This window comes from Acomys russatus, chromosome 1 (genome assembly GCF_903995435.1).
Source record: "Acomys russatus chromosome 1, mAcoRus1.1, whole genome shotgun sequence".
In the NCBI taxonomy this organism is placed as follows: Eukaryota; Metazoa; Chordata; class Mammalia; order Rodentia; family Muridae; genus Acomys; species Acomys russatus.
Window position 1 is genome coordinate 83,632,095 of NC_067137.1, and position 252,109 is coordinate 83,884,203.

At 45.8% G+C, this 252,109-nt stretch overlaps 1 protein-coding gene across 1 annotated transcript; it reads left to right on the forward strand.

Moving 5' to 3' along the window:
* The first annotated feature begins 4,920 nt into the window (after positions 1–4,920).
* Prkch (protein kinase C eta) lies at positions 4,921–219,709 on the forward strand. The gene is made up of 14 exons (XM_051147557.1): positions 4,921–5,803; positions 71,283–71,346; positions 117,048–117,198; positions 118,640–118,674; positions 121,675–121,763; positions 123,428–123,557; positions 125,897–126,024; positions 128,573–128,716; positions 128,905–129,078; positions 148,239–148,393; positions 195,092–195,230; positions 195,837–196,025; positions 217,700–217,843; positions 219,207–219,709. The coding sequence occupies exons 1-14, from the start codon at positions 5,441–5,443 to the stop codon at positions 219,351–219,353; spliced, it is 2,052 nt and encodes a 683-aa protein (XP_051003514.1). The 5' UTR covers positions 4,921–5,440; the 3' UTR covers positions 219,354–219,709.
* Positions 219,710–252,109: the final 32,400 nt, after the last annotated feature.

Below are 252,109 nucleotides of genomic sequence, written 5' to 3' on the forward strand. Positions count from 1 at the left end.
TCTAATAAAACTTGTATTGATGTCATGAGGATCAAATAAATAAAGTTTGTCAAGTGTCTTGTTACAATGGTGGATGCTTAAAACATAATAATATGGCAGCCAGTATCATGGCCAAATGCCCCACTCATCCAGCAATGGGTCACATGCTCTTTGTGACTTGGTTATCCTAAGAACCTTTTGAGATAAGGATACTTATTATTACTTGTTCACAAGCACAGCAATCTAACACCTGTATTCATTTATTTTGCAATATAATATTTTATTATATGCATTTTGTGAACTTTATAACATATTTAAATGTCATGGCCTAGTTTTAAATGCTATTTACTGTTTTTCTGCTGTTAATTATATGTGCTTTAATAACTGCATAGTAGGCCATTGAGTTGTTACTCTAAGATTTACACATCCAAGTGTTACTAGATGTTTGCAGTGTAAGAACCAGCTCTGAGTCCTTTGATGTTCACTGTCATATTGCTCCCCGAAGGCTGTGACATCTTATAGGAACATAGAGTAAGTTTTGACCTGGCTGTGACATTTGCCTAGTCCTCTAATTCTATTTTAAAAGTGGGACAAGTGTTGAGTGAAACATTCCTTAAGAAGTCAGAAAACTGGCAGTGACTCAGTCAACCCAGGAGATGATGATGATGACGACGATGACGACGACAATGGTGACAATAATAATAATAATAATAATAATAATAATAATAATAATAATAATAAATCATCTAAAAAGTGTGCTAAGAACCACATACAGAGAAACCCAGTTACCGCATGGCTAAGAAGCACTAAGGAAAGATCTTTCTGCTTCCAAAGCATCAGTAGTAGCACAGATTTCAAAGCGGCCGCACGGCCTCTATTACATTGGTTGTTTTATTGCATCACGTATATGTAGTGTGCTGGGTAGGATGCACAGACATAAAGGACTTCTCGACTTATTCCAGATCTGCAATAAAAGCTGTTATACGGGTGAGGCTTGGGTACACAGACAGTCCCTGTCTAAATGTCTCCTGGAAGCCACATATCTTCCTGGAGATTGACTTGAAGATGCTGGTATGGAAAACCTGCTGTGCCAGGGCTGCTGAGCAGGTGGAGGGTGGGAATCCAGAGCTGGCAGCAGCTGTTGCCTCTGGCTGTCCAGAAGGAGCCAGCTACTGGAGGAGAAAATCAGGAAAGCAGTAAGAGAAGAAGAAAAAGCCTGTGACGGGGCTCATGCCTTTTTACCTCAGCACTCAGGAGGCAGAGGAGGGTGGATCTCTGTGAGTTCAAGGCCAGCCCAGTCTATGTAGAGAGTTCCAGGGCAGCCAGGGCTACATAGATCTACCAACCTTTGCCTCCCAAGTGCTGAAATTACAGGTGTGTACCTTCAGCCCCATCTTTTTCTTCTTTGTCACTGTTGTTTTGAGACAGCTCTGGCTAGCTGTGAGTTTGAGGCCAGCATAGCCAGCATCCTAGGCTACATAGAGAGACCCCATCTAAAAATGAGGGGGGGGAAGAGACAGAGGAACAGCAGGTAATGAAAGAGGGGAAGAAGGTGAGAAAGCGCATGAGCACTAAGAAATACCAGGGGTGACCTGCACTTAGCCTGTGGCATTTTTTTGGGGGGTATCTAACTATCTCACTCTAATGTGTGACTTTAATTAGACAGCTTTAGCCAGCAGACTAAAGCACAAACACAGATGTTTCTCTCCCTTTTGAGCTGATGCCTGGCTGTATTGCCTAGGCTGGACTTGAACTTGAGTTTAGGTCATCCTTCTACCTCAGACTTCCCAGCAGCTGTGTTAGAGGCACATGCAACCACGTGTGCTTAGCTAGATAACTTCTTTTAAACCAAGGTCCATGCCTTCAATCCTGCTGTGTTCTCAGGGCTGGGTGATCTCTCCCTTGCCTTCCCTTGCTACCCATTCTCCAAGAGTTCTCTCCTCTTCTTCGCTGCACTTTCTCCCCATGCTGACCAAACCTTGTGGTACTGTCTCACAGTCTTTACTTTTCAACCCACTCTGAATGGCCGTCTACCGCCTTCCCTCTACAGAAACAGCACAAAGATTCCCAAACCCTTGTGCATTGCCATAACCATAGGGCTCAGTGCTTATCATCTGATGTAAGTGAACACTCCTCTCTCTTTGAACCCATTTTCTTCTGCCTTCCACAGTACCTGCACACGACACCCTCTTGGCCTTCCCCCTCCTTTCCTGCATGCTGCCCAGCAACCCTGCCCTCATCTCCTCCACCAATAAATGTCAGGGTCTCCGAGTAGCCCTTTGTCCTCTTTACCTCCTGCTACACTCTGTCTTTTTTACCCCCATAGCATAGTCTCACCCACTATCCTAGCTTCTGTTACTATCTATATACCTTGGCTCCTAAATTTATGTCTTTAGCTCAGACTGTCCCTTGGACTGTCACAATCACCTAGCCAGCTGCCCAGTTTCAGATTTCCACTTAAATGTATCAAACATACATCAAACTCTGACAAGTTTCAAATTGAGCTCTTCATCTCCTCCCACAGATCTTTTCTCCAGCAACGTTTCTTAACTCCTTAATGGCTCCCCTATGGACGCAGTCGCTTAAGCGGCATTCTGCAAGTCATGCTAGAATCTTTTCTTTCCTCATGCCCTCCATTCAATCTAGCCTCCAAACCTGTCAATTCCACCTCAACCGTTCTCAAATTAATTTATTTTTCTTTGTCTCCATGGATAATCCCAGCCAACAATAAGCTCCTCACAGGATCCCTCTCCGCCCAGGCTTCTTCTTCCAATATATTGGCCACATGGCCCAAGAAATATTTAAAGAAACAGACATCTCACCCTGCTTTGGCTCTGCTTAGCAGCCTCCTGGGCTTCTGAGATTGCCCATAGGGAATGTCCATAGCCTCTCTCCTGATTGCCCTCCCATGCCCAGTCTGGCAGTGTGGCCATCTTCTCAGGGTACCTTTTCCCTACTTGGCTCTCACCTTTCCTGTCTCCAGCTACCCAGTCCTCTCTGTTCCTCAGACAGGACAAACCTGGCTGCTTCTCAGAGCATCTGACCCAAGCCTGCTGCTGCTTTCCTTCCTCAGAGGAGAAGTCTCCACCCATCCACAGGGACTGCAGGTGTCAGGGCCCCATGGCCCTTTCTTTTTCTACACTTGCCATGTGTGATATTTTCAATTGTTGTTTATAGGCCCTATAGGAGCATTGGGCACTTGGGCTGTCTTGCCACTGTCCACCGTGGTGCCTGATACAGTGAACATGGAATGCCTGGCATTCCTCCAACCCTAAGCCCAGGTCAGCTCTTCATTTGGGGACAGTCTTCTACTGCCAAAGCGGAATAGCTACCAGCCGAATCCCTCAGTGGTTCTTTTGTTAATTTTCTTAGTAGATTAGGTTGGCCTTGAACTCACAGAGATCTGCCTGCCTCTGCCTCCTGAGGGCTGGGATTAAAGGTGTGTGCCACCACAGTGGTTCTTGTTTTGTTTTAGTTTTTCCAGACAGGGTTTCTCTGTGTGTAGCCCTGGCTGTCCTGGAATCACTCTGTAGACCAGGCTAGCCTCGAACTCACAGAGATCTGCCCTAGTCTGCCTCACTAGTGCTGGGATTAATGGCCACTATTAATGGGATTGTGCCACTACTACCGCCGGGCACCTCATCGGTTAAGGCAAGCCACCTCTTTGGAGAAGCCAGACAGACCCAGTTCTTTAGAGAAGGTGATAAAGTTGAGTCACTCAGGGGGCTTGACCTCTTCCCTAGGAGTTCCTCCAACGTTTGCTAGCACATGTTGGAGAGCTCTGCCTAAACTGAAGTGACCTGCTAATCCTTGCTCTACTCTCTCAGGGAGCTTTGGAATTTCCAAGCGAGGCTCTCCCCACCATGGGCCATTTTCTAGCTTTCATCCTACATGTGGGGCTGTTACTGGAGAGGCCTCAATCCACTGACGTGAAATTAGGAGAACCTTCTCAGAGAGCCAACTCAGGTGACAGGAGGGGTGCTACAAAGACCAACCTGCTCCATCAGAACCAGTACGGGCCAGAGTGTCTTTAAGTATCCTAAGAATGGCCTAGACTTTATGGGAGACAAACTGGTTGTGGCTGGCCCTCAGGGAGCAAGCTTTGTGGTAGAGTGGATTAGGCCAAAAGGTATTTCGAGGGGACAAAATCCACAGAAGCCACAAGATAGGTGAATTCGGAGTCTGCCCACTTTAACAATAACAACCTAAAGTGTTCCTAGAGGAATCAGATCCGAAGGGTGGCTCACGTGAACACTTTCTACCCTTAACGATGCAGGACTAGGTGGACCAGTATCCACCTCTTGGCGGAGGAAGGGATTTATTACATCTTGGCCTTGTCAGTCTCCCGCAGAACCAATCTTTCCTGCTCTTTGTGCAGTGACACACCTCTCCAAGGAAGGTGGAGTACAGGATTTCCATCTTTACCATTGTCCTATTAAAAAAAATACACAAACAAAACAACTAATTACTCTCCGTAGGAAAGGCACATAAACAGGATATCTAAACTGAACCTGGGATTAGCCATCCCAGTAAAGACCAGGAAAAGGTACCTTCTCACGGTGTGAGCCCGCCTCTAGCTAGGGCTCTGCCACCCTAGGGCAGGCTGTCCAGGCTACCGCCTTGGGTGGGAGACTGTCTGCAGCTGATCTTTCACATCCTCCCGGCCTGTCTGCTACGCCTCAGGTGTTTGCTGGCAGTGGGCCTGGAATCCTTTCTTTTTGTCCAGCCCCTTAGCGCAGCCTTCCGCCCGCCCGAAAAGCGCCGCCAACCCGGCCACCAGAAGCTGGGATCCGGGAGCACTCAGCGCGGGATCCACTCGCCGGGGGTTGGTGGGGGGTTCAGACTTCCTCTACCGCGTGTGTCCGGGCACCCGTCCCTCAAGGCCGGGCTGCCGGGGTGGGGGCGGTGGGGGGTGCGCCACGCCTCCGGGGTCCGGAAGGCGCGGCAGCCCGCGCGGGCTTCTGAGAACTTGGAGCCTGGTGGCGCTCGGCTAGGAGATGCGGCGGCTGCTTCCTGGTTCGCAGCTCACCGAGTGGGGGAGAGCGTGAGCCCGCGGAGGCGGGGGCAGGAGAAGCGGGCGGAGGCGGGGGCAGAGACGCCAAGGCTGGAGCTAGCCGGACGGGTCGCTCCTGCTCTCCGGGGAGACAATCTGCCTGGCCCCGGTGAAGGGGCGAGCCCCGCGCGCTCCAGAGAGACCATCGGGAACCCATCAGCCCGCGGAGGGCTCGGAGCCCGGCTCCCCTCCTTTCCACCTCTGGAGAAAGGGCGGGAGGGAAGGAGGGGAGGGGAAGAAGGTACCTTGGAGGAGGCGGAATGGCCGGTCGCAGGGGTATCTGGCGCTGCTTCTCCCCGGAGCTGCCTCCACGCCTGTGGCTGCGGCGAGGGCTGCCCTGAGCCCGGGCTCCCCACTCTCGGGTGCCAGCCAGCGCGGCCCCCCCGGGGCCCCGGCAGCAGCGCCGGCATGTCGTCTGGCACAATGAAGTTCAATGGCTATCTGAGGGTCCGCATCGGAGAGGCTGTGGGTCTGCAGCCCACCCGCTGGTCCCTGCGGCATTCGCTCTTCAAAAAGGGCCACCAGCTGCTGGACCCCTACCTGACGGTGAGCGTGGACCAGGTACGCGTGGGCCAGACCAGCACAAAGCAGAAGACCAACAAACCCACCTACAATGAGGAATTCTGCGCCAATGTCACCGACGGCGGCCACCTGGAGCTAGCTGTCTTCCACGAGACTCCCCTAGGCTATGACCACTTTGTGGCCAACTGCACGCTGCAGTTCCAGGAGCTGTTGCGCACGGCGGGTACCTCGGACACCTTCGAAGGCTGGGTGAGTAGCAACTGCCTCGCCCCTTCATGTCTGCTGGACCCTTCCCTCTTTTATTTGTCAAAACTCTTGTCTGTGACCCGCTTATTCATCGCTCCGCAGCGGAGGGAATTCCCTCTAGACTTTGGTCCTTTCTCAGGTGGCCTGCACTGTTGACGCGACAGCCGTGGGTGTGTGCGGGCGCAGGTGTGACTCTGGGAAGCCGGCCTGGCTACCGTCCTCTTTGTGGACCTGGACTTTGCGCTTATGGGAAGCCCCACAGAGATAGAAAGCACCACCCACCTCCTCTCGGGATAGGGGTTTTAGGAATCTCAACTCGGTAGATATCTGCTAAGGAAAATTAGAGAAGAGGTGATATGAACGTGATATGATTTGAGTAAAGTGCTTAAGCACTTCTTAGGAGAAAGCCATACATTCTCGCGAGTATTATTCATAGTGTTTATGGATGCATGTTGGTTCAGCCACACGGCCCTGCACACGTGTTTCGGCATGCACATCCATTACATCCCTGAGATACAAAAGCTACACTGGCAGGATGAGAGCACGGCTTTGCACCCTGGCAGAGTTCTGTTTAGCTTTCCCCAGGGACTGGGGGCTGAAACTTCTCTTTGTTTGCTCTTAAGTTCAGTCAGCCTGGGTGTGTGTGAGGGAGGGCTGCAATAGTGTTTCCAAACAATTCCACTGGCAAGAAGAGGTGGCCAGAGCACCTTAGGTTTGGTTGCCCTCCCTCGGTTGACATGTAGCTGCGCGCAACTTCTTACATGCCGCTGCTGTTCCCATAGTTCCCCGGAGACAGAATTTCTCCTGTTAATTTCTAGAGTGCCTCACACACAGTGCCAAAAACGCCTTTATTTCTTAATCCCCACTCTGTCTTTGTGATGCTGGGGTTATTGTGCTCACACTGAGATGCTGAAATGATAATTCTAGTGAAGTGATCTGGCAAAGGCAGCATGCGGTGAATACTCGAGAGTTTAATAGTGGTCTCAGTTTCTGACAGCAGTGGGCTTGGAACCTGAGGTGAACCGGCATTCAGAATCTGTTTGAAAGTCACAAGTGATGGAACCAGGTGGATCGTGACAAAGATTCATTGAGATATATGCTTTATACTTTGGAGTGTTGTTAATTTTACCATATAGTCTGTATTAGCACAGAAGGTTTGTGTAAAAAGAAAGAAAAAGAAAATCACCTTTTGAATAGAAATTAAAAAAAAAAAAAAAAGATATCCATGACTGTTTAACTTTAGTTCTCAAATTACAGGGTTAATTTCACCTCGGCCTAGCTTTCTTTCTTTCTTTCTTTCTTTCTTTTTTTTTTTTTTTTTTTTTGGAATATAGTAGTGGGCTAGATGGAATCCGATAAAATACAGTTAAAAGTTAACTTTGTTGTTGGTTTGAGACAGGCTCTCACACAGTAGCCCACACTGGCTTGAACTCGGGACAATACTTTTGCCTCAGTTTCCAGAACACGCTTACAGGTTGTCTGTGGCATTGAAGTGAACATGAGACTCTTCAGTTGGTGTTTGGTTAGGAGGTAGGTTGGGTAAACCTCTAGAGGACTGAGGCGCTGGAGAATGGTGGGGCAGTCTGGCTGTCAGCCACGAGAAGCAGGGCTTACTGGAGACAGCCTTGACTAGCCTGAGGATTTGAATCCTGTGGGAGCTTTTAAACACCTCTACTTTAAAATATTCTAGATAGGAACCTCTGGGTGTGGGACTCCAGCATCAGTACTTACCGACTTCCTAGGTGATAGAAAAAGGAGTAAAGATGGAGACTATGGAGGATAAATGAAGACCTAGACTTGAGGCCATGATAAAAAAAAAAAAAAAAAAAAAAAAAAAAAAAAAAAGCTCAGTGCAGGGTTAACTAATTGGGGTTGGGGGGATGGAACATGGAGCTGATCTTTGGTGCAGGGGATGAGTGAAGATTTAAATGTGAACTAAAGTTCAAAATCTATATTTGCATAAAATTAAGCCTAGATGTTTAATAGGACCCACTGGTCGCATTTTGGAAAACTTTAATGGTAGGATAGGGCCAGCATTTAAATGATGTTGGAACTAGTGATTTGTCATATCTATGGCCTATGTGGTATCTATCTATGTAGTTCTAAGTGTTTTGAAACTGAGAATAGAATGACTAGAATGTTTTCTTGTTAAGAAATTAGATGAAACTGCATGGGACATATTCTTCAAAACTATCCTTTATGGACTATAGAAACACATTTGCCTATCAAGTTCAAGTATGTAATTTATTCACAGTTTAAGTGGAAAAATAAAAATTATTCTGGTTGCTAGTGGAACTACAAATTTCTGACCTAAAAAAAATATCTGGGAACTGCTGGACCATATGAAAGGGATGCAACTATGAGCTTTATAAAACAGCTTTTTTGTTTTGTTTTGTTAGAGTAAACCAGGAAATTCTATGCTTCACTGCCCAAGATACTTTCCAAGTATCAAGAAGATAACCAACAATTCTGGCTTTAACGCAAGTTTGTTGTTGTTCTGAAGGAGGAAAAGGGGTAAGATCTACTTAAGAAAATGTGTATCTGGTGCCAAGTCCAGTGTCTGACATGGAACAGGTTCTCACGCTTTTATTAATTGTACACTCATTTTATTCAGTCTATGTAAGATAAATGAAGGTAGTGACACACAGGTGAAGTTTCTTCTTAGATGGAAATTGATCACATCGGACACTGGAATTGGTACTACCTCAAATCAAAGAGCTGTGTTTTCACCTTGGCCCTGAAGAGCAAATTGAGCTAAGAATAAGGAAGTTTGTAAAGATAACAGGAATTGGCAAAGTAGAAAACAGGAACTCAAGGAAGAAAAAGCAGAGTCTTTCTGTTTTTTTGCAATTGATAAGCCTCTAGCCTGAATGATGAAGATGAGGAGATGTGAGGTCTCGGTGCTTGGAATAAGAAAGAGAATATCGGGGGCTGGAGAGATGGCTCAGTGGTTAAGAGCGCCATCTGTTCTTCCAGAGGTCCTGAGTTCAATTCCCAGCAATCACATGGTGGCTCACAACCATCTATACTGAGACCTGATGCCCTCTTCTGGCTTGCAAATGTTCATGCAGACAGAACACTATATACATAATAATAAATAAAATCTTTAAAAAAAAAAAGAAAGAGAATATCACACGGGCCCCCCATCGTTGTAAGGGAGGGCAGGGGTAGGTTCTAAACAGCTGGTACCAGGGAACTCTACAACTTGAATGAAATGCACAAACTGCTTCAACAGATCTAAACTGCCCAATTCCCTCAAATAACTTTAGCAATTTTAAAACCATTAAACTAATTGAATTTGTAGTTAGAAGTCTTCAACAACACAACTCGGTGTCCCAGATGGCTGTACTAATGACTTATACTATGTACTTAAGGGTGAATTATTACATACTTTGTATAGATTCTTTCTGAAAAATAGAATGGAGCGAAGCAGCTTACTTCATTATACCAGAATACAACCAAGGCATTACAAACCAAGACAGCTGCAGGCAGGTATCATCTTCGCTGCAGAAAAGCTTTAAATTTTAGTCAATTAAATTCAACACGATAGCAAGTAGATAGTACTTTTTAACCAAATGAGGGATATATTCAGGACTCTGAGGTAGGTTTAATGTTTGTGGAACTGCCACTGCACTCCTCATGTGGACAGGGTCCAAGTGAAGGCTGTGTGCTCACCTCCATAGGTACAGGAAAAGCACTGGGGACAATGAAAAACCCATTCACGTTAACGTTTCTAAGCAAGTTAGAAATAGACAGAAGCTTCTTCAGCCCAAGAGAAGCCATCTGTGCCAATGTGCAGGAACGTCTTAGTGATGATAGAGTGAATAATATTCCCCTGTGATCAGGAACAAGGCAAGTGTGCTGCTCATTCTACTTTTTCCACACCATCCAAGACTGCAATAAGGAAGTCTCAAGAAACAAAATGTACACAGATCACAGAGGAAGAAGTAAAACCATCTTTATTTGTAGACAAAAAAAAAAAAAAAAAAAAAAGTTGGAAGACCAACAATCAAGTTTAGCTGGTTTGCAGGATCCAAACTAGTGTACAAAAATTAACTGTATTTCTGTATTATTAGCAGTGAACTATTGAAATCTGAAATAAAAAAAAATCACTTTTAAGAAAATTTAAGATGAAATTGGATGAATTAGATAAAATAGATGAGAGATCCTTTTCAGTGGAAAGGATTAAACATTGTTGAAGTAAAGAGTGTGGTGTGTTCATGGCTGGAAGGATTCCGACTTATTAAGAACCCTGTTCCTCCACAATATTCATTAGATTTAAAGCAGTCTCCATCAGGATCTCAATAAGGCTTGTCACAGAAATGGACAGACTTTTTCTAATTTATATAGAGATAGAAAGGACCTACACTAGTCAAAGAATCTTTTTTTTTTTTTTTTAAAATAACACATTGAAGGATTTGTACTATCTGATTTTAGAGTTTATTCTAGTGTCACCATAGGCCAGGGGAACAGAAGAGTCCAGAAACAGACATACACACAAACCATAAGTTGGGTTTTGACAAAAATTCCAAGAAGATAGTTCAGTTGGAAATATGTCAATATTGTCGACAAGTGGCTGGGCTGTGTAGCCATGTGGGGAAGAAGAGGCTTTGACCTCTACCCCATACCATACACAACGTTAACTCACAATCGTATAGGCCTATAGTAAGAGCCTGTAAGGTTTCTGTAAAAAATTATAGCAGAAAATCTTAATAATCTCCAGTTTAAAAAAAAATAAAAAAGAGCAAATCCAAAACCTCAAAGATTGGGATTTGTCAAATTTAAAAATTGCTTCTTGAAAGATGTACAAGAAAACACAAGCCAATGTCCGGGAGCAAATAATTGCCTAGTGTAAGTTAGGCAAAATACTTAAAACACAAATATACAAAATAACTCCAAACATCTCAGCAATAGTGAGAAAATACCCAATTTGTGCAACTTAAAAGCAGGCCATAGTATTTGAATAAGAACCTCTGTAGGAAATAGCACATGGCAATACACTCCCATAATCCTAATCTCTAAGCTAAGGCAATGCAGATGAGAGCAAAACAACAAAATATCTGTATGTTCCCGCTGGAAAGGCCAAGGTCAGTCACCCCGGCCACCACAAGTGTAGGTTATGGAAGGTGCAGCTGGAGCTCTCCCATATAGATGCTAGGAAGCTCAAGTGCTGCAGCCCTGTTGGAAAACACTATGACAGTCTCTTAAAACAGTGAACATGTATGCACTCTATGATTATCTCCCGTAGTGTTTACCAAGAGACATCATCATTCATAATAAAGCTTGTGCGTGACCATTCACAGTAATTTCATCTGTGATGGCTCCCAAACTGGGAACTCATATGCAACAAACATGAATGCTTAACATTAGATTGTGATTCCGATCAAAACAGATGAAATTAGTGATATACACAGCAACATGTCTATTGTCACTCAGATTTTTTTTTTCCTGCTTCTTCTAGAACTTGTTTGTTTTGTATAATTTCTTGGGCTGCAGAATATCCAAAGTTCGCTTCAGGCTCTGTTTCCGGTTTCCTCCTGGTATTTGCTCTTGTTTTCTGACTTGTCAAACAGGGCCTGGTATCTAAAACTTGATGCTGGTGCAGAGGACATGAAGGAGGCAGGAGGAGCTGGAGGTTGCGTCATGGAAAGACCTTGGCGCCCCCTCAGGAAGGAAGGACCTGCTTGGCGGGATCCCAGGCTGTTTTCCTGTGCAACCTCCCGAGAAGACATTCTGTTCCGTGTGGCCATGGAGCATGGCTCTCTCAGCTTCTCTTTGAGATACCTGTGTGATAGTCCTCTGATGTGAAGTTGCCTGTTTACCTGTGGGCAGCCACTGATCACCTTTTCACTTGATCTCTGGACACAGGGACATGAGTTTTTTTTTTTTTTTTTTTTTTTTTTTTTACACTCAAATTCTTCTATATCTTCTACCAGTTGGTTTACTCTCATTTGTACTCTGTAGTGCAGTCATTAATTCTCATGATTGATTTTTGCCCCCTGAGCCAGCCATAAGGAGTGTCTAACACTGACTAGCTCGCAGTGTTTTGGCGGAATGTGTTTTAGAATCTCTAGGGAGGTATGTTTCGCTGTCTGAATTAGCTATCTGGTCCCTCCTTTTCATCGGAAGATGGATTTTGCTCTGGGAGGGCTGGTCGCTTTGTTATGCAGGTTAGGGTTCCGATAGATAGCCATATTCCTCAAAGCATTCTCCCTGCCATGCTGTTTCACCCTTAATTGCACTGTTCTTATTGCTCTCTGAGATCATTTTGTTAATCAATTTCTTTATTGTACCTCTGCCTTTTTCTCAGTATTGGGGATAGAAGTTTATCCATGCTAGCATGGGGCTTTATCCATGCTAGCTGGGCTAAGAGCCCTCATGTAAGCTCTTGGGAAGCAGGGTGCTATCCTAACCCCAGCACTGGGGTTTGTGGTGTGTGGCACTAGATATTTGTAATAACAAAACAAAAAAACAAAAACAAAAACAAATAGATATAAAACCTTTTAATGTGACTGGGCAAATAAACATTTCCCTCATCTTTGAAGCCAATCAGTGCTGTGCCTGTTTATCAGTGGCATTCCCACGTGAGCTTGAACAATCAGGTTGAATGTTTATGCCCACTGACTATGTTGGTAACCCGAAAATGCTCTGCATGGTGGGGCTGGCCGGTTTTCTGGTGTGGGAGGGCCCAGCCACCCCTGGGCAGGTGCTCCTGAGTCGTATAAGAAAACAGACCAGTAAACAGAGTTCCTCCATGGCCTCTGCATCATTTCCTGCCTCCAGATTCCTGCCCCGAGTTTCCTCAGTAAAGGACTGTGACCTGCCAAGACGGAATAAACCCTTTCTTCCCCAGGTCACTTTTAGTCATGGTCTTTATCACAGCAATAGCAAGCAACTAACACAGATGAAAAATTCCTGGTTTTATACATTTCTAGAAGTCTATAGAATGTTTGCGTTGGACAATACCTGGTTATTTATTTTGACTTTTTTTTTTTTTTTTTTCCAATTTGGGAGCCCAGTGTTAAAGCTGGAGGCCTATGCAAGAACTGCAAATCCTCAGCAGCCTTGAGCAGCTGCTGAGGTTGGTGGGTAGAGCCTGAGTCACCTCTCCTCATGCAGTGTGGTTATCTGGAGAGCATCTCAAAAGGTGACAGAGGTGGGTGCATTTTTATGAGGTGGGTGACAGAGTACGCGGGGGGGGGGGGTTCTCTAATTTTTTTCTATTATTCAACAGTTGACTATTACTTAATCCATTGTGCACCAATGGCTAAGTCCCCCTTTATTAGAATGTAGTAAAAAATGGAGCCTGAATTGTGACACTCTCTAACTGCTGCTTTCCGCACTTACTGTGATAATCCCCAGAGTGGCCTTTCTCAGTTGCCACCCAGAAACTTAAGACTCTTCTTCCTTGGTTTCTTAAGCCTGATCAGGGAAACCTGAGGTCTCTACTTTGTTTTGCCTCTGGTGTGCTCTGTAGACCCCACACTCTGCAGGGTGAGAACCTTCCAGCTCCTCACTGGCCACTCACTGTGCTAATTCCCACCCATGCTTCCCACCTCATTGCAGACAGTACCGTCCCAGAGAGCCTTCTCTGACCTTTCCAGTTCTGGTTTCGCTGCCCCATCTATTCCTCTTGGCTTCCGTGTCTCCAGCCTGAAGGAATGGGGCATGGGTGGGTTGCCTCTCACAGACAGTTGTGATACTGGTCTGCAGCAGCTCAGAGTATAACAGCGGGCAAGCAGCTAAGCGTCTTCTTCCATCTTGAGGTAGCTAGTGTGACAGTAGCTAGTGCAGCTGAAGGACCCAGCTAGGCATGCCCACCATGGAGGGTGAGCTGTGGGCCAGGCTTGATGTTGTGCCTCTGAGAGTCAGCGGGTGAAACAGACACAGTGCATTCCTCCATAGGTCTTCTAGTTCCAATGAGGAGATAAATTAAGGATGGAAAACCCACAAACAAAAACAGCCAGGAAATTACAGCACAGTGGCCATCAGCAGGTATTAGTTAGTAAGCAACTGGTTTGGGAGAAGTATGGACCGTTTTCCAGAAGGGGAGACAAGATCTGATTTATAATGCTTTTATATAGATAGCCATGGGTGGCCTGTTTTGCTTAAATGACAGAGAAATCCTTCCTCAGAAGGAACAGGAACTTCTGACTGACTGATGCTTTCCAGGCGACATCCCAGGTGAAAAGCCTTCCAGGGCTTCTCACTGTGCCCCCACCCCCAACCCCAGAGGTGTTTCCATTTTTGCAAACTATGGGAGAGAATTAAGTTGTTGTTGTTGTTGTTTTGAGACAGGATTTCTCTGTGTAGCTTTGGCTGTCCTGGGCTTGCTTTGTAGACCAGGCTGGCCTTGAACTCACAGTGGTCCACCTGCCTCTGCCTCCCAAGTGCTGGGATTAAAGGGGTGCACCACCTAGCCCAGCTAGGAATTAAGTTTTGACATCTGTAAATAACCTTCAAATACTTGCGACCCCACAGGCAGAGAGCAGTTAACACGGTATTTGGATCATAAAGCGTCTCATGTTCTGTATGCATCTTGAGAGTTAGAGAAGTTGAACTGCCAAGATTCCTGACGCAGATGGGCCTGCGGACAGCCTGCTGGTGTACTCACTTGGTACAGATTATTTTTACACAGAGACGGGGGCCATTTAGTGCTGTGACACTCCAGTTTGCCACAGACTCCACCACTCCCTGTTATGAAAGCAACCCTTTGACTCAGTGCCTTCTCAGGCCTGGGAGGGTTTGAGTTGGTGACACCATAGCCTATACCTTTATTTCTGGAATGTGGGAAGCAAAATTCCAGCCCAAGTATTGCTGTTGCTGTGGCTTACAGGAAGTGTGACACACAAATCTGAGCACATTTAATATCTGTATGCAATGTAGACATATAGACATTCTTACTAATGTAGACTTATATAGATATTCTTACTTATGTAGACATAAATATTCTTATGTATGTAGACATATAATATATTTAGATTTATTAAGATATTCATTAATTTATAAATATACTAATCTATAGTTATCTAGACTCCTATTAAGATCTGTAGAGTTGTGTCCTACTCAGACAAGCTGGCTTCCCAGCAATTACGTTGGGGAGTTAACTTTTACTGGAAATTAGTATAATATGAGCCATCTCATTAGAAGAAGACCCTTTGTATCTTATTTTATTATTTTACCGTGCTGAGGATTGAGCCTCGTGCTTACACATATCAGGCAAGCACAGCTTTGTGGTTTAAGCCCACAACTTACAGCTTGTATGAGGGCTGTGTTGTGTTGGGAGTCAGGAGAGGTGGGCTGAGAGTGTGACTTTGTCCCCTTTCTGCTTGGATCTCAGGCATACAGACACTTGTCATAGTCTCAGCTTTCTGGCTTCTGTCACCAGAGGATTGCACCCGGATGTCCCTAAGGACCCTTCGATCTGTACAGCCTCTGCCTCCATGCTTGAGGCCACTGTGCATGTCATTTCCTGTTTTAGGTGACTATGTCATTCCTTCCCTTTACGAGTAACTGGGTTGGTAAAGCAGTCGGTATGAATTATGTCCCATTAAAGTTAGTGACTCCTAAGAATTAAATTGGCCCCAAATCTAAATTGCTCAGGCTTGGAGAGGACTTAGCTTGTGTCTGACTGACTTGTTCAGCATCAACAGTGATGTTGGTGTTATTTCCTTGGCTTAAAACCAGACTGAGGTAATTATGGTAAGGCCTCATTTCAAGCCATGTGGTTGTATCTCTTAATTTACACTAATGCACTTCTTAGTCTATGGGGCAGTTGTAAGTTATGTCCCTGTTACCTCATGTCAGAGAGGAGAGAGAGAGAGAGAGAGAGAGAGAGAGAGAGAGAGAGAGAGAGAGAGAGAGAGAGAGAGAGAGGGGCTATCCCACTTTTTAAGTTTTGATAGTAGCCATTCTCATTAGCAGGGTAATTAAAGCTTTGTAGTCTCAAGATGTCTGTAGCCACCAGTCTATATATCCACTGTAGGTGATGACAATTCGATAAAGCACTTGCAGCATAGATGTTTTAATTAGATGGAGGAAGGAGTCCAAGGGTGTTGGCTATCACGGCACTGCAATGCCGGGCTGAAGAATTTTGTAAAGCAGGAAGTTTGGCTGAGTACCATCCAAAAGGTTCCAATCACAGTTTTGAAGCCAGTCAGCTTCCATAGGACCTGGTGGTGAATTGGAGCCATGCCCATCAAAGCACAGGGCACTTGTGTGGTAGAAAGACCTTTCAAAGGCTTCATCAGAAGTGTGTGTACTGTTTGCTGCCTTCTTGGAAAGTTCCTTTGGTTTTGTATTTTACCGTTGTACACATTCGACCTCACAGGCAGAGGAATGCTTAATGGGTTAGCAGCGGTGTTTGGTTTGTGCTTGAAGAAATTTGCCAGAGGCTAGAACCATGGTCAACAGGAGCCCCTCATAATTGTATTAATAAGCCAAGTCATTTAGGGCCAGTGTATGCATGTTCTGTATCCGGCCCTGGGAACCTAATTTCAGACCTAGGCTTCATTCTCTGCACAAACTAAAACCACAGGCTGCATTTTTTTCATTTTGAAGCCGTATTTATCCCGTATACAGGCACAGCAGTAGTCTTGCATGCTTGTGGCACTTACCTATGGTGTTGTGTGGCCTCTGACTCTACTCTGGGCTTTGGCTTTGCTGCCTGTGACGTCAGAGATGACGTGGATGAGTTGCCTGCTGAGTGCCTTCCAGCCCCTGACTTCTGTGCTTCCATCGGACAATGGACACCACGCTCCTTTGTGCCTTCCAGGCACCTGTCTACTGACTGGGAAGATTTGTTTCAGGCCGTAAAGTTCTTCTCAAAAGAGCGACTAAAAGTCATGCTTGTAGGAGCATGATTTATCTAAATGGGAACATGCTCACTTGTTCAGCAGCCACCAGTCTCTTGGACTTGTGAACATGTTTGTCTGTGGCTTGTGGTGGCTGAAAGAGTTAAGAGCAGGCTTCAGATTAGGCAGGTGGCTCAGAAACCATGTCAGCACCCTGCTTGGCAAGAGCTGTGGACCCTGTCTCGAGAAAAAACATGTGTGTGTGTGTGTGTGTGTGTGTGTGTGTGTTTGTTTTCCTGCCCGTATGTTGGGAATTAGTGTCACCTGATTAGTGGCCCCATGACTCCTTGCTTTGGATAATAGGGATTGTCAGGTAAATTGAAACTTAATGGAGCTCATGCTTTTATTAATCCTTGTTTTTATTGTGCCTTGTGTTGAAAGACACCTTCGCTCCTATTAATCTTAGCAGACAGTTGGCCAGTTAGAAGAAGAGAGAAGCTGTACATTAAGGCTGTGTTTTAAAAGCTCTGTTTTCCTTTAGTCCTTGCCCCTGGTGGACTAGCGTAGATAATGGCCTGCTTTGGGGCCTACCTGGCTGTGTTATTTAGGTATTTTCAAAAGCCTCTGTATTTGAACAGGAGCTTTGAGGTTTGCAACAGACAAAAAGTAAGGGAGGAAAAAAAAAAAAAAAAAAAAAAAAAAAAAAAAAAAAAAGAAAAGAAAGAAAAAAAAAAAAAAAAAAACTAGGGCATTTTGAGTGACCTTGGTTTGGTATCTTCTGAAAAATCTGAACTTTCCCCTGTGGGATGAAATGGAGTCTGTCTGTTCTATAACTTCCGCTTAAACCATTCGCCATCGTTGGGAGCTGTAACAGCGTTGTGTGTCTGGCTGTCAGTGACATGGGTGGCAATTCTGCAATTTCTGTTATCTTTGGAAGTGGGGTCTCCTAGAGCCTGGGTCCCTTCCACCTTAGCGCGATGATGTTGGAGATAGAGCCGAATGGAGATCATCCGGGGAACCCTCCCCTGCGTAGTGGGAGGTGGCATAAGAATCTGGCCCTCTGCGCTTTAGACCAGCATTCTTTCTTTGCTGCACCTTAATGTGAGGTAGTGGAAATGCCTAGCTGTTCCCAGGTGTTTGCCAGGAACCATTGTGTGTGTTCTGGGGTTGGGGGTGCGGTGGTCCATACAGCAGCGTATACACGACCCAGGACTGTGACCTCACAGAGTTGTGGCCTGTACAGAGGGGTCAATAATAGGAAAGGGTGGATAATGGGGCTCAGATGGCAGAAGCTTGCTTGGCACGCAGGCATCCTCAGATTGGATCCCATATACAGTCAAAAATGGCTATGGTGGTGCCTGCTGGTAATCCCAATCTTTGGGAGGTAGAGGCAACTAAAGTCATCTTTAGTTACGTAGTGAGTGCAAGGCCAGTCTGGGCTGCAAGATGGACCCCGGGTCAAAAAATAATAACTTAAAAGACAAGAAAGCAAACAATTGAGAGACTGTGACACTCTGTACAGAGAGGCTCTGAGTGGGGAGATTAAAACTGCTCTGCCCAGAATTGTCGAGAGAAGAATGCAGAGATGGTGACATCTCAGGCATGACCACTGACACGAGACACACAGCTGTGTGAAGGTTGGAGGAAGGTGCTCACACAGAGACGGAGCAGCTTGGCGTGTGACACCCAAGTCAGGATGGTGGAAAGAGGTGGAGCTAGCCAGCTCGCAGCCAGTGTCTCAGCACTGCCGCTTTAGAGGAGTCTGACAAGTGACAAATCCCTTCCATCTCTGGCTGCTAATGCCAGCAGCCTCTAGGTTTGGCATCAGGGTTAGATGTTGCCTCATACCTTAAACGTGCCCAGCACACAGTAGGCCTTCAAGAAACAATAACTGCGGTTTGCTTTTAATCTGCTGGTGGTGGGGACTATGTTGACAGCCGCATTTAGCAAAGAACCACACTGGCCAACCAAAGTCACTCAGAAGGTGGCTTTTAGGACATCAGCACTTCAAGGCGGCCATGGGAAAGTCTCTCCAGGTGGGGGAGGGGCAGTCCTGCGGCTGTTCCTCAAATGACATCAGAGGAACTTCTGCTTATCAAACCAGAGGATCTGCTTTTGTCTGTCTGCTTCAGGACTGTGGTTGCTGAAGGCCTAGAGACGTGGTGGAGAAAGAAACCAGAGTCTGAACTGTGTTCTAGATTTTAAATTTTCTCATTATTAATGGAAGGTTTTAATAATTGAAAGGGACAGGATACTTGAATTACAGTGGTACAGTTGATAGGGTCTTAAAATGGTTGTTTTTTAAAAATAAAATTATAAGCTTATAGATGGAAATCAATTAATTAACATAAATAAGATTCTTATTAAGCAAACTTCATATAGTTTCTTCTTGCTTAGTTTTGAAAAATCACTTGGTTGGTTATAATTTTATAAGTTTGCTCTTGATAATTTTAAATAGTTTTCAATAAGGTAAATTTTGAAATAATAGTTTTCTTAATATTTCTGACCTCGCCTGGAAACATTCATTTAGCCTGTGTTGAGTGTAAAGAGACACGTGAGCGTTTGCCTAGGCTGTATACATTGGGATGCAGTCTACAGTTGTGGACTGATAACACACAGATGCAGGCTCCAAGGACTCTCTACTGGTGCATCATGGGTGAAGCCTGGCTTTCAGCCAGATGCAGGTTCCACTGTTAGTTTTGCCTCCTGTTAGCAGAGCTATTTAACTCCTGCAAGTCAGTCTGCCTGTCTGTCCATTTGTCTGCTTGTCCATTTGTCTGTTGTCCTTCCTTACTTTTTCTTGGTGTGTTTTTGTGGGTCTCTGCAATGTGTATGTGGTGTATATGTGTGTATGTATGGCTTTTCTGTGTATATGTGTACATGTGATGTGTGTGTGTTTGCGTGTTTGCATGCTATGACAAGCACTTTAACCACTGAGCCATCTCCCCAGCCCGTATCCCTAGCCATGTCTACTGCACAGGATCATGTGAGAACTCAGGATGGGCTCATGTAAACCATTAGTGCAGTAGTACATAGCGACACAAAAAACAATGCTTATTGTTAAAGCCACTGTCACCCCCATCTACCCCCAGGCCCTTTTCTCTCTCTCTCTCTCTTTCTTTTTTTTTCTTTCTTTCTTTTTCTTTCTTGAGACAGGGTCTCTCTGTGTTAGCCTTGGCTGTCCTGGATTCACTTTGTAGACCAGGCTGGCCTCGAACTCACTGTGAACTGCCTGCCTCTGCCTCCCAAGTGCTGGCATTAAAGGTGTACGCCACCACGCCTGGCTACTCAGGCCACCTAGGCCCTTTTCTCAAGTTAATGTTGAAAACGGTAGGACATTTATTTATACACAATTCCAGAGTTTGAGTGCAACTTTCTTATTTTGCTTTATTTTTGAAATTGAGTGATGGAAATCAATAGGCTACTTCTAGTTACTTCTAGAAGGAGAGATGGAGTCTTAGGGATTTGGGGTAAATTCTGCACAAATGGCCACTTAGAGATCTTGCAAGGAATATGGGAAGACAAGGTTCCCACCGTACATAGCTACAAAGCTGGGCAAAATTAGGTGATGCAAGTTGTCAGTGGAACCGTTTGGTTTCGTCATTCGGTTTTGGACATATCGAAGGCTCAGAGTCAGTGCAAATCAGTGAGCCAGGAAGAAATACAGTCGCAATATTTGGTTGCAGAAGCCTGAAAGAGCCCTTTAAAAAGCTAACGTGAACATTTTTATTGTTGCAATTAAGGCGGGGGCGGGGATGATGGTAAACAGCTTCTTCCAATTGATAATAAAAGAGGTTTCTTTTGAGTCAAGTCTGAAGTTTAGTGTTCACCGGGCTGCATTGGTCAGCCGCGCTGCATTGGTCAGCCGCGCTGCATTGGTCAGCCGCGCTTTCCTGGAGGAAAGCTCCAGCTTACAAGGTGGACCATTTGAATGTGGAGTTATGGAGGAAATCAGGGCACCAGGAGTTCTAATTGGGTTTTCAGAAAAATTGAAAAGCTTTTAGCCCTCATTTTTAATATGACTATCTGTACTTTTGTCTGTTGTCCGGACTCTCGTTTTGGGTCTTCAGCATTTTCTGACCTGTCTTCATTTAAAACTCCAGAACAAAAGTTCATTTGCACCCCAGTATGGCACAGTAAGGTTTGTCCTAGGTTGAGGCCCTTCGGAAGGCTCTGTGGCGGAGCTTGTTTTGTTTGAGTCCGTGCCGGGCCTCTTTGCCTCCTTACCATGCACGGCCTGTACCTGGATCGTGGATGTATTGATTTGCTGTGGTGCTGCCGGGCCAGATGTCTGGGGTGAATGGCAGTGTGTTTGTGGTGCTTTGCCCTGGCTTCGGTCAATGACCCTGCTATTTTCAGCCCCAAGCAGTGCTGTCCGTGTGAACCCTGGGGACCCTCAGCCTCCTCTCAGCCTCTGCTAAAGTGCCCTTACATGACAAGGTTTTTAAAAAGACCTGAAGAAGGAAGAACTTCATCACCGCTCTCAACTCTTGACTGAATGGGGGTGAGCTGAAAGGTTTCCTTAGAAAGGCAGCTCTCAGATAGAGGTGTCAGGACATTTTGGGGTTGGGGCATGTATGGGGTGAGGCCCAAGGGTTAGTTCATAGTGAATGATTACAGAATGGATTTTATAAATAAGGAGAAACGGTGCAAGGAATGACTTGCCAAATCCCCGGTCCTCCAATGAAATGCTAAAGTGGTGTTAGTTTTGGTGATAGGATATAGATCTCAGAATAGGAAAAGCTGAAAGGTTAAACATTGCCCATTGCGTGGGGTGTCCAGACTATATTAACAAATCTCCTGAGGACAGGGCACCTGTGAGAGACTGTGAAGTGATGGCTGCCATTTAAGCTCATTTTCCCCTTTCCCCCGGATCTCCTGAAGTTGCTGCCTCAATACTCCAGTTGGCGTTTTCCTTCAGGACTAAATTTTCCATGGGCCATTTCGACTCTCTTAGTTATAATTTGGCTCTGTAGGACTTAATGCATATAAAATTCCGATTTATTATTTTTTCACAATATTACTGTATTCTTTTAGGCAGGATCCTGCTATTTTAGCACTGGCTGTCTAAATGCTGATTATGTGACTTCCAGACTGGCCTCACATTTGCAGTCACTCTCCCGCTTTAGCCTCCCAAGGGCTGGGATGACAGTTGTACGTCACTCACAGTGACTCACAATTTTGTTTTAAACTTAGAAAAACCTAATGACCCTGGGAAGTAATTCCTGTCAAGATAATCATGTGACTCTTTTCATTGGTATTCTTTTTATTATCACCGTTGAATTTTTTTTAAAAAAACTTACATTCATTTATTTATTTGTATGTGAGTGTACTGTGTTCATGTGTGGATACCTCTGGGTCATGGTACATGAGGAGGTCAGATGACAACCTGTGGGAATACATTCTCTCCTTCCATTATGTGGGTCTTGGGGAGTGAATCCAGGTGGGTAGGCCTGGTGGTGAGTGTCTTTATGCATGGAGTGATGTAAACAGTAGCCCTCCACCATAGTCACAGACAGACATGTGTCAGTGGAGGTCATGTCAAAAGGAAGAAGCCACCCTAGCGACCTGGAAGACATCGCAGTCTTCCCTAAGCCTAAACTCTCACCTACCAGTGAGATTTCCTCGGGCTTAGGCAGAACCCTTCACTTCCTGACCTTTCTTTTACCCAGGCCACTGTTCTGGAAGGTCCCAGACTAGAGCAGGAGTTAACACGGGGGGGGGGGGGGGGGTGGGGGTGGGGGTGGGGGACACACACACAGATTCCTTTCCCAGCACTCAGATTCTCTGTAGGGAAGTGTGCTCGGGCTCCGAGAAGGCTGGGGTCCACAGGGTGAACACCTTCGCTGACCTGCAGACTGTCCAGTAGCTGTGGCCCTGCTTGCAGTTGCAGGCAGCCTTGGGGTGGGCCACCTTCCTCTCCGCTGCTGCTCCATGGGAGCCCCTGTGTGCTCTGTATGGGCTGAGCCTTCCCGCCCTCTTTATTCTCCCAGGCTTTCCCTGGCTGTAGCTCACCGACTGACCCATTCCTGCCTAGAAGGCTCACTGGCCTTCTGAGCATCCCTGCATCCCTCAGCCTTCCCCTTAGGTGAGGTGTGAGGTCTCTGCCCCAGCAGAGCCCAGGCATGCCCGTGGTGTCCTGTTGGTTGCTCCTTGTTACATGTCTTGGTGGCTGCCTCTTTCTCTCTCTTGGGTTCTTTGTATTCTGGTTTCTGTGTTTCTCCACTGCTTCCTGATGGGATGTGTGTGTGTGTGTGTGTGTGTGTGTGTGTGTGTGTGTGTGTGTGTGTTTTTCTCTTTATTTTTCTCTTGTACCTGTTCCATCACCCATCAGACAGACACCATAAGCAGTGATGCTTTGTCTATTTCCTTCTCCCTGACTTCTTCCCTCAGTTCACTCTGTGGACAGATTCTGATAACTGGATTACAAATTATTTGCTGTGTGAATTTCCTTTCTCCACCAGCATCATGCTTTCTGGTATCCTTATCCTCAGAGTTTCACTACTTACTCCCTTAACAAAGTAATCTCCCTTACTTTGTTATCTTTCCCATTGACTCTGCTTCTTCTTCTAGCAACGGGCAGGTTCAGAGAGGGCAAAGGGCGTTCTGTTCTGTCTTCTTGGACATTGTCCATCCCCCCACCCTCAACAGGACTAGGAGAAGGGGAAAACCACAGAACACAGGTTTCCCACCTGAGGCAGGTGTGGGCGCAGACCACTTGGGGGCCTGATGTACATAGACCCCTCCTGGACATCCTTTGAACATCTCCAAGTCAACAAGTCCACACTTAAACAGCCATGTACACCTCAACCTGCTCCTCACCTATTTCCTATCAGAACTCACCATCAATCCAGTCACCTGGTGTCATGTGTCCGTCTCCTTCTCCCTGACTTCTTCCCCCGTTTCCTTCTATTGTCAGATACCGATGGACTAGATTGCAAACTATTTGCTGTGGGAGTTTCCTTTCTCCACCTTTTGGTGTCCTTGTTACCTATGTGGATTATTGGATGAACCAGGGCTGTCCTTCACAAAATAGCTTTGCTCTCTCAGATGAGTCCTCCCCAGTGGTGTCCCAAGGGCTTCCTGAGATGCAACAGTGGCCGCTTTCCCGTGGGAGATCTTCTCAGCACTTCCCTTCACCTGGGAAGGTCAGACTGCTTGGGGCAGATCCCAAGAGGCTGTCCGTTGCCACCTCTGCTCTTCCTCCCACTCGCCCGACTTCCTGGTTCATACGCAGATTAGCTTTTCTCGCCTCTGCGAGAAAAAAGGAGGGCAGAGAACCTGTGTAATGTTACTTGGGGAGGAGGAGGAGGTTGTGTCTATGTAGCACCCACAAACAAGCCTGACCACACAGATCTCAACATGTGCTTTCGTTCTTTCTGTGACCAGATACCTGCTCGGGTGCTCTTTGGGAGGAGCTTGAGGATGTTGTCCTATGGTTCGTGGGAGGTGGGTGGCGACGGCGGGGGGGAGGGGGAACACAGAACAAATCCATGACGTCATTATATGTGACTGAGTCCAGGATAGAAATGTCTATAGGGAGCTAGGGGATTGTGTCTCTGAGCATACAGGGTTAGGAGGGTGGGTGGCGGCGGGGGGGGGGGGGGGGGGACTTCTTCAAGGAAGTGAGTCCTGGAGTCAGTCTCCAGGGGCATGCCTTTCCTTCTCTTCATCTTGAGGACCTGAATTTGTCACCTGGAATTCTCCCTGTACCTGTGTTTTCACCAGACTGACACTAGCTGAGTGCTTTCAGAAAACAAATGTGCCCAGGTCATACTGTTGGTGGAAACTGGCTTCCTGACACGGAAGTTTGGCCCCTGACCCAGCTGCCCTACTGACTGTGTGTAGTAGATGTCGATTGGATTGGACATCTTGACGGGTGGCATGAGAAAGGGTCCTCTTCTTTCCCTGGAGTTGGTAAAAATCTGTAGGGGTAGTTGGGAGCTGTGTAGGTAGACTTGTGGGGCTGGAAGCCCCAAAACCTACCTCTGCAATACAGCTCTGATAGCTTATGGGAGTGGCAGGGAGAGTTGTACCTGTCCAGCTGTCCTGAACTGGACTGCCAAACTCATTTGCAAGTAAGCGGAAGGCTTGCTTACACCTAAGCTAGTAACAGAAAGCACATAAAAAGATAGCGATGGTGGATCGTATTTTTAAAGCGTATAATGGGACTCTCTTTACTCATGAATGGTGTTGGCTGTAGCTTGTTTTCTCTAGCATTAGATAAGGCTTGGAAAGGTACCCTTGATTATGAGTTAATCAGTAAGCACCTCTTCGAGGTCTGAAGATGCCAAGATGGGTCTTACCTATCTCCAGGCTTTGTCCTTCAGTTAATGACAGATTTTTTTTTAAATCCCTGCCTATGGACAGTCAATGCTTGACTTAGTTGCAATCTCAGTTACTGGCTTCAGACTTGCCTTTCCTCTGGGCTTCAATACTCCCTGCTGTCAGAGGCGAAGCCTTTATTTTTTTTTTCAAAAACCTGACTAGATCAGAAGTGTTGCACTGTAAGTGTTTCCACAGGAACTCTGCCCTTTGTCATTGTCAGTGTTGTGGCTGTGCACAGAACCCACAGGGCGGAGGTGTCACAGTCCCCATTCGAAAATACAACAGATCTTTCCATTCCTCAGTGTGAATTTTTCCAGTGGCCTCTGGGACCACTGTGGTACCTTTAACCCCAAGGTTTACTGACTGCCACATGAGAACCGGTAGTGAGAGGTCCTTAATGGTTCGTTGTAGACTGATGTCTAGGAAGATGGCTTCATGTTTCTCTTTCAGTGAATGTCAGTGCCACACAAGGCTCCAAAGCCTATGGACTGTGTGGTGTCATCCTCAACATAGCCAGGGGATGTCAGCCATGGAGTAGGTGACTTTGTTCCTGTTTCTTTGTGGATCAGACGCTGTTCTTGGTGAAGTTTTGTTCCTCAGGTCCTCTTTATATGCTCTTACTGTGTTGACTTTTCCCTACTGCTCACAAGGCGGCCTAGATTCTGGTCAACTCTTTATTGTTGTTGTTGTTCTGGTAGATTCTCCCATGTGCAGACTGTACAGCTTGTATTTCTCCTGCTTCAGCCCCCCAAATGCTGGGACTGCAGGTCTGAGGCCCCAGGCCTGGATCTCATGTTTACCAGTAAGTGCCGCAAAGCAGTTGCCAAAATGACCTGGTTTGGGGGTTGATTAATCAAAGCTCTGGCTCGGAGCCTAGAGTACTGCCAGGAGAGAGCGCTTAATGCAACTTCAATTAATAAATGAACAAGTCTCAAACAGTTTTTAACCCAAATGAGAGAGCAGATCTTACAAAGGTCAAGCCTTTGGAATAATGGGGACTATGTTGGTTTTGTAAACGTGACACAGCTGCATCTAGCAAGGAGCGAAGCTCAATTTAGAAAGTGCCTCGAGCAGACAGTCTATAGACAAGTCTGTGGGGGCATTTTCTTCATTAAGGATCGGTGTGGGAGGGCCCTGGCTATTGGAGAGTGTCACCTCTCTGGAGGTGGTCCTGGGTTGCATAAAAAATAAGCTGAACAAGCCAGTGAACAGCATTCCTCCATGGCTCCTGCCTCTAGGTTCCTGCCTTAGTTCCTGCGTCGACTTCCCTTTGTGATTGACTGACAGGGAAACATAAGCTGAAATAAACCGGCTCCTCCTTAAGTTGCTTTTGGTCACGGTGTTTATCACAGCAAGAAAAACAAAACTAGGTTAGTAACCAACAGATATGCCACTGGACTGGATCGAGAAGACTCACCAGTTGATTCTCTCATAAAACAATGAAAGAATTAGACTGTTAGAAGAAGAGTTTCATTTGTTCTGGAGCTAAGATAAAAGAAGGAGTAGAGAATTCATGGTGGATAAGACTTCTTGTTGTTGTTGTTGTTGTTGTTATTTTTTTGATTCAGGGTTTCTCTGTGTAGCCCTGGATGTCCTGGGCTTGCTTTGTAGACCAGGCTGGCCTTGAACTCACAGAGATTCACCTGCCTCTGCCTCCCAAGTGCTAGGATTAAAGGTGTGCACCACTACGTCCAGCTGGATAGCAGATTTTTCAAATAGCCCTTTCTTACATCAAATATAATGTGAGAAGTAAAATCTAGCTTTTGTCATTAAGTAATATTTTAAATAATGTCTTGTTATCTAACATCCTGTGACACACTGCAAAAATGTACAAATTTGCCTAAAAATATATGTGAATACAGAGAAGTCTTAAGAGTTTTGACTATAAACTGGGTGTAGTGTTGTACACCTTTAATCTCAGCACTCTGGGAGGCAGAGGCAGTTGGATCTCTGTGAGTTTAAGGCCAGCCTAGTCTACAAAGTGAGCCCAGGACAGCCAAGGCCACACAGAGAAACCCTGTCTCAAAAAAACGAGAGAGAGAGAGAGAGAGAGAGAGAGAGAGAGAGAGAGAGAGAGAGAGAGAGAGAGAGAGAGAGAGAGAGTTAAGCTGGAATGAGTAGAATTTGTTTTAACAGGAAAAAACACACCTGGGATATTCAGAACAAAAGTGTGTATCTTGTGTGGAAAAGTGTAGTCTGGGCGGTTGGCTTTTCTGAGGTCTAGGACCCTGACAGACAGTTCTCAAGTATGAGTCCTGTGCCCCCAGAACCTTGACATCAGACTACACAGGCTCTACATGCTGTTGTGCATGCTCTGTTTGATATTGACTTCCTGTGGTATTTTCCAACAAGCCCCCTTCCCCCTCCCCCCCCCCCAAATGGCAAGCATACCACCCCCATGCTGTGGAGCCTGTAATTGAAGATTGGTCACTTGGGTGCTCAAGACAGAGCAATAGGCTGATGTCACATGGGCAGTGAACTGGCTGATTATAAGTTCCCATGGTGCTAAGACTTCTAATGACCTCCACACTGCCACAGTTGCTGTCTATAACGCTGCATGTGTAGCAAGAGAAGGAAATAAATGTCACCTAGGGTGACCACGCCCATGGGAAGCAGGATTGAGGTTTAGCTAGATGGTACTTGGCATTTCTCAGGGACACTGGTACAGATGGGTCCTGAGAAGGAAGTAAGGGCAGGCTTGAGGTTCACTGTGCTTCAGGTGGTCCCGTGAAACCCAAGTGACTGATGTGATATAGTTAAAACAGATTTTTGTGACAAGTTTAATCTCCTCCCTCTTTCTTTCCTTCTTCCTTTCATCTGTTCATGTGCATAATGTTTATGAAAAACTTACTCAAGAGACATAAAGCAAGTAGGTCTCATGGAGTGAGTGCCGTGCAGATGCCCTGAGAACATACCTGTTCCTTTCGGGCCACGAGCCTTGCTGTGGCCATCTGACAGCTGTAGGTCCAGCTGGGGCAGCTGGCTGGCCTGCATAGTACAGGGATGCTCGTGAATGTGATGGGTAGGATGGCCGCTTACCCTTATGACCTCTGACCTCATTTGCTGGCCTTTGCAGGGGTGACTCTTCTTTCTCCCAAGGCCCGTCTATGTGGCTGTCTGCTTTTACTGGGTCCAGATTACTAGCTCTATGAGCTGGAGGAAACTTGGCAGTCATCCAGGACTCGGCTGTTGTGGTGGTTGTTGTTGTTTTAAATATAGTGATGGGTCTGAGCTCTTGGGTGTGTGGCTGAGGCTAGACTCCACTGTGCCCTGCCCTACATACTGGCTTCTCAGTTTCCCACTTAGGTGACCTTATGAAGCTTGTTAAGAGGGCTTCTTTCTATTTCTGTCACAGCAGTAGGCCCTGTGCTCATGTGCCCTCTGTTCCGTTTTCTATTCTATTTCCCAACTAATCATTTCCCTCTTTCCACGATTTCTAGGGTAGCATGTGCTGCATTCTTCACACAGAAATGGCCTCCCTCCAAATGCCCTTCCAGGAGGCATGTTTAGTGATAGTCCCCCAGGGGGGTCTCTGTGACTCCTCTCCCTTTGAAGCTGGAAGGAACTGGTGTTGTTCCCAAGTCACTTATAATCATGTCCACAGCCATTAGTGTGTGGGCTGGGTAGGTTTAGACTTCAATGAGAGAGAGAGAGAGAGAGAGAGAGAGAGAGAGAGAGAGAGAGAGAGAGAGAGAGAGAGGAAATCATTTGTAGCCCCTTTCCATGCAGCGAGACGTCTTTTGGTATTTGAGTAAGGACAAGCCACAGATTAATGGACCATGGCAGAGAAACCACTGCAAATTGCACGTATTGAAGAGCAGACGCATCCGGCAGTGTTGCCTCTGCTTGGAGCTCTGTAGCATCAGGAGGGAGGAGGGAAGAGATGAATGGAGGGGGCAGGGTGGGGTGCCTCGGTGGTAGCTTCTTGGGGAAGATTAATTGGGTATCAGGTTAAGTGCTGCACAAGCACTAACTCATCTAACCCTCATGATTCCTTGGAGACCCATAGATCATATGATAACCTGCCCCCCCTCCCCCAGCCTCATCTTCACAAGGCAGCTGAGGCCCCGGGAGGTTAAGATATTTGCCCCAAGCACTGGAGGCTGCAGGCATGAGGACTGCACTTTGGGTTCCGAGCACTCTCATAAAAACCAAGTGTGCTGGCGTATGTCTGTAATCCTGAGCTGGGGGACAGACAAGTAGATTTTGAAACCCCACCAGCTAACTAGTGAGCCCTGGGTTCAGTTAGTGATACTGCCTCACAAAATAAGATGCACATCCTTCAGGAAACCGTCTAGTATTGACCTCTATTTTCCATAGCATGTGTATGCATGCACGCATGCACACTCCCACTCCACAGATAAAGAAACAAATGAAAAGATTATCTTGCTCCAGGACGGTGCTGGCTTTAGAGCTGGGACATCTGAGGCGAACCACTAGGCTGCATTGTACCTGCCCTAGGTGTAGTTGTGGGGCAAAATGAATGACTTTGAGGCAGAACACCTGGATATTTGCCTTTAATGTGACACCCCAGGGTTAGTATGTAGCATGGACCCCTGGATAGGAAGGACACTGCACATGCTCTGTATATGCCTTGGCAATGGTGACAGGTGCTGGGATTGATGTACCTGCTCTGTTCAAGAAAGGCTTGGCACGATAGTCCTCGGGTTTTCTTAACAACTTAAGACAGTAAATGAGGATATAACATACATTAAATTAACTTGATGGAACCCTGTATCTACCTACCTACCCACTCCTCCTCCTCCTCCTCTTCTTCTTCTTCTCCTTCTCTCTCTCTCTCTCTCTCTGTCCTTTTTTTCCCCTTAGGGACAGGGGTCTCATAATACAGCCTTGCCTGACCTGTAATGAGATATAGAGATCAGTCTGGCCTTGAATTCATAGCATGTACCTGCTTCTGCCTCCTCAGTGCTGGGATTAAAGGTGTGCACAACCATCCTGAGCAATATTTCTATTTTTAATTTATGGTTTTTTTTTTTTTTGAGGCAGAGTATTGCCACGTAGCCTAGGCTGGTCTTGAGCTCACTGTGTTAGCCCAGCATAGCTTCGAACCCCTCATCCTCGTGTGTTCCTTCTCAAGTGTTGGGGTTACAGGCACATACCACCGCTTCTGGCTTGATTTCATTGTTTTCACTCTAAAAATGAAGTCGGCAAAGACATGATGGAGTGTATTAGCACAGGCAGTTGTGAGGATCGTGGAGTAAGCTGCACAAACAGTAACTTGATGTGGTGTGGAATTTCCCCACCTGCAGCACCGAGCTGTTTTAGTCTCTTTGGAAATATTTCAAAATTAGCTGTCACCTTGTCAAGAGACTCAGCACTTCTGTTGTTGTTTGGTGCTAGAGACCAACTAGTTGGCTTTGTACATGCTAAGCCCCACAGCCCAGCTCTGATCTGCAGCCCAGTCCCAGGTCTAGCACTTGGTTGGAGCAGGTGTCCATCCAGGGCTGGCCATAGACACGAAGAAGTGCAAAAGGAGCTTGCCTTACAGGGGAAGCCGATGCGCATCCGGGGCGGTGGCCGCAGCAGTGCAGGTGTGTTCCAGGGCTTCCCGCTGAGCCCAGTGAAGGAAAAGGGCTAACTCAACACCAGCGATTAGTAGCAGGCTCTCTACATCTGTCTGCCCACGGTGGCTCACGAACTGGTTCTGTCAATATGGGCTGGATTAAAAATCTTCTTGCAGCTCCAGACTTTGCCCAAACAGCTGCTGTGAAGGTGGATACTTAAGTGGATGCTTGCTCTCCGTCCCTCACCTTTCCTTCCGCACCTTAGCTGGATGGAGATGTGTCCTGTTCACAAGCCATTTCAGCGTTGTCTATGAATGGCTTGGGAATCTAGCTGCCTTTTTACTTCAATTGCTCCCTTCTTTGAAACTTGTCCACAGATGATTATTTGTGTCCTTTTGAGGTCGGACAGTGAGGACCTGACAACCAGGACCTGATAGGAAGAGAGACCTGAGAGTGGACATCCTGAAAACAGAGAAGGGATTTTGGTGTGGCAGTTTAGATGAAAATATCATCTTGTTGCCTTTGTGACAGACCAAAAGGAGGAAATAAATCGTAGTGTGATTACAAAATGCACTTTATTTTTGTTTCATTGTTTTCCTTGGGGTGATGGGGATGGGCTCTTGTGTGTGGTGATGTTTTCCTGGTTCCCTTCAAGGCTGTGTGGAGTGTGACCTGGCCGGTGGATGTTTCTGCACCTCCTTCGGTTGTCCTGGCATCCTTGGGTGGCTTGTGACAGTTCACGATGCTATTTCTGGGGCCGACGATGTAGTTGAAGCATCTGTATCCCCAGACTCCCATTTTTGTGGAGCCCTGTACTCTGGCTTAGTCTCAATGACCTGGGAGCAGTGGTTAGTGGCAAGCAAACGATGAGAGAGAAGACACCTGATGTGGGTCCTTCAGGTTCTGGGTCCCTGTCATTATATCCAGGCCTTCATACCAACCACTCTCTGATTTACATACCAGAAGCCTACCGCAGCCATTAATGACCTCCCTAGCACTGTAGACTGGCAGATCTGAGGTGTTGGACATTAAAACTACTTTATACCTCTGGTGTTGCCCATTCAGTCAGCGAGGGAGGAGGCAGAAAGGAAGAGAGGGCCCAGGTTTCCTGGGAACAGGTGAATGGGCTCCTTAATGAGCGTGGCTAAGGCAGTGGGGCAGGGGGAGGATGTTCATAGGCCCTTGGAGGAGGGTGTTTTGTTGGTTTCTCAAAGTTGATTCATCTAGGGCCAAGAGAGCCAAGGAGCCCGCAGGGGAATGCCCAGGTCCTTCCTGTTCCTCCCTCAGAGAAGATCCCACTGTAGTTCATTCGGTTGGCAGCCCTCTGGCTCTGTCGGCACCGTCCCTTCTTAGCGCTCTGGGGCATGTCACGGCCAGAGCAAGGCATCCCACTGCCTGCCCATATGGTCCATGTTTACAGAATTTTGGGGTCTGTTGATGGAAAGAATATTTTGAATGATCAGAAAGGGTTGGGTGGGTGAGAAACATGCCATTTCAACCACATGTGGTGTCCGGAGAGTGGCCTGACAGGGTCTGGTGACTGATGGAGAGGAACAGTGCCTCTACTTCTGGCACTGGGGCATGGATGCCGAACACCATGTTTTTTTCCTTTAGTTAGACTGGACTAAGACGGAGAGAAGCTTTTTTAGTTCTTTACGGGCCCCATAAAAAGGCATAGGCTTTATTGGCAGCTTTTTAATTGTAGTTGGCCATGAGGAGATGGGCGGGGCACCAGCTCTGGGAGGCGCCGTCTAGCCTTTTCTTTTTCAGGCTTACCTGTCCTCTGGGCTCAGTTAGGATCAGCCCTCGGCTTCCACTGTCTTTTGCGGTTCTGTAGCAAAGAGGTCTTCTGTTCTGCAGTGTTTGTGTGCCATTTCTTACAGCCGATCACTCATCCCTATGAGTGTCAGCTTTGTGAAGGCCAGCGCATGGCCCCTCAGCAGCCTCAGCACCCGTGTTTCCCAGCAGAGCTTGCCCCACCATCGATACCCGGTATTCCTTGTACCCGTTACAGTGTGTTGCTGATTGGCAGTGTTTCCTTCTAAAGCTGGGGCTCACTTTAAATGGACGGTTTGAGATCAGTCTGTGCCATTTAAAGTGTATCCTTGAGGTTCCTAAGAAACAGTTTGTTTGCTTGGCCCTTTATAGTTTGAATGTTTATTTCGTTTTGTGTGCATTTTGTGCTTTGAGCCCCATGATGCTTCTCTGAGTTCATCACTGACTGTGCTTGGAGAAACAGGATGTTGTGCAGATAACTGGTACTGTTAGAACACAGCTGGGTCCCGGCGAATGACCTCAGACCTCAGGTTCTGTCGGCCTTTCCACGTCTCATGCCACCTCCCACACTTGCCGAGCACTTCCTGTGTGCCCATCTTTATTATCTTTATCTCCCGCTAGGCATCTCCGTTCTACAAATGAGGATGTGCAGGCTCAGAGAGTAACTTTTTAGGAATGCTCAGTAGTGTGTTTGACATGTTCCCAACATGCTCATGTCAGGTGCTGCAGGGGCACAGGCTGAGCAGTAGCCAGCGTTTGTGTGTTTATGTGATGCTTCTGTGTGCTGGCTTGCTTACTCTCAGAGTCACTCCTATTTGTATTGTCCTTTTCCATTCTCTCACTCTCACTCTCCTTCTCCCTTCCCCCCTCTCCTACAGCCTTTCCAGGGCTCAGAGTGAGATGCTAACCTGTTCAAAAGCCACCACTGGTTGGCTGCTGTTTATCCGGAAGAGTACCAGTGTACGTGTCTGCCTTGCCTCCCCTTCTGTACACACACCACACAAAAATGCAGAGGCGGGAACTGACAGGTCCTTAGGTGTTCACTGGGATGAGCCCCACTTCCCTTGTAGAGGTCAGCTGGTGTGCCTCTTCCGTACTGCTTAGACACCCAGACATCTCATTACTTGGAACTGGATTCCACTCCCATCACTGGCTCGCCAGCACCTCACTAAACAAATGTCCCTTCTCCTTTTGTAGGTACAGATACAGTGGGTGATGCCACCCGGGAGCTCAGGGTGGTTGGCAATGCTGGAGTGAGCCTCAGAAAGGAAGACAAGAAGGAGGCTTGTCAGTTCTCTTTCAGGGGACAAGATAGGGGCATGGGGACATCAGAAGGGTTATATTAACCCTTTAAGATGCCTTCTCTTACATCAGCGCTCATTTATCCCAGACAGGTGCTGCACATCTCTAATAATGGTTCCAGAATCCAGCCTTTGGGATCTGAGGCTAGCAACGGTTTCTGTGAGGGCCATGGGTTATTTTTGGCCCTCCGAGGTCACCCAGCTCTCTCTCACATGGCCTGAGGCAAGGAAACGAGCCACTTCTTCCTCTTCCGCTGCTTGCTGGAGTACCACTTTATTTGGCATGGTAGGGTCCCAAAGTTTGGTTTTCACTCCTCGGCTAGTTTGCTCACATTATGTCATGCTTGTTTAGGAAGGGGCAGGGCTGGCAGGAAACGATTCTTGATGAAGAAATAAAGCATTGCGGCCATGATTGCCCCGTAATGGACTGATCTATATGGAGACAGAGGTGCATACTCTGATTTTATTTTCTCTTTCTTGGAAATGCTGGATTCTGGAGGACCATGTTTATAAGTCTTTCTTCTCCTGGGTTGCATTTTTGGCCAATGTCCTGTAGACTTGCCTTGCACGCCATTCCCACTCTGAGCAAGAAAGCCTTGGAGAGGAGAGCACACGCTCTGGGGAGGACAGGGTACAGTGTAGACACTTACACCACTGTTGTTGTTGGTCTTCTCTTTGATTTTCCATGCTCTGAATTTGGGGAGTTGGATGCACATGAGACTTACTATGCATGGATGAAAACACATCGGCTTGCTGGAGGGACATACTCAGGTGCACTCCCAGGCATGGAGGCAGTGAGGGCTAGGGAGATCCTGGGGGACACTGTTGGGCATTGGTTGTTTGTTGGCAGGTGGTGGAATAATGGCAGTGTTTGTTCATGTAAGCACTGCTCTTTGGTACTCCAACACACAAGTCAAGATAATTGGTGATGGCTTCTCCTCCTACTTTCAATTTATCCATGAAAGCAGAAAGGGCGATCTGGAAGTTTGGGAGACTGTTGCTCACCAGGCCAGTTGGACTGACTTTTCCATTAACCGCTTGGCAAATCACGGCTGCCTCGCAGAGAAGGATGCTGTTGGATTTTTCGCAGTTACCCTCAGTAGCCCTTGTTGTCAGACCACAGTATCTGAGAACAGCTGCAAAGTGATGTCAGGAGGAGTTGGGAAGTGGGTCTCCTCCTGTCTCAGGTCAGGTGCCACGAGGCTCTGGGGACTGTGGGAGTCGTTGCGTCTGTCCCCCACGAGATGAACCAGACCATTATCTAAGGTTCTCCTACCTCTGAGGTCTGTGGTATCTGCTCTTTCTTAATCATTTCTGGGTGTCCAATCTTTCAAATTATGTACCCCATTTAACCCCATCTTAAGATCAGGTTTCTTGTTCTTCTGGTTTTGTCGTTTAGTTTTGTTCTTTGCCCCCTTATTCATACCCATGTGACTATTAACATAGTGAATTGATGTGGGAAGATGCCCTTAATACATTTAAAAATAACCAAGGTACTGTGTTTTCTGACATATAAGATGACTTTTTAACCTCCTCCCCCCCCAAAACAATCCATGCTAAAGTCGGGGCGGGGTCGTCTTATACACCGGATACTTACCTGCAGCTTGCTTCCTCTTGCCTCATATGTCCAGTGCATATAGTGGGGTGTGCGGCTGATTCCTATCTCTATGTGGAGAGTATGAAGCAGAGAGGAGCACACATCTTCCTGTACCTCAAGGAGGAGAACATGAGTGTGGATTGGCTCTCCACCAGAACCTGCCCATTAGACTCAGAGGGTTGCACAGTCTTTGGGTTGAGTGTGGAGTGCGCCTTAAAGCGGCAGTGTAAGCTGGCACTGGCTGTTAGCCAGCATTTAGTAAAGCACCTGGCTGTCTGTGCCCTGCCTGCAAATAGACACATGCCTGAGTCGGCTGCACAGGGTGTGCATTAGAAGAGGGATAGTCTTATATACTATATTTTAACTGGAAAAGCTCGGGGGTCATCTTATATGCCAGAAAAATGCTTGTTAGCAAGCTTTGACCCAATTCTAAAATAAAAATGAAAATGAGAGAAATGCCAGTACAAATCCAAACTTTTATTTGTAACTGTTGGGGTAAGCCATGTGTCTGAGCACCAAAGCTGTTTTAGGCTCACATCTGGCCAGGTGTTAATTACCCTGACCTTTTTTTTTTTTTCTTTCTCTCTCTCTCTCTCTCTCTCTCTCTCTCTCTCTCTTTCTTTCTTTTGAGACAGGGTTTCTCTGTGTAGTCTTAGCTGTCCTAAACTCACTATGTAGATCAGGCTGGCCTCAAACTCACAGCGATCCACCTGCCTTTTAATAACAACCTCTAGTGGGGAGTGGGGTGGCACCTGTAATTGAAAGCATTAACATTTCTGCCGTGACGAATTAATGTCACTCCAAGTGGGATGAGCAAAGATTGAGTTGTCACTTTGGGGCACATTCTCATAAATGTTTTAAAATCAGGTTTGGTTTTAGAGCTGTTTGAACTTTACCACTGTGGGTAAGAGAGTGTGGCCATGTGTAGCTCTGGGAAGAGGTGAAGATGGAGACCTTTAACCACTGGGGACTAGTTGTAGAAGTAGAATGGTGTAATGAGGACTTTTCCAGGCTACATTTTCTTCCAATAAAAATCTGTAATGTCATAATAACAAAAATGGTTAAAATAGACATTAAAATATATTTGGAGGGGTGGAGACACAGCTCAGTTGGCCACTTACCTGGCATATGATAGGCATAAGTATTTCACTTTCCAGTATGACAAAAACAGACTAAATAAACAAAGACCTTTTAAAACAGGTAAAATGGCTCACTTTGTCATTCCAGCACCTAGCAAGCAGAAGCAGGAATATTGTTACAAATTTAAGGCCATCCTGGTCTACATAGGGATTAGAAAGAAAAAAGGACAAACAAAAAACATGCAGAATTATATTTAACAAATCTATAGCAGTGTTTGTTTTAGGATATCAAGATTTTTTTCTCAAAATTTTGGAATTTTGTAATAGAATTGTATTTTATTTTTCTTGATTGTGTTAGGCAAAAGGTCTAACAGTAAATTAAAATGTCAGTGACAGAAAACTGTGTCTCTTGGAATGCAGGAAACAAGATACTCTTCCCTTCTTGATGCTCTTTGTTTACTCTTAGCTCATTACATTCAGCTTCTCCTGCAAGAAGCCAGGGACAGTGGTAAAAACAAAACAAAACAAAACAAAAAACCCCACAAAAAACAAAAAACAAACAAATAAACAAAAAACCAACAACAACATAAAGATGAGCTGTGGAACTGAAAGATGTCAATGGAGTGATGTTGCACTTATTTAAAACATATTTTACAGATGTGTTCATTTATTTTATGTGTTTGTGTGTTTTACCTGCACGTATGTATGTATCTGTGTGTGTGCCTGGTGCCTGTGGGGGTGAGAAGAAGGCACCAGAGCCGCTGGGGCTAGAGCTGCAGATGACTGTAAGCTGGGAACCAGCCTCAGGGCTTCTGCGAGAGAAACAAGGGCTTTTAATTGTTGAACTGTCTCTTCAGCCTGAGTCTTGCACCTCTAAAGAGGCCTGAAATGAGTGAAGGTGGGATGCGTGGGCCTTTTTATGATGGATTAAACACTCAAAATGGAAGGGGATGGAAGTTTATGTGTGGAATATAAACCGGATGGTTAATTGTGTAATTTTATAAGTCAGTACTTAGGGGTATGGAGCGTTGTAGGTTTTACACTTTCCCATATTGCTCATCATAAGACACTTGTTTTCTTTATCCAAGAAATGTATAGTCACTGTTTTGCACGATAGCTGCATATATTTCACACAATGTGTTTCATAATTTGCTGTGTTTTTCTTGCTACTTTTACTTCTTTTCTCCATGTTACAAATAACACCTCCTTGAACCTCTAGTTCTCCTTTTTATGTTCTTTTTTAATTTCTGTAGTTGTTAGGGTGGTTTTGTTAAGAAAGATTCCCTCACTCCATTGAGAACTTTCATACGTCTTCCCATGAGAATTAGTAGAGCATCTGCCCTGGGCTGGGTTCTGGAGACACAGAGATGGATTTTAGGACCCAGATGCACCAGCTATGTGTGTCCTGGGATCTGCTCCTTTCTCCTCCCAGTCACCTGCCTGACTCTCCCTTCAACTTCTCCTTTCCCAGTGAAGCTCCCATGACCTTAAAAGCATGACAGTATTTGTTCACAGGACTCTGGGATCTCTTGCTCCAGCTCTGTCTTCTCCATTAGAGCCTGACTGCTGAGAGCAGACACGTGTCTGACTTGTTGCCTCTTCAACCCCTAGCAGGTCATACTTAGCATGTCATACTTAGCATGGAGCAGGCCATGAGTTAAATGACCAATTATTTGAATGTGATTCTTGCTTTGAGAACCTTAGAGGGCTAGAGGTGAGCAGTGGACTGGATCCATCACCTCAGTTTTGAATACACAACGTATAAGAAACAGAGAAACAAAAACCAAACCTAAACCTTTTTTCTAGCTATCCTGTTTCCTTCTTGACAGTGAGGTCCCTGGAAGGCTGCATTCCAACGTGTCATGTAACACCTTACGACTGTAAGGGAGGAACAGCTCACCAGAAGCTAATTCTTTTCGTGCCATAGATGTGGCTTTTCTACGTAAATCCACCCATGTGTCACTGAGAGTGACCAGTTCACACCGAATGCTTTGTTGCTGTTTTGACATCTAGAGTTTCTTGTTTTTTTTTTTTCTTTCACTAGACAAATCTATCTTTTCAACTCTTTTTTTTTTTTTTTTTTTTTTTTTTGCTAGACCTATTCTGGTCGTCATGACATTTAAAAAAATCTAAACTCTGAGGAAAAGATTGATATCCTTCCTGGTCATGTCCACCCCAGGCTACTGAGGAGGAGGGATGTTAAAACCTAGCTAGAGACTCTGAAGATCCATTTTCTTATAGAAGACGTTATGTGTCTCTTAGATCAAATGGAGAACTTTCCCTTTTAAAAGATGATCATAAATTAAATATTTAAATAATTTGACCCAAACTGGTCTTACTTTCTTTTACTAACATGTATGTATGTATACGTGTACATATGTATGTGTGTGTATGTATGTATGTATGTATGTATGTATGTATGTATGTATGTATTAGGGGAAGATTTTGTAGTCTTATAATTAAGACTGAAAACCTTTGACTGCTCTTGCTTTGGCTAATGGGCTGTTAACTGGGTGGCTTCAGCATACACTTCTTGTTGCCAGGGCCAACATTATTGTCAAGTATTGCTACATTATGATTTTAATTTTTGTTGCCTTTGTGTTTTTTCTTTTTCTTTCTTTCTTTCTTTCTTTCTTTCTTTCTTTCTTTCTTTCTTTCTTTCTTTTTTTCTTTTTGTCTAACTGGAAACCTAGGTGAATACCATCAAAACCCTTGCCCACCCAGTCTGAGTTTAGAAGGGCCATTTGTGAGAGAGGCTGTGTGCAGCCCATAATGCTCAGGTGAAGTCCCCTGTAATCATAGATCTTCTTCTATAAGATAGAAACTGGCAGGTGACTCACAAGGGGCGGACACCCAGAGCTCAGCCTGTGGGGAGGGCAGTCTTTCCGGTAGCACGTTGCTAGCCACCCTTTGGAAGCATGCAGAGAACCCGAAGAGCAGGAAGTGCCAGTCAGACTGCCTGAGCGCTTGGCATTCCTTCATGGAAAGATGACAGCTCACACAGGGTGAAAGAGGAAGTGGGAGGGCAGCTGAGGGGCACAGAACAGGGGGATGACCTGACATTTCCATTGTTCTGTGGCCTGCACAGTCTTGTGAGGTGGGTTGTTTAGGGGGTGGGTTGGGAGGAACTGGAGTCTGGAATCACGCATTTCCATTGTTGCTGGTCCCTGTGTGGATGACCGTCCTGTTGACCTTCTAAGGAGGAGGGACTGGTACCCGTTTTATCTTTGTGTCACTTTATTTTCCGGGTTGGTTGTGTTTACTGGCATTCCCCTCACACTTAGCCCTGGGCTCACTGTTAGGAACCAAGATTCTTCTATGTTAAATTTCGGTGCAGTCTGAAAACCAAGGGACAGAAGGCTTTCACAGGTCATTTCTAGCTTTGTTACTGACATACTTTATGCCCCCCCCCCCCCGACACACACATACACACACAGAGACAGACAGAGAGAGAGAGAGAAAGAGAGAGAGAGACAGACAGACAGATAGACAGACAGACAGAGACAGAGAGACAGACAGAGACACATTTATTTATTGTGTACATATGGAGATCAGAGGACAACTCTTGGAGCCTTCTTACCAGCCCACCCACCACTGACATGTTTTCAGGGTCAGTTGATATTTCTCTTAGAGGCTCACATAGCAAGCATTATAGTATTTAACTGACACAGCAGAACTACTTTGGTACTTTATTAGAGCTGTCTTGGGAGATCTCCAGGGGAAAAGAATGTTATCTTCCTTGGTTCTTTGTTTCAATGGCTGGAACCCTGTCTGAGTAGAGCAGAGGTGTCTATATCTGTGGGCAGCCAGTAAACTGAGCAGTCTGTAAAAGGGAGAGTCCTTGGAACCCAGTCAGTACTCCGATCCTGTGACATACCAGTGCACCTGCCATGGGTGGTAAGCTGCTGTTGGCACTGATTCCCACTGCAGGGAGCAGAAGGGTGTTGCTCTCTCCTCTTCGTTCCTCATGCGGACACTGTTCTCCTTCAGGTGTCTCCGACCCCTGACTCTTCACAGATGGCTTTGTTGGGTGGAGTGGCCACTGAGTTCCTGTTTGTTGCCTTGTGAACCTAAGTGTAACCCCGGCCACTGCCACTTGTCTCCTCCAGGGCTATCCCATGTCCTCGCCTTTCTCCTAACCCTTCTCTATTCGGCAGTGTCTCATCTTTGGCCATGAAATGGTCTGTGTTTCCCACATCTGCACTTCTCAGGCCCAGCGATGACTTTACTCACTTGTCTCGCCCAGTGGAGATGCTGCAGCCCTGTTGTAGCTAGCATTCAGCATGGCCTGCATTCTGTTGGCTCCTGCAGAGGCTCCAGCTCCTTCTGTGGGGCCCCCGCTCGCCGCAACCCCCCTCTCCACCATCTCTCTGCCTTAGTGGGCTCCTTGTTCTTTGCCCATGTATTAATTTTGGAGTTTAGTTCAAGGAGAGCTGCTTTTCTCATGCAGCCTAGGTTGGGAGCTCCCTCTGGTCCCTGGGTCTTCATTGCCCTGCATAGGCCGGTGGTCCTGGCTCTGCAGCCTGGAGTCCAGCCATCTGCTGGTACCATGTATGTATCTGAAACTCTGCAGGCCTGGGGTGCATCGCCATTCCTCCCGCCTTGTCTGCTGTGTTTAGACTGTGCTGCATAGTGCTTTTGAGTCAGAAATGGATCTGAACTGTGGATGTCACTCTTAGTGGATGTTTCATCTTGGGCAAGCCGTTTATTTTCCAAGGTTCAGTTTCTTGCATTAAAGCAATTAAATTTATTATTAGTGGCATATGTGTGATGTTTTTGTAGGAAGATGTGTGCGTGTGGGGGGTCTATGCACGCCATGGCATATGCGTGTAAGCCAGAGGACAACTCTGTGTCATTGAGTCTCCCCTTCCATTTATACGTGGGTTCTGGAATCAAGCCCTTAGGTCAGTGGGCAAGTGCTTTTTACCCATTGAGGCCTGCCCTCAGCTTCTTTTTGAAATAGAGATAACAGTGGCTACCTTGCAAGAGTCTGCTGAGGTAGCCATAGAGCGTTGTCCAATGCCTCGTGCAGGGTAAGAGGTAATTCACAGAGTCAGCAAAGGTAATCATCCAGGAGTCATCCCTAATACCTGTTTTCTTTAGCTCCCACATCCATCCGGTCACCTGGGGCAGTAGATCCTAATTACAGTTTATTCCATAGATCTGAACATGTCTGAGGTCTCCATTCCCTTGATTCCCACTGGAGCAGCCTGTGGGCACGTGCTCTGAGATGAGGCGGTTCTTCCGCTTCTCGTAGCTTCCACAGATCTCCCCTCCAGCGTGCTGCCAGGCAGCCACTCTCAACTGCCTGAGCACAGAAGGCCAAGTTCTTTGATCCGGTACCATTTTAGCCCCTCTTCTGCCCACTCCCTCACTCCCTGATTTGTACTTGAGCAATACTCCCTGCGTTTCCCATCAGGCTCTCCAGCCTGCTTCCCCCCTCTGTGAGCCACAGGGCTTGGAATGCCTGTTCCTGCGCTCACCATACCAATTCCCCATTCTGAGTACTCATCTCAGATGCTACCTCCTTCCTGTCTGATCCCTCGGGGAGATGTCAGATCACCTCCCACAGAGATCTGTCACTCTCCGCGCTCATCATGGGCTTTACCACGTTGTATTATATAGTGTGTTTGTGTCTTTCCTCCCAACATCCAAGGCCAAAAAGACGGAAGGTGAGTTCCTCAGCTTAGTATGTCCAGCTTCATGGTTGACGTGCAGTAGACACCAATGAAATGTCTGGCAAATGAATTACTGAATTCAAGAATGGATTTAAACCTTTGGGGGTGACATTGGTTTTTGAGGAAGGGCTGGGTCTTAGGAATTTCAAGCTGTGCCTGGGGCACCCAGAACTGAAGTTGACATTCCAGTATTTTTTTTATTGGCTCTCCAGTCCTACGGCCCAGTACCAAGATTGTCAATCCAGCAATGTCAGAGTGGTCCTGAGAATTACTAATAAGCAAAATAAAGTAATTTATGTTATAGGCTTACTCTTTAGTCCCCCCCACCCCCTCTTTGGGACACTATTTTAGAACTTCTGGCAGCGTTAAGATGTTCAATTTGGATGAGAACTTTATCCCACAGGTGAATGTTTTTTCTAACTAGTGTTAAACTGTGGTGGAAGTGCGCCCCAGAACTTACTTGATATGTGAACCTGACTGATTGCTGTGAGAGACTGGCTGAATCCTGATTTTCTATTTTTAAAAGGTGAAGAGTGAACCTCGGACTGCTGTGGGCATCTTAGAACTGTGCTACTCAGTATTGTGGCCATCTGTGGCCATCTCAGTTTGAGCTCAGTTAAAAGCGAAGTGACATGGAAACCTCAGTTCCTTACTTGTGTCAGCCCCGTTGCAAGTCCCCCTCAACGGCCACACGTGGGTAGTGGCAGCAGAATCGGACATCTCAGGTGCAGAGCGTCTGCATCAGTGCAGAGCGTTCAGTTAGCACCAGCTTAGGATGTGAGAATGGTGACAGATAACCCTGCAGCCACCTTAACGCAGGGAGGTTTTTTTTTTTTTTTTTCCCCCCAGAGCCATGGCATAAGAATTCTTCCCGGGAACACCATATAGTTACTAAATCATTTTGTGCAGTGTATGTAGCATTGAATCACTGTGTCTTGTGATCATCTTTGGGGGACCGGAGTGTTCAGAGTAATGAACACAGCATCCACCCTGTAGTATCGTCTGCCTGGAAAATGTTCCCTTATACAACTCAGAGGGGAAACAGAGCAACACAAGTCTAGCAAATGGGATTGCTTTTCTCTGTTTTACATTATCATAAAAACTTAGAGGCTAAAAAAGATACCTGGAGCTAAACATTTACATTCCTTTTTGAAAAATCCATGCATGCTTTCTTTGGGCAAAATGATTTGTATTGTTGTGTGCTACGGAAACACTTCCCTGCAAATTAACATCAAAGGAGAGGCAGCCGCTTCAGCTTTCCTTTCCTGCTCAGTTGCCTTGCCCAACATGGCTTCCCAGGCCTGGGAATCAACGAGCAAGCCAAGGTTCATTGCAACTGGAACTGTATCAGGAAGCCCTTGCCGGTGCAGTTGGACAGCATCATGGATGCACCAGAATCTTTCATTGGAGGGCAGCCATTTTTATCCACATCAAATATCTTGGGTACTAGTGCCTGAGAGGGACAGGAGGGAAGGACTACCTAGACACTCTTCGGAGGATTACTTGCAGACAACCCAACCTTTGATTATTTGAATATTTTTACTGTTTTGGGTAATGTTAGTTGCTGAATTCAACCATGCCTATGAGAAATAACAAATTTGTTTGCATCTGACTGCTTGAGTTTTGCTGCTTGTGTGTGTATATATCACTACAGATTTGTATAAATCATGTTTGCTCTGCCACAGAGGAGGTGGGATAGTCAAGTGTGTCCACACTTGGGCCAGTGTAGTGGAAGACACAAATTTTGTGAAACTGACCTAATCCATTGATAGCCCACTTTGACCTGACACTGGGTTAATCCCTGAGTGAGAGGCTGAGTAGGGAGTAGGACAGTCTCAGAGGAGCAGGTTGCTGAGAATGAGCAGACCTCCTTACAGGGGATGCCCGGATCCCCTCAGTGTAGTGAGTGTCAGTAAGATAAGCTCCCAAGACAGAGCCCCTGTCCCCTGTGAAGAGAAGGAGAGCCAGAACAAAGCTGTCTGCAGCAGTTAGCTGGCTGAAGTGTTCCATCGTGAGTAGGGCTGCTCCTCATGAGGAGTGGGCAAGAGAGGAGGAGACCCACGCGCACCCTGCAGCTTTCCTCTCTGTTTCTCATCCCCTTCCCCCACCAGCAACGGTCACATTTTACTTTCCTGATTTTCAGTAACTACTGCAGGATATGTTGTCACATCTGTAGGAGCCGCCAACAAGAGAGAACAGGAGACCCTTGCCTTTCTGAGTCTGGGTTACCTCATACCTGAACACCTGGCTTACCTTGATATGATCTTTTCTAGTTCCATCCATTTACCTACAAAGTTCATGATTTCATTTTGTTTTAACAACTGCGTAGTATCCATAGTGTGCATGTACCACATTTTCATTATCTAGTCATCAGCTGGAGGACATTTAATCAGTTTGTGCCCATTTTCTACCTATTATGAGGACAGCAATAATGACCATTGCTGAGCAAGTATCTGTGGAATAGGACGATAAATCCTTGGGGTGTATTCCAAGGATGGTATAGCTAGGCTATATCATGGGTTTATTTTGGCTTTTTGAGAGTTAGCCACACTGATTTCCATAGTGGCTGCACCAGTTTATAGATATCCACCAAGAGTAGATGAAGGGCTTCTCTCCACATCTTCCAGCATTTGATGTCAGTTGTTTCATTGATCTTGTCATTCTGACTGAGGTAAGATGAAATAGCAAAGTTGTTCTGATTTGCATTTCCCTAAATGCTAGGAATGATAATTATTTTTTTGTGATATTTTGTAGTCATTTTTATTTCTTCTGAGAGCTCTCTGTTCAGATCGCAGGCCCATTATGGGAAAATGGGGCAGGGGGTACTCTAATTGTGAGGGTAGAGGGGGATAAATACAGAATAAGGAGAATTGAGGGTAAAACAACAGTAAGAATGCCTTGAAAGTCATAAGGAATCATACTGTTAACTACCTAAAATATCTATTGTACATTTAAGTATACACACACACACACACACACACACACACACACACACACACACATGAAATTTTCTTGTCTGGGCTGACAATGCTACTCCAAGAGCCATAGACTATCTAACAAAAACTTTAACAGCATGAGGCATAGAAGCCTGTTTTCTTTTTTCTTTTTCTTTTCTTTTCTTTCTTTTTTTAGTCAGGGTCTCACTATGTAGCTTTGGCTTGCCTGGAGCTCACTCTATAAACAAGGCTGGCTTCAAACACACAGTGATCCATCTGCCTCTGCCTCCTGAGTACTAGGATTAAAGGCACACACCATCATGAGCCGTCCTCTTTTGAATTGTTGGTTAGGATTGTCCAAGAGACTCTCAAAACATTGGCTATTGCTATTGTCCTTGCTTTTCTCCATAGAGGTGGAAGGAAAGTCCCTGTTGCTGAAGACACCAAGCACTGCAGACAGAGGAGCCAGAGGACAGGAATAGGGTTTGACCTGAAAGCTTTAGTGGAACCAGAAGATGCTATGCAGGTTTCCAAAGGAGGGAAATAACCAAGACTCCTGATCAGCTACGATGCCACCACCACAATGACCAGCAAGGCGTGATCATCCTGAAAAAGGTTGCAGTAGGAAGCCAACAGTTCTCTAATTGAACTTGAGATGCACTCAACAAGAAGGAAATCAAGCCTGTTACTGATAACCCAGCCTACTCCTTGTATGCAGGGCTAGTGAAGTCTTGGATCTTGGAGAAAAACCTCCAACTGTCACTTTATTAGCCAGCACAGTTTCCCACTACATTCTAAATATTTATCCTTATGCCACAGATAAATAGAGTCCTCACCCTCATCAAGGAAACTTTCCTCTGCAACTGACAGAGACCATTACAGAAAACCACAGCCAATCAAAATGCAGAATTGTGGAGTCAAGTCTCACCCGATAACACAACTCTTGCAGCCCAGGCTCAGGGACCATCACAGATGAGGGGGCAGAAAGAGTGTACGAGATAGAGGAACAGGAAGTTCTCTGTGAGGTTGTCTCTCCTAGAAATGTCATAGGAGCTACACCTGTGATGTTTCACCAACATGGCTGCCTAAACATGACTTCAACAAGGATGAAGCCAATGGGAATGCTAACGTGGAAAGGGAAAGTTCACGAGGGAGGCCTCAGCCATAGGCAAGGAGCTATAGAAATGAAGGAATGCTGAGTGGGAGGAATAGTTTTCCTTGGGGAACAGCATGCCAATTAGTTACCTTGTACCAAGTGGTCAGCTGTGTGTGTGTGTATATATACACATATATATGTAATGTTACATGAACTGAGCAGGTTGTATTTATGTGTTTAGGAGTGGTGTGTGTGTGTGTGTGTGTGTGTGTGTGTTGTGAGTGAAACAACAATGAAAGAAAAAGAGGCCACAAATTTGAAAGAGAGCAAGGGTCAGTGAGCGTGGGATGGTTTGGATGAAGGAAAAGTGAGGGCAAAAATATAATCTCAAAATATTTTTTGAAAAGAGAAGCGGGAGCATTGTAGGCTAAGAGAGCAGGCCAAATGGTACTTGTCCACTGAGTGTGCTTTTCGGTGCAAGTTTCTTAGTTGTAATGGGGTGTAAAGCATGCGTGTGAGGGTGAGAACTGTGTAGGGGAGCACTATAGCTGGGGGCATGGTTGTGAAGACCAGGTGCGCGCTATGATGGCTCAGAGCATGCGCTGCAGGTATTAGGGAACCACTGAAGAATTTTAACCAGGGGTTTCCCTCTGGGATGGGTTGCCATGGCAGCTCAGTGGGTCATAGATCTGAGGCTCGATGGCAGGAAGCTATGGGTGTGAGAAGAGCATGCATGCAAGAAATCAGTGAAGGAGAGGGCTAGAGAGGAGACAGGCTTGAGAAATGCCAAAAATGTGCAGCTTTGATCAACTGGCTATGGGCATTGATGAGAGAGACACCAGAGTATGACTCCTGAAGCCCCACTGTGGATATAAACTTAGAGTCTATTGAGGAGGAGAGATGGGTGTGGAGACCAATGCAATGACTGATTCTTTTGAAGTGCTCACTGGACAGCTGAGTGAGTCCGTATCCCTGGGAGGATGCATGATGGACTCAGGAATTTGGGAGTTTTCTACATACAGAGATCACTAGATCCACATGTGTAGTTTAATGCTGAAAAAAAAACAATGAAGGGCTGGGCACACAATGGAATCACAGGGGATACGAGACAAGAGTAGAGGGATGGTTGGAGGAGACATTCCCAGAAAAGGCTCAGAAGGAGAGGTGCGAAGGCGGAGTGCCACATGCTGGGAAGAAGTAGTTTTCATGAGTCTGTAGTTGAGATAATGAGGTCCAAGTCAGCTTTTAGTGTTTCACAGTGAAGCATAGTGGGGCCGAGATCTTGAAGACAGTGTTTGGAGTAGTGTTGTCTTGGAAGGAAGAGGCAGATGAGCAATCTGAAGAGATGCTGAGACCAAGCAGAGAGTTGAGATTCTGAGTCTGGGGAGATGGCACAATCAGCAGAATTGGGGACATTGAGGACTTAGTTTGATCCCAGGAACCCCCATAAAATAGCCAGGTGTGGGGGTGCCTGCTTGCAATCCCAGTGCTGGTGAGGTAGACACGGCTGACACCTGGGGCACATTGGCTGAAGTCCGGCCAAATCAACAAGCTCCAGGTAAAAGTAAACACCCTGTCCTCCAAGCAAAGCACAAGGCAAAAGATTGACTAAGGAACTCCTTCGAGGTTGACCTCTGGTCTCCACAGGTACAAGCGCACATCTGTGTGTATATCTGTCCACATGAACATGTGCACACTCATGTATACATGTGTACACACAAACATGTGCACGGTTATACATATATACCTGTATACACTTATGTACATATATATATATATATATATATATATATATGAACATATGTGCATACACGTAAACACACACAGGGTGGTCCTGAGTATGTGACTGTAGCTTACATACGTGAATAGAGGCAACAGATGATAAATTGGCATAGGGTAGAATTTTACAAGCTAGATGTGGTTGAAAGTCAAGACAAGAGAGAGGAAGCAACAAGAAGTGAGTGTATGGAAGGGGTGTTACAAATAAGGAAGAAAGATGTCCAAAAGGGGCCTAAGGGGTAGTAGAACACTGTCCCTCAACTCAGACAAATCGGCTGTCATAGAAGAATGGCAGGAGGCTGTTAAGTGATGTAGAGTTCTGGATAGAGGCGTCCCAGGGTGTAGGTGGCAGAAGTGGCCTGGCAGTGAAAGTCTGTGGAACGGAGGACAACGCCAGGAAAGATGACAGAAACGGTTTCTCCTTACATTGACACTGAATTACAAAGCTGGTTATGTAGAATAAAACATTTTATTTTAATGGTGTAGGTTAGTGTGTTTCTGTAAGGTCTAAACGCTTTGAGCCGCCCTGTGGGATACAGAGGTAGGCAGAGGACAGCATCTTGGAAGGCTCCTGGCCATTTAAAAAATATATTTTATTAATTTATTCATATTACATTTAAATTGTTAGCCCATCCCTTGTATCCTCCCATTCCTCCTTCCCTCCCATTTCCCCCTTACCCTCCTCCCCTATGACTGTGGCTGAGGGGGACCTCCTCCCCCCGTGTATGCTCATAGGGTATCAAGTCTCTTCTTGGTAGCCTGCTATCCGTCCTCTGAGTGCCACCGCTCCTGGCCATTTGCTTAAGGTACAGAAAGGACTCGGAGTACCTGATCTTCTAGGAGGAAGTTTTGACAATGGGTATAATTTATGGCAATATTTCATTTCTTTACTTTTTTTCTTTTCAGTCATTCGATTCTGTTTGCAATTCAGTTTAGTATATTGGCCCTGGGAAATGTATTTATCATCATTATCATTATCATCATCATTATTTTGGTTTTTCAAGACAAGGTCTCTCTGAAAACCAGGCTGGCCTCAAACTCAGAGATTTGTCTGTCTCTGACTCCCCAGTGGGGGGAGTAAAGGCGTGCACTACCACAACTGGCTGGACAACGTAGTTAATTTTCTCTTTTAGTTTCTGTAAAAAGGATAGGAAGGAGTGTGCATTTCACAAATTTCCCTAGATAATGGATTAGTGACAAACATAACTGAGAATTATAAAGTACTTCAGCATTTTCCAGGCTAAGGTAAGCAGTGGAGATAAGCTGAATTATGAGTGTTTCTGTGTATTTTCCATTTAAGGTCTCATTTGCCACTTGATGTGTTTTTCTCTTTATTTTAAACTGAGGGCACCCGTGTCTTCTAAGATGAAAAACAAAAACAAATCATATAAGCTTGTATTTTGTGGTTTCCTCTGATGTATCAAGTAGTGAGAACACACGGGTGGATAATCCTGTTTCTTGCTCTTTGAAAACTTCAAGCTGAGTTGGAGAAGCAGCATACAAGGCCACGCAGGTGATCATCCAGGATTTAAGCAGGCAGGCATAACAGGACCAAAAGACACATGCTGACAAAGAGGCAGCGCACTGCGCTTCTTTACGGCAGCTGGCAGTACAGGTAGGTGAAAATGGCTTAAGGATAAAAACAGCAGAGAGAAAAATAATAGAAGCTAAAGCTTGGGCATTGCCACATCCTTGCTCTGCACCTCCCACCTTGCCTTTTTGCCTCAATTTCCCAACCTATAGGAGGCAGTCTGTGTTACCTCCTGTTCTGTAGGCTGATGAAACTGATTGCAAAGTTCTTTGCAAATGAGGTCTGGTCCTCCCTTAGTGTGTAGGAGTAACAGTCGCACACTTTGAAGGTGTGTGAAGTTTCAGGTCAAAAAGATTTTATTTCTGTTGTTCAGGTTTACTAAGGACGCCATCAAAACAACCATATGGCCATCTATTAGCGTTGCCCTTTCCTAATGAGAGGAGACTTGTAAAACTGAAGGAAGTTAAGGAAACTTTTAGATTAGGGGGATCATTTTCATGGCTTTGAATCCTTTTGTATTTCCTTATTTTGATGGGAAAAGGTCACAGCGAGTAAGGAACCAACGCAGAAAGAAAATCCAAACTTTGGAGGAAAGTATTCTGTGCCTTTGCCTGTTGACCTGGCCCTCCTTCAGGATAGCCAGTGGGACTAAATGGTAGGTTGACTGATGACCACTTTGGGGGAAGCCCAGCTTGGCATCAGGTAGTTTGGCAGCAATAGCTCAGAGTTCATGATTTCCTGGGCGTGAGGCCATAGGAGCCAGTCACTGTAGCCTTACAGTAATTGCTTTGAGAATGCGAATGGCATCCATTAGGCAAGGAAGCTTGTGTCCAGAGTTGGTAATTAGTACAAATCCTTATGTAAGCAAGCCCTTTCACCATCCCGTGTTTCATGTTGTTTGTGTGTGTGCATGTGTGTGTGTGTCTGTGTGTACTTGCCTCAGTCACCAAAGGTTCTGAGGCACTTGAGGCTCCTACAACTTTTCAATGCTCATGGAAATTGGACTAGAAGACCTTAGGCCTACCCAGCCTTTAACCCTCTGAGAACTCCTGTCAGGACTCTTGCTCCTGGCTTCTTTTCTGTTTTGAGATGGCAGTAGAGGGTACTAAACATGAGGTTTGGGAGACAATGCTTTTGACTGTAGAGAACTGTGTGTTCTTTAATATGTCCACTTTCCTATGTGTCCCATCCCTTCTGGAACAGTGAATGCTTTCCCCCCTATTTCAGCACTGTAATGATCTGGAGCTTAGGAGACACCAGAAGGCATGGCAAGAAGGAAAGAAGAGAGAGAAAGACAAAGGAGTGTGAATTTTATCTGCAGAGAAGAGTGGAGTCAAGCCAGTAGCTAATGCTCAAAAAGACATATGCCCACCTCTACCCAAGTCTAAACTATGTAGACACTGATGTCTTCAAGGAACATGGGGCCCAAGAAACCAATAAGAGATCCTGCTGTCCCAGGAGAGAGAGAGAGAGAGAGAGAGAGAGAGAGAGAGAGAGAGAGAGAGAGAGAGAGAGAGAGAGAGAGAGAGAGAGAGAGAGAGAGAGAGAGAGACCCCCATGCATCACTTGTTAGCTATGGTGTGACAACCAGAGAGGTTCACCATGGGTGAGGTCACATAGGAGGTCACAGTGCAAAGGGCACACCCCAGTTATGCTCCCACTTTGTTGTGCTCTCCTTCCCAGATTTCCCTCTTTACAGCACCCAGCATGGTACCTGGTGCATAGTAGTGTCTCATCAATATTTACTGGATGAATAGCTGGGTGAATGAGTGTTGATGCCAACTCTAGCCTAGTTGAAGGGCCTATGACCCGGAATCACTCTAGAAAGGAGGTGACTTCCCAGGGATGATTTATGCCCTGCTCGGACCTTTCTTATAATAACAACAAATATTGGGTTCCCAGGTAGACAACAGGCCCTTGACCTGGGATGCTTCCTTGTGTGTGAGCCTCATGAAACGGAATGTCGTCAGGATTTCCTAGGGAGAGAAGTATTATATTGGTTGGGACCAGTCCTCCTATGTTGCCTGGTGGGGCTACTGGGTATGACAGCATCTCTCAAGTTCTGCTAAAGATTCTGAACCCTGGCAGGCTACCCTTTGCCTCTTCTTACCCGTTACCAGCACCTCCTCTAGAAAGAGAGAAACAGGCTCCCAAGATTCTCAGCAAGCAGAGGCCTGCTCTCTGATGTCTGTGGGAACCTGTCGCGTGCCTGAGACCGGCACGCTTCTCCCGACTGAGTTGTAAGAAAAGTGACGGAAGGCAGAACTGCCCATGCTTTGGTGTGGTTCAGCAGATGCTGATGTTTATGAAAAATCAAAGAACAAGTAGGCCAGGGGCCAGAGGACTTGATGGTGATGAGTCCTCTGGCAGCTGCGCTCTCCTGTGGGAGCTTCTCATCTGTAAAACTGGGCTGGTACTGATTACTGGACTGTGTGTGGAGCTAAGGCTGCAGAGCTACTGCAGAAGGTTTTTGTGCAATTTTTGTTGTTTTTCAGAAGTTAAGACAGGAAGATGTTTGATTCTAACTGGTAATTTTCCTTCAACTAAAACAAATTTATGGCCACATTTTTATAGCCTTTGAAAACGGCATACTGTTTTTTGCTTATCCCCAAACATTGGACAATAACTGGTATTGTTGAATGGATGTCCATTCGTGCACGGATCTATCCATGCTCTAGAGAGTGTTTGGAAGCATGTCTGATATGCGCCAGACCTTTGGAGACATGGATGACACAGCTTGTATTTCCTTTACCCACCCCAGCTGTCTCCTAGGCGCCATGTTTGCAGTCTCTGTGGATCAGCTTTGCCCTCATTAATGCTGTGGGAAACCCCCTGGGTCAGAGTGTTGGGCTGTCTCTGAACAGGTGCGTAACCACTCTCACGGTAAGATGTGTGAAGACGCATCAAGGCAGGGGTCCTCAGCGTGCAGTCAGCGTGGCAACCGCCTGCAGGGTTTGTTACATAGGTGGCTGGGTCTCGCATTCAGCTCTGACTCTGTGTATTTGTAGCAGGTTGCAGGAGATGCCTGTGCTGCTGGCCTTGAGATCATACTTTGAGAACCACTAGACTAGAAACACCTCCTTTGACTGAAGGGCCTTGGAAATATTTCTTCTGGGACATGGGTGTGGCGTCAGCATGACTGACATGAATTCTGGTTCCCTTTTCCCTTTGCTTCAGAATTTGGAAATCACATCTGTGGCTCGACTTCAGTACAATTTACACTGTTTGTGTTTTAACTTGTTCTCCTTTTTCATTTTCCTCATTTTGAATTTCATGCATTTTATTACATATATTCCTATATGTTGAATCTGCTTTGTGGAATATAGTACATAATAATAAATATTACTTCAGTCAGTGTTGTTTTCCAGAGTACTTGGTTTTTCCATTAACACTAAACTCTTGAATGCTTTGAATTGTTGGATGCATTAACTATGGGCAACAGTTTCCTCAGACAAGTTGGATTATTGATAGCAATTAGTCAAAGACTGGAAAAGAAAAAAAAAAAAAACTGTGAAGATGAAAGATAAGTCTCTTAGAAGCATAGGACTTTTTGAAGAAAAAAAAAAGTCACATAGGTCATATGATCTACATGCAGAAAAATGCCTGTTTCTCCACTTACATGTCTCAGGAAGATTTGAAGTGTTTTGGATGCTAACATGATCCTATAAGTTGAAAATTCCCCACTTGATGGATTGTAGTCAAAATACAGGTGTGCCCAAGTTTTTGTACAAATCACTTGAGGCTGTATGTTTCAAGGGATGTCTGGAACATAAGTGAAGTTTATATTTAGAACTGGCTCCCAGTCCCAAGACAGCTCATTACGTATATGCAAATATTTCAATATCTGAAAAACTCTGATGCCTTTTAAAATACTTTTGGTCCCCAGCCTTTCTGATCAGAACTATTGGGCCTGCAGAGTTCCCTAAACGGACAGCCCTAGTAATCTAAGGAAACCACGCACCATCTCTGGCTGTTAGTGGCAAAGGAAGGGAGGGAGCAGAAGAAGACCCGAACCACAGTAGGTGCCAGCCGTAGGCAGGCAGCCATCACCTGAAGGATTTGTTAACTGGGGTGCTGGTTTCTGGGGCCTGGTGTAAGGGCCCTCATTATTAATCTCCTTAATCTCTCCGCTGGCAGATTCTGGCCCAGGGGAGCTGGGTGGGCAGTTTTGGCAGTCCTAACTCCCTAACTGTTGGGAAAAAGAGTAAAAGGCTGGCGCTGTGTTGGAAACCTTCCGCCTGTATCCACTTTCGGGTTTGTCATTCTTGTTCAGATTTTTCCACTGCTTCTGCAGAAATCAAATAGTGTAATGCGCATGGTGTCATCTGCATTACTCAGCCTTAGCTGCTAAAATTTACTCATGATGCTAGTTGGCAGCTTGAAGCTGTACTTCTGACTCTCTGTGTCCCTCAGCCCCACCCGACCCCCTTCCCTTCTTCCCTCCTTCCTCTGTGTGTCTTACCCTTTCTCCTGCTTTCAGCTTAGGCAGTGCATTTCACCAATCTTGTCTAAGAAGCTGCTTTGAAGAATGTGTTGAGCTCTCCCCAAGGCTGCCTCACCTCATGGGTGTGAAGTAGCTAGCAGGTCCCATGAACTTTGCTCAGCCTGGGATGCCAACCCCTGGCCAGCTGTGGGAAGCACTGACACGCGGCTGTGACATGCACAAGCTGGGAAGGTCCGGTTCTCTTTTGCATCGCTGCCGCTGGCTTTCTTTCCACCCATTCGGTGACGGAAAGCAGATTGCACATCTGTAGTAATTGATAACTAATCGAGAGTTAAGTTCCTCTGAGATTCATTTGAGTGTAGAACTTCTGGGGGGGGGGGGGCGTTTTTATTTAAAAGTCATACTTCTTAAATAAATGCATGTTTTAGAATAGATTTAGAATTACAGAACAGTTGGGAAAATGGCAGAATTCCATAGCCTCACGCCGTTTTCCTCCATGACTAGTGGCTTCTTGTGGTGTGCCTCACAGTTTATGAACCAACGTCATTTGCGCTAATTAAATTCTATAATTTCTCGGTTTTTCCTTACTTTGTACTCTAATGTACAAATGTACTCTTTGTGTGTCAGAATCCCCCAAGGATAGCATAGTTTCCCACTTTCCTTGGCGTGGGTATGCTTCCCTGCTTAGGCAACGCCAGTCGGACATTTTGTACGATGTCTTTATTTGGTATGTCTGGTGTTTCTTTTTGACCTAGGGTGTGGGGAGAAAGACTACAGAGCTCAGAGACAGATCTGGTGACATCACAGTAGACTGTACGCACACACACACACACACACACACACACACACACACACACACACACACACTGTGAACGTAAATACATACATTGGCTCTGTCTGTCACCACTGATGTGAACCTTCCTCCCCTGGCCGAGGTAATGCTTCTTGGGCGTTTCCTATAGTTATTTCCTCCATCTGTATTGTAGCCTTTGAAAGGAAGTGACTGTGCTCAGCCCACACTTCAGCTGTGGAAATTATGCTTCACTTCCTTGAAAGGATAATATGTTTATGAATAAATTGTTTAGAAGTCTAATCTTTTTTCCTTACTTATTTATTCATTCAGCACTTGTGTGTGTGTCTGTGCGTATGTATGTATATGTACATACATATATGTATATTTATACATGCTGCCATGTGTGATTGCATATACGCCATACACTCTTCGCCTTGTATACTGAGGCAGGCCTCTCAGTTAAATGCAGAGCTCATCAATTCATCTAGTCTACCTGGGCAGCTTTTCCCAGGGAGTGCTGGCATTGCAGGTGGGCTCCATGCCCACCTGGCATTTTTGTGGGTACTAGGGGTTTGAACTCCAGTCCTCACGCTTGTAAGACAAGTGTTTTACGCAGTGAGCCCTCTCACAAGCCCTTATTCAGTCATTTGTATATGTGTAGACTTTCAGCTTGACACTTGTGCAGTGTTGGCCTGGGGAGGTTTCCCAGCTGGCTTCCTAGTTCTAAGTGACATACCCTTTCATCACTGTGGGTTGTTATAGTTTGTTTTTTAAGCACTTGTTTATTTTTCTCTGGTTCCACTTTTATGTAGGTGCTGGTGATCAAAGCAGGCCGTCAAATGCTTCCAGTTGATTTATTTTTTGCCCCATCTTAGAAACATCCATTTCTTCAGGGAACTTTGGCTTCTTTTATTGGAGAGTGGTATTAGAAACCAAGTTCAGGCTGGGAGGTGGTGGTACACACCTTTAATCCCATCACTCAGGAGGTAGAGGCAAGCAGATCTATGTGAGTTCACGACCAGTCTGGCCTATAGTACAGAGTGAGTTCCAGGATAGCCAGGGCTATACAAAGAGAAACTCTGTCTTAAAACAAAAACAAAAACAAAAACATTTCAGGTTGCTGAGTGACCCAGTGTCACTGGAGATCATTCTCAGCTAACAGACTAAGAAATTCATGTCTCCTAACCCTTACATCTTGTTCATCTGTTAATTTTTGTGTGTGTCCATCCGCATGGTTCTGTGTTCAATGTGAGTGCATACTGATGCCTCTAACTCCAGTATGGTGCTACGTGGCTGATTCTAGCCTTTGCCCTTTGCCTGGCTGAAGGCGCTTCTTCATGGGTACTGAGAGCTACCAGGAAGCTCATCTGCTCACTTCTGGACTTGCTAGGCAGCATTTCCCAGGAAACAACTTACCCACTATTGTTCAGCACTTGTGTGAAGTTCCCCTTGCTTTTACGCTGAGTTTCTACATTGTCCTAAAGTTACATAGGCCAACCTGCCTCCCTCAATTGCTTCAGTGACACCATTTCATACATTTTAGTAATTTTTCATTTGGAATACACTTTCTGTATTCCACTCCAGGGCCTCTTGATGCCATGAATTTAGTTTTTTAAAGAAGTGTGTATGTGTGTGTGTGTGTGTGTGTGTGTGTGTATTTGTGTGGTGAGTATGTATGTGTGTTTGTGGGGGTGTGTGTATGTGTGATGTGTGTGTTTGTGTAGTGAGTGTGTATGCGTGTTTGTGGGATATGTGTGTGTGTTTGTGTGGTGTGTGCATATATTTATGTGTTTGTGTGATTTGTGTGGTGTGTGTGTTTGTTTATGTGTTTGTGTGATATGTGTGTTTGTGTATGCATGTGTGTGGGGTATGTATGTGTGTGTATGTGTGGTGTGTGTGTGTGTTTGAGATGTGAGTGTCTTCCATGTATACGCACAAAGAAAGGGAGAGAGAGAGAGAAAGAGAGAGAGAGAGAGAGAGACAGACAGACAGACAGACAGACAGACAGAGACAGAGAGAGTCTGCATCCTATTTCAGGTGCTATGAAGTGGTACAGATTTTGACAAATGTTCATTCAGCATAGCTTCCCTTCTCTAAAGAAACAAAATAAAACAGCACACAACCTCTGCACAGATGGTCTCAGCACATCATTTGATTTAACCGTTGTCCATTGGGTCTTACCAGACAATCGCATATGGAAGCAATTCTAGTTACAATCCCAACCAGTTTTCCGGAACTTCCCTGATGTCAGTCAGCTGGCTGAAAAAAGCTACTTGGGTTGAATTTGTGCTTTTGGAAATAGTTTCCCCCAAACAGGTGGCAGCTGACATAGCAAGAAGTAAGTAAATGAGACAGGTGGACTCGGTGAGACTTCCTGGGTGACAAACATTAAATGGCGAGATTTATTAAAAAGCCCTAAGTGCCTTTGGATTCCAGTCACAGGGTGGGAGGGACAGTAGTTCAACCTGCCACCAACCTAGAAGTCACTCACCTGCGCATGGCTGGGCCGTGTCTATGGATGGCTGTCTGTGTCATTCTGAAGGCAGCTGTGAAGACAGGTGGCAGGATGTGTGCGAGACCTCTTAGGGACCCACGGGAGACGCGGAGCTCTTCGGACACCATTCGTTCTCACTTGTGGGCCCTGCTCGCTCCCATTTTCTCACGGTCCCTGAGCCATTGTTCTTTAACTGTGTAACTGGTCCTTGGGGACAATGGTTTTGCAGTTTGGCTGTCTTATGGATGGCGTGACAATTCTGTCCCTTCGGGCTTAGTTCTAAGATTCAAGCCTCGTTTCTCTCTGTCAAGTGTTTCTGTGGCAATGGCCTCCTTATACGGCCAGTAATTTGAAAACCAGAGTTGCCCCAAATGAGCTGCCTTTCTAGAATCTTCCAGGATAAACCTTATAACCTTTCAGATACTGGGGCCCTTTTAAGGCTCCCGCCGTCTTCAAACCTTTACCATTGAGTTCTCTCGGTTTCCTCTTTAGCACTCACTCCGGTCTCTCCTACAGAGCAGTCTGTCCTGCCCTCAGCTCATCCTCTGGACTGTTGCTTAAGGATTCTTGCTAGACTAATTTTTTTTTCGAAATTGACTTTTCAACTCTTAACCTGATGTCAAAAACCTTTAGCCCAGCACTTCTAAATTTGTCTTCTGATGCCAGTAAATTGCACAGAGTTTATATTCCTCGCTGCACGAAGACACCTCTTCCCCAGGCCTGCTGGAGATGAAGTAGGGATTATGAAGGAAGTCTGCTTTTTGCCTCATTTCCCGTGCCTAACCTTTCATGTTGTCTTCATTCTTTTCTGCAGCATTCGGCGGCTCCCTTTCTCTAATTGAACTTTCTCTAAGGTTGCCCAGCACTAGACTTCCCATCTCTGGAGTGGTGTTGGCTCTGTTTCTTGCTTCTTCTTTTGTGGGTCTATTTTCCCTTCCTTTCCCATCATCCTTTCTGCAAAATTTTGGCATGTTAGGGATTACCTTTTGAGAAAGATTCCCAAGGAACCACCCAGCCTTATCTTCATGCCACATTTTTTTTTTTTTTTTTTTTTTTTTGGCCTTTATTTCTAACTTCTTACCAGTTGTTTCTATTTCAGGACTTTGGTGTCCAAACTTAGACTCATTTCCTTCCCTCTGAAGCATGCCCTTTCCCCCAGAGTTCCCTGGGTGATTAATAGAAACAGAGTTCGGCAAGGTGTTTTTTGTTTTTTTGTTTTGTTTCGTTTTTCCCTGTAAAAGGCAGAGCATAAATATTTTTGGCTTTGTGGGCCATACAACATTTGTCATAACTATAGTCATGTGTCACCTAATGATGGTATACATCCTGAGAAATACAGGACGTTATGCATTTTTGTCACAGAACGTCATAAAAAGGCAGTTACACAAACCTAGGTAGTGAGGTTTAGCCCTGAGCCTGCCCTCTGGGTACTATCAGGAGACCTGAGAAACAGATGAGCTGTGCAAGCAGCTGCGATGCAGCATGCTGTTTTCCAGTGAGCATGTTTTCCCTAAATAGGACTATACTTTGAAATAATGACAAGCATACCATGGAAATGCATGATCCAATAACCTCATTGTCTGTTATCAAGTGTTCCATGTAGGACATAATTGCACAGGCTGCACTCTTACCTCACTGACAGCACAGTGGGGTTGTTTATCCCAGCATCGCCACAGGCTCATAATGCTATGTGCCAAGACGTTACCATCCCTAATTCATCACTGAGTGATAGGAGCTCTTCAGCCTCATTATTGTCTGACAGGACCACTGTCAGATATTGGAGAACTGTTGTCATATGGTACGTGACTATAACGCTGGCTGCCGTTAGAGCAGAGTCACTCATAGCTAATCTGAGACTAAGAAAGGCATGACTGTATTTCAATAAAACTTAACTTACAAAACTTGGCAGCATGTTGAAATTGGCCCTAGGACACCATTTACTGACTTTTCTCCTGGGTCACTCAAGTTAAGGTGACATCCCTTTGGCCTTTTTCTTTGTTTGTTCTCTTCCGATCGTTTTCACTAATTGCTTTTTTCCAAAATCACCATATAACAACTTGTTAGTCACTAGTTTAGTAGATAACCCTGCCCCTCTGCCCATCAATCTTTATCATTTTACCTGATGCTAAATGCTTGGTTTCCCCTTGGCCGTCATCATTGGGTCAAAGTCTCCTGGGCGCAGCTATTGGTACACTTTCCTTTCCTTCTCTGCGAACACTCCTCCAGGCCTCTGCACTAGTGCTTGCTCTCGCGTTGGTTCTGTGTTTTCATCACAGGCCCCTGACTCAGAATGCTCTCACCTTCCACTCATAACTTGCCTTCAGGTCTCAGCGTAGGCGCCACTTCTCAGGAAGAGCATTCTGGTGGCCCAGCATTCTCTCTCGCTTCTCTTGGTCTGAGTAGCACTTGTCATGTAAAATGCCACCTGTTCAGTTGGGACTGGGCCAGGATGCGATTTGTCTCATGTCATCCCACCCCCACTTCACCTGAGCTTGCAAAGTGGTTAAGGACAGCCCGGTGAATCTTTAGTCAACAGAGGCAATTAAATTCTTCCAGCTCAGCTGGAGGCAGTGGTGCATGCCTATAGTCCCAGCACTAAGGGAGGCGGAGGCAAGTGGATCTCTGTGAGTTCAAGGCCAGCTTGGTTTACAAAGGGCGTCTAGGAGAGCCAAGGCTACACAGAGAAACCTTGTCTCACAAAAAAAAAAAAAAATTCTAGCTCTGTTCATTCTTACGGAGCCCCTGGCTTAGTCAGTGGTACTAAGAATTGGTCCTTGATCCTGGACGTACCATCACCCTTTATCTGGCACATCTGACTGCTTCTCCCTTCTGGGTCTTCTTTCTTCCCCAACTCTCATTCTGGTGCAGACTTAGCTCACATCAGCACTCTGGAAAATTTTTTAAAATATATATTCAGCACTACCATTTTCTCTTTGCTTTCAACACCTATTTCTGTGTGTAAGGGTCTGACACCTAAGGATGTAATTGCAACTTTATTGATTGAAGCCTTCCAGTAACTCCCTGTTGCCCCAGGCCCCAGGCCAGCCTTCTAGCATGTCACCAGGCCATAATGGTCCTCAGCCCTGTTTCTGACCTCACTTGAACAGCCTGCAGCTAGCTGTGAGTAACCCCTGACCAGTCCTCTGCACCTGTACCTGCCTGCCTTTCCTCCGACACCTTGAAAACAGCTTGCAGAATTTCTAGGCGTAGTCCTATCTCTTGTGGAGTTTTCCTCTCTCTCCCCCTAGAAGATCAAAGGGAGTAAAGATGTCATAAGATAGCTATTGAGGTAGATACTTGGGTGTGATGTACTTTCTAATGTGCCCTTAGATCAAGTCGTCCAAAGAGACCTAGTGAGTGGGTCTGGGCAGGTGAATAAAGCACCTTGAAATGCTTAGAACTCTCTCTATTTGGTTTGTACTTAGGACTTGCTTGGCTTTGCCAGAGCCTCCACCATTTTCCTCCATCACAAATGGGTAACAAGAATCATCAGTGAAGAATTCTGGGATCGTTTATAGCATTTAAAACTGCCCAATATCTTCAGATTAAACTGGGTGGGGGCGGGGCACAAAGGAATAATTATTTCTGTGACTAAGATGCCTGTTCTACAGATCCATCCGAACTAGAGTTTTCCTAGCCTAATAGTCCGTCTTTCATGTGACAAGTCAAAAAACAAAATAAAGAGGTCCAGTCCCGAACCCATAAAGGTGGTTAGTAAAAGAGGGCCAGACTATGAGGCCATGGAGTTGGAAGAGCACGCAAGGCTACATTCCTTCTCCCATCAAGGTCGCAGAGACACCCTTCCCCCTCCCCCCTTGCATCCCATTTGGGAAGGCCCTACTCAGCATGGGTAGGAGATCTGCAGTGTAGAGAATGATTAAAGCTAGTGGGGTGCCCCTTTCCCACTTTAGCACCTGCTCTAGCCTGAGTTCTTGGGGTGGCTAAGTGGAGCTGAACAGCAGCCTGACACGGTTTCTGGTTTCAAGAGTAGAAAGGGCATTTGACTCTTTTAGAACTTGGCCCCCTGTTTTAGGTCCTTCAGGGGTACCATAAGCAATGACTTCTCCGAGTGAAGCAAGCCCTTCCTCTCAGAGCCTCCCTCCTCATTTGCAAAAAAGTGCAGAAGTAAATACCCGTGGATTTAGGGGGAAGAATTGTAGAAGGGCTTTGAAAACTGCAATGTGTCTGTTTAATTTAAATTTTCAATCCCTCCAATGGGTAGAGTTGGAATTGAAATGTGTGCACACAGGTGCACACAGACATAGCACCATGACATCCAGTGGGTCATTTGTGCCTTTAGTCCTCTGTTTGGAAGAGAAAAAAAATTTCTTTTAACCCTCAAAGATATCCAGTATTGCATACTGATTGCTGATTTTTCTATTGTGTGAAAGAAACTTTGAAAAACTGAGTGTGTGTGTGTGTGTGTGTGTGTGTGTGTGTAAAAGGTTTTGGTTTTTTGTTTTGTTTTGTTTTGCGTTTTGTTCCAGAAGATACATTTTTCATGTGAGAGGTTGGGGAGAATGTGCCTGACCTGTGAGTTACCCCAAATTTAAAATTCTATTGACTTTATGTGTTTAGCTACCAGGAGTGGATGCATGTTTTTTTTTTTTTTTTTGTATTTTGTTTGTTCGTTTTTTTTCCTTCAAAACATTTGTGCTTTAGAAGCAGAAGTGTTACTAGTCTTCAAATGTCTTTACAAGTCTTAGACACAACAGGGTCTAGTTTTAGCAGGACAAGGAATGCCCAAAGATTTCATTACTAAGATAATCGTAGTATTTGCTTTAATTTAGACCAGTCAGGCTTCTTACATTTTTTTCTAGTAATTTTCCAGCAGTGATTCTTCTTAGTGTGGTGTCAGCACACAGACCTGAGTCTGAGAGCTAGAAAAACAACAGAAAAGGAACAGGCTCCGGATTTGCCTCCCTTCCCCTCTGAAACTGCCAGAGGGATGCGTCTAGTACCTGCTCCCCAGCCACTAAGTAACAGACTTGAAGTACCCATCACATCTCTGGGGTCCCAGCCTGGATCTGGTGATGTAGTGACCTCATATGCAGGCTGGCCTTGGGTTGAGCAGCAGGCAAACACACTGACCTATGGGCACTGTGCTATAGTAGCATGGAAGGAAGCTGGTAAGGCAAAAATGGGGCCTCTTTTCAGAACTTAAATCTTGATTTGGCCCTTCATACGTGTGTGACCTTGGTTCAGTCTGAGACACCATCGTGACTCCATCTTTTCATCCATTTAACAGGCATGGTGGTACTTAGCTTGCAGATAGTAAAGGTGAGAGATAATGATGGTTAGGGGTTAGTACAGGCTTAGCACATTGATGGAGTTCAAGAGGAAGCTGTCTCGTATTAGGAATGCATTTGCTCATCTCCTTCTGTGTCACTGGTAAGTCCTATAAGAATCTGCACTCATCGTGGGCTTGAGAGTTTGTCTTTAGGAGAATGATGAGATACTTCATCACATTCTCAGATTCCTTTGTCATCAGGAAAGCAATAGAAAAGGGCCACCTAGTCTGTAGTTTAAGGTAGTATGGACCTTTTCCCTCCTAGATATCTCCCATGCAGCCAACAGGCACCCTACACCTTCCTCCCCGCCCCCTTAATATGTCACATTCCTCTGCTTACTCTAGGCTGAGATGAATGTTGTGGAGATGAAGGTTTCCTGCCCGTGATCAATTCTAATGCCTTTTGGGAAAGGAAATGATTACAGGTTATTATCAGTTAATTAAATGATTGTTTCCCTTGAGTCGTGTGTGCGAGCTTTTATTCAAGCCTGTTTAGAATCATGGAACATTAGTGTTGGACAGGTTCTGAGAATACACCTCATGGAGGTTGAACCAGGGGTGAAAGTGACTCCGACAGCTTCTGCAAAGTGATGTCACTGTGACACAGACACTGGCCAAAGAGCATGGGCTGGAGTGGACCATATACCCCAATATGTCTCAAGGGCTGTTGTTGTTATTAGTTTTTAAGTGTGTGTGTGTGTGTGTGTGTGTGTTAGTGCACATGTAGAGAGGTAAGAAGAGAACATGGAGGAATTGGTGCTCTCCTTTCACCATGTGCATTCTAGGCATCGAATTCACATTGTTAGGCTTGGTCAAAGGCCTTTACCCTCTGAGCCATCTGGCTGGCCCTCTGGCTTGCTTCCTTCCTTTCTTCCTTCTTCCTTCCTTCCTAAACAAAGCTCTGTGTTTTATCTTGCAATAAATAATATCCTCCCTACTATAGGTGATGTCAAGGCCTTCCTTTTGAGCTCACTACACCAAATCAGTCAGCATTTGTTGAGCAGGTACTTGGTTCAAGACATTTTGCTGAGCTTCTGAAAGAGCAGAGTGTCAGTTGCTTCATGAATGGAACTTGTCCACTTACTGCACGTGCTGAGATACAGATTATCAAAGTTTAATAATTATTCAAGAATACGGATGGGTGTTGGGATAGCAGTTGAGGTTGGAGTCTAAGATTAGTGGGATTAGTGTGGATGTCAGGGTCTCTCTGGGAACCTGACAGCTATTCCTTCTCAGTGCCCCTGGACTGTTTCCTCCTCTTCAGCAGATGTGCCTTGGAGGGGGGGGGGGCAATCCCACTTACAACCTTAGTCTGGAAAATCTTGAGCAACTGGAAATGGCCCCATGCTGGGAGGCATCCTGCGAAGGTGTGAATGGATGGATGATTAGGTGATATGGAGAAACAGGCTTCCCAAGTCTCACACAGCAGGGGCAAAGGTGTGGCTGTGTAGTGGATGGAGGGGAGTTCATAGGATGGAATTTGCAAAGGTTTGGGAAGGTTAGTGAGAGGCAACCCAAGGAGAGCCCTCTAAGCCCATAGAGGACATTGCTTTATTCTGAAGGCCCCAGGGAGGTGAGGGATGAGAGTGCATGTTAGAAAGTGGCCTTGGATAGCCACATCCTCTGATTTGTATGTGTTTTGGAGAGGGTGCTCACATCTGGAAGACACATTTGGAAATATCCTATGGGAATGGGATGCTCTAGTGCTGCCGAGGCTTAAAAGACAAGTTGTCAGTGTGTGCTGAGCTATATAGATGTTTAGTCTGGGGAGTCACCTGAATGGCAGATTCAATGATTCTATGATAACTGGAAACTTAGGAGAGCATGGAAACAGATCTCTCAGTGGTCTGGGTGTGGTGATGCACACCTTTAATCCCAGCACTGGAGAGGCAGAGGCAGAGGCAGAGGCAGAGGCAGAGGCAGAGGCAGAGGCAGGAGGATCTCTGAGTTCAAGGCCAGCCTGGTTTAGAAAGTGAATCCCAGGACAGCCAGGGAGGGCTACACAGAAAAACCCTGTCTTGAAAAACCGGAAAAAAAAAAAGTCTCAGAGATCACCTAACTCATATTTATGGTTCAAGCTTTGAAAAGCAGCAGATCCCTCTCCACCCCGCCCCCCCATTTTTCCTAGATAGTTTAGTCTGTGGATTGTTGGTAGGGTCTTCATGTCTGTATCTCTGGTACAGATATGTTGAATGGTTTGCCTGGAGTCACAGATGTGAGAAGAGCCTAAGACTCTTCTGGCATCGCTGCAAGACAGATGCAGAGGATACATGTGGACAGGGAGGTGAGGCATTTGAGCATCGTGCATTCCCGAGGCTACAATCTCATGAACATTTCATTGTGATTCTTCAGATTACTATGAAGATGCATAGTGGGGCTCAGTCAGCTACATGGCATTCGACTCACGAGCTGTTACACACTAGGTACTGGGTTGACCTTCAGTGATTAAAAGTGCTAATATACGAGGTATAGAAAGAATATAAAAAACTCAGAGAGCAGAGAGCAGGAGCCACACAGACGGACACTTTGTGATAGGTAGAAGATAAAAGAAAGCACAGCGAAGACTCTGAGGGACATTTTGGTTTGGGGAAGGATGAAGACGTGTCACTTCTCTCCAGTAAGTGACTTTCTCAACTGAACTATACTGATGCTACTATTTCATTTAAAAGTAAAGACTCAAAATGGGTCAAAGACTTAAATCTCAAGACGACTAGAGGAATATGTAAGAGGAGATGCTTCAGGATGTTTGTCTGGGCAAAGACTTTGATGACTCAAAACACAGCCAACCAAGGTGGGAATTGACAAATGGGTTCACATCAAACTGAAAAGCCACCTAATTTCAAAGAAAACAATAGAAAGAAGAGGGTACGCAGAATAGGAGATGAGATTTATAAACTGTTCATTCAACAAGGGATTTGCTTCTAGACTTTATAAGAAAACCAAAGAATTGATCATCAAAAATCTAAACAATCTGATTTTAAAATGGTCACATGGCATACATGTCTTTTCCAAAGAGGCCATATGAAGAGCTAAATTGCAAAGTGCCACTGCTGAGGCTGTGCAAATCAAAGTCACAGTGACAGATCTGTCTACAGTCAAGATAGTTACTATAAAAAAAATTCTAGTGAGATTGTGGAGCCAAGGGAGCATTTTGTCATTACAGATCTGCCTAACCTGAATGTTCTGTGTGGAGTCATGGTGGGTGGGTAGTCTTTATAGTTAGTTTCTTTTTTTTTTTTTTTTTTTTAGTTTCTTTTACTTAACATAATGTTTTCAAGATCTCCTCTCCCACTGGCAGCTTATGTCTGGTCTCTATCAATGGACCTTTAGCCATCTTTATTGTTGTCTGAGGATGTCTTTAAAAAGTGAAAAGGACCACATGCTTTCTAAACTTATAACACTTTAGTGTTTACATACTCTTCCTTGATAATGGTCCAGATTCTTTGGTGTAGCACATAGCCATGGATACTACGTCGCTTCTCAGCTTTCAGTCTTTGCCAGCCCACTACACTAGTCACATATAATGTGCACCCATCCTTTAAAAATTCTTGTACATTCTTTTAAACAAATAGTACCAGGACACCCAAATATGTAAAATAAAGTTGGACTCCCTCATCAGAAGATGTGTCAATACTAATTCACAATGGACCAAGACCTAAATGTAAAAGCTAAAAGCATAAAGCTGTTAGATGAATTTCAATAATGATCTGCCCAACAAGTTACTACCATAGATGCAATAACAGCACAAATGTTACAGGAGCAACCAATCATTTTTAAAAATTGGATTCCAATAGATGGAACCCATATTTGACATTATCAATGAAGCCAATAATCCATAGCTAGATAGGTCATGGTCTCTAGGAGAAAACCTACCATTGTTACTCTGCTAAATGAACATAACAATAAAAATGACTCCCAATGACTCATTGCTATACCAATAGATCAGTGCATCAGTCAACCCTCAGCAGAGGAGTTTATTCCTGCAGTAAGTGGCCTTGTCATAAAATGTTATTCATCAGTCGATGAGAGATGGGACAGGGAGTGCTGGAAGGGGATACTCAGAAATCAGACTTCATGGTAAGGAGTGTTGGTTTTGGTGTGGGCTTCTGGATAAATAATGAGGTAAAGAATGGAAGAAGGTGGACACTGAAATGGAGATTTCAGAGAAAGGCATCTATATCTTTGGGGGAAAAGATCTATGTTGAAATGTAGGAATTAAATCTGGCACTGCCTCTCATCTTCAGCCAACCTCCTCTCTAAGGTGCCATTGTGTTCTCATTTTTTCTTCCATCCCAAGAGTTTAACATCTCAGGAAACCATGGGTCTTAATCTTCCAATGGAATGAAAAGAAGATTGAAGAATAGATAGATAGATAGATAGATAGATAGATAGATAGATAGATAGATGATAGAGAAAAAGACAGAGAGCATGAATGAGTGAATTATAGGAGCTTGAGAAAACTAGCGAAGGATGAGGAGGGCCATGAAAGAGTGATGTTCAGCAGCAGTGGTCCTGAGAGAGTCTCTAAGAGAGTCTGGAGGGAAACTGCCAATAAATTCAAATGCTAGAGAGAAATCAACTGTCATGAGCACACTTGTCTTTGGATAATAAAGATGGACCAGTCATTGGATTTGACAGGAGGAAGAGATGAGGCTATAAGAGCTATTTAAGTGATGGAAGGCTTCACTTAAATAGAGCATCAGATTATAGGAGATAGCATGCGGAAGGGATGTGTAAGTTAAAGTTCTGGTTTACTCACTTTTTCTTATTTTATGAGGAAGAGTGTTGTGTGTGAGTGATCACAACTCCTATTCAAAGGCTGAATAATGAAAGTTTATGAGCTTGAATAATTGAAAGCACAAGAAGACTAGAGCATTACAGGAGCTACAGGTTAAATGATGCCATAAGCTCTTGATCTCCTTCTGTCTCTCAACTTCCTCCCCTTTGCCTCACTCTCTAGCTTTGTGTGCCATCAGGCACTTCAAAGTTTGTGTTCTAGCATGAAGTAAAGCAGAAATGAGACCTTGTCTCTTTCTTGCAGATCTTGACTTCCTAGTTGGGATTTTGTGTCCAAACTTAAACTAGCATCAGCCACGAGGAGAGTTACATTGGGCTAATAGCCAGATACAGAGACAGTGTCAGTTCTAGGCTGGTGGGTTAGATATGTATTGCAGTGATAGGACACTTGACAGAAGCAACTTAAAGAGCGAAGGGGTTATGTTGGCTCACAGTTTGAGGGTGCAGTGCATTGTGGTGGGGAATTCTTGGCAGCAGGAACTTGAGGCAGCTCCCCACAGGTAACATTATATCTTCAGTCATGAGGCAAGAAGTGATGAACACTTGTGCTCAGCTTGCTTTCACCTCTTTTCTTTGGTCCAGAATATCAGTCAATTGAATGGTACTGCCCCTATTCATGGTGGGTTTTCCCACCTCAGTTAACCCAGTCTAAATATCATTCCTCACAGATGTGCCCCTAGGCTTGTTCTCTATAGAGCTTTTCTATCCTGCCAAGGTGACATTGCTAAATGTCACAGTCTGTCATTCTGGTTGTAGGGACTTGTGCTCTGATTAGCTAATCGTAGGTCACATGGGAACCCTGTAGTTTGGGTGGGGTCCCAGTTGAACCATGTGGACCAACGATCAAGAGCTGCTGTAGATGATGCTGTGTGTACCATGATGTAGAGAGACACTTTCCACTAAAACTGTGCCAGGCAGAACTAGAGTCAGTGAGTGGAAATTATTGATCTCATTGGATTTCTGCTCATAGAGAAAGAGCTTCCTGTGGAGCACAGGAATAAAACAGGCCTGTTGTTGATGTAGGCAGTCAGCTATCTATGGGGACACCAAAGCAAAGGCCAGAAATAAGTGACAATGGCCAGTCTGTCTTACCAGCTATATGACCTCAAATTTCTGTATAACACAGTAAAGAATGAATTTTTTACCCACTGAAGAGGGGGAGGAAGGATTGTAGGAGCCAAAGGGGTCAAGGATATCACAAGAAAACCCACCAAATCCACTACAGGCCCACAGAGACTGAACCTCCAACCAGGGAGCATGCATGGGACTGACCTAGAGCCTCTGCACATGTGTCACAGTTGTGCAACTTGGTCTTCAAGTGGGGCTCCTAACAGCAGAAGCAGGGGGGCTGTCTCTGACTCTGTTGCCTGCCTCTGGGACCCTTTCCCTCTATTGGGCTGCCTAGTCTAGCCTGAATATGAGATGTGCCTAGACCTCCTGCAGCTAGATGTGCCAAAGCTGTTGATATCCATGGGCGGCCTCCCCCTTTTCTGAAGAGACAGGGAGGAGGAGAGGATGGGGAGAGGGGAGGTGTGGGATTTGGGAGGAAGGACTGGGAGACTGGGAGGAGAGGAAGGGATGTAAAGTTAATGAATTAATTAGTTAAAAAAAAAAAAGAATGCATCTTTACATGAAAATCCAGTACATTCTTAGATGCACATCAAAATGCAAACAAAGTCTTCATGAACCTGGGGCTTGGGGAGATGGCTCAGCCAGCAAAGCACGTGGATCACAAGTAGAAGGACCTGAGTTTGGGTTCTCAGCACCACATAAAAGTTGGTGTGCATCGTCCCCTGGATGGGAAGGCCTGGCGGCACTCAGAGAAAGGATGGGGAGGCCTGGCAGCACTCAGAGAAAGGATAGCAAGTTACCAAGAAGAGACTCGATATTCTAAGAGCATATATAGGGGGAGGAGGTCTCTCTCAATCACAGACAAAGGGGAGGGGAGAAGGGGGGAAGTGGGAGGGAGGGAAGAATGGGAAGAAACAGGGGAAGGGCTAACAATCGAGATGTAATATGAATAAATTAATAAAATTTAAAAAAACAAGCAAAGCTAAAAAAACAAAAAACAAAAGTTGATGTGCATGTGTAGGGGCAGACAGGTGGGTTCTTAAATCACATTGGCCAGATACAAGCTTCATGTTTGGTAAGAGACCATGTCTCAAAAAATAAGGCAGAGAGCAGGAAGACCGGCCCCCTTCTGACCTCTATATGTGCATGTATCATGTGTACCCATATGCATATATGTACACTCAGAGGAACATGTTTATATAAAGTTTTTCAAAACAGTTCTTTAACACTTGTGTTCACATTTTCTGTCCTGTTTGAGTCTACATAAAGACCCCTGCGGTGTACAATCTACTAACTTGTTTTCCCATCACTCTAAGTCTTGACCTGCAGTTTGGAGCCCTGTACCTGGGTCCCCTCTCTTAGCACATCTGGTTCAGATGGACAAAGCTTGAAGATGGGGCTTGAATCTGGTCTCTCGTGCTGATGATAATGCTGGTGAGATATGAGGAGGCAAGCCTGTTCTGTGAGAGAGAGAGAGAGAGAGAGAGCATCTGATGTAGGCGGCCTGACATCTGTCAGAGAGCTCCTAGCCCACTGAAGTAAACTGGCCATCTTGTCAGGCCCTCTGGGCACTGTTGGTGAAGGTTCACTTGCTGGTTGTAGGTGTAGCATGGCAGAGGTGGCCTGGCAGTCTGTCTGTCTGCAGGCTATTAGTGATTGAAGCGGCACTCGCAAGCAGTTTGTGTAGTGAGGTTGAGTGTGCGCATGTGTTTTTTTTTGTCAGGCCTCTTTTTGCTGAAGGTGAGGGAGTGGCTTTTAAAAATAACATCTTTTTGACTTGAAACAAGTCAAGGCAGAGAGAGGAGACAATTAGACACTGACATGCTGTTTAGTCACCTCTCCAGAGATGGCTATATTCAGAAACACTCAATAGAGGTTCGTAAGTGGTGTCAAGGTAGTTAACATGACATTGTAAGTTAGTGTTCGTCATGATACGAGCAGGTTGAGTTGAGCGTGGAAGTGATTTACAGTGTGGGCACAGCTTCTGTGCAGAGAAAGGCAGAGTTTAAGAACTGGCTGCCATGGTACAGAGGTAAAGGCTCCAGAGAGTACAAAGCGGTCACATCGTACTGTGAAATGTATTCAGTTGGAGCCTGATGTAAGGATAAAATATACATGGTAGTGCCTTAGAGGAAGACCAGCCCACTTTTGTTTCCTTGTAGGTACAATTAAAGCAATGAGTAGCATAAGGGACGCTGGGCCAGAAATGCCTCATGCTGTTCCTCAAACTCTCAGAGAACAGGGAGGCTCCGGTGGTAGAGGACTGTGGCCACTCCAGTGCCACCTGCAAAAGAGTCAGACAGCTCCTCCAGCGCAGGGCGCCTCTGTTGTATCATTTGTAGCTTATTTAAAGTGCTATTCTGCCCCCAGAGGTCATCATGTCTATACTTAGCTGAACTTTCTTGTTGAAGGTCAAAGGTCAAAGGCTGGAGTGGAGAGTAGAGCTGTGAATCTGAAGGATTGATTTGAGGACATTTATAAATGCGCGCATTTCAACCCACAAGCATCTTGTGTCGCAGGATTTTGAAATGTGGGTGGACAGTGAGTTTAGCATCCTGTAGGAAGAGGCCAGAGGCAGATGGAGCTGAGGTGTATGGAGATACAGCAGTTCCGCAAGGCACAGTTCCATGCTGGGTACCCTGCTGTGTGAGGGTCGTTAGAGTACATGTCTTGATGTCTCAGCTGGTTGATAGTTTCAAGGGCTGTTGAGCAGTCAAGAGTAACTAATCCTTGTCACAGACTAGACCAGGTGAAACAGATGCTCTTCACACAGTACTGCATGAAGCTAGACCTTTGGAGTCGGATGAGCCACATTTGCTTTGTGTTTTTTGCCATTGTTCCTCCAGCCCACTTGCTTGCCATATGGTCTAACTGCACAAGATTCCTACTAGAGATGCTCAGATGCTATGGCTGCTCTTGGGCATCAAGTGAGGCAAGCGAGGGGGAGAAGGCAAGTCAAGAGGAGGGAAGCTCTGGGTAGATGGTCTCCAAGCGTCACTGCTTCCCCGAGATCACACCTATTTCTCTGTCACTCTGCTGTGCAATGGAAAGTTTAGATTCAGTTTGTGGCTGTGATTTACGCACTGAGTTTAATTCTCGGTAAAGAATTATTTAAGGTCCACAAAAAGTAACTCAATATTAAAACATAACACGCTGTTTGTTTTCTCTTTCTAGGTGGATCTGGAGCCCGAGGGGAAAGTGTTTGTGGTAATAACCCTAACAGGGAGTTTCACTGAAGGTAAGAATGGGTTTGGAGTGGTTTCTGCATGGAAGTCTGTCCATGGAGGTGGTAGCTGGAGCATTTCCCAAAAGATGCTCTAAAACCAGCCGTGTAGCTTGGGCTGGCCGAACCCTGTTGCCCAGCAGTTCTATGGGCTCAGATTGCCAAGTTAAATGCCCTTTGCAGATCTGTCAATCTTGGGTTTTGTTATCACAGTCACCAAGTTTTTGTTCTTACTCATCGTCATCCTAGCTGAACTGCTGGGCTGTTTTGTTTTGAGTCATGCCTATTAAATCCTACTTTAGAGTTTTGGTTTTATGCCAGGCTCTTAGTTTACCTCTGAGAGAAACTTGAGGATCACGTTCGCCTTTCCAGAATCTCCACTTTATTGTTATCCTTAAAGCAATTCCACGCTTTAGTTGACCGGACTGATCAAACTGTTCCCACAACCAAAAGCCATTTTTAAAAATCGAGGCAAAAATTTCATATGGTGAAGCGAAAGATCAAATTCAGAACCTTTCTGTCCTTCGGAAGGTTCCTGTGCTTTCCACTGCTCACTTCTGCCCAGAGCATGCATGTGATGCTTTCTCACTCCCAACAACTATCTCTCCCCACTCTACAAGTTAGCGTAAATGCAGTTGTATAGCATGTTCTTTTGGGGGGTCTTTTTCTTTTGCTCAGCATCATTTCTAAAGGGTTCCCTCATGCCACTTAGTTATCAATATTATTATCTTGTGAATGATATTCCATTTCCTGGGTCTAGCGCTCGCTTGTTTTAGACATTGGCCGTTTCCCTGTTGTTTTGTATTATGAGGAGTGCTTCTGTAAGCCTCCTTGTACATAAGCTCTGTGGCTGCACACTTCCATTGCTTTTAGGTACACAGGTGGGTGGGGGGGACTTGCTAGGTATCAGGCTGATCATGTGTCTAGTTGTATGAGCCTTCCAAATGTCTGTGTGGAGTGGTCCTACTTTATCAATCATGCTCCCACTAGCAATCTATGAGTGTTCTAGGCACTCCAAGCTCTTTCCAGCACTTGATGTAATCACTCGTTTTAACGGTAAATGTTCCAGTAGGCGGGAATGCTGTTTTGTGGTTGTAATACGCATTTACTGGTGTTGAGAACTTTCTCACATGCGTATTGGCCACTTTACAGAAGTGTTCCTTTAAACCTTTTGCCCTGTTTCTTAAAATTTGTGGCTTATTTTTGAGTTTTTTTTGATGCCGAGGATTAAACCCAGGGCCTGGTGCTTGCTAGCTAGAGCACTCCCCGATGGAGGCAACCCCCAACCCAAGTTAGATAGAAGTGCCTTCTTCCGGTTTCTGAATGTAAGGTCTCCTCTGTGCTCCTCTGTGCTGCCCCCTTCTCTCCCTCCTGGGAATCCACGATGCTGGGGTCTTGTGTGTGCTCTGCAGTAGTGGGCTGTCCTCAGCTCATGTTTACCCCTCAGGTAAACCTATAAAGTTGTCATCGTTCTGCCTCAGCCTGTCAAGCTTTCAATGTAGGGATTTTTGTTTTGTTTTGTTTTGTTTTAATTTAGAAGATTTTAGTTACGCTAAAGCCTAACATGGCAGCATCATTTTTCATAATTTATGCATTTTGTGTCTTCTTTATGAGATCTATTATGGGGGGGTGTGTGTCACAGAGGCGTTTAATGGAGATGTGCAGTTTTACTTTTACTTTGAAGTCAGTGTCTGTCTGTCTGTCTGTCTGTCTGTCTCTCTCTCTCTCTCTCTCTCTCTCTCTCTCTCTCTGTACACACATACAAAACAGGAGTGCAGTACACCAATTCTGTTATTGTAGGCTATTTGTCCTGAAATCTTCCCATTCCTAGTGCACTTCCGTTGAAAACTAACTGACCACATAGAGCACAGGCCTGCCCCTGTGTTATTTATCCTGTTGTCTTGATGTTTGCTCATCTTTGGCAAGCACCGCACTGCTCTGCTCACTGTCTGTAGTAAGATGGAAGTCCTGTGAGTGCCCTAACTTTGCTCTTGCTTGCTTTGCGCTGGAGCTTATGTTAGCTATTCTCACTACTTTGAATTTTGATGTTGGTTTTAGCGTTAGTTATCATTTATACACAAGAGCCTTCTGGATTCTGGAGTGAATTTGGATTGGCTCTCTAGATCAGTTTGAACAGAATTGGCAGCTTACTCATAATAAATGGCTTCACAATAAACACAGCACATCTCTCCACATAATGGCATTGTCTATTGCTCAGCAGTATAATTAGGTTATCTGTATTATACAATTTTCAATATAGAGCTTGCTCATGCTTGAAATTTTTTTATTGCTAAATACTTTAAGGTTTGTGATGTTGGAATGGAATTTAGAGAATTTCATTTTAAAATCAGTGTATAGAAATTGTTTTTTGTACATTAGCTTTATATACGGTGGCCTAATTATTAAATTCACTACTTCTAATAGATGTGTTTGTCTGTGCTTGTATAGTAACCATGTTGTCTGTGAATAAAGACAATTTCATCTGCTTATGCTCTTTTAAATGCCTTATTATATCCCTAGGCCACTGTGAGCTAATTTCTTGTCTCATACCTACCCTTTCTAAGGAGGAAGAACTTGCCATCCTCCTGCCTCCACCTGCTAAGTAGCAGGAGTTACAGGCATGGACCATCATAATTATATTTTCTGACTTTTTTAAAAAGAGGGCAAATCTTTAGGCACCGGGGTCTTTGGCAGTAGGTAGTTCAGGTTGACTTTATCAAACGAAACCTTTTCTAGCTCTGACTTACCTCTTAGATCTTTTGGTTTTTTTCCTGAGAGTACCCTATTCTGGTCTTCCTGAGGTCCTTTAATTTTTCCAGCAAGTAGTTGTGTCACTGGCTGATCACCTTAGAGCTGTGGCTGTGGAACCTCTAAAGAGTGGGTCTGTTTCATTTTTTTTCTCAGTCCAGGACAAAGTCCACAGTCCTAGGGCACAACACTATGCAGGCACAGATGATCCGGTAATTCACAGAAAATCCAGAGGATTGTGAGACCTTTTTAACATTTTAGTGTTTTAGCTCCTACATGCTCAGAGCATCTTTGGTCTTCCTTACGCAAGTACAGTTAAGGAAGGTGCATGGATTGAAGGGACGGGCAGACTCAAAGTTCTCTTTGTGGTCCTGTCCTTTCTCCAATTCCCTTGGTGTCTGGTCATCTGGTCGACCTGATTCTCACCATTCCATTCCTTAAGCTGCTCTAACTGTGGCTTCCTTTATAGCTTGGATGATTACGCTGAAGAAATGCTTACAAATATGGCTCTTGCTAACTGCAGTTCCCTTCTCTTGGGTGTCTGGTTCTCTCTAGTTTGTGCTTGGTCTGGATTGCTCTCTGGCTCTTCTGTTTTCAATTAGCTATTTAAAAAGTATTATCTAGATATTTTAATTATTCAGCATGAGGATTACATTCACTATAATCTTCTCTACCAGTGTTAAAATCCCAAAGAGATTTTTAAAGCATGTAGTCTGTTTGCATGTTTAGCATTGATTATCTTGCAAATCTGTTACACTTGCTTTGAGAAATAATGGTCTCTCTTCCTCTCCACCAACTAGCGTTACTTGTAAGGGGAAATGAATTTATAATTAAGGATTGCAGCATGTTGTCTCAGTCCATTAAATGGCGCCTTTTGTAAAGTACTGAATTTAGCAGAAAATCTGGTCTCCTCGGACATACAAGAATTGCCCAGATTACAGTTTGAAGGTTTTCTGTCTGCCCTCAGCAATTTTTCTTTTGCTTGATATCTTGGACATGGAGAATCTGGGGACAAGTGAATTTACTTTTAGTTCAGTGAAATAAAGTAAATGTAGTGTTACATGCACCAGCCGTGCCACAGGGAAACCCAGCAGCGAGAAGAGAGGCTGGAAGAGGAGTGAGTGAGATTCTGAAAGTGTGGTCTCACCTTCCTGCATTGCTGCCAAGACCAGTGACAGATGGTCACACATGCTATGGCAGGTCTGGCTGTGCTGCTGACATTATGGGATGTTGGTGTAGACACCGCTAAGATATATTTTCCTTGGTTGCGCTGACCTGGGGAAACACCTGGATCTTCTCCGTGTGTTTATTTCTGAGTTTTAGCGCTCAGAAGGAAGAAATGGCAGGTTATTTGGGGGTGAGCTCTGTCAGGTCATAACAACTGTAATCTGTTTTGGAGCTGACTCTGTGTGACAGGCCGACTTCCTCTTTGACAAGTGTATCTCCCTCTAAGCTTCCCGACTCCAGTGAGAACACAAGTAGCTGCAAAGGAGGAAGGCAGTGAGCCCATGGACTACTGACACTGTGACAACAGTCTTTGTGCTCTATCCTTAGGTGTGTTTGTGTATCTTAAAAGATGCTACATAGCCTATTTTACACATGAGAAAGAGACTTTCACGTTGAAACTTCGGAGAGCAGCAGCACCCATGTAGAATTTACTATAGGAACCTAATATCTGTTCTGTCTCTGTGGGAGCAGCACTGTCTTTTCATCTGGGAACCTAGACTGGGACTCACTTTGAGCTTCCATGTGGCTGTAGTCTCAGGATGCAGTTCTCTTCTGAAGCTGGAGATCGCTGACTCGGCTTGACTGGCTGGCCAGCAAGCCAGAGGATCCTTCTGTCTGCCTCTCAGGCGCTGGGGGTTCCAGGCATACACTACTTCGTCTGGCTTGTTTTTTGTTTTTTGTTTTTTGTTTTAAGCAATGGGCGATGGGCATGGAAAGCAACTCCTCGCGCTAGTGCACCAAGCACTACTTTACTGACAGAGCCACCTTCTCAGCCCCCTGGAGAAGAATTAAAGCAGAGAGAAGCACCATTTGATTTGCTGTCAGATGGTTTAAAGACTTGGGAGGAGGGCGCTCGATCATATGAGCACAGCACGTGGAGAGCCGTTAGGGAACTAGAAAGGCTTGAGCAAAGCTGGCTGATGAGAGGACAGAGAAGAAAGGGTGGCTTGAGAGAGGCATGGGAGTAAAGACAGGACTTGGCAGTCCACTCTGCACCAAGGATGGAGGAAGGGTCTCCAGAGTTGCTCAGGTGGTATTCTGGGGTCATTGACAGGGCCAAAACATTGGATGGAGGATAACGAGGTTAGGTGTGAGCGAGTGGAATTTGAGGGATTTGAGAGAAGTCCAGGAAGAGATGTCCAAGTTGAATCTGAAATGAAAGTCTGGCCTTTGTCCAAATGCTGCTCCTAGGACCGAGCTCTAAGTATCAAGTAGAACTCAGAAACATGGACGGAGGGACCAGTGAGAAGAGACGGAGAGCCAGGCCTGACCAGCACTCTAGCTCTGTGGAACACCAACATTTAAAGACTGGCTTATAGTGTGTCAAATCAACTCAAACTCTGTTGGGGATTTACCTAATGCGCACTCATCTTACTGACAATATTGTGATGCTGACTGTATGCTGGGGAGCTTCCCCGAGATCACCTAACATACCTGGAGGTGTGTTAGGTGCATGAGCGTGCTTGATAATGTAGACTGAACAAAGAACATAACATAAAGGACACTGTTAAGCAGTGTTTGCTTTGGGAGTGAAAGAAATTCCCCCATTAAAATATTCAGAAAATCTCTAGGAACCACTGCTTTGTGGAAGTCAGTAGCCAAGTCCTGGAGCAGAGACAGCTTACAATTGAGAAAGTTATTACCCCTTAGGTCAGGAGCAGACTCCTTTAGTGCTGAGGCAGGGGCATGGCTGGATGCATTGTTATTTTGAAAGGGCTATTTTATGTCAGAGTCTTCTCCTTTTTGGTCCAGTATTTGTGGAGCTCGTGGTTTAATCCAGCTGGGATTTATGGCAGCGGTGAAGCAGACCTGGATTTTAATAGACCTAGACACTGACCTTGTGGCTACCTCTGTGGTCATCATGGTGTAGGACTGGGTTTCTCTGAGACAAGCAGGAAAAAATACAAAGTTGAAGTAGAAGAAAGTGACAGAAATGTATCAAACTAAATACATAATTGCTTTATTTGGAAGGGAACCAATGGAAATAAAATATGATGACCCTTCACTCAAGAGCAGGTCAAGAAGATGTTGCTGTATTGTTATCTTATTGGAAAATACAGAACAGTGTTGTAAGATTTGGAGACAATGTGGGTTTGTCTGCACTCCTCAACCTTGGGTGTTTGGCCCATTGCATGAATCCTCACGTGACGTGCCACCCGATGGAAGCCTATGTCATCGGTGAGAAGGGAGGCTTGCCTTGAGTCTAGGCAGGCTTCGGGATCCAGCCATGGGTTCCAGAGGCAAGCAGACCATCTCAAATGCCACCAGGCAATGGAATCAGCACAATCTGTAGTGGGGCGCTTTACAGGAAGAGAGGTTTGCTTTCTTTGACCACAATTTGAAAGGAAAAATGAGCCAAGATAATAGAAAAGAGACATTTTAACCAGGTGTAATGTATGGCTCCTTCTTATAGGTGGTGACTATATAGAATTGTTAACATTATTTAGGTGTGATTGTGGCATTGTGGTGTTGGGGTTGTTTAAGATAAAATGAGCGTCTATTTACCAATGAAATGATGTAATATCTGCGGTCTGTAAATAGGGTTAACTGTGAATTGTTTGATTGTTCTCTCTCTCTCTCTGTGTATGTGTGTGTGTGTGTGTGTGTGTGTGTGTGTGTGTGTGTACACTCATGCTGGTAGAGTGTAGAGGTCAGTGTTGGGTGCTTTCCTCTGTTGCTTTCTTTTTTGAGTGAGAGCCTTAGCAAACCAGAGCTCACCAGTTCAGTCAGACTGCACCTACCTGCTGAACTCCAGTGCTCCGGTTGCTACCTTTCCAGGAAGACTGCGCATGTGCAGCCAGCACACCTGGCTTTTTAGGTTGGTGCTTGGGGTCTGAATTCAGCCTTCATCAATGAGCTATAAACACTTTATCAGCAGAGCCTACTCCCCAGTCCCCATGAACTGACTATTAAATCTACATGACAATTACATGTTGCACCTGGTTTCTTATGATGCCCAGTCTAAATTTGCATAATTTTAGAGTTGTCATTAATATAAAAGCAGAAAGTAAAATAAAATGAAAAAAGAAAATACTTACATTTTAAACAGCAACAACAACAACAACAACAAACCAGAATCTGGCGTACTTGAATGACATCAAAGCATGCAGTAACTGTGAATACATGTGCTGTTCTTGAAGCCGGGGAATGGTATTTTGAGGGAGGCTATTTTGTCCTTAATTCTCAATTTTTATCTATTATGAAAAGGTATGTTAAAAATTTAAATGATGTCTAAAGGACTTGACGAAGGTTTTTAATATGCCCCCGTACTAAGCTGTGAGTCAAGACTGCAGGTAGAAGGGGCCAGAAAGATGACTCCTTTCCATCTGTCATGAAGTTCTCACACGCCATGAGTGACAGGCGGGCCGGCTTCTGACAGTTACATTTTACAGTTGTGGAGCTCTATGTTAAGAGAACTTCCTGAGCTAATCAAGTTGATCGGGAGAATTAATAACAATGTAAGAATCTTTATAAAGGTAGAATGACAGAGGCCCCACAGGATTTCTTCCTTCCCCATGACAGTCTCTGGACAAAAACAAACTCACCAAACACTTGTGAGTTGTGGGTTTGAAGCTTGTTTAGGGAAAAGGAGGGTGGGTGGGTGGGTGTGGTATCTGCTTTTCCTAAAATCTTGTATCACTCGCCCCTTTGACTCTTCACTTAGAACTCACACGTTTCCAAGAGACAACGCAGAGTGGACCCTGGAGAGCAGTTACCTCCAGCAGGCAGTGCGCTAGTTAAAGTGCAGGGCAAGAGTCTCAGCTCTCGTTCTGTGCTCTTGCCTCTGGTTTTATAGCTCATGCTTCCTGTCTCAAACCACTGCTGTCCGATTGTGAGGCTCTCTGCTCACACGGTGCGGCCGCAAGGGCAGAGAAGGCAGGTGAAGCGGAGGCCGGTTCAAAGCTGCTGCCCACAGTTTCACACCCTCGCTAATACTTCTCACGCCTCTGCCTCTTGCCACCTTTAAAGGCCGAGTAGTGACCTGCCGCTGCCGTTGGTTTGCAGCATTTCTTTGTCATCTTTGAAGCCCCATGGCAGCTTCTTGGCTTGTTTTGTTTTTGAAATTGCCCTTAAGATTTATTCATCTTGTGCATTGTGTTAGATTGAGTGTTTAGCATTCTTGGCAGCCCGAGCAGTCCTTGTGAGAGCCATTGGAAATGGCTATCAAGTGAAGACCAAGTAGAGTAGCCATGGCAGAAGGAAGGGATGGTACCTGCCTCTCTTCTTCGTAGCAGGATGGCCTCTTACTTGAGTCACAGAATCCCTGCTGTCCTCTGCATGATCTCATTTGCTCCCATCAAACTTGCATGGCTGGTGTGATTCTCAGGGTGCAAGAGGTGAGCCAGTCAGAGATTTTTCTATGACCCATTGGAAAATGAATGTCAGAGTCAGACCCTGATCAGAGTGAGTCCAAGATCTTTTCAGGGTATCCATCTGTCTGGAGCAAGGAGGAAGCCTGAGGCTAAAGGGTTGCAACTAATAAGGGCCCTCCTGCTGCTTTGTAGTATGGTAGTGTTATCATACAGATATGGGGGGAAGGGGGTGAAGAGAGAGAGACTCACTTTGATAACAAGCCTGTGATAACGAGTTTCTTTAAAAAGAAAGAGCCCCTGTGAAACAACCATTGAGCTCCACCTACCAACGCCTGCATCCAGGGTTATGGTTCCCGCACATGAGTTTTGAGGAGCACATCAACACCCCAGCACAGCATTCTGCATTGTTCTTTCTTTACTCCCGCCCTGGAGGAAAACTGACTTTGGTGGTGGCATAGGGACACCTCCCCCCCCCTCCCCCCCCCCCGCAGCGGCTCATTTTTGTAGTGTTCTTTCTTTCTTTCTTTCTTTCTTTCTTTCTTTCTTTCTTTCTTTCTTTCTTTCTTGCAAGGTTTCCCGTGGGCTCCTCCTTTGACTTGAAGATCTGCATTCACCTGGGGAGGCCTGTGTCAGGAGCTTGGGCAGGTTGAATTTGAGATGTACCTAAGTTAGCTGGGCATGGTAGCATACACCTGTAATCCTAGCACTCAGGGAGTCAGAGGCAGGTGGGTCTGTGAGTTCAAGGCCAGTCTAGTCTACACAGTAAGTTTCATGAGAGCCAAGGCTACACAGAGAAGCCCTGTCTTGAACACCCCGTCCCCAAAAAAGATTTACCCAAGCTGACTGCCATCATGTGACCAGTAGGTTTACTTAATGGAGACCCAAACTTAGAACCAAGGGGAAAATGAAAATAAAATAAAGAAGTCCAGGTTAGGGTATGGTGGCTGTATCTGTCCATATATTCCCCCCATACGCCACCTACCATTCTACTGCTGTGTTGATTTTTATTATCAAATAAGTTATCAAAATGTGACACCATAGACTTAGGAGAGTTCTGAGGATGTTCTCAAATATCCTGAAGCTCCAGTCTGCTTTTCTTACAGTACTTAGATGGTATTGATACACAAGGCTAGTGGGTAAGCCCTCAGGCTCCTGAGTGCAAATCTTACTAGAGACTGGACAGTTGTCAGTGTGATCTTCCTTGTAAGGGGGCAGGCAGACAAAGATGCTGTTTGCAAAGTTACTCTGTGGCCGAATAGGAAGCATGTGTGAGGCCATTTGGCTGCACACACAGGGCCGCTGCAGCTCAGAGAAACCACTTGTGCAGGGAGGGTGTTTCCTGGCACGCCATTTTGTGCATGGCACAGCATGTCTACTGTAGAAGAGTGACAGGCAAACTGTAGTAATGGAACTTGGCAATTTGTGAAATATTTCCCTAAAAAAAGAAATGAGTGGATTGAGTCAATTATTTCTAAGAGGACAATTGCACATGTTTGGTGCCAGCTATGAAAACAAAACCTTTACACTATACTTAGGCTTTTGGAAAATTTATCTCTGCCATTGTGGATTTGGCAGCTTCTCAATATTTAAAGTCATTTTTTGTTCATGAGTGTGCTGTTTATATTCATTCAAAATTGTAGTTTTTGAAATTGTGTAATGAAATATATCAACTTTTGGAAGAGCTGAGTGATTCAGTAAACACAATTTTCAAAATGACCAATATAAGATGTCACGATACCATAATCACACTGAAATTGTTAGCCGACTCGTAGATTTCAGTGTGAAAATACCCAAAGCTTTACATCCTACAGTGGAGTTAACTTCCAAGGCACTACCTCTGTTGAGTTTTGATGGATCAAAGAGAAATTGTCTTAATCAGCTGAGAAGTCTATTAGAACACTTTCTCTTTAAGTTGCCCTGTATGTGCAGCTGGGCTTTATTTATTCTTCAACTAGAAAAGTGCTGTCTTGAATAAAGTACAGAGGCAGACGGGAGAATGAAGCTGCTGCTCTGAAGTCTGGCGCCTGTTGCGCTTTCAAATTATAAAACAGTGTGATTGATTAACTTCAGCTTCATTTTGCAATACATAGTCGCCCTTCGAAATGTTATTTTACTATAATAGCAGTAATGTCATTCCTGTTTTAAGTAAATGGAAAAAAATGTTTAAATTGTGTCATTCCAGTCTCTAATATGGCCACGTTAGTAAAACGTTTCCTACCTGATGCTCTTTCAACACTAAGGCGCTTTAAAGAGTATAAAGGAGTCCTCAAACCAAAAAAAAAAAAAAAAAAAAAACACCTTAGAATTTCTCAGTTAACTTTTCCGAAAGCTCATCATTTAGTGACAACTGAAAGAGCCACTGACAGGTGTTTATGTTCTACCGATGACTGAGGGCTGTTAGATGGTGTTAGCAGCAGGACTAATTCAGTCATGCTTGTTTGGTCTTTTGATTTTGTTTTGTTTTGTTTTTCATGTCGTTGAGTGGGCTCGTGTTTGCTTGTGTTTTTTAGACATTTTGTCATTGTCATTAGCACGCGAGTCTCGTCTTTGCAGCTAGCTGTTCTTACAAGCCTGCTCTCAGACAACTAAGGTCAGGAAGTGATCCTGAAACAACTTCAGACTCCAGGTGGTTACAAGTAGCGCAGTGGTGACGCCTTAGTTTGGGGCACACCAAGGCAGCCCTGGTACTTGTGAGCAGGTGCTCAGAGCTCTGAACGCTGAGAGCTGCCACCGTAGCACGGAGACCAAGAACCTCGGTCAGCTTGTGCGTGGGCCACCCACCTGTTGACTGAGCACTCCGTCCGGAATCAGAGCTCTTGCAAAAACAGTCTAGCTAGTTTCAGGTTGTTTTTCAGGCTAATCTTCTTATATTGAGACTACGCTGACGTCAGAGTCTCTCAGTGGAAAAAGAGCTGAGAAGAACAGAAATTATTTAATTTTTTTGATAGAAAAGGGTATATCTTCAGCATTTTTCCTAATTATATTTCTTAAATACTTATTTATTGATTATGTATACAGTATTCTGCCTGCATGTTCTGCATGCCAGAAGAGGGCACCAGATCACACTATAGATGGCTGTGAGCCACCACGTGGTTGCTGGGAATTGAACTCATGACCTCTGGAAGAGCAGTCAGTGCTCTTAACCGCTGAGCCATCTCTCCAGCCCCCCTAACTATATTTCAAAGTTACTTCCAGCCGCTCCTTTTCCTTGTGCCCGTTTTGTTCAAATGAACGAGACAGCGGGTTCCCCATTTTCTTGGTCAGTTATGTGGATGTGGGGGTTCTCTTTCTGAGGTTTCCCCAGCAACACCTTGTGCCAAGTGGCAGGCAGAAGGCAGAAAGACACATTTCTCGTCCCATTCCCCTTTCCTCCTCTAAGCCTTATCTTCAGCGTCACTGCTTCATCCTGGGTTCTGAGATTTGTGTGCTGCCTGTCATGTAAGTGTTGGATGACACTAGATCGGCCTTGGCGCAGTGGCCTAGGATTGTAAACACCCTTAGTGTGTGTGTGCCATAGGTTGCTTTAGATAGTAAATGTGACACCTCAGTATTCATTCTACTTAGGAAAAAACAGTCGCTGCCTCTATGAATTTGTGTTTGGCTGGCTATACAGTCTGTGGAGCTGAGAAACACTTCCAAGTGACGCCCGCCTCAGTCCTGTTCATCTACCCATCTACCCATCCACCCACCTATCTGTCCATCCACGCAGCACTTATATATAAGATTATGTAATGGATGTGCGTGTTTACACATACATGTGTAGTATACTTTATGATGACGCTGTTCTGCTCTCATAGAACTCAAACTTTGGTGTGTAAGTGTAGAATCAAACAATTAGACATTTTAAGATAATGCCATGTCCTTGCTCTGTAGAAAAGCAGGGTGAGGAAACAGCGATGGGGGAACTGTGTGATGCTGCTCTGTTCAGGTGGTTCGGGAGGGCCCGGTGTGTCAGTTGAGGCATTCCAGGAAGGGAGTAGTCTGTGAATGGGAGACAGAGAACAAGAAGAATGTTAACCCTTCGAAGGGACACGGCGAGCGAGTGAGAATTGCAGGAGGGAGAGGAATGTGGTGAAGTCCTGAGGCCTGAGTCGTTTTGTGTGTCATGGTGGGTTTTTTTGGCACAAGGTCAACACTCTGTTAATTCTACTTTCACCTTCAAGAAAATTCCCATGTCACTTAAATGTAGCTCATTGCAGCATGGTGCAGCTTTTCATTGGGCCAGTTGAACATCCTCCTGTAACTCTGGGTAGAGGCGCGGAGAGCAGAATGTGTCCCCACTTACAATGATTTCATGTACGCAGCTAATGCAAGATGGATTCTAAGGTCACCGTGAGAACTTTCTCAAGTTCCGAAAATTCTGTACTGGATTTTCATTGTTCCAAGCCACACTGGAAGCCATCTCACCATTCAAAGTTGCTAACTTTATTACAGCTTACTAACCATTCAAAGTTCAATTTGCGATGAACTTGACTCTGGAGATATGTAACAAGTCTGTGCACTGCTCAGTGTAATTAGCTGCAATTTAGTTTGAGTTATGGCTCATTAAAAAAAACCTACTTATTTATGCCCTTCACCTTTCAAAAACACAGGTCATAAAATTTGGGCCGGAGCCTCTATTCTTAACTCCAAGCGAGCCATCATTTGTTGTGCAGTGTGATTAGACATTGGTGACACATCTTTCCCGTGAAGGTCTGCAGCTGTAAACAGGCTGAATCCTGGTGTGGGGGAGACACAGTCTGTACCTTTTGGGAGCTTAATTCTTCCTTATGTTGATGAAGCTTTCTGTTTATGTATGTTTAGGTCATCATCTCTTGAGTCCTTAGGATTTACCAAGTACTGAAAACAAGGATGGTAAAGGTTATTTTTTATAGAACTGTTTGTCTCTCTGTTTCTCTCTTAACCCTGCTATCACACAAATAATTGAAACTCGTTTATATTTGTTTAATAATAAGCTTCACAGCACAAGAACTGAGCAGTTATTACTCTAATCTTAACCCTCTAAGCTGATTTGGTTTCCTCCCCATGTGTATCCCAGGGACACTTGCAGTTTGCAGCTTTCCTGCTCCAGCTCCTCTCTCCTGATGTTTCTTGCCCATGGCTGAGTCCCCTATTTCTTTCTCTAATTCTTCCCCCACTGGCTGGCAGGAAGTCCAGCCCCATTCTCTCCCCTGCTCAGTGATTGGCTGTAAGCTGCTTTATTGGCATATCAGGGGACAATTAGGGAGTAGTGTTTACACAACATTGAGACAGTAGAGTCTCAGAACAAGGATTGCAACCAGATACGGGGAGAGGTACAGAAATCAGCATTTGAATTATACGATAACCTTATGCCAACACAAGAACTTCCAAAGTATGGAATTACAAGAAGAAAATTTGTTAGAAAGTAATGAGTTACTTTAAATTTGGAGAAAAATAAGTTCTTAGGCCTCAGACGGAATCCAAATCTTTGAATAAGAGACCGAAGCAACCAGTTTAAACAAGGTGTCTGCTTGGCTGATTCTTGACCTTTTGGGGATACTTCCATTGTGAGCTAAGTCATCTAATTTGATCAAGGGAAGATGTCTGGGGAGCGGGGGAGTACACAGAAGAGTGGGTTGCTTTGGTGTAGTCCTTTAAGAGTTGACAAATGGACCAGCCAGAAGGTTCAGTGGATAAAGGTGTCTGATGCCAGGCCTAAAGATTGGAGTTCAATCCCCAAGACCCACCTGGTAGAAGGAAAGAACTGACTTCTGCCGCCTAACAGCCTTGGTAATGCCTACAAACTCTCAATGCTGATATGGAGACTCAGTCCAGCCTTGAAGGTGCTAGAACTCCATGTGTGTCTGATTTCTGGCTCTGCTTTCTGTCCACTGTTAGACCAGGGTCAAGCTATAGGCTCATCCCTCTCTTAAAGGAACAGATACAGGCAAAGGCAACATTAGGTGATTCCAGTTTAAAAAGCCCCCACAATTTTATAGTACATATCCTAAAAACAGGTTTGATTGCTACTCTGTATGGAAAACAACAACAAAAACAGTGAAAGTCTGTTTTTTCCAATCCCGTGTTTGTCAGTGCTCTGATCACAATGGTACCTGTGTGCTAATTCTTAGGAGCAAGAATGGATCAAATAACTCACTGTGCGCCTCTCTGTCTGCTTTAAAAGGATGATAACTCCGTGCTGACTTTCTCAGCACTGTCCCAAGGAAGGTTATGTTTGTAAGCTTGTCTCAGAAGGTCAGTGTTGCTCTGTTCCTCCTTGTTGATGGGCCCAGGGCCCCACATTTGCTTTGTCTATGCTTTGCTGTGATTACAGTGCTTTCTGGTCAGGCTTCTGATCTCCTGCTCTGGCTATGAGATCTCCCCTATTGATCTCCCCTATTGATCTTTACTGTGTAGAGACTATGATGGGATACGTCTCATATTGGGAAATGGGGAAAAGTGGTATTTACATGGTGGGCCAGGATGAGGAGGCCTTCAGCATGATGGATGTTGGAGAGAAGATTGGTTTGGATGTGGTCAGCGTGTTCATCAGTCACCCTTTTTAATACTCTGATCATGTAATGTGCCTATTTAAATCTCCCAGTTGAAGACATTTTGGTAATGAATACTTTGATCATGTGTCTCTAAAAGGGATAATTTGTTTCCTATGATAACATACTAACTCTAAGTAAGTCATAAGTCTGTAGCGTCTAATCTCTGGGAGGAAGTCTATGACTGGGCACCCTCATCTCAGCAGCTGGTACTAAGGATCTCTTGATCCAAAAGAACATACAGCAGTCCCCAAGTGTTTTGTAAGGGACAATGCACTAGGAGTGATATCTTCCCCTCCTCAGGGAGAGCTGAGGAGACACTCAGCCTGTGCTGTAGAAGGCTCCCACTCAAGAGTGTCTGGCTTGTCGGTATTTTCTCCACCTCTTCCCCTAGTGTTCTTTGAAACCTTGGACTTCTACGTTCTTGGTCTTTACGCCTTGAGTGCTTGACTGTGCCCCGAGCTCAGTCTGTATGAGGCCTTCGACCTAACATGTAGAACACTGACTGTCGTGGTTTAGGTTTCTATTGCTGTGATAGAAACACACACCATGACCAAAAGCAAGCTGGGAAGGGGAGGATTTGTTTCTTTTTCTGCTTTCACATCACAGGCCATCGTCAATGGAAGTCAGGGTAGGGACTCTAGACAAGGATTGAGGCAGAGGCCATGGAGGAATGCTGCCTACTTACTTGCTTCTCATGGCCTCCCCAGCCTGCTTCCTTATATACAGTTCAGAACCATCCGTCCTCGGTTGCCGTCCTCCATCAGTCTTTAATCAACACACTATATCACAGACTTGCCGACAGGCCAGTGCTATGCAGGCATTTTCTCGGTTGTGGTTCCCTCTCCTCAGATAACTCCAGCTTGTATCAAGGGGACCTAAGAACAGCTCTGTCTTTTTTGACTGTAGTCCCTAATCAGGGATGGTCAAGCACCCATGTGCTAAGTCAGCTGCAGGTCTGCCTTGCTTTGTATTGAGTGACAGTGTTTTTTGAAGTTTTCCCACTCGAACTTTTCAGAGAGGGCCAGGTTTTCCAGTGCGTCACATCCCCAGCAGTCTGTGATCTCTGAATTTCCTTCACACACCTGTGCTTCCAACCTTGGCCTCAACATGTAGTCACTGGGCAGTACATTGTGGCCACAGCGGGGGGTGGGGTCCGGGAGTGGGGAGAGGTGGTGGGGGGGTGAGAGGGTGGGTTTAGTGGGAAGGGCCTCACCTTTGCTAGAGTCAAATTGGCAAGCACTTCCCTTAGCTTACAGAAGCATTTTTCTTACAACACTCAGCAACCTATCCTGCTGAGAGGTGCCTTGATTTCCAGTTTGGGATAGCGTAGTTTTGTTATCCTGAGGGGCTTTTGGCAGGGAGAATGGAAAAGGAAATCTCAGTTTTTTGTTAGTTAGTTTGATTGATTCCAGAAAGTCAATCCTGCTTTCAGGTGGATCTTTTAAAATGCGTTTGCTTTTAGACACATTAACGACGCTCATAGTATAACAGGCCAAAAGAGCTAATTGCTAACCTTTCACTTAATAACGACAATCCTTACCCATGGATTGCTGTGTGTGTGGGGGCTCTGCTGAGCTAGAGATGCAGGGTGGGCGGTTAGCAGCCCTTAGCTGTAGATCAGCTAAACCAGTTGTGCCACATGCAACTAGCTGAGTGACTTTGAGCAGTGGTTACCTTGTGTATAGACCATCAGCCCAATGATATCTACCCTTAGGATTGCTGTAAGGGTTTCGGGAGATTATGCACACAAGCACACACCCACAGTGTTACATTAGGGTCTGATGCGACTTATGGACCCACCCACTTTCAAGGAAATCCGTAACTCATTTACTTCTAGGTTCTTGGTGGTGAATCATGTAAAAGGCACTGGAAAATAATACGATTACATAAGTCTTGCTTCTCAGCTATTGTTTCAAGTTCTAGGCAGCAACTGAATGTCACAGGATGCCTGTCATAGCGGGGTGGGGAAGGTGCAGGAAGGATTCATTCTCCGCCTGCCTTGCCAGTTTTCAGCTCTTCAGCTGGAACTTATATTGTCCCTATATCCACCCATCAGATCTAGTGTCTCCCCCTTTCCAGAAGCACTGGCTGAGGGTTCAGCTAATAATGCCTGGGCTGCTGACCTCTTCTGGGGACCAGCTCTACTATGAGTGGTGGTGGAGATATGTAGACTCACCCTAGCTGCAGGGACCACCAGTGCTGTCCTGCAGGAGTATTCCGACTTCGGCTTTGTGGCGATCGGAGAGTTGTCTGGGTCTCTTTGCAAAGCAGCCCCACCAAGCTGCTTCCTTCAGTATAAAGGAACACAATATGTATGAACTTTTCTTCCTGGGGGGGGCTCTGTTAAGATGAACACATACATCACTATTTACAGGGCATCCTTAAGTCCCAGAAATATGATTTGCCTTAAGAGATTGGATGTCACCTGACCAAGGGAGCAGCCATTTACTTGGTTATTGGTTCACAAATAAATGGAATTGGTTCATTCTTTGTAGATTTTTTTTTATGGCCTTTGGTCTTCCCCCAAATATTTGCCTTCATTTATTACATTAGTTCTCATTTTTTTTTTAAACGTAAGATATGCCGTGAGTCTGTGGCTTTTACCTGACAGGCTTGGTTGTCTTTTGAGTTACCAGATAGCATCTTCTGCTTGACTCTGCAAGCTGGTTTTGTTTGCTTGCTGGCTTGTTTTGTTTAAGGCTTAACCACCACCCAGGTCCTTTGTAAATTAAAGGCGGTAATGTGTTCAAGTGAAAACACATTGAAGAATCCAGTGCTTGCATAATTAATTACTGCACACCACACATATTTTGCAGACAAAATTATAGTTTTATTACATGCAAAAGGAGAAACACGCCTGACAAGTGTGCTTCTTTCTAATCTGTTCTGTGCTTAGTGGGTGTGTGGGTGTGGGTAGTACGCTGTGGGAGGATGGAGGCTCGTTTGCTGCAGCATACATGTTTCACCAAAGTGTGTTCAAAGCTCTTTCCACTGAGGGCTGCTGGGAAGTCCTGCTGCCAGGAGAGAGTGGAGTCTAGACTAGGTATTGGCTTCTTGTTTACAGCACTATTTCCAGTCTGTGGAGTATGATGGAGGAGACTCTTGAGATTGACTTTACCCTGCCTACTGGATTCTTGGAAGCCATGTTTCCTTTATCTAAGAACTTCCCTTTGCTAGTTCAAAGAAAAGAGTCATTTGTGGTCAGCGCACCTGACTTTTTCTTCTGGCTGTGGAAGACACAGATGAGTACAGCCATCAGGGTCAGCTCAATTGGGTGACTACCCTCCTCCTCAACTTACGTTTGTGACATTGGCTGATGTCCCTGACTAATTCTAACCCATGTAGCATCCTGAAGCTGGAAGACTGTGGCTGGATACATTTTGGAAGTGGAGAGTGATAGCAGACATACAGAGAAGAGAACAGGATGTGATGGGCACCATCTTCCAGCTCTTCTGTCCATTGGGTGTCAGGATCTCTAAGTCTCCTGGAGAAAAGAGCAGTGGAGCCCAGCAGGGCCAGCATCCTAGTGACCTCTCAGACATGGGCATGATGTGACAGGGGGTACCTCTGCCTTGCATGGTGCTGAGCCACCTGGAGGCTGCCATCTTTATGCCTATGCTTTATGCATTGCTCTTGGCTGGTGTCCTGGGCCATCTTAAGTGGTGTCAATGGTTGTATAGTAGGAAATAGAGTAGCTCCTTTCTTATTCTTCCTCATCTCTCTCTTACACACACACACACACACACACACACACACACACACACACACACTGGAACCTCTTTCCTTGGAAGGATCAGTAGAGAGTAGTAAAGAGTTAACAATTCGGGATGCATCTTTCAACCAATAGGACATATGGCTTTATCAGACCTTTAAAGTTGGTGGGATAGATAGCTCTCAGGACACCTATGGGGGCTTTTCCTGTTACTTGAGATGCTGTAGCAAGGATGGAATTTACTCAGCTCTAACATACAAACAAAATATGAATGAAACAAATGAAAGAAGGATTTTCAATACGCTAGATACCAGATAAGAGAAACAGGAAACAAGTCACATGAAATTTATCTATTAAAAATGCCTTGAGAAAGCCGGGCATGGTGGTGCATGCCTTTAATCTTAGCACTTGGGGAGGCAGAAGCAGGCAGATCACCCTGAGTTCGAGGCCAGCCTGGTCTACAAAGCAAGCCCAGGACTGTCAAAGCTACACAGAGGAACCCTGTCTCAGAAAACCAAAAGCCTAGAGCTAGGTGTGTAGTATATTGACACATTGCTTGCCTAGGATGTGTTAGGCTGTGGGTGTGATCCTCAGAAGCACAAACAGAACAAAATAAAATAAATCTAGATGCAGGGTAACCCAGCAGTGTCATGAAATTGTACTGAGAGAGCTTTTAGGTTGTAGAAGAAGAAAGATGAGGTACTTGGATAGTTCTAACAAGAAAACACAAGGATAAGCGTGTCAGAGAGAGACAACTGTAGAGAGAGAATGCAGAGAACCCCCCCTCCTCTCCCCTCCCTTCCCCTCCCCTCCCTTCCCCTCCCTCCTTCCCCCTCTCCTTTCCTCCCCTGCTTCCCTCTTTTCCCTGTCCTCCTATTCTTCTCCCCACCCCCCCTCTCTTCTGAAAGGTTCTCACAGTAGCCTGGCTGACCTCTAATTCAGTATGTAGTTTACCTTCCTAGTGCTGGAACTCCCAGAGAGAGCCACCATCACACCTGGATTTATGCAATGCTAGGGATTGGAACATTGTCCATGCTACATGGCACTCTCTGGGATGAGCCACATTTCTACTCAGATGCTGGAGATGTACAAAACATGAAGTACTGACCAGGGCAAAGAAACTGCCAGAGACTAGGGGAGAAGTCATCCAAAAGCATCAGAAGTGATTTTTGTCTGGTGCCCAGCCAGAACCAGAACTAATACGTATGCCCACCAACAAGGCTGGAAACCTTCAGAAAGAGGCTTGGAGCACTGGGCAGGGCACTAAGAATATAGGCAGGTCTTGCCTTCCCTGTGGAGGGTAACTAGCCCCCGAGTGACTTCTTCTGTGGCCCACATAGCACATCTTAAAAGCAAGATCTGATAGTATCAGGCTATTTTCAAGTACCTTAACTGGGTCACAGATGAAACTGAAAAACGTGCAGTGAAACTATCTACCACTCAGTGGGCAAGATTCACAATCTCTGGCATCCAATCAAAAATTACCAGGCAAATAAGTGAGAAAATATTACCCATAATGATAGCATTAGAAACTGACCCAGTGTGCAGGTGTTAGAATCGGCAGACAAGACAGTTAATACAAGTATATCTGAGTTCCTTATGTTTAAAATGTTAGTTACAAATGTGAAGGATTTTTATTAAAGTCTCCAATTGTATCTCAAACCATCCCTAAGGGAGCTCTGATGGAGTTACTGAGAACAGTGCTACTGCCTGATCTAGTGAGCAGTTGTCACCCACCATCTCACCGCATTTGATGCTCATCACTCGCATTCTTGGGGCCCTGCCCGCTGACGTCTACACTGTGAAATCTGCTGGCCCTCCTAGTACCTCCATGGCTCTTCCTTGCTTATATCTTTGGGTGTCTCTTGCCTTCAGTCAGTGTTCTTCCGGAGTCTGATCTCAGCACCGCCTCCTCCCGCCTGTCACTCAGAGTCCACAGGATCTGTTTTGATCTTGGGTCTCTGCTAAACACTCCTTCATCTGTATCTGTGGCCCTGGTCTCCTGAGTCCTAGCCTTAGTCATGTGTCTGGTCATACACTGTGCGGCCCTAGCTGGTCCTCATTCTCTCATTTAGTGAGCATACATCTCCTGTCTCTGTTCATCTGAGTATAAAATGCAGCATATGGTGAAAGAAGGTACCCGCTCCACCCCTGCTATTCAGACACTGCTTTGTCTCCTTGACTAGCTTTCCTGTTTCCTTCCTGAGTTCCTGCCCATCTTTCTGTGCTTTATGACTGGACATCCTCATTCTCAGGGAACCTCTGAGGGGCCACATTCCACTTCAGTTCTCCCTGTGAACCTTAGTTTCATCACCCCAGGCTCTACCTAGTCACCCTATTTCTGGTCACTGCTTCCTTCTGGAATGCCAAAGCTTGAGCGCAAGCATTTCCCCACCCATATGTTTGGTTTTTTTTTTTTTTTTTTTTTTTTGTCCAGCTAAATTAATAGCAACCGGGGGTTAGTGTTGCTTGAGTACCCTGTTACCCTTCCCCTCCCTGACACGGTGATATGTGTCTAAACAAGGCAAATAGAAGGGGAAGGAAAAGTGGCTCCTGTCATTTCCCCTTTTAAGACGCTGCCCAGCTACCCCCACCCCCATTCGTGCTATAGCATCTGTTCAGAGCTTGTATATTTTAGAGATTTTTCTAGTTTTGAGGAAGAGGATTGGTCATCAATAAGAATGTGTAATCAGTCGGTAAAGATGTGCGCTGGGGTGTTTATAGGAATTTTTGACAGCACTCTCTTTAAGACCATGTTGTGTGGAATCCTCTTCCTTTTCGGGTAACGAATCCCTTACCACCACACTGGGTCAGCTCTTTTAACTTTTCTATCACGTTCATTTAAAATAAAAACTATTTGATTGTGGTGGAATGCGCATAACATAAAAAGCTGCCCCTCTTATAAATGTATAAGTGGAATTAAGTACATTCACACACTAGGCGCAACCACCACCACTCTGTGCTTCCCCTGAACTCTTTTCCTCTGGCAAAACTGAATCTGAGTGTCCGTTCAACGCCAGTTCCTCTGTCCCCTCACAGCCACCACGTTGCTTTTCGTCTCTTGGCGCCTCACTATTCTAAGTTCCTCACGTAAGCGCCATCTTATACGTGTCTGTTCATTTTCTCCAGTCTCCTTTTCTTCTCACACAGTCTACACAGAGGTGAGCCACATTGTAATATGTGCCAGAATTCTGCTCTTTGTTTTTTTAAGCCGAAAGACACTCATTATCTCTATACAATTTTGCTCACCTATTCTTCTGCCAATGGGCACTTGAGTCACTTGCCTTTAGTTTTAAAATATTTTTTTTTTTATATTATTAAGATTGAACCTGGTGCATTTTTGAAAACTGGCCTCAAACCAAGTGGATACTTACTTAGCTCGCCCCCTCTAACTTAGCTCAGCTGATGGGAGTGGAGAAGACGATGAGGCCTTGCCCTAAGATACGGTTTCCTCTCCTCATCTCTCCATGTTCTCCAGCTTCCAGCCCTGCTCTGCTTTCCTCAGAAGGATTCTCTTAGAATTTCCTTAGGCCTCAGGCTGGGGAGAGAGTAATTTCTCACCTAAAGCACTGCATGCCTCCAAAACCGATACCCCTTCCCTCCTTTGGCACATTCCCACTGTGAAGGTGTGGAGCAGAGATGGTGGTGTGGGCTGTGCTCTTATCTCCAAGAAGGCCCCGTTTGAGACGGCTCTGGGAGCTTGTATCATGGGGTACTGGGTACTAAAATTCTGGGACAACAAGGAAAAGTCCACCCAGTATCCTGCTTCATTTAAATTAAAAAGCACCTAGTAGCTCCCTATGCCCTGCATATGGTCTACACAGAAATTCTGTCTTCTTCCATCTTCCCTGCGTCCGTGTCCTTCATACTTGAAAATGAAATGTTGGGATTTTAAATTGTTTATTAATCTCTGCAGGTGACTTTGCTCTCTGCAGAGGCCAGCCTCCTTATACACAGCCTTCTTTGAAAGGGTTTGCTTCAGGCTAGCTGAACTGAGCGTTGCTTTACCACATAGAATCTCTATTACTCTCATTTTTGGCAGTCTTCCCTGATTTCTCATTCTAGGAGAATGGAAAGTGCCTCATTTTTTTTTTCAGGCTGTTGGCACCGCAGGGCAGAGGAAATGATCCCCATGAACCGGCTTTGTGCTTTTGAACCCTTTGATTAGGAGGACCACCACTAAATTTCCCAGACCCTCTCACAAGTATTGTACTTTGCAGCATTCTATTTTCTTTTTAACCAATAATATACTTAACCTAGTAACAGAATTCAGAGAATTGAGGAAGGAAATTAATGAGGCTTTTTAAAAAAGTATCAAAGTGGGGCTGGAAAGATGACTCAGTGAGTGAGAGCACTGGCTGCTCTTTGGTTTGATTCGCAGCACTCACGTGGTAGCTTAAAACCATCTCTAACTTTATTTATTGGGGGTCTGGCCCCTCTTTTGGCCTCTGGGGTTGTCAGGCACGCACATGGGACACAGACATATATGCAAGCAAAGCACCCATACATACAACTTTTAAAAAATTATGTAAGTGCGTAAGCAGTAAGTAGATGTGTTGATGGTTCATTGGAGGGGCAGAGGAGGGGAGGACAGAAGGAAAAGAGGGTGACAGTGGGGAAGAAGGAGACAAAGGAAGAGGAGGAAGGGGATATTTACCTTGTGTCTGATAGGCCAAGATCAATCATTCACTTACTAGTGTGTCCCCCACCCCCACATGACAATATCATGGCACCCGCTTGTGTCCTGGTAGTGAAACGATGAACGGGACAGTATTTGTATTTTCAGATCATTCATGGACTCAAGAAGAAAGTCATCTAAATGTTTTTGTGCGTGCTGTGCAATGGCTGCTACGCCTGTAGAGCAACCACAGCCTCCGCAGGCTTGACAGGCACAGTGATGGCGGCACCTAGTTGGAAGGGCTTTGTAACTGTAGTTTGTGGGTTTCCTGTCCATGCTTTTAAGGCCTGATGTGAAAGCCACACCAGCCTTGCTTCTCTGCCGAACGTATGAAGTCAAGGCCATTTGACCCGCTGATTAAACTTGAAAAGGGAGAGTGTGTCTTCTGCCGCCTCAAAGGCAGCTGTTTATTGAATTTCTCTACCCTGATTGTTTTGCACAGGGAATGGCTTCCTGGAGAAATATCTAACATCTGCACAGGTCCATCCTGTTCTTTGACTTGTGTTTACTGAAGTGACTTCGGGGCTTGTGTTCGTACAATGCAGACTTCACGCACAGTGTGAGTGTGGCCTGGGCCCGCCCTAGAGACTTAGTAGATCATACTGTGTAGCATAGTAGCACTTGTGTCTGGCAGATCAGCCTTTATTCTGCATGATCTAGGCTTTAGCATATATCCTCATGACAAGAAGGCAAATGTCTCAGCACTTCTATTTCAAAACGCTCACAGTCGGTTTCAAAACGCTCACAGTCGGGAGAGGAAGTTCATTAAATACACTTCAGCCTGATGGATAATGATTAACGCGTGTGGATCTTGGAGGTCCCTGAAAGAATCCAGGTATGGAAGATAAGGCAATGCTTCTAGGACCGTGCTTTGGAACCATGCATACTGTCCAGGACCGGACTAACCATACCAAGAGCTATGACAGAGAAGCTCAAGGTAGCAGGAAGCCTCTATGAATGAGAGGGCAAGCTGTATTCCTCCCCTCGACCCCAGAATTGAAATTCCTCTTGTATGTTTATTTTTGGTAGCAAAAGGTGCCAGTTAACCCCTGGGATTCACAAGAATTAGTAAACTGTAAATAGCAATGACTGGAAAAGTCTCCTGGAGACCAGCGAGCAAGGACGTTAACAGTGGAGCCCAGGAGGTGTTCCATCTTGAGAGTTAGGCCCCGCCCCTTCCTAAGTCCCTATTGTGGTTTCAAATGAAGAGGCCATTGTTCACCTTCCTTCCTAAAAGAAGCAATATATATAACTTCTGGCTCTCTGCCAGACTGATGGTGCACTGAGCTCTGTGAAGGCAACACCCATGGCTTCCCATCCTCGCAGACAGGCCACCCTGCCTCCTTTCCCTGCACTGGTTGATTTTTAAGGGCCTCAGCAGGAAGTTTGCTGCTGTCTGCTCCACAGTGGCTACCGGGCCCTTGGTTCCCAACCAGTGGTGAATATGGGGGAAAAAAAGACAGACTCTTTGCTCTTTATAACAGCCTTTGAGTCACATTTAGAAGCAAATGTCTGGTGTGAAACCCTGTGCTATTTCAGGACTTTGAAGCACACCACAAAGGGCTGACACTTTGTTGAATAGTTTGAGTCCAGGCAGGTGTCCTAGAGCTGAAGTTTTCCCTTTATTTTTTAAGCCACAAATACTTTTTCCCCCAAAATGAGACCCACAGAATACAAGTGCTGCAGGGTTTCTCACCTTCACCGTGCTGGGTGTCAGGCGCTTGATACCTGATTGCTGGGGACACTGTGCTCTACACAGTAGGATGCCTCCCAGCCTGGCTGGCCTCTGCCCACTCGGCGCCAGTGGCATGCTCTGCTACTTTTGTGATGATCAGAAAATGCCTCTAAATAGGATAAAAATTCCCTGGAGGGATCACAAAGTCATTTTTGCTCGAGACCCAATACAATATGGTTCATGAACCTGATTTTCAAAAAGAAGGAAGCCGTATGTTAATGACGGGATTAGGCCCCACCAGAGAGCTCTGCCCAGGGTTCCCTGATGGTGATACAGAGAGCCATGGATGTCCTTGAGCGCGGCAATTTACAACTCTCTTTTTTTTTTTTTTTAAGATTTATTTATTTATTTATTTATTTATTTGTTTATTTATTTATTATGTCTATAGTGCTCTGCCTGCATGTAAACCTGCAGGCCAGAAGAGGGCTTCAGATCACATTATAGATGGTTTGTGAGCCACCGTGTGGTTGCTGGGAATTGAACTCAGGACCTCTGGAAGAGCAGTCAGTGCTCTTGACCTCTGAGCCATCTCTCCAGCGCCCCCAGGTTACAACTCTTAAAACCTGGAGCCATAGAGAGCCTATTACAAGCAAAGCAGAAGAGCTGAATTAGGCATATGCACAGGTAGCTTGAAGACCTGTACACTAAACATTTGTGTGTCCTTTCCACTTGTACCTGGGTAGACTTAACAAAGGAAAAAGGACGTGGCTGGGTGATGTCTGCCAGGCTCCACAGGCATTGTGGTTTAGTTGCCACAGTTTGCCTTGCCTCCTCCCCCAGTGTGTGTGTGTGTGTGTGTGTGTGTGTGTGTGTGTGTGTGTGTTCACGTGCTTGCTTGCTTGAGTATGTGTATATGTGGGGTGGTATTTGCGTGAGCTCATGTGCACCTGCAGAGGCCGGAGGAAGATTCTGGATGTCTTCCTCTATCATGTTCCACCTTCTTCTCTTGAGACAGTGTCTTTTGCTGAACTTGGAGCTTATTGCTTTCCCTTCATGCAGCCAGCCAGCTCCAGAGAGCCTCACCGTCTTCCCCACCTCACCAGCACTGGCGTCCCAAGTGTGCATGGCCACATCCCACTTTTTGTCCTTAAATAGGTGTCAGGCATCCGAATTCAAGTCCTCGAGCTTGTGCAGCAAGTGCTGTTTCCCACTGAGCCCCCTCCCCAGGCTTTGCCAGGTATGCCAGTCTCAGATGCATGGCTCTCAGCTCAGGAATACAGTTGGCCTATCATGGCATAAAACTCAGGTTCCCATGAGGCTTAGCAGAGGGCCCTCTCTCTCCTCATGGAGGCCCCGTGGGTAGTCTGTCTTCTGTGGCCTCTTTTAGTTAGTTTCACTAGATTTCATATGGGGACCAGAGTTGTTTCAAGGTAGTGATGGGATTTGTGTACCAGGCAACGTGTGTGTGTGTGTGTGTGTGTGTGTGTGTGTGTGTGTGTGTGTGTTAGTTCCAGAGCTGTGGTGGTTCTCAATCTTCCCAACGGTGCCACCCTTTAATACAGTTCCTCATGCTGTAGTGATGTCCAACCATATAATTATTTTGTTGTTACTTTATAGCTGTAATTTTGCTACTGTTGTGAATAAAAATGTAAAAATCTGCTATACAGGATATCTGACATGGGTTCCCTGTGGGTGTCAGGACCCACGGGTTGAGAAGTGCTGCTCTGGAAGGTTGATGTTGGTTTCTTCCTGCCACTCTGAATGTGGGTCTCAGGGACTTTGGCACACACAACCCCACCGCACCCCACCTCCGAAAAGAAAGAGGATTAGAAAACATTGTCAGGGTCTATTCTCTAGGCAAAAGCTGGACCTTGCAAAAATCCAAAACCAATTCCACTAAGTGAGCCACTTGTCACTGTGAAGAGACAGGTTGGGAAAAGAAGGAAGGGAGAGAGAAAACGGGCAGCTTAGAGGATCTCTGTCCATCTGTCTCCCTAGCAGACTCAGTCTAACCCTACTTGGCAGCGTAAATGCGACATTAAATCAGTGGCTAGTTGCTTCATAGCTTAAGGATGTGGCCCTCATTCTAATGATTTGTTTGGCTGCAGGTGAAGGTTTCTTGCTCTGGATAGCACTGTCCTGTTTTTCTGAAAGGTCACGTGACTACTGCAGTTAGCCTGGAGATGGAGAACAAAGGGGTGAGCAATGCTCATTGACTCAGTATGGCCATCTGTGGCTCTACTGAGAAACCCACTCCCAGGGGTCCCTGCAGAGGTGCACTGTCTATGGCTGGAATAGCCAGTGGTAGCATGCCTCCACTGTTGGCAGTCCCTTCCCGGGGCGGGGGGGGGGGGGGGGGGGGGGGCTGCTGGAAAGGAGCTCACATGGGTGGTTTGCATTGGAACACAGGAGAAAGATCCGCCTCCCGTCAGTCAGTCGCCCCAACCACAGCTCCCTCTGGCCCTTGGTGGAGGGAGAATGCTGCAGGCATAAAACTAAACTATGTCTGAGATTTGAAGGCATTTGATTGGCTTAAATCTGTGGTGTGGATTGTTGCCATGAGAGAAGTTACACAACCAGCTGAACTGAAATGAGAGTGAGGAAAAAGTTACCATGGCTGGTGCTGGTTTTCGGTAGACGTGATCCAGGTTTGCGAATGACCAAGTATATAGCCGGTTTGTTTTGAAAGAGGAGTGGAGTTTCCAGGGTGCTTCTCTCTTCCATGGTTCCCTGGTGAGTAATGACATTTCCTGAGCTTTACATATTGACCACCATATGCAGCTTGTTTTAGGTAATATTGGTGATAGCAAGTAGGAGAGGTGAGGGCGGCAGTGATCAGAGCTGATGTGGACTCCAGGCCTGGCCAGGATGGGTGAGTGGTAAGGTTTGATTGGACCGCAGCCCGCTGCAGACAAGCAGCTTTGAAGATTTTGCCCAGGGCATGAATGGCAGCCGATTGGTGTAGGAGCTTGGCAGGGTGCAGATGGCTGAAAAGCCCTTTTTCCCCGCTCCTACTGACACTGCCCAGCCTTAGATTCTGTTCAGGCGTCACCAGCTGCACAAGTGTTGAAGGTTCGTGGGCACCACTCAGACGTCTTCTCATGTCCCCTCTCACCCTGGTCATGTAGACTGCAGATAAGGCAACAATTGCTTTTGTCCTTTATCTGTTTACTGACTTGTGTGTCCTTCCTCCTGGAGCACTGGTTCTCAGGCCTTGGGATGCAAATTCTTGGTTCACATCCCAACTGTTACCGCTCAGTGAGAGGTGGGGTCTGGGAATCTTTGGTAACACGCAGATACATTACAGTAAACTGGTAGCTTATTGAAAGTCCTGTTTTTTTTTACATGTGTTTGCACACCTAAGCATGTGCACACACTCACACTCATATGCATGCACTCGTGCAACTTTCACACATATTTCTGATGTACAAGGTATGAATGTGCCTGGTGTGTGTTCACCAGGCTACAAAGAACACTGGTATGAAGTTGCCTGCATCTGTGTGTCAGAGCCTAAAAACTAAAGCTCATAGACAGTGCCACGCCAGGCTCCTTCCCAGCGTCACTGTCATTTTTGCCTGTCAAGATGGCCCTTGAGAAACAAGCAGTCCCTTTGAAGCATGGGAACAGAGAAATGAGATAAGAGTTCTTGAAAGTGCATTTTATAGTTTTTAATAACACTTAAATATATAATCTACAAAGACACTACCAGTGGTAGTCAGACAGTCACTGTTACAGATGCTCGGAAGATACAAAACCATAGCGTTTAGGTCTTGCCTGCAAGAGTATTGTCATCCTGGAGGGCCAACAGCAAAAATACTCAGGCAACTGGACGCATGCGCAGAGTGTGAAGGGCGCGTGGAACAATGGGCCCAGGAAAGCATTAGAACTGAGGAGAGACATAGGAAGAGAGGGGGAAGTGCTGATGGTTGCGAAGCTCTGCAGAAGGTGATGATGTGCTTTTGGGAGGTGAGAAACCACGGCAGGTGAGCGTGGCATGAGCAGAGGCTCAGCAGGAGGTGGGCAGTAAGCCATGAGCGCACCACAGTTTGAGGCTGTCCTTTAGAAGGGGATGCTGGCTAGTTTGGAAGGGCCTTCCCTGTCCCAGGTAATTTTCTGTTGTAGTAAGACGTTGTGACTGAAGCAGCTTATAGAAGGGCTAGTTTATTTGGGGCTTACAGTTTCAGAGGGTTAGAGTCCATGACCATCCTGACGGGGAGCATGGCAGCAGATATAACCATGAGGCAGAGAGAGAGAGAGAGAGAGAGAGAGAGAGAGAGAGAGAGAGAGAGAGAGAGAGAGAGAGGAAGAGAGGGAGGGAGGGAGGGAGGGACAGAGACAGACAGACAGACAGACACACACACACAGAGAGAGAGAGAGAGAGAGAGAGAGAGAGAGAGAGAGAGAGAGAGAGAGAAGGGTAGGGAAGGAGGGAGGGAGGGAGGGAGGACAGAGAAAGACAGACAGACAGACAGACCGACAGACAACACAACACACACACACAGAGAGAGAGAGAGAGAGAGAGAGAGAGAGAGAGAGAGAGAGAGAGAGAGAGAGAGAGAGAGGATCAAAGCTCACCTCCAGAGACACACCTCTTCCAACATGGCCACACCTACTAATCCTTCCCAGACAGGTCTACCAGCCAGGGACCAACTAACCAAACATACGAGCCTATGAGCCTTTGGGGTCCATTCTTATTCGAACCATCACAGGCCTTAGGTGAGAGGTCACATGTACCACATTCAAGAATTTAAGCATATCCTAGATTCTAGATCCAGGCACTTAACAAAAGTCAGGGATTTTTCATCTAAGGCAGTCACCATGTGCACCTCTTCCTGGAAAGACTACCATTGACTCTCAGACCAATGGAAAGCAGCCCATGGTGCAACCTGGGGTTCTTTCATTTGTCTTCTGTTTTTTTGTTTTTGTGTTGTGGTGATGTTGTTGTTCAGGGGAATGTTTATATGTCCCTGCCTCTGCGCAGCACACACACTGACACACTGACACTCTGTTGGTCAGTGTGTTTGCTAGCACCTTTCATGAAACCATTCAAACAGACAAAACTGCGATCTCCTAAGTTACTGATTTTTACGACAAGTCTCAAGCTGCCAGGCACACGGCTGAGATCCAGCTCCTAGATCTCACCCAAAGCTGTGGAAGCAAGACAGGGCTCCACCAGATGCTTTGCATAAGGGGTCTCCTGACTAGCACTTCAACGGGGGAAGGGAGATGTCTTTGTTGTTTCACATGGTACTTTTGTCTCAAGGAAGTCCTAAAGGTCTCCTGTTGTGTTTTGTGTTTGCCACAGCCAGGGCAGGATGACAGTCCCCTGTCACCCTATTTTAGGTGGAAAGGCTGGAAGTTGTTTTAAAGTAGTTCCTGTCCAGAATGTCTTGTCTCAGTGGCTGTGGGAAGCCAAGCACCCCATATCTCTGTTCACAGAGGAATTTTATCAGGAGAAAACATGGAAAGTATTGTGTGGTGGTATTGGTCCCTTTCACCTCTCCTGAGTTAGGGCAGGCTGCTGATGGAAGGGGATGAGCAAGTGGGGACTGCAGGCCCCTGTTGAGGACATGGGGGCCTTTGTCACGCCATGTGTCAGCTACCGTCGGGACTGCAGCATAGGCAGACTCACCTTTGCTCTGATTTGAACAGACAAGAGCTTTTTATGGCTGACTCTTCAAAAAGGTCACTCAGGACACAATCAGCTTAATCCTGACATCTGTGCTACCTCTGACTTCACCCTGAAACACTAAGTGTCTCAGTGGCAAGTCTTAGTGTGGACAAGCGATGCATTTTGGTGTCTGTTGTCTGTGAGTCACAGAAGATAGTCCCTGCTGGTGTGATTCTGAGAGTCAATGGTTGCCTACATGACTTGGTTAAAATGTCTGTTTGTTTGTTTCTACCTTGCTTTTTTTCTACTGTCTTTAAAAACTGCTTTTTGGAGAAGGAGGGAGACAAGTTTTCAGAGCCATGATGTCATCTTTTTTTTTTTTTTTTTTTTTTTAAATATAGCTATTTTAAGGGACACTGAATGCCATGGTGATGTCCCATTATGTCATAACCAAGGGCAAAGGTTAAAACTATCTTCTTTTTACTTTTAAACACAGAGCCTCATACACACTAAGCAAGCACTCTCTCACCGAGCTATATCCCCAGCTCTCTCTTTTTACCTTTTATTTTGACACAAGTTCTGGCTAAGTCGCCTCTGCTAGCCTTGAACTCCAGCTATTGCTCAAGTGGGCCTTGAACTTGGCCTGTTATACTAGATTGAAAATATACAAAACTGTTAAATTTAGTTCTGACCTGAAAGACCTTTTTAAAAAAATCTTTAAGGACAAAAGGCGGACAAAATACATAGGCACCCGAATATGTGTGCAAGAGTTTGGGGGTGCATGGAAGCCTGCCTCAGCAGCCCAAGGAACTGGGATTCAGGGAAGCCTGTGCCATCAAGCTTGGCTAAAACAAGGTTCTTAAAGGAAGCAGAGCTAGATGCAATTATCTCTTAATTATTTTAGACACCCCCCCCTCCTCCAGTTTTGCAGGAGTTTCCAGTTGGTCTGGGAGTAGGAAGAGACACAGACAGCCCCATTCCTTAAGTGTCACGTGTAGCCGCTCCCACTTTCTTATTCAGTACAAATACGAAACTAAAGGTAAGCTTGAGGGCCAGCAAGAGAGCAGTCCCTTCTATGTCCTTTCCATCTGATGACTGTGTTTACATTACGTCTGTAAGCTTTGAGTGACAGGACGGAAGCTTGTAGAGCCAGGTCCACTCTGTTTCTCACTGCAAATGGTGAATGTTTGTAAATGCTTGACATTTAGTGGGCCCACATTCCTCCCCTGTTTTTGATCTTTGTCATCATCAAAGATGAAGTTGGATATTTTTTTAAGGCAGTCTGTACAATGGCTTAGTGCCTCTTTCCAAAACAAAGGCAAGTAAGTGGTCACACCCAGTGAGCCTCAGGGAGTCCTGGAATGTGTGTGTCCCCTGGACTCTGCCACAGTTGACTAGCTACAGCGACAGTTGCTACGGTCAGGTCTGTTCCGGTTAATTAGGAACTTGACAGTGAAGCTAACAAGACTCATCCTAAAGAGGCCAGGAAAGTAAATCAGCTGTTCTCATGTGGTGGAATGAGAGAGAAGAGAGAGAGAGAGAGAGAGAGAGAGAGAGAGAGAGAGAGAGAGAGAGAGAGAGAGAGAACAATTGGCATCATTTGGATAAAAAAAAGACATTGAGATTTTACATGTAAGTTGTGTTATCTTATTTAATGAGAATATATATATATATATATATATATATATATATATATATCTTTTTCTATATGCTTTGGCCCAAATAATCTTGTATTAGTAAGATTTTAAAACTCAATATAGGTTTTTATTGCTTCCTCTCTGTGCATCAATGAAAAGTAGACGTGCTCTCTTAAGTTTTCTGTCAATCTGTGTGTCTTCACTAGGGAGTACTCAGTTGAATTCCATGGAACCAATGTAAAGACATGTTTCGTCTCTCAATAGCAAAAAAAAAAAAAAAAAAAAACCAAACAAACAAACAAACAACAACAAAAAAAAAAACCACACACACACACTAGATTCTTTAAAAGAAAAGAAAAGTACACAAGAAAAGCATGGTTCAAATGAAAAAGAACTATTTCTTTGGATTTGAATAGACGTTTTTCTCTCATAAAGGACTAATCACTAAACACCTCAGTTGCGCTCAGTGTGCTTAGGACTTGGGGACGTCCCAGTTAAGAGCACAGTGGGTACTGCTGTAACACAGGCGGTGAGAGGAGGGCTCACAACACTGAGTCTCGGTGGGACTGAGACGTGCTGATTTTCACATTATCAGCGAGGCTGCAAAATGGTGCAGCCGCTGTGAAAACCAGTGCAGTGGTTTCTCCCAGAAGCAAGCACAGATCTACCCTGCGTAGTGGCGGTTCTTTCCTTGGGTGCTCACCTCCATGAGGGATGAAAACAAATCTCCTTGAATTGGAAAATGGCAAGCCGTGGTGTGCTTTGGGACAACTGACAGGGCATAGGAAATAGAGAGTGCATTTGAACTTGGCATCTGGAGTATTTTCCTCAGAGTGGCGCAGAGTGGAGGAATGTGAGACACAGTGTGGCCCTCCTCAGCTCTGCACGAAAGAAACACTTCAGAAGAAGCAAATGTTGTTTAACAGTTTATTTAAAAACCTGGCTGTGTGATCTGGGCCTAGGCGGGGAGTGGGTTTGGGGGTGGGGTTGGGGGTCCTGCAGAGACTGATGCACCAAACAAAGACCATGCATAGAGAGGACCCAAGCGCCCTACTCAGATGTAGCCAAAAGGCAGCTCTGTCTCCATTAAAGGGAGCAGGGGCTGTCTCTGCCATGGACCCTGTTGCTTGCACTTTGATCACTTCCCCCTGGCAGGGTGGCCTTATCTGGCCACAGAGGAAGAGGATGGTGGCAGTTCTGATGAGACTTGATAGTCTGGGGTCAGTTGGTAGGGGAGAAGGGCTCCCCTTCTCTGAGGGGAAGAGGGGGGGGGAGAGTGAGGGAAAGTGGGACTGGGAGGAGATGAGGAAGGGAGGGGATGTAGAGTGAATAAAATTTTAAACATAAACTTAAATGATTTTTAAAAAATAACCCTGCTGTGCAATAAACACAAATATGCTGTATTCCTCTGGTGAAACAGACCCTTCTCTATCATGTGGTCACATCGGGTCCTTCCTAGGAGTATTTCCTGCTGTGGAGGAGCCTCTGCATTCCTTTTGCTTAGTGGTTTGCTTACATACTCCTTCATCCTTTGCTTTCTCCTTTCTTTTGCCTGTATTTTAGGCATGTGTCTTATTTTTTAATATATTTTATTAATTTATTCATATTACATCTCAGTTGTTAGCCCATCCCTTGTATCCTCCCATTCCTCCCTACCTCCATTTTCCCCCTATCCTCCTCCCCTATGACTGTGACTGAGGGGGATTACCTCCCCCTGTATATGCTCATAGGATATCGAGTCTCTTCTTGGCAGGCTGCTATCCTTCCTCTGAGTGCCACCAGGCCTCCCCATCCAGGGGACGTGGTCAAATATGGGGCACCAGAGTACGTGTGAAAGTCAGACCCCACTCTCCACTCACTGTGGGCAATGTCCTGTCTATTGGCTAGATCTGGGTAGGGGTTCGAAGTTTACTGCACATATTGTCCTTGGCTGGTGCCATAGTTTGCGCAGGACCCCTGGGCCCAGATCTGCCCATCATAATGTTCTTCTTGTAGGTTTCTAGGACCCTCTGGATCCTTCTATTTCTCCATTCTCCCATGCTTCTCTCACCTAGAATCCTAATAGGATGTCCTCCCCTCTGAGGCCTGTGTCTTATAAATAGGAAGAAATTAGACCACCCCCACCTTTGAGTTAGACTGAGGCTCTTCCCAGCAGTATACTTTACCAGTTCACTTCCTGTATCTCTACTGGTTTCTAAGTGGAACCACTGTAAGTGGTTATGCCTGGAATGCTTGCATGTGTGTAGGGAGTTCTGAAGTTCAATGCTACTTGCCCTGCTTAGAGCCATCTAGTGAGCTTAGCGTGCCTCTTTCTCCTGGCTTGTAGGCAATCGTTTGATAGTTTGGCTTTTGCCTTTTGTCTTCGGAAATCTCATGAGATATCATTGCTAGCTTTTTCTATCTTTGTTTATGTCTGCCCACATATTTATAATTATTAGATCAACATTATTTTAAGGAGCATAGACCTTTGAGGAGCATCCCATCAGTTCAAAGTGCCCTCTTTTGTGTTTACATAGTGAAGGTATTTGGTCATGAGCCATCTCTATCTTGTCTTCATTCCTAGAAGCTAGTTATGCTAGTTACACAGACTCTTAAGAATGAGAGAGAGGGGGGAAAACCCTCACTGACCACTTAGCTCAGCCTCTTCTGAGCTTCTAGGGAACCTTGCCACTCAGCTCAGAGGTGATGCTTGACTTGTGTAGGGTCCCTTCTGCCCATAGGATAAAGGTCCATTTCTCAGCTTTGTCCTGAATCTCCCCTCTGTCCGCTTTGTAGCTTCATACCAGGACTCTTGGCGTTTGTACAGTGGGGTTGCGTCTTAGGTTTTCTAGTGCTGCGATAGAACACCCTGACCAATAGCAGCTTGGGGAGAAAAGGGTTTATTTCATCCAGGGATGTCAGGGCAGGGACTCAATGCCCGTAACCTGGGGTCAGAAACTAATGCGGAGGCCGTGGAGAGGTGCTGCTGCCTGCTTGCTCCTCATGGCTTGCTCAGCCTGCTTTCTAGTTCTCGCCAGTACCACCTACTCAAGCGTGGCGCCACCCCCAGTGAGCTGGGCCCGCCCACAGCCATTATTCACTAAGAAAATCCACTACAGACTTGCTACAGACAGATCTTTTGAGCACATTTTCTCAATTGAGAGTCTCTTTTCCCAGATAACAGTAGCTTCTGTCAAGCTGACACAAAACTAACCAGGACAGATCACTTGTATTAGCAGTTGGTTTTCTAGGTACTTTTCAGGGTCAGTGTCCCTTGGTGTTGGTCCTCCTTTCTACCATATCTGTCTATACCTTGACCTAAGCCCTCTCTTGGGTCATGCTGGCCACCCCAGGCCTCCTTCCTCTCATCTTACACGTGTAAGTGGCGCTGAGCTTTGAGTATACGAGGTACTTCCTGTCTCTTGTATAGTTTGTTTCTCCACATAGGATGTAGTGTATCCAGGTTCTCCTCTGGGATCAGTGACCTCTCCAGCCTTGCGCAGTTGGCTAGATTTAGGGAACTAGACACGACTTCCCTCTTACTGATGGACCTTAAGTCCAGTTTAGACAGCTGTTGGTTACCTCCACGATGCTAGTGCCACTATTGCACTTCTGGGGACCTCTTGTTGAGTCACTTGCTCCGGTCATAGGCTTTACAGAGGAGTAGGAATACTGACTGCTTTTCGCTCTTGGCAGCTTGAGTAGCTCCTCAGACACTATGAGGGTTCTCAAAACTCTTACTCAATGCCACAGATTGAGTTGAGAAAGGCCTTTTTCAGTGCTCTTTAGTAGGATCCATTTCTGGGAGCAGCAGGTAAACAGCAGTGGGTCATGGAGAAGGGAATTTCTTCCGAACACGCACTTTCATTAGAAGTTAAATGTCTCTGTCAAACCTTTGTTTATGCCACAAACGCAAAATACAAGCATGCTCAATGTTTAAAATCTTTTAAGTTTTATTTTGTTCTTGTTTAGGTCAAGGAATAATATAATTGTTAAACAAAAACAAAAGCCCCAACTTGGCAGCCAAGATGTATACTTTTTTTAACTTGCTAGCTTCTGAGAGAGACTGACCAAATAATATAAACGGCATTTGATGAAAGGAAGTGTCTCTTTGCCTTTTTTTTAAATCCTGGAGGCAGAGTTGCTGTCACTCCAGCAGTGGACTTGGAGAAGGAAGTGACTAGGCTGCTGTCTCCATGGCTAATACCCAGTCGGGTTTTCTAAATCATCTACCCAGACCTTGGGAGCTTTGAATGGATCGTAGGAAGCTACAAGTGGAAAAGTAGGGGGGTGGGAGGATTGAAAGGGAAATGAAATATGCCAAACAAGAGGTCAGGAAACACATGTTTATCTGGAAGAGATTCTGGTTGGACACTTTGTTTGTGTAAGAATCTTTTCTGTGTGTGAGGAAGGAAGACCAACCTGGCCTTAGAGGCTGAGGTGGGGGTGGAGGGAGCAGTCCCTAAGCCTCGAGTGAAAGAGAAAAACAGGTTTCCAGGGAGAAGCCCGGCTTTCATGCTATTGGATCACTTCAAAGCTGTGATGTGTGTTCTGTGAGAGACACTGGTTACATGGTATTAGAATCAGCCATTTAAAAAAAGAAAAAGATGTGGAGACATTTAGGGGGTTAAAAAGTAGTTGGCAAAGCACCTCAGGGAGTGTGTGACACCATTAATTTAAGACTGTGGCTGTGTCATGTATGTATTTGGCATGTTTGCCAAGGAAGGTATTTGCTGGCTTCGTGTATATTAAGAATTGGGATAACTTTATTTTTTTTTTAATTGTATATCTTTATTTGTTCTGATTGTATGTTTTGTCTGCACATGCGTCTATTTGTCTAGTGTGTGCCTGGTCCCTGTATAGGGCAGAAGAGGGCATCAGATCCCTCATAACAGGACTTACAGGAGGCTATGAGCCATTGTGTCGGTGCTGGGAAGGGAGCCCAGTTCCTTTGCCAGAGTAGCCAATGCTCTTAATGGTTAAGCCATCTCTCCAGCACCAAATTGCTTAGGCAATTTTTGTTTTTTTGTTTTGGAGATAGAGTCTTCCTGTATAGCCCCTGGCTGTCTTGGAACTCACTATGTAGACCAAGCTGCCTTTGAACTCACAGGGATCCACCTGCCTCTCCCTCCCTAGTGCTGGGATTAAAGGCGTGCACCACCAACCCTGGCATTAGGATGACTTTTCAATGGTTTCCAAACCATGTGCATCTCCCATAGGGATCATATATTCTCTTTCTAAACAAGAGCAGCAACAGTGAGCCAAGAGTGATTTGCTCCCTGTAACACTTGCAGCCATGTTCTGGTGCATTGACCTTTCACATGATGTTTAAAAGGTTGGCAGGACAGGAATTTGCGAAGGGTCATTTTCTCTCAGTGAAGTTTTATAATGAAAGGCAAGAAAAAATATCCAGATAATTGGAAAATGCTTACATATTGAGTAAATAAAACTAACATACATAGTTTAACATGAGCCAGAGATGACAGTGCTTATAATATTTTGAGACATGTTTTAGATAAAACACCGCAGAATAATGGTGAGTTGTGATAATTCTAGTCTTGATGGGAGAGAAACATTCCCCCGTCACCCTGAAGCCTGGGGGCAATCCAGCGAAGAATTTTCTCTTTAAAATAAGAATGCTGGGGAAGAGGAAGGTGCAGACTTATGGGTGAAATCAATGCAGGGAAAATGAAATACTTGTAGAATCACCGCAAGACGGTAAGAATTTTCAACATTTTCTTTCAGGAGAGAACTGTAGGATTCTTACAACTGATAATAAAAGACAGAAGGGAATGTATGTAGTTAAGTTATTTTTGCAGAAAGCAATAGGCATCATGATAATGGAAAGTTGGAGCATATAGGAAATGCACATAAATTATATATATATACATACTGTAAATGTATATCTATGTGTGAATGCATATGTATATGTATCATATACATATGCCATATGAATATATGTATATCTGAGTATATACAAGCACATATATATGAATATATAATAGAAAAATATAAAGAAATCAGGACTAGGCTAGCAATCTGTTCCTGGATTTTCCAGCCGCCTGCCCTCTTACTGGGAAGAAACTGGAAATACTGGTAAGTTAATGGGCTTCCAATGGCAGGTGGCAGCTGGAGGGCAGAGGCCTGGCTTCTTTGTGCCTTACTCATGCTCTGCTTGGCCCTTGGGATTCCCCACAAAGCACTGAGCCTGAGTTGCCCCAGACGAAAGGAAGCCTGTCAGTAGTCTACACTTTGTGGGATCCATCTTTTTCCTTATCTGGCTCCTGCAATCTGTCGTTTCTGGGAATTATTTCCCAAGTGACCTCCAGCTGACTCTTGATACTTGCAGGAGATTATTGGTTTCGCTCCCAATACGAAATGCAATGCGGTTATAGTGGGCTTGTTGCAGTATTGACAGAAGAGTGTGCACTTGCTCAGTAGAGGTGCGTTTTAAAGAGTATTCTTGGTCTGAGGTTGTTTGAATTCGTGGATGTGGAAAGCACAGGTGTGCAGGGCTGATGACACATGCCATTGAAGTCCCTGTCTCGAGCTCTGTGCCTAGAAGAATCCATATGATGGTGGATCCTGACAGAACAGAGCAAGGACGAGCAAACCATAAGTGAAGCTCTGGAGACATGGCTCGCATCTTTGGGTGACTCCAAGGATAAGGGAACTGTTACTACTGAGGGCCATGACAGTGCTGAGGGGAGTTCAGCCCGAGAATGTCAAGCTTTAGGCAATGAAATGCTAAGAAGCCACAGAGAAGGCAGAGCTAGTGCTGTACACTTGGAACTCGTCAGTATATAGGCAAATGTGAGGAGTCAGGGGAATGGAGATGATATACACTGCTACAGAGATGAGTGGACATCCAGAAAGTCCAGAAGGATGGTGTTCAGAGAGTCTCGGAACAAACACACCTCAGAAGATTGGGTAGGAGATAAGAACCGTTGAAGGAAGGTAATACTTGTGGAAGAAGCAGAACCCGGGGCTGTGGATGGAGCAGAGTTCCATCTAGAAGTCCTGAGACTCAGAGGGCTTGTCTTTGGAGTTCTAGTAGATGCCTGAGGTGAGGAAGAAAGGGAGTTGATGAGGAGGAAGTGCGAGGCCAGGGTGTCTTTTCAACACTGGTGAGAGGTTTTCCCTGTGGCTTTTAATGGAACTTTGGGGCCATTTCAGAGGGTCACAGTTCAGTTCTGACCTACTTCCTGCTAGCGAGAGGTGCTGGAGTGACAGCCAGTCCACTCCACCTTCATGGTTTGTGGGTATGTGAACCTGTCCGACTCAGGAAAGACGGTTTAGTAACAGGCTACTTCCCAGTTCTACTTTTGTATGGGTAGCTGGCCTGTCCAGCTCTCAGAATGCTGGGTCTTCGTATGGTCCAGTCTTCCTCAGAGGGAGCCAGATCCTCCGGAAGCCTGGGTGCAGCTCGCATAGAGCCAGCGCTCCGGATATAGTGAGTCTAATAATCTGAATTTGGACACTGCTGTCAGTCACACAGTTAGACTCTTAAAGAAAACCCCAGAAGACTCTGTGCTTTTCGACACCTCTTTTGGGGCTTTGCTGCCATTTTAAAAGGTACAAACCTTCGTGCTGTCTTCGTCAGGCAGTAACAGAAGTTCCCAGAACCTGGGCACTACTATCTTAATTCAGCAAATTCTCATTCCTCTCCTCCAAGCAACTGCTATTCTCAGCACCTTCATGTAGCATACCAGAGGACCAGATATGTGTCTCCCAGGATTTATTCTTCACCACCTGCCAAAGACCCCCACCCATGATGGCGTGCACTTGTAAAGACTCAAAAGTGTGTTTCATGCACATCTACTGCACATTTCACTGCTGTCTCAAACAGGGATCACCCATTTTCACACACATCATTTTTTCCCTAAACAGCTCTGTGGTCAGACAGTGGTTTATTCTGTGCGGTCGATAACATGACGGAAAATTCTTCCGCTGTGCTATCCTCCTTCCCTTCCAGGGATATATCTTGGGAGCACATGATGCATTTCAGGTTTCCGTGGTTAGGAACTCGGTTAACTGGTCGACCCTAAGGTTTTCTGGTTTGTTTTGCTCATGATTGTTTTCTCCCATATACGACAAATGATAGCTCTCTCTATAGGAAGGAGAATAAGGCCTGAGTTAGTGTTACCCAGTAGTTCGTCTGCAGCAAACCGAATCTGGCCTCTTCACTGATGTCGTTGGCTGCTTGACCCCACTTAACCTTCCTGTTAGTGTCTGAGTTTCCAGAAAATGTATTCCTTCCTAGGGATACCAAGAGACTGTGTGAATGAAGAGCCATGCAGAGAGAAAGGGAGTCAGGAGCTGTGGGTGTCGCTCTTGTCTCCCTTCCAGAATGTTCCAAAGTGTTTTCAACAAACCCTCAAATCAGGTTGGTGAGACAAAGGACTTATGAGGGTGCAGAAGTTACCTTTTTTTTTTTTTTTTTTTTGAGGTGAATTTAAAACCAATTTAAAGAGCCATCAGAGCCCTGTGCTGCCTCTACGAGGCCTACATAAGCTTTAGTGCAGAGCAACTTTTTGCAAATGAACCCTTACTGTGGGATTGCACTGTGGCTTCTAGTCCTGTGTGCTTTTTGCAGTTCTCAAAACTAGCATGCAGGTTAACAATCAGGTTTGTTACACTGAGATTCTGTCAAGAAAGATTCCTTTTCATTAGCTGAACCCAACCTGTGGGATGGCTGGTCACAATCATCTCCTGGAGGCACATATCAGAGCCACGAGGCTGCTGGCCTCTGGAGTTCAGAGTGCGCATTTCCTTGCTGGGGCTCAGAGCCAGCTTCCTATTTATTTAAGAGGCCCTGGGCACCTTGGGAGCCAAGCACAAGTTGTGATGCAAGTTTTAGTTGCAAAACATGTCAGGGTTGCCCAGCGTGTCTGACTGACTAAAATACGATTTGAAGGATTTCTCAAAGCCCAGGTGGCATGAGCCATGACAGGATTAGGTAGGTCTTTCTTAGTCCTTTAAATTCCAACCTAAGTAAATAGCAAGCAGTACAAGCAATGAGGAAGCTTCCCTCTGTCCTGTTGTGAAGTGGGGCGCACGCATGTCTGCAGTGGGGTACACAGAATGCAGGGATGAGTTCCCGCTCCCCTTTCTCTTCATAGAATCAGTCAAGAGAATGGTGACCGTGAATGCCTTGGGGGTGATGCGGACCCCAGGGTTTTTATGTAGCTAAATGTCTTGCAGATTCCCAGGTGGTGGTGTGTGTGTGTGTGTGTGTGCACGCGCGTGCTCACACACGTATGAATGAGTGTACATGTATACCATTTTGTGTTTGAAACACAAAGACTGCAGGGAAGAGTGAGTGCCAAGCCTAGCTCACAGGGTCCGGCCCTAGAAGAGGCTGGGATGCAATCTCAGGCTGCTGCATTACAGGTGGGGAGCAGTTTGCCTGCCTGAGGGTCTGATGGGGGCTGCTGAATTCTGAAACAGTCAGGATAAAGATACATCTAGTTGGAAAACAAAAAGGTACCCTGGAGAGGGTGGAAGACCGGAGCGGAGCAGCATAGAGGGCAGCTGCGAGCCGACCCTTCCTAGATTTCTTGGTTAGGAAGGAATCTGGAAAGTTCATAGTTCATGCTGCTGCTCTGCAGACAGCCGCCGGGTAAACAAAAAGGATTTAATTCATGAAATATTAAAGGAGCAAGTGAGCTGACCTTTTAGCCAATCTTTGTAGTATGAAAGGAGTAAGTGAGTAGGTTCTTGGTAATTAGACTCCTGCAGAGAACTTAATTTGTGTGCAGGTACGGTAAGTGCTTTATAGTTGAGGACACATCCTGCTTTGGCCATGCTGAACTGCATCTCAGGCTCCGCATTCTATCACCGGCCACCCAGGGACCCTTCGAACTTGTCCGCTTAGAGATTACTAAGGGGTTACTAAGTGACTTCTGGTTGTGTAGTGAGAAAGGGCAGGGCAGTAGGGTGACTTCTGTCCTTATGTAGCCATTGTCCAACATTGCAGGAACCTGGCAGAAATATTGATTGTGGCATTATTCTCATAGGGTGCAGGACTGTGGTGTTTTATCTTCTTGAGACAGAAAGCATGAGAAAGAAAGAAATTCGGTGGTATGACAGAGATTGCAAATTCCTCACCCACAGGGTAAAGCAGCTATAATTTTCAGTATTTCAGAGCCTCTGAATTCACTGGCCTTTCACCCAATTCATTTAGACTCTTCTTGCATTTTCTTCCTTGGGCTTTCTAATGTGGACTCTGCTTCCCTCTTTTATTCGTGTACATTAGCTGTACAGAATAGGGGGATTTTTATGCCATTTCCATACATGAATATAAGAGATGGGATGGAATTGATTCCTTCTGCTACCCACTCATCTCTAGTACTGTCCATTTTGCTTCCATGTATTTTTATTATTTTAGAACTTTTTGAATTTAGGGTCTTGCTTTGTTGCCCAGATGATCCTCAGTGCTCTGGGCTCAAGCAGTCCTCTTGCCTCAGCCTCCTGGGTACCTGGAAACATAGGTGCACCATTGCACCTAGCTGACCCAGATGCAAAAGAATGCAGCATTTGATTCCTAGATAGACGATGTGTTCTTGCTTACTGATATATATATATATATATCACCCGCAAGCAGCTATAGCCCATGGCTGGATCTGAAGTACCAGGCATATATGGGGACTAGGAGACCATGCATAAGATACCTGGGAAAGCCCTGTCTGTGCTGGGGGGTTAGCCTAAGATAGCCTCTGTTAAACAGGCAGTGGTATCCCAGGGGGGTCACATATGTCTAACCTTAAAAAGTAATACTGATATATATATATGCAAAAATCCTTCAAGTTGATTGCTGAATGTACATGTAAACTTTGAAAGATATCTGATATCTGCCCCTCTTCCCAAATATTCCTAAGATAACTTCAGTTTTTTTAATACTGTGTTGCTTTGTGCAGAGTGTCTTGAATGTATTCTTCCTCATCAACCCTCCCTGGGCAGAGCTAGGAAGACAGTGTTTCCTGGTTGGTACATAGGAGTCCCAAGGCTTAGCACCAAGAACATACCACACATCCAGGCCAGGGCAAGATCCCAGTCTATCCTCCTACCAACCACTGTCAACACAGGCACAACTCTCTTCATATTTATGAATTTAAAAGGTAGAACATGATAGTTTTGTTCTTAAGCGCCTATCTCACATAGGAGTCTATGTCTTGACATGTTTATTGGCTATCAGCATAGTTTTAACTTTTTTTTTATAGTCTCTGCTTCATTTTTACTGAACTGTATGCTTATTTTCCTTACTGGTTTATTTTACTCCCTCCCTCCTTCCTTCTCTCCCTCCCTTCCCTACAGTCTAGGGTATTCTAACCAAGTGCTGTATCTCTAGTCCTCTTTTTCACTTTTTATTTTGAGACAGGATCTCACTAAATAGCCCGAATTAGGATTGAACTTAGCCTGTACCTTAGGCTGGTCTTGAACTTATGATCCTCCTGGCTCAGGCTTCCAACTAGCTAGATTCGGGCCTGTGCCACGATGACAGGCTGATTTCTACATGCCTTACGTAGCAAACCTCTGCCCTGTATTGCAAATCCCCTTTCTCTCTGATTGGTTTCTGTTTTACTTTGAGTGTTTTGCCAAGCAAAATTTCCTATTTTTAACTGTGGATCTGTTCATCTTTTAAGGCATTAAGGTTTGGCTGCTCTTCTTCCATCCTAGAACTTTCCATGTTTTCTACAATTCCTCAATAAGATACATTTTGAGATTGACCCGATTGGTTGTTGTCAACCTGACACAAACCTATATATAGTGAGGAAGATGGAATCTTAATTGAAAAAAAAAAATGCCTCCCTTGCCCCAATTTATGGAGCATTTTCTTGATTAATGATTGATGTGCAAGTGCTCAGCCTGGTGTAGGTGGGGCCATCCCTGGACAGATGGTCCTAGATAGTATAAGAAAGCAGGCTGAGCAAGCCAGGAGGAGCAAGCCAGTAAGTAGCATCCCTCCACGGCCTCTGCATCAGCTCCTGCCTCCAGGTTCCTGCCCTGTTTGAGTGCCTGTCCCCATCTCCCCTCAGTGATGGAGTGTGCCCTGAGAGTTATTAGCTGAAGTAAACTATTTTCTCCCCAAATTGCTTTTGGTCATGATGTTTTATCACAATAAATAGCCTAACTAAGACAGGTTTTCTTACACGCTGAGAGCAAAAAGTCACAGCCAGATAACAATTTCCAGTGTTTTGCTGCACAGAGGGTGATTGTAGTTAATGCTATTGTATCATATTAATCGAGTGACCGTAGGAAAGGAAGGAATGACAGCTGTCTGAAATGAGGGGTAATCTAGTCCTACAATGTCAAGCAATTCACAATGAATAAACAAATACACTGAGGCACAGTCTGTACTCCATAAAGTTGCTCACAGTCATTATCTGTCAATTTTCTATGTCTTCCAGATTTAAAAATAGTTATTCATTTATTCTCACATAGTTCCTTAAATTTTCTTGATACTGGTGACTTATTTTAGAAGCATCCTGAGGAAGTACACTTTGCTTGACTCACCACAAGTCCCTGCACATGTGGGAGCGAGTCTAGTATCGTGGTATGGAAAACAATTCCCCATCTTCAGATGCTGCCTGATTTTTTAAGGGCTTCTGACCAGGAGCCACTATTTTTATACATCAGATTAGAAAATTCTGAACCCACCCCGGGTTACTTTTGTCTAATCAAGATTAACAACGAAGGGTCTGTGCCCCCTCATCCAGTGTGTGAGGGAGAAGCTGTCTCACCAGCAAGCACCTATAGCCCATGGCTGGATCTGAAGTACCAGACATATCTGGGGACTATGAGACCATGCATAAGATACCTGGGAAAGCCCTGTCTGTGCTAGGGGGTTAGCCTAAGATACCCTCTGTTAAACAGGCAGTGGTATCCCAGGGGGGTCACATATGTCTAATCTTAAAAAGTAAGAGCTGTGACAAGCCTGTTAGCGCACCCTGTAATCCCAGCTACGTGGGAAGCTGAGGCAGGATGTGATCCTGGCTCTAAGAAGCACCCAGAAGGAGGACTGATTCGGTCACTTAGTGGCAGAGTGCTTACCAAGCGCCCATGCGGTCCTGGACTCAACCCCTAGTGTCAACAAAATAGACCAATGAGCACATAGCCTCAGGTCATGAGGAAAGCATGTTTTCTAAGACATTTTCAATTCTCAAGAAAGGAGAAGTAATTTAGAGGGCACTTAAGCCCTCCAACTCGCTCATATATTTAGTACAATTTACTACAGTGTCCTTTTTTTTTATGTATGGTATTGCCTGCATGTGTGTGTGCGCACCTGTGTACATAGGTACCACACATGCATGTGTGTGCATGTGGAGGCTGGAGGTCCACACTGAGTGTCTTCCTCTATCATTCATCACTTTATTTTTTGAGACAGTGTCTCTCACTGAATGTGGAGCTCACAGGTTGGCTAAACTGGTTAGCCAAGGAACCCCCAGAGTCTCCTGTCTCTGTTCCTGTTCCCCCCGGATCTGAGATTACAGACCTGTGTCACTATGCCAAGCTTTTTAAATGAGTGTGGGGGATTTGAACTCAGGTCCCGGTGCTTGTGTGGCAAGTACTTCACAAGTCATATCCTCAGTCAATGTTTTCCTTTCTTTTTAACACACAGCCACTCTCCAGAGAGACCGCATCTTCAAGCATTTTACCAGGAAGCGCCAAAGGGCTATGCGAAGGCGAGTCCATCAGGTCAACGGACATAAGTTTATGGCCACGTACCTGAGGCAGCCCACCTATTGCTCTCACTGCCGGGAGTTCATCTGGTGAGACACCCCACTTACCCCCTCCCCTCCCCACCCTCTGTCTCTTGCTGTTAGAGGCTTCTTTGGCGTATGTGTGGTTTCAGTAGAAAATGTGGCTATGAAGGAATATTCTTCAGATCTGATTTTTGCCTCCTCTGTCAATATGTTGACCCTTGTTTGGCATGTTCAATCCCACTGCTAAGACAATAACAACAAAACTAAATAATGTACAGATCCAGATGTCAGATATTATTTCTTATACTGCTAACTTCACTGAAGGTGCTAATGAATCCAAAAGCATGGCTCAGAGAGAGAAGCCAGTTAACTGATAATTAGAAAACCTGGGGAAAGGAAAATTAACAGCATTGCTTTGAAGAAGGAGTGCATCGTGTGGTGACTTAGGGGAAATAGCTGTGGCGAGAAAACCTGCTTCTCAGTAGTGTCCAGACACATGGCACATAGTGTAAGCAGCTGTGTGTGTGTGTGTGTGTGTGTGTGTGTGTGTGTGTGTGTGTGTGTGTGTCTACATGTGTTCAGTGTACCTAAACCACACTCTAACATCCAGTAATTAAGAACTAATGTAATTAAAGGCTGAGAAATTCTAAAGACTTGGGGCAGTGCCTTACAAGGTGTAAAAGTGGACAAGCCGTGGCAAGTCTGTAGCCGAATGTAAGCAACAGTTACCTTCAGTGAGAGTCAAAATTAAGCATACTTATGGAATTTGTAAGCAGAATCACTTCCCTCCCCAACACGAATATGCTCCCATTGAACACATCAGAGAAAGGCATAAATCAGGATGTGGCCGGAAAGGAGATGGTGGGGACGTCTGCCCCCCTGTGGACTCCAGAGGGAGATGGAGAGTGCTGGGGCCTGGTAGCTTCAGTGTGTGTGTGTGTGTGTGTGTGTGTGTGTGTGTGTGTGTGTGTGCCTGTGTCTGTCTGTCTGTCTACATGTGTTTACTGCTACAGTGTGTGTCTGTCTGTCTACATGTATTTACTGCTGCAGTTTGTGTGTGTGTGTCTTTCTACATATGTTTACTGTTGCAGTGTGTGTGTGTGTGTGTGTGTGTGTCTGTCTGTCTGTCTACATGTGTTTACTGCTGCATTGTGTGTATGTGTGAGAAGCAGTGAGGTAATGGGGGAGCGCCAGGCTGATCTTAGCCTCCTACACATGGGATTGGCTTTCACTAAAGATTTAGGAGACAGCTGATGGTAGGTGGATCGGGAACCTCCATCACCTAGTTTATATCAATGGGAGGGTTCTAATCCATCAGCCGATGATGCTCTTTGTGCCTACTGGTCATAAACAAGGGCTCAGAGCAGCACATTGTCCATGCCTCGTCCCTGCAGAGATGCTTCTCATAAGGGACCAGAGAACACCATTCGTCTGGAGAACTGTAACTGTAGGTGTTATTACTGATCTGTTTGACCAACAGTAATTCTTTCCCTTTTGTCTTGAACAGGGGAGTATTTGGGAAACAGGGTTATCAATGCCAAGGTAAGAAAACATGTTTACATCCATCTTTAATTGTGTTTCTTTGTGAGAATATGATAATAACAAGAAAAAGCAGGGCAGACTGCAAGCCCATGAGTCCTGTGGCAACTCTCCACAAGTCATGTGGCAATCTAGTTCTTACCAGACCCTGGATGTTTTTAACATTTTAAAGGGAATATGTTCATTTGTAAAGCCAAGACAGCCAGAAGAGTGCTGCTGCTTAAAGTCGGCCTCTTCAGTCCCGTGAGATGACTTAGAAGCAGTACCAGTCTGTGAGCATTCCTTCACATTGCACTGTTGGTGGGGTGAGAAGTTACATGTTGATGTGTTAATGTCATCTGCAGAAGGAATGGATGCTTTTTATCTGAGTTAGCTTTATTATTTAGCTTTCTGGTTTTGGGGTTGGGGGAATGAGGGACTGGAGAGGTGGCTCAGTGGTTAAGAGCACCTGTTGATCTTTCAGGGGACCCGGGGTTCAGTTTCCAGCACCCCCATGGCTGCTCACGCTGTACACAACTCCAGTTTAGAGGATCTGATGCCCTCTTCTGGCCCCCATGGGAACTGCATACTTGTGGCACACAGATGTACACACAGAGGCCACTCTTAAAACTAAAACATAAATTGAATACCAGGCCATGGTCTTGATCCCTAGCCCAATTAACGAACAACCAATGAATGAATGAATGTGAGATTTAAAAAACCCACAATTAAATGCAGTTTATTTTTCACAATTCTAAGGTAATATCAACGTACTAGCACTCATGCAGACTTAGAAAAAAATAAAATAGAAGCATGAAAGAAGCCTCCTCCTAGGTGGGTTTGTGGGGTCTGAGTCCATTTGGCCTTTCATGAACTCCCCTTATTGCTGGCCCGAGTGTCATTGGTCGGTGCATGTAGTGCTGGGCATTTTGACTTTCACTCTACAGGTGACGGTGACAGCACTACATGGTCTACAGGGCTAGTCCACGTGTGGATGAGAGCATCCTCCTTCTGTTTTGGAGGAAGCAGTGTAATGTGTTTCTTTACTTAGGAGAACTGATTGGGACATACCCTGGAATCTAATTTTTACTTGTATGTATGAAAAATCGCACTGGATTCTCCAAGTTAGGAAAGGTGAGCGTGTAAGTCAGTATAGCACTTGTAACTGACCTACACACTGCAAATTCAGTCCCAACTGAGAAGACAGTTCTCAAGTCAGCTTGACATCACCTTTTAACTGGGACCTGCCCAACGTAAGGGCATGCCCTCTAGGGATAGATCTGTCTTATACATTCTTACATAGAGGGGGATGGTTTACAGATTAAAATACCTGACCTAAAGGTATGTCCCTTATTTCTTTTTCTTTCACACAGTCCTAGGGTATATAATGGCTGACTTCCAGCAGGTTGCCTGCTTGTTACAACAAATAAAAATGTTATTAAGAGGCATGAGAAGTTTTTGTTTCCATCTTACTGATAGATATAAAACCAAATGCCTGGTAGGAGAGAAGGATGCTGGGCCAACCCTCATCAGAAACACAGGTCAGGTGTCTCAGACAGAGCAGGTGTGAGGGCAAGGAAACCATCAGGCCCAGAAAGGCCACTGTGGAGTGATAAGAGGGCCAGTTCTTGTACATACCTGGCAATGGGCAGCAAAGCACGTGAGACAAAGGCCCCTAGGACCACGGGAGAAACAGGCAGGCCTGTTGGTGCAGCTGCTCTGCCAGTCATTGCTAGCCTCAGCAGGCAGAAAAGCAGCAAGACTTAGACTGACCTAAACAGCAGTGTCACAATGTGATTAAACTGTCACTCATGGAGTTACACCAGCACCAGCCAGCAGTAGCTCTTGTGGAACATTTACCAACAGAAATTACCTTCTGGACCTTAAACTAGTTTAACAAACATTGGTGGGGGGGAATAGAAAGCACATGAGTCATGTTGCCTGGCCAGCCAATGGCTCAGCTAGTAGAGGCTGTTTCTGGGCAGCCTGAGAACCTAAGGTTGATCCCAGGATTCCACAAGGTGGCAGGGGAGATCCAGAACTGTCCTCTGGTGCACGCGCGCATGCGCACACACACACACACACACACACCGCACACCGCACATGCACACACGCACACACGCACACTCACTCACTCACTCAGATGTTTCACTCACAGATCTCCACCTGCCTTTGCCTCCCAAGTACTGGGATTAAATTCATGTCCGCCATGCCCAGCTATGTGTTCATTCTGCATGAGTTATGTCCTTATATGGCTGAAAATGGGAAAACATACTACCCAGAGCTCTAACTGCTCAGGCAGCTGGTTGAGCCATTCTGCTAATGTTTATTGAGTTGCTTACTCAGCACTCAGCGCCACGCTGAGAATTCTGGGTAGGCCTCAGCCACATGTGGAAGATTTGAAGTAGGAGGCAGTCTAAGGGCTTATGGGAAATCAGAGGAGGAGGAGGAGTTTGGGTCTAGAAAGGGGCAGATAGAGGATATTTTCTTGGGTGAGATATTCCTTGAGTTTTACATTGCCATAAATGTTAGGTATACTCGCCAGGCAAGTAGGCTGTCTTCAAGACAGGGAGGCAGAGAAAGAGCACATGGTTTAGAGTCTGTTGAATCAAATAGGTCTCATAGGAAAATAATGTCAGACAGCATGGGTGGCCTCTGAGGGGTCTGGAACCTGGCTGGGTTTGAACACCGTCGATGACAGTGAGATGCTGCTGGAAGCGTTCAGGCATGGGACAGATACGACCAGGGCCATACTGTGAAAGGATTCCTCTGAGGGTGGGTGCAGGGTGAAATGCAGTCAGGAAGCAGGGGACAGCTCAGGACAGGATGGCAGACCATTTGGACATAAACAAAGGTCTTGCTGGGGCGGTGTCGGCCGATGCAGGAAGGAAGAGAGTGCTGGCTGCCAGTGTGTGGCCAGACATCCGAGTCAAGCCGCGGGCATGGGCAGCGTTTGTTGACTGCTGCAATTGGCTGTCCTGGGAGCTTCTGACAAACGTGTAATTGCCGGATTTAATCTCCTAGTGTGCACCTGCGTCGTCCATAAACGCTGCCATCATCTCATTGTTACTGCCTGCACTTGCCAAAACAATATGAACAAAGTGGATGCCAAGGTAAGAGAATACTAGCTTGCTGATTAAGCACCCATTCTCTCTGTGTGGGCTCTCGCTCTCTCCTGACTCCTCCTGCTTCACTCTCCCCGCTCCCCACAGCCCTCCCACATGATCCTTAGAACCCACAACAGTGCTGCTGGGATTTGTACCTCTGCCCTTGTGTACTATGACCTCACTTTGCAGAGCGACGACTTTGCCTCCTGTGACAAAGTGCCTACCCGCAACTAACTACCCATAGTAAACCAGATGTTTCAGGCTGTCAGACCTGGGAGGGCCCTACAGAGCAGAGCAGTTCCCAGGAGGGTGCAAAGGAAGATGAGCCTGGAAGTCAGGCTGGGGTTTTATCTGCAAAGTTCTGCACTAAGAATGGACTCTCCCCAGCCCACCTCCTGCCCCCCCCCCCCCGTCCCGTAAAGCTATGCTCCACTTCTTAGTGATTCTATAGCCATGCCATATAGCACAGCTTGTGAGACATAGCATTCAGAGCATCACACCTTGCGAGGACCCGATCAGTGGTCAGCTGAGCAAAGCACTTGTACCATTCTAAAGAGAGCCGTGTTGGAGCGAAGGAAGCCTGAGCTTACGTACCAGCACCTGGATTGGAGTGCTGGGTCCTGGCACCATTAGAGATCCTGTGAACCCAGGCCCGAGCCACAGACTCTCTGTGTATCAGTCAGAAGCATCTGCACCTCACTTGTGCATATTTGCAGCAGTTAAATAGAACTGACAAGTATGTTAACTGTAAATAACGCTTGCTAAGCAAAGAGACTCTGGACCTCCTCCAGCTTTGCAGGGACTCCAGGGAAACGTCTGTGTGTGTAAGAGCTCCCATTGCATTTGCTTGGGACGAGCACATGCTCTAAATTTGGGACAGAGAAAACAGGAGGAGGAGGGTGTTGACACTTGATGGCCTTGCAGATGCTTGGCAAAGTCCAACTTGGGGACTCATGACAGTGCACATGCGTGATAGAGAGCACACAGTGCACATGCGTGATAGGGAGCACACAGTGCACATGCGTGATAGGGAGCACACAGTGCACATGTGTGATAGGGAGCACACAGTGCACATGAGTGATAGGGAGCACACAGTGCACATGCGTGATAGGGAACACACAGTGCACATGTGTGATAAGGAGCACACAGAGAGATAAGAGCTGCAGTTTAGAAAGGAAAGAGGCCAGGAAAGCCCAGAGACATCATCTTACCCTTTCCCATGATGCCCCTGTAGTTTTTGCTTCACACTGTGAGGCTGGCCATAGAGCACATGGCGAGGAGGTACGTGAGGATTGGCACATGAGAAGAAACCATTACGTGTGCATTCACCTTGTCTGAATGCAAATGTCAGAAAAAGGCTGGGAGGGCTACACGAGGTGGCCACAGCAGGGTCACGTTGGGATGGCTTCATTCTGTGATCCCAGGACTTCTGAGCGACACAGAGAACTGGGATTTGAATAGAAAAGATGAAAGGAAATTTTAACTTCTCTTTCTTTCTCCAAAATGGCGAGTGGTCTAACCCGTACCTGTATCTTAGTCTTGTTCATTAAAAAATGTGCTAAGGTCTGAGTAGCTGGAGCTGAGCACAGTAAAACAATACACCCTGCTCGCATGCCACCGTAATGTTTGGCGTTCGCTGCACGAGCTGAGCTGTTCTCCTCTTCTTCCAGATTGCGGAGCAGCGGTTCGGAATCAACATCCCACACAAGTTCAGCGTTCACAACTACAAGGTGCCCACGTTCTGTGATCACTGTGGCTCCCTGCTCTGGGGGATCATGCGACAAGGACTTCAGTGTAAAAGTAAGACGCCGAGGCTCCGGCTTCCTACTTCTCGACAGCTTCAGACTATAAGCCTTTGAAGCTCTGTAGACACAGGATCTGACCCTGGGCTGTTCCTTTACTCAGCAGCACCCGAGTTGTGTTACTTATGCATCGTTTGTTGGGCTATAGTACATGTAAAGAGAATAGCATCTGATCCCTAAGATAATATTAGAAGGTTAAATTAGATGTTAAGTCTAGAGACCTAATGTGCTAGTCGTTAGCTACTCATTGCTGAGTGTGGATTGGGCATTATGGGTTTTTGGTTTTATTTATTTGTATGTGTGTGTGTGTGTGTGTGTGTGTGTGTGTGTGTGTGTGTGTGTGTGTTTCGAGATGGGTTTTCTCTGTGTAACTCTGGCTGTCCTGGACTTCTTTTGTAGACCAGGCTGGCCTCGAACCCACAAAGATCCTACTGCTTCTGCCTCCCTGAGTGCCGGGCACTATGTTTTTAAGAGGCATTTGGCAGAGGGCTTTTGAAAAAGGGCTCTCGGGCAGATAGGAGGTGAGCTGAGGCGTGGGGAAGGAGAATGGCCAGAAGAAAAAGGTCAGGTTATAAGTAAGAACTGGCTCTCATCAGAAGTAGGCAGCAGTTGAATTGTCACTAGTGGGAGCTGCGTGGGTGGTCTGCAAGAGTCCTGTGATGTGGCTGAAGAACTGGGTAGGGCCAAGAGCAAGCACGGAAGCTTTGATGGTGGCTGGCACCTCACCAACTGTACCCGGTGCTGCTCAGAGCTTCTGCCTTTTCAAAGGCTCTGAGTGGGGGGTGAAAGCCAAGCCCTGGTTAGGGGTTGTGGAGCTATCAGCCTGCGGTCATTTCCCATAATGTCTTGGGGTGCACCAGAAGCCTTATCAGACACACATCAGGATGACGACTCCCGTCGGCTGTGTGGAACAGCAAACTGAGCCTGTCAACAAAGGGCACCATATTCTAGGGAGTATTCTACTCAGGCGTTTAATCCGAACACCCAGGGGACTGATGCAAGAGGAGCTGCAAGGGTTGGCCTACATAGTGAGGTCCAGAGAAGCCTGGGCTACAGGGTAGGAAGAAAACACACACAGTCAAACCCAGCCAATCCCAGGGCCCCTTTAGCATCATTTGCATTCTCCTGAAGCAGCAGGCAGCTCGAGGTGAATCACAGTCTTTGGCTGAGCTGTTGCCTCATTAGCATTCACCTCTGTTTTCTTGGATTCCCAGATAAATGTACAAATCCACACAGGAAGCTCATCAGCATCCCCCTGTCCACAGTTGCCCAAGAACAGCATACCTGCAGTGACTTGGCTCCTAGAACTTCTGTTTTTATTGTCACAGGGTCTTTCTACAAAGGCCACTGTAGTTTGTATCTCTCTGTACCAGTCAATTTCCCATGAAGCCAATGAAGCTGAAGCTTCAGGGCCTTTCTCTGCTTGATGTGGTATTCTTTTTCATAAAGAAAGCTTCCCAAATGACCAACTCAGTCCCCATAAAGTCTAGATTGTTCTGTGCTTCCAAAGACAGACTGACTCCATCAAAGAGCCATTTGTCGCACATAGCTTTGGCCGAGCCTTGCATCAGCGGGACCCACTTTAAGAAACCAGATCAGAATTTTATTTCTGCCGATGAAAGATTAGAGCCTTCATTGTCACGGGCAGCCTTCACAAGTGCGAGAAACATAGCTCGCTTTGCTCACTTCTCCAAATGCCATTTACCCTGGCCTTCAAAGGTTGCTTCCCGCCCCCATGAAACAGTTAGAACCACAGCCCCACCGGATATACTCTGTGGGCTAAAAGTGCCACCCAACCACAACAGTACCCAGAAAGGATCTACACAAACTCGTCTCCTCTCAGAAACCCATTTCTACCTTGGCTGAGCAGCGCCCTAGCCGCGGCATGCAGGCTGCTGCTTTATATGTCACTGTTGATAGGAAAGTGGGGGTGAAGTCAGTTGGCTTGATCCGTTGTCATCTCATCGCCTGCAATTGTCACTGTGACGAACATTTTAATCTTTATATCGAATCTCACTGCCAAAAAAAAAAAAAAAAAATCACTGTTACACGTGATTTAGATTTAGATGAGTCTATCCCATCAAGTCATGGTGAAGAGAAAGAATGGAAATCTATTATTTGAAGCCTTTTGTTCTTTAATATGCTAGGGTTCCTGCCTCTGCACAAATCAGAAGTAGATAAAATGCCAGGACTTGCTCTGAATATGAGCTTAAGCTTGTGAGATCACACTGTGAGTCCGTTGCATGCCTCTGTCACAACCCTTAGGCTGCTAATGGTCCCTGAGCACACACTGACTTGCATCTTTTGTGAATCTCGATTCTGTTTTCTTCTCTCCAGTATGTAAAATGAATGTACATATTCGATGCCAGGCGAACGTGGCCCCAAACTGCGGGGTGAATGCGGTGGAGCTTGCCAAGACCCTAGCAGGGATGGGTCTCCAACCCGGAAATATCTCTCCAACCTCGGTGAGCCCTTTGCCTTTGGTTGTGTTCCGTAGGTTGAAAGTTATTTGGGTGTGGTGAGCTCAAATAGGAGCACAGAAGAACGTAATATCAGCAAATACACCAAACAGGCCGGCTGCACTTAAAAAAAAAAAAGCATATTGTCTTCCAAATAAGAAGTAGTGAGTATGCGTGTATATCAGGGAGCAAGAAAGGAATTTTCTCCCCAGCCCTCTTATAAAATCAGCTTCCCATCTTTGGTCTAGTAAGAAACTCAGAATGCAGATGCCTAGGGTAGGGCCCTGGCTTGTGACTAATCTGGACAGCTGTCCAGTAGCCACAGGCCTCAGCTAGAGGTTGAAGGTGACGATGCCCAAGGACTGCAGCGTGTGTCTGGGGTTGTGAATTCACCTCTCGCAGTCTGCAGTGCACAGCCCCTTCCTCTGGATAGCTGGGAATGGGTGGAGTGTTTTGGTTGTCCTGGCCGTTTTTTGTCCTGCGACTTCCCTAAGGGACGTCCAGCTGGCGCTGTCCATCAGAGCTGTGGCTGCTTCCCACTTCTTACTTCTGCCTTTCTGGCCCATGTCTGTGGAACACTGGGAAATAGCCATGGCTGGATGGCTGTGAGATCTGGAAGGGGTAGTTTGAGGGTGAGTTCAGAAAAATCCTAGACCCACTGTGAAGTCATCTCTGAGCACAGTCACTCTGAGGTTCCTAGTAACTTAGAAAGTGGCAGCACTGGAGGGAGGTGGTGGCACACGCCTTTAACTCCATCACTCAGGAGGCAGAGGTAGGTGGATCTCTGTGAGTTCAAGGCCAGCCTGGTCTACAGAGTGAGTTCCAGGACAGTCAAGGCTACACCGAGAGACCCTGTATTGAAAAACAGAGCAGGGGGGAGGGGGTGCTGAGACTAGCTACTTCACCCCCTTTTACAGAAAGGCTCCTGCCTAGCACAGGGGCTTGCACTAGCAGTGTGCTTCATGACTACAGGAAGGCACTGGAAAAGTCGATCTGCCTGCCTGCTTGTAGGTAGGCAAGAGGCTGCTAAAATGGCAAGGCTGGGGTCCTGATGCCTAGGATTGTTGGTCCTGAAATGGGGACCTTAGGAACTTCAGACTGCAATGTGGCAGGCTATATGGCAGTCCCAGAATGGGCAGTGCCTCTGTGTCTCTCCAACCAAGTACCTTTAATGCTCTGATGTTTAATACTGGGGAAACCAGATTTACTTGTCATCAGCGCATCGTTAAAAAGAGAGAGAGAGAGCTCTAAGTAACCAAAGAGAAAAATAGGTTTTAAAGAGGGATTAAGGGGCATTGGTTTGGGGTTTTTAGTGCCAACCAAAAATGCAGGTTGGAGTAAAATTTGACCTGGGACCACTTTTCTATCTTTGAAAAGTTTGCAAGCAATTTGGCGGGAAATCTATTAAAACCACTGTATCCTAAATATAATCTATTTTGTTATACTGTTGTGCCTATTTTGTGGTGTTAAATATATAAGATCCTTGAAGGTTCAGGCTCTGGCATAGTTGGTTTATTTCCAGCATTGCTTACAATTCCCTCCAGGACGCAAAGTCTAGCCACATCCCTTTTAATTAGATACGTCAAGAACTTAAGAATTCATATTCTCTGAGTTGGGGGTCGCTCGGTGGAAGAGTGCCTGTCTAGCATGCATGGAGCCTGAGGGTTCATTCACAGCACCTCAAAGGACAAACGCGACTAGGCAAAAACAGCCTCCTGGAGCCTGGAGAGACGGCTCAGCAGTTAAGAGCGAGTTCTGCTCTTGAGAATCAGTCCAGTTCTCAACACCCATGTCGGGTGGTTCACAACCACCTACCTACAACTCCAATGTATCCAAAACCCTCTGCTAGCCTCCATGACACCCGCACACATGCGCGCATGCCCATACAAAGACACTCATACATAATTAAAAATAATCAAAACAAATATTTTTTAGAAGCAGCCTTGTGTTCTCAAAAAAAAAACATTTAAAGGGGTAAAAACTCTGTGTGACCACTTTAAAACAATACTCTGTACAATAAGACAATGATTTAGTCGTATTTTAAAAAATGAGGATGAAAATGTGTGTCTCTGTATACTGTAATGAAAACGTATACTGGGAGAAAGCTGGTGGGATTCTAGGTATTTAACATTTACCCATCATATTGCTTGTCGCTCCCTTTTTGCATTGAACTTTATTTATATAACTCAAGTTTTGTATTAGAAAACACATTGTTGTCCTACTGCTGAGACCTGAACCGTGAAAACCACCCTTTGCATGAAGCGATCACTAGGTGGCTCTCCTAGGACTGACTGCTCTGTGGTGAAGCCAGTGCAGCAGAAACCAGAGTGACCAGCCTAAGGCCCTGGCATCCTGCGCACAGAATTGAGCGTATTCTCCACACAGCAGTGCATACCAGCGGTGGATGGTGAGGTGGTCTTCAGTTGAAGACGCTGAGCATCTGCCGGAGACTGGTTTTCCACATGCTGGGTGGAGTCTGAGCCCTGCTCACAACTAGGACGCTCCCTCCCCATTCATCCCCACCTTGTGTTCACTGTATTCCTTCTCCTTGCAGAAACTCATTTCCAGATCGACGCTAAGACGTCAGGGAAAGGAGGGCTCCAAAGAAGGAAACGGGGTCGGGGTTAGTTCCTCCAGCAGATTCGGCATCGACAACTTTGAGTTCATCCGGGTGTTGGGGAAGGGGAGCTTCGGGAAGGTGAGTCTGGGCTTTGGGCGGCTGGATTGAGTTAACAGCCATGCCGTGTGTGTGTGTGTGTGTGTGTGTGTGTGTGTGTGTGTGTGTGTGTGTGCGCGCGCGCGCGCGAGCACTGCACTCCTTCTCACGGTGTACCCACACCTCCACCCTCCAGAGTCTCGCTCATGCTCCCTCCTGCTTTGCTCTAGGTGATGCTTGCCAGGATAAAGGAGACAGGAGACCTGTATGCTGTGAAGGTGCTGAAGAAGGACGTGATCCTGCAGGATGACGATGTGGAGTGCACCATGACTGAGAAGAGGATCCTGTCCTTGGCCCGCAATCACCCCTTCCTCACCCAGCTGTTCTGCTGCTTTCAGACTCCTGTGAGTATGACTGGTGCTCCCCCCACACCATGAATATGACTGGTGCTCCTCCTGTGAATATGACTGGTGCTCCTCCTGTGATTATGACTGGTGCTCCTCCTGTGATTATGACTGGTGCTCCTATGATGTGCTCCTCCTGTGATTATGACTGGTGCCCCCTTCCACGCCGTGACTATGACTGGTAGTCCCTGCGAGTATGACTGGTGCTCCCTGCCTCACAGCCTCCTATCCTAAAGAGCTGAGATAATAGATATTGAAGATGTCATGGAGCTGTTTGAAAGGGGCCTTCAACGTATTGGCCTATTTTGATGACCTGAGTGGGAGTGGTAGAAACTACTACATTAACTCTTCCTTCATGCTGTCCTATGGGAGAATCACCTGAAGGGTTACAGGCCTTGATATCAAAAAGGTCTTCACGTATATGTTTCCTAACAGCAGAGAGAAGTTTATAGAAGTCTAAGGGCAGATAAAATGCTATGGGTTAGCTTGGTGCATAAAACTATTATATGCACATCACCCTTTAAAAAACACACACACACAAATTCTAGAAAATTTAACATCACTGGTTGCTCTCTTAGAGGACCCAAGTTCAATTCCCAGCACCCACATGGTGCCTAACATCATCTGTAACTCCAGTTCCAGAGATACTGATGCTCTTTCCTGGCCTTTGCAGGCACCCAGGCATGCATGTAGTGCACAGACGTGCAGACGTGCAAGCAAAAGACTCATACACATAAAATAATTAGAAAAATAAAAACAAAACAGTACTATAATTTGACTATGGTTGCACTCACTTCTAAGCATAGTAACAATAAATCTTGGAGATTGTTTCATATTTATGTACATCTAGCTGCTTTATGTTTAGTAGCTGCATGGTGGAGTATACCACCCATTAATGCCACTAAATGGGTTGCAGCGGCAGCACATCTTCGTGGTTTCAAGGCCAACCAGGCTACCCAACACAATAGAGGTCTCTCTCTAGATATATCTCTAATATCAATACATAGCTATCTATCTCGCTAGTCTACTATCTCTCTCCTCTCTCTCTTGTGTGGTGTTTGGTGTTAATTGCTGTGTGGTGTGTCTAACTTATTTATATATATAATTTATGTTTAATTACCTTCCCGGTCTTTTACTTCAACCCATCTTGCCACAAGTCCCCCTTGCACTTCTATCTTATCATGTTTGTAGAGCATTCCTACATGGCATATTATTGGAGGTAGCATTGCCCAGGAGACATGTGCCTTTAAAACTTGGATGGAGTCCAACTGTGCCTTCCTCCATCATAGCTAAAGTTGGCTAACATTTTATGGTCTATCTACCTAGGGCGTTGTTCTGAGAGCTTTGTGTCTGCTGTCTTATTTAATATGTGCAGTGACCCTATGCAGTAATAAAGTTTTAACGGGCACAGGGATTCCTAGTACTTAGCAGCTGAAGTCTTCATTGGCATCCATGGTTCTTTTATTTTTCCACTCGCCTATTGAAGAACTGACGTTTGGCCACAGGGTGGCAGTCGTGACTGCACAGTGCTCTTAATTTCTCTGCACCGGAGCAGTAGTGCCAGAGCATTTTTTAAAAAAAGGGTGTGGATTACAGCGCTGTCTCCAAAACAAAGACCAATGGGACCAATGTTCTCGACCTCCAGGTTGAAGGATGAAAGAGTTGATGGGGACCAGTAACCTGATGAGCTCTTCATATGGTCATGTGGAGACATGGTTTCCATTTCATCCTGGGGAATGTGAGGATGCCCTCAGCATCTACCCCAACCCACTGTAAAGCCAACTATAAAGGATTGGAGATGCTAGCCATGACAAGGAATGGCAAAGTTAGGTGGCTCTAACTACTTGACTCTGCAAGCCATGGCCTCTCACATGAGACACTGGGTGCTGACTATGTCTTCCTCTCCTCTGAGTGACTCATCAATGAGTCCAGACAGGGCACGGGAGTTTTCCCTCAAAGCCTGTCCACCAAATGCCATTTCATTGGGAGGGCCCTCGTTCAATAATATGACGTCCCTCATATCTGGCCCTATGGAATCCAGATTGCTGAAGTCCAGAGAAGGGAAGAGCTCACTAGCTCACTAAGAGCCTCTTGAGCTGGTAGTGGTGGAGACATGACAGAGTCTGGCCCATGGGTCACGTGCAGTCTCACACCATGCACGAGCGGTGCCCACCAGCAGCTGAAGCATTTGCCTGTCCTTGGGCCTGGTTCTCTCAGCTTCCCTGTGTCTAAACGACCCAAGTCTGTTGTAAGAGCCCCTCTGCCTCCAAGTCCTGGTCACAAGAGGAAAGTGAGGCCCCTGTGAAGAGCCAATGAGATGATAGAGACTTTTCACAGTTCGAAAGCGAGGCTGACTGGCTGGTTGCCCATGCGCCAGTGGATGGTGCCACAGCCATGTGCATATGAGCAGCACTGACTGACCTAATGGGTTATGTGAAAAGGGGGGAAGGAAGGTGGAAAGAAGAGATACTGAGGGGGTTAAAGGGAATGAGAAACATATGATTAAAATGCATTACATGCATCTGTGGAGTTTTCAATGAGTAAAAAAATTCTTCTTAGAAACTAAGGCCACTCTGCAATGAATACCCACTTCCCGCACCAAAGGCAATCATCCTGGAGGTCCCCACACAGATACCATAACGCAGGAATTCAGAAGCTCCCTCTGTTCCTGCCGAAAGGAAAACAGTGAGCAAATTATAAACACTAGATACTGGTTTTCTGTACAGGCTTAGGAACTCATAAACTTTTCTGCCCAAATCTCTCCATAAATGTTACTGTTTATAAGGGGTAGAAGTAAGTGAGCACTCTCAACCTTCTGACAGCATCATAAATTGCAACATTTAGTGAATAACAATCTTCACTGAGACTTGTAAAAGCTGTTGGGTCTGCCGATTTTATTTTTCATTGTGCAGCCAACAGAAACAATGTAAGAATAAGACAGATGTTGTACTTAATTATGCTGGATCTGGGCTAGGGAGATATGGTGGATAAAAGCACTTGCCTCAGGGCCTCTGACTGCCATGCACCTGCTGTGGCATACATGCACCACCAACACGCACACACACACGCACATGCACACACACACACACACACTAAATGTCTTTAAAAGATGCTTAAAACTTAAATAAGGTTAATATATATTATTAGCCCGTAGCTAGTAGTTTTTGATTGACAGCTCCTTAGTCATCCCACTCTCAGCCCTGGTACCCACTGCCATTCTCTCTGCTCATGTGAGTTTTTCTATTTGATTTTCTGTGCCTGGTTTATTTCATTTCGGCTTCTCCAGATCCATCTGAGTTGCCACAAATGACAGGGATTCCTCCTGTTTTAAAGTTGAATGATATTTCATGGCATATCTACCCCACATTTTCTGTGCCCGGTCGTCCGTATCTTTGTCCGTTCATCCATACCACGAATAATGATGCAGTGAACAGGGCATGCAATCCTCTTGTCAATATGTTGACTTCATTTTCCTTGGACATGCACTGAGTTAATGGAATTGTTGGATCACATGCATATTCCATTTCAAATAACGAGGCATCTTCATAAAGTTTGGGCAGTGGTTGACTGACTCGTAGTCCCACCAGCGGTGCGCAAGTGCCTTCTTTCCTCCTCACTGCTGCCAGCACTCGGTTCCTTTCTTTCTTTTAATAACAGTTTCAGCAGGGAAGAGGTGACAGCTCAGAGCAGCTTCAGTCTCCGTTTCTCTGATGGTTGGTGGTGGCGCGGCGACGATCGTTCTTGTTAAATGTATCTATTGACCACTTATGCTTCTTCTTTTGAGAAGTATCTATTTAGATCCTTTTCTTTGTTTTAGATTTTCGAGTTATTTATTTTCTTTTCATTTGAGTTAAGTTGAAGCAACCTGACCTTTCAGCAAAGAGAGTGTACTAACTGAAGAGGATTTTCTTCCAGATATGATGGCACATACCTATAGTCCCAGACAGGCCAGAAGAGGTAGGGCTCTTTGAGTCCATGAGTGCCAGACCCACTGGGTCAGTTATAAAAAGGCCAAAAGTGCTGTGTCCCAGGCTTTGTCATGAGCATCTGGCATATGTGATTAATGACATGTTGTTGTCATCACATAAGATAGATTCAGTTATTATGTTTGCTTTCTTAGCAGCTCAGAGAAACATGGGAATATTAAAACATTTCCACAAAACCCAACACTTTTATGAAACTATAAAATTATAGAAGGTTCCAGGAAATAACTCCAGAAACTATGGCCTCTAGAAGGTTCCAGGGAAGAACTGTAGAAACTATGGCCTATAGAAGGTTCCAGGAAAGAATACAAAATTTGCAAAGAAAAATGCTTTGCCTCCATTTCAAGTTCTGACCAAGACAGCCAACCAGTTCTCCACTCCCCACAAATGCACCTGCAGGAAACGATAGCCAAAATGTCTCCAGGACAGTGGATGGGTGATGGAATTGCTGGAGAGGTGCATAGTTTTCAAATGTGTGGTTTGTTTTGTTTTAAACAACACAGGCAGCGAGAATAAGGCATTATTTGGCTAAAGCGAGCACAAGGTTGCTAGGGACCTATGTCTCAAATCCAGTACACACTGCACTCCTCGGTCCTTTGAAGCTAAATTCACTTCAGGTCCTTTGCTTTATCGGGGACTGTCAGCCTTTTGGTCTGGAATGGAGCCCTGGCTGCCTTCCTTCTACAGGCCTGCCTGCTTGAGTAGAAGGAGCTCAGTTGAGGCCAGAGAGAGAGAACTGAGCTTGTGAGAGACCTGTAGGTGGGAGTAAGAGGCCAGCCAGCGGGAGAGGCTGGGGGAGGGAGAGAGACCCAAGGCAGAGGAAGCGGGAGTGGCAGAGTCAGAGCTGGTTAGATGCTTCAGTCTTTGTTCAGAGACCCAGTTTTTCAGTGCAGGGATTCTGCTTGGAAAACACAAGACAGTCCTGTGCTAGAACCTGGGAGAGGGCTTCACAGAGGTTCCCCCAACCCCCATTTCTTAGGGATTTAGCTCTGTTTACATCTGCTTCTCTGGTGGCTGTAGACCACAGAGGCTCCCAGGGACAGGAGGGACAGGACTGGCCCCTAGCTGTAGGTTTCCTCTGGGCTATTGGACTTCCTGGTCAGTCCTGCAGATGGAGCTCGCTGCAGGCCGGAGGGATCCAGTACTCCTCACCTGTGGCTCAGCACAGCCAAGGCCCTGTGAGATTGTTCAGAGTCTGTGCTCATAGACTGATGATCTCAGCCGATTCCTAGTACGTTAGGAAACTCACTTGGTAGCACGAGGGCAGGGGAGCATTGCTTCTTCTGTCCTTTTCTCTCCACTGTTGCCATACTAGTTATTAGTAAAGCAGTGTGTAAATGTGAGAAAGGAGTTAGTCTTCCACCCCCTTTTCAGGCAGGTGATAGCATCAGCATCTTGAGTTAAAGTTCAGGCTCTCGCTTTTCGCACATGCAGCATCTTCAAGGAATTCCTTGTTTGCTATTTTGTCCAATTGGGCATATCCAGCCAAAAGTAGGCCCTTCCTCCCTAGTGGGCAGGGAGCCTCTGGAAGGGGTCTCTAGTCAGGAAGGAGCTGCATACACAGCAGAGACAGATTAGCCACAGGCTGCACTCCTCTGAACACTGAGCTTCAGGTGGCATGGCCAGTCCCGAGTGCATACTGAGCTGCTGCCAACAGCTGGATTGGGATAGAGAAGGGGGCACACTCAGTTCCCATCACAGCATCTGCTTCCCATGCTCTGATACTGTGCCATCCTGGTCAAAGAGAAGAGACCTCCCACCCCACCCCCACACCCCCTAGGGTGCAGAGAAGAGGAGAAGACAAAGATGACAATCCGAAGAGGTCCGTGCTAGCATCAACAAGGCTGGTTGATTCTTGGAGTCTAAATGTGCTGGTGGTACAGGATGGGCCAAGTGCAGAAGCTGGACGTCCCCTGAGACTCAGCATCCATTCTGGATGCTTCTACTCATTACCACTGCCTTGGAGCTGCCTTGGAAAGTGAAATCTGCTATTCAATAAATACCCATTGAGCAAAATGTCTTGCAATACTCCAAACAATCCTAGAATGTGAAGATGTTTCCTCATTCGTAACAGTGTGGGCAGCTGAGGTCCAGAGAGGTTAAACAGTCTGTCCCGGTTCACACTGCAAGAGCCAACATGCGGGTCGCTGACCTGGTTATGTGGCTCTGTGGCGTGTACCTCTGAGAAGGAAAGGGTTGTTGGAAGAACTGTGCCTTCCCACTTTATGTGTTTTCTGGACTTTTCTGAAACACCTATGGATGTTTCCTCTGGTCCCTCTGGAACTAGGTTCCTTCTTTCCCTGAGCAATCACCGCTTCACATGCCATTTGGTCTGCTTACGGGTCATTTGTCGTAGCTTGCCTTTGGCTCAGATGAAAATAGAAAGTGAACTAGAGCACAGTATTGGTGTTTCCCATCTCCGCTTGCCCCCAGCCTATCAGCGTGTTCCGTCTTTCTTTCAGGTTGGTAGCTATGGAGATAGGTCCACAGATGAAATTAGGGTGTCTGGGCCATGCTGTGTGTTGGACTCACCTCCTCAGCTGATAACCCCTGGGGATGATGTACAGAGGACCACCTCTAGGCACAGGATTTGGGCTTCTATCCCCTCGGACTACCAGGCCTCAGACTTCCTGTTGGTAAACTGAGTCTTTAACATAAATATGAGGGAGAGTCAGAAGGTCAAGCTGTTCCTCTGCCCTTGTCTCTGGTTAGGTCTGCAGGATCCTTGGTGTTACTGGGGTTTAAAACCATTGCTCTTAAGGTTGTTTAAAAACAACTGACTTCTCGCCATCAATAACAACCTAGAGGCTGAGCAGCCCCCCCACTTTCAATCTGGGAAGATGTTGTCTGGCACTGTGTGTCATCTCCTTTGATGTTCCCAGTCTTCATCAGGGTTAGCCTCAGCCACGTGTGCTCATTGTGACTGGAAGCATTGGAGCCGGCGATTGCATAGTCAGGATTTTTGCTTGCCACAGTGAGTCAAGTTGCCAGTCTTCACTGGTGCCCCGGGAAGTTCAAGTGCCAAGACTGTCTTTGGAGCTGAAAAGGAGGTAGTCTGGAGAAAAGTCAGTCCTTCCTCTTGGTCTAGAGGAAGAGTGCCACACGTGAGGTGACGGTGAGAGGTTGAGTTCATGTAGTAACTGTAGTTCTTTTTTTTTTTTTTTGAGACAGGGTTTCTCTGTGTAGCCTTGCTTGTCCTGGACTCACTTTGTAAACCAGGCTGGCCTTGAACTCACAGTGATCCACCAGCCTCTGCCTCCTGAGTGCTGGGATTATAGGCATGTGCCCCCACACCTGGTGTAACTGTGGTTCTTAAATCCACAGGAGCAACAATGGTTGACCCTGAACTCTGGGTCCCAGGGAAGCTCTGGCCCATGTGCAAGAATTTCTGAAAAACTTCAACCAGGGTAGCTGTCAGACCCTAACTAAGTAGCGCTGGAGCTTTCTGTGGTGCCTGCAGGTAGCCCCTGGGAGGCTGGGTAGGCTCCCACCTTGACTGGCATGGTTGTCCAGGCAAAGTCTGAAGCTACATCTATAACTGGAATTAGTCCTACCTTGTAGACAGTTTTGCAGTTGTAAAGACCCAATCTTCCTGGGCAGAAACCATAGGCTTTATCTAATGTGTTCTAGTTTGGAAAATACTTGATTTTCTTGTAAATACGTCATCACTGGTTGGAACCAGGCTATGTCTGTTTCTCCTGGGCCCAGAAATAGCCAATGGCCCCCATGAGTAGAAACAGCCTTTTTGCAAGGCCTAGCTTACAACAGAAGGCAGGAAAGCATTTATTCATTGTGCACATGAATATGGAATGCCTGTGACGTGCAGTTTGGCTTTCAGCCCCAAGAACACAGCCGGAGACAAAGAAGGGTAGGCCCCGCCTTCATGTAACTCACCTAGGAAGCTCTAGACCAGAAGCTGTCCTGTGTGGGTAGACTCAGCAGGTGACCAGCCATCCATGGCAGGCTATTCTTGGATTTCCACTTTGGTCAGACCCAGTACAGCCACCTGCTTGGAAGGGAGTCTAGGGGGCTGGTATTAAAGCTCTCTTTGTATGTCCATCACACCCTAATTTCTGTGTGGAGCGGAGTAAATTTGGGATCCGCTCAAGATTGTTTGGAAGGGTCAATTCAAGTCTCACACAGCCTTGGGCTAGTGATTGATTCTCTATTGATCGACAGGCCCATGCCGGGAGGCAGCCCGGGAAGAGTGACAGCCCTCACGTGCTACCTGGCTCGCCTGGATGTCTGTTAGTCTTATGCTGACATCTCCTGCCTCAGGCCACAGAAACATCTGTCCACCTCCCTGCCCGCTCCCAAATAACTTCAGGAGCCACCAAGATCCATTGTATTGCTCCTTTCTAAGACTCCCTTTCCTGTGTTCTGCTGTCAGGCAGCACTGCCCTGGCCCTGTTCTAGAGTGCTTGGTGTGCCAGCGGGCTTTTCCTGCTTCTGTTCTGGGGGAGACTTCCAGCTTGCAGGAGCCCACTACAGTGGGAGTTCATTCCTACCCAATGCCCAGATATCTTCCAGGAGCTGTGAAGGGAGTGGTGGAAGTCTTCCCAGAGTCTTTTCATTTCCTCCTCAAGGGTTGTGACATTTTAAGCTTGAAAATGATGTACAGCACAATTTCCCTCTGAAACAGGAGTCGCACTCGTCCGCCTTCCCGACCATCCGTACATATTTTCCCATTTCTTTGCACTGCTCCTCGGGAAGCCACCCTGGCATTTTGCTGCTCTGTTAACTCCCTTCCTCCCTCCCTGGGGAGCACAGAACCGAGGTCTCTTTGGTACCCTCTGAGGAAACATGAAGTAGGGATGCACCACGGCCCACACATCCATCTACTGATGGCAAAGGCTGCTTAGCGCGAGTTAAACACCATCAGCAAACACAGGCAGCCGATAAGGCGGACTTGGCTTACAGCCTGGTTAAATTTCTCTCCTTGAAAGCCTGTGGAACACGGGCCTGACATTCACTTGATTAGCTCCTCTTTATTTGGGCTTTGGGACAGACCTGCCGAGAAAGCTCAAAACATCACCCCTATCACATGATTCATCTTAGGGCTGGTGAACTGTTCACCATTTTCAGTGAGCCATCAATGAAAATCCAGATCTTCATACAGTGTTATGTCATGGGCCCTCTTTTAACACGTAGTGGGCTAAGTCACTCTCAGAGGGCTGCCCTTCTGCATTGTAAACCAGCAGCATCCTTCCTATCCACTCACTCCGTGCCCGTTGTGCCCATCTTGAGGGATCTGCCTTGGCTGAAAACTGTGGCCTTGCATGACTTCCAGTGACCTGTCTTCGGTTTCTACCCACACGAGCTAGAGGACTGTTTCTTATGGAGAAAGCAAAATGTGTCAGGTTGTCCTCGTAGGAGTGTACGTGGGCCAGCAAGATGGTCCAGTGTGTAAAGGTGCTGACCGCCACGCCAAGCTACCCGAGACCTGGAACCCACATGGTGGGAGGAGAGAACTAACTCCTACATGTTGTTCTCTGACCTCCACATGGGAGCCATGGCATGCACCTGCCCACACCCATGTGGACACAGGCAAATGAATATGATTCTTAAAATATATATTATCATATTCTTCTGGGCTCATGGAAAGGCTGAGTTAGTGTTGTCAGTGTCTGCACTGTGGCCCTTACTGGGACAGGGCTCCTGAACTGGGGGACAGCAAAAGTGTGCAGCGTTTGTTCAGTGGGAGCGAGGACCTGACTAAGTATCCTGCTGACTCTTGTTAGCTTAGAAGTCTGCTGCACAACAAAGCAGAGATGTGGGGTGCCTAGAGCACCACGGAGCCAAATATGAGCTCACTAGGTGTGTTTGAAGGGGACTGTGTCAAACACAGAGTGGGAGAAACGCACACCTTCACCCGTTTCGATATTTAATCGCCATGTTTTCACTTTATCAACAAGACATCAGAACCAGCGCTTTTGATGAAAGCCGCTGTCTCCATGGGGAGGTCTGTCTGTGAGTCAGACCCTGTCCTGTACAGGGTACATACGGCTTCAGTTTACAAACAGATAATCAAACCTTTAGAAACATTTCCCAACTGGTATGGAAATATCTGCTAATGATAATATGAGTGTGCTTTGAGGGGAGAGCAAAATTGTAGTTTTCTTATTATTTTCCATCTATGGAAACATTATTTTAAACCCTAACACAGCCATACCTGGAGGCTGGGCATACAGGCTTTAGGCAAAGGCAGATGGATGTGTGTGCAGTGAGTTCAAGGCCAGCCAGGTCTATATACTAAAACTCCCGTCTTTAAAAACAATATATGGTACGTGATATCTTCAAAACTATGCAGTCACTGAATGTGAGAATAGACCTCATTAGCACAGACACAGACGTGTTGCTTCGAAACAGTGATATTGTTGAGCCCGCCCTGTTTTCAATTTAGTGTGTGTGTGTGTGGAGGGGGGACAAGTTAGTGGCTAGGAACTAAAAATCTATGCAAAGAGAAAATAATGGAGCCGAGTCTTAATTACCTGTAGTTGGAGGTAATCGTATCCCCGTGTGACAGAAGGTGGCAGGACATTATTTTAAAGGGGCTTGGGCAGTCTTCTCAGAGGAGGCGCTGTCTGCACCCTGACTCGAGGGGCTAAAAGGAGGCTTTTGGTTATGAGGGAGGCCATGGTCTAAGACACAGGAGGGCAGTGCAGGACCACAAAGGCACCCCACTGGGGCACTGGGAGCCTAGAAAGGCCACATGCAGTAGGAGATAGGAAAGGGGATGGCAGAGGTTGCAGTTGGGATAAGTCTCACACCTTTGCTAAGGAATTTAGCCATGATTTTAGACATTCAAGGAGTTAGTAAGAGCTGTCTAGCTGGGGAGTAGCCTAAGATCTGCACTCTAGAAGGCCTTTCTGGGTGCTATCTGGAAAGAAAGGGGGTGAACGAGTAGGTGTCGAGGCAACTTAAGAAAGAGTTCGTTTTGGCTCACAGTTTGAAGGTACAGTGTCCATCATAGCAGGGAAGTCATGACAGCAGGGCCCGGAAGTAGCTGGTCACGTTACATCCACAGTAAGGAGACAGAGATGAACACTAGTACTCAGCTTGCTTTCTCCTTTTTTTTTTTTTTTAATACAGTTGGGAACCCCAACCTGTGGGATGGCAGCACCCATATTTAGGTGTTTCCATGACAGTTAACCTAATCTAGAAAGCTCCCCCACAAGTTTGTCTTCTAGGTGGTTCTAGAGACTGTCAAGTTGTTTCCCTCATCTGGTACAGAGGCAAGTCAGGTGTCATTATGAGACGAGGCTGTAAGAAGTCCCAGCCACCAGGAACACACTTGTCTGCGGGGTTGTGAATCCCTCCAGGTTAAAAGCCCAAGTCCCTAAAGCTTTCTTTGCCACAGTGGAGGCATAAGAACCTTAACCAAAGATGAGCCTCTGCCCAGACAAGCTGTGCCTTGGCCCAGGGCCTGCCACGAGGCTTGCTGGGTAATTGAATTAACTCCTGGCATCTTACAGGATGTGCAGGATGGTGAAAAGCAAAATAAAGCCATTGGACTCCATCTCACTGTTGCCTCTGTGAAGCCCTTGCAATCATTCTTAATGTGGTTAAATTCAAGTGGTTTCCAGTTCGGGCATGGTGTAATCAGATTTCCTCACAAGGGTGCTTTCCACCATGACCTCTTTGACGTCAATGACTGCTTCCTGTTGATGTGACCTCTCTCTCCTTTCACCCAGCGGATGACTTGGTCAGCGAAAAATAATGAAACAGTGCAACTTAGGAGACGATCAGCGTGGTGCTGTGTGTTTCCAGAGACTCCTTTCTTGCCCCCAGCTCTTAGCAGCGCTCTGCAGCCTTCAGTATGGTGTTCGTTAGTCATACAGAAATACTCCCCAGCAGCTCTTAGGCTCTGACGAGTGTAGATAGGACTTCCAGCTCAACAGTGCCTTGAATCACTATCTAAATTATTCATAACCACAAATGTAATTGCTATTCTATGAATTTTCCCCCTCCATCTTCACTGTGGCCAATGTGCCGTGACTGCTTCTTACTCAAAACATTTCATTCCCAAAACAACATATCTGCAAAGGGAACATATTTGTAAATCAAAAGGATTACGTAGTCTAGTTTTAAACAGAGAAAAATCGTTCTTAATGTGCTTATAAGAATGAGTAAATGCTACTGAAGGAGAGAAAGACAAACCATTATGCAGTCTTTAATAGCATATTGCAGTCTACAGGGCAGTGCATTTGTTTTTGCAATAATAATGTTTTAAAATCCATAAAGCTGAGAATCAGAGTCTTTATTTAGGGTTAGAAAATTAAGCAACTGAATGGAACTGTGTGCTTGGTTGGTATCTTTTTGCTCATAAACTCGGCTTTGTGACTCCTTAAAAATACTTCCTAGAATGCAGAATCATTACTTGGTCAAGGTCATTGCCATGTAACATCAGGAAATGCTTTCTACCTCAACAGCTGGGCTGTGGGGATGAGGGGGAATGGGGCAGGGCTATGACTTTTATCTCCTTGGACCTGCTAGGCTTTGGGTTAGCCTTAAACTGGCTATGTAGCCACCAGTGCTGACCTTGCACTCATGACTCTCTTGCCTCCCGAAAGCTGAGACTATAGGCATGAGCTACTGTACCAGGCTAAGTTACTCTGTATCCTTGTCCTACATTGGGGGCTAGGGAGCCATTGCAGCTTTTATTAGTTTGCACATGCCTCTGTGTGTGTATTTGTGTGTGTGTGTGTGTGTGTGTGTGTGTGTGTGTGTGTGTGTTTGTATGTGTATGTATCTGTGTATATCTGTGTGTCTGCTTGGTTGTGTATGTATGTATCTATGTGTCGGTCTCTGTCTATGTGTACGTATGTATCTGTGTGTCTGTCTCTGTCTGTGTGTATGTATGTGTCTATGTGTGTGTGTGTGTGTGCAGTGTGTGTGTGTGTGCATGTGTGTGTGTGTGTGTGCATGTGTGTGTGTGTTGCTTATAAAGCATAGCTGTCAGATGGGCTGCAGTTCTAGCCATGGGGCCATGGTGGACAAAGCTGTAGTGATGATAGTTATGAAAACGGGATGATAATGATGACAGTTGCCATCATGTTTTGAGCACTTCCTGCAGATCAAATGCTAGTCAAAACTCTTGGCTTAACACAGTTAATCCTTGTAAACCTTGACTTTAGTCATCTTGCCATCCCCATTTTGATGGAGTGGCATCACCTCATTTTTAGTTGAGAAGGTTGGGGAGAAGGAGAGGGAGAATGTGAGAATAAAGCACACCTGAAGCTGCCCATGCCTACTGAGAACTCTGGGTCTACAGGTCAGGTGTTGTCACTGGGCAGGGTTCCTATTAGTGACATCAAGACTTGGCACTGGGCTTAGAGTCTCCTGGATCTAGAGCTATCATCTACAAGGAAGTGCTATTTGTTAGGATTCCTTTTGAAAGGACCTGGCACCATGAGGCTCTTGGCTTCTGTTTATCCCTCGCATGGTCATGTTGCTATAGCCATTTTGTCCTAGATTTTAAACCAGGTTCTTGCTTCTTAAAAAATTGTATGTATTTTATTTAAATCGTTCATGGAAGCAACAGAAAACTTGCCTGAGGCTAAACAAGAAAAGAGCTGAAGAGAAAGATTCACAAATACAAGAGGCATTGTGGTTCCCCAGGCTAGGAGTTGACCCGACTTCCCAGGGGGATCTAAAATTGGAAATGAGGGACCCCAGCGATGGGCTTCTAATTTCACTCTCCCCATTCTCATAGTTCTACTTCACTCTTTGTAGACCAGGCTGGCCTTGAACTCACAGAGATACACCTGCCTCTGCCTCCCAAGTGCTGGGATTAGAGGCGTGAGTCACCACCTCCCAGGTTCAGCTCCACTCTATATTTCCTGCTTCATTCTTTACGTGCTGTGACCCATCTGTCTCTCCATCCTTACATCCATCCATCCACCATCCATCCATCCATCTACCTACTCACCCATCCATCTATCCATCCATCCATCTATTCAGGTTTGCACCACCCTGTTATACTGAAGAATTTCATATGTTCACACCACAGAGGCAGCCTCAGCTCCCCAGACACATTCCCTCGGTTCTTTCTCACAGCTCAGATTGAATTAAACCTCTTTATATCAGTTTAAATATTCTGGGAAAGAGACTGGAAACGTAGGCTTGTTCCAATTGATCCTGTGCTGGAGGTGCGGCAGTTGTCTGCATGGCCCTAGGCAGCAGTCTTTGAGATGAGACTTAGCACATGAACAGATAACTCCAAAGGTATCTAAGATCATGGAATCATGTTGTCACTTGTCCCATCTCAGCGGAGCTCTACCATGTGGCCAGGCTTTGCCTCATCCAGCTGTGTCTCAGTTTAAACTCCCAGGACCAACCTCTAATGAGAACTGATTGAGGTATCTCCCGCTCAGGGGATGTGTTTATCTCCTGTTGTCAGAGAACCAGGGCAGAGAACTGGCCCAGGCTTCCATGGGTTAATGGAACCAGGGCAGGTGACACAGAAATTTCATCATTGCCCTGCACCAGCTCCTTGAACTCTGTGCCTGTAACTAATATACAGGGCGTGGGGACAAAGGGGTTTATGAGTGGCTCTTATTCTCCCCAGTGTTCATCCTTCCATGCTGATGGCTTGTGTTTGTGGTCCGTTGAATCAGAGACCAGAGCGAGGCGTGCTGGACAAAGGGCTTGGCTTTGGAACCGAAGCCCAACCAGTCTTCCTGGACCTGGGGTTTTCCATCATGCAGGTCAGGGCAAATCTGCCTTACAGGAACCAGAGCCTCAGGTGATGCTTCACTGATGCTCAGGCTCAGCTTCTGGGGAAACTGGACGTCGGGAAGCCTGGGTATACAGATTTTAAGTACAGAAAAGAATCCTCTGGCTGTCTCTGCTGGGGTGGGATTAACAGAGGCCTTCCTGCCCTAGAAGTGATTCATGGCCCACCTTAATCCATCCTATAGTCCCTCCCTAATAATGCAGGATCTCACACACACACACACACACACACAAGAAAAGATTCTTCTTGTTTCATGGTACAGTGCGTTGGGCAAGTAACCATAGGGACTAGTTCTTAAACCACATAGACAAGAGCTGTAGGCAAGAGGTTATTGTTTGCCTCCTGTCAGAACCTCACATGCGGATCTCTTCTGTGGTGAGGTTTTGTTTTTTTGTTTTTTGTTTTTTTTTTTTTTTGGTTTTGTTATTGTTGTTGTTGTTGTTTTGTTTTTTCTACATGTAAGGCTTCTTGGAGATTTCGGCAGTTCATTCCGATGGAGTAAGATTTCTCTGGGGTGGTTTGGTTTGCTACTGATGTTTTATTATACACGACATGTCCCAGCTCTTACCGGCGTCTTTTCAAGTCACATCCCACAGCTGCCACCTGTTTCATCTCAGGCACTGAGCTTAAAATCCTAATTCGGTAGGTGAGTTTTATTGATAGAAACTGAGGACCCTGCAGTTCTCAGTTGTTGGCGACCCAGGACGGAGTCGGACGCCTCCCAGAACTTGCCTCTAGCTTCTTCTACCAAGGCTTGATTATAAGCCTAGCAGCCTGAGTTCAGAGGGCTCTGTGCTCAGCATCTTCAACACTTAGCAGCCTGTGTTCTGTCTGGCACCAGTCCTGGCTTCTGTGCATTACATTTGGCCATCTTCCACCCTGACCTTGTGTTTATTTTTACTTTCTAAACTGTGAGGGTGGGGGGGGGGGCTCAGTCAGCTCTTCTCAAGAACTTTTCCTAAATCCCACCCTAGCCTCCTAGCCTCTCTCTTTCCCCAGCACCCCACTGGACCATTCTGCCATCCCTGCCACCCTGGTTTGTGTGCTCTGTCTACATGTCTGCAAACAGGTGTAGGCGCACATCTGATTCAGGATGCGTGGTCCCTGTCCAGGGCCTGAAGTTCTGTGTGCGCCCAGTGAATGGTCATTCTTGCTCACCTCCTTAAAGAAAGCAAGGTGGTGTTAGAGCTTCAGGAGGTGCCATGCACTCAGACCCTTGCAGCTCCAGAGACACAGCCCATAGTCAGTTGCCTCTGGTTTGGGATGCCATTCTTATAAATGTGATGCAGAGGTGATGCCTTGAGAGAAAGGGTGGTTCTCGATGAACCTCAATAATAGAAAGCAGGGTGTCGGGGTTCTGCAGCCACCTTCTGATTCTTGCCACCTAGATGATGCTTCTGTGAGGCAGTTTTAAAATGACACGTTTTCCATGCCAGGCATGGTGGTGCACGCCTTTAATCCCAGCACTCGGGAGGCAGAGGCAGGTGGATCGCTGTGAGTTCGAGTCCAGCCAGGTCTACAAAGTGAGTCCAGGACAGCCAACGATACACAGAGCAACCCTATCTCAAAAAAAAAAAAAAAAAAAAAAAAAAAAGACATGTTTTCCAATGCCTTCTCTTCCTTCTTTCAAATCACACTAAGAATGACGAGGGAGACCATGAGACCTTAGTAACATTTAAGAGCTCCTGAGAAGTAGAAAGGGTTGCCATCCCAGACCCCACAACTGAAAGCTGTCACTGCATGGGGCTTACCTGTCTTTTCTCTGCCTATAGCTGAAGGCATTCTACACTTCCCCATTCTTTTCTGAGCTGAAAGTACGTCTTCATTAGAGCTACTAGCAGCATCCTATTCTGTGTCTTGAGCCCCTTGCCATGGGGTGGAACGCTCAATAAAGTTTTATTTCTGATGAGATCCCGTCTCTCATCTTACTACCTCTCTATACACTATACCAATGATAATCAAGCCTCTCTGTAAACACTGGAGGGTTTGTCATTGGTTTCCTCCGCAATGACAGTCTTGGAGCTACTGCAGTAGAGCCTTCTTCCTCTCTTTAGCAGACATTTTAGATCAGGGTCAGTAAAAGTTCCGGTCTCTCGAGGTTCCTTTGCAGGAAATAAAACATGTTGCTGGTTGATAAACACAATTTTAGTGTTGTGCCTCGTCACATGACTTGAGGTCTTTCATGGGATAGGGCTTGACTTCATTTCGTCCTGGTTGCCTCTTCTCAACCTTGCTCTTCCTTTCTCTCTGCTTTGAGAGCTGGGAGCATTCCTGGGGATGTGAATTGGTACCCTGCGTTCTAGGTTCCTGCTAGGTCCATAGTAGGAGTGAGCCTCTGGAAGGAAAGAAGCAAGAATGTGGAACAAAGCATCCTGTCTCTCCAGATAACAGCAAAGGAGAAAGTGCCAGATTCTATAGGTTGAGGCCTGCCTCCTACACTGGGCCTATAGATGGAGCAAAGATGGAGGAGAAAGACCCAAAGGCAGCCTGCCTTGTGCTCATGCCTACAGTTTAGCCCACGGTCCAGCTTTTGTGTGTGGAAGAGAGTTCCTTTCTTTTGATGGCCTTTATCTTTTGATGGCCACTGCTGCCTTGGCAACCCTAGCCATGAGAAGCATGAGTCTGTGCCACTTAGGCAGAGTGGTTTTTCCAACGTAGTCTTCCTCATAGTCCTGGGCCTGTCCCTCCAGATGAGTCCCGTGTTAGCATAACAACTTCTTGTGTCTGTATCACTTTGGTAGTTGTCCCTAGAGTGCTACCTCTCCACCTAACCCATTTGCTAATACACCCCACCCACCAGACTCCTGCCCATAGAATATAGGACAGCTATTATTCATGTGAACCCATCCACCCAAATCGGCCTCTCCCTTTGCAACTTGAACAAGGGCCCTTAGCTTAGTCATAGGGCTTGCTATATTTGTATAGTCTTCCCTTGGGCTATGGGGCAACCTGGAGACTTGAGTTAGTGGTAAGTTGTTTTGTTTTCATGAACTTTGCCATTCTGTTTTTGCTCTTAAAATAAATCCATGCTTCTAGCTGATGTGTGTGTGTGTGTGTGTGTGTGTGTGTGTGTGTGTGTGTGCGTGTAGCATTTCAAACTCCAAGTGAAGGTGGGTTTTTGCTTGCACACACCTTTGATAAAACACCAGTTTGCCCACACAATGACAAATATATATTTGATTCCTTCCCTTCTGATTGAGGTTTTACTTCTATAGGAAGTTGGAGGTCGTGGGTTGCACTGCCCTGATAGCGATCAGTTTGCTATGCAGTAGCGATTCACTGGAAAGTGAGCCAAAGTCAGACTCCCTGCCATTGTTCAGCCCAGCCCCTGACCCTAGGAAAACTGGTAGCATTTCAAACACTAAGGCTGGTTCTTGCTTGCATACATTCTTTCATAAAACACCAGTTTGCCCACACAGTGACTGCCCACATTCTCACCCCAAAAGGGCAGCACTGCCTGAAGGATGACACTCACAGGCAGGCCTTGACTCACAGGGCTTTTGCTCAGGCAACTCCCTCACCGTCAAGCAGGCATCAAATGTCCTGCTTCCTCTAGCACTTCCATCACAGTTCTACCACAATGTTCAGATCTGCTGTTTATGTTTTGAGAACCCATGTTTCTTGCACTAGCCTTTGTTAGGTGGAACCATATCTGCTTTGTGTCTGTGAGCCTCTTGGTTGGGGTCCCCAGCACTCTATTCAGTGCTCAGGGAAGGAAGCAAGGAAATCCACTGATGCTGGAGGCCTGGACACAAGCCTTTTATCCTGTGTCTCAGAGCAGCTGCTTGCTAGATGGACCTTTCTGTCATTAAGCAGTCTTACCACCCCAGTCCTTGGTGCACCACATGCAGTGCACAGCCCCTGGGTTGCTGCAGAGGGAGCTTAGCTGGGATGCATACCCCCCACCCCCAGGCATGGTGAGAGTCACTGCAGGAAGCCTCTGGTATGATTTAAGTCCACTTCTAATTCGTGATCTTTTGTTGGATCGGAGGGTTTCTATCAGAGATTGTCCACTGGGCTTCCACTGGGCTGAGTTCTCTAAGTTTTCTGCTCTTCTGTGAGGAAAGGAGCACCCTCCCCAGTGCCCTTTCCTCTGGGATTAACCCTGTCTACTCCACTGAAGACATTTGCCAGAGGACTTAACATTTGCGCTCTCTTGCCTTATGCAATGTCTCATGTGTCGGGCTGAACTGAGAACCCAGGTCTCTTGATGCTTTCCATGTGGTTAGTGAAAGATAAGTCAAGGTTGAGTGGAACTCTCTCTAAAGGAGATTTCCATGCCACTCTTCCCTAAGGGATCACAGACCTGACCCCACACAAGGCCAACCTCTGCTCCCAGGCAGCAGTCTGAGTACCTCCTGGAAGACCTCGCTCTTCAAGGGAGCGTAATGCTAGCGGACAAGCAATAGGCTAATCGGTCCCCCACGTGTTTCACTCAGGACCGTCTGTTCTTCGTCATGGAGTTTGTGAACGGAGGTGACCTGATGTTCCACATCCAAAAGTCCCGGCGGTTTGATGAAGCCCGAGCTCGTTTCTACGCCGCAGAGATCATTTCTGCACTCATGTTCCTGCATGAGAAAGGCATCATTTACAGGTGAGTCTGTGTACCGGGCGCCTTTTCTGATTCACCCCCTGCCTGGATCCTCACTGCGTCCAGCCTTCGATTTCTTATTGTCATCAACTCAGGTCTTTAGCAATGAGATCCACAGAAGGTGCAAGGGTTCATTAGAGTTAGCACAGAGATGAACTCTGTCTCCAAACTAAAATGTTCAGTCCATTTGCATTCTAGAGAGATTGATTAATATTCATGGATTGGCTCAGCTAGCATTTGCTGTGGTAGCCAAGTCCTGGAAAGTGCTGGATTCATTGCTGTTCTCCTCTTTCCATTCTACAACTTGAAGTGAGTTGCTTACCATGCACCCATTCTGTTTTAAGAATGTGCAGCTGAGCCAAGCAGTGTGTCTTGGCTGTTGCTGGAAGACGCTGTAAGAGCCTTGAGGTCAGATGAGGTGGGTTTGCCAGTCCACACCTAAGGCTATGCAATGGGGTTGATGGTTTCTGTCCTGTGTAGCCTCCCAACTGTACTTGATCACGTTGTGTGACCCAATCTTTTGATCTTAATAGGCTGTAATTCGAATAGACTCCGAGTCTGACTGGTGTTCTCAGTGGATATCCAGTGCAGCATTCATCAGGGAGACGGTGGATAGTGTGAGAAGTGGAGTAGCTAGGGAGTGTCTGGGTGTGTTCGTGTTGACGGTTTCCTTGCACCTGTGGTCAGAATCCTCCCACTCTTTAATCATGGTATACCTTGGTTGCCACACATGACGGCTGGTCTTAGTGATCAGCTTGACACAATCTGAAACCACTTACGAGAGCCACCTAAAAGGGAGTCTGGTGAAGTGTTGTCTAGATTGGATTAGCCTCGGGCATGCCTGTGGAGAGTTGTCTTAGTTACGTTAACTGGTATGGGAACCCCTGGGCTGGAGGCATACAGCACTAGTCTCTGAATTTGGATCCTAGATTGTGTAAAAGAAGAGAAAATGATCTGACAACAGTGGGTGAACACAGATGAATTCATTTCTCCTGCTCTTGACTGAGTGAGGATGGGATGGGATTAGATATTATGAGTTCCCGCTATGTCAGCTTCCCTGCTCTGGTGAGCCGTACATAATTGGTGGTTTGAATGAGAATGTCCCCCATAGGCTCTTAGAATCGAATGCTCAGTTCCCAGTTGGTTTATGGAACTGCTTAGGAAAGGCTGGGAGGTGTGGTCTTGCTGGGGCATGTGTGCCAATGGGGATGGGCATTTCAAAAAACGCACACAAGGTCCAGCCTCTTCCTCTCCCTCTCCCCTCTCCTCCCTTCCCCTCCCTCTCCCTCACCCTCTCCCTCTCCCCATCTCCCTCTGTCCCTCTCTATCTCTCTTTCTCTGCCTCCTGCCTTTGGGTCTGGATGTAAGCTCTCAGCTACTGCTCTAGCACCATGCCTGCCAGGCTCCCTGCCAATGCCTCACCTCAAAACTGTAATTAAGCCCCCAATTAAATACTTTCTTCTGTGTCTCTTCACAATGACAGAACAGTAAGAGATGAACCACAACCTAGACTTGTATGCTAAAATAACCTTTTCTCCCCTAAGTTGCTGTCTGTTCGTTTTATCACAGTAACAGAAATAAACATAGCAAATACACTTGTTTTTCTCTAGTGACAAAGTTACTACTTTTGTGTGTAGGGGGAAAACGTGTGTTTTTTGGTACAACCTTGAATACTAAAGCAAAGAATTTTCTGGCTGAAATATACTGTTTATGAGTTGCCTGTCTCTACCTTGCTTACCTCAAAGAGAGACTTTCCCACATTTGCTTATTAAGAATAATGACCTCTCTGCTTGGAATGACTTCTGTTGTAAACCAAGTTAATTATTATCAGCCCCACAGCAATAAATTGCATACTTGTTCCAGGATCAACAATTTACCTATACTTGTCACTTATTTCTTTTTAACACTAACAGTGGTCATCACCATTGATTAGATGAACAATTCTTAGAAAGACGTACTTACTAACCAGGGTACTAACAGCTAGTGAACGGAGAATTCCAACCCTAACTGTTCTGCTACCTTCTTTGTTCAGGAGATTCTTGAAGACTGGAGACATGACTAGAGGGCTGGTGTCTTATTGTCCTTATAGTGTTGGGAAAACTTTTAATCATGAAATTAAGGCAGAAATAGAAGGAATGAGGCTTGAAGCCAGGTGGCCTGACTGCATGGGCCTTCCCTTACACAGCACCGGCAGTAATGCGAGGGCACACTTGCTCTTCTGGGTTGGATGTCCTACTTAACTTTCATTTGCTCTGTGAATCTTGTTCCATAGAACATAGGCATCGTGGTTGCTGGTGCTTCTGGTGATGCAGGATCGATCCACACACTGAAGTTTCCCTTCAGTTTCTTTTATCTGTGGCTCAGTTCTAATGTTCAACTCTGACTTTTCATTTATTTCATTTATTCTTGAACTCAGGTCTTCATGTTCATACCTAGAGTCTTAAGTGACTTTGAAGGGAGGGCGTTTAATCAGGATAGATTAAAGTGCTATTCTTGTCCTGTGGATTTGTTTCACGGGATACGTTTAATTCCATCAGGCTCCTGGCTGGGACTAGAGTCTTAAAGGGGAGGCTCTGAAAGCCAAGCCCTTGGACTTCACACAGTCAAGGGCATGTCTGGGCCACAGAGGGTGTGAGTTGGAAGCATTTGGGAATCTAGTAAGAAACTTAGAAACTTGAGGCAGCCTCATTTATCATGTGTGTCCTGAGGTGGCCTTTATAAAAGTTGACATGCCCTCTCTAGAGGATTCCTCTGAGCTGTCTAAATAAAGTTATTGGTTGGTTGGTTGGTTGGTTGGTTGGTTTTGGAGGCTTTTTTTCCTCGGCCTGTGTGGCTTATTTTCCAGCAAATTATAAAGTCAATACTGTTAGCAAGTCCTCACCAAGTAGAATCTCAGAAAGAAGAACTCTATCAGCCATGAATTTCTCTCTTTTCAGGGACTATACCCATGAGCGAGACCAGAAGGCAGGCTGGTCATACTTCTGTGTTTCTGTGAGCTTGTGTGTGCACCATGAGCAGTCATCAGAGGAAACAAAGCCTATGTCCTGGGAGGAGCAGCTGCAGAAGGCTCTGTCCTGGTGCTGTTGGTTCCAGAGTCTGCAGCTGCTCAGAGCCCCGCCCCCAAATCCAAGTGATCTGGAGAGCAGGGAGTCTTGGGATCAGCTTTGAGAAAGGAGAAAAAGGACTGCTCATCCCTGTGTCCTGGGCTACCAGGAACCCAGATGGTGCATGAGTAACGTCTGCGTAGCTTGGATGTTTCTCCAGAGTCAAACTCCACAGAAAAACTTTGGAAATAAAAAGGCATGCAGATTACTTATAGCAGAACAGGAACCTTTTTCTGTCATGCTCCATAAACTGTATTAAAGGGGAATTCAGCCGTCCCTAACATTTCAACCCCAAACCACTAAGCCCTCCATCCCACATTTGTTTTGCTGTCTCTAACCAGGTGGAATGTATATGCGATCTATTGGGTGAAGAAGAGTTTATAGAGTTTTAGGGTCTGGTGCCTGGTTACCAGGTTCCACTGAAGCACTGAGTGTGCTTCTCAACACTCATCCTGCCCTGTGTGAGCCTGGCTGTATCAGGCCTTCTGCAGCCCTTGGCAGGCTGCATGCTCGGCCATCAGTGTCCACTCCTAGAGCGCCTGTGTGATGTTTCACTGTCCCATCTTCCAGATGGGAGCCAGACCACACGTGTTAACAGCCAGACCTGGCATACTGTCTGCTCTTACATCCACAGAATACAGTATTAACCTTTTTGACCTTTCCTGAAAAATCACCTTTGATTTTTCTTCAGATTGAGAGAAAAAAATCTGCCTTTGGAAAGAATTTAAAATTTTTTTGGTTTTGTTTTTATTTTTAGCTCTTATAGTGCTGGATATCAGTCCCAGGACAAGCACTCTAACACAGAGCTATATTCCCAATGCTTTCCTAAGTTTAAAAAATTTAGTAAGGTCAACCCTATCCCCACAGGGAAAGTTCTGTTGAACTAGGCCCGTGGTTTACTCTCTCTGACATAACCTTTTCACACATTGCCTATCTCTTTTCCCAAGGGCAGAATCACGGGTATTGGGAGCCTGGTTGGTTCAGATGCTTGTGCAATCTGAACTTTGCTGGGTGTGGCTTTGCTCGATGAACCCACGGTGAAATCACTCCTAGGAGCATTGCTTCTTTGGCTAAAGACTTACAAAGAATGTTCTTGCAAATCAGTTCTGTGTTGGGTTCATGGCAGATGTTTCATGCCTGAGTCATTGTTCTCTTCAGTCCTTCTCTTCCAGAAAACTGAATCCATTTTTCTGATTCCTGTCTTTTGGGGCCTCCCTTACTCCTCAGCATTTCTTTCTTTCTTTTTTTTTTTTTTTAATTGTTGTTGTTGTTGTTTCCAAGACAGGGTTTCTCTGTGTAGCCTTGGCTGTCCTGGATTTGCTTTGTAGACCAGGTTGGCCTAAAACTCACAGAAATCCACCTGCCTCTGCTTCCTGAGTGCTGGGATGAAAGGCGTGCGTCACCATGCCAGGTTCCTCAACATTTCTTATTAGCAGACTTGCAAACTCCCCAAATATCTTTCATTTGAGCCTAGTGTTTTGTAATCTTACCTATATTAAGATGTATTTCCATACGTGTGTTTTCCCTCTGCATATAATAAGAAGTATTGTTTTAGGATGTTTGATCATACTCTGAACCCTGAGATTGTATTATTTACTGGAGAAACTTGTTTCTTGTTGTCGTGTGGCTCACCCCTAGCACACACCTTTAATCCCAGAGCTTTCTGCTTGAATATTATAAACAGAATTAAATAAAGTCAACCATAGGTCAAGAGGCAGAGCAAGCAACCAGTTGGCAGGAAGTAAACATAGGAAACTGTTTCTGAATTATTTCTTATGATAGTTGTACAAAATATTGACACAAGATGGGACAGTTTGATGTTCTTTGTGGAAGAATTTTTCACTGGTGGCTTTTTAACAGGTTGAGCATTTTTATAAGTAGGCACTGTAAAGGCATTAAAAAATCCTGTTCTTGTACATTAAAAAAGCAGTATTTTAAATCAATCATCATAATAAACCATCACTTAGGTAATAAAGAAGGCAAGGGAATTCCAGGCTGTAGAGAGCCTATTGGCTGAATCACCTTATTTATGACTCTTAAATCTGGTAACATTCTCCATTTTCCAGGTTTCTTTTTAATGACAACAAATATTAGATAATTCCAAAGACTGGTTGATTCTTCAATACGTCGAGCATTTAGCTGCTCCTGTACCAGCTGACCTAATCAGAGACCATTGTTCTGCCCACACACAGGTTTGTCAGTCAACCATTTCAAAAGTCAGCAGTTGGTACCTTTGAAAGACCAACAACTGTTATATCCTGCTTATGTACAACCTGAATGGTCTGTGACTGTTCTTCATAATACCTTTTAATATTTTTCTCAAAAATATTCTTTATTTTATGGTTTCTGAGATTAGAGGAATGTTAATCTGTATTTTCCATTGCTGCAACAAATCACATCCTCATAAATTCATGGCTATGTTAGCCGCATATGGCTTTAATTTTCCTATATGTCCTTCTGGCTCTATACACTCAACCCATCTTACACTTTCTTTTATCTGAGATAAAGTTCCAGTCTCTAGAAACCAAATATTTACCCCCTGAAGAGGCCAATCTGGTGAAATTATTGTTACATCTTCTTCTATGTCTATTAAACCTTCAATTTCAATGCTATTTATTTGTATTTTTATGTTTGGTCTCAGATCCTTTAGAGCAGTTTGCCAAAAATACTTGTTTTCTGGTCTCTCTTGGATTTTTTCTGTTATCTACTGAAGCTGTTCTGTCCTTGATTACATCCAGAGCAGTGCTGTTTTTAAACAACAGGCATTAAATCTTTTAATTTCTCTGTAGATGAGTTTCTCCAACACTAACAAGTAATGACTGAATCAAATTTGATGCGAGAGCCTGAGGGAGGTCCCCTTTGGGCATTTCCCAAGGGCAAAGGGTTATCTTGCTTGTCCCTTCTTGATCTGCACTCATTAGTTCAGTGATGACCTTTGCCACACCTCTGAATACTGTAGATCCTTCTTTTTGTATTATCTCTAGAAAACAGACTGTTTCTAGGAATGTCTTGCCAACAAACCTTTTTCACACGACCTTGCTTACCACAATTGAGGTGCACGCCTTTAATCCCAGCACTCAGAAAGACAGAAGCAGGCGGATCGGTCTGAGTTCAAGGTCGGCCTTCTCTAAACAAAGGGAGTCCAGGACAGCCAAGGCTACACAGAGAAACCCTCTCTCTAAAAAACAAAACCAACCAACAAGAACAAAAATCTGACATTTTGATTTTTCTTAAAACTTTTAGAAATTACCTCTATCAGAGTAGCATCATAAATGTGAGATCTAATATCAGCCATATTTCTAATCCACTCATTTATTGGTGGTGATCTTGCCATTAAAGGCCTAATCACCCCTGTGCATTCTGCATTAGCATTTTCAAAAGCCAAAGATTAATATTTGTCTGAATTCTGAATCTGATACTATTCTGTTTACAGCTGAAGTCAGTCTTTGCAAAAAATTAGTAAAGTTTTCTTTTGGGCCTTATATAATTTTAGTAAATAACTCAGACCTCTTTCCTGATTCTTGAACCGTATCCCAAGCATTTAAAGCTACTAAATGACATGGCACCAAGGTGTGATCATCAAATTCAAGATGCCTTTGTAACTCAGCATATTAGCCTTCACCTAGCAACTGATCCTGATAAATATTAATACCTCTAACCCTATTCGTTGTTCTATTGCCATAGTTTTCTCTTTCCACTTTGTTCACCATTGTAACTGAGGATCAGCTCCAATATTGTTGTTGCCAAATCTTTCCAGTGTTCGAGGATAATTCTGTTCTGAGTTGCTCATAAATTTAATGTCTGCTTCACATAGGGTGAATGCATACCTTATGAAACGATCACTTCCTTAAATAGCCTCAAATTGAATATGTCTGTAGGATTCCATAGCTTAAAATCTAATACGTCTATAGGATTCCATAACCTTGGGGGGGGGGGTACTTATTGTCTGCTTGTATTGTAATCGTAACTGGATAAACTAAGGTTGGTTTTCTAACAATCTGGGGCCTCCCCCTTCAGTTTTATCATGTGGTGGCATGGTAGATTCTTGTTTAAATTCTTCTGTCTGAGACTGAATAGTTTTCTTATTTTCATTTATAAATATTTCAAGCCTTGTATCTTTTTAAAAAATTGTATTTATTTATTATGCATAGAGCATTCTGCCTGCATGTATGCCTGTAGGCCAGAAGAGGGCATTAAACCTCATGACAGATGGCTGTGAGCCACCATATGGTTGCTGGGAATTGAACTCAGGACCTCTGGAAGAGCAGTCAGTTCTCTTAACCGCTGAGCCATCTCTCCAGCCCTTCAAGCCCTGTATCTTATCAATCCACTTTTCATACTTGGCACAAAAAGACCTACTGTGGCTATTAAGCTTAAAATATTAATTACCAGACTAATAGTAATTATAATCAGAATTATATCAATATCAGTTAAGTCATTTATCTTTTTATTTTCTGCTTCTATTTTCAAGCCATCTAAAATAGCATTATGCAGGGTCCTAACACCCTGTATTATGATATTTCTCATTCTTAACACGGGAAAGATTACTCTCTCCTTGGGGACTTCCCAGGTATCTTACCAAATCTGATAGATTCTCAGTTTTTCCACTGCTGACATGATTGATCTGTCTGCATGGTTGTGCCATGCATTGGCATGGCAAATGTTTTAAACAAAATATCAATTGTTTTATTTTTCACCAATAAAGACTCAGGAACCAGGTGCTGTGGTGAAAGTCTACTAGCTCAGAGAGGCAGAGAAGCACCCAGGTGGCTTTCTTCCTCTGCTGACATCACAAAAGGACTCCCCTTTCCCCACACTGTCTCAAAAATCTCTTTCAAACTGAATGTCCCTCCTTCTACTTCCTGTGAGTCTCTCTGTGTATGAGTCTCCATCATCATGACTTCCTTTCTATATTTTTTCATAATAATCCTATGTTTACTCCCTGTCAATTGGTTGCTTGTTCTGCCTCTAGACCTATGGTTGACTTTATTTAGTTCTGTTTATAATACTGAAGCAGAAAGCTCTTGGATTAAAGGTGTGTGCTAGGGGTGAGCCATGCCACACCTAGACACAGGTTTTTTTTTTCTTTTTCTTTTTTTTTTTAACATAGCAATGTTCCCTTTATTACATATCTTTTTTTAAATTTTTTATTAATTTATTCTTGTTACATCTCAATGTTTATCCCATCCCTTGTATCCTCCCATTCCCCCCCCCCATTTTCCCATTATTCCCCTCCCCTATGACTGTTTCTGAGGGGGATTACCTCCCCCTATATATTCTCATAGGGTATCAAGTCTCTTCTTGGCTACCTGCTGTCCTTCCTCTGAGTGCCACCAGGTCTCCCCCTCCAGGGGACATGGTCAAATGGGAGGCACCAGAGTACGTGAGAAAGTCATATCACACTCTCCACTCAACTGTGGAGAATATTCTGACCATTGGCTAGATCTGGGAAGGGGTTTAAAGTTTACCTCCTGTATTGTCTTTGGCTGGTGCCTTACTTTGAGCGGGACCCCTGGGCCCAAATCTGCCTATCATATTGTTCTACTTGTAGATTTCTAGGACCCTCTGTATCCTTTTATTTTGCTATTCTCCCATGCGTCTCTCATTTAGAGTCCCAATAGGATGCCTTCCCCTCTGTCCTAGTTTCCTGGTAAGTGAAGGCTTTTGTGGGACATGCCCCTTGGGCTAGTATGCAGATATAAGTGAGTATATACCATTTGATTCTTTCTGCTTCTGGGTTAACTCACTCATTATGATCATTTCTAGCTCAATCCATTTATCCACAAATTTCGGGAATTCCTTGTTTTTAATAGCTGAGTAGTATTCCATAGTGTATATGTACCACAGTTTCTTTATCCACTCTTCTGAGGGACACTTAGGCTGTTTCCATGTTCTGGCTATTATGAATAAGGCTGCTATGAACATGGTTGAGCAAATTTTCTTGTTGTGTGCTGGAGCATCTTCTGGGTATATTCCAAGGAGTGGAATAGCTGGGTCTTGAGGAAGCCTTATTCCCATTTTTCTGAGATAGCACCAGATAGATTTCCAAAGTGGCTGTATTAGTTTGCATTCCCACCAGCAATGAAAGAGTGTTCCTCTCTCCCCACATCCTCGCCAGCATGTGTTGTCACTTGAGTGTTTGATCTTAGCCATTCTGATGGGTGTAAGATGGATTCTCAGAGTTGTTTTGATTTGCATTTCCCTGATGACTAAGGAGGTTGAGCATTTCTTTAAGTGTTTCTCAGCCATTTGATACTCCTCTGTTGAGAATTCTCTGTTTAGTTCCAAGCCCCATTTCTCAATTGGGTTATTCGGTTTGGTGCTGTTTAATTTCTTGAGTTCTTTATATATTTTGGATATTAGACCTTTGTCAGATGTAGGGTTGGTGAAGATTTTTTTCCCAGTCTGTAGGCTGTCGCTTTGTTCTCTTGACAGTGTCTCCTGCCAAACAGGTTTTTTTCACTAAATAACATAATCTTTGGGTTCACAATGCAATCAAATATCCAACAACAACAAAAAATATATCTTTGGATAAAAGTGAGGGTCAAATTCAGTAGCTTTGTTTTCACTTGTCATCTAATAGTGTCATTCTTTCTACTGAGACCAGATTCATTCCTTTGCTTGCTTTACTGCAGGGATGACCACATGCTACATTTCCATTATTATTGTAGCCCTTGTTATACTCAGAAAGGGCCACAGAAGGGCTCAGGATGTGGGTAACTTTCACGCAAAGTTTTGGCTCTGAGACCTCCCCAGAACCTTCTAGTTATATTCCTGTTTCCTTCTTATCATACGTGCTCATCCAGAAACTACTTCTCCATTGTCACCACATAGTGACGATTGTCTCTTATTCTGTCCCTTATTCTTTTTCCAAAGATGCATGGAGAGATCGGGGTTTCCAGCCGATTGGACACTCTGCTTATGTGCACCCTCCACTTTCCCACAGGAAACACTTGGCCTTTTTGCTTCCCCTCCGCAGCCCTTGGAGACCACTTAGTGCTCATTGGCCATCAACTCATTGCCAAGGACATGAACATAATGTTGAACAAAACCAAAACTGTTTCCTGATGGAGAACATGGTACAGTGGTGGAGAAAGTTGTTAGTGAAATGATCACACAAAGAGATATGGCAAGTATGGCCAAGGCCATGAAGCAGCAAAGTGTGGTGCCATGGTTGAGAATTTCCCTAGAGTGGAAGGTCTGGCCAGGGAGAGATGGAAGATCTTCTTGAGGAAGTAACTTCTAGGATCATGTCACTATTGAGGAGAGAAGAAAAGAATATTCAAGACAGAAAGAACAGCAAGTGCAGGTGCCCAGTAGCAGGAAGAACGGCAAGTTTTAGGGCTTTTAAGGGATGTGTAGCTGAAATAACAAGGCATATTTTCTCACAGTTAGCACTCCATTATCCCAGAGTATGCACAGTCATCTGATGACTTTAAATTTTTATTATACATACCTCATAAATAATTTATCGAGAGTTAGGTAAGCTGGTCATGTTGCCAATCCCCGGAGGAGTCATCCAGTCACCATGGGTTTCTTGCCTTTGTGCCTCAGTATTTATACCCAACAATAGGATTATTACATTTTAGAAACAGTAGAGCCCTCAAAGACTGCCTACGGCCAACTTCTTTTTTAACAGATGAGGAAGTTTAGGTCTCAATTAATTCAACCAGCAAATTGTGTCTCACAGCAGAGGCTGTAAGGATGGTTCATCTGCAATTTGTAGTCCATCTCAGAAAACCGAAAATATGATTAACCTTCAACTTCCTGCTGATTAAAGGGTTAATCAGGCATTTTGACACATTCATCATGGTTTCCTCCATTTCATTGAGGAAAATCCAATCAAGACAAGAGCACGTCGGTTGACAGTATGCCAAGCCCTGTGTGAAGATCTGCAATGGATGTAGTAGGGTTCTGCCCTATGAGGCTTTTTTTTTTTTTTTTTTTTTTTTTGGTAGAGTGAGATAGTCAATCCACAGACCACTAACGGCCAATGGATTGCAAAACTGGAGCATGCCCAGTGTGTTTGTTACTTTTCTTATTGCATTGATGAAATACCTAACAAAAACAGTGCAAAGGATGAAGGACTTGTTTGAGTTCATATTTAGTTTTAGACCATGACGGTGGGCAGGGCATGGTGGTATTCATGGCAGCTTAGTCTGGGTGGTGGCAGCTTGCCAAGTGGCTTGTTCATATTGTGACAGAGCAGGACACAGAGAGCTCTAGCCATCAACACCCACCTCGAGTGAGCCACTTTTGTTAGCTAGGCCGCATTCCCAAAGGTCCCGCAGCCTCTCAAGATAATGCTACCAGCTAGAGGGTAAGTTGTCCGTCCACCCACCCGCCTGCCCCCACCCCCAATATGTGAGCCTGCTGGGGGCAGTTGTATTTGCTTCCGCATAGTACCCAAGGTATTTTGAGAATTCAGAGAATGGGCACTCAGTGTGAGACAGTCAGGCAAACGCCGTGCAGGAAGTGACATCAGAGTTGAGTGTAGAAAGTTACAGCTGAACAAAGATAAGGATGCCTTTGTGGTTGTGGAAAGGGGCCACAGTTGAGCAAAGCAGAGAAGCACAAAGTAGATGGTGAGCAGATAGGGAGAATTGAAAACTACACGAAGGGGTGGCAGGAATGAGACTGTGAAGGGCTTGAAACATTTGACTTCTGTACTATTCAGGATCTGGCACCATCACCAGTCACGGGAAGCCCACAAATGCCAGTTACCAGATAGAAATGTTGTTGTCTTGTAAAAACTCACAGCCATGTGTCCTGCTCTGCCACGGAAGCTCCAGAGAGTCCCGTGGGACCTGGAGGTCTGTGTTTCTTCTTCTGACACCTTCATGGCATTCTCTTAGTCTAAGATAATGGCTATTGGTGCAGGGATTACCCCTGATTTGAGTTCCAGGTAGTCAAAAGGGCTGAAGGGCGCTCTTCCCTAAGGGTGAGCTCCTTCCTTGAAGGTGTACATAATGTGTATCATGGATTTTGGATGCCCCAAGCTGCAATGAAGACTGAGAAATACAGTGTCACAATGTTCCAAGCTATCATTCCCTTGATAAGAAGGGAGTCAGTAGGTGCCTAGTGAGAAACAGTGTAAGACACATTATTTTCCCCAGGGAGTTTAGGTTAAGCACTGTGTATGATATGAGTAAATTTTGCTTTTATGTGTGTCAAGGGAGAGTGGCCTCTGTGGACATGTGCGTGGTGAGTGCCAACCCAGAGAGATTCCATCTGTGGTACTCACAGTGTTCCTGGTGAGGAGATAAGGATGATGTAATCTAAAGTAGTTTTTATTGTAAAGTTAGGTTGAGACTGTACATGTATTCTTTCTGCTAATAATTTGGGTGATTTTCCGTGGACCTGGCAGTGAACCCAACCGTGGTTCTGGAGACATGGGCAAGTTGCTGAAGGCTCTGAGTCTTTTTAGCTACTCTGCATAAACACAGAGCCAGTGTACCTGGAGGATGGACATGGAAACCTGCAGTCTTGCTGTCCGCGAGGCCTGCCATGTCACAAAAGAGCATTACGGCTTTGCTTGCGGGTCATCAGGTGACCTCATTTCCCTCCGCTTAGGTTGAAATTATGCTCGAGATGCTGCTGTTAAGACGAGGATGAGGGGTGAGATGGGAGGTGTCTTCAGACAGATGAGATCTGCCTTACTAAATTCTGTCCTTTGAAGAGCACCCCCATACACACACAGCCCAGAATGCTTTTCCTATGGAATGGTGATTATTTATCTCGCTGCTGTGTATTTGCCTCAACCCTTTGAGGTGGTAATCTGGGAGGTTGTTGGGCCTGTGAAGCAGGTTACAGGTCTCCAATTTTGCCTTAAAAAGAAAGTTGGATTTTTTTTTTTTTTTTTAACGCTTACCGCTTCTAGAATAGTAGTGAAAGAAAATTTGAGGTGTTCATTTTGAGGGGAGATTCAAGGGCCTGTCTAGACCATCAGGAGACTGAATACCCTGAAGACTTAATCCCAGGAGTGCCTTTTCTCAAAGAACCCAGCCTAGTGTCAGAACAAAACGTTAAGTCCTGGGGACACTTAATTGTTCGTGTACTTCATCCATTAAGTTGGAGTGGTGGTCCTGGCATGCTGAGTCTGCGCCTGGCTTTCATGTCAACGAAAGCTGTGGTTGTTTGTAGCCGATTGATAAATGTGCTAATCGGTTTCCCTGGCTAATGAAATCAGGCCACCAGTTTTGCTCTTTCTCCTACCAAATTGACCACAAAAGCTGTTTTTCATTGTAGTCAGTGACAACTTGGATTTATCTGCTAAGCAATAAAAATGCATCAGGTTGACCTTTCTGTACTGGCTGGATGCCACCATTTGTCAAAAGCCATTGAACCGGACAGTTCAACAAATGTCTGCACGGCTCCCCCTACTTAGCTTTGTGTCTGTGTCCTGGGGATCAAAGGAGGATAAAGATGGGCCCTGCCCTCAGGCTGGGAGCTTGTTCATACCACAGCCAACAGTTGATAAGTCTCTACTGCATTCTACACAAGGCCCTAAGGTCTGGGGAAATACAGGAAATAAAGTGGACACACCCTCTTACCCTCAGGGAGCTTAAATTCTAGCACAAGTAAACAAGTAAACAAACTAGAAGCATGTCGTATGTTGAACTGATGAACTCTATGTAAAGAAAAGACTTCACACCAGAAGATAAAACCAACCACATTGATTTTACGGGGAGGGATGTTTGAGCAAAGGGAAGAACGGGCCTGGTGAGAGTCTATGTGGGTATCTCTTGGAAGCACATTCATGGTGAAGTGGGGTGATGAGGGAGCTGGGTGTGGTCGCGGTGCTGCCGAAGCAGGGCTGCAGCAGTGTGGCAATCTCCCACGAGGAGAAACTTCCTGTAGGACATTTTTAACCTATTTTGTTCTAATTTCGTGTAACTACTGTCCAAGGTACACAATGCTGTCCTTTCCACCAGATAAGGGCATTCCGGGCTGTGGGAAGTACATAGGTGGTGGATCAATGTCAAAAACTCGGCAAGCTCCCATAGTGACACCTTTTGAATCCTTTCCCTGTGAGTTTCTGGACTTATAGACCCTGTGTATGGATTTGCTTTCTCCTCTGTCTTTGCCTTGACCCTCTCTTTGCCAGCCTCAGCCCTACTAATCATTTCTATCTCAACGTAGCAGACATCACTAATCGTTTCTGTCTCAACCAAGTTTCCCGACTCCATGTACCCTCTGGGTTGTGTATTCTTCCTCTGCTACTGGCAATCCACCCTGCTCTCCCTTGGCATGGTGCCTCTCATCACAGAAGACACGACTTTTACAAGATTTATTTTTTTTTAATTTTTAACTTTATATGTATGGGTATTTTGTCTCTGTGTAGACTGTGCAACATATGCATGCCTGGTGCCCAAGGAGGCCGGAGGAAGGCATTGGGTTCCATGCAACTGGAGGCTCACAGAGTTGTGAGCCATCATGTGGGTGCTGGGAATTGACTCCCGGGCTTTTAGAAGATCAGCCGGTGCTTTTAACCTCAGAGCCATCTTTCTACCAGTCCCAACTGGGCCACTTCTTGAGGACAGAAACTGTGGGTCTTTAACCGCAGTATCTAGGACAGGGACAGGAAACTGAGATGTCTATAAGTGCTCATAGTCCTGATCAAGATGGCTAAGCTAACCACATGTCTTCCTACGTGAAGGCGGCCGTTGGGATGACAGCATATTGTGATCACCACCATTTACTGATCACCTACCACAAGCCAGACTCCATTCTAAGCTCTGTATAAATTTACTTCATTCTTTTCCCCTATACCATCATGTAATGGCACTTACTGGTTTATGTTGGGTCCAAATCCATGTTCTTCTCAGGATTCAAAGTATGTGTTTTTTTGTTTTGTTTTGTTAATAAATAAAAGCCTTATGGGAATCTTCTTTAATCTACTGAAAGGAATGTTTTGCATATCTTAATTGTGGTTTTTTTTGTTTTGTTTTAAGGTTTACTTTTAAAATTTTATATATGTGTACATTTACCTGCATGTATGTATGTGCACTGCGTGCATTCCCAGAAAGGCTAGATTAAGGCACTAGATCCCCTGGAACTGGGTTTATAGATGGCTGTGCACTGTCATGCGGCTGCTGGGAACTGGACGCTGAACAGGGCTCTGCAAGTACAGCACGCTTATGATGACCACCAAGCCTTTCTCCAGCCCTAAAAGTATACCACTCATTTTCCAACACTTTAAAACTTCGGGCTGGTAGTTTTGATGAGAACGTAAATAATTCTTTCACTCATTTATAAAAGGCATTTCCCCGTCTTGACACCAGCAGTCACTGCCCCGACTCTTCTCTCACCTTTCTCCCATTGATGACTTTGGTCCTTAGCATTTCTGATAGACCCAGAACTTATTTGCATGAGACAGCTGATTTCTCAGGGTTGCATTCCCTCGGCGTATTATGTTCAGAGGGCTTCTTCAGTAATCTACTTCAGCTTCCTTTTTCCTGCGAAATGTGAAGGGGAAATATCAAGATGCTTTGTAAGCTGGACACTCCCTGTATGTTCCTCTAGCCTGTCCTCGTCTTTCACCTGCAGCTGACGGGAAGCTCGGCGGGATCCTTTTTCTTGGTTATGTGGGAGTTGTGGGTTAACTGTAACTCCTAAAAGTTATCAGCGGGTAGAGAGACCCTGTCTCAGAAATCAAAAACAAAACTCTGCCCATGAATACATCTCTTCATTTAGGTCGATATGCACTAGTGAGAGCAGTGGGTTTTCCACTGAGATTTTGTTGTTGATGTTGTTTAGCTTTGTGAGATAGGGTCTGGCTTCATAGCTTAGCCCAGCCTGGAACCCACTGTGTAGCCCAGGCTGCCTGCGAACTCATGATCTTTCCACATCAGCCTCCTGAGTTTTTGGAATACAGGCATGCGCCCCCATTCACAGCTTTGTGTTTTATTTATTACGTGATCTTGGGCTGGAAAGATGGCTTAGTGGGTGGAAATCACAATGAAAAAGCATAACCAAGTCCCCAAAGTTGTCCCCCACACACCTGCACACACATAACACTGATCAGCAGATTAAATGCAAATTTTACAATGTGGTGGTTTTATTTGTGCATTCATTACCATAATGATTTTAAAAATAAATAAGGAACTACTTCTAAAGCAAAGATTTAAAAATGTGAAATGAACTTACTCTTGCTTTTCTGATTATAAGAGAAGCATAATAGTCATTGTTGAGATTTAGCAGGAGGGCCCCTCGGACGGGGAACACACTGTGCGTGTATGGAGAGAGCAGGACACCCACTCTCCGCTGAGGGGCCTTTGCTCCCTTTGGAAACATCATTGACCTCTCATGGACCCACCCAGAAACTGTGCATTTGTCACCTTCAAAAAGATGGAGTCTTCAGATCAGGCTGTCACTGAGCTCAACATAGCCCGAAAACAGCCCGTGCTGGACATTGCTACAAGCAGGTCTGTCTAGGGCTCCCTCACTGTGCAGAACAGCCCTAAGGGTTGCCACCAGGACAAGAGGACCCAGACTGTATACAGTGACGATCTGTAGGAAACCTCTGAGTGCCTTGTAAGACACGGAGCTGGATTCCTTGTGCCTCACATGCTTATAACTATTTCCTCAGAGTTGGACACGGTGGTGCACGCCTGTAATCCCAGCACTCGGGGAGGCAGAGGCAGGCAGAGCTCTGTGAGTCAAGTCCAGTTTGGCCTACAAATAAAGTCCAGGACAACCAAGGCTACACAGAGAAACCCTGTCTCAAAAAATCCAAAAAAGAAAAAAGAAAGAATGAAAAGAAAAGAAGTATATCCTCAGAGTGTTTTAGTGGGCTTACCTTTTTGAATGGGACATACATATTTTTTAATATGGGCTTACACTGCATGACACTGTTCTGCTTAGCAGTAAACTGAACATAAAGTTATTCCACAACACAGAATACTACACAGCTATCTTACTTTGTGTGAGGACAGTGGTGTCCATGCAGTGATGACATCGCTGGATGATGCACCTCCCCACCTGTGTCCTTTTCCTGAAGCAATATAGGTCAAGAAACTTTTTAACCATTTTCTTCTCTCTCTCTCTCTCTCTCTCTCTCTCTCTCTCTCTCTCTCTCTCTCTCTCTCTCTCTCTCTTTTGTAACATAGCCATTTTGTTTTATCATGGAAGTTTTAAACCAGCGTTGTGCAATGTGGAGTAGTTTCCCACATGAACCCACTTAAGCTATATATAGTGTATTCAAAGAGACTGCTAGCATACTAAGGCATTTATATCTTTGAGCACATGGATTTTGGTCTGTAAGTGATTTCTTCTGTATAACAGACCCCTCAGAGAGATCACCACAAGGTCAAAGGCACACACAGTCACAGGAGATCTAAGGCTGGCAGGAGTGGGTAGGTAGAACCTGGCACTTTTACTTCCCAGTGGTGGGACCTTGAAGAAGTTGCGTATTTCTGCTAAGCCTTGGTCTTTTTTGTCCTTTGTGGTGTGAGACTAGAGACCTAGAAGTGCACTCCTGAGGGGTAATTGCGAGAATGAAATGGCTGCTGCACACACAGAAAGCCATAGACAGTGCCTTGGTGTGCAGTGCAAGCTCCGTGAATGCTTTGGAACTCAGCTACCATGATTAGCACACAGGAGCATGCGTTCTACCCAGGGACTGGCCCTGGCCTTTCCAGCATAGTTCCTCCTGATATAGACCCAAATGAATATAGACCCAAATGAAGACATTTCTCAGGGCAGAGTCTGATAAATCTTGACACATGAACACGTTGCATAATCGGTGTTCCAAATAATGCTTCCAGAATGGTCCCCAGTGACCTTGCTTATTCCCTATCCATCCCATTAGCAGCAAGGGACTCTATACATGTGTAATATGATGTGGACATCTACTACTTCAAAACTGTCTTCTCAGTGGTGTTCTTATGAGCAAAATAGGATGGGTTTTTGCTACTGCTGTTTTTTTTTACATATTTTAAATTGTTATTTATTATGATTATGTGTGGCATTGTGAGAGAGGATATGTATGTGCCAAGGCACACATGTGGCGATCAAAGAAGAACCTCGGAAAGTCTGTTCTCTTCTGCTACCACGGGTCCTAGGGATCTAAACGAGGCCTTGGGGCCTATAAAGCAAGAGCTTTTATCCTCAGAGCTGTCTTGCTGGCCCAAGGGTGTGTTTGGTTGGTTGGTTGGTTGGTTGGTTGGTTGGTTGGTTTGAGTTTTGGTTTGGTTTGGCTTTTGAGACCGTGTCTCACTATATAGGCCCAGCTGGCCTGGAACTTGATATGTAGACCAGGCTGTACCTGAAATCACAGACATCTGACTGCCTCTGCCTCTCCAGTGCTAGGAATAAAGGCATGCACACTTCACCAGACTCCCAAGAATGGGTTTCTGAAGGGCCTTTGCAAAAACGATTGTAAACAAAGGAAACCAGACAAATCAAAAGCCTCAGGTGTGCTCTCTACAGTGGAGCTGTCCCGAGAGGATTGTCCCTAGCACATCGGCTGTGGGAGTCTGAGTATGTGAGACAACATAGGTGGAGTTTTTTTTTTTTTTTTTAATTTTCCTTTTTTGTGCTTTTTCAGCTGTCCAATAGTGAACAACACCGTACAGAGGCAGTATCGACACTAGAATAAAGCTTTCAGAACCAAACTTGAATTTGAAGCCCCTACAATATGCTAGTTTTATGATAGCACATAAAACTTTAGTTTATGACTTCATAATCTGCAATGTGGCTCTAAGAGTGCATGCCGCGCTGTGGGCTAGTATGAAAACTGAAGGTCTAAGAGTGCATGTGACCCTGGGGGCTAGTGTGAAAATCTGCTGTTTGTTCCAGTATCAGCCAGTGTCCATGATGATGGTACACCACATGAAATATCATCTAACTACTGAGAGGATGAGCACTGGACATTAGAGAAAGAGTAAATCTACAGTTGTTATTCTAAGTGACTTGTCCTGACAATTAAGAGGCAGGAAAGAAAGATAAAAAGCACTCTGTGTGTTCGTTTAAAATCCAAAACAACAATAGCAACAAAAACAAACAGCAGAAGCTATTTATTTATTTATTTATTTATTTATTTATTTATTATGTGTACAGTGTTCTGTTTGCATGTATGCCTGCATACCAGAAGAGGGCACCAGACCTCACTATAGATGGTTGTGAGCCACCCTGTGGTTGCTGGGAATTGAACTCAGGACCTTGGGAAGAGCAGATAATGCTCTTAACCCCTGAGCCATCTCTCCAGCCCCCAGAAGCCATTTATATGAGTGTGTTCATGGGGAAACATGTGGAGAAGCAGAAGGAAAGAACCCCACACTCTGAGAGGCCGTGAGTAGTCATTAACTGTGCATTTTATATTATTATATTTTCTCACTGATTGTGACCGAAATATGGTAGCTATTTTTTTTTTTAAAGCCAGGAGTGGGAGATTGACAGAACAGTAAGATGCTTTTAGGGCTGGGCAGAGAATGGGTGTGTCCAGGGGAGGCAGACAGAAAGCCCTTGTCATTCTGACATAAGGCTGCATCCTAGGCTGCTTCTTTCTGGCTCATCCTCACTCGGTATGGTTTAGTTGGCGGCATGGGGCACAGCAATATTTCTTCACTTCTGTTTTGCCTCTGGCCAAATTTGTCTAGCAGAATTTGTTGGGAGAGAGGAGTGACAGGAAAATTGGTGGAGCCATGGTGCCTCTGTTGATTGGAGAGTAACATCAGCCAGGCCTGGCGGTGTTGCCCAGGAGGCTGAAACAGGAAGGATGCAAATGTAAAGTTAGGGCTGGCTACAGGGACAGTTTCAAGGCTAGCCTGGATAATGGAGGGAAACCATGTCTCTACATTTTTTTTTAAAATAATTTTTTAAATTTGATTTTTTTTTTTAAATTGTAATTTAAAATTGTAATTCTTTAAAGGATTAGGACTCTGTCTCAGAGGTTGAGCCCTTGCCTAGCATGTGTGGAAGCCTTCAGTTCAGTTCCCAGTTTATCCCCACCCTTAAAAAAATAACCATCCTGATATAAGGTCAAAGCATCATTATGCATAGACATGACCAAAAAGGGAAGCAATTGTTGGCTGCTATAAATGGAATGCAGTGAGAGCTAAGCCTTCCTGGTACCATAGCTCCCCAATTCCTTTTCCTTAAGGCATGTGCTTGTATGTGCTTCCAGAAATGGTCTGTGCATGTATAAGCTGTGTGTCTGAATGTGTTTCCTGTTGAAAAGCTAATGGTAGCCTATCCTACAGTACAGAAACTGTTCCTCAGTCTCTAAAGAGATGCACCCTAAACCTTTACAAAAAGGTGAGACGAGCCGCCGCTACTCCCTGAAGAGTCTCACAGCATCTGAGCACTGGAAGAATTTTGCTGTTTGTGTTGGAGAAACTGCAGGGGTTCTCTCAGATTCTGCAGAGGGCTTATAAAATCTTATTCTAGCCGCCTAGCAACAAAGCTGCCTTCTGCATGGGGAGGCATTGCATCCATCGCTGTTTCAAACGGGCCTTCAGAATGGTGTGTAGTTCCTCGTGGTGGGCAGTGTCATGCAGTGGCAGGACACCATTGTTGGTAAGACCCCAAAACCAAGTCCTGACAAGGGAAGAAGATCCAGAGCTGGTTCCTGTTCTTGGAGAAGAGGTGGGAGCAAGTCCAGAGCCCCAGCGTCAGTCGCAGACTTGGCAGTGAAGCAAGAAAGGGTATTAAAAACCCCAGATGATTCCAGAAGTGGGAGATCTGCCCCTCCCACGCTCACCCAGTGAGGATTTTAGCACTACTCTGATTAAGAATGAGGGTGGGGAGCAGAGGGGCCAGTGACACTTGAGTCACAAAATTCTTTCTTTAGAGAGCCAGGTCCTGCAACAGAGTCCTTCCTGAGGCACCCATAGCTCTTATGTTGGTTAAAAGGAGGTGGCGGAGGAGACAGAGAAAGACACAGACAGACAGACAGACAGACAGACAGAGATCAGAAAGGAGACAGCATGCAAGGCAGAGAGAAACAGGCCATTATTTAAAGAAAAAGTTCTACACAGATGGAGTTGAGACAGACGCGGGCATGAAATTCGCTTGCAAAGCTCGGGAAATGTTGACAAGCATGAAGTGTGACTGAGAATGCTGTGGGCCTCCTCGCTTCCCCAAGACCCTGAAAATGGTGACACAAGGTTGGCCTAAGGAACACAGGTTTTACTGTCTTTTCTGTGAACAGGTTCAAACCTGCTGGAGGCTGTCAGAGTTTCCTTCTGACTGGCTGATGTGTGTGTGTGTTCTTGGTTGTTGGTTTTTGTTTTTGTTTTTGTTTTTGTTTTTTTTTCCTCTCCTGCAAGAATCTGGTTGAGTAATGCAGAAGATTAACAAATAACACAGCAGAAATAAGTGAGAGAAGCTAGCTGAGGTCCTCCAGCTCTGCCAGGAAGGTGCCCAGAGGCCGGAGACATCTGTGAGGTCCTTGTTTCTCCCTCTGCTGATCCTCAGCCCCTCCAAGAAGCCAGCGTGTGGTGTCGTGTTCCACTGCCATTTAAGAAGGAAAACCCTGTTCTCCACAGCTTATTCCTGTAAACTAGGAAGTTTATCCTCACAGGCCAGTTTCCCAGCATTTCCTGGCAACTCCACATTGGCAGCAGGCTTGGGAAAAACTGAAATGTTTTATGGCCGGGGAGACTGAAACGCGACGACGGCAAGTGTACTTTGCCGCCCAGTGCGTCTGAGGGCTGCTGAGATTCTTTCAGTCTGCTGCAGCCACTGGCTGTGTGGATAGTCTGGTTTTATGAGATGAAAGAGGCGTTAGGGCGCATGGTCCAGGATATTTTCATAGCTGTCCTGCACCGTACCCTGTGGCTTTATTTCTGTAGCTTGGGTGCAGGGATTCAAACCTGGGACCTGACGCACGCTCAGCCTGTGCTCTGCCACTGAGCTATACTTCATTTTTTTTTAACTTAAACAGAAAATTTATTGTTAGAAGCTCAAAACACTACATTTTGTAAGAGTTAATCCTCAGAATAAAAATGCATCAGAGTTCAAGATGAGACATAAATAACCTACTGACATTGAAGAATCACGCAGTGCCTCTAGTATTGAACATTGGCTTTGATTAGCTCACCAAGTGAAGAGGCAGGCCAGCCCCTGTGTTGTCATTTATCCCAGGCGGTCCCCAGTTCACTCTCAGAGCCCCATTTTGGATAGGACATTTGCCACCACCTATAAAGAGGTTCTGTCTCCTACTTGCTTCCCAAAGGGAAAAGGATTCTTCTTCTAGACGAGAGGGGTCCTCTGAGTGAGGGGAATTCCCTCAGCATCTCTCTTAGGCTGTTCTTCCCTACTCCATGAGAGATAGATTCAATCCTTTGTCAGTGGATATCAGTATAAAATCCCATGCATAAAGTATCTGCGTTTATCCTATACACATCCTCCCACATACTTTTAAACCACCTCTCTATGGTATTTCTGAGGGATAGTATTCAGGAATAAAATCTATCCATGTTCATTACAGAGCCAATCCTTTTTCTTGATTTTTGTTTTTTTTTTTTTTAATCCATGTCTACAAGTCCAGAGGTGCAGAGGCTCGACTATATTTGCATGAGGTATACATTGACCTGTGCCCCTAACTTTGAATTCATTTATTCATCTGCTAATTCGCCCATTCACTCAATAGTATTCATTGAAACCTGCTGTGTACTTGGGAATATAGGGACGATAATAGTGATCAAGATAAGCCACCTCCCCACTTATAGGAAGTGTAAATCCTTGTAGAAAACTGTAAGGGAATAAAAGTAATGACTGGTGTAGATAGAAATGTTTCTCACTTGTAATTTTACTTCCTAGAGCTGAATGAAAAGGGGGAAGAGACTGACAGAAAACACTCCATGCTTTTCATTATTGAATATGTAAAGTATTTCTTAGTCCATTCAGACTGCTATGATAAAATACCACAGGCTGATGTGTACACAACAGAAACTTCCTCTCATGAGTGTAAAGAGTGGGATGCTTAAGATCAGGATGCCAGTATATTGGTGTCGGTGGGAGCTTTATGTTCCTGGTGTGCAGGAATGAAGTAGCCAGTGAGCTCTCTTCTGTGCTGTTCCCCTTGATCAGGGCACTATTTTTTGAGGATGTGGGCACAGTGCACGTGCGCATGTGCATACACACACAATAAATAAATGTAATAATATGTCTGAATTTCAGTAAAACTCCTGGGGGTTTCTCAGAAACTAGGGCAGTGCTAAAAATTTCCAGCCAGAGTGAGTTTTTCCACCTGATTGGAAGTGTTGAACTCTCCTTCTATGTCTGTGCAGAAAGACTGAGCTCAAGGAGACGCAGTGGGCAATCTGCACAGTTGGGGAAATGACAGGCTCTTGTCTTTCCTCATGGAATCCTGACATGTAGAGTGGCTTCATATACTACAGCCTAGGCCAGGGGTAGTGGTGTCACCACTCACACCATCCAGGGTCTTGGATTCCTGACCTGAAGTACCAGCCCTGGGTGAGCCCTCTCCAGAAAAGTTCTTCTTCCATCTTTCCTTGGCCAATCTGTGTGTGACCTGCCACCTGCCAGGAAGGTTCTTTTCACCATCAACAAACTCACAACAATGAGGGTTCCTTCCCCTTGGTGGCCTCTGTGAAGAAAAGAGAAGGCTTTGTTAACTGGGTGATATCCCTTCCTTACAGACCGACAGGGGGAAAAGGAAGATCTCAGGAAGGGCAGCCTTCCCTTGGTCACCCAGCAGATCATGCTGAATAGGCATTTGATGTAATAGTTGAGTAGCAGCACAGTTCCCACAGGTAGTGGCCTTGCGAGGGGCCTCTTACAAAGCACTATGTTCAAATACCACCTCTGTTGTCTTTGAAGGTTACACACACACACACACACACACACACACACACACACACACACACACACACACGTGCACTGCCTACATTTCCCTGCTAAGGTCTTCCTTCCTTTCCTGTTACACCAGAAACACAGGCATTAAAAGAAGACAAACAACTACAGCCAGGCTAAAGGGCTTCTGCACAGCATGAGAAACAGTCACCCTCCTGCTATGTGGATGTGGTTTGTCCCCTCGAAACTTGTCTTGGAACTTGATCTCTGATGCAACAACGTTGAAAGACTCTAAAAAGTAATTAGGCTAGGTGTGGCGCACACACCTTGAGTCCTGGCACACAGGAGCCAGAGGTAAATGGCTTCTAGGATAGCTGATCTGCATAGTGAGCTCCAGTCTATCCAGGGTTACACAGTAAGACCTTGTCTCATAGAGTCAGCGAGGGCGTCAGGACAGAAAGAGAGGCATACGGAGTTCTTATTGGACTGAATTCGTTATTGCCAGAACACAAAGTGGCTCCTTGTGCTCCGAGTCTTCTGCACCTGGCGTCTGCCTTCCGCCTTTCTGCTGTGTCATGGTAGCACAAAGGCCTTGCCACATGTGACTGTTTTCAGTCTTTGAATTTCAGCTTCATAACCACAACCGGAATCAATGCCTTTCTTTTATACAGTGTCCAGCATAGGTATTCTGTTATAGGAACAAAGGAAGCACTAAAACATCTGTGCCCTCCTGTTCACTATAGCAATATTCATGACAACTGAAATACAGGAATAACCTAAATGCCCATCAGCAAATGGATGGAGAAAATTTGCCATGGAACGTGACTTAGCTTTTTAAGAAGAAGGAAGCTCTGTCATTCATAGCAGTAAAGATGGTCCTGGGGCATAGGGCTCTAAATGAAACAAGACAGACAAAGGAGGGGGAATAGCATGGTTCCCGTTTAAGTGTGTAACCCACAAGAGTCAGACTCACAGAAGCAGAGTGGAGTGGTGATTGCCAGTGTGTATGGGGAGGTGCTGGGCAAAGTGGTCCAAGTTTCAATACAAGGAGATGAATAAGGTCCAGAGGTCTATTCTGACACGGGGATTATAACGAACAAATGTGTGCTATATATTTCTCAGTTTGCTTAAGAGGGTGCATCTTACATTGAGTACGCTAAGCACAAAAGGAGGGAGAAGACAGGAAACTTTGGAGATAATGGATATTTAACATGTCAGTTATAGCAGTGATTACATGGATGGGTACTTAGGCAAACAGACCAAATCGTATGTGCTAAGTATTTGCATCTTTTTGTGTCAATCATACCTCAACAACTTTTAAAAAAAAAAAAAAAAAAAAAAAAAAAAACCTCTTTGGTCCCCCATCTTTTAACAGTCATTGAAAAGAGGAATGCATTGTAAAAACCACTGAGTCTCTTTGATTTCAAGAAACCATATCACAAATGCTGATGGTTTTTTAACTTTCTCTGAATAATAATACTGGCAGCTGACAAACAAACCCTTTTGAACTTCCTGATTTCAGAGGCACTAAAGGAAACGGGAGATGGCAGCCGTTTTAGGATTGTAGCAGCATAGATTGGAGTCTTATTCCCTCCCTGGTAGTGATACAAGAAGTGTCTCCTCTCAGTGCACAGTGATGGCAGGTAGCCTGGTCACCGACATTGTCAAGACCCTCAAACAACAGTGGGAGACAAAGAGAAGGTGGAGCCTAGGCAGTAAAGTGTTGGTCAAGTGGGTTGGGTGGGATGAGCTGACTTCCCTTCTCAATGAGAAGGTCAGTCTGTCTCCTGCAGCTGAGAGCTGCTGCTGTCTAACCCCCTTTATTGCTGCCTCAAGGAAGCCAAGCTGGCCCTGGCCGAGCCCCTCCCAGCTTCTGTCTTGGCAAGCTTGTGTTCAGAGTCATTTACTTCCCAGGAACTGAGGAATTTGATCCGAGATAAAAGTGGGCTTGGTTTTCCCCCATGTTGCAGAGGTAAAGATGAAGACTCGGATAACGGTTAGCTTGTCTTGCTTAAGGGTTACCATATGGCCTTATTATTATAAACAAGACCTTCTTAGCACGGGAGGTGGAGTGGACAAATGCAAGTCTGCAGAGCTGTGCGGAGACAGCTGGAGAGATGTCTCTCTATAGAGACTTTGTGGAAGATGCTTCTTGATGGATCCTCTTCTAAGGTCCCGGAATGCAGTTTCCAGGAAGTGTACTGAGGTGGACTGTGAGTTATGGAGTAAATGCCTGTTTGTGGTTTAACTGTGCTCTTGGTTTGGACCTGTCACCTCGGGCTTTGCACACCACAGTGCACTCATTTGCCCTTGCTTGGCTGATGTGTCACACAAATGCAGGCTAGACCATGGTTTAGTTACCCAAGGTCCTTCCTTGTTAACCATGAGGGAAGTTTCCCCACCCTGCCATTGAAGATGAATAAGTCCTGAGCACCTGCTGTATACTGTGTTTGCTTTTGAAACTCAAAAGTCAAATACAATAGGACACTTTCACAAGAACTGCGTCTGTTGGGGCTTCCAAGCACATGTGTGTGCACATGTGCGTACATTGATGATGTAAGACATAGTACACTAAAGGCTCTAAGTAAAACGCAAGCACTGCCATAAGCACAGAAAAGGCAATTGTTTTGATGGGGAGGCCTTGAAGAAGGAATGCCCCGTGAACCTTGCTTCAAAGTAGGCAACACCTGCCAGGGAGGTCAAACAGGAGGGACAGAGGCACAGAAAGTGAGAAAGCTTGAAGATTCCATGTGACTCCCTGTGATCAGGATTGGAGCCTAGGAAAGGGCCAATAAGAAGTGATGGTGGCAGAGGAGATGGAGGTGAGAGCGTGGGCAATTTTGAAATGAGGCTACAAAGTTTCAGTTTCCGGGGCCTGTCAGTGGAAGCCGTCAGAGGTCTGTGGAAAAGCCTAACAGGAGGCATCCCGGAAAGCCAAGAATGCCAAATTCTGGTTGTAGGGCTGGCAGGAAACAATCCCAGCTTGAAGCAAGCCAGTGAGAAGAGAAGGGGACCAGGAGTGGTGGTACAGTAAAGTGAAAGAGGGCCCAGGACGTGGATGGGAGGCCCAGTAGACATGAAAGATGGCCCAAAATATCCAGGGAAGAACTTTAACTTTTGCCTCCAAGTAACCACAGCAGTGGGATGACTTGTACTTTTAGTCTTGTATGTTTGGGACACCAAGGCATCCCAGAAAGCATTTAGAAACACAGACATGCATCTCCCAAGAGAGGTGCCAGGGTAGAGGTTTACATCCAAGAGCCATCTGCCCAAGTGATGTTTAAACTCATGGGATTCGAATACACAGGTAGAGAGCCAAGGGTGAGTGTGCATGGGAAAATGCATCCTGGACAGAACAGCCTGGGGAGCGACGCCCTAATGTGCTCAGCATATATGCACATAAGGACTTCGAGGCTTCTAGCAGATGCTAGTTGCAAGTCTTGAGGACGAGGTGCCTTTTTCAAATTTGCGCAAAGGCGCCATATGGTCTAGCAGGGATAATGGAAGTAGTGTAAGCAAGGACCAGGAACAGAGCCTCCTAGGGAACCACCCACCCTTCCAGGGAGGGCAGGGAGGAGCAGCCGCAAAGGAGACACTTAAGAAGTGGTTAGAGACTTAAGTAGGACTAACGTGTTGGGTTGCATCCAGCTTGTCACCACCGGGATCTCTCATCTGCCTCTGGCTTAGTGACTCGGGTGGACCTATACCCACAGTACCGCCAGCTCATAGTGTCACTCTCCTTTCCAGACCAGCTGTGTTCGTCTTGATACCGGCAGATGGGCTGGTGACCTATCTCTGCTTGCTTAAGACTTAGAATTGCCACACTTGTGCTTATATGTGCTCCTGAAAGTCTATGCTAGGCAGGTGACCACCCACCCCCACCCCCATGAATAGCTGGCCCAGTTCAGTGACCGTGGTGGTGCCTGTGGGCAGAACAGGGAAAGCGGAGCTCCGTGGCCTTGTGGCTCATCCTGTCATAGCCAGGCTGCAGACAGCCAAGATTCAAGCAGGGACAAGTCCCAACCCAGAGCGGGAGGAACCTTTTGGGTACTCTCAAGTCCTTCCTTTTGGGAGCCAGATAGGGTTGGGGAAGCTTCTTGCCCTGGTGGCTGCATAAGGAAGAACAGAGCTCCCCAGAACAAAGGCTTAGGAGGCCTGGCTCCCTCAGGGCTTAACTACAAAGGCTCAGTAGAGCCTCCCCTCTGTGTGCTGGTTAAGACACTAGAAATGTTTCCTGCAGAAGAGAAAGCATGTTCCTGCCCTGGCACGTGATTATCTGCCCACACAGACCTGTCTGTCACAGCTGCCTCTGGCAGTTCTGACCTCGTCTGCATGGGTGGAAAGTTACAGGAGTGACAGCACTACCTTCCTGGCCAGGATGTACCACCTGGCCCAGATTGCCGCTGTGTGTCAGCAGGACCCAGGCCAGTCCCCGGGGGACATCAGAGTGACCACACAACTCAGTAAAACATGTCAAACTGGTTGGGTGGGGCTCTGCCATGTTGGCTTCTTAAGTCAGGCAGCCAAGGTTTTGCCTGTGACATATTTCAAAAACGTGAATTCAAGAGTTGGCTCTATGCTTCTAAATCTGAGTAAGAAACAGAGTCCCTTCCTGGCTGGCTGGGCAGGAAGCCCTGCAGGAGCTTGATGAGGGGATCTGATAGAATTTTTCCTGTGAGTGGCCTGGCGATCTTGTGGCACCCACACACACGTGTGTGCGTGTGTGTGTGTGTGTGTGTGTGTGTGTGTGTGTAGGCCAGAAGTTGATGGAGGTGGTGTATAGCTTTGTAGATCACTATCTACCTTATCATTTTAATTAAAACTATCATTATTTGTGAACACGATGCACGCATACGTAGGCATGCCTGCCATGGGGTATGTGTGGAGGTCAGAGGACACATTTGTGGAGCTGGCTCTCTCCTTCCTCCCTTATGTGGGCCCCCGGGATTGAACTCCTATCATTAGGCTTGAGCGCTTTTATCCACTGAACAACCCTGCCAGCTCTTTGCCTTATTTCATATCTTTGAATGAGCTCGCAGATTTTGCACGGCTGCATAGCCAGTGAGCACCAGGGAGCCATGTATCTCTGCCCCTGCCCGCCAGCACTGGGGTTACAGACATCTGCCTGGCTTTTTAAGACTGGGTGCTAAGGATCCAGGCTCAGGTCCTCATGCTTATGGATGGGGCCCTTGGTAACTAAGCCATCTCCCCAGACCCTTGTGGCCTCTTTTTAGAGAAAGGACTCTAAAGCACAAATAAGGAGAGGAGGCCAAGGCCAAAGTCCTGGAGCTCTCTTTCCAAAGGGTCCTTTCTGGAAAACTCAGGAAACTAGCCGATTTCCAGGGGAATTAGTTTATTACCTTGGAACAAGAAATTAATTCCGTATGGTGGGAGTCATGTACTTTGGTTTGGGCTTAAAGGATTTTCTGCACTTCAAAAACGGGTTTCAATGTTCTATTCCATCTCTTTGGAGTTTTCCATGAAATGCCTTAGCAAATCTCATCAAATGAGCCTTTCAACTTGATGAAGGACCCCAGAACTCTCATTATTCCTTTTCTTCCTGAACTGACCTTTTAATTTTATGCAAGATCCACAGGGGCCGTTTGTCTTGTCTGGCTCTAATAGCACATTGCTGTAAGGATGGGTAATCGTCGGGCACACACATTACTCACTGCTGGTTGTATGTACAAGCTCGATGTTTCTTCCATTAGCTGGATGGAGAGCCAGACTTAGAGCCAGAGAGAGAAGAATGAGGCTGGAACGGTCCAGAAAGGATTCACCAGCAGATGCAGGGAACGCTCTGACCATTTCTTCCTTCAGCACCCACTGTGCACAGAACACTAATGAGGTATTACAGGAAGTTACACAGGCCGTATGGACTTCACATGTAAGGAGCATGGAAAGGGAACTCAACCAATTCTGGAGCAAGGAAATTAACACCTGTTCAGTTTACTCAGACCAGCACCCTATTTGGGGAGAAGAGAGGTAAAGAGTAAGCTTGAGAAGGGTACAAGAAATGCAGCAAAAACATTAGTGCTCGAAAGCTTGTATGACAAACGGGTGCAAGAGACTTCAGACACAAATTCACACGTGTGAGACAGAAGTTGTCATCCCAGGAGAGAAACAGGAAGGAAGCTAAGCCGGAACCCTTCCACCTACCTCTAGTAGAAGCTGTGGGTTTTGCTTTTTTCTGCAATCCATTTAGCATTAGTACTCTTTTATAATATATAATAAAAATACATTGTTAGGAAAATGAAACCTCAAAAGAATGCATAAGACAGGAGCTAAGGGTTGGAGAGATGGCTTGGCAGTTAAGAGTACACACTGCTCTGCCAGAGGACCTTTGTTTGTTTCCCAGCGCCCGTGTCAGGAGGCTCACAATTGCCTGTAACTCTAGGCTCCAGGAGGAGCTGACTCATCCGGTTTCTGTGGGCACCTGCCCTCATGTGCACATAACTACACACACACACACACACACACACACACACACACACACACACACACACAATTTTAAAATAATGACATATCTTAAAATAGAAGCCCAAATCTTATTAGATTAAATAGCTAAGCAATCACTGACAAAAGTCCCCACATGCTCTCTCTCCCCACTCCCCCCTTCTCACTGCCTGGCCAGAAGCAGTTTGCAGACAATCCCTGGGCCATGCTTTGAGTAGCATTGTTCTTCAGCAAGGACAACACGTGATAGGACAAAGGGCACATGGGAGGCTGTGTGTGGTGTGCTTCAAGGTCACTGAGAGGAGACCAAAGAGCCTTGGGGATAAAGACAAGGCCAAAGGGACAGCCATGGCTGGTAATAAGGGACTGTGAACTCCAAAGCCTTCCGAGCTGTTTATAGTCAAAAGGTCACAAGTGTATCCAGAAAAACAGCTGGCAGAGCATAGAGAAGGGGTGAGGCAGATGAGACGTGGTGAGGCTAAACAGAGGCATGGCAGTTCAGTGGAGAGAGGGTATCTGTTTCCATGTGTAACTGAGGATAACTCAGTTCTCAATGATTGGCTGCATGTGAGAGTGGGAAGAGGAGACCTTCTCTCACTTTATAGGTGAGGAAATAGGCCCATAGCTGTGGCCAGGTACTCTGATTTCTGGCTCAGGACATGTGTTCTGTCCCTTGGCTATTGAGAGACATTACACTACACTTAACGCACGCCCTCCAGCTTGCCTACTGGTGCCACCCACTACAGCCTAGCTGGCTTCTCTCTGCCCTCTGCTCATGGTCAGTGTCTCAGTGATAGAAGCCACTTCAGGAGTTCACTGCACCCAGCAAGAACCAGTTACATGCAGTCCTGTTTAGACAGTCTGACAGAATGTTAATACCCTTCTTTTAAAAAGAACAAAGGTTATTCTCATCTCTAAGCCAAACTTAAATGGACAGTCACCAAATAGTGCGAATAATATTTTCTGGTCTCTCTTGATACTGAGATGCTCTGTCGACACTGGTCATCAAGTATTGATGTCTGGAGTGGAGCAGGCTTGAGTGTGTGTGTGTTCAAAGCCCTAAGAGATTCCTGGGGTGCTGTCCCAGTCTTAGGCCACCATCAAAGGAGGGGACCCCAGAAAGCCACAGCAGCTCGCCAATGGGTACAGGGCCCGAACAGAACTGGAGTCCACCCACACCCTCCCTAATCCAGCCTCACCTGGGGTCTTAGCTTAAACTGTTCGAGGTGGCTAGAGAGACGAGTTGCTGTTCAGATGACCAGCTATCAATTGGTGCCCACACAGGTAAAATGTTGTTAGGCCCCAGAGGGAGCCCCTAATGAAAAAGACAGAAATAAGGAGAGAGAGGCAGTCTCATCGGGGAGGTCAAACCATCTCATAAGAACAGCCTGAGATGGAATTTTGGAGTTGCTGCCCTCTGCCTGCCCCTTCCTCAGACCCCATGCCCTTGTTGGCTTTCCCTAGTAAAGAAACAAAAATTTCCTGTGATGTGAAAACACACAGATAGAAATATTAACAAGTTTGGATGCACCTGAGTATCTGCACAGCAAAGACTGGGTAGCATATGACAGAGGAGGTAGCCCATCCAGCTGGTATCTGCTGCTGGGTTTATGTCCTAAAGCATCAGGCACAGAGGACAGATGATGAGGGGTGGGTGTTAGGCACAATCTTGATGAGATTATATTGTGGTGTACAAACACAGCAAGGGTCCTGAGATACACTCCCTGGAAAGTATACGCTTGAATTTTGGAGACTATTATTTCTACAGAGCAGAAATAAAGTTCTCCAGTCCCAGTGGTGTTGGCATAGCAACAGAAGTCAGTGGTACCCCCTCCTTGTCCTCAGCAGCTTATTCTCCCTAAAGAACAGGTCCCTTGGTGGTAACTAGCTGACGTGCAGCAGTTCAGGATGAGCGAAGTGCAGTCTGGGCACCACACCAGGCAGAATGGAGACTTTAATTCCTTTCTTAATGCTTCACAATTCTGTCTCAGTGCTCATGTGGACAAAGGTATTGCGGCTGGCTGATGGAGTTTAACCATTTCTGAAATACGCTGTCACTGGGACTTTGTCTCCTTAATGCACTGGAAACAAAAACAAAACAAAAATTTTTCAGAGCCAAGAATGTCCTGAGTCAACAGTCCTGAGCCTTCCTCACTCAGCTGAAGAGGTCCTCGGTCTCAGATGGATGAGGCAGGGATCTGCTACTTAGAGATCCCCGCTCAGGGCAAGCCAGCTGGCCTTGGCCAAGCACCTACTGAGTGTGGCAGGAACATGGGAGACGCCTGCAGATGCAGAGCCTAGAGTGGCGCTGGCTGTCTGTGCAGACAGACAAGGTGAGCACTTAGTGAGCAGTTCCAGGCTGCACAAAGAGAGGAGTGGGATGGTGGGCGGGCAGTTCCCGAGCACCAGTTTTCTCTGCATTAAGAACGATGCCTTTGAGCAGAGTTCATTCAGAAGTCTTCCTAAGGGAGATAGGTTTGAGTTTATAAAAAAAACAAAAACTTGGATCTGTAGGAGGAACTAAGCTGAGCAGCTGGGGCTACAGTGAGCTAAAGATGGGAATTCTGAGGTGCCGTGGAGGAACTGTGACTTGGGATGTACACATTCACTGTGTGAAGAGTACACGAATCCCCTTATAGCACCTCTGTATAAAATGAACAACCCATGTCTGGATGGTGGGGCAGGGCTCTGTTCCTCAGACTGTAGAGTCAGCACCTCTTTGATACTCCTACTGACAACACAGGGTTTTTCCACAGAATCTCTGCTCACTTCCCCCCAAACCTCACAACTTGCAGCCGTGAAGGCTGGCCCCTGTCCTGTCTGTGTGGTACAGGATTTGATCCTTATCCAAATATAGCATCATCACCTTGGCCCCTGCTCCCCAGGGAATGCCAAATGTATCCCCGCTCTACGAGCTTGAGAGATAATTGCAAGAGTTGACAAATGAGATTCTGTGAAGCTAAAAACCATTGTACAGAACGGAACTTTGTCAGCAGAGTAAGGAAACATCTTACAGCATGGAAGATTATCCTTGCCTGTAACCCCACAAAAGATTAATGTCTAGAGTTTACAAGGAACTAAGAGATGAAGCACCCCAGACCTTCAGATCATTCAGTCCATCAAAGGGCTCATGAGTTGAGCGAGATGGAGTGCAGTTGATGGAGTGCTTACCTAGTATGCAAGGAGCCTTGGGCTCAGTCCCTGCACTCCATAAAACTAGATGCTTCAGTGCCATTCTCAGCTACATATCATGGGTCTGAGGCTAGACTGGGTCACATCAGACCCCGAGGAAGGGAGTGGGGGTGGGGGGAGGAAGGGAAAGAGGAGAGAAGAGGGGACGAGAATGGGAGAATATTACTTGAAAAAAAATCTTTAACATTCTGGTCGTCAGAGAAATACATTGAGCTGATTTCATCATACCACAGTCAGAACAGCCATCATTAAGAAGATAAATGACAACAGATGCTGGTGAGAATGTGGGGAAAGATGAACGAACCACTCCTGGCCTGAAAATAAACTGGTATAGCTACTACGGAAATCAATGGGGAGAGGTTTCACTAAACCAAAAATAGAACCACCACGTGATCCAGCTGTACCTGTCCTGGTAAACATCTGGAGGAAGCTATGTCAGTATGAGATTCACACAGCCTGGGTAGTCATGGCTAGAGGAACAGTTAAAGAAAATATGGTACATCCATACACTAGAACTCTATCCCACTGTGATGGAGAATATAACGGTCTCATTTACAGGAAAACAGGTGAAACTGATAATGAATATGTTAAGCTAAATAAGCCTGATTCAGAAAAATATATATCATGGCTCCCCTCATAAATATTACTATATGAAAGTGGAAGAGGGATTATTGGTGAGCGAGAGAAACATCTGGAGGCAAGTAGGGACCAAAAGAAGGTAATGGGTAGAAGAAAGACAAAATGTCACATTTCTCTCTCACATGTGGAATCTAGACTTGACCATATGTATGACATAAGTATGTATGATATAAAAGCAGAAGGAGGGACTGTTTCAGTTGGGGAGGAAGGGGGGACGTGGGGAGGGAGAAGACAACGGAAGCAATATGAGCAAGAGCCAGGCCAAAGATTTAAGTACGAAAACATAGTGAAGCCCATTGTGTCAGGCACTAAAATCAGTAATTGGGTGAAAACACCTAAAATTCATTACATATGTGCATAAAACTGTCCGAGAATAACAATCCCTCTGTTGATGTCCTTTTGAGCCTTACATTGTGAGAAGATGTCACCTTCCTAAGTAGTGTGTGTGTGGACCAGTAGAGTCTCAGTGTAGGTGACTTGATGGCATCCTGGGTTGGTGACTATTTTGATTACAGCCTTGCAACCTTGGTATTTTAATAAAGAAACTGAAGTGCTGAGGAGACTCATACAACTGTTGTTACTATGTAAAGATTATTTCAGTGAGCAGGCAAGAGGGACGGTAGCCCTTTCTCCAAAGGTCCCTTTGCCCACATAGAGGCAGGCTATGAGCTCGGAACTAAAACTAAGATGTCAGCTGAAAAGTAAAACGACCCCTCGTCCCTGATCTCTCTGTGCTTGTAAGGTTTGGGAGATCATAACAACACAAACATAGGCAATTACTGCATTGATTTTTATAAGAATGCATTGACAGAACTGGAAACATTCGTTGGGTAGTATTCCCACATATAAAAACTCAGACATTTAAAGGAAAAACAGCTAACTTGGCTCTTTTGGGAAAACAGGGCTCTTTGCAAAACCAAGTGCTGGGAACAGAGTGACTCAGAGATGTTAATAAACTTTCCCAGAGGGAAGTTCTTGAGGGGGGCATTTAGGAGACCACCATTAAGCAGTGTCTTAAATGGGCCTGTGTGCGTGTGTGTGCGCATGTGCGTGCATGTGTGTGTGTGTGTATGTGATGGGGGGGGGGGGGGTGCAGGAAGGCAGAGAAAGTCCGTCCTTACTCTGCAGATGACCTGAGAAAAATAGACACTCCAAGGTGACCTTGGAGTCTCTAATCCACTTAGAGTAAGCAAGACTTTTTATTTTTAGGCAAAACACAGAGGACAAAGGAATACTGACTATAATCCCTAACTAAACTGTGAGGTGTTTAATTCCCAGGGCCTGGGAATGGTCCTGAGCTACAGATTTCCTCTTGGATGTTTAGACTTCTGTTGAGATGGCGCAGGCTTAATACTTGCTAACTAGAAGAGACCTGTTGAAGCAGCCTAAGTGCGATCCAGGGTGGAAGGAAGCCTCCCGTCCTTTCCTGTGTTACGTAAGCTCATGTTAATGCTGCCAAGGGGTTATGTCTAGCCAGTGTATCCCCTCCGGAAGCTTGGCTCTCCTCTCCTCCTGTAGGACGTACATCCCTTTTCACACCATATAAGGCCACATGACTAGGCAGCAAATGACTGTACTTTCTCTACTTGCTTTCTCTAAGCCAAAGAGAGGTTCTTACACTGTCTAGAAAGTACAAGGCTATCTCCCATCAACTGAACTTCTTCAGAGGACCAGCACCGGTGCCGACAGTGTCTTCACTCTCTTATAAGACAAGCCCGTGTGTCTGTCAGAAAGAATGAGCCATGAGGAGACAGACCAAGATAACATCCTTCACTTAGTTATTTTTAAATACGTTTAATTGTGTGTATTGGATACTTAACAATAGGATGTTCTAAGTTGCTTATAGACCATGAAATACTTGCAATCAAGCACATTAACACACAGTAACAGGAAGCTTAGCTTTTTTTTTTTTTTTTTTAACTAGAGCAGTTACAACCTCCCACCCAGGCCACTACATTTTCATTAGCTGTAGATCTCACGCTGTACACCCTATGTATCTATTCACATTCTTTTATCAGCAGCCCAATTATGTGGCTCGTTCCGATCCTCAGGAAAGCCACAGTGTCTGCCCACTTGATTACAACAGTAATAATGCTGATAACGCTAGCATTTACCTACAGAGCTGCTATGCTCTCCAACATTTGTAGTGTTTGTTAGACCTGAGAAAGTTCAGTTGATAAAGGATTTGCCGTGCAAGCATGTGAGCCTGAGTTCTTCAATTCCTCCAACCCCGACAGAAATAGCCAGATGTGTTGTTGGCATGTGCTTGTAATATAGTTCTGGGGGAGGTGGAGTCAGGAGGTGCCAGTGAGAGCTATATTTGCTAGGTAAGTCCTCTGCCACTGAGATGCACCCTCTGGCCCACCTCCTACTTTTTGCTTAGAGACAGGGTCTCACCAAGTTGCCTAGGCTGGCCTTGAACTCATTCTGTAGTCCCGACAAGCCTTGAATTTATGATCCTCCTGTGTCAGCCTCCCAAGTAGCTGCACCTCCAATGCCCAGCCATGGAGTTCACTCTATGGATCCTTTTCTCGGCATGGATACCATGTTTCCAGTGTGAACCTGGATATGCCCTGTATGATCATCCCCTGATCCCCATTCTAATGGCTCTGATTGCAATTAGGAGATTTTTTTTTTTTTATCTGCTAGGGGAACCTGGTTCTGATTCTACCTCAGTAGAAATAATTATTTCTGCTGTCTTCATGCACTTACCCTGCAAGCAGCCAGACAGGTGGATGGCTGTTCACACTGCCCTCTCCTTAGACTTTCAGAATCCCTCCAGCCCCATCTTTTATTGTCTGTGCCACTGTCTTTTGGGAAATTCACTGTAAGAATTTTTGTTGTTGTTGTTGAATTTCTGTGGCCAGGAAGTAGTGCCACACAATCGTGGTTTTCTGTGAATCCACTGCACTTGGCTTTCCATACTAGGAGAACCCGAGGAAGTGGAGTTTGTGGGTCCCTTGATCCCTGGGCTAGCAATCCCAAGTGCCACATTAGTCCTACCCATCTGTGTTGTTAGAGGCCCAGCAGCCAGGGGGCCCCTTGCCACCCATGGTCAGTCACCTTGCAGTCTGCTGGAGCCCCCTGACCTGCCAGTCTGCTTCTCACCAAGCGTGTCTGCAAACTAAACACTGCCAGGTGTCATGTAAGAGGCATCTTGGCAAGGAGAGTCAAGAAGGAGGTTTTCCTGGCAAAGACAGAATATAAGTACTGTAAAGAGCTGCTAAATAAATTTGTGTTGCTTCAGCCAGGGAATTTCAGCCCTGGGGACCTGGGGGTGGAGGGTTTGGAATGCTAAAAGCATTTTATAAGTCTCAACTCTCGGTCTGATGGCTCATTTATTGTCTACCCTAAGAAAATCTGTGGAAGTAGATGTTCTTAAAGCTCACACGCTCTTGTATTTGTTTTTTATGATTGCTTTTTTTTTTCCTACTGTGAGACAAGGTTCGGGAAATGGCTCCATCCTTCGATGAAGTTTAAGCTGGCTCCCTGTGTACACAGCGGTAAAGGTGGCGACACACTGCCTGCCTATCAGCCATGTCAGACTCTCAGGCCTGGCTGGAGACCAGCACTCGGTCTGTAGGAATTAGTTTCTGAGTGCCTAGCCCTGTTTAAAGGAGGGTTGTCGTGATGCAACTCACACAGAAGTTGCTTTCATAATTTCCCATTCCATGTAGCTGTTAGAAGGAGGTTGGAAGAGGCAAGAGAAGAGAACCCGGGGGTGGGTGTCATTGTCTGACGTCATTCGTTGAAGAAAGAGCTTTGTTTTCGTAGTGGTGCATGGTCTCTCCTCTCAGGTTCTCACTCTCAAGGGGGTGTTCCCATAGTGGAGCCTAAAACCACCGGCGCGAGCATGGGCCGTCATGGACAGGACTGTTGATCCTGAGGGACCCCAATCCTTACACTTTATTGTGTTCAGGCTGCAGGAACACGTTGTGGGGTTATTGAAAATATAACCGGTACCCATGACGACCATGTATACTGTGGGCACCAGGCAACGCCAGTGGTGAGAGAATGCATCTATGGCAAGAGGTTCTGAGTTCCAAGAACCGTAAAGCTGCAAGTCCTCTAAGGAAGTAACAATTTTCTTAAACATTCCTTCGCAGTCTTTTCCCAAAGAGACCTTGGCATCCCTGCCAGTGGTCTTAGAAATTGTGGTCCTAAGTAGGGCAGAAGAGAGAGAAGAAGATAAAGGCCTGGATGTGCTGCAGCTGTAAGAGTCCATAAGAAACGTAGAATAAGGGAGAACAGCCATCCTTGAGCGTGTAGGAAGCAGGTCTTTCACCTTTCTCTCTCACTGCCCCTTTCCTGCCACATCCTTTCTTCCTTCCTTTCACGCCTACAACCACAACGTAATTAAGAGATTGTTGAAAGTGTTAATTTTATATCCTGTTCTTACACTTGCATCAGGCTGTAAATATTTTTTTACACAACCCAAAAGCTATGAATGAGGTGCTCATAGATCGGCATAGAAATATGAAAGTTATCATACACAAGACTTAAAGACAATGAGACAGCAGTATTTAACTCTGATATAGCCAGAGTATTGCTATCCATAATATGTAAAGAACGTCCTAAAATAATCCGAAAGATAAATAACTCAAGTTTTAAAATGAGTAACATGTGGATTAGCAAGAAAGATTACAAACAGCCGTTAAATAATACATTTATACTTTTGTACTTTGGCATATCATTTCTATCTGAGAATATTGTCTTGAATACCCTGCAAGTGTGTAAGTAATGTCCTTAGCACCACAATTTCAAGGAGCAAAAATAAAACAAAATAAAATTTGAACAGTAGACATGTATGCAGAGAAGAGATGAGCTCCACTCTGGTTTCTCTGTAGAACAAATTATGTGAAGCCGTCTTAGAGAAAGAGGTAACCCAAGGCTTGTGTAAATCCCTCTCAGACAGGAGGTGACAAGAGAAACAGGTCACTTCATGGCACCACATTAATGAAGCCTGGGATGGAAAATACCTCAGGAATATGAAGCCATCATCTTTCCCCCATGATTTTTTTTCAGGAATAGAAATATTCTATAGTCATAAAAAAAATTCTTCAGAAGGCATAGAAATTCTGCTACAAGTATTTCTCTATATTTTTAGTCTTGTAAAAGAAACTTTGGTAATTTTCACAAATTTATGTAATAAAAATATTATTATTTAGCCATTCCACTAATAATACACAATGAGCTGTCATATTTCTAGGTATAGTTATTATACACGATGAAGTAACAAACATCTTTGTAAAATAAAATATGATGCCGGAGCATGATCTCTGTGAGCAGCAAAACCACTCAGGGAGGTGGAAAGCCTAGCTGGAGACCTACTAGGTGGTTGTGAAAAGATTTGTAAGTCTTTTTGTTATTTGGCTTTCTTCTTCTTCTTCTTCTTCTTCTTCTTCTTCTTCTTCTTCTTCTTCTTCTTCTTCTTCTTCTTCTCTTCTTCTTCTTCTTCTCCTCTTCCTCTTCCTCCTCCTCCTTCTCCTCATCTTCCTCCTCCTCTTCCTCCTCAACATCATCATCATCATCATTATCCTCATCCTCATCCTCCTGCTCCTCCTCCTCCTCCTCCTTTTCTTCTTCTTCATTTTGGTTTTGGTTTTAGTTTTACTTTTTGCTATTGTTTTTTGAGGCTGGCCTCAAATCCTAGGCATTCTTCATGCCGCAGTGTCCCCAATGAGGATAATGGACGTGGGCCACCATGTCTGGTGGCATCTTAACAGGACTGCAAATGGCCCACATAGAGGCAGAGCATTGGACCCCACACCCTCCTGAATCCGCAGTGATCCTCCTCGTGCCAGCCATAATCTCTCACTAGCATTAGTGATCTCAGTGTAAACAGTGGACATCTCCACTCAGGATGCTTTCCTTAGCACTCCAGATCCTCTTACTTGATTTCTCTCTTGGTGAATTCATCCACTTGGAGATCGTGGCAAATGCTTCCCTCCAGCTACTAGCCATGTATACTAGGATGCCATTAAACATTCTGCTTTGGGATATTTAAAAAAAAATTGTTTTTTCCAAATTCTGTAAGTCAGAACCTACTGCCATCTCTCTGCATTCAACTCTTGTTTCTCCAGTGCAAAAACTCATTTCCCTTCTATGTACACAAATGTTTGAAGTTTACTCAGCTCTCCGTACCTCCTACCCCAACCCCAATGCACACCATCATTACTTTTCTTTCCTTCTGACACCCCAGCCCCTTTCTTACTGTGGTCGCTTTAGGTTTACTCTCATCCCCTCTAAACCACGTTTGAGACTGTAATCCAAACTTGAGATTTTAAAATCACCAATCCCATTCCACCTGTCCCGTGCCAGACTTTGTGTAGTTTCTCTTCTCTCTTGGATAAAAATTGACATCCTCTCTGGACTCTAGCTCATCTGGCTCCTGGGATCTCTTGGCTTCCTTCATGCCCAGTCCCATTCCAGGACTCCAGCAACACTGGTCTTTATTGTTTGATTGTAGGAAGCCATCCACCGCATCCTGGAGTTCTGTTCTTCCTCCATGCCTTTCTCTCCTCACTTGGTTAATAGCCTTCACAGCTCAGCTCATGCCCCCCTCTGCCTCCTTCACACTCCTGTGTTTTCTCTTCGGCTCACTCATCACGATTCATATTTAGGATCTTAACTGTTGGCTCTCTGGTTGTCTGCCTCTCTCACCGGATGTAAGGCCGATAGAACTCTTTGCTCGTTCTTGTATTCAGCAGTCCTTGCACATTACTTGGCTACTGGGCAATGCTCAGAGATTTGCTGAGTGGGTGAAGAGGTGAACACCCAATATTGGATGACACATTATAGGCACTCCTGTCTAATGCAAGATGAAACTGGGTTTTGCTCCTTTGCTATTTCAGAGACACTTAAAAATGTGCTCGCCAAGTTACCACGATAATTTTCCTTTAAGTTTTTTTCAAATATGAAGCCAGATGCTCAAAACTCAGCCAACCCTAACTAGATTTGTTTTTAAATTAAGATAATAGTCCAAATTCATGCTCTTGGCAAATGCCAGCTGTTAACATCTGCATGCCAGCCTTTCCTCCTGACAAGAGGGCACCAGACTGTCCTCTGAATGTTGAACAGTAAGGAAGTATTGCCATGTACCCTCCAGCTTGGATTGAGCTCTTTCCCAGTGCACAAGCCAAAGGCAGAAGAAGTGTGTCTGAAGAATGTTAACGGCACATTTTACGCTGGTGTGGACAAAGCAGCCCTTTTATTATCTCAGGGCTGCCGTCGGTTCTCTCAGACGGTCCTTAATTTCAAAAAGTAAAAGCTTCAGCCCCACTACATAGAAGGGAGTGGTCTTGAGTTCCAATCCTATGCTTGCCCCTGGCTAGCTAGAGGATGGTGGCATAAAAGCTTCCTTCAAAGTTTTCGTTGTTGTTCTTGTATAAAATGATTTAGCATGTGGAAAACACATAGCATTTGATGAACATTTAATTTTTGTTGTTACTGCAAACACTATTATTCTGATTGTCCACAAAAACATTTTTTCAGGCCCAAGATATCTCCCCCCCCACTCCACCCTCTCTCTCCCTCCCCCATCTCTCTCTCTCTCTCTCTCTCTCTCTCTCTCTCTCTCTCTCTCTCTCTCTCTCTCTCTCTCACACACACACACACACACACACACACACACACACATCAAATGAGCAACAACAACAACAAAAAAACAGAACACTGATGGAAATTCCACCATTAACTATTTTAAGATAACTGGCCTCAGTGTTTTATTTCATTAAAGAATCGTCTTTTGAATTCAAGTAATAGAGTACAGATGATTTCAGTCATGTATTGGATGTGCTTCAAAATACTATGAGAAGAGATGGGTCAGCAAGGGGGGTGAGGAGATATACAGATGGGACAAGATAGGGCTTGTCACCAAGGGCTGCTGTTGGCAAATGACAAGGCTACAGCTGTATACTTCTGTCTCTATTTGACAATTTCATCAATAAATAGAAGAAACACATTGCAAATAGTGAGTCCACGGTGAATGTGAATAGCCTCCTAGATTCATTCTTATTCAGGAGCCTGTTCCCAGCTCACTTCCTTTGTTTCCTTTGGAGGGGTAACTGAGTCTATTGAAGTAAGCAGGACTCACCACCATTCTGTTTTATTTCTCTGAGGATAGCTAGGGGTGGAAACAAAATAAGTCCAAATTCTGAATCTTCTTTGTCCCCAACCACTTGGGAATTCTCTCTGAAACTACTGTGGGCATTTTAAGTAACCCTGCTTACCCAGAAAGAACAATGCACCTCTCAGGCAAGCTGAGGGGATAAAATAACTCTGCCTCCCTGCCTTTGCATGCCAGACAAAGGCCTTAGCTATTAAATACCAGTGTTCAGTGAGCTAATGACTGGTGAGCTGGCATTGTGCTTGGCATCTTAGGATCTCAGCCTCTCTGCCCTGTATGAACTTGTGATCTTCATCATGTATTAAGTTTGGCTCTTGTGTTATATGTTGGCATAGGAAGCTGAGGAAGCTCCAAAGCCAAAAACTGACCTCTGCATTCTGCAAGTTCAAGTCAGAAACTATACAGTAGTTTTGTCTGTTTTTTTTTTTTTTTTTTTTTTCTTTCCCATTTGGTTCACTCGCTCCAGTAAAAGTATGGTTGACCCCATTGTGGAAGCTGGCCATGGCTGGCTATGGCTCAATGGCCCTGGATTTGTTTGACCACCTTCTTAATGCTGACGTCTTCCTTCTGGCTGCAAGCCAGCCGAGGCACAAAGGTTCTGCTCAGCCCTCCTGGCCCCAAGGTTCTCCTACCAGATCAATTGCCTTTCTCCAGTTTCACTCAGAAAAGGAATTTGAAGTTCCATCTCAGGTTTCTTATTTTCTCTCTGGACTTTGTCTCAAGGTGTGTGACACACGGCCATGCGGCTCACTCACTTCAGAATAAGGGTCACAGGGAGTTTTGTGGAACGCCTTTCCTTCCCCTACAAATAAGTTTAGGCTCTGAATTGTTCAGGGCAGCTGGAACCAGGCACCTGAAATTTATCTTTTGCTCTCTTGGGCACCAGCTGCCAAGGCTGAAGTCAACCTGGGGAAGGAGTAAGGCTCGGGTCTTGCTAAGAAATAGGAGGGTGCACAACAGAACCTTCTAGAAGCCAGTGCAGGGGTGCTACCATGCAAGTCTGAACTAACTATTCTAAAGGCAGAGCTGACATTAGTATGTCTGTCTTGGGGTAACAAGACAGACTTCGTAGTGGAGATGTGAGGTATTTGAGCTCAGGGCAGAGCTGATAACCTGACTTTATATTATGCTATTCATTAAATCGTCTTGGAATCCCTCTATGGGATTTTTGCATTGTTAGATAGCACCTAATACAGAAACCAGCCACAGCATTTTCCTTAGGACTCACAGAGTTCTGAGGATGCCTAAAATTAGACTGAAAAGTCTACACATACAAGCTGTGTAATCTGCCTTTGTGGCCTCAGGTATCTCATGACCAGAATGAGTCACATCCCCTGTGCTGCTCAGGTGTGTCACCCAAGAGCTGTCCCAAGAGTTTGCTATGCAGGGGAGATTGCCATAGAGGGCTGGCAAACTGATGACAGAGCACTTTTCTCTCCTTGAACAATCCTGCTACCCATGGCAGCTGCTGAGTCATGAGCAGCAAAGCCTCCCACCTGGGCTGTTAGTCATGAGCCCTCTTGAGCAATCAGCACCGCTGTGAAGGCCGCTGTGGGTCTCTGTCGGCACTTGCCGCTCTTGCCCAAGAACCTTTCTGCGGCTTCAGCAGGCATAACGGCTTCAGGAAAGTTCAGAAACCCAGTAACCTTGTTTGGAAATGTGAGTGAGAGTGTTCTGAGTTCAGGCCCACACAGGCCTGCACTGCTGGGCTGGGGAATTATATGGATAAGGCCAACCTTGCAGGTCCAGTCCCTGCAGTCTTGCCTACTCCTGTGCCCTACATCCTCTCAGATCTCTGTCAGCCAGCAGATGCCTCTCCAGAATTTCCATCACTGATTCCACAGAAGCCAGGTGACAGGTATTAAAGGGATCTCCTGTGTCAGAAGGTGCTATGGCCAGCTGGGAGAGGCTATGGCCTCCTCGTGTGACAAAATTACATCATCCTCACTCCCCGTACCCCATAGTGTTCCTGTTATGTCTCAGGGATTGTGGGAAGAGAGGATATGGCATTCATAATCACAGCCTACTGAATGCAGTGGCTTCTGTGGAGGGAGATTTCTGTGTGGAAGCAGGGTAGGTGATGGCTTACAGGTGGAGGAAGCTTGCCTGGCTAAGGTGGGCACAAGGAACTCAGCTCACCTAGGTTTTATGTCCCTGCCCCTGGAGATAGCTGTCAAGAGCCCAGGAGCAGACGGAAGGCCTGCGCCAAGAAAGTTCCACTGTGTTCCCCACAAAGCATTCTTGGGAAATGAGGCTTTATTTTCATTCCTGGGCATTTTCTAGTCACTATGGTCATAAGACCTACCAGCTAGGTTGTGCCAATTCACAGGGTACCACAGCTGGCCGTGCTAATTCTGTCTCCTCCCCTCCCCTCAGCCGTAATATGATCTGAGCTGGACAAAACCCAGCCGTTTTCCTTGGTCTTCACAGCCCAGTGGCCTTTTATTCTCAGACCAAGGGTAGGGAAACAGACCCATGAGTACCCTGACCAGCCTCCTATGACCGTGAGTCTCTAGAGAATTGTTGGTTCCATATACTGAAGACACTAAAGTGGCGGGAGGGGAGGAAATGGGACAGGACACCTTGGCTCCCAGCCAAGTGTCCCAGAACTGTAGAAGTTGCACTAGTTGGCAGCTAGCTGCCTCTCTCTAGCTGTGGGGACTCCCCGGGTCACCCAGCATTCCTACTTAATATGCTGCCTTCTTCCCGCTGATAGGCCCGTGGTTTGCCTCTAAGCACATCATTCCTTTAAAACTCGAAGCATAGACATCTCCCACATGCTCCCTGCTATGCCTGGATGGAGCCTGCACTAGTTGCCGCCTTTGTAGGTGACAGTGCCCAGGCCGTGGCTAGTGATTGGCAGCTGGATACTAGAGTCTCTACCAGGAGAAGTTGTGTTAGGACACTATTGTCTTCGGCCAGCTGATAATCGTTGTCAAGCTGTAGATGAGACGCATGTGCCTGCCTATACTCAAGCTTTCTCTAAGAGGTTCGGAGAGGGGTAGAAAGAGCCTTTGTCTGAGATCTCCAATATCTAGGCCTTCTGTGGCCCGCAGTGTATTCTCACAGGCTCTGTTCTCACTCCTGTCTCCTTCTCCTGGACCCTCTGGCTCTAAGACGGAACCTGCAAGGTGTCTTCCTGTTGTTTCCCCAGGTCACCTCATCTGCAGCAGCTACTGGCTGCACTTCCCAAAGCCTCTGCTTCCTCCACCCTTCCTCCACACACTCCTGCCCGACTGACTGCTCCATCACCACCACCAGGTCACAGTGTCAGCCTCTCCGAGACATTGCAACTGGCCCTGGCTGATTCCTTTCCTTGTGTGGCTGGCACCGGGCTGGCTGTCATAGCTTCAGAGACCTGGCTTTTCTCTCCAGCCCTGTGGTGTCTTTCTTCATGGCTCTGTGCTCCCGTGCTGGCTCCACTCCAGCGTATAGCCTTCTGAGTCCACTTGCACCTCCTCACCTGCCTCGGGGCACCTGTTAATTCCCCTCCACCACAGCCTTCTCCCAAACTCCTCTTAGGCAGCTGGACTCTGGCTCAGTTATGAAGCGTTCCCTCTCTCCTCCTGTTGTGAGGAATTCATTTTCTGCCTTGTTTTTCTCACTCTACTACTGCTGTGTCCCTGATATTATAGAGCAGTTGAGTGTGTGTGTGTGTGTGTGTGTGTGTGTGTCCCTCCTCTTCCTCTCTCCCTCTTCTTCCTCTTCTTTCCCCTCTCTCCTTTCCTTCTCCCCTCCTCCCCCCTCTGGTATGTTTAACAGATATTTACTAAGGACCCAGCGCTAGGCATACTGGTGAGCCAAGCTAACCGGATTTCTGTCTGCACGGAGCTGAAGGTCTGTCACGTATCTGTGCTCCTGTTACATTGTGAGCTCGTTGTGAACTTTTTTTTTTTTTTTTTTTTTTTTTTGAGACGTATATTCTCTCACTCTGTCGCCCAGGCTGGCAGTGAATTCACCATATTGTCTAATCTGGCTGCAAACTCTGAGCCTTTCTGTCTTTCCCTCCAGAGTATGGGAATTACAGGTGCACATCACACCTGGCTGTGATTGTCCAGACTCTGAGTGCCTGGCACAGTCCCTGGCACACAGCTGCCGCTTGTTCTGTGAATGCTCACTGAGGGGACTTTGACGGGCAGAAATGGATACTAATGTTGCAAAGGGGGTGTTGGCAGGTGAATTTTTTTATGGGTACAAAGTACCTGTAAAGTCTAGAAAAACATCTAGAAAGGTGATCTTCTTTCTTCTACATGGTTAACCCATTCGTTTGGACTCGTCTTCTAGAGTCCCTGAGGTGAGTTCTGAGAGGTGGTGTACACTTGAAGAAGTTTGTTCAGAAGAATCTGAGTATGTTCTGGAAGCCCGTGTGGCCAACTGCAGCCTGGCTCCCTGTCACATGCTGCGTTTTGTTTCTTTCAGAGACTTGAAACTGGACAACGTGCTACTGGACCACGAAGGCCACTGTAAACTGGCCGACTTTGGAATGTGCAAGGAAGGGATCTGTAATGGGGTCACCACAGCCACCTTCTGTGGCACGCCCGATTATATTGCCCCAGAGGTGAGTACACCTGCTTGCCATGGCTTTTGAAACCTGAGCTCTGCTTCGTCCTGGATGGAAATACGGCCAGCTGGTCTATGTGCTGTAGCTTCGTGGGCAGCACCGACACTAAGACTTCCGGGCTCACATACAGCTCACTGAATGAATGGTAACAGAAAACGTCCAACATCCGAATCAGAGCGAAAAAATATTACAAATTTTGCAATTGATTCACTCATGCCTGGTTATTCCCCTCTTTATTTAGTCTCTCCGTGGTGACTGAACTGTAGCCCTTGTAGCAGAGCTAAAGAAAAGTAGCTGTATCTCTCCCCTACGGATGAATGAACCTAGTGTCCGTTTCTCTCCACGTTAGATGTTTCCAAGCCATTCCTGTTTTGAATACGTATCTGTCATTGTCTGGTCCCAAGCAAGTCATAAATGCTGGACCACTTAGAAGAGATGGCACCTAGTCACATGCCCTGTGGAGGTGAATAAGACACATGCCAGCACAAGGGACTTTATCTTTTCTGTTTTGCTACCTCCTAACTTCTTGTCATGAGGATCCCCCTTTGCTTAAGCACGTGCGCTGGCCCATCTCACGCCCCCCCTCCCCCGCCCTTTGTCCAGATCCTTCAGGAGATGCTGTACGGGCCTGCAGTGGACTGGTGGGCCATGGGCGTGCTGCTCTATGAGATGCTGTGCGGACATGCGCCCTTTGAGGCTGAGAACGAAGACGACCTTTTTGAGGCCATACTGAATGATGAAGTTGTCTACCCGACCTGGCTCCATGAAGATGCCACAGGGATCCTCAAGTCTGTAAGTCTCACTTACTCAGCCAGCTTCCAGCCTGTTCCCAATGAGCTTGCCTCACAGGCCTCCTGTGTCTTGTCTACGTATCTTCTGTTAGTACCATTGCCGCCACCAGCTAAAGTTTGTGCACCGATCTGAAGAATCAAGAATTCCTCTCAGGCTGTTTTTCTCTTACACCATTGTTAATTCTGGGACAACTTCGATATCAGCTGGCAGTAGGAGAGTCGGTGCCAAAAGTCAAGTATTTCTAGCACCTATAGATTGACTCTTAAGTGAAATGAGACACCTCCTTCGTGTAGTCAGGCCACATCAGGGTCAAGTGAGAGTCAGTCCCAGTTGGTGCTATCAGTTTTGTGTCTGTTGGCACTGTCCAAGGAGCAGAGTGGAGAAGGCTTCCTCTCAGTGCTGAAAGAGGAGGAGGAAGGGGCTCTTAAAAATCTCCCTAGATCTCTGGGCCACCATTGTCAGCTTTTATGCAGGACCAGATGCCAATCTCAGGCTTCTGGAATAACACAATAAGGTGTCATTGTGAGAAAGTCTTCTTTTGTTGTTAATGCATTCAGGGTACCATATTCCATGCCGTACTTTGAAATAAGAAACAACAAAAGTTTGATGCCCTCAGATTGAAAATAAAACAGTGTATATGGTTCTGTAATCATGTTAGTGGAGTTCAAAACCTGTATTGTTACTACTTACTATATGTAGAGGAGGTATAAAAATTAATTTAAAATATATGCTTTAGTGAAAGTCAGAGCAAGCCATTCTATGTTGACTAATGTCTATGGGATATCTATGGACTTATATTTCTTTCATTTACTTTTGTGATGTTAGATGCCCTTTATATGGGTTTGAAACAAAAAAAAAAAAAAAAAAAGTAAGCTTGGAGACTATCAGCTGCTGTACCAAAGTCTTGTCCCCGCCAAGCCCCTGCACACTTATAGCCACTGCCCTTTTGAAAATATCTATCAGTTCTGTGCACACTGGGACTGACTGAACATCTGATTGTCCCTTTTGTGTGTCACCCAAAGTGGAAGGCTCACAGGAACCCTTCTCGGGGTGATATTGTCAGCATGCACCACTGCTCCTACCATGATTCTAGGAGCTCAGGAGCCAACACTCACCCAAACTGAGAAAACGCTAATGTCATATAGAAGTAAAAGCAAACCACTTTGGGTTTCTCCCAGATGCCTCCAGTCTAGCTTGGCTTTCATAACATCAATTTATTTAAACAGTTGGGAACTTGAGAGTGAGGAAAGGAAGAATGTGGCTTTTATAATTTTATGAGGTAAATATCAGATAGAAGGGCCTATCTCTGCTGACTCATGCCGTGAAGTTTCTTAACTTCCTGGGAGGAAGCGGACCTGCCTGGCTAGGCCGCAGCTAACCTTGATAACAGGCCGTGATGAAACAGCCCTGACATGCTTCTCAGGGAAGCCTGCTTTGCCTGGTTACTTGCCGTGCCCCAGAATCCAGTTCCTTGTGATTTCCCAAGGCATTCTGGGGCCCCATGACCTACAGCAGCCATCATCGCACACTAATGGCTTTTCACGGAACATGTGTCATGTCCGATGGCTGCAGCTGCTTTGACATTTTTATTATTTAATAAAAGACAGAGCCCAGCATTTGTAATGCAAAAACAAACAAACAAAAAAACCCAAACAACCCAAATGCTAGTTCAAGCTATAAAAACTACTGTGCTCCCACTGAGGGCAGGAGACAAAAGTCACAGCAAGCATCTGGAGACCCTCACCCTCACGTCCCACCCTCACCTTCACGTCCCACCCTTACCCTCACATCCCAGCCTCACCCTCACCCTCATTCCCACCCTCACCCTCACCCTCACCCTCACGTCCCACTCAGATGGCTCTTGCATCTCATCTGCTTCTCTGAATTGTCTTCCTCGCTCTTTTAGAAGTTCCCAATCTTATGCTGGTACCTGGGATCCTCTTGAAACTGTTTCTTCAGACAAATCAGAGACTGCATATCACCTTCTTAACCAGGCTTTCTGGAACCTAGAGTGACACTGAATGAAGCCAAGAGTCCCGCGGAATTGCTAAGACTGTTTCTCCTTAAAAGAAAAACTCAGTATAAGCACACAGTACCTATTTTCAGCACCTCGCTTTTGTCATACATCTCCACAGACTCATTGTTCTGACAGGAAACAGCCCCCAGTGCCACACTAGGTCCAGTGAGGACTGGGTTGTCACCTCGCCATGCAGATCCACTTCCTGCAGAAAGAATGGATGTGAATCCCATCACTACCTCTCTTTGGCTTCTCTCTAGCACAAGCTACTCCTGCCGTAGACAGTACCTTAGATCACATCTATTCCCCTGTTGGGGTGTCATCTCTGTAGGAAGGAGCAGGGTTCCAGGCTGAGGCCTTAGTGAGTCTTTTTCCCTCTGTGAATCCCTTGAGTGTAAAACAGAGCTGATGAAATGGAACCCATATGGTTCCTGCTAGGGTTGTATTTGGTACATATGGAAGCCTTCTAGGTACACAGCAAGCATATTACTAGCACGCCGTCAAAGAGTCTGACCTCGAACACTTGAAAGTTGTCAGACAAAAATTACTACAGAAAAATTCACTGGGAGACTTTCTGGGACAATTTTGTATATTTTGGTCTCCCCACCTGAAACTAAGAAACATAAATGCTACAGTTGAGAGCACTGGGTTGGATTTTACAGAGGGCTGATATGCTTAGAAGGAATAATAACTGGGCTGGAGAGATAGCTTAGCAGTTAAGAGCACTGGTTGCTCTTCCAGAGGTCCTGAGTTCAGTTCCTGGCACCCACATGGCAGCTCACAACTGTCTTTAACTCCAGATCCAGGGGGCCCAACATCCTCACACAGACAAACATGTAGGCAAAACACCAATGCAAATAAAATAAATAAATTATTAAAAAAAAAAAAAAAGAATAATCCCAGCACTTGGGAGGCAGAGGCAGGCGGATCGTTGTGAGTTCGAGGCCAGCCTGGTCTACAAAGTGAGTCTAGGACAGCCAAGGCTACACAGAGAAACCCTGTCTTGAAAAACCAAAAAAAAAAAAAAAAAGAATTTTAAAAAGGCATAGTAACCAAGAAACTCCCTTAAGAAATGCTCATCGGAAAAGCTCAGCTTGGTGACCCACACCTGGAATCCCAAGCCTCCTGGAGGCAAAGGCAGGAGGATTGCTGTAAATTCAAGGCCAGTCTGATTTATATAAGTTCTAAGTTAGCAAGGGCTTCATAGAGAGATACCATTGAAAAATAAGAGGGGGAGGAGGAAGAAAAAGAGAGGGAGGGAGAAAGAAAGAGAAGAGGTCTGTCTGAGCTCAGCTCTGGTCTCTTCCCATGGCTGCCAGGTAACCTTGAGTGAGGGGTAGAATTCTGCAGGACCTTAGTTTCCTCACCTGTGACCTCTAGGTGTTTGACCTCTAAGACCATGTGACCTTAGGGTAGTCACCCTCTAAGATCATGTGACCTGGGGTGTTTGCCCTCAAAGATCATGTGACCTCAAGATATTTGTTGTCTAAGATCCTGTGGGGGTGCTTGGAGGGTAGGTTGCTCAGGCGAATGTGCCCAGGAAGGGATCTCCACCCTTCTGACTACTAAGCCCACAAAATGACTTTAGACTCTGGGAAGCTATGACTTTGCTGCAATAGGAAGACGCAACTCAAACGCCGTCAAGCATCCCAATGGCTTTCTCTCTCTCATCAATATTGCCACTTAATTAAGCCAAGATTTACTGCTGGACAATGCTTTAGAGATTGCCACATTCTGGTCCCTTACTTTGTTGGTGAGAGGAAGAAGCCCAGGGACATATGTCCCACTAGAGGCCACGTAGCACATTACTCAGATAAAGTGACACCTCCCTGGATTGCTGATGAGGGTGTGAAAAGATACAGCCGCTGTAAAAAAAATAATGGTAGGCAGTTCCTCAAAAGATTACAGATAGAATTACCAGTTGATTCAGAGACTGGACTTCCGAGCACAAACCCAAAAGAACTGGAGGCAAGGACTGATTCTTAGTAGCAATGTCATAATATCAAAAAGCCAAACCAACCCAAGTGTGCTATATCCGTGCAGTGGAATATTACTCAGACTTAAAAGGAGATTTTTTTTTTGATACATGCTACAACCTTGGAAAATCTTGAATACATTATGCTCAGTGATACAAAGCAAAAAGAAAAGGACAAGTGTTATGTGATTTCATTTCCATAAGACACTGATTGTAGTACAGGTCACAGAAACAGCCAAGAGGGTGATGGTTGCAGGGCCTTGGAGAAAGGAGGAGTGGGCACCTCGTGGGAGAAATGTGGAGTTACAGTTTTAGAGACTGAGCCTTGCGGGAGAACGCTGTAACATGACGCGAGTGTAAACACGCTTAACAGCACTGACGCTTTACTAAAAATAACTAAAATGCTAGACTGTGGGTTAGACCTATTTTTCTTGCAATTCACTAAGTATGCAGGGAAACCCAGACACATCTAGATTCAGAGACCAGGTTTTTCTGATTCCTGTCATCCCAAGACGTCAACCCAGGGTACGTCTGTCCATGCCCATTTTCTTTTATTTCCAATTAGTAACTATCTTCTACCCTTGGAGCACCCCCATTTCTAACACCAGACTACTCCCTGATGCTGTGCCAGGAACTTAAGCCACTGGGAGAAATACCTGGGTGCTGTGTACTTAGTACTCACATGAGCACTAACGTTGCACCTACTCAGCTTTCTGTAACGTGAGATGTAGCATGGACGGAGGCACTTCGTTGTAGCGCTGCTTAGAGGCTGTGTGTCTGAGCGACGCCATGATGTCAGAAATGGAACTCAGTGTACAGAGGAGAGTATTTGGCACCCTGAAAGGAGAAGCCACTCTATTGGGCAATCAAAGTCCGTGTTCAGTTTCAAGTAAGCAAATTCTTGTCAGGTAAGCCCTTGGCATGCCTTGTACGAAGTGCTGGGAATGCGAAGGTGGCGAGACCTGGCCCTCCTTCTGTTGCCCACAGTTAAGGAGGGTCTGGGAACTGGTCAGTGAACACTTCACACATTACCAAAGAGAGAATTGTCCTTTCAGAACATTCCCTCTCTGGAGGCAAGACGGGGGAGGTGACAATAAGACAGAAGAAATTACATTCAATCTGGGAGGGGCAGATGTGGTTCACTTGAGTGGACAGGGCGAGAGAAATGTGTAGGTAGAGAAAACAGTGTACGTAAAGCCTCAGGCAGGAAGCAGTGAGACGTCCCAAGAGCTCTGGTCACTAGGTCTACGCCGCTGGAGCAGTAGGTGCAGTGTGGAGAGCAAGAGAGCACTGGGGTCAGGGGATGGATGCAGACTTCGATGGGTCCAGGAGACGTTTGGAAAGTACAGTGTATGTGTCCGTCCATCTCATGGCTCTGGACCTCAGTAGAGTTGGTTAGAGATGATGAGTAGGACCTGTGTGAGTAGCTGTTGAGCAGGAGAGAAGTAAAGACCTAAAGCGATATGGGGGATAGGATGGTATGGGACCCGAGACACCCAAGATACAGTGAGGGTGCTGGGAAAGGTTGACTTCCGAGTTCATAAGCATGAGAGGCTGCAACATGTCTACTGAAACAACCGGCTGTACCATGTGATCCACTAAAAGCCGATGCCTTCTGGGAGGTATTGGCAAGGTGGGGGGAATATGTGGTCCTCACCCAGTAACCTGATGTGTAGGAATGAGTCTATGTTAGCAGTTAGCTAAGACCGAAGAGGTTTAAGACAGAACAAGTTTGTATTTGCCTGTGCAATGCCAGATGGAGTTCTGTTTTCCTGACTGATGGGCCCGTGAGACCCATAAGCATCCCGGGAGTGTGGTGACTTCAGGAGTCCCTAATCTCACTAATCTGTGATTATTAGAGACATAAGCATGGAAGTTCAGGGATAGAAATCCTTAGGAGCAAGTTTCCCTAAATTCCCAGTTTGTCAACAAGCAGTGAGGCTGGCCAAGACTGAAGGGCATCACGTGTTAGAATGATGCAAGTGAACACACTCGAGCCATAGGGTCCTGTTTGATTTTTTTCTTTTTCTTTTTCTTTTTAAGGTTGTATTTATTTGTATGAGTGTTCTATCTGCAATGTACACCTGCACACCACAGGAGGACATTAGAGGGTAGAGGTGGTTGTAAGCTATCATTTGGATGCTGGGAATTGAACTCAGGACCTCTGGAAGACCAGACAGTGCTCTTAACCACTGAGCCATCTCTCCAGCCCCTTGTTCAATCGATCTCTATAACTGTTTCTGCATCATGTCCATAAAGCACTGGTGATGGCCCAGTACAGTGTTCACTTCAAGAAGGATTTTCCAAGTGTCACATCTAGCATAAAGCAAGTTATTAGTACTGTTAAATTATGAGTAGTGATTCCACAATGCACTTAAGGTGTCATCATCCTCGTTGTATTCCTGAGCGGTCTAGAAACATCCAAGATTATTAAGTACCTAATTACACATGAGTCTATGCCAGATGAGTTTTCTTTCTAAGGGAAATGAATTTTTGTTTGTCTACGACCATTCAGTCTAAGGTAGGGTTCTAAGAGCCAAGAAAGTATTGTAATTTTTATGCCAAGTAGGTGTGTGGTGTGGTGTGGTGTGTATGTGTGTGTTTGTGTGTGTGTGTGAAATATGTGTCTGTTTGTGTGTGCACATGTGTCTATGTGTGTGTGGTGTATGTGGTATGTGGGGTGTGTGTCTGTGTGTGTGTGGTGTATGTAGTGTATGTGTGTACCTTTGTGTGATGCCTGTATTTGTATGTGTGTGTGTATGTATGTATGTATGTATGTATGTATGCGTTATGCTTGGCCTCCAATCAAGCTGCTACATATTCCTCTTGTGCTCCCTACCTTATGGAATTTACAGCTTAGTTGGGGTGGAAAGAAAAAGGATGTTGAAAAAAAACAATTATACAATAATGGAGTACTTAGAATTTAATAACAAAAAGTCCCCAGTGCTGCAAAAGCATAACCAACAGGTCCACCCTCATCTGGTCCGGTAGAAGAAATCATCTTGAGGAGACTTTAAATCCAAAGAGAAATGGATCAGGCTTAAATATGTAAAGGTCCTGAAAAAGAGTCCCCTTTGAGTAACTAAGGGGCAGGTAGCTAGGACAGCATAAATCAAAGGCAAGGCAGCCAAGGATGCAGAGGGCACAGCAGCCAACGATGCAGAGGGCATGGCAACCAGGGATGCAGAAGGCACAACAGCCAGGGATACAGAGGGCACAGCAGTCAGGCATGCAGAGGACACGGCAACCAGGGATGCAGAGGGCACAGCAGCCAGGGATACAGAGGGCATGGCAGCCAGGGTTGCAGAGGGCACAGCAGCCAGGGATGCAGAGGGCATGGCAGCCAGGGAGGGATACAGAGGGCACAGCAGCCAGGGATGCAGAGGGTACAGTAGTCAGGCATGCAGAGGACACGGCAACCAGGGATGCAGAGGGCACAGCAGCCAGGGATGCAGAGGGCACGGCAGCCAGGGATGCAGAGGGCACAGCAGCCAGGGATGCAGAGGGCACGGCAGCCAGGGATGCAGAGGGCACAGCAGCCAGGGATGCAGAGGGCACAGCAGCCAGGGATGCAGAGGGCACGGCAGAGAAGGTTGCAGAAGATGGGGCTGAAGAAGCAGCAAGAGCCCCTGAAGTGCCAAGACACATCTGAAGCATTTCAGACAAGCATGTGTGATCACATCATGCCTTCTGTTTAAAAGATCACCCAGGCTGTGGTAGGGCTGAGGAATGGGCCAAGCAGCAGAATGTCTGCACATGAAATAATTCCTTCCCAAACAATCCAGGACTGGGGAGACAATAGCTGCAGCAAAGCTAGGCTCCATCAGTCAAGTCTCAGTGCTGGGCAGGTCAAGCTAATTTCATTGTCCCCTTCTAATTATATATCTGAAAGTTTCTGTAATAGAAAATATAAATGGAAGTCTTCCACAAGCTCTGTGAGAGGACAAAGAACTACCTTCAGTCTGTGTGGGAGAACTGAGCTTAGCCTTGCTCAGTTCTTGCCATGACAGAATGGAGGAGGACAGTTTAATCACACAATTCTACAGAAGCAGCCAACAACATGAGTATCACAAAAGCTTGCCCATGGTCCTACATGCAACTTTTAGTCCAAGCAATGGTTGAAGGGCCCTAGACTTGGATGAGCCAATGGTCACACACTCATTTCTTTGACATTCTGAAAGAATCGTCTTGCCTTCTCAAGAAGGTGCCCTTCAGCCCCACATCAGCTCCCTATACCCCTGAGAAGCTCTTTCAACAAGTGACAAGAGACTAACAAGGACAACTAGATGCTGCACTAGGCTGCTACTCCTTGACCCCGTGAAGTCCTTTTCTACCCAGCTAGACAAGCTAGTCCTACTGGAAAGGCAGGGTCATCACCAAGACAGCCAGCCCTTCATGCCCCCTTTCCCAGGAGCTCAGCACTGGGGGCCATTATTTCTTCGTTGTGGACACATTGGGAAGATACCCAATGTGATTGATTGAATGAATCACATGAAGACTGAGTGAGTACCCCAAAATCTGTCTTCAGGGTCCTGAAGTGAGTTTAAAGTTTAAACAGAGGGTCAAGAACATTCCAATGTAAACAAGTCCAGGTCAAGGTACAGTCCCACCTGTCACTGACCCATCATTGTCTGGCTTCAGTCTCATTCTATAGGTGGATTGATGAGTTGTTACAACTGCATGAAGTCCCTTTCAGGGAGACAAGTGCCTCCTCTTGCTGGTACCCTTTCCTTCTCCCAGCATGCCCTGAGTGGGAATTTCTTTGGGGGTGCATTGTTTCTATAGTCTGATAGTCAGATTGAGAGGCACAAGTGTCTCTGTAGAACATCTCCCTCTCTACTGAGGGTCGTTTTCATGTGGCTTCCTGAGATTCCTTGATGATTTTTTTTTTTTAGAGCTATTGTCAAAGCTGTTCCTGGAACTAGTGTCCACTAAATATTTTGCATGCCATTGTTTTCCTTCAAAATAAAGGGCTATTTGAATGCCCTCTTTTAAAAATATGGAAGGTATTGTAATTATTATTACCCACTGTCTGTGGAAATTTCACACTCATTTATGTGACTACAACAAATTTGTTAGAGACCTCAGCCAATGTTTTATACACATATTAGAGTGAGTGACTTCCTGACCTCAGGGTGGGGAAGGGACAGTCCTCATTGTCCCTTTGAGGGTGAATGATTGGCAGGACAGGGTCCAGCCTCCTCTGCATTGTAATCCGACATCAATTCCTACTCTTTCTCTTTCCATTGTTGCCTCTTCCACTCCCCTCCTAACCTTGGCCACCCTCAAGATGGCGGACATATGAAAGCCTCATATATGCCTATCCAAAAGTTTTATACAGATAGAGGGCTAGGACAGTGGAATTCCCTGTAAGAACATCTCTTGTGGAGCATAGAATCCATGGCTGGAGAAATAGGAAACACAAAGCTTAGCCAGAAAACCTACTTGAGAAGAAAAAAAAAAATAACCCCTGACCCCTGCACTAAAAAGAACCCATTGAAAGACTGTTTTCTTTTTTGCCCCTTTGTTCTTCTCATATTCTTTTGTTTTGTTTTGTTTTAATTGTATCCATTGGGCCTGTGAGATGGCTTAGACAGGAAAGGCACTTGTCGCCAAGCCTGATGACCTGAGGTCAACCCTCAGGACCTACACAGTGGAAAGAAAGAACAATTTTATAAATTGTCCTCTGAGTTCTACATGTGATATCATGGTGTGTACACCCACACACACACACACACACATACACACACACACACACACAAATAAATGTAATAAATTTAAAACATATCTGCTAAATACCCATGCATGCTCCAAATATCCCACTCTACCCTGTCTCCAGATAGATTATTAAACCTGGCGGTAGCTTCCAAAATTAACAGACAATGTTGAACAATACACATTTGTATTAAAAAAAATAGATATAGGCTCTCCAGAGCGCTGGCCTTAGAGGTATGTTGCTGTGGCTTCAGTTTCTCCTTGTTATTGAAATAAATACTGTCCCCTGTGGTCCCCATGGAATCAAGCTGCCTACACTCACCCTGATTTGTGCCCAAATTCTGGTAATCATCATATATACACCAAATGCATAGTTTGCACTGAACTTTGAAGGTTCACCTGAGCTTCGCCTACCTACCTCCAGAGAGGAAGGCTCAAGGGTGTCCTCAAGAAGCCCCAGAACTTAGGGAGAGGACGCCCAGCTCAGAGATGCTGTCAGCCCTATGAGGGATCACATGGCTCCATGCGAACTCAGCTCAAGTCAGGACCCGGCCACCGAGCTCACACCACGATTAGCTAGGTGCGAAAAGGAGTCTCCGCCTTATCCTGAGTCACACACTCATCACCACCCCACCAACCCCCACCCCCACTCCTCCAACTCCCCACACCCATCAGTTCTGGAGGTTATAAAGTGCTTTTGTTCCCAAGCTTTACAGAAATTATAGAATATGTACATATGTGGGTTTCTCTGTCACTGAAACGATCAGATTTCATCACCCATGCATTGTGTGCAGGATGCCTGCTGGCCCCTGTCACAAAGAGGACAAGCACAGTGACTTCTGCTGTCCTTCTCTGCAGTCTGTGGCCAGGCAGCTGACTGGGGACCAATGACAGTCACTGTCTCCCTTTCCCAGCCTCTCTTGGTGGAGGTTGGACGGTGCAAGGGACTGGCTAAAGGGGAGTCACCCAGGAGATTATAAAGGGGGACTGAAGGCTTGCAGATGCTCCAATCCCAGACCTCCAGAGCTAGTTTTCAAATACTGTTATGAGGAACACCCCAAAAATGGCTGGAGAGAGAGAGAGAGAGAGAGAGAGAGAGAGAGAGAGAGAGAGAGAGAGAGAGAGAGAAGAGAGAAGAGGAGAGAGAAGAGAGAGACAAGCCCCTCTTTAGGAACAGAGTTCCTAAATGAGAAAACGATATGTCCATAGCCTCTAGTGGAAGCTTCTGGTACATAAGACACCTTCTAGAAGCAACCCATTGACTCACAGCAAGTACGGCATGGCGGGCAACAGAAACGTATGCATCTTCCCAGGGACTTTGTACTTGATGAGGTTTTAGCCTGCGTCTTATGAAGATTATTTTTCTTCAACTTCCTTCCACTTCATAGAATGCCGTTTCCTGAGGACAGGGGCTGCTGTGTTTCATTTGCAGGAAGCTGTGTGAAGGATTTCCTCTCTTCTTTTGTCTTCAGCTGGACTTTTCACATCACAGATCTCTTTAATCTCCACCCAGCTCTCTGACTAGGAACATAAAGCTGCCAGAGTTCTGGGACATGAGACGGGAGACTATGTGGCTGTCGCTAGCCAGCCTTGTGCATCGGAAGCACATTCTAGGTCAGGAAAATCCTGAACAGAAGCAGCATTCTTCTGTACATATTCTTTGCCAGCTACCAAAGATCTTCTATTATTATTATTATTATTATTATTATTATTATTATTATTATTATTATTATTATTATTATTACTATTACTATTATTTTGCAATTGTTTGCTGTGGTTTGAACACCAAAAATAATATATATGCAGGATCAAGGCAAGCACTGACCTGAGTTTCCGTGGGAGGAAATGCAGGGCGTTAATGTGTCATCTGAAAAGCCTTCTCAAACACTCTCTTTTTACAGTAGCAGCTGTTGAGGATGACACCCGAACAAAGACGTGTGTGCTTTAGACAGGTGGGACAGCAGTGACAAGGGGAGCCTCCTTTTCCTTGCACAGGAAAGAGGACGACTCTGAAGTTGAGTGGGTAGGAAGCTGGGGGAAAGTGGGAGGATCTGGAGGAGGGAACAAACATGATCAAAATATATTGTGTGAAAAATCTAAAGAGAGATGGCTCAGTGGTTAAGTGTCTGCTCTTCCAAAGGACCTGGGTTCAATTCCCATCACCCACATGGCAGCTCACAACTGTCTTTAACTCTAGTTCCGAGGGATCTGACACTTTTACAACAATGCACATAAAGCTAAATTATTGAGCTGGGTGCGGTGGCACAAGCTTGTAATCCCAGCACTCTGGGAGGCAGAGGCAGCCAGATCTCTGTGAGTTAGAGGCCTGCCTGGTCTGCAAAGTGAATTCCAGGACAGCCAAGGCTACACAGAGAAACCCTGTCTTGAAAAAGGAAAGGAAGGAAGAAAGAAAGAAAGAGAAAGAAAGGCTCTAATAAAATTTTTAAAAAAATAAAAGAAAGTTGCTGGAGAGCCGTGGAGCCTGCCTTGTTGGTCCTGCTTGAGCCTGGTTCCGGGAACACTGGCCAACCAAGCTAATAGACACAAACACAAGTACATGACCCCGGGGCTCCATCTCTGAAACAACCTCTGACCTTTATCTGTCCCAACCAACACAGACACATGGCCTGAATGATGCTTGGGATTCAGGAAAAGCTATTTTTACAAAACATGGGTCAGGCAGAATGTTGGCTACACTGACGAGGAGTCTGTACGTGTGTGTGTGTGTGTGTGTGTGTGTGTGTGTGTGTGTGTGTGTGTGTGTGTGTGCGTGCGCAGAGGCCGCTGGGTTCCAATCACAGGCTGGGAGGGCACAGCCAACATTCTGCATTGGATCGAGCACAGTCCCTGCCCTGTTGCGGGGACAGGAAGAACACAGGGCACTGACTGTACTGGGTTTTGATAAGGGGAAGTGAAGCAGAGTGCACTGTGCCTCTGGGGGGAGGTCACAGCATATCCTGGGAGGCCAGTCAGTTGTAACCTGCCTGCTGAGGCATTACCTCCCAGTGCCCACTCCTTCGGCCACTAGGTCAGGGAACTCAGCTGTAGCAGAGTCTCTTTTCTTTTTCTTTTTTTCTTTTCTTTCTTTTTCTTTTTTTTTCTTTTTATAAAATGAAGGCCATCCCACCTGAAGAGTAAATAGCATTTATAGCTGAGGATGTAGTCATCGTTCAAGTGCCAGCTCTTTTCTTCCAGATTGTCATTGACAAATGTGAGAAGGAGAGAGAGAGAGAGAGAGAGAGAGAGAGAGAGAGAGAGAGAGAGAGGTGAAGATTATAGACTCTAATACTGACACCAACCGTAGGGTACAAGCCTTGCTTTCCATCCAGCACTGTACGCATAAATATAAAATATATAGACAGCACATTGTTATGCTTCTTACTAGAATGAAATTTGTCTTCAGTGGAAGTCCTGGTCCAAGAAAAACCCCTTCCATTACTTAATGGCAAGGAAGAGAGGGAAGAAGAAAAAGAAAGAACGAAGGAGAGGGAAAAGCGAGGGGCGAGAAGGAGGGAAAGGGGGGATCCGTTTCTCAAAACCTTGCCTTTCCTTATGATGAGCTCCCTCTCTCACCCGAGCTGCGCCTGGCCCACAGCCTTCGAACATTTGACAATGTGAATGCGCCCTTTTATCATTTCCAACACAGAAACCTTCTGCTGCCTGGAATAAAATCAGTGGTCAGACTCAAAGATGCTTCAGGCTCTCAGAAAAGCACTGGCTTTGCTTCCCTCTCTCATCCCACCTGCTGACTTGTGGCCCACGTCTCACTGGTGGCAGGTAGGGACAGTGCCTTAGGACTCCGGGGAGGTTACACACCAAGAATTGTCAATTTCCATTCAGCTGAAGCTCCAAGGGTTAGCCTGCAATTCCCATCAGCTAATCCAGAATCCAAGGGAGATATTTGGCCTCCAGAGATGAAACATAGTGACTCAGAACAAAGGTTTCTGGTGTCACAAGAGCCTAGGTATGAATCCCAGCTCTACTGCTTTCAAACCACATGATCTTGGACAGATTATAAGTGGGCATCTTCTTCAGTTTTACAATCTATAAGATGGGAATAATAAACATGGTTGCTCTAAGGGTCGTGTGCTATGAACCTAAAGCATTTAGCTCACTGCCAGGTGTAACGGAAGATGCTAGCATTGCCTGAATCAAATTGGGTGCCACCCGCTAAGCAATTACAAAAACTCTCCTCTCTTTTCTCCAATCCTGTCGCTGCCCTCTCCTAAGCAAGTACAGACACCTGGCAGGGCTGGTCTTTGCCATATATATGTGGGTTACCAGTTGCCAGCCTTGCCAATAAAACCCATGCAGGTCCAATGTGAGCAAGCCACAGCGACTCCCTTCTGGCTCACCCAGGGTTCTATACCAGCGCCATGCAGCTGGCTTTCCCAGAGATAGCCTGAAAATCCATTCTGCGTCCTCTCTACCCTGCTGCACCTCACCCGTCTCTGTGGATTTTCGTCAACTTCATCTCAGGTGTGAGCATCTGCCTCTGCCTTCTCCTGTGGGAAAGTGACATCGACACCAGGTCACCTTAGGGTCTGTCTTTCCTCGTGCTGCCTCATCTGCTAACTCACACACCCAGCCTTGTTCCTCCATGACCACAGCTCTGAGGTGGAGAGTGTTGTTGGCACAGATCACTCCAAGTTCTGTGTCTCCCCCCGCCCCCCCAGCTTCACCACCACGAAGGGACATGAAAGGACAAAGTTGGCAGCTGTACTTCCCAACTGGGTCAGCCTCGTCTAGGCCCAGAAGCAGAAGGCATGTGCCTGCAGTGTGCATACACGGGGCACACTTTGTTAGTCTCTGGGTGGCCTTCGAGCCAGCCTCTGTTGTACGTCCTGTGCTCTTTCTCTGTCTTCCTTCCCTGGGACTCTCTTCAGAGCCATGGAATGCCTTCCTCCCATTTCAGAGTGGCTCCCTGGAATACTGATAGGAGAGTCTTGTGGCTTGATTTCCTTCCCTTCTGGCTTGCCAGCGAGGGCTGCCAAGTCTGTTTAAGCCTTTTGTTTAAGGTCTGAGATGAAATGAAAGGAGAAGGTCATTCTGTTTGCCCAACAGCCAAATCCAACTATTAGCTAGAACATACAGTGTTTTCTGACTCCTGGGAGAAAATGTTATTGTCTAATTGCTCAGTTTATGTAACCAGCCCTCTTTCTAAGAAATCGGACATCTTGAAAGAGGATCAATAGTTATTGCCGCTGCTTCTGTCTTAACAAATTTTCAAAAAGTACATTTGGGTCCTGTTGTCTCGGGGCTCCTTGTTACACAGGGGACTTTAAACTCTGTCATCTAGAGTAGCCCCACACTAACACTGCTACATGTGTGTTCAGCCTACAAGGCGTGATCAGTCCTGCCCAGGGCTGACCAGAGGTTCCACTGCACGTGGACTCTCCCTCATGCTGGCACTGTGGGTGACAATGCACATTCGACCCTGCGTCATTGCAGTCTTATTTTTAAAGTGACTCAGAAACAATTTGCTGTCAAACTTGGTTTTCAAAGAACATTCCCATCGCTCCACAGTTGAGGTCTGGGACCATGAAGGCAGAAAAGTATCTTGCCCTCTCTTTGCTGGCTGCAAATGAAGTTAACAGGAGAGCCAGACGGGCTGTGGGGTCAAGGCTGACCTATGGCATTAGTCTCTTCTCTCTGGACCTACAGAAGGTTTGATACTGGACTCCTGTCTGATGCTCCCTGAGGACTGCTTTGTGTCAGGCACTTCTCTCAGATGTTGTCATGTGTTTGTTGTAACATACAAAGTACAGAGCAATCCCCCATTTTATAGCTGAGGAGTCTGAGTTCCAGACAAGTGAAAATGTGATCAGGGCCACTCAGCTGCACTGGCTGGAGCTGATGTCCATGCAGGTCATGGACAGAGCAAAACCTGGACAGCCACCCTCTGCAGTCCACTCCTGTGTCCTTTGGGCTCTGCAGGTGTCCTCTTGGGACATGCTTTAGCAAACCTGGCCAGCAGCGTCCAGTGCACTTCACTATGGAGATGCCCTCCCTCTTAGGTCCAAGTGGGCCTCAGATTCCCTCAGCATCCTCTACCTCTGCTCCACTTCCCAGAGAGGGATGCAAGGTGTATCTGAGACACCTGCCTCTCTCCTGCTCTCCCTCCCTAGTACGACTTACATTTGGGAGGCAGCCGGGCCCCTCACTCACTCTCCACAGTTTGTGAAGTGCTTTTGTTGGCCCTGTGAACCATCTGCTTCCTTTGATAAATGCGTTCGGAGTCTCCTGCAGCGACATGCTTTGCCTTCGTGGCAAACTTCCCCGTTTAGACCATCATCAGGGGGGAGGTCAGTGGAGGGAAGGTATATTTTAAGAACGACCTTTAGGCATGCGCTGTTAACTTAGAGTTAACATCTGAGTCCATTAGAGACATGAACAAATTGAGGACATTTTTTTTTTCCGTAAAAGCGTTTAGACTTTCATCATCACAGCACCCGACAGTCCAGAACAGCAATCCAGTGCTGCCTCCTGTAGATGATGGTACTATGACCCAGGTCAGGCCCAAGACTGATAGAAACATTTTCCTTACTCTTCAGCTCTGCATGTCTACAGAGAGTAGTTACACAGGACTGTAATCCACTCCCCCCAAAAGTGTTATTCCTTAGTGCCCACCCCATCACCTTCTCTTGACTGTGGTTCTTAATAATCAGCCCTCCATAGCTCCTGGCTTCTTCATGTCCAGTTTCTGTCTTCTCCTGTCACACTGGATGCCCCCCCTCCCTCTCTCAGCACCTTACTGGTATTAGGTAGCCCAGGCTAGCCTCAAACTTGCAATAGTCCTCCTGATTAGCCCTCCTGGGTGCTCAGAATTACTGGCATGAGTCGTCATGCCCAGGTAGACGTTTCTTCTGTCTCTATTCCATGGAAGTTGACACCAGCTTCATGTGAGATGATGGGGTGGCAGTGTATATGGCCACCGGGGGATCCTCGTGCCCATCACCGACCAGCCTCAGGCCACTCCTCTGAAGGGGAAACCTGGCCTTCAGGTAATGCAGCACTTCCTTTTTTTTTTTTTTTTTTTTTTTTTTTTTGGTGTTTTGTTTGTTTGTTTTTTCAAGACGGGGGTTTCCCTGTATAGCCGTGGCTGTCCTGAACTCGCTTTGTAGACCAAGCTGACCTTGAACTCACAGCAATCCACCTGCCTCTGCCTCTGCCTCCCGAGTGCTGAGATTAAAGGCGTGCGCCACAACCACCCAGCTGCACTTCTAATTTTTAAATGATAATTGAAAGTATTTTAAACCACATGGTGTAGATTAAATAAAATAGGTCTCCATTCTTTCCATTCACCTACTCTTCTCTGTTTCTCTCTCATTCTGTCATCAAACAATCTTGCGTGCTTTCTGAGCTTCAACCCTTTACCCTCACATGTCATCGAGAAGCCTAACTGTGGCCCACCCCATGTAGACATGCTTAGTTGGCTCTGTGTGGGTGCTTTATATCTCAGGTACTGAACTGAGCATGTCCATCACTCAGGTTTGGCAAGACATTAAAATCCTTAATTAAAGTAAACAATAAACAGAGAGGTTCTCCAAAGATATGTATTCTTAGTCAGGAACTAGCATGGCAGTGGTATTATGTGTGCCAACATGTAAGCCATGAGCATATTGCAGGGGGTGAAGACCAAAGGGAAATTCTTGAAGGCCAAATGAGGAGCATTACATAAACCATAATCCTAGGCTTTATAATCAATGACAAGGATGTTATCAGGCCCCAAAATTGGGAGCACTTGTTGGGCAGGCAGCCTCGCAGAAGTGCTTTCTGTGTAAGATCGGGATGGCATGTGCTTCTAGCAGAGCCCTCCGGGATGGTTCTTGTTATCAGGTGTCCGTGAAAAGCCTCCTTCGCAGCCTCCCAGCTTTGTTGAGGTTTGACATGAGCAACTCCATTTTGATTCTGACAACTCTCATAGTCCTAAGGAATACTTCTTTTTGCATTTGTTCCCCTGACTGCTGCTGTTGATGCTGCCATTAATATAGCAATGCTGGAGGACCTGCCTCTGGTACTGCACCACACTACTCCATCAGACAGCCTGGGGAGATGCTCTGACCTTAGACTCTACCCTTCCGCATAGCCCTGGGCATGTTTCTTTTTTTAAAAAACCATCCAGAACTTGTTTCCAATTCTCCCTTTCCCTTAGCTACAAATGCCGTAGCTTCCAAACTTGCCTGTCATTTCAACTCTTTGTCTCAGTCTCATGACTGTACTCCCTATGACCCAGTCCTTGCTTATTCGTCACACTGTGGCCAGTCTTCTTGCCTCCTCAAGCACTCCTGATGGGTCAGACTCACTGCCCACCCACTTCCCCATGTGCCAGCTGCCCCCGGGCTGTTTGCTCTTCTGCTGGCATCCCAGGTGAGTGTATGCATCTGTGTGATTACCTTCCTCCTTCTTTCACACATGGATCCTACCTTGCTCTTCATCCCATCAAATGCTACCTCTTCCATGACGCCGCCCCTCCCCTTCCTACCCCCAGCCCCAGTGCTGTTTGCTCAAGCATCCTCTGAGCTCCACAGCACTTGGTCTGTGTTTCTTTTCAGCACACCCAGTTCTGAATTCAAGGTTGCTTGCCTCCTCTTTACTTGATTTGCTCCCCGATGGAATGCTATTGCCTGTGTCGCCTGCACACTCCCAAGCTTAATGCACAGACTTGTAGTCACCTGATGTGATATAGACCTGTGTAGTGAAGGACTCCTCTTTTTATTCCATTGAAACTGTTTTTGGCAATTTCTTAAATATTGCCCTTGCTTGATCTTCACCCCTTCCTCTTCCCCCGCCCCCCAAATCTTTCTATATCCCCCATACTCATGCTCATTTGTGACCTTTTCTTTAATTAGTATAGTTTTACACACACACACACACACAGAGAGAGAGAGAGAGAGAGAGAGAGAGAGAGAGAGAGAGAGAGAGAGAGAGAGAGAGAGAGCCTATTGGGTCCAGGTAGTTTTGTTGTCGTGTGTGCATGTTTAAGGCGAACCACTTAGGATTGGATAATCTCTCTAGGAGCTCGTCCCTGGAGAGCAGCTATTGACTGTATCTCTCATCCAGGGCTGAGGCCTTGAGAAGTTTCCATCCGATCTGGCATGTCAGCTAGTATTGTTATTATGCAGGTCTTGTTTAGACAACGCCTGTCTAGAGGAAACTATCTCATTGCAGGCCTTCTGGTCCTCTGGTTCTTACATGCTTTCTGACCCTCTTCAGTGGTTTTCCCTGAGCCTTCTCTATAGGAGATGCATTGCAAGTGTATTAGTTGGGGTTGGGTACCCCATGGTCAGTTGTTCTCTGCATTTGGACCAGTTGTGGACCTCTACAATAGCCTCAGTTGTTGCAGAGAGAAGCTTCTTTGCTGGGGTGAGAGATGCACTTGTCCGGCTGTGTTGGCCAGATGATCTTGTTACATGGAGGATGACTGCATCTGAAGAGCTCAAACCAACATGGTGTTTTGTTGTTTTGTTTTGTTTTGTTTTGTTTTAATTAAGGTTATGGTGCTGGAGCAATGGCTCGACAGTTGAGAGTGTGTGTGTTTCCAGTACCCATGTGGGCAGCTCACACCACCTGTGTGAAGCCCAGGGTGTTTGATGTCCCTGGCCTCTGCTGCACCTGAACTTATGTGCACTTTACCCACACAGAGATACATACCTATGCACATAATTAAGAATAAAATAAATCTTTTAAAATTTTCAAATCGAGATCATTCAAAAAGATTTATCAGCACCCAAGAGAAGGTGTATAACAACTGGGGTCTACCTGCCCCAGTTCTAGAGGTGTGTGTTCCATAAAGTGGGGGGCTTTGCTCATCCTTAGACGATGCTTCTGCCTCATGGAAGCCATGGAAGCTCAGATTCAGGGTCAGGGAAGGGAAGAATGGACAAAGTCAGACAGCAGTGCTTCTGCCATACCCGAGTCTAGGGTTCTGCACTGCCCCCCCTTTCTCAGAAGAACAAGTTGCACCCACACAGTCACAAGATGTCCTCTGCTCCCATCACTGGCTACCCTGGGAATTTCCCACAAGCCATCTGGGACTGTTTCTGTGGAACTTATTTCTCAGATTTTATTTTATTTTTTAATTTCACAATTAGTTGTTAATGAGCTCTTGAAATTACAGGTACCTGTCCATCAGAAATTGTACCCCACATTTGATGTCTGGGGTATGAACTGTTCGGAATAGACCTGTGTCTAGTTGGATGCTTATTTTATTTTGGGTCCTACCTCAAATCCAGGACGTGAGAGCCTTTAGTTGTCACCTGCAGAAAGGAGAAGCCATTAAACCCCATCAGCTCTTCATGATTTACTGGCTCCCCTTTGACACTTCCTTGGCATTTTGCAAAGTCGATGTCCTGGGATAGCTGTTTGCCGAGTAGCTGCGCCGTCTTTTCCTTCAACGTGGTTTTTTTCTGTTGAGCCAGCAGTGGGAGCCTCACAGCTCCGGCTTCCTGGCATGACCCAGGGGTCACCTTCTTCCATAGCTTCATCAGCAACAAGGTTTCCTTTGAAAAATCCTTACATTTACTCAGTAGACTCAGCTCCAAACAGTTTCTGTAAACACAGCACTACTTCTGCTTTGTGTTTGTAAGCCGAACTTGAAAAAGATATTTGGAGACTGGAGACCGTCAAAAGTTGTCATTAGTCTGTCTTTACAAAGGTGTAGCTGAGAGGCATGGTGCTTGCCTCCCTCACACGGGCCCTAGGTTTGTTGAAGCACAAAGTTGGAAGAAGCACAAAGAAACTTAAAGTGACTTGATTTAATTAAAACCACAGACTTTTTGCTTTGTTTTGTTTCCCACGGTTCTAGGGTAGGATCTGGCCCCTTGCCGTGCTAGGTAAGCACTCTCCAGCTAAACTATTGGCATAATGCTTGCAGGACTGCTTTGGTTTTGAGACAAGGCCTTACTTTATTTCCCAGGCTGACTTAGAATTCACCATCCTACTGCCTTGGCCTCCAAGTAGGATTACAAGCACATATTAGCACCATTCCTAACCCAAACAAATATGTGTTCAAGTTCTGCTTTTAAAAAAAAAAAAAAAGGAGAGGGGGAATCATTTGAAATTAAAAATGACATTCTGGCCCTGAAAAGTGAATTATTCTCTGGGTCCTTCAAAATGAAATGATTAATACACCTACCGAGACTGTTAGCAAAAAGTGGAGTTAGCCCAAAATGCCTCAGAGCTGAGCACAATTTATACAAAGATGGAAGATTTGTGTAAAAATAGCTCTTGGATATGTGGCATTTTCTTTTAGCGTCTGGTCTATGCAGTCACACGTTCTCAGTCCACGAATTTATTTGAAAGCAAAAAGCGGGGCATCTCGAGTACAGAAAGGGCTCATCTTGAACGATAGTATCTCAGCCACAGGAAGACAAGCAACCAACTTTTATTTTTCCTAGAACCGGACACAAGTGTTTGGAGTGTTTCACCCTTGCTGACGTCTCATAGAGGTCTCAGCAACAATAACCCTCACTCTTCTCTCTGGCCTGAGGAGAGAGGGGGAGTCCTGGCCAGCTGTGCAGGTGGCAGAACAGTGGCCCAGCTGTTTCTAAAAGCAGCCCTGCTCGGAATCTGCTCTCAGTCTACAAACTGCCCTGCTGGGGAGAGGCGCGCTAGTTCATAAGGAACTGCCTTTCTCTAGAGACGAAAGAAAAATACCTGCTATTTACAGAAAAGAAAATTGGGCCCTTCAGCCTTCTCTCAGTGGCCGTGCCTGAAATGGCAGTGGGGAAAGCCAAAAATCCACTCAGACAGCCTTGGCGTTAAGGCATGATTCATACAGCCCAGGACGGAAAATCCAGCTAGTGAAGAAAGGAGAAGCCAAGAAACCTCCCAGAGGAGCCTTTGCCAGGGCTGGTGCCCACTGCTGTCTTGTGACAAGACTGTATATGAATGAATGACTCTCTCTCTCTCTCTCTCTCTCTCTCTCTCTCTCTCTCTCTCTCTCTCTCTCTCTCTCTCTCATAGTTCATGACCAAGAACCCCACCATGCGCTTGGGCAGCCTGACTCAGGGAGGCGAGCATGAGATCTTGAGACACCCTTTCTTTAAGGAAATCGACTGGGCCCAGTTGAACCATCGCCAACTAGAACCTCCTTTCCGACCCAGAATTGTGAGTTTCAAGGCTTCTGGGATAGATTCCACCACCACCACCACCACCCCCCTTTTCTTCAGATGACCGAAGTCTGTGGAAAAGCTGGTATCTCCCCTGTGGGAGGGCAGAGTGAAGGTTTGCCAGCCCCTGCTGCAGAGGGAGGCTGGGCTGGGGGCCCGTGAGACCAGTGTCTTGCCATGCATCGATTGTGAATCACAAAGTGTTCACCTCTGGCTTGCCCTAGCTCTACACTCCCTTACACTAAATTAAGATATCCCAGCATCTAATATACCTAAGCTGTTTTACTTTTCCCTAGAAGAATTTTACTGATTGAAGCCTTTATTCCTAGCTAATTTTCTCATACTTCTTGGGGCACCATTGTGTCCTTCCCAAGCCCTAAGAAAGTAGAGACAGTGCAGGGTGCCCCTTTACTAAGCCTGGCTCCTTGGCTGCACAGCTTGTCATGGCTACTGTGACAGAGGACTGAAGCCAGCCAGGCACAGACCATCTAGAGAAATGTGGAGGACAACAGCCACAAAGCCTGAGAATGGCCCACCTCGCAGACTTCAAGCCAAGATGTACATACAAGCATCAAAGGATGCAGAGTAGGCAGAGAAAGAAGCCAGGCTAAACACAGATCAGGGTTATCAGGGAGGACACGTGATCTGAAGGTGGAGAAAGTCGTGTCCTTGAGTCAGGTGAGAGAAGCGAGAAGTCTAACAATGTATTAAAAAGAAAGAAAAAGAACCTCTTCAGCATCCATTTATAAAGATGTAGTTTACACAGTTCTTTTAAACAAAATGAGCTTAGTCTGTGCCAGCCTGCCAGGCTCTGGATGCCCAGCAGTTAGAAGGATCCCACCAGCTCCAGCCCAGCGGCTGTATTGTTTCTGACCAGGAACAGGATAGGCACTTCTGTTTCAACCTCAGCAGCACAGTGAAATCTCTTGAGAACCTCTTCATACCGTACGTGAACTGAGCACGAGTCTGCTCAACCTCTGGGCAGATGTGAGCTGGCATGGCCCTTAGCAAAGCCTGCTGGGAAACAGCATCTCAGTGAAATAGAGGCTAGTGGACAAGTGAGTAAGCAAGCCTGGGTGACCACGTGACATCTTCAGCCTCCCAGTCTAAGGCTGTTCATCCCACTTGGCAGGACCTGGTGACAGAGGTAGGACACAGGATGAAGTGGTTGGCAAAGGTCATAATAATACACATGTGGTTGCGATGGCCGTAAAGTGTGGCTCAGTCACAGGGGGTCAGAACTGTAAGTGATGCTGCTGACCAGACTCCCAGGAGCTTTGTGGGATGGGCCGAAAGGCCCGGGAGAGGTGAGAGCCCCAGGTATGTACAATTTGACCCTGGTTTCCATTTGTCTTTAACAGAAGTCTCGAGAAGACGTCAGCAATTTTGACCCAGACTTCATAAAAGAAGAGGCAGTTTTAACTCCGACTGACGAGGGACATCTTCCTATGATTAACCAGGATGAATTTAGAAACTTTTCCTATGTGTCACCAGAATTGCAACCATAGCCTTATGGAAAATGAGAATCAAAGGGGAATGTGGATTTTTTTTTTTTACTCCAGGAATTTCTTTTGTGGGAATTCCCCTAGCGTCTGCCTTCGAGCACTGCCTTCACCTTCAAGGAGCAAATGTTCACAACTCTGCGAAGGGTGGAGTTTCAAGAGAGCCGCTCTCTCAAGTCCCGGGGAGCCATGGTACATTTCAGTAGCTGATACCAAGAGATGTTACAAAGATGTGCACCGCTCAGCCCATGAGTCTCCACGGCTATTTCAGGCTTGGAGTAAAGGACAGAAGCCAAGAGAAGAAATGGGGGGAAGAACATAGGTGGTCCTAGAGATTGTGAGCCGAACAGGCTTTTTTTTTTGTTTTTAACTTCAAGACACAAATCTAGACTTTCTGGGGACCCATCCACGATCTTCTTTAAGCCAATATTGCAGAATGCAAAAGACTTAAGTGCTAATGAAGAATGCAAAGGTCTCTCTAGGGAAATGAATGGCATTCCAAGCAGAAGGATCTACTCTGAAGGAACAGATGTGAGTCCTTCAAGCTCCGAACCTAAAAACCAGTGTTGAGGTCGGAGGTCGGACACCACGGCAACTGCCAGCGTCTTGGATCTCTTACTTTCTCCCAGTAACTAGATATTTATTGTCAGATGAAAAGGTGCCACGATCTGCAGTAATGTACACAGTGGCATCACCGTTATGATGATCTTATTCACGCTGGGGTCCACTGAGTGGTGTTTGCATTCTGTAAAAGGCCTCTCCACGTTGCTGCATAGGTCTGTCTTCTTTGTCTCTTGTTCGTAGAAGGGCCACCACGTCAGTAGTGTGGTCAGCAGGCAGGCTTCCATCACGTGCCATCTGGGGACTGGTGGGATCTAAGCCCACCCACATCATCCCAGGCTGACTCACTGCTGAAGGATCGCACACCATTTCCTCCCATGAACACGTGTGTGGCTGATCCATTGGCAGTCCAAGCTATGTTTTCAGAGACAAAGGAGGTGGTTTGATACACACATTAATAATTAAAAGTGGATCTTGTAAACAAGGCCTGTGGCAAAGATGTACCTTTTCATGTGTAACCATATATACAGTTGAAAAATTTTATCCGGCTGGAAATAAAGGCATTTTGTAGCAAAAGGAAGTTTTGTGCAAAGAATGGTTTGTCCCCTCCCCGACTCAGAAAACAGATTTCTAATCAAACTAAAAGGCTTTTCACAGTTATTAGTATTCAGGACTGTAGATTAACTCCTGAGAGGAAGCAGGCACAGACTTCTTGTATCCCTGAGGAGGGTGTGGTCAGTCTCACACTGATCCATACTTCTACTCTGAATCTCAGGGAAGTGAATTCTGGGTATTGCTGTAGAAGGTGAACCCCCAAAATCTCAGTGGCCAGACAAAATATTCATTTATCATTTGTGTACAGGACAGGTCCATAGCCCTCTGTCTCTTATTGTGCCATCCAGAAAGTAGAAATCCTAAGGTCCATGGAGCAGGGAGAGTGATGGGAAAGTACATGTTTGCCTCTTAACCACTTCCTCAGAGGAGCTCGTGCAACCTCTTCTTACATTTGGTTGGCCAGAACATGGCATCCCTAAAGATGCGAGCAGCCGAGGGGAATCGGGAAACAGTTGAGCAAGACCACAGCCTCCATCGTGGGTTCTTTTTGGCATTCCAAGGTAAAATCTTTTCTTTTGCATGAAAAGCAAACCTGTGAGCCTTTCCTGTAGATGTGTTCAACCCAGTCAGGAGCTCTTCATGCCATGTCTGTGTGGTGGGCAGGAGTAAATGCTGCAGTACGTCTTAGAACTGAGTTCAGAAATTCTCAGAGTTTATTGATCTTGGTAAGGGGTGGACCTACATCTAAAGTCTTTAATTTAATCCCACAGCCTGCCGGGAAATGGTGAGCTCATGATGACTTGGGGCTTCTTTGTCTTTTTGCCTAACGTTCATTACGCTTGGTTTATGTAAAACAGTGATACACATTTTAAGTGCATTTATTTAGTCAATGCTCCAGTGAAGCAAATACTCTCATCTTTGTTCTACAGATGGGGAACCTGAGGCACGGGGAGGGTTATTGTTTTTGTTTTGTTTTGTTTCCTTTTAGTAGCTTGTCCAAGGTCACACAACAAACTCATTAGGGCCAAGATGGGAACCAAGCACTTTATTTCCACAGTCCTCAATTTAGCACAAATTAATAAGGCTCCCCATTTAAAATCAACCTTTGTGGGGTTCTGAGAGCAGTTAAAGGCGTGTGGCCTTGGGGGGGGTGTCACAGGAGCAGGAAATAAGCTGCCAGTTGGCAGGAAAGTGTTAGTCATCCTCATACCCTGTGCAAACGTATAGATCTTCAGGGGGGTGGCTCAATTTGCAATCAAAGGGCGGAGCTTCTCACCCCTTATTCAGGGAACTGGGGCAGGCCCTGGTGATGCAACAGTGACTTTAATTTCCCCATCTTTCGGAAAAGGGGTGAAAGAGGAAATAGTCTGGGTCACACTGGGTCTCATAAACTCCACTTGAACCATCCCCCTCCCCCGTGACAGGGGATGGGGTGGGTAATCTCTGAACTTTTGTAGTTTATAGTTCTTTCCTCCTCTTGGAGGTCTGCCTGTGTTTTGGTAACTCCCAGCCTCCCTCTCACTGACTGGACTCGAGCAACAGCCACAGCTGCAGCAGGGGGAAAGGTGTGTACAGCCACCAGGTAGCCCGTGGCAGCTGCACAATTGCAGCCACGAACCCAGTGTGACTTTACTGCAAAGGGAACAGGAATTGAAACGCTGACTGCCACGTGTTGGTCTTCATTGGCTGCGCAATGCCTTCAATATTCCAGTCACACGTTTGTCCTCTACCACTTGCCAAGCCAACAGCCTAGACCTTTATTTTTCAGTCTTGTCATCCTGAGTGCTTCATCTGGCAGTGCTGACCTACAACAGCTAGCCAAGTATGATGCCCTGAATTTACAGGCACACTGGGTCATATAATTCCTCCTTTTTATCATCTGAAGATAAGAGTTGGATCCAACCTCAGACTTTTATGCAGGAAATAAGCCTATTAGTCATAAGTTCTTCTGGAAATGAGCCCTGTGGTCACAGGTTCCTCTGCGCTGGGCTGCAGGTTGGAGGAGACAAACCAAAGTACAGCTGTGGACAGAGCTCTGTTGTTGCCCCTTTCTTCCTGTATTGAATTCAAACCAAAGCTGAGGGTGGCTCTGGGCTTCACCCTGTCCCACCCCACCTCTCCTCCCTGTCAGCTGTCTTTCCCTGCCCCGGCCCCCTCCTCTCTTCTCCTTCCACTTGGCTTTCGGAGCCAAGCCTGTTACACAGCCAGTTTTCCAACTGAAATGATTTAGAAATCATTTGTGTGTTCATTCTGAAGGGTCCCTTGGAGCTCAGAAATGTCAGCGACCTTTTCCGTGTACACAAAATATCTAGAAAAATGACTTCCGTCTGCCGTGTGAGGCAAGAGGACCCCCAAGTTAAGAGAGCATGCTTAGTGGGGTACAGACCTACGGGCCGAGTCCACACAGTGTTCTTAAGCAAAGGGAGTTGTTCTCTGACTTTAGTGTGCTTGTCGGTGAAGCGCAAATGACAATGGCTGCCTGCCTTGGGTTAGTGCCTCAGTGAGAAATGCAATGTTTAGTTGGTACAAGGACACTGAATGCGCTCAGTGTTAGCTGTCATCACGACTAGCTGTTCTGTGGAGCCCGGGATGTCCATCAGACAACAGGTAGGATGGATGCCCACGTTCTTCACTTGCATCTCATATAGATGTTGAGGCAGCTCCAACTTAAGGGGATTCATCTCTGCTGCTTGGCTTCAGAGCCTTCTCAGTTGACTAAACCTTCTGGGGAGTTTTGAGTCAAGCCCAGTTGGCATACATGATCAGTTTTAAGATTTAAACACACCTCACTCTAGAACAACCCGGCCAAGAAATGCCCATGGTTTCTCTAAATGGCTTTTCTCTCTAGCATGACAGGAATTCTTTTGTCCTACTAGATTTTTAACTACAAGATTCATTTAACTCACTTCTGACCAACTAGCCCAAGGACCACACCCATCCTGGGTACCAACTGGGCACCCTATGGATGGTCATTCAGCATGCTGTGTGACCAAGTGTCCAGAAGCAAAGACAGAGTCAAGATCTTCAGTAAGTGTGACCATGCTTGCCCAAGGGCCTGAAGCCAACAGCAGAGCCCCTCCCCTCCTTAAAGCAAACTATCGCAGATGTGTTGTGGTAAAAAGAGCCTCCACGGGCCTGTAGACCCTTCTGAATACAGCCCTAAATGTCCCTGCCACATGCTATTTCCCTTCCAGAACCCCACAGTTGCCTGTCTTATGCCACCAAGGCAGTTATGACCCGACAGAGACTTCATTATTCCAGTACCCCGACCCACAGCTAGAAGAATTTGGGTGAGACAATGGGAAGGTTGTGTTACCACCAAGTGTGGACATGTTCAAGTGGGTTGCCCAAAGTGGGACAATCGTTAGAGGCATGTCAAATTTAGAAACCATGGAAAGTCTAGTAGTCACTTGACCGGACAGTGCCAAAAATACCCTGGATGACCTCTCAGGTTTTTCCAGCCTTGTGCTCTACTAGCTAAAAGTAAGTGTGTGCCTCTGTTCAATGAGTCCCTCTGCCCTTACTGATAATGTTCTGTCACGCATTGAACCTCCGCTCAGATTTGCTCCTTGCCCATCTCTGGACAATCTGTATGCCTTGGCTCATCTCCCCGTGCTCGCTGCTCTCCCCATTTCCAGATTCTTTTTAGACACACAAATCTCTCATTTCCCATGGTCACATACTCACCAGCACCTCTTACCCAGTTGCCTCTCCTATTTCCCATGCTTCCCTGTGCACAAAAGGGGAAAGGGAATTACAAAGTTAAGAGGATCACAAGAAACCTAAGCTCCCTTGAGAGCAGATGCAAGCAGAGCAGTTGCTGGAAGAGAGGGCAGGACTCCTGTCTGCTTGCTCTTCCTCTAAGGCAGAAGTTCTCAGCCTGTGGGTTGCGACGACCCCTTGGCGGGGGCTGTCAAACAATCTTTTCACAGGGTCACATATCAGATAACCTACATATCCTACATTTACGTTACAGTTCATAACAATAGCAAACTTACAGGCATGAAGTAGAGACGGAAATAATTTTATGGTTGGGGGTCACCACACCATGAGGAACTTGTATTAAAGGGTTACGGCATTAGAATGTTGAGAACCACTGTTCTGAGGAAAGGGTTTTGCTAAGGAAGAGGGCAGGGAACTCACTGACAAAATGAACTGTAGGCTAGGCACAGGATTCTGTAAGACATAGATAAATGTTGGTAAAAAAAATTCCAAGACAAAAGTTATTTCAGCAATGTTCCTGAAACATTGGAAGAGATGCTGGGCAGCAAGAGAGCCTAACCACGATTTCAAAAGCGGCATTTATGTGTTTCTTTTGTTGTGGTGGAGAAGCCGGCATGATGCATTCCATGGCGCAAGTGTGGAGTCAGAGGACAGCTTGTGGAAGCTCATTATTTACTTCCACCCCGTGGTTCTAGGATCAAACTCTAGCCGTCAGGCTTGACATCAGACACCGTTACCCACTGAGCATGTCGACGACCATAATCTCCTTTCTTTTTTCTTTGAGGATTCTGGGACATCAAGGATGGGTGGTGGGGGGGGGGGTTGTTTTGTTTTGTTTTGTTTTGTTTTTTGTAGTTGAATTGACAACATAAGTAGTCAACTTTCAACACATTTCCTTACGGCAAATGGGCATTAGAAGAGCAATGGCACCCAGATTGCAATAGTTAACAAGTTAAGATCAGCCTAAAGCGGTGATTCTGCAGCCCTGAGACAGCGCTGCTCTCCTCGGATCAAGACAGATTTCAATCCTTCCTTTAATCTTACTTGAGGCTTCAAGCCTTCAAAGGCATAACTGTTAAACTACAGTCTCTCTAGTTCTCTGTCTCTGTCTCTGTCTCTCTCTGTCTCTGTCTCTCTCTGTCTCTGTCTCTCTCTCTGTCTCTCTGTCTCTGTCTCTCTCTGTCTCTCTCTCTCTCTGTGTGTCTCTCTGTCTCTGTCTCTCTGTCTCTGTCTCTCTGTCTCTCTCTCTCTCTCTCTCTCTCTGTGTCTCTCTCTCTCTCTCTCTCTCTCTCTCTCTGTCTCTCTCTCAGAGTAGGTGCCAAGAAAACATGCTAAGCTGCGGCTTGTAATCCTTCCCCCTTGCAGATGAGTTTATAGTCTTTACCCCAGCAGGTAAGACAAGTTAGGCTAGATGCCATGGGAAGCCTGTCCGCCACTCACTCCAGAAACCTGTAAGAATAAGAACATGCTCTGTCCCAGGGATTTGAAAGCTCTCTCCTCCAGGGCGCCTGTCAGGACACTCTCCTTCAGGAACCCTGTTGAAATGAGGCTCCTTTTTGGAAACTGAAAGAATGCACTCTTTCCCCGGAAGCCCCCATAATGCCACCTGTGGGATAATGCTCTCCCAAGTCAGTGTCATGTGGCTCTTTGCTTTAGTGAAGCACCTTTGGAGGGTGATCTCATGCCAGCCCCTTCCCAGACACTTGCAGTTTTACGTTTCAAAACTACATGTGCATATTCTTCCTGGGGATTCTGATAGGAGGAGCCAACAAGCCTAGATAGTTTCTCATTCATCAAAATGGGATTCACTGAATACTTAACTATATACCAGGCATATTCTAGTTGCTGGAAAACCTAGAATGCCTATCTATAAACAAACAAAACACCCCAAAGTTTCCTGTATTCCTAGAAATGAAGTGATCTCAGATATGACATATTATAATTTTTTAAGATTCTCTTTTTATTTATGGGCATGTGTGTGTAGCTGTCCACAGAGGCCAGAAGAGAGCAATGGATTTCCCTGGAGCTGCAGTTACAGACACTTGTGGGCCGCCTAATAGGGATGCTGGGAAGTGAACAGTCTTTTGTAAGAGCAGCAAGCACCTTTAACCGCTGAGTCATGCCTCCAGCCTCCAAATTGTATTCTTTACCAAAAGTTACTCAACACCAAGGCAGCTTTGTTTAGATCACTGCCTTCATCTTATCCTAATCTAATTAGATATTTCAGAAACAAATGGAGGTTATAGTCTGTGCTGGGGAAAATCTAACTAATAAACATAAGCTACATTTGGATCTGAAAAAGTTCATTGTGCTGGGAGACGATGGTAGTCGTAAGACTTGACAGCACCAACAAGATACTTAGGCAAAGTATGCTCAGCAAATATTACTGATATTTACGTGTTTCTAAGTTATGGGGGCACAACAAGGGCAACAATAGTCATTGTTGCTACAAACGTGAGCTCTGCTGAAAATACAACAGAATCTAGTACATCAGCCTTCAGAGCAGTAAGTATTGTGTCCCAAATGAGCCAGAAGGAAACCCCACTGAACACTGCCTTGGTTTGACTATGTCTGGAAAAAGTGAACCCTCTAGGTGCCATGATGGCACAAGATGAAGCTGGGTCATGTTCCAGGAAAGTGAGCTGATGGGTGGCAAGAGCAAAAAGCACAAGTGAGAGCTAACTCGGGATAGCCTCGAGCAAGCCAATATCACAACCACCTATAAATGCAGTGCTACCTGACTTAGGACTGTTCACCAATCGGCCCATTGAAAATACTCTTGAGTACAAAGTGCATTTAAACCACCTAACCTACTTAACACCGCAGCTCTGTAAAGCATCAACTGGTCACGTGACTGCCTACTGCTGCCCACTCCTGTGGCTAAGCATCACAAGAACGGATCATACCACATATTGTTAGCTTGTGAAAAGATCAAAATTCAAAATTCCAATTACAGTTTTGACCATATTATGTATATCATTTTCCTGCCATCTTAAATCCTAAAATAGCAAGGGTGACTCAGGACCATTTGTGGGAAAAGTTATTGGGGTAGTCAGTCCTTAGGTAATGTCAAGAGAGCAGAATGCTGTTAAAATAGTTGCAGGCTGGAATAATTCCAGTGCTGGCAAAAGGGTCTTTTTCCTCCAGCGAGTGGCAGTGATGAGATGGTGACTGGGCTCTGATGGTCTGGATGCGCACATGATTAGCACGAGCCCACAGACTCCCCTTGAAGTGTCTTTTAAATGAGCTAGGAATAGTTGCTATTGCTACTACTTTTGTTTAATGCTACAGAGAGTATGTCCAACTTTTGTTCCTATAACATAATCGGCTGCTGTGCATTGGATCTCTCTGTTGTTGTTGAGACAGCATCTTACTATATAGCCCAGGCTTGTCTTGAATTTGTGATCCTCCCTCCTGTCTTAACCTCTTCTTGAACTTGTGGTCCTCCTGCCTTAATCACTTGAGCTCCTGGAACTGCATTCATGAGCCACTAGGCCTGGCTTTGTGGGTTGAATTTCAAATGCTTCCCACAGGCCCATATGTTTGTCCCCAAGGTGGTGCTATTTGGAGGTGAGGAGGTGGGACTTACGAGATGAAGTTCGCTCATTGATGAGATGCTTTATGGAGACACTGGGATCTTAGCTCCTTCCCATCTCTTTTTGCTCCTGTCAACCTCCAGGAAGTTGACAGAATTCCTCTACCATGTGTTCTGGCCATGATGTACTACATAAAGCAGCCGGTCAAGACGCCACGGATGGAGACCTCTGAACATATGAACAGGGTTTGATCATGTTGATAGAAAGCTGATTGACACACTGCTCTATCCTGCTTGTGATGCCGGCTACACAGCAAAGAGCTAGCTTAATTACATAAATCCTAGAGTTTGAACTGGGGCACATTAGGATGCAATGAGGATAATGGAATTTGCATTCATACAAAAATTGAATATCTTTCAAAAGAGGTAGCCAAATGTCTGATGGGCATCCTTCTGAGAGAAGGAGTTTGCCATCAGTAGGCATGTGCAGTCTGTATCCTGGGACGGAATAATGGACAGGAACCTTTCCCAATCCTCAGAAGCTAGCACACCACAGTCTGGAATAGGCTTTGCCAGCATACCACAACTGCACTGCAAGTCCAGGTGAGCCTGAAGCTGGCTTCCCATCGTGTTTCTAGTGGCTGCATGCCCAAACCCCGATGCTTCCCTGTGCTGCACAGTCATGGCTCCTGGCTCAGCATTGCTGAAGGAGCCCAGCAAGTGTATACATAGTTCTCAGCAAAGAAATCAAGCAAATGCCAAGGGCTCTCAGCCCCCAGGCAGACGAGATTTCTCTCAGGATTCTGTTCACGGAAATAGCATTCTGTGGATGTTAAAAAAACCCTGAGCTTCACACCCATTTGTTTGCTAACTGCCGTTCTTGTCTGCCTTCTAGGAACGAGTGTTAAGCAGCTTTCCGCCAGTGCAGAACTCCAGGGTAAAGATCTGTTTGGGGAGGTATGTGTTAACAAGAAAGCCCTTTTCTGGGGTTGAAGGCAAACACACCATCAGAGGGTAGATGTGTGCACTTGCTCATTTTCTAATAGTTTTCTGTGCTGGTCCACACTGGCTTGTCCCACACCTTCTCCCAAGGTAATGTCTAGTGTAGCTTAAAGTCAGTGGTGGGGGACATTTACACTATCGAAATGGACAAGTACTAGAAATGAGAACGCTTATTACCATTGTTACTTCAGAAAGCCTAACAGCGCATCCCTGGGGATCGTAAAGTAGTGAGAAAAATCATAATCTTTGTGCTCTGATGACTGGTAGTGAACAGAGGGGCAGTGGTCAAATAAGATTTATTTATGGTCCAGGCAGACCAGGGAGACTTGCCGTTGACACCACGGGGGACCTTAGTTTCCTTTTTCATAAAAATAAAAGTACTAGTTACCTGAGAGGACACAGTGAAGACCAACTGAGGTAAAGCCCTAATCACTTACTGAACTAAACTCCCTCCCTTGGGTGGACGTTTCAACACCTACAGGAGATGAAGAGCTTACCCTTGATTCATGGGTTTTTCTTATATGTTGGAAGCATTTCTAGACATTTTCCTGCCTCATCCTCATAACCCACTGGCCAGTTTATTACCACGTGTCCATAGCTAACACCAATTATTAGACAGGGGGGATGGGACACATGTCATATAGCCCTGGAGCTCCTGGATGAGTGAGGATATGAACGTTCTCCAGATGCTTCCAATGTGCAGCCAAAAACCCAGAACTGGAGTTTTCACATCCAAGTCTTAGATAAATTATGGCTTATCTTCCAAGAGCTGCCTGTAAAGGGGTTCTTTCTCTCAGAGAGCAAAGATAGAACAAAGTCCAAGATGGAAGAGTGTGAAGAGAATGTGGGGGCATTGTCAGCAGCGTCACCCATAGTCTGCATTTCCAGCTACTAGTCAGTCTTGATGCAGAGAGTTCATGGGGAAAGTAGAGGCATCATACGTGTAGCTCCTAGCCCTCATCAAACAAGTTTCTTTTTACAAGAGATGGAGACCATTATGGAGATCTTCCACTGGCCAAAATGAAGAGAATTAGTGACCTTAGGGATGTCTTGCCCAATAAGTGTATCTACAGTACATTCCTACACCTAAGACTCAAGAAACATTGCAAAAGAGGGGGCAAATCGACTGTAAGACCCAGAGGAACCAGGGAGTCTGCTCCTAGCTGTGTCTTCTAAACATGACAGGTATAGTACATCCATAGGGTCTCAATAATATGATTGCCTTAACAATGCCTGCATAATGACAACAGTAGTTGATATGCCAATGAGGATAGGGTAGATTTCACAAGGCATCAACACAAGATGAAGAGTTACAATCAGTGTCTAAGAGAAGCTGAATCCGTTTTCTCCAGGGACAAGCTCCTGGAGATGGGTTATCCAATTCCAATTGCTCAACCCTAAACACAGGTACATAAGAACAACAGTAAATGGACTCAGTAAGGAGTGTGTGTGTGTGTGTGTGTGTGTGTGTGTGTGTGTATGCATGTGCATGTGGGTGCATGCATGTGCATGTATATATGTGTGTATGTATACGCATGTGTATATGTGTGTGTACATGTGTGTATGTGTGCATATGTGTGTGAAGCAATAATAATTATAGGAGAGATTATGAACTGGGGCAAGGACATGGGAGGAGTTGGTGGGAGGAGAGGGAGGGGTAGCAATGATGTAAATATAGCACTTACAGATGAAATTCTCAACACAATTTAATTTTCTAAAAGGATATCTAGCTGTTTGGAAATGAAATCTTAGATGAAGCTTTGAGGAAACGGGGTTGTAGTAAAAGGTAGGAAGGAGGGAGGTAAGAAAGCTTTACCACCCACCTCACAGGGTAAGACATGGCCTAAGGGAGCTGCTCTGTTCATCTCACACCCCATTAAAACACCACACCAGGTCCTTTGAGGACCACCATGGGCTGTGAACAAATTCTGCAGAGTCAGGCTCAGCAAACCTCTCTGTTGGGTCACTGCCTTCTAAGAACGTTGGTGCCCAGCTGGGATTCCAAGGACTTGCTTCTGGGGGTCGCCTGGATTCAGAGACTGCCAGCAGCAACTGTCAACTGTATACCATGGGCCCTAAAGAGTATAAACTTGGGAATCCGGAGCCATAGGTATAAAACCTGACTGTGCTTTCACCCTGCACTAACCTTCCTAACCCTTGCCCTCATCAGGTAAATGGAAATGTAGACTAAATGTCTCATACAAAATGCTTGAGACCAACAGTGCTTAACATGTGGGAAATGCAAATGTTAATAGCCCTCTGATAAGACTGTGAAGACAAAAAAACAGAATGACTAAGCTTTACTTATTTTTAAAAAGTACGTGTGTGTGTGTGTGTGTGTGTGTGTGTGTGTGTGTGTGTGTGTATGTGCGTGCGCATGTGTGCATGCACATAACATAGCTTGCTCACGTGTGAAGGTCAGAGGACATCTTGCAGGAATCTGTTGTCTCCTTCTACCATGTGGTTTCCAGGAATCTAACTGAGGTCTTCAGGCTTGACAACAAGCACCTTTACCCCAGGGAGTCTTCTTGACAGCCCAAAGTAGGGCCTCTTAGCTTAGTGTTTTTCTGTCTGAAGATGCCAAAGGCATCAATCAGGAAAGGACGGGGAGAGAGAGAGAGAGAGAGAGAGAGAGAGAGAGAGAGAGAGAGAGACAGACAGACAGACAGACACACAGACAGACAGACAAGGAGAGAGACAGAGACAGAGACACAGAGAGAGAGCGACAGACAGACAGACAGACAGACAGACACAGAGAGGGAGAGAAATCATTTTCCAGTTTATATTAGAGTAGGGTAGATTCCAATCAATGCTTCTACGATCAGGCCCCTATCTCTTGGCTCAGTCTGCTTTATTCCCAGACACCTCCACTCCCCATGGGAGTTTTTCATTTACTAGAAAAGAATAATGGAAGTAGAGCCAGGAACTGTGGCGTGGCTCTGTTGTCTATCAGGAGCAAAGACCCTGGGTTTGACCCCCAGCACTGTAAAAATCTGGGTGTTACAATGTATACCCATAATCCCAGTCCTCCAAAAGTGAAGGCAGGATGATCAGGAGTTCAAGATCATCCTTGATGATATAGCCAGGTCAAGGCTAACCTGGGCAACATGAGACCATGGCTCAAAAAACAAAAGCATTATAAAGCTATTTTTTGTCTTTTTTAATGCTCACTTTTGTATGGGGTGGGGCAGCATTGAATGGGAAAACTCCATGATTTGTTCTTGCTCCCTTGCACATCCCCCACTGCCACCCATGGAGTTTTTCCATTCTAAATTAAAACCATTCTCCTACAGAGGCAGCAGAGTCTCCTGCATGGAGAGACACAGAATCCAGCATAAGGCAGAGCCCTTCCACCCCAGTGCCTTATTTCTCAGAAAAACCACGACTGATTCAGTGTAGGCCACAGTAGCTTTCTGTGTCACAGAAGTCAGGAGCAGGGTAGGTGCAGAGGAAGCATCTTTGCGACATGTGGCACTTGCTCCCTCCCTAGCTGACCCTTGTGTTAGGGGAATCTGCAAAGGCCTGTTCCCCAGCAGACTGAATACCACATACCACTTCCTTATGTCTCTGTGGCCTGCCAGGCAAACCCGTGGCCCTGGCTGATGACACCCAGAGGCACTGAAAGAAATGGACTCCTGTTCCCAAGAGGGATGGAAAGGCATTTTCGAAACATTGTCTGGAATCCTGTGCTGTGCTGTGTAGGAATGCTGGTTTGGGTAACTTTCTGGCTTGACTTACAGAAAGGTACAACGGGGGCCATCAGGAATGTTGTAACAGCTCACATCACCTTGGAAAAATACTATTCAGTGCAGCCTGGCATTGTAATTCCAGGAATCAGCTGCTGGTGACTCAGCAGCCTCCTCTTTCTTGTGGCTTCAGGAAGCATGTCCAAGGCCTCACCCATCTCCTCTCCAGGGAGAGCTCTGTGTGCCAACCACGTACAGGGCTTACTGGAAGGGATGCGGAGGGGTCTCCTTGCAGATATTCCAAGCCCAAACCAAGAATGCAGGCAAGGGATAGAAGGAGGAGCCTCTGGGTTCCAGGCTCTACCTGGGACTCTTGGAAATACTTTCCAGCTTTCAACATAGAAAACAAATCACGTGATTTGTAACGCTCTTGTCTGGAGTTCAAAACAATAAAAGTAGGTGGAAATCTCCACAGATGGGATGGCATTCAGTGTGACTCCACCCTGTACCTGCAGAGCCAGAAAGGTCTGAGAAGCTTGTAGGTGGATCTTGTGATCAGGCTCCAGGGCCACCAGCCCTACCACAGTCTGAACAAGGACATAGAGACAACAAGTGCTAGGAAAGTGACTGACTGATTCCCTCTTTTTTTCTTGTTCTTTTAATTTTAATTTTATTAATTTATTCAGATTACAACTCAATTGTTATCCCATCACTTGTATGCTCCCATTCCTCCCTTCCTCCTGCTTTCACCTTATTCCCCTCCCCTAGGTCTAAGACCGAGGAGAATCTCCTCCCCCACTATATGGTCATAGGCTATCAAGTCTCATCTTGGTAGCCTGCTTATTCTTTCTTTGAGTGTCACCAGGCCTCCCCACCAAGGGAAGGTGGTCAAATATGGAGCACCAGAGTTCACGTCAAAGTTCTGACTGGCTCCCTCTTACACCAGCTCCAAAGAACTGGCCACTCTGACCTCAGAGCCCACATTTTCCCAGGGAAAAAAAAAGTAAGACTACAAATGGTATAAAGAAGTGTCTTAAGAAATCGGGGGAGATGAAAGTAGAGGAAACAGAGAGCCTCTGGAGCCCTACACCAGTGTTATTCTTAGCTAGTGATTCTCAACCTGTGGATCTGCACGACCGTTTCATAGGACCATCACAAAACACAGATACTTACATCACAATTCATAGAAGAAGCAAAATGACAGCTATGAAGTAGCAATGAAGATAATCTTACAGCCGGGGGCCACAACATGAGGAACTGTGTTAAAGCGTCGCAGCATTAGCAAGGTTGAGAGCCACTGTCCCTTAGCCTCGTCCTCCCTCCAGCCTGCCTATACTTGCTACGCAATTCTCATCCACCCAGTATTCCTCAGCAGCCACACCGGGAAACGTTAGAAAGTTAAACTGTCAGACCCCACTCCAACCTACACCGGTAGCACCTCTAGCTGGAGAGGGGCCAGCAAATCTGTGCTTGACTCATCCTCCAAGTGATTGTGTTGGCAGTTAAAGTTTGAGAATTCCCTACTTCCACTTTCCCAGTCAGTCTGTAGACTTCTCAGAGTCCTGACTTTCTCCTAAGCTCCAAGAGGCATGGCCCCATACAGGAGCCATGCCAGGAAGTCAGAGCAAGCAGCTTGGTAGTCACCTCTGCCCATAGCCCCCTGCCAAGTCACTTACCTCGTGGGCTCTTTGCTTCCTCCTCTATAAAGGAACTATTCTGAAAAAGTGAAGTCTCTGAGGTTGGGTAGCCCTAGTCTAAAGGCTTCATTGTAGCTCAGGCTGCCTGACTAATTCTCCTTACTGGTTCTGTCCAACTACAAGGGTAGATCTAGGCTGTGCTTTTCCTGGTCCCAGGTCAGTTACTGCATGAAGGGTGTGAGTGTGTGTGTGTGTGTGTGTGTGTGTGTGTGTGTGTGTGTGTGTGTGTAAAAGAGAAAGAGAGAATACATGAATGCATGCTGGGGTGCACACACACAAAGTCTGCAAATGAACCAGCAACACAGGAGGAGAAACAGTATCTCTGAGAAAGGAATCCTGAACCTTTAAAGGCTCTGGCAGTCTGGACTCTGGAGATGAGGCCTGAGAGACTGAGAGAGTAAAGAGAGAAGAAAGAGCCTCAGTCGTAGAAGTGGATCTCCTTAAACTTTCTTTCCCTTCCTCAACCCCAGTGAGGGAAGTCTAAGAAAGTCCTCCTCAGAGAGGCCTCTGGGAGTAAATCTTGGAAGAATAGGCTCTGCAGAGGCCCCTTGAAGGCAGCCTTCTCCACAAACTGCAATGGTGACTGACTAGGTTCAGAGTGGAGAGGGTAGAGTCAGAGAGACCACATTCCTCTGAGGGCTGTCAGGTAGAACTGCCTTTGTGGTGGCCTGAAAAGACTCTCACAGGTTTGTGACAGAGTTCTGGCTTTCTTCCCTCCCCTATGGAGACTGCAATCTCTTCCTACCTGCCTCACTCTCCAGTTTTGAGGCAAGCGGTAAGGCACTTGCCTCTGGACAGTGGTGCAGGGACACTGTCCGGGTGTGAGTCACTTTCCACTCATATGTCCTGGCTCTTGAGTCCTGCCGCGTTAAGCCACAGTATCTCTGGGAAATAATGTAGAGCCCTAAGCACAGACCCATTAAGCATCTCTGCTAATGCAGTGTGCAAGACTCTGGTCCTGTGAAGTCCATGTCAGTCACCCTCGAGGAGGGAAAGAGATGGACTTTTCAGCACAAATCATGCCAAGGCTAAGATGAACTCTGAGCTATTCACTGTCTCAGCAATTCCCAGTTTACTGTATTTCATACCTCTGTATCCTGTCTTTCCCATAGGACTACAACTTATTTATTATTTAATGTGTACAGGTGTTTTGCCTGCACTTATATCTGTGCACCCCATACGTGCCTGGTACCCGTCGAAGCTGGAACAGGGCCACCGAATCCTCTGGTACTGGAGCTACAGACAAGTTGTAAGCCAACATGTAGGTGCCAGGAGTTAAACCTAAGGCCTCTGGAAGAGCAGCCAGTGCACTTCAACTCTGAGCCGTCTCCCCAGCCTGGATCTTGGAGGACATTTTGTTTTACATGCCTGTGTCACCCAGAGTACTTTGCTAATACGTGCTGTTGGCCTGCCTGGCCTGCGGGGTTTTCAGCTAAGCAGCTCTTCTAGCTGATGAAATGGATAGTTAAAGTCGTGTGTGTGTGTATGTGTGTGTGTGTGTGTCCCCGTCCGTGTCCGTGTGTGTGTGTGTGTGTGTCCCTGTCCCTGTCCATGTCTGTCTGTATGTGTGTGTGTCCCCATCCATGTCTGTGTGTGTGTGTGTGTGTCCCCGTCTGTGTCCGTGTGTGTGTGTGTGTGTGTCCCTGTCCCTGTCCATGTCTGTCTGTATGTGTGTGTGTCCCCATCCATGTCTGTGTGTGTATGTGTGTGTGTGTGTGTCCCCATCCGTGTCTGTGTGTGCCTGTATTTGTGTGTGTGTGTCCCCATCCGTGTCTGTGTGTGTCTGTGTATGTGTCCCCATGCGTGTGTGTGTGTGTGTGTGTGTGTGTGTGTGTGTGTGTGTGTTCACGTGCCTGCACTCAAGAGTTTAGCTCAGCGAATGACCTCAGGACCCATTCCTCGCGTGGCTGCCATGAGACAGGGCTGCTCACCATGTGGAGCTCACTAAGCAGGACAGATGAGGAGCCTGTAGATCTCAGGCTTCTGCCTGCCTCCACCTCCCTTGCTCAGGGATTACAAACACACACCACCATTCTGGGCTTTTTTTTTTTTTTTTTTTTTTTTAAACAGGCATTCTGGGGATCAAACTCAGGTCCTCACGTTTGCATAGCCAGCTTTCTCCCTCCTTATCCTGTGCTTATTCACTCGTGCACATAACTTTATTCTATCTTCCCAAGTGGACTGTGCATATATGTGTGTCTGAGGTGCCACAGTACAGTTTATTCACAACTGACAAATAATCAGATTTTAAGAAATTGTCTTCAACAAGAAGCTAGAAAGGTGACCCTCAAGCTCCAGGAAGACCTCCAGGCATGATGCCACAGGACGGGCCCTTCCTGCGGTTCCTCAGAGGGTAGCCAGGCTCTGGGTTAGTTCCCCGCCCCTCAATCTGCTCTGCGAATGAAAAGTAATCAGCATTCCTCTAAGGATGGGTGCCTCTGACCCAGTAAAATTCCCCGAAGCAGGGTTTTAATGATACAATTTGAGTAAGTTTCCCATAGCGCACTGTCCAACATTTGGGAGTCAGCCAACGTGGGGGAAAAGCCCAATCAGCTACACTTAAAAAAAAAAAATCTTTCCAGATAATTCTCATGCAATAATCAGATTAGAATTACCAGACAAATACTGGGGTCAGGAAACGTTTACAGCCTCTCTTTTGTAGCCTCTGAGGACTAGCACACCACCTGGCCCCCTGTGAAAACACGCTTCATGAATATTTATTGAGCCAATGGGCAAATGGATTCTTGAAAGTGCAGTCAACCTTGCATGTTACCTGCGAGCTAGCAAAGACCAACGGGATGCAAGGGGCCAAACCCATAGCAACCAGGTCCTAATCAGGCAGCAGGGCAAGGGTGAGGGTAAGCCGGAGAGGACTAGGTCCTGTGACATTGGACAAGACATATGCCCTTGAAAAGGTTGCTGCCTCAAGTGAGTGGATGCTTCTCTGAAGGGACGTCCTGGAGTTCCACCTCCAGCCCCACCTAGGCAAGCACACCCAGTGGGTTGCTTCCCTCCAAAGCCCTGCTTTAGACTCCTCCCCCGACCCCACCCCCACCCGGACAGTCAACACTCTTTCCTCTGGCTCCCAAGTTCCTTCTGGCCTCCTCCCTAGCTCATCACTTGCGACTCTCTCTCTCTGCACTGGCCTTCCTGCCTTCTTGCAGGTCTTACAAGATCCTGTTTTTCTCCTGGAAGCATCATCCCCTCCACCTGCAAAATTAATTCCCTGGCTCCCCGCTGGACCGCAGGGAAACATGGTCGGCCCTCCACCACAGGAGCCCATCAGCCCCCTGAGTGTGGCAGTCAGCCCCGTAGTGTTCCGGTTTTAGTAGTCTGGGGATTGCTTTTATTTGAACAGAGACACAAGTAATCTGCGTGATTTGGACCTAGGGAAGAACTGGAGTTGGAGATGAGAGTTGTTCTCAGAAAGCAAGGCAAACCAATTGATGGTTCCAAGCGATTTCCAAAGAGACCAAAGGAGAGGCTGACTAATCCCGTTCACTGGGGTCAGAGCTCAGCATCGGAGCCCAGCTCCCATGGTCACACTCTCTCAAGGCAGACTGCCAGCTGGCCCCAATACCGAGGGAAACCCAGACGGCTGCACAGGCCCAGGAGGACTTCAGACTGTGCTCAAGCACCAGGCGCGGGCTGCAGGTGGGAGCCGCGCCCCAAGAGCATAGGCAGAGGGTTCGCAGCAAGCCAAGCCTGAGCTCCACTGGATCAGGTGCACCGCGGGGGGCCGGGTCAGGTGCACCACAAGAGGCTGGACTGGGCGCCTCCAGGCTGGTGCTTGGGGCAGCTAATTTGGCTGCCTGACACGCTGCTGCCTTGATTTGGTCTGACAAGTGGAGGCTGCTGTTAGAAGTAGCCTGGATTTTTGACATTCAGCAAGCTAGCAATAACCAGCTGAGCTCCTGGCGCTGTGGCTGCAAATGTCTTGCTTTTCCCAGGCAATTGCCAGGTGGAAATGGCTTCTTCCTGCACAGACTGCCCTCCAAGAATCAGGAGGCCTGGATTCTTTTTTTTTTTTTTTTTTTTTTTTTTTTTTTTCGAGACAAGGTCTCTCTGGGTTAGCCTTGGCTGTCCTGGACTTGCTTTGTAGACCAGGCTGGCCTCGAACTCACAGAGATCCACCTGCCTCTGCCTCCCGAGTGCTGGGATTAAAGGCCTGCGCTGCCACGCCCGGCTCTGGATTCTTATATAGACTCAGCTTCTGACTGCTGGCCCTTAAGAGGGGTAGCTTGGTTGTAGTACAGTTCAGTTTGCATATACAAGGAGGCTGATGGTAGCCCGAGTCCCCCTTGCCTCTTGTAGAAAGTGACTCTATGTGACTACTCTCTCTCCTAATTGTGTTGCTTGCACTTGATATCTATCTACTGTCTAGAAGCTTGGAACTCAGAAGATCCAGTCTGGGGAAGACTTGGAGACCATCCTAGTTGAAAATGGTGCAGAAGCTGATGTTGCTATTCAGTTGGTTAGAGTGCTTGCCTTGCGTGCAGGAAGTCCCAGGTTAGATTCTCAGACTCCTGGGAACAGGACATGGTAGCATATGCCTTGACCTTGTTAATATCCCGCAACTAAGGCTGGGTGTGGTGGCGCATGCCTTTAATCCCAGCACTCTGGAAGGCAGAGGCAGGCGGATCAGTGTGAGCTCAAGGTCAGCCTGGTCTACAAAGTGAGTCCAGGACAGCCAAGGCTACACAAAGAAACCCTGTCTCAAAAAACTAAGAACAAAACAAAACAAAACAACCCAAAACATCCTGCAAGTACATTCAGCAGGGCCTTTCTAGAGTTTTCCATTGTCCAACAAGCCCATTTAGTTCATCAAGACTGTCTGCAAGTGAGCCGCTGGGGGAGGAAGCAGGAGGAGGAGAGATGCTTAGCAAATTTGAAGTCAGCCCGGCTTACATAAGACCCTAGAAAATCAGAGAGAGACAGACAGACAGACAGACACACAGACACAGACAGAGAATGAATATGAATTTTGGATTCCACAAGAATCCTTTGAAATCTGTTGGCTCTTCACATCTGCCAGACACTGCTTCCAATGGCAGAGTCTCGGGCTCACACCACAGCCCCTTGTTTTAAAGTCCACTAGCTCTCCAGCTCCCTTGTGGGTAAGAAGACTGGCCTGCAACATGTCTCCAAGGCTTCTCTGTCTCCCTGTCCTTACACAGCAGCAGCAGCATTTCCTGCCCTTTCTTTCTTTAACCAGCCTCCCCCACTCTCAAGGAGGAAACTATTGTCTAAATACTTATACAAGGCTGGGATGTCCCATAGCAGGGCAGGAGTAAAACAGAACACTCCTTGACGCTGCTCTTTCTCCATATGTTCACACACACACACACACACACACACACACACACACACACACACACACACACAAAGCTGGGGCAGGACGGACAAAAGCAGAAGGCAAAGCCGCTTCTGCAAGGTACCTCTCACCCACTTCAGAATCCATACCACCTCTAGCATAGTGAACTCTCCACTCTAGTCTGCTCACAGCTACAGGGCTGGGCATAGCAGCTCAGCGGCAAGGGGCGGGGGGGGGGGGGGCGGGGGGAATCTATAGAGAGGCAATGGTGAATGTACTTGCAGGATGTGAACAAGGGGCAGCAATTGGCCCTCATTCTTACTATGTTGTTTTGATAAAATGATAGCTCAGTCGGGCATAGAAAAGCAGTAAAAAACTTTTCAAGCTATCCAGAGTGTGGTTGTGTGTCAGCATTGCCAGGACATTGGCCCTGGCCTTGGAAATCTGGGGACAGCCTAGGATATACAATGAGACATAATAATAATAATAATAATAATAATAATAATAATAATAATAATAATAATAATAATAATAATAATAATAATAATATAGTAATAATGAGGAGGAGGGAAGGAGGAGGAAAGAAATAAACAAAAAAGAACTACATTTTAATGTGATCTCTTATAAGTTAAGTCTTGAGAGGTCTAGCCCAAATCTTCTGATACTGGTCTCAGACATCCTTTGCTGTTCTCTGGGAAGAAGAGAGCAGAGAGCACGTTCCCTCCCACAGCGTGCCCTCAGAGGTGGTGGCTGTGATCACAAAGAGGACTGGCTACCCGCAGGTGCCCCCTTCACTCAGACGCCCCAGCCACTTGATAGCTTGTCTGCTACTTCATCTCCTGGGAAGACAGCGTCCGTTCCTAGAACGCAGCACAGGCTAGCTTCAGCAGTAGTTCTGATCTCAATGCTGCCGGCATCAGTCCCAAGGACCGGACGGAAGGAGGTTGACTCCTCCAAGTCGCCTGCGTGCACAGCCTCACTTGTTCTCACTTGCTTGTGCAAAAGAAGGAATGGAAGCTACAGAGGAGGCAAGTCCAGACTAGTGACTTCCAGAGTGAGCAGGAGAAAGATGGAAGAGATGCACAGAAAACCCTTCTTCTGGGGAGAAGTTGGGTGGCGTCTGCTGAGATTGGGGGTCTGATAGCTCTCCCAGCCTGCTCTCTACAAATGCTGGGGTTTCTGTGGATGAGAAAACAGATACTTGGCCCTCATATAGAGAACACAATGTGTGGCTGTCTTGGCTTTTAAAGAGGGTCAACCACAGGCCAACTTCGAGGTGTCAGCTGCTCTCTTTGCAGCCTTGGGAAGACACCCTTGATCTTTTATAGAGCTTACAAGAGCTCCCACTGTAGATGAAGATGGTTCGGCTTTCTTCCTAGTCCCTGAGGTCTGTGAGAAGTAATTGCTACTGGGGCGTACGCGTCCTGTGCCTTTTATCCTGGAATCTTTACTTAGGTGGACAGCAGCTAAGTGTGCCAGAGCTGCTTAAAATTCAGGAGGGCTTGCATTTCGGTGGAGATTGACTCAAACAACAGGACAGTGAATTGCAAGCAAAATCAAAGAATATAAATTATACTACTGGGACGGGAGCTAGATTCAGTCAGAGGGATAAAGTAACTATTCCAAAGCATCCTGGGTTAATGAGGTGGATGGAGAGGCGTAGATTCTGACCAGCGAAGCAGCATCTAGTTGGAACGCAGAGTCTAACTTTGTCTCCTTGTTCAGAGCTTGAGCAGTTTATTCACTCATGGATTTATATTCGCCCCAGGTGTAGCAGTCGAGGCACCCCAAGCTTCAACTCCTGTAATCCTCATAACACTGGAAAGGCTTCCTGAATGGTCCCCACTCAAAGGTATCATTTTGTTTGTTTGTTTGTTTGTTTGTTTTGGGTTTGGGTTTGGATTTTTCGAGACAGGGTTTCTCTGTGTAGCCTGGGCTGCCCTGGATTCATATTTGTAGACCAGGCTGGCCTTGACTCACAGAGTGCTGGGATTACAGTTGTCTGGCACTGTGCCTGGCTCAAAGGCATTTTTGTTTGTTTGTTTGTTTGTTTTGTTTTTTGAGACAGGGCCTCTCTGTGTTAGCCTTGGCTGTTCCGCACTTGCTTTGTAGAACAGGCTGGCCTCAAACTCACATCGATCCACCTGCCTCTGCCTCCTGAGCGCTGGGATTAAAGGCATGTGCCACCATGCCTGGTGCATCATGTATTTTTTTAAATTTATAAGCATATATAACTAATATTTTATTATTGTCTACAAAATATTGGATGGTAAGTGGTTTTAATTTCCGATTTTCATAATTTGTTTTTAATTTATTCACTTTACATCCCAATTGTAGCCCTGCCCTTGCCTCTTCCAGGTCCCTCACCTAGTCCTCAGAAAGTGGGAGCCCTTCTCCCCTATAATCTGACCCAGTCTATCAAGTCTCATCAGGGCTGCCTGCATTCTCTTCCTCTGTGGCCTGGCAAGGCTGCCCTGCCAGTGGGAAGAGATCAATGAGTGGGCTACAGAGTTGATGATGTTAGAGACAGCCCTGCTCCCCATATTAGGGAACCCACATGGAGACTGAGCTGCCTATCCACTATGGTCCTTGGTTGATGCATCAGTCTCTGCAGGGCCCACTGGGCCCAGATTTGTTGGCTCTGTTAGTCTCTCTGTGGGGCTCCTGTCCCCTCTGGGTCCTTCTATGCCCTCACTCTTCCTAAAGACTCCCTACACTCTAAAGGCATCGTTCTTTTTTTTTTTTTTTTTTTTTTAATTTTTTAAAAATTTATTCTTGTTACATCTCAATGGTTATCCCATCTCTTGTATCCTCCCATTCTTCCCTCCCTCCCATTTTCCCTTTATTCCCCTCCCCCATGACTGTGACTGAGGGGGACTTCCTCCCCCTGTATATGCTCATAGGGTATCAAGTCTCTTCTTGGTAACTTGCTATCCTTCCTCTGAGTGCCACCAGGCCTCTCCCTCCAGGGGACATGGTCAAATATGAGGCACCAGAGTTCGTGTGAAAGTCATACCCACTCTCCACTCAACTGTGGAGAATGTTCTGTCCATTGGCTAGATCTGGGTAGGGGTTTAAAGTTTACCACCTGTATTGTCCTTGGCTGGTGCCTTAGTTTGAGCGGGACCCCTGGGCCCAAATCTAAAGGCATCGTTCTTAATGCAGAGGAAACTGGTGCTCGGGAACTGCCTGCCCCACCATCCCACTCCTCTCTTTGTGCAGCCTGGAACTGCTCACTAAGTGCTCACCTTGTCTGTCTGCACAGACAGCCAGCGCCTCTCTATGCTCTGTGTCTGCAGGCGTCTCCCATGTACCTGCCACACTCAGTAGGTGCTTGGCCAAGGCCAGCTGGCTTGCCCTGGGCGGGGATCTCTAAGTAGCAGATCCCTGGCTCATCCAAGGGAACTCTTCAGCTGAGTGAAGAAGGCTTAGCTATTGACTCCAGGACATTCTTGGCTCTGTATGAATGCTTTGTTTTTAAAAGCAGAGATTTTGTTTTGTTTTGTTTTGTTTTGTTTTGTTTGTCTCTAGTGCATTGGAGAGACAAAGCCCCAGTGTCAGCATATTTCTTAAGCACCTGCTTGCTTTGGTTGGATGCCACTGTCATCCAGAGTCCTCACACACAGACTCTCTCGCTTCTCTCTGTGCAGTCCTCAGACACGGGGAAGCCAATGGAATTCATTCAAGCCATGGTCCAGTCTTCACTAAAGAAACAGGGAGAGCCCGGGGGCTCATCTATTCTCAAAGTCTCCCAATGTTCTGAGCCAAAAGTAACCGAAAAGAATGCACATGGTTTGTTTGTTTGTTTTTTTTTTCCCACGGCTATTAATGCTTCTCTGAAGCCATCTGGCTTGCTGGAATGTCTGTAGGGGCTAACCAGGAGGGCTCGTGAGAGTGGATGGGAACAGTGTTCTGGATGTTAGACCTGTCTTCTTCAACTCACCTTCATCCTTCTGAGATCCATCCCTGAGACTACTGTCTGCTGTGTGCCAGTCACCATAAAAGGCCTTAAATACAATGATGTGAAAGACGTACTGCTTCTACCCTAGTAGGAAAGACTGGAATTAATCTGGCAGGTATCGGTAAACATATAACTATCAACAGAAGCCATAAAGAGAGGGGCAGGGAGCTCTGCAAGAATAGAATGTGCCTTATCTGATAGAATGAGCCCATATCTGATAGAATGTGCCTGAATCTGACCCAGTACGGGTGAAGGGGGAACGCAGGACCTCCTCAGAGGGAGTCACACTTGAGATGAGCGCTGAAAGAGAAATAAAAAGATAGAGGCAGGATGCACACAAGATACAAAGAGCTTGTTCACTGGAAGAACAGAAATGAAGTCCTTGTGACCATGTGACAGGGATCCAGAAAAGCAGGCATCTGGGGAAGGGGTGGGGGTGGGTGGCCTGGGAATGTAGGAGCAGTGCTGAGGATCCGCGCTTTTTTGTTAGGACGATGGAATGCCATTTCAATGAGAGGACGAGAATGCTAAATTTCTTTCCAGAAGATTGCCATAGGTGAGACAATGGTGAGCAAAGACATCATTACTAAAATCTCTCCCTTTTCTACCAATTCTCCCATTGCATAGTCTAACGGCTATCCAAACCCTGCTTCTGTAGCTCAGGCCAAAGTTAGTGTTGTCTCCGGAGTCCTGTGGAAAGCAACCCAAGGACCTGCTGGAAGGTCTAACCTGACTCACCACTCAGGCATTCGGACCTGGACTCTCTTCATTTCTACCAGCATTTTGGCTCCTCTCTTGATGAATAAATCTCCTTCAGGTTATAGCTCACATGTCCCCATGCCCAGACAGGCTCACATCAGTTAGGTCATGGTAACCGGGGCCTAAATTAGATAATTAGGCTAGTCAGCTGCCACGGCTAGGACAGCTTCTGGATTTTCTGAACACAGACAGCTGTTTTTCTAGGATAGACTCAAGGGCTTCTATATGGACTATGGGCTGTGCAGAAAGAAGGAAGGGCAGTGCTCCATGCTCTTCCTAGGATTTGTTTATTTGGGTGAAATAACCCAGCGTCAGCTTCTGAGGTGGTCAAAAAACTCTCTGAGTAGAAAACGATGCCTTATTTGAAACTTGTGTCTAGACAAATTTGGTGCTCCTGAGCCATCAGCATCCCTGGTGAGTTTCTTATAAAGTTTGCCCCACTTTGCCTTTTCCTGAACCTACTGAGTGTTGAAACGGGTATGTATGTGAACCACCCCAGAGTAGCCCCAAAAGACACCTTATTCCTTTTTGCTCTTAAAAACCAGGGCCTTGTTCACCTGACTTGCTTTGCAGAATTCTGCACTGTAGACGAATTGTGCCTGGGCTTTTCCTCAGCCCTCTGCAGAAATGAGAGGGAGACTTGTTCACCCTTAGGAGTCCGAGGGGAATTCTGGGAGTGCTCAGGCAAGCTGCTGGAAGCTCTGTGTTGTTTAGCGACTTCTGAGCAAGGATCTTTCAGGCCTCAGTAAAGCATTTGAATTAGAAATGAGTTCTATGCCAGAGCAGCACTCTCTTTTCTTGGGATGAGGTAGCAAGGTGCGTGAGGGTTTATGGGCAGCTCCCTGGAAGAGCAGCAGCTGGGACAAATGGGTCCAACATATCCAGCTTTGTCCTTTCAGGCAGCGCCCCCTCCCTCTAACCCACTTCCCACTCGGAGTTGATCTGTCCTGACAGCTGCCAAATTCGCCCTCTCATTCCGCGGCCTCAGTTTGGTGCTCCCATAAAGCTTCCTTTCAAAGTCTGCTCTTCGTGCAGAATGCTGCCCAGGCTTTCCCTGGGGGTAAACTACACTACCTTAGAGTCCTCCTAGAAAAGGTTAGCTCCCACAAGCAGATAGATCTCTGTGAATAGGTAGGTATGCGCTGCCAGAACTTACCTGCATGAATGCAGATCTACATGGGATTAGCAATGACATATAAACAACTATGGAAAACACACAGATCAAGCAATTATGTGCTGCCTTGTTTGAAAATTGAATCTCATTTTAGCTGACAGGCAACAATTGCTTGTGCCTATGGGGTACAATGTGGCACTCCAATGTACGTACACGTGTGTCTTGATCATGCCAGACTTATTAACCATGCCCATCACTCTCACTTTTATCATTTTGAAATCTGTTTTTTAGAGATTGTGAAGTGTGAACTGGTATTAGCTATAGTCTCCTTCCTGTGCTCAGTAGCGTTCTTCCTCATCCGTGTACCAACAGGAAGTCTATTCTGTTCTGTGCCTGTAGCACCATCTCTCTGTTTGGGTCCAAGAACATCTTCATTAAAAAGTAGATCTTAAATTTCAGGAACTCAATGTTTTTAATAGCTGAGTAGTATTCCATAGTGTAAATGCACCACAGTTTCTTTATCCATTCTTCTACTGAGGGACACTTAGGCTGTTTCCATGTTCTGGCTATTATGAATAAGGCCGCTATGAACATGGTTGAGCATATGTCCCTGTTGTGTGGTGGAGCATTTTCTAATTAATTTCTAATTCAAGTGCTTTACTGAGGCCTGAAATATTCCAAGGAGTGGCAAAGCTGGGTCTTGAGGAAGCCTTATTCCCATTTCTCTGAGAAAGTGCCAGATAGATTTCCAAAGTGCTTGTACCAGTTTGCATTCCTACCAGCAATGAAGGAGTGTTCCTCTTTCTCCACATCCTCACCAGCATGTGGTGTCCCTTGAATTTTTGATCTTAGCCATTCTGATGGGTGTAAGATGGGATCTCAGAGTTGTTTTGATTTGCATTTCTCTGATGACTAACGACGTTGAGCATTTCTTTAAGTGTTTCTCAGCCATTTGATATTCCTCTGTTGAAAATTCTCTGTTTAGTTCTGAGCCCCATTTCTTAATTGGGTTATTTGGTTTGGTGGTGTTTAATTTCTTTAATTCTTTATATATTGTGGAAATTGGACCTTTGTCAGATGTCGGGTTGGTGAAGATCTTTTCCCAGTCTGCAGGCTGTTGCTTTGTTCTCTTGACAGTGTCTCCTGCCTTACAGAAGCTTCTCAGCCTCATGAGATCCCATTTGTTAATTGTTGACCTTAAGGCCTAGGCTGTTGGTGTTCTGTTCAGGAAGTTGTCTCCTGTGCCAATGTATTCCAGGCTCTTCTCCACTTTTTTTTTATAGCCGATTTAATGTCTCTGGTGGATTGAACTAGAAGTGATCATAATGAGTGAGTTAACCCAGAAGCAGAAAGAGTCAAATGGTATATACTCACTTATATCTGGACACTGGCCCAAGGGGTATGTCCCATGAAAGTCTTCACTTACCAGGAAAGTGGGAGAGGGGAGGACATCCTATTGGGACTTTAGGTGAGAGAAGCATGTCAGAATGGGGAAATAGAAGGATCCAGAGGGTCCCAGAAACCTACAAGAGGAACATTATGACAGACAGATCTGAGCCAGGGATCCTACTCAAACTATGGAACCAGCGAAGCACAATACATGCAGTAAACTTCGAACCCTTACCCAGATCTAGCCAATGGATAGGACATTCTCCACAGGTGAGTGGAGAGTGGGGACTGACTTTCACACGAACTCTGGTGCCCCATATTTGACCACGTCCCCTGGATGGAGAGGCCTGGTGGCACTCAGAGGAAGGATAGCAGGCTACCAAGAAGAGACTTGATACCCTATGAGCATATACAGGGAGAGGAGGTCCCCCTCAGTCACAATCATAGGGGAGGTGAGTAGGGGGAAAGCGGGAGGAAGGGAGGAATGGGAGGATACAAGGGATGGGATAACAATTTAGATATAATATGAATAAATTAATAAATATTTTTTAAAGTAGATCTCATTGATCTCATCTACTACCAGAGGGTCAAGGTCCTCACCATGCACAGCCCTTGGTTAGTGCATCAGTCTCTGCAGCACCCCCTTCCTCTGCCCAGATTTCTTGGCTCCATTGGTCTTCTTGTGGAGATCCTGTCCCCTCCAGGTCCTTCTATCCCCCAGTTCTTCCATAAGATTCCCTGTGCTCCACCCTGAAGTTTGCCTGTGAGTCTCAGCATCTGCTTTGCAGCATAGTCTCCTTCTGGGTCCCATAATATGGGGAGTAGGGATTACTTCTGACATGGACTTTAGTCCCCACACATTGATCACTTCCCCCTGGTGGGGAAACCTTGCCAGGCCACAGAGGAAGAGGATATAGATAAGTCCAGATAAGACTTGATAGGCTGAAGTCAGATGTTAGGGGAGGAGGGCTCCCCTTTTCTGAGGACTAGGGGAAGGGGGGGGAGAGAATGGGATGGGGAGGCAATGAGGGAGGGGGCTACAATTGGGATGTAAAGTGAACCAAAAACTGGAGAGAGAGAGAGAGAGAGAGAGAGAGAGAGAGAGAGAGAGAGAGAGAAGCAGAACCCATATCCAATCTAGAATGTGATAGAAAATAAAAGAATGTATCTTCTGTTGGTCACTGACTGGCCATCCCTTCTGTCACCAGCTGATACAGTGACCACCTGACTTCTCTGTCCCATTCCCCTTGTTTATAGAATAAGGACAGTATCAACAGTATGCTTTCTGGGCGTGACTATTTACGGTGCAATACGTGGGTGAACTGTGCAGAGGTTTAAAATAGTATAAGGCATAATGACTCTGTTATTAAGTAAAATAGTGTTTTCCTACTGTTTTCTCAACCCTCCCTGGAAGAAACAAATGGAAGTTATGGCCCAAAGTAAGCATGTGTGAGTCTAATGAAGCCAGAGTGGGTGGAGAAAGCGAGCTGTATGCTGGGGCCCACCCATGGGTTCCTGTGACTATTCTGTCCTTATGTGCTTCCTTAGCTTTCTTCACAGCCTGAGCTTCCTGCAGGAGTCTGGGAGAAGTCTGCTCTGACTTCTGGGAGCACATGCTTATGCATACTAACGTCAGTTCCACTAAGAGCATTAGCCCGCCTGCCTGTTTTTTGGAAGGCTTGAAAAACACTGATGAACAAGCATGCTCTGACTGTGGCCATGGCTTCCTGCCCACGAAAAGTCACCAGGGGTAGGAGCCAGGCCCTTCTGGTCCTTTTTCAAGATACAGTGACTTCCTGACAATAAGTAACTTCTTCTGTGGTCCTGGCGCTGTCGCCAGTTGGCTGCTATGCCTGGAATACGGCTCTCTGTTTCCCTTTCTTCAGTGGGAGAGGAGTAGAGATGGACTCTGAGGTTTGAGCTAAGCTAAAAAGTTAGAAATTGTAACAACAACCCCCCCTCCAAACACCACTAGTCTTCAGTTGCCTGTAAAACCTCCCCAATCTATGCTCTCATCACTCCCATGAGATACTGTATCCAGTTGAAATTTCTCTCTCTCTCTTTTTTTTTTTTTTTTTTTGAGTCAGGACTTCCTCATGTTGCCTAGGGAGGCCTCAACTCACAGTTCTCTGCCTCCACCACCTGAGTGCTGACATTAAGGCTGTGCACCCCCGTGCCTGGTGCCTTCTATTTCTTTCAACGATAATAATCAAGAGACACTAGTAACTGGAAAAAAAATAATCATAGTGGTGTCTGGTAAGTTAGGAACTCTTCATTTGATGCTTCCAGTCTAGAAAGGCTCTCTCTGGGAAGAGGTAAGGACAGGGGTTTGGTCAAGCAAAAGGGGATCAAAGCTGGAGGCCTCATAGACCTTTTTAGAGAGTGTCAGTGGTTTAGGAGTTTACAGGTAGCTCCAGGGTCCCTCTATGGCCAATGAGCTTTCAGAATTGGTTCTGTTTTGTCTTCCTTAGTAAACTGTGTATGCGTGTGTGTGTGTGCTCACACACACACACACATACACACACGTGTATCATACCTCCACATGGAGGCCAGAGATCAACTTTGGCTTTATCGTTCCTCAGGAACCACCCTCCTTGTATTTTGAGACAGAATTTCCCACTGGCTTGGATCTCCCTAAGTAAATTAGCCTGGCAGACCAATAACTACCAGGAGCCCACCGGTCTTTGCATCCCCAGACCAGCCTCTGCATTCTATCCTCGGGCCTAAAATTATAAACATCTGCCCCCTTGCCCGGCTTTGTGTGTAGCAGCTAGCAGTTAGATGCAGGTCCTCATTCTTGCAAGCAAGCACCTTCACTGCCTTTATCTCCCCGGTCTCTTCCTGGGTAATTTTGACTAAACTAGAGAGGCTTTGGCCTAAGTGAAGAAATAGAGTTGCCACTAAGAATCTCAGCGATGCTACCTCCCAGAAACAGCCTGATTCTCTTGTCTCCTTATGACTGTCAGCATGTTATTTATGCCATCAATCCAAGGTTGCTGTGACTTTGCCAGAGACAGGACTGTGTGTCTGAGAAGCAGGGTAGGGGGTGTCCCAGAAAGGCCTCCAAAGTCAATCTCATGCCTGATGAGCCAGGTCCCCATGTAATCTATCCAACCCACCCCTTTCACCCGCTATGGTCTACAGGATGGGAAGGCAGGAGCATCAGACAGGAAGAATAGTTCCTCTCCCATCTCTAGGACTTCCTCTGGACCCAATGATCAAGGCTCCCAGCCTAAGACTTCTTCCTTAGTCATCAGAAAAGCTTCTCCGGCAGTGAGAGAGCTGTGGACACGGAGAGGCTGGTACACTCTGAAGCCTTCCTTAAAGTTCTCCAATCCACACACTGATGTTCTCTCCTTCCATTAGCAACCCCTTCCACACCCGTCCCTGGCAATGCCACTCTCCTCCAAGGTGGATTCTTGCTCTCTTCTTCCACTGCTGGGCCTTGCTGCATAGAGGACGGAAGATCTGGAAACAATCTCAGGGTTGTGTTGACACTTTAGCACTGAAGTCAAGAGGCAGCTTTCTTGGGAAACATTTAAAAGGAGATTGTGTGTCTCTGTTTTGAATTATGGGACAGAGAGAGAAAGAAGCTAAAACATCATGTTACAAAAGACTTACACAAATGCCAAGGCCAGAGTGCCTTAAATATGGTTTTATGACCTACTTGGAATGTGGTACACATTGCTGTTTTGGATTCGGTTATTAAAAACAATTGCATGACATCATTGTGTAGTCACCGGTCTGTGTTTATCCCCACGGCAATCTCTAACAAATGGTCCTGGCACCAGCCAGATGCTGTTTCATACACGGTGTGTCAGGCAAGGTGGTCAGTGCGGCTGCTTTGCAGAGCAGGCACTTCCTCACACAACAGACTTCTTTCTGGTTTCCCTAATCCCTGCTAACAAGGGCCCTCAGAAGGGCAGAGAAGCCTCAGAAATCACTGTCTCTTTTACACTTTGAAATATGTCCTCTTTTAGCTCTGCCTCCTGCTTATATTGTGTTGTCTTTCCCAAACTTATTTTGAGAAGAAAAAAAAAAAAAAAGAACTTCAAATGTACAAGGTTTTAAGAATAATCTTTTTAAAAAATCTTCTATATTCTCTTTCATACCCATTCACCATTCTGGAATAACAATTTTCCATATTTTAATTATGTCTCTCTAGACTTCTTCCTTTCTCCTCTTCTTCTTTCTCTTCCTCCTCCTCCTCTTTCTCCTTTTCTGGTCCCATTTGAGCATCCTTTTCAAGCACCATATTTTGTGTGTGTTTCCTAAGAATGAAAATGTTCACTTACTATGGATACCTCAGTTCAGAGTTTATCATTTAGCCAAAAAGTATCTTATGTTCTTCCCAGGTACGTTCTTGAGGTTTATGACAAGAGGTGCTCTGTGTGTGTGTGTGTGTGTGTGTGTGTGTGTGTGTGTGTGTGTGTGTGTGTGTGTTAGAGTCCAGAGAACAATCTCAGATGTCATTCCCCAGGAGTTATTCACCCCTTTTTTTTAAAGCAGGCATTTGCCAAGGCTGAACCGGTTGTCCAGCTAGCCCTGGGATAGTGTGCCTCCACATCCACCTCGGATTACAGCAGAGAGATTAGTGGGCGCTGCTGATAGAAATCAGGTCTTCGTGCTTGAAAGGCAAGACTACATGACTGGAACCATCTCTTTAACACAGGAATTCTTTAGCTTGTTGTTTCACTGGTTTCCGACTCCCAAAAGATTGTTGCTATAGCTACTTTTTGGATTTGTTTGTTTGTTTGTTTGTTTTACAGCTTTCTGAGACAGGGTTTCATTATTAGTTTAGATTGGCTTTCACTTTTGCCCAGTCGGCCTTTCGACACTTGTTGAGATCTTTGCGACTTCGGGAAGAAAGAGTTTATGAGTCTATAGCTATATACTTGTTCCAACCTTTCAAGTTCTTAATAAAATTTCATTATACTTGGTTTTGTTTTCATATTTTAACCGCTCTGTATCTTACTGATTTTGTTGGTTTCTCCTTGGCATTGCCTTGGTTTTGACTATGTAGTTTTCACAGCTGTACGTTTTGATGTGCACAGGATCCTGAGTGCTACATCTTGGTGTGGTGGTTTCTGGCTTCTGGTTTTTTCAGTGGGTTTTTTTTGCCTTGAATTCTACTTTGTCTGCTAAAAATATTGCCATTCCAAGTTTCCTTTTTGTATTATTTACAGGCTACTTCATTTTTACTCCTCTACATCAAGTGTTGTCTTTGTTTTAATTGTGCCACGTATAAGAAGCACTAAACTGGATTTGTATAGGATCTACTCTTAGCACCATTTTTAACAAATAAACCTTAACCGCCTGACTAGTGTAGTATGCTTCAATGATTTATTTTGGGTTTTCTTATATCCAAAGAACTTTAATATATATGTTTACTTGTTGTTTTTTGTGATTTTTCCTTAACTTTAACACGCGCGCGCACACACACACACACAATCACAATTATCTAAC

Bases quoted from the DNA above. Each gene is read 5' to 3' on its own strand.
- Prkch (XM_051147557.1), top strand. From the start codon at position 5,441: ATGTCGTCTGGCACAATGAAGTTCAATGGCTATCTGAGGGTCCGCATC. The intron at 71,347-117,047 runs GTAAGAATGGGT...TTTAACACACAG, and splicing joins AACAGGGAGTTTCACTGAAG to CCACTCTCCAGAGAGACCGC. The intron at 196,026-217,699 runs GTAAGTCTCACT...TCTCTCTCATAG, and splicing joins CCACAGGGATCCTCAAGTCT to TTCATGACCAAGAACCCCAC.